A 288,358-nucleotide genomic window follows, 5' to 3' on the forward strand; every position below is an offset into this window, starting at 1 on the left:
TCAGGCTGGTTATAGTCAGACTATCACATTCAACCTAATGGAGTTATAGGCCTACTCAGGCTGGTTATAGTCAGACTATCACATTCAACCTAATGGAGTTACAGGCCTACTCAGGCTGGTTATAGTCAGACTATCACATTCAACCTAATGGAGTTATAGGCCTACTCAGGCTGGTTATAGACAGACTATCACATTCAACCTAATGGAGTTATAGGTCTACTCAGGCTGGTTATAGACAGACTATCACATTCAACCTAATGGAGTTATAGGCCTACTCAGGCTGGTTATAGTCTATCACATTCAACCTAATGGAGTTATAGGCCTACTCAGGCTGGTTATAGTCAGACTATCACATTCAACCTAATGGAGTTATAGGCCTACTCAGGCTGGTTATAGACAGACTATCACATTCAACCTAATGGAGTTACAAGACTACTCAGGCTGGTTATAGACAGACTATCACATTCAACCTAATGGAGTTATAGGCCTACTCAGGCTGGTTATAGTCAGACTATCACATTCAACCTAATGGAGTTACAGGCCTACTCAGGCTGGTTATAGACAGACTATCACATTCAACCTAATGGAGTTACAGGCCTACTCAGGCTGGTTATAGACAGACTATCACATTCAACCTAATGGAGTTATAGGCCTACTCAGGCTGGTTATAGTCCATCACATTCAAGCTATACTGTAGCCCATATAGCCCATCGATCCTATTTAAAAAGGACCTTCAGATAGAAACAGCTCATTTGGTTCCATTTCAACATATTATTAGTGAAACCAAAGTGCTGTAACATATATAAATTAAATCAAATTGGTGAGTACACACACTAAAAAAATGTCAATGTTCAAATCAAAAGGCTATTGCCTGTTGGGTGCATCGCAAATTCAGAAACGCGAGACAGCAACATAATAAACTAAAGCACTGATCATTGGGAACGAGATCGGAATGATTGCTAAGGCTTGATCCGTAAATTAAATCATTAAATAGGTAGCCTACAAAACTAAAACAATCCATATGTTAAAATCAAAAGGCCAGAGTCAACACGACATTAATAATGCAGCACTTTCCTGAATCCCAGGTGCTGACACATTCATAAATCAAAATATGGTTTAGTATTTCGTTTAAAAGCTCAGACGAACGCCAGGAGAACGACAAACACTTTTCAATGAGAAAACAGAAATCAACATTGCGTAAAAAAAAAAAAAAATCTGTTTTCAAACACGTAGTCTCCCATGCAATACTCATGATAGTGTTAATACCAGCTGAGAAGCTTCACTATTCGGAATCTTCACAATTAAGTCGCCTCATTTTGTTGTTTGACTACTTGCAGAGAACTAAGGCTTATCACTCGTGGCCCACCTCTTCCAATGCATTGTGGAAAAGTGTGTATTTTAATTATACTAGACGAAGGGGTGGCAGGGTAGCCTAGTGGCTAGAGTGTTGGACTAGTAACCGTAAGGTTGCAAGTTCAAATCACCAAGCTGACAAGGTGCAAATCTGTTGTTCTGCCCCTTAACTGACTTGCCTAGTTAAATAAAGGTAAAAGAAAAAAGGGCTGAGATGAGTACAACATCCTGGTATTTAAACCACTCTCAATTTGAGAAAATGCACATACTATAAAACATATTTTTGCATACTGAGAATGCGTCATGCGCGCGATTGCGCTGTTTCCCGCTATTTATTGATTTTGGCAGCACATCTCCATACCTAATTGAACAGCTGTTGTCAAAGCTGAAATGAGTGTGACATCCGGGCATTTAAAGTATACTCGATTTCCCAAACTTTGCATGCCATTTAACTATATATTTTTTGCATACTCAGAAGACCTACTCTTTAGGACGCAATATGGGCATTCAGAAAGGACCAGAATTCAGTGATTAGCCAACATTTTACTACTTTGTCTCCATCAATACACACTCAAACAAGATACTATATCCACCCATCGCCTCATGTCAATAGATCATGCATACTAACCTTCACACACGATGCCCACTCCCAACAGACAACAGTCAATCACCTATACCGTCCCCGCCTTACTCATTTTTACATTTTCAATTGAACCTTTATTTAACTAGGCAAGTCTGTTAAGAACAAATGTACAATGACAGCCTACCAAAAGGCAAAAGACCCCTGTTGGGATGAGAGGGAAGAGAGACACCACAACATTACATAAAGAGAGACCTAAGACAACAACATAGCATGGCAGGAACACATGAAAACACAGCATGGTAGCAACACAACATGACAACATGGTAGAAACACAACATGGCAGCAGCCCAACATGGTAGCAGCACAAAACATGGTACAAACACTATTGGGCACCGGCAACAGCACAAAGGGCAAGAAGGTAGAGACAACAATACATCACGCAAAGCAGCTACATCTGTCAGTAAGAGTGTCCATAATACCTCTGCTTTCTCCAATGTATACTTCAAGCCATGCATGAACAATCAACTAAGTCTCCATAATACAGAGAAAACTACAGCAGAAGTTGTAGCCTACTTGTAAACACATCAACTATGACAACAAAACAATGACCATGCATATGCCTAGCTCCAGTATATTTATTTGCTCCTCATGGAGTCATGGAAAGATTGGGTAGATTTTAGATGGTGACATACACTAGTTCCTGGTGCTGAGCTTGATGTTGAAGGGATCAGACTCTAAATAGAACACATAGTCAGTATCCGACTCTAAATAGAACACATAGTCAGTATCAGACTCTAAATAGAACACATAGTCAGTATCAGACTCTAAATAGAACACATAGTCAGTATCAGACTCTAAATAGAACACATAGTCAGTATCCGACTCTAAATAGAACACATAGTCAGTATCAGACTCTAAATAGAACACATAGTCAGTATCAGACTCTAAATAGAACACATAGTCAGTATCAGACTCTAAATAGAACACATAGTCAGTATCAGACTCTAAATAGAACACATAGTCAGTATCAGACTCTAAATAGAACACATAGTCAGTATCAGACTCTAAATAGAACACATAGTCAGTATCAGACTCTAAATAGAACACAGTCAGTATCAGACTCTAAATAGAACACATAGTCAGTATCAGACTAAATAGAACACATAGTCAGTATCAGACTAAATAGAACACATAGTCAGTATCAGACTCTAAATAGAACACATAGTCAGTATCAGACTCTAAATAGAACACATAGTCAGTATCAGACTCTAAATAGAACACATAGTCAGTATCAGACTCTAAATAGAACACATAGTCAGTATCAGACTAAATAAAACACATAGTCAGTATCAGACTCTAAATAGAACACATAGTCAGTATCAGACTAAATAGAACACATAGTCAATATCAGACTCTAAATAGAACACATAGTCAGTATATCTAAATAGAACACATAGTCAATAAATAAATAGAACACATAGTCAGTATCAGACTAAATAGAACACATAGTCAATATCAGACTCTAAATAGAACACATAGTCAGTATCAGACTAAATAGAACACATAGTCAATATCAGACTCTAAATAGAACACATAGTCAGTATCAGACTAAATAGAACACATAGTCAATATCAGACTCTAAATAGAACACAGTCAGTATCAGACTCTAAATAGAACACATAGTCAATATCAGACTCTAAATAAAACACATAGTCAGTATCAGACTAAATAGAACACATAGTCCGTATCAGACTAAATAGAACACACAGTCAGTATCAGACTCTAAATAGAACACATAGTCAGTATATCAGAACACATACAGTATCAGACTAAATAGAACACATCAGACTCTAAATCAGTCAGTATCAGACTCTAAATAGAACACACAGTCAGTATCAGACTCTAAATAGAACACATAGTCAGTATCAGACTCTAAATAGAACACAGAGTCAGTATCAGACTAAATAGAACACATAGTCAGTATCAGACTCTAAATAGAACACATAGTCAGTATCAGACTCTAAATAGAACACATAGTCAGTATCAGACTCTAAATAGAACACAGTCAGTATCAGACTCTAAATAGAACACATAGTCAGTATCAGACTCTAAATAGAACACACAGTCAGTATCAGACTAAATAGAACACATAGTCAGTATCAGACTCTAAATAGAACACAGTCAGTATCAGACTCTAAGTAGAACACATAGTCAGTATCAGACTCTAAATAGAACACATAGTCAGTATCAGACTCTAAATAGAACACAGTCAGTATCAGACTCTAAATAGAACACATAGTCAGTATCAGACTCTAAATAGAACACACAGTCAGTATCAGACTAAATAGAACACATAGTCAGTATCAGACTCTAAATAGAACACAGTCAGTATCAGACTCTAAGTAGAACACATAGTCAGTATCAGACTCTAAATAGAACACATAGTCAGTATCAGACTCTAAATAGAACACAGTCAGTATCAGACTCTAAATAGAACACAGTCAGTATCAGACTCTAAGTAGAACACATAGTCAGTATCAGACTCTAAATAGAACACATAGTCAGTATCAGACTCTAAATAGAACACACAGTCAGTATCAGACTAAATAGAACACAGTCAGTATCAGACTCTAAGTAGAACACACAGTCAGTATCAGACTCTAAATAGAACACAGAGTCAGTATCAGACTAAATAGAACACATGGTCTCTGCGTTAGATAGTTAGCTAGCTTGGGGTTAACTAACGTAACCTAACGAAGCAAAGGTTATCTTGCAAATTTCCAAATCACATCGCCAGATTATCTTTGGAATGTCTAGCCAGTGTATTATTAAAGGTAGCTAGTTATATTTAGGTGTAGATAAACAAATGTAGTTAGCTAGCTATCTCTTTGAAGCACAAGGAAAAATTGATGGAATAGCATCACTTTTCAACGTTCGATGACCTGGCAACCCCATCAGTTGAGACTTCAAGTCTGTTTCAAAATCCTCCGGCTGAATGTGCTGGCTACAAGCACAGACATTTTGATATTTCTCCATCAACTGGATCCACCTACACCAGGGCGGTACTACGTCCTGAAATTGCTATGAATTCTGGATATTTGGCTTACGACCAGCAAATGTAGATGGCCCGTTTCTTCCCGAGAGATGCCGAAACTCTCGTATTTGTGTGTAGTGGATTTTTTTTTACATTTGTCTGACACATATGATATGTTAATAACATATTAATGGGCATATACAATAAAATAGAGCCGTGGTGAAATTTCCCTCTAAGTTGACAGGTAAACAGGTGTGGTCACATGAGTATTGTAGTACTGCAGTCAGTTGAATGATTGATAACAACTTCATTAACCATTATGGAACTACTGATGAACCTCTTGAAACTCCCCATCCCGGATCCGGGATCGTGACTAAAGCCTCAGGCTCATTAGCATAACGCAACGTTAACGATTTCTGAAAATCGCAAATAAAATGAAAATAATGCGCCTACTCTCAAGCTTAGCCTTTTCTTAACAACATTGACATCTCAGATTTTCAAAATATGCTTTTGAACCATAGCAATTCACTAATTTGTGTAAGAGTATGCTAAGCTAGCTTAGCATTTTGAGTAGCATTTAGCACGCAACATTTTCACAAAAACCAGATAACCAAATAAATAAAATAATTTACCTTTGAAGAGCTTCGGATGTTTTCAATGAGGAGACTCTCAGTTACATAGCAAATGTGCAGTTTTTCCTGAAAGCGTCTTTGTGTAGGAGAAATCGCTCCGTTTTGTACATCACATTTGGCTACCGAAACGAACCGAAAATTCAGTCACCTACAACGTCAAACTTTTTCCGAATTAACTCCATAATATCGACCGAAACATGGCAAACGTTGTTTGGAATCAATCCTCAAGGTGTTTTTTCACATATCTCTTCATTGATATATCATTCGTGGAAGCCTGCTTTCTTCTCTAAATTCCATGGAAAAATACTTGCAGCTGAGTTTTGCGCACCAATTTCGGCGCAGGACACCGGGCGGACACCTGGTAAATGTGGTCTCTTATGGTCAATTTTCCAATGATATGCCTACAAATACGTCACAATGCTGCAGACACCTTGGGGAAACGACAGAAAGGGCAGGCTCGTTCCTCTCGCATTCACAGCCATATAAGGAGACAATGGAAAACGGAGCCTCAAAAATCCTGCTCATTTCCTGGATGCCGTCTCATCTTGGTTTTGCCTGTAGCTCACGTTCTAGGGCACGCACAGAGAATATCTTTGCAGTTCTGGACACGTCAGAGTGTTTTCTTTCCAAAGCTACCAATTATATGCATAGTCAAGCATCTTTTTGTGACAAAATATTGCGCTTAAAACGGGCACGTCTTTTTATCCAAAAATGATATAGCGCCCCCAGAGTTTGATCACGTTCAGTCAGATGCGTAGTTCATCTGTTTGGCCATTTAGCTGGACAAAAGGCCAGCAGAAACGGCGGCACGGCACTCCAACGATGATGTCAGAAAACAATCACTACTCATTTGGAGATTCAAACACAACGACAACAACATAAACCACAATTGAACAGGATAATGAATATAAAGAGGGCTCTATGGATTCTTGTTGAATTACTTCAGTGATGCTGAGTCTTTCTGGATTGTTGCTGTCTCAGATAAATGGAGAGCACAATACACCAGTAGGCAGGAACTTCAGAGACTCATCTTAATGAAAATCTCCACGCAGACATCAACATGATGTTATATTTAGGCCTCATTGAAATGCTCCCTTCAGGGGAAGGCAACTGTGCAGCATCAACTCTAATGTGTTACCTCAGTTGAGCATTTTTATCATAGGCCTACCCACACACGTTGTTCGAGGGAGACTTTGGGATTTTGGCAATGAGGCCCTATGTCTACTTCCCCAGAGTCAGATGAAATTGGGGATACCATTTTTATGTCTCTGCGTGCAGTTTGAAGGAAGTTGCTAACAAGCTCTAGAGCAATCGCTAACTTGCATTCGCGCAATGACTGGAAGTCTATGGGTATTTGCTAGCATGCTAAAAATGTAATCTCAAACGAGCCACACAAAAGCACAAACTGGAATATGAAAATATAAAATAATTAATAATATCTATCAATAACCTACTAAATATTATCATAATCATCATCAAGAACAACAATACCCCCCCCACCCCCCTTGAAATAGCCGGACATTTTTCTTAAGTATCTATAGGCCAGGGTCTCCCAAACTCTGTCCTGGGGCCCGCCCTGGGTGCATGTTTTGGTTTTTGCCCTAACACTACACAAGTATGTGGACACACCTTCAAATGAGTGAATTCTGCTATTACAGCCACACCCATTGCTGGCAGGTGTATAAAATCGAGCACACAGCCGTGCAATCTCCATAGACAAACATTGGAAATAGAATTGCCTTACTAAAGAGCTCAGTGACTTTCAATGTGGCACTGTCATAGGATGTCACCTTTCCAACAAGTCAGTTTGTTTCAGCATGACAATGCCCCGTGCACAAAGGTCCATACAGAAATTGTTCGAGATCGGTGTGGAAGAACTTAACTGGCCTGCACAGAGCCCTGTCCTCAACCCCATCTAACACCTTTGTGATAAATTGGAACGCCAACTGCGAGCCAGGCCTAATCACCCAACATCAGTGCCCGACCTCACGAATGCTCTTGTGGCTGAATGGAAGCAAGTCCCTGCAGCAATGTTCCAACATCTAGTGGAAAGCCTTCCCAAAAGAGTGGAGACTGTTAATAGCAGCAAAGGGGGGACCAACTCCATATTAATGCCCATGTTTTTGGAATGAGATTTTCGACAAGCAGGTGTCCACATACTTTTGGTCATGTAGTGTTTATGGCATTGCTACATGAGAAAGGCAGTGCTTGTTGTTCTGTGTATGGAGACATTCAGGCTTACTTGGAGCATATCAATATCCTTTCCAATGCGGATACATTTTATGTAGACACTGCTACCATACAAGTCTCTCCAACTGCTGTCAATCAAGAGAGCTGTCAAGGAAAGCACCACGTGACCTGAGAGGTCTTCGGATGTTAAATTGCAGCACTGTCGCTATATGCAATTGCGTTATTCCTTCTCCAATAGAATGAATGGGACTCTAAATAGTAACCAATCAGAAGAGAGCTCCTGTGGCATATAAAACCTTGCAAAGCGGCTTAGTTCTGGACACCAGTATAAGCGTTGGTGTGATCGTTCCTTGTCGAAAGGGATTTTGTGTCTTTCCCAAAGAAAAACGTCCTAAGGTAGGATAGATATTTTTGTTGATGTGTAGAAATACAGCTATGTATAAGAATGTCATATGTGTGCCGTTGTTATAGCGCGTCGAATGTGCTTTGTATTTAATACATGTATTTAAATATGATGACAAAGGCAAAAAGAGAATAATTTTGTTTGAACAAAGACTTGGATATTGTAGACAACATATCAGTAAAGCGCGTTCACCCTTGACATTTGGAGACGTCAGTGATTTGGTTTCGCATGAATACAAAAAAAATGTAAATATATTTTTATCGAACTGTAAAATTATATCCTGGATAAAATTGCCTCAGTCTTGTATACAAGGGTTGTATTTTCCGTTTGCGGTAGCAGTTTAAGTCGACAACGAACGACCTTGCAGCATCTTCTATCTGCAAGGTCTTATTATCTGGTGCTGCGCATTACGCATTCGGTCGATGGCTTCCATCCAAGGTCCACTGTAACCTACATATTTGGATTAAAACATGGTTGACTGCATGCATTTTAATCCATCCATTATATTTATTGTAGATTTGACATTCTAGGGAAATGAACAGTTGCTAGATCTGGGCACGGAGGGTAGTTTGCCTGGATACCATCTCGGATGATGAGGAAAGGGGATGCAAGTGGTTGGCTTTTTTTGTTACTTCTTTGCACCGAGTGTTTTACGAGTGCATCAATCCGTCAGTGTTGAGGAAGCTACTTTGAAAATATAGTTTACCAAACGACCAATTACGTCACACTGGAAGAAGTTACGCTACACTAAACCCACTGGACATCTCTTCCACATTAGTTCAACCCAATTGAATTGAAATGAAGTGGAACGTCTATTCAAGCAGTGGAAAGCTACCCTTAATAAAAAAGTTTAACTAAAGTTACTTTAAAAAAAAGTAATACATTTAAATCTGAAGTGTCAGACTACAATTTGCAAGAAAAGTTCACATTCTGTTAATAGAATGTGCATTTTAGCCTGATAAGAAATGCTTGCTTCACCCATTTAGTTTCCCAGGAAGAGTTTGTAGTTCCAGTAGTTAACGAAACCAGTACATGTAAAAAAGAGAACTACTGAAAACACTACCAAGATTTTAATTTAGTTCAACTACCACCAAGCTACTGCAAAATGTCAAATTACTAGCTGAACTAAAATTCATGCAGTATAAAGTCTTCAACGTTTTTACTAAAGGTAATTGCGCTGCAATTACCTGGTTGCCTAAACTCAGTCCACCTAATTTCAGTTTGACAAAACAAGCAATCATTGCACCTATCAAAACCGCTGTGAAATATATTTTCATTAAACCTTTTTGAAGCTGGTTTACAAAGGTTTCATTTTTGCATATTTTATTAAGAACGGGAAGCCTATAAATAGCGCACGTAGGTCAGACCTACGGTTTAGACGAGCGTTCAACGAGAAAAGCAAGTCTCTATCTCGGGTCGCCCAAAAAGTTCTATATTGCAGCGTTAAACTAAGTGATTTCATTGTCCGGGTAGGCTATTTCGTCCACTGACATTACATTGTTCATCCTTGCTCACAGGTGAAAAATCATGCCTTTCGGTAACACCCACAACAAGCTGAAGATGAACTACTCCGCGGAGCAGGAGTACCCCGACCTGAGCCAGCATAACAACCACATGGCCAAGGTGCTCACTCCAGAGATGTACGCCAACTTGCGGGACAAAGAAACTCCAAGTGGATTTACAGTGGATGATGTCATTCAAACTGGGGTTGATAACCCAGGTAAATAACAGTTTTTTTATCGACTTTTGTCTCAAGACGTCTGTCGTGCAGTTTCGATGTGAAGTGCAGTAGAAAATGGGAGGGCGGTATTTATAGCCCGCCCACTCATCCACCCTTGGATGCTGCAATGTCAATCATGTACCTTATGCAAAACCTCTGCTGTTGAAAAGGTGATTTTGTTGCCAAAGGCATGGTCTGTGGCCACTAATGCAATGGCCCGTAAAAGGAAAGCGTAATTATTTTGCCCTGTCTAGTAGTAGCAGTTGAAACAATAAAGCGTTTTTCCTGTCCCTGTTTTGGTAAACTTAAAAAAAAATTGTTTTTAAACACGTCTTGAAGCTTTACAGTACGTGTTTACATAAAACAAGCTTATATTTATGTTTCTGATTGGGTAAGATGGTTGAACTAAGCTCATGAGGAATTAAGTTACTTTCAATAATGAAAGTTACAGAAAATGGCTGCACCACTGCAGATTGCCTTTCTAATTTCCTAATGGAAGTATACCTGCATTAGGCCTATTTTATTTTAACAATTTATTACAGCAGCTTCACCAACAACCTTCGCTGAGCAAGGTCAAAGCCATTAGTCTACATCAAACCATTGCTGAGCAAGTGACCTTACAGACATGGTTGAGCCCTTGTCTTTTATTCCCCTCGATTCCAAGGTTGTAGAGTCATGTCTCTTTAAACCCTGAATTATCATGTAGTCCAGGGACCAATTACATTCAGCCGCAGGCTGATCATATTTTGAGACTGGACGGGGGGGGGGCTTGAAAATAACTAATTAGTACACTGCCAATTAACTGCAAGAAGCCCAAAATGGATAGTATTTAGACAAACATCATTTCAAACCTTGATTATATTGGGATATGTCTTTTATGTGGGATAACTTCAACAGTTTTCCTGGTAACACTTTATATTAAGTTTCCCTAAGCCATTTACAGTTGAAAGTTTCTGCATTTTATAAACTATTTTAATTAAACTAGCTGTTTTGTCAGCATGCTAAGCTAGCTGCTGCTAAAGCTGCTGCTAAATTGAATTCGATGAAAAATGAGACCCCTAGTGTTGAGTTGCTTTCGGAGGTTTAGCATTAGCTAGACTAGCATGCTGATGAAAAAGGTAGTTAATTAAAATAGTGTTTTTATAAATTGCTTATTGACAACTTGGTGGGCCAAGAACCCTACGTAGGCCTTATATTTGATACACTGGATGCTGTACAAGGGGATAAGAGCGTAACTAAGCATTAAACAGCTGAAGATGAGTACCGTTATGCAACCTTATTGGTCTTCATAAATGAATTATGAATATCAGCACTGTGTAGTAATGCCCATTGGCTTCACTGTAGATTGCTATTCTAACAGGAGGGTGGCGACAGTTATTTTGGAACTAAGAACTGTGACTGCAAGCACAACTGACCATTTTATATAAACGCTGTCAAAACCAATGCAACTGCATTTTCGTCAGTGAAATCGTCACTTGGGGTTGATGTGACTCTTTGCATTGTCATTTTGTGTCCGAAGGCCCAGTTTCACCCTTTTCTTCCCCCCCTCCCTATTCTATTTCAGGCCACCCCTTCATCATGACAGTGGGCTGTGTGGCCGGAGACGAGGAGACGTACGAGGTGTTCAAGGAGCTGCTGGACCCCGTCATCGAAGATCGCCACGGTGGATACAAGCCCTCAGATAAACACAAGACCGACCTGAACCCAGACAACCTTGTGGTAAGAATACACATTCACACCACGCCGAATCATCACACACTCTCACGGTGAATCCCAAAACACCCCTTACCAACTTCCTTGGAGGGCCCTCTGTCATGTGTTGCAGACTAAACTCAGAGGGTGACTTCCAGAGTGGCGAGGGGATCAATAAACCCATTAACTTCGGGTCACGTGACTTGAATGATGCAATTCACGTTCCACTCTTCAATAGTAAACGTGCCTGAAATTCAAATGTACAAATCCCTCCTGTCATTTTTACAATGTATAAACAAACCTCAGGAACAGTTAAATATTTAATTTGGGAATTCTTTCATCTGTTACAAACTCCAAACATATTGCAACTGTCGGGGTAGCACTTCGCTCTGCAGCCTTGCTGGCTCAGTCGCTTGGCTCAGTCGGTGGTTATCTGACGGTCTAATTAGCCCCTACACCATTGATCATTTTCCCTCCCTCAGCTTTTGGCAGAGGCACATGTGAATGTGCAACTGGAGAGCTGAGGGGAAGGGGGTGAGTTTGGATTCAACCTTCGCCTCAGTCTCCACACTTGCACAACTTGACTCACCACGTAGGCCCCTACAAACTCCAAGGGAAGGCCTCTGTGTCCATGTCAGACTGTAGTCAGCACTATTCAGGAAACCAAGATGAAATCCATATTGGTCAAACTGTCCATGACCCACTATTTTCAAAACACCCTGTACCCCAATCCTGGTTTATACAGTCAATATCAAATGTATACCTGTTAGCTTTCATGCTAATGCGGCTCTTGCCATTGTTTTGTTAGGGTGGGGATGACCTGGACCCCAACTACGTCCTGAGCTCTAGAGTGAGAACTGGTAGGAGCGTTCGTGGCTTCTGCCTCCCCCCACACTGCAGCCGTGGGGAGCGACGCGCCATTGAGAACATGGCCATCGAAAGTACGTAACCGAGCCCCTCTCCTCCAATTCCTTGAGTCACGCTGCAGGACCTTGTTTGTGTGCCACAGCTGCCCCCTGGCAGCACCAAGTGGAACTCCAGTTTAATCCTCCTATTGAAATTCTACCACTTTAACTGGCTTGCTGCTGACTGGCATTGGTTGAGATTTATTATTCTGTGTTTTATATCATGGAATCATTGACAAATGTGCACAAATGACTGCTTGATTTGTCTAATTCTTACAAATTTGCAGTTTGCTTTAGTTGGTGACAAGGAAGCCTACATGAGAAGTAGTCAAAGTAGTTTTACTGATATTAGCATGTTTTTTTCAGGTCTAGCATCACTGGATGGGGACCTCAATGGCCAGTATTACGCCCTGAAGAACATGACAGACGACGAGCAGCAACAGCTGATCGATGACCACTTCCTGTTCGACAAACCTGTTTCCCCCTGCTGCTGGCTTCCGGGATGGGCCGAGACTGGCCCGATGGCAGGGGCATCTGGTGTGTGCCCCCCCCCCCTGCTCCAGCCCTAGAGTTTTCTCCATGCAGTTTTCTAGTTTACCTCCTGTCTAAAATGGCTTCCTTTCTCTCATGGTGGTAGATAAAATGGAGGGTAGTTAGCTGACCGCTTCAATGGTGTTGTCACAGTAGGCTCCATTTTGGAACATTTCAATCCACATTCCATACTCAAAAGACTGAGGAATTTTCCCAAATGGTGATACAAAGTTTGTTCTCTGTGGTGAATTAAAGGAAGCTCGGGTGTAAAGTTTCCCCGAGGTACAGATCTATGATCAGCTCCACTCCTCCATCCTAACCTTAACCAGTAGTGGGGAAAAAAAAATATTTATACCCACGATCAGTGTCTATGTACAACTTCACCCTACACCAGTGTACCAACTGGAGGGAGCCTTCAGTGAGAATTAACCTGATCGTAATGGTTAACGGTCTCTCCTTCCAACTGACGGTGAACCAATGTTTTTTTTGACAGGCACAACGATGGCAAGACCTTCCTGGTGTGGGTGAACGAGGAAGACCATCTACGGGTCATCTCTATGCAGAAGGGCGGCAACATGAAGGAGGTGTTCCACCGTTTCTGCACAGGCCTCACAAAGGTGTGTGACGTGCAACTCAAGGATGTCAAAGACACACAATTATATAACATTGAACGACACCTAACATTCAAAGAAATGTTTATAGCACACCACCGTTTTGGGGTTCATTCCATTTAGGAGTCTACTTAAAATGTAGTGCAAAATTTAACTGTCCCAAAAAGGATGTAACTTAAAAAAAAAATCTAACTAGAAAGTCCCCTACACTGCAGTTGCTTTCTCAACACAATGGTGCCACATAAGTCAGTCTTCGCCCTGACCCCTACAGATCGAGAGCCTGTTCAAGGACAAGGGTCATGAGTTCATGTGGAACGAGCACCTGGGTTACGTGCTCACCTGTCCCTCCAACCTGGGCACAGGGCTGCGCGCCGGCGTGCACGTCAAGCTGCCCAGCGTCAGCAAGCACGAGAAGTTTGGTGAGATCCTCAAGAGGTTGAGGCTGCAGAAGCGTGGCACAGGTACGTACATATAACCCCCCCCTCAACTCGTTTAGGGACTGTAAAGGGGGGGGGGAATGCTGTCTCGCAGTTATTTACTTTAAGTGAGCGTCCAGTGTATCCCGGAGTATTGTCTAGTCTGACTACGCTCCTGGGGAGCTACGTTCCAGCCCTAGTTGTGTTTCGGCTAAGTAGCTGCTCCTCATGCCCTACAACCTGCATGCCCAGTGGTTCTCCAGGACCAGGTTTGGCCTGGCACTTCGTCTTATCCATCATTGTCTTTGGTACTGAACGTGTACATTTCGGTTCTTCCTCCTCAGGCGGCGTGGACACTGCAGCAGTAGGTGGCGTCTTCGACATCTCCAACGCCGATCGTCTGGGCTTCTCTGAGGTGGAGCTGGTGCAGATGGTTGTCGACGGCGTCAAGACCCTCGTCGAGATGGAGAAGCGTCTAGAGGGCGGCCAGTCCTTCGACGACCTGATGCCCGACCAGAAGTGAACGTGTTCACTCTAGAACCTTATGACCTCTTCTCTTATCTCTCCCTCTCACCAATATCTCCCCCTTGTCTCAAAAAACAATAATCTTAACTACATCAAGGAAATACACTCCGCCCAATGCGTTTAGTGGCACTAAAAAGTTAGACGAGTCTTCCATCTGTGTGATGAAGGATTTTGTATCTCAAATGCTGTCTTGTTGCAAAATATTGGATGGATCTTAACTTGAAATAAAATTATCTTTGCCCCATGGAATGTGCTTGTTGGGTGTTATGTTTTTTGAGCAAGAGACTTGTTTGGAGGCTCACATCACAAAATATTTTCAAATGCGCTCAGCTTGATTGAGCTTGCCTTTCTCCATTGACCAATAGAGTAGTCAAACTGTAAATCCTACCCATATGGCATCCAGGCAGGCTCTCGCAAACGCTTGAACCCAGGTCTTGATTCAATAGACTTATGCAGTACAGCACAATGGTATGACTCTTTGTACAGTATTCCTTTTCTCATTCCTAAACACGGCAATGATTGCTAAATTTGAATATACCAATTGCTTCTTGACCAGCATTTACTAATTCCTCATGAGTGTAATTCAACTGTCATACCCCATCAGAACCCCAAATATATAAAACTGTCTAGCCTCAACAGTTACACAATTTAGATATCATGAATGGTCAGTCCTTCAGCCCCATCCGTTAGCTTTTCAAAAAGCGGTAGTGTCACTGCTTGGTTTGAACTGACGCTTGTTACTTAAGCTCGTTATTAGTCCCGGACGCCAGCACTCTTGTGCTCAAGATTTCACTGGTATCCATTGATTAGATGCACATGAACCTCATGGTCTGTACACTGCCAGTGTAATTTCCTCAAATTTGTCCTCAGACGAGTTCAAAGATCTTGGCTTTTGTAGTCTATACATTGCTTCACACAAATGAATTGCCTTTGGACAGTCTGGACCACTAAGCCTAGATCAGGATCCCAAGGGGTGCACATTTGGTTTTTGCCCTAGAACTACTCAGCTGTGTAGTTTTAGGGGGGGAAAAAGGAACGTTTGGCCGAGATTGAATCAGATCAAATATTAACCAGTGATAGAGGACACCCATATAGCTGTTTTGGCAGTGTCGAAGGTATAACCTTGCTGCTGTCAAATTGATGAGCAGCTGCTCATTGCTCATCAGGAAGCCACACCTGTCTCACATTCCAGTTTTCAAACTTGTAAACAAGGCTGCATGGGATTTCTCAGTGCAGCCAATGGCAATATCCACTTCAGGTATAATGCCAGGAGCAACTTGTGGATTTGACAGCTCAGCTTTGCAGATGTGATTGAATAGAGCGCCAGCTCTTCAGGTCCAGTTGGAGACCCCTGTCATACAGTGACATCTAGTGGTCCCATTCTGATATTTTGCCCAATTAGTGGGAAAAAAAGTTGTTTCCATGTCCCCTTTTATAGTTCAATACTTTTTTCTGTGGCGGCAGGTAGCCGAGTGGTTAGTGTAACCGGTAGGTTGCTGGATCGAATCCCTGAGGAGAAGTCAACACTACCTTCCCACTCAGACCGCTAGCTGTAGCCAAAGAATTAAGACACCGGTTCATTAACATAACAGGTAGGCGTGGTAGTGTGAGCACATTTCACTCAACGATAGAAGGAACCCTTATATTTTACCTTTAACGAGGAAAGTCAGTTAAGAACAAATTCTTATTACAATGACAGCCTACCGGGGAACAGGGTGTTAACTGCCTTGTTCAGGGGCAGAACGACAGATTTTTATCTTGTCAGCTCGGGGATTCGATCCAGCAACCTTTCGGTTACTGGCCCACCACTCGGCTACCTGCCGCCACAGAAAAAAGTAATTAACTATAAAAGGGGACATGGACACACTTCACTAGAGCCATGCTAGAACACGGACAACTATGCTTTTTCCCCACTAATTGGGCAAAATATCAGAATGAGGCTTCCTGTGTAAACACTGTCAGAGACCTATCATCAGTCAGACAGGGCCAGAGACCTACCATACAGAGTTTTGCCCTTGAATACTGATCTAAATAAATAAAAGAGTCACACATACTGAACAAAACATATGGTCCCATGTTTAATGAGATGAAATAACAGATGCACGAAATTTTCCATACGCACAAAAAAGATTATTTCAATCAAATGTTGTGCACAAATGTGTTTACATCCCAGATAGTGAGCATTTCCCCTTTGCCAAGATAATCGATCTACCTGACAGATGTGGCATATCAAGAAGCCGATTTAACAGCATGATCATTACACAGGTTCACCTTGTGCTGGGGACAAAAATGTCACGTTAAAATGTGCAGTTGTCACACAACACAATGCCACAGATGTTTCAAGTTTTGAGGAAGTGTGTAATTGGCATGCTGACTGCAGGAATGTCCACCAGAGCTGTTGCCAGATAATTCAATGTTAGTTTCTCTACCATATGCCACCTCCACGGTCGTTTAGAGAATTTGGCAGTGTGAATCACGTGTAACCATTCCAGCCCAAGACCTCCACATCTGGCTTCTTCACCTGCGAGATCATCTGAGACCAGCCACCCGGACAACTGAGGAGTATTTCTGTCTGTCTGTAATAAAGCCCTTTTGTGGGGAAAAACTCATTCTGATTGGCTGGGCCTGGCTCCCCAGTGGGTTGGCCTATGCCCTCCCAGGACCACCCAGGGCTGCGTACCTGCCCAGTCATGTGAAATCCATAGATTAGGTTCTAAGGAATGTATTTCAATTTACTGATTTCCTTACATGAACTGTAACTCAGTAAAATCGTTTAAATTGTTAGATATTGCGTTTATATATTTTTGTGCAGTATAGATCTACAGTACAGTAGATTTGAGACATGATTATCCAGATCACTGAAAGCTGAGAGCAGTAGGCATTATATTTCGAGTCCCATGTAGCTTTAATGCCTTTTCCGTGTCAGTGATGTCTAGTGAGTAACAACGAAGGTACTTTCTGCAATAGAGACAAATATGGATATACTGTATATATAAAAAGGTTTGTTTTATTGTCATAACATCTATTTTGCAAGAGAGAATACTTCAGACGGTTATATTTAGAAAGTGACTTGTAGAGTCAACATGCATTCACGTTAGGTTTCCCACGCGGGAATAGAATCCACAACAGTTGAAGTTGAAAATAAACTCAGGCAGACAGAGGCTGGTCATTTTTTAAGGTGTTTTAATGGAGACACTGGTTAACCTTACCCAGGGACGAATGAGTTAACGTTAATTCCACAGCTCCCGTCTCATAACACAACAGAAAAGGGGAAGTATATCATTGTACAGCTGTTGCCAAACTGAGGTACATTATTTACATTCCAGAAAAAAAAATCTAATAGTGCCAATGTTTATATGAGGATGGGAGTGAATACTGGAGGCCTGAAAACAGCCATGGTTGAACTTTGAACTTTTGTGTTCCAGGAATGGCCGACTGCATCTGACTCAGCCCGTGGGCCCGGGTGGGCGGGACCAGATAGCGGGGGGCATTTCAGTAACATCTGAGAAGAGAACCGTAAAAAAAAAAAAAAAAAAAAAAACCATCAAAGGAAAAAACACTAAATATTCATATACGCCAGGAAGGAAAATCTTCCCTATTTCTGTGAATACTTTTTTTTTGTAGCAAATGAATCAAAGTCCCATGATACTTGGCAACATTCCCCTGTTTTGAAGCAGGGGTCTGCCAAAGTGCGTTGTCACGGCACCGGCCTCCTCCAGCCCCTGCTCTCTGGGGTGGGTGACCCCATACAGCAGGGGCTTGACCAGCTGAGTCCATACATTGCATTTATACTGTAACCACACAGATTAACACTGATGATCAACGGCTTCAAATCATAGAATGGAAGTCTGTGTGTATGTGTAGAGGTTGGTTAAGTAAATGGGAGAGAGCGCAATTGACTGTCAAAATCTCTTTGACAGTGCTAACAATAATACAGTCACTTGTTGTGCAATTAGCTAGGCTATCCAACCAGTCATATTTGGCAGCCCTATTAGCAAGCCTAACTATTCCAACCAGTCATATCTGGCAGCCATATTAGCAAGGCTATCCAACCAGTCATATCTGGCAGCCATATTCTCCTTGCAAGAGGAATTCTGGGTACTCGTAACAGCGGGAGGGGGTCAGTTGTGTTCCTCCTCCACTTCTCTCCCTCCCTTGTATGAGTTTAAACTCCCATTTGAGAGGTATTTTCCAGAGCCACAAAGGAGACAATGCAATAGTGCATTCATCAATAAAACAAGACCCAAAGAACATGTCAATGTCAGACCAACGTTCCCGACAGCTCAAGACCACCTGTTACATCATCATCAATAATAATAATAATAATAATAATAATAATAAGGATAATGCTCCAAAGACACAGGAAATTATTGCCTAAAGCTATACATCGTTTTCAATACATACTTTGTAAGTGTCTCGGAGGAAATCCGTAGATCTGCTACTTAAGTTTTTTTATTTTTTTATAACGACTGTACAGCTCGTTCAGATTCGACTTGACTCAAGTCCATTTCAAAATGCTTTCTTTCCCCACGTTACGTTGCTTTAGTCAATTTTGAACCGCAATATTTTACCTGCGTGGTAAATACTCCCCCCCCCCCCCATATCCCTAGGAGGACCTACAATTTGAGTTCGTTGGCAATTTTGGACGCTATGTTCTTGAAGGCGATGGACGTGCCCGAGATCCGCTTGAAGCGCACACCGTTGAGCGAGAGGCGCGGCAGCTTGCACACCTCCATCTCCCACTGGACCAGGCTCTCGGCGTGGCCGTCTCCGTGCACGCACAGCAGCAGGAAACGCTCGCGCTGCTCGTAGTCGCAGTTGTTGGCGTCCAGCACCTTGCGGATCTCGCGCATCATGTCGTGGGGCTCCATGGACGACGTGGTCTTCATGCTCCAGGTGAAGCGGAGGGAGCGCGGCTTGGTGTCCTTGGGGTGTTGGCCGTGAGGGGGCTGAGGATGCTGCTGGAGCTGCTGCTGGTCCTCCTTCTGATCACCTGACATGTTGCGACTGCCAGTGGGAAGAGGAGAGAAGGGGAGAGGAGGGGATAGAGAGGAGGTGAGCACAGAGGACAGGGGAAAGAGGAGAGTTAGTTAGAGATGTGGTAATGGGAGATGGAGGGTGAGTGGGGGATGGAGGGTGAGTGTGGGTGGGGGATGGAGGGTGAGTGTGTGTACTGGGTCACCCTGTTCAGACATGTCTACCTGTGAAGATCTTACATGGTACAACATCAGAGTCACAACACAAGGAGTCAGTGCTGGCAGATTCTCAAGTCATTTTAACATCATTCATGCATTTACACCCCACCTCCATGCGGGGGCGCTCTTTTGTTCTTTCAACAGGCAGTCATGCAGCAAACACACAAAACAATGCAATTTCACATTACATCTAGCGACACAGGCACAAAATAATGCAGACTTCAGTTCTGCATGCAGGCAAGGCAGACGATATTTACATTCTCAACTACTCAAAACAATTACAACACATGGTAAAGAGCATTATATTCAACCAGAACAGTTCTAAATGGACAAGGTAATGCCATGGACTAAAATTCTAATCTGTTGCCATTACCGCGAGTTTCATCACATGTCACGTGTCAGCGAGAAAAAAAGTGAGTGAAAAATGTAGGGAGAGTCAGAGTTGTCCTCTGCTGGACTCCTATCCACACTGCAGGTGAGAAAGTCTACTTTGAGTAATAAAGGTCCTATGGAAGCCTGTATGACAGTATGTCTACACAGATAAAACAGTGTACACCTTCAGCACCATGTGTAGCTGAAGAGATAAGAGTAATCTATCTGATCCAGATAGGCCTCAAATCCATAGGCTCGCCTGGAATGGAGACCCAGCGTGTCTAAGCAGAGGGCTGGGTTGACTGTACAGCTAAATAAAGATTAAATAAAAATATTTAATAAAAAATACATGGAGTTGTGGGTGAGATGGAAGTAAACACAGAGGACTTTAGGCATCTCATCTCACCTTGAGCTCTCCAACCTCCCGTTTCTCTCAAACTCTGCCGGGCCTCTTGGATATGGGGGGGGAGGGGCATGATAGAACAGATAGAAAGAGAGAAGGGAAAGGAAATCAGATCTTACATTCCAGTTAAAAAGGGAGCGGATCAAAAGTGCTGATACAGCAGGTGGGGGAAAAGGGAGCGGATAAAAAGTGCTGATACAGCAGGTGGGGAAAAAAGGGAGCGGATCAAAAATGCTGATACAGCAGGTGGGGGAAAAAGGGAGCGGATCAAAAGTGCTGATACAGCAGGTGGGGAAAAAAGGGAGCGGATCAAAAGTGCTGATACAGCAGGTGGGGGAAAAGGGAGCGGATCAAAAGTGCTGATACAGCAGGTGGGGGAAAAAGGGAGCGGATCAAAAGTGCTGATACAGCAGGTGGGGGAAAAAGGGAGCGGATCAAAAGTGCTGATACAGCAGGTGGGGGAAAAAGGGAGCGGATCAAAAGTGCTGATACAGCAGGTGGGGGAAAAAGGGAGCGGATCAAAAGTGCTGATACAGCAGGTGGGGGAAAAAGGGAGCGGATCAAAAGTGCTGACACAGCAGGTGGGGGAAAAAGGGAGCGGATTAAAAGTGCTGATACAGCAGGTGGGGGAAAAAGGGAGAGGATCAAAAGTGCTGATACAGCAGGTGGGGGAAAAAGGGAGCGGATCAAAAGTGCTGATACAGCAGGTGGGGAAAAAAGCTTTTTAATTTGAGATATTAAGAAAGGAGAGCAATAGAGATGAAAACAGACCGGAAAATATTCTATCTACACCAGGACCATTTCTATTGACAGGAAGGCAGTGTTAACCTCTATCTACACCAGGACCATTCCTAATGGCAGGTCTGGTAGCTGGACATGTCACACCACCAGTAGAACTATAAGATTAACAGCAGAGAAGTTCTGTAAGGTGTAATGAAACGAAAGCACCCCGTCAGATGCTGTGGGTCAGTGTTGAACTTCCTGTTGGCATTCAGCTCTATTACCATGTATATTCTCGGTCCATTTACAGAGGATTTTGATCGAGCCGTGCAGGCAGCAATGTGTGTATTCAGATGAAAAGATGCAAGACACATTAAAGATACATAGATATGACTTTAAGGAATATTCACACAATCACACAATTCACACAAAAGTGCAGATCGACGTAGACCCACACACACACACACACACACCAAACCCTCTCACACAGACAGACACACACACACACACACACACACTCGTACACAGAACAGAACAAGCACATCTAAGAAGATTCAGTTGGAGGCATGCAGACGGGAGTGCTGGGCCTAGTTGGCTGTGTGAGAAAAGACAAGGAGAAAGAGAGAGAGAGGAGGGTTTGTTTGATGCTTAAACAGAAGGAGCCCTATCTCTGTGTAAAGATGATGTCACGCTGCTTGCTTAGTGAGTACCACTTCCTCACGATTTGGCCCAACAGCGCGAACTCGTGACCTCTGCCTTGCTAGCACATGTGACCACTCTCCTGAATAGTCTTAACAGTCGGTGCCATGTGAAAAGCTAGCTATTTGCTCAGGTAAGTGGGTACATTTCAGGCTGAGGAGTACATTTCACACATCCCACATGTGCTCCCATATGGAGACCTGGTGGAGTCCCCCTGAAGAGAGGCAGGACACTAGACCTGGTGGAGTCCCCCTGAAGAGAGGCAGGACACTAGACCTGGTGGAGTCCCCCTGAAGAGAGGCAGGACACTAGACCTGGTGGAGTCCCCCTGAAGAGAGGCAGGACACTAGACCTGGTGGAGGCCCCCTGAAGAGAGGCAGGACACTAGACCTGGTGGAGTCCCCCTGAAGAGAGGCAGGACACTAGACCTGGTGGAGTCCCCCTGAAGAGAGGCAGGACACTAGACCTGGTGGAGTCCCCCTGAAGAGAGGCAGGACACTAGACCTGATGGAGTCCCCCTGAAGAGAGGCAGGACACTAGACCTGGTGGAGTCCCCCTGAAGAGAGGCAGGACACTAGACCTGGTGGAGTCCCCCTGAAGAGAGGCAGGACACTAGACCTGGTGGAGGCCCCCTGAAGAGAGGTAGGACACTAGACCTGGTGGAGGCCCCCTGAAGAGAGGCAGGACACTAGACCTGATGGAGTCCCCCTGAAGAGAGGCAGGACACTAGAAATGGTTGTTAATAGAGCTAGACTGCAGTGAACTGCAGAGCATCAAAAGGCCCTTTGGAACTGATTCTAAGAGTTACTACTCTGTGTGTCTGTCTGGAACTGGCTATTTCCCTATAGCCCAGTATATCAGCATCTGTCCGTTCCATCTGTATGTGATTTAGTATAATATAAGAGTAAGTGGACAAAAGCAAAGCAAGTCACACATTCTATCATCTACCAGTTCTAGTATAGGGGCTGGGCTATCATCTACCAGTTCTAGGATAGGGGCTGGGCTATCATTTACCAGTTCTAGAATAGGGCCTGGGCTACCATTTACCAGTTCTAGGATAGGGGCTGGGCTATCATCTACCAGTTCTAGGATAGGGGCTGGGCTATCATTTACCAGTTCTAGGATTGGGGCTGGGCTATCATATACCAGTTCTAGGATTGGATCATCTACCAGTTCTAGGATTGGCGCTGGGCTATCATCTACCAGTTCTAGGATTGGATCATGTACCATTTCTAGGATTGGATCATCTACCAGTTCTAGGATTGGGGCTGGGCTATCATCTACCAGTTCTAGGATTGGATCATCTACCAGTTCTAGGATTGGATCATCTACCAGTTCTAGGATTGGATCATCTACCAGTTGTAGGATTGGGGCTGGGCTATCATATACCAGTTCTAGGATTGGATCATCTACCAGTTCTAGGATTGGATCATCTACCAGTTCTAGGATAGGGGCTGGGCTATCATCTACCAGTTCTAGGATTGGATCATCTACCAGTTCTAGGATTGGGGCTGGGCTATCATCTACCAGTTCTCGGATTGGATCATCTACCAGTTCTAGGATTGGGGCTGGGCTATCATCTACCAGTTCTAGGATTGGATCATCTACCAGTTCTAGGATTGGATCATCTACCAGTTCTAGGATTGGATCATCTACCAGTTCTAGGATTGGATCATCTACCAGTTCTAGGATTGGATCATCTACCAGTTATAGGATTGGGACTGGGCTATCATATACCAGTTCTAGGATTGGATCATCTACCAGTTCTAGGATTGGGGCTGGGCTATCATCTACCAGTTCTAGGATTGGGTCATCTACCAGTTCTAGGATTGGGGCTGGGCTATCATCTACCAGTTCTAGGATTGGATCATCTACCAGTTCTAGGATTGGGGCTGGGCTATCATCTACCAGTTCTAGGATTGGATCATCTACCAGTTCTAGGATTGGGGCTGGGCTATCATCTACCAGTTCTAGGATTGGGGCTGGGCTATCATTTACCAGTTCTAGGATTGGGGCTGGGCTATCATATACCAGTTCTAGGATTGGATCATCTACCAGTTCTAGGATTGGGGCTGGGCTATCATCTACCAGTTCTAGGATTGGATCATCTACCAGTTCTAGGATTGGCGCTGGGCTATCATCTACCAGTTCTAGGATTGGATCATGTACCATTTCTAGGATTGGATCATCTACCTGTTCTAGGATTGGGGCTGGGCTATCATCTACCAGTTCTAGGATTGGATCATCTACCAGTTCTAGGATTGGATCATCTACCAGTTATAGGATTGGGGCTGGGCTATCATATACCAGTTCTAGGATTGGATCATCTACCAGTTCTAGGATTGGATCATCTACCAGTTCTAGGATAGGGGCTGGGCTATCATCTACCAGTTCTAGGATTGGATCATCTACCAGTTCTAGTATTGGGGCTGGGCTATCATCTACCAGTTCTCGGATTGGATCATCTACCAGTTCTAGGATTGGGGCTGGGCTATCATCTACCAGTTCTAGGATTGGATCATCTACCAGTTCTAGGATTGGATCATCTACCAGTTCTAGGATTGGATCATCTACCAGTTCTAGGATTGGATCATCTACCAGTTCTAGGATTGGATCATCTACCAGTTCTAGGATTGGATCATCTACCAGTTCTAGGATTGGATCATCTACCAGTTATAGGATTGGGACTGGGCTATCATATACCAGTTCTAGGATTGGATCATCTACCAGTTCTAGAATTGGGGCTGGGCTATCATCTACCAGTTCTAGGATTGGATCATCTACCAGTTCTAGGATTGGGGCTGGGCTATCATCTACCAGTTCTAGGATTGGATCATCTACCAGTTCTATGATTGGGGCTGGGCTATCATCTACCAGTTCTAGGATTGGATCATCTACCAGTTCTAGGATTGGGGCTGGGCTATCATCTACCAGTTCTAGGATTGGGGCTGGGCTATCATCTACCAGTTCTAGGATTTGATCATCTACCAGTTCTAGGATAGGGTCTGGGCTATCATCTACCAGTTCTAGGATTGGGGCTGGGCTTTAATCTACCAGTTCTAGGATGGGATCATCTACCAGTTCCAGGATTGGGGCTGGGCTATCATCTACCAGTTCTAGGATTGGATCATCTACCAGTTCTAGGATTGGGGCTGGGCTATCATCTACCAGTTCTAGGATGGGATCATCCACCAGTTCTAGGATAGGGTCTGGGCTATCATCTACCAGTTCTAGGATTGGGGCTGGGCTATAATCTACCAGTTCTAGGATGGGGTCATCTACCAGTTCTAGGATAGGGGCTGGGCTATCATCTACCAGATCTAGGATAGGGGCTGGGCTATCATCTACCAATTCTAGGATTGGGGTTGGGCTATCATCTACCAGTTCTAGGATAGGGGCTGGGCTATCATCTACCAGTTCTAGGATAGGGGCTGGGCTATCATCTACCAGTTCTAGGATAGGGGCTGGACTATCATCTACCAGTTCTAGGATAGGGGCTGGACTATCATCTACCAGTTCTAGGATAGGGGCTGGGCTATCATCTACCAGTTCTAGGATAGGGGCTGGGCTATCATCTACCAGTTCTAGGATAGGGGCTGGGCTATCATCTACCAGTTCTATTTGCGCCCCTACTGGATGGTAATTAAAAGTGTAATGGCTGTGCTCAATGCAATGGCACTTATAAATGTAGATCCTTCAAACACCCACAAACAGGGAAATCGATTCCAATAAAAGGTGTTATTACGTGCTCCACTAAGGCAGTTATTTATCTTATAACTTGTCCTTGTGGTAAAGTTATAGGATAGGGTCTGGGCTATCATCTACCTGTTCTAGTATAGGGGCTGGGCTATCATCTACCAGTTCTAGGATAGGGGCTGGGCTATCATCTACCTGTTCTAGGATAGGGGCTGGGCTATCATCTACCTGTTCTAGGATAGGGGCTGGGCTATCATCTACCAGTTCCAGGATTGGGTCTGGGCTATCATCTACCAGTTCTAGGATAGGGGCTGGACTATCATCTACCAGTTCTAGGATAGGGGCTGGGTTATCATCTACCAGTTCTAGGATTGGGCTATCATCTACCAGTTCTAGGATAGGGGATGGACTATCATCTACCAGTTCTAGGATAGGGACTGGGCTATCATCTACCAGTTCTAAGACAGGGACTGGGCTATCATCTACCAGTTCTAGGATAGGGGCTGGGCTATCATCTACCAGTTCTCGGATAGGGACTGGGCTATCATCTACCAGTTCTAAGATAGGGACTGGGCTATCATCTACCAGTTCTAGGATAGGGGCTGGGCTATCATCTACCAGTTCTAGGATAGGGGCTGGGCTATCATCTACCAGTTCTAGGATAGGGGCTGGGCTATCATCTACCAGTTCTAGGATTGGGACTGGGCTATGATAGGGTCTGGGCTATCATCTACCAGTTCTAGGATAGGGTCTGGGCTATCATCTACCAGTTCTAGGATGGGGACTGGGCTAGGATAGGGGCTGGGTTATCATCTACCAGTTCTAGGATAGGGACTGGGCTAGGATAGGGTCTGGGCTATCATCTACCAGTTCTAAGATGGGGACTGGGCTAGGATAGGGGCTGGGCTATCATCTACCAGTTCTAGGATAGGGACTGGGCTAGGATAGGGGCTGGGCTATCATCGAGCAAGTCAAGGAGAAATTGAGGGACAAGTTGCTTAGCCAGGTGTATAAGGGCAAATCAAGGAAAAATTGATGGACAAGTTCCATAGCTTGGAAAGCTTTCAGGGACACCAATGCGTGAAGAGAGACGATGGGGAGGAATTCTCTACAGTTTTGGGGATTTGGTACCTGAACTTCGTCCTGCAACGAAACACCTCTCAATCATCATCTCGAACGGCAGCCACATTTAGAGCCCAGTAGGGTACCCTAAATTACACAACCAAGAAGTTTGTTACCTTGTCCAAGAAGATAAATGAAGAGCTTTCTGAAATATAAAATACAGTGGGTCCCTTGCGTCCGAGATGAAAGGTAAAAAAAAGTACAGACGAGCTCATAAAATGCTTCTACTAAAGAATGTTGTTTTCAGTAGGATTACAAATGACAAAATATATTTTTTTTGGGGGGGGTAAAAATGTATTTCCATAGGTCTTAGAACTGACCCCATAGAGTACCCCTAAATTAATTGATTCATAAAGTGTGGAAACATCTTCATAAAAATAATAAAAGTCACCAAAAGTGAGGGTTCTGCCTGAACACCATCATGCTCGCTACTGCCAAATTAAAAAATGGCTACCACAAACTTTTTACCAACTTGTATGCATTTGATGTACAGTCATGAAGGCATTGTATGGTACAGTAGTTGTGCAGACATATGCACATGTAAAAACCAACACAAGACCTTAAACAATAAATAAACATTTGTCAAGTATTACCATTAGTGATTGTGCACAGACCAGCTCAGTAGAGAGCCATGCATGGGTGATTAGTAGCGTCTGTAGGCTGGTTAAACTCAAAGACCGATAAGAAAACATAAAAGGTCTTAGACATGCTCAATTGTACTGTGATTAGGGCTCATGGAGCCAAGAGGTCAGTCAGTTTCAGGCATTTTAATAAAGCTCTTTGTCCACACAGGGTTAAAAAGTCCACACAGTTTACCAATTAGTTAAGTGTTTCTGATTAATTGCACACCAAGCCAATTGGTGGGGTCATCCTACCTTTTGGTAAACCTGAATGACTTGTTTCTATAAAAAAAAAATAAAGAAGAAAGAAATGTACCAAGTCAAAAGTTGTACTAAAAATTCTTTATATTTTTAAAGAATCAAATTAGAAAATCGTTTGACATTTCCATTTTTTGGGGGGCAGCATAATAAAGATCAGTAGCTGAGACATCTTGTCTGAGCTTGGCTGCTAGCATCTGTTACTGGCAGATTGCAGACAGCTTGGATAATGGGTAATAGCAGCTTCCCTAGAATAGTATTATTATAGAGCTAAGGTGTTCAAATCTGGTCCAAGAAAAACCTGAACCCCATCTACGGAAAGGATAAAGTGTGAGAAAAAAACAACATTCAATGAATGCATTAAAGAATACTTAAATGTTAAATTACTTTTCAGATTAAACTTGAGGGTCTTTATTAGTCTAATGAATAAAAAGCCCCAAAAAGTAATGAAGTCATTTTGCATATGACAGAGCGTTGAGACATAATCCAAATATAATTCTGGCTAAAATATAGAACAACCTGGAGCTAATATTGATTCTGAGATAGAAGATTATTCTTACCGAGGAGGGGGGTGAAAATGTATAAACAAATGTGCAGGACTTCAAAGAGAAGTGAGAGATATCAAACATTGTAGACCGTCATTGTAAATAAGAATTTGTTCTTAACTGACTTGCCCAGTTAAATAAAGGTAAAAAAAAAAAAAATGATGACATAAATGCTTAAAAATTCACAAAAAAATGACATCAGCTGATGAAGATTATCTCATAGAACAAAACACATAATATCTCCTAAGCCTGTGTTTACCACAAACCAAATGTTGTGTATCCCAAAAAACGTCAAAAAAGCCTTTGACGAACGAACCATGGCAGAGTTAACACCATTACTATGGCTCCATGGCAGAGTTAACACCATTACTATGGCTCCATGGCAGAGTTAACACCATTACTACGGCTCCGTGGCAGAGTTAACACCATTACTATGGCTCCATGGCAGAGTTAACACCATTACTATGGCTCCATGGCAGCGTTAACACCATTACTATGGCTCCTTATTAAAGAATGACGAGTGAAATAGGGTATGGATAAATTCATATTATACAGGCTAGTGAAGAAACCAAAAAGTACAGATCTCAAACCCCAGTGCTGAAAACTGCATACCATGGTTTATTCCGATTGTTTCGGGGATACCGTGTGTGGCTTTGGCTTACCTGCGCGTGAGTTTGGAGGTGAGCTTGGTGAAGAGGTTGGTGGTGCCTCGGCTGCGGGACTGCGAGAGGGGCGTGGCGTCATGCGACAGCGTGGGTGAGGCCGGCGGGCCGTTGTAGGTGGCCGTGCGACGCTCCCGCAGCTGGCCGCCGTGGAAGGTGCTGCGGCTGGCTGTGCCGCGGGGGAAACGCAGCCTGTCGGGGGGCGTGGCGCCGCTGCTGATGCTGTGGGTGGAGGAGCCACCAGGGTTCCGCTGGCCAGACGTCGTCGACGTGCTGGGGAGGAAACATGGGTGGAGGAAAGGGAAATTAAGAGTCAAGGCCACATATTTTAGCTTGGGTCACGGCCTGTTTTCTTCGCAAGCCAAAGAGTTGGCTAAAGCAGACAAGGTTCCAGGTTATTCACATTCAAAAGAGGGGACACCATCACCCTGTTCTGTGAACAAGTACCGATACTACCTGAAACAATACCATTTCACATCTCTTACCTGAAAGAGCAGCAGATGTCAAGTCGGATGGTTTTGGTTAGCTACGACTTTATCAACCACATCATGATGAAACACATGTTTTTATTGTTTAGTTGACTAAAGAGTTAAAGGGAACCTAAACAGAGTTTTAGGACATTAGGGCCAATTACCTTAATGCAGCTACTGATCTTTGCTCCATTAGGGATTTTGTTTGTCAGGTAAGATTTGGCTAGCACTACTTTGGAGCAAAGACACTGGGGTAAGTTAGTGGGAAGAGAGAGGACACAATCCTTCTCTGTGTTAAGACAGAAACCTTTACCAGAGGTAACAGCCATTGGTGGAGATGCTTTGGGGGTGGAGCTAACGGAATGAGAAGAGGGCGGATACACGGGATGAGTGTTGGGGAGGGAAATATTCAGATTGGTCAGAGGGCACTAGAGAGAAAAAGTGGGGACATAGAGGGGGATGGAAAACCGAGGTTAGAGAGACGAGCAGACAGACATAACGTGGCCCCTGGGAAGAGGAGGACCCCTGGTTGAACCCCTGGGAGGCAGGGTGGGAAGCCTCTTACTTAGGCCTGAAGAAGTCGCCATCGGTAGGCGGCAGCGTTTGGCGGCAGGTGTGGCCTGAAGCCGACAGGGACGCGGCCTTCTGGTGGCGCAGGCGGACCGAGGCTGAGGAGACGGTGAGGGCCTTGGCGTAGGCAGAGGGGCTAGTGGCACAGGCCGCCGACATTTCACTCATGCTGCCCCCCGGAGGACAGGAGGTAAAGTGCGGCGAAAAAGGCCACAGGGCCAGAGCAAAACAAGTGGGTTTTAATAAAGCATTGAGGGCATAAAAAGAGTCAAACTTCATAAGATAAAAAAAGAGGACAGAAGAGGAAGCAATTCTTTCTGTCCAGGCTCCCTTGAATGAATGTACTGTAGCATAGATAGTTAGACAAGCAGAAGTTGAAGGGAGCCTTCTTGACAGTGGTGACTGTCTCTGTATTGGGTTGCACTGGTTGGTCAAAGGGTGTGGACTGCATATGAGTGTCTATCAACCTGCTGTGTCCCTCCCTCAGTCCTCGATACATATCAGTTTTATTTATAATTGAGGGGAATTGGATCAGTGTATCGCAATGTTACATTGCACTAATTTCCTGTGTGAATGTCGTGAATGAATCATTCAAAAAGTAATCTTGGTGACAAATCTGAGCACTCAAATTGAATTGCCATGGTAACACAAGACACCTTGTAAAACAAAATGAGCGCTTCTTAGTGTACAAGTGTAACTACCTCCCTGTTCAACTACATTTTCTTATGTTTGGTGCCTAATGAACGTCTCCGACAGAGAGAGATCAAAGGCTTTGACTGCTGCAGACCGACCGAGGTCAAAGAACGTTTTAAACCCTCTTTTAAAAACCATCAAAGTGAACACTGTCACATTCACCTATAATATCAGTTGAACAGTAACACAACTATGAGAATCTCAGTTGAACAGCAGGGACATTGTGTATAAATTCAAACACATACTGAACACCAACCTTCCAAGCACTTTTCATCCTCAAGATTCTCTTGGCATAGTCTATTTTAATCTCAACAAATTTCTCAGATTTGTTTGTCAGAACACTTCAACAAGTAACCCGCCCTCTACTCTCCGTTCTATTGGCAAACGTGCAATCACTGGAGAGTAAACTGGACAAGCTTCATTTGAGATTATCCTATCAACGTGATCTGAAGAACTGTAATATCCTATTTTTCTCAGAGTCTCGGCTGAACAAGGACATGGATAATATACATCCAGCTGTTTTCTTTAATACATCAGCAGGACAGAACGGCAACGTCGGGCAAACTCAGAGTGGGAAGTGGTGTATGTCTCTTTGTTAATAACAGCTGATGCGCCATACCTCATAATAAACTGGAGACCATACTACACTGAACTAAAATATAAACGCAACATGTAAAGTCTTGTTTCCATGTTTCATGAGCTGAAATAAAATATCTCCAAAATGTTCCATATACAGAAAAAGCTTATTTCTCTCAAAAAGTTTGTTTACATCCCTGTTAGTATTTCTCCTTTGTCATGATAATCCATCCAGTTGACAGGTGTGGCATATCAATAAGCTGATTAAACAGCATGATGATCATTACACAGCTGCACCTTGTGCTGGTAACAAAAGGCCCCTAAAATGTTCAGTTTTGTCACACAACACCCCAGTTTTGATGGAGCGTGCAATTGGCATTCTGAGTGCAGGAATATACACCAGAGCTGTTGCCAGATATTGAATGTTAATTTCTCTACCGTAAGCCGCATCCAACATCATTTTCAGTATGTCCAATCAGCCTCCCAACCACAGACCATGTGTATGGCGTTGTATGGGCGAGCGGTTCGCTGATGTCAACGTTGTGAACAGAGCGCCCCATGGTGGCGGTGGGGTTATGGTATGGGCAGGCATAAGCTAGGGACAACAAACACAAATGCATTTTATTGATGGTAATTTCAATGCTCAGAGATACCGTGACTAGATCCTAAGGCCCATTGTTGTGCCATTCATCCGCCTCCATCATCTCATGTTTCAGCATGATAATGCACGGCCGGGCCCCATGTTGCAAGGATCAGTACACAATTCCTGGAAGCTGAAATCCCAGTTCTTCAATGGCCTGCATATTCACCAGACATGTCACCCATTGAGCACGTTTGGGATGCTCAGGATCGACGTGTACGACAGCGAGTTCCAATTCTCGCCAATATCCAGCAACTTTGCACAGCCATTGAAGCGGAGTGGGACAACATTTCACAGCCCACAATCAACAGCCTGATCAACTATATGCAAAAGAGATGTGTCGCGCTGCATGAGGCGGTCACCAGATACTGACTGGTTTCTGATCCAAGCCCCTATCTTTTTTTTAAAGGTATCTGTAATCAACAGATGCATATCTGTATTCTCAGCAATGTGAAATCCATAGATTAGGGCCCAATGAATTTAATTCAATTGACTGATTTCCTGACATGAACTGTAACTCTGTAAATTGTTGCGTTCCAACTTTTTGTTCAAAATATTTACAAAACAGAGTTTTCATCTATATTTTTTGTAGCTGTCTACTTACCACCACAAACAAATGCTGGCACTAAGACCGCAATCAACGCGCTTTATAGGGCCATAAGCAAACAAGAAAATGCTCACCCAGTGGTGGAGCTGCTAGTGGCCAGTGATTTTAATGCAGGAAACGTAAATTTGTTTTCACTAATCTCAACCAGTATGTCACCTGTGCATCTAGAGGCGGGAAAAAACCTCTAGATCACCTTTACTCTACACACAAAGACACATACAAAGCTCTCTCTCGCCCTCCATTTGTAAAATCTGACCATAACTCTACCCTCCTGATTCCTGTCTATAAGCAAAAACTCAAACAGGAAGTACCAGTGAGGCACTCAATACAGATGTGGTCCGATGAAGCGGATGCTAAGCTACAGGACTGTTTCGCGAGCACAGAATGGAATATGTTTCAGGATTCATCCGATAACATTGAGGAGTTTACCACATCAGATACCGGCTTCATTAATAAGTGCATCGACAACGACGACACCCCCACAGTGACCGTACGTACATATCCCAACCAAAAGCCATGGATTACAGGCAACATCCACACTGAGCTAAAGGCTAGAGCTGCCACTTTCAAGGAGCGTCACACTAATCCGGACGCTTATAAGAAATAAAACATGGAAAGCGTCAATACAGGACTAAGGTCGAATCCTACTACATCTGCTCTGACACTCGTCGGATGTGGCAGGGCTTGAAAACTATCACGGATTACAAAGGAAACCTAGCCACAAGCTTGCCAGTGACGCGAGCTTACCAGACGAGCTAAATGCCCGCTTCGAGGCTAGCAACACTGAACCATGCTTGAGCGCACCAGCTTTTCTGGACAACTGTGTGATCAAGCTCTCCATAGCCGGTGTGAGTAAGACCTTTAAACAGCTTAACATTCACAAGGCTGCAGGGCCAGGCGGATTACCAGGATGCGTACTCAGCTGATATGCGTCTTCACTGCCATTTTTAACCTCGTTCTGACCCTGTAATACCTACATGTTTCAAGCAGACCACCAAGCTCAGCGTGCAACAATATAGTGCCCTCCAAGCTCATCACTAAACTGACCCTGGGACTGAACACCTCCCTCTGCTGGATCCTGGACATTCTGACAGACCGCCCCCAGCTGGTGAGGGTAGGCAACAACGCATCCACCATGCTGACCCTCAACACGGGGGCCCCTCAAGGGTGCGTGCTTAGTCCCCTCCTGTATTCCATGTTCACCCACAACTACGTAGCCAAGCACGACTCCAACACCGTCATTAAGTTTGCAGATGACACAACGGTGCTAGACCTGATCACTGACGACGACGCTACAGCCAAAAGGGAGGAGGTCAGAGACCTGGCAGTATAGTACCAGGACAACAACCTCTCCCTCAATGTCAGCATGACAAGCAAGCTAATTATGGACTACAGGAAACTGGGGGGCGCCGCATTCACATTAACGGGGCTGTAGTGGAATGGGTCGAGAGCTTCAAGTTCCTCAGTGTCCACATCACTAAAAATTGATTCCAGAACGGTCAGACTGTTCTCTCTGCTACTGCAAGGCAAGCGGTACAGGAGCGCCAACTCTGGGACCAAAAGGCTCCTGAACAGCTTCTACCCCCAAGCCATAAGACTGCTGAACAGCTTCTACCCCCAAGCCATAAGACTGCTGAACCGCTTCTACCCCCAAGCCATAAGACTGCTGAACAGTTAATCAAATGGCCACGCTATTTGTGCTAACTCTCTTGCACCGGCTCTATGCACACTCACCCACACACTCACACATACTACACTGACACTGCAACACACACGCACTACATACTATATGCTCACACACATGCATATTGACGCCACACACACACACTTTAACACTCTTCAACATACCCTGCTGCTACTCTGTTTATTATCTACCCTGATTACCTAGTCACTTTTACCCCTGCCTACATGTACATATTACCTCAACTACCTCAGCTGACTTGTACCCCTGCACATTGACTCGGTACCAGTACCCCTTGTATTTAGCCTCGTTATTGTTATTGTATTGGGTTAGTATTTCCTTTAAAATGTTTCTGCTAATTTGTTTTACTTTTTAACTCTGCATTGTTGGGAACGGGCTCGTAAGCATTTCACAGTCAAGTCTACACTTGTGTTCGGCGCATGTGATAAATACCATTTCATTAATTAATTTTATCTCTTGTATTTTTGAACAACACAGAGTGCCGTTCACATGTGCTTTTTATTTATTTATCTGACACAACTACTCTGTTCCAATTATGATAGAGTCCTTTCAAATAGGCCAATGACTAAAGGTAAATATACAGTGTAATTTCTATTGAGCTGGACATTAATAGGCCCCAATATAGCATCTCTGTGATTCTAAACCAATGTTTTTTTTTTACCATGGCTATTTCACAGAGAAAACACTGTGTGTATAATGATGATGATGATGAAGAACGGGGCCTTCCTTTAGTAAAACAACAACCTTAACTAGAACATCATCTTCAAGACCTGAATCTTGTACAGTGTGGTCAGGGTGGTGTATGTAGCTGCTGCAGGCTAGGAGGGACAACGGGACAGACAAAGCCTCACCTGTTTTCTTTTCCGTTCTGGATGACAGAGTGGCGGTCCGAGGCGTTCCTCTCGCTACACACATACGTGTTCCTCCTTCTCATGCCCCCTGATGTGGAGTTAGTCTGGAGGGAGAGAGAGAGAGAGAGAGAGAGTGTGATGAAAGGAGGGAGAGAGTGAAAGAGAGAGGGTGATGAAAGGAGGGAGAGGGGGTGGTGAAAGGAGGGAGAGAGGTGAAAGAGAGAGAGTGATGAACGGAGGGAGAGGGTGATGAAAGGAGGGAGAGAGTGAAAGAGAGAGAGGGTGATGAAAGGAGGGAGAGAGTGAAAGAGAGAGTGTGATGAAAGGAGGGAGAGAGTGAAAGAGAGAGGGTGATGAAATAAGGGAGAGGGAAAGAGAGAGGGTGATGAAAGAGAGAGAGGGAAAGAGAGAGGGTGATGAAAAGGAGGGAGGAAAAGAGAGAGGGTGATGAAAGAAGGGAGAGGGAAAGAGAGAGGGTGATGAAAGGAGGGAGAGGGAAAGAGAGAGGGTGATGAAAGAAGGGAGAGGGAAAGAGAGAGGGTGATGAAAGGAGGGAGAGGGAAAGAGAGAGGGTGATGAAAGAAGGGAGAGGGAAAGAGAGAGGGTGATGAAAGGAGGGAGAGGGAAAGAAAGGAGGGTGATGAAAGAGGGAGAGGGTGATGAAAGGAGGGTGGTGAAAAGAGAGAGGGTGATGAAAGGAGGGAGAGGGAAAGAGAGAGGGTGATGAAAGAAGGGAGAGGGTGATGAAAGGAGGGTGATGAAAGGAGGGTGATGAAAGGAGGGTGATGAAAGAGAGAGAGGAATTCATAACTGCAACCGTATTGCTGTTTCTTTTTTCTTTTTTTGAACACAAGCTTGTTGTCACCGTTGTGCTTTGGCGTGTCAACAGTTTCTTCAATTTAATTGCGAGAGAGAGAGAGGGTGAGGACGGAAGGTGAGAAGTATAGTGACAGACAGAGACAGAAAGAAAAATCAATAAATAAACCAAAGAAAGAAAGGACAAGAGAAGATACTGCCCTAAACACTATGTTTCTTGTGAGGCCCAGTACAAATGCTGTAAACACTATGTTTCTTGTGAGGCCCAGTACAAATGCTGTAAACACTATGTTTCTTGTGAGGCCCAGTACAAATGCTGTAAACACTATGTTTCTTGTGAGGCCCAGTACAAATGCTGTAAACACTATGTTTCTTGTGAGGCCCAGTACAAATGCTGTAAACACTATCTCGACCCCTCTTTGACATTGATCATCAAGCCCAAAAAAGCTACCCTGTGAGTGAGTGTGTGGCCAAATATCCATACTTATATTTAAAACAGTATGCTGATTGAGTATGCGAAATGATTGTATTTGAAAATATTGTATTCTTTAAATGCCAGGATGTCATACTCATTTAGCTTTTCATCTAGTAGAATTCACTGCACACCATCGACAAAGAGAAGGGTATTTTCAGACCTACGTGTGTTTGACAACAGCTGAAGAATCAGCTGATAATTAAATGCCAACAAATGGCGGGTAGGAACGCAATTGCGCATTAGATGACGTATTCTCAGTGTGGGTGAGCCTATTATGTGGATATTTGTTGCTTACTGCATACATTTGTACTAAACAGTACGTTCTATACAATACAGTATTAAGACCCACATTTTGTTACGTTACAGCCTTATTCAAAAATTTACTAAATTGTTTTTTTCCCCTCATCAATCTACACACTATACCCCATAATGACATCCCAATACCCCATAATGACGAAGCAAACACAGATTTTTATACATTTTAGCAAATTTTATATACATTTAAAAAAAAAACTGAAATATCACATTTGCGTAAGTATTCAGACCCTTTACTCAGTACTTTGTTGAAGCAACTTTGGCAGCGATTACAACCTCGAGTCTTGGGTGTGACGCTACAAGCTTGGCACACCTGTATTTGGGGAGTTTCTCCCATTCTTCTCTGCAGATCCTCTCAAGCTCTGTCAGCTTGGATGGGGAGCGTTGCTGCACAGCTATTTTCAGGTCTTTCCAGACATGTTCGATTGGGTTCAAGTCCGGGGTCTGGCTGGGCCAAAAAGGCTAGGCTGTATGCTTAGGGTCGTGGTGCTGTTGGAAGGTGAACCTTCGCCCAGTCTGAGGTCCTGAGGGCTCTGGAGCAGGTTTTCATCAAGGAACTCTCTGTACTTTGCTCCATTCATCTTTCCCTCGACCCTGACTAGTCTCCCAGTCCCTGCCGCTGAAAAACATCCCCACAGCATGATGCTGCCACCACCATGCTTTACCGTAGGGATGGTGCCAGGTTTCCTCCAGAAAGTGACGCTTGGCATTGAGGCCAAAGAGTTAAATCTTGGTTTAATCAGACCAGAGCATCTTGTTTCTCATGGTCAGAGTCCTTTAGGTGTCTTTTGGCAAACTCCAAGCGGGCTTGCGGGTCATGTGCCTTTTACTAAGGAGTGGCTTCCACCTGGCCACTTTACCATAAAGGACTGATTAGTGGAATGCTGCAGTTCCTCAGGGGCACTCTAGAGCTCTGTCAGAGTGACCATCGTGTTCTTGGTTGTCTCCCTGACCAAGGCCCTTCTCCCCCGATTGCTCAGTTTGGCCGGGTGGTTCCAAACTTCTTCCATTTTAGAATTATGGAGGCCACTGTGTTCTTGGGGACCTTTAATGCTGCAGACATTTTTTGGTACCCTTCCCCAGATCTGTGCCTCGACACAATCCTGTCTCTGAGCTCTACGGACAATTTCCTCAACCTCATGGGTTGATTATTGCTCTGACATGCGCTGTCAGCTCAATTGAATTTGAGCTCAATTTCGAGTCTCATAGCAAAGGGTCTGAATACTTATGTAAATAAGGTATTTCTGTTTGTTTTTTTTGTTTTTTAAATAAATTTGCTTTGTCATTATAGGGTATTGTATGTAGATTGCATATTTTTTATATTTATTTAATCCAATAAGGCTGTAACTTAGCAAAATGTGGAAAAAGTCAAGGGGTCTGAATACTTTCCGAAGGCACTGTATGTAGTAAGATTAGTACACAGTGTATAGTTTTAGTAAGTAGAAGACAGATTTTAGACACAGACATTGACATCAAGCCCAAAAACCCTGTGAGTGACTCAGTGACTGAGTGTGTGTGTGTGTGTGTGTGTGTGTGTGTGTGTGTGTGTGTGTGTGTGTGTGTGTGTGTGTGTGTGTGTGTGTGTGTGTGTGTGTGTGTGTGTGTGTGTGTGTGTGTGTGTGTGTGTGTTTGGTGTGCGGGTGCGTGTGTATACATATTCTGTGTACTCTCGGTGTACTCACGCTGGGTGTGGTGGAGCCCTTCTTGCGGTCGGGGATGTCGGCCTTGTTAGGGTTGTTGGCGTTACCCAATAGGGGACTGGCAGGGGCACCGCTGCCACCACGCCCGCCTGGTGAAACAGACTTCCGTGGCTGGGCACCCCCGTCCTCTTTGTGGTCGCCGTTGTCATCCGAGCTGGTCTGGCTCCTCTTGGGGTAGCCCACCGAGGGAATGGATGGACCGGCTGGAGGGAGGGAGGGAGACACATGGATGAGTGTGGAGTTACAATGAGAACTGTGGTGCATTGGATGTTCACATCGCCCTTCCTATAACACTTATCCCCCTTTTCCTCCTTCATGACCCCCTTACTCCTCCTCCCCCTCCTCTCAATGCCTCCCCTCCACCTTCTCCTCTCAATGCCTTCCCTCCACATTCTCCTCTCAATGCCTTCCCTCCTCCTTCTCCTCTCAATGCCTTCCCTCCTCCTTCTCCTCTCAATGTCCCCCCTTCTCCTTCTCCTCTCAATGCCTTCCCTCCTCCTTCTCCTCTCAATGTCCCCCCTCCTCCTTCTCCTCTCAATGTCCCCCTCCTCCTTCTCCTCTCAATGCCTTCCCTCCTCCTTCTCCTCTCAATGCCCCCCCTTCTCCTTCTCCTCTCAATGTCTCCCCTCCTCCTTCTCCTCTCAATGTCCCCCCTTCTCATTCTACTCTCAATGTCCCCCTCCTCCTTCTCCTCTCAATGTCCCCCCTTCTCCTCTCAATGTCCCCCTCCTCCTTCTCCTCTCAATGCCTTCCCTCCTCCTTCTCCTCTCAATGTCCCCCCTTCTCCTTCTCCTCTCAATGTCTCCCCTCCTCCTTCTCCTCTCAATGTCCCCCCTTCTCCTTCTACTCTCAATGTCCCCCCTCCTCCTCCTCCTCTCAATGTCCACCCTCCTCCTTCTCCTCTCAATGCCTTCCCTCCTCCTTCTCCTCTCAATGTCCCCCTCCTCCTCCTCCTCTCAATGTCTCCCCTCCTCCTTCTCCTCTCAATGTCCCCCTTCTCCTTCTACTCTCAATGTCCCCCCTCCTACTTCTCCTCTCAATGTCCCCCCTTCTCCTTCTACTCTCAATGTCTCCCCTCCTCCTCCTCCTCTCAATGTCCCCCCTTCTCCTTCTCCTCTCAATGTCCCCCCTTCTCCTTCTACTCTCAATGTCCCCCCTTCTCCTTCTCCGCTCAATGCCTCCCCTCCACCTTCTCCTCTCAATGCCTTCCCTCCACCTTCTCCTCTCAATGCCTTCCCTCCTCCTTCTCCTCTCAATGCCTTCCCTCCTCCTTCTCCTCTCAATGTCCCCCTTCTCCTTCTCCTCTCAATGTCTCCCCTCCTCCTTCTCCTCTCAATGTCCCCCCTTCTCCTTCTACTCTCAATGTCTCCCCTCCTCCTCCTCCTCTCAATGTCCCCCCTCCTCCTTCTCCTCTCAATGTCCCCCCTCCTCCTTCTCCTCTCAATGCCTTCCCTCCCCCTTTCTCCTCCTTCATGTCCCCCCCCTCCTTCTCCTCTCTCCCCCTTCCTCTCAATGCCTCCTTCCTCCAATGTCTCCCCCTTCTCTACTCTCAATGTCTCCCCTCCTCCTTCTCCTCTCAATGTCCCCCCTTCTCCTTCTACTCTCAATGTCTCCCCTCCTCCTTCTACTCTCAATGTCCCCCCTTCTCCTTCTACTCTCAATGTCTCCCCTCCTCTCCTTCTCAACTCTCAATGTCCCCCCTCCTCCTTCTCCTCTCAATGTCTCCTCCCTCCTCTCTCAATGTCTCCTTCTCCTCTCAATGTCCCCCCTTCTCCTTCTACTCTCAATGTCTTCCCCTCCTCCTTCTCTTCTCTCAATGTCCCCCCTTCTCCTTCTACTCTCAATGTCTCTCCTTCCCTCCTCCTCCTCTCAATGTCCCCCTCCTCCTCTCTCAATGTCCCCCTCCTCCTTCTCCTCTCAATGTCCCCCCTTCTCCTTCTACTCTCAATGTCCCCCTTCTCCTTCTCCTCTCAATGTCCCCCTCCTCCTTCTCCTCTCAATGTCCCCCCTTCTCCTTCTACTCTCAATGTCCCCCCTCCTCCTTCTCCTCTCAATGTCCCCCTCTCAATGTCCTTCCTCCTCTCAATGTCCCCCTCCTCCTTCTCCTCTCAATGTCCCCCCCCTTCTCCTTCTACTCTCAATGTCCCCCTCCTCCTTCTCCTTCAATGTCCCCCCTTCTCCTTCTACTCTCAATGTCCCCCCTTCTCCCTTCTACTCTCAATGTCTCCCCTTCTCCTTCTACTCTCAATGTCTCCCCTTCTCCTTCTACTCTCAATGTCTCCCCTTCTCCTTCTCCTCTCAGTGCCTCCCCTCCTCCTTCTCCTTTGTGTCCTCCCCCTCCCCTGCATCTCCCCTCCTTCATCCTGTCTCTCCTACATCCCCCCTTCTTCCCTATCCTTCCTGCTCCATCTCCTCCCACCCTCTCTCACCCTGGTCGCTGTAGCGTCTCTGTTTCTGGGTGCCGGAGATGGACCGCTGGGCCTTGAGGTGGGCAGGAGACTGGCCGTTGTTGTTGTGCTCGCTGGCAGGCCGCGCCTTGGCCAGAGACAGATTACTGCTAGAACTGGAATCACTGACCTCCAACTAGGAAAGAGGGGAAGAGAAGAAAAGCTTACACTTAAATCACACTGCAGATTAAAATTAGTTCTACTGTATTTTATGCGCAGACCTGTGCCATTTTGTGACAAGTCACTCAGTGTGTGTTTCTCAATATGCATACAACTTCATTCTCCGAGGACGTTCTTGTGTGGAAGAGAGTGTGGAGAATGCATAAGAATGTACATATGAGAAGCAAGCTACTTTTACATGTACAAAACGACCTAAAACTAATGTTGTAATGCAATGTAGATAGGCCAATGGTAAGCTACGAATTCTTTATGGCTAGCTAGCTAGCTACCAATTCTTTGTCAGTAAGCCTGCGCTCTACGCACATTACAGTGGGTATTATAGGCAGGTAGATATGCTAAATTAACATAGTATGTATTTATTACTATATCAAGATAAAATATTCTAGTCAGGCAACATATGAGATGTGAATGGGCAACAGTTCACTCCGAAGTCAGAGTTTATTTTCTCTTGCTTCAGCTCAAAAACCGTTGGCTATTGTTTAAGAGATTTTTCATCATGTTTTACATGGTTGTGTCATATTACATCAACAATCCTGGGAATTTAGTTGAAGCTTGCATCGATGCATCCTTCGAAATGTGTACAGAGTACGTGTTCCATACTCTGATCATTGTGTGCTCCAGTTTGCGCGCTCAAAATGCGGTAGAGTGCATATTGAGAAACGCACATGTTGTGTTGGATGGATTTTTTTTTTTTAAATGCACTACATTTTTCTTGAATCTTCAACATAGTAATGCTACCAAAAATAATTTACAGAAACTAGTTACAAATGGAGTCATCCATGATTCACCAAATTATATTTTAAGCATGTTTTATTTTCAGTCTCCATCTCCACTGAATGAGGTAAGGATTTCTTTCCTAATAATAATGTAAAATTAACAAATGTACTGAAAGACCTGTGTGAAGGTCAACTTACAGAGGAGGAACTTCTTGAGGCAATTAAATCCTTTTAGTGTTTAAAAACACCCTGCTTGATGATATACCAGTAGAGGTAGGTCAGTATATCTGACCTTTTGTACTCAAAGATCCATTATTTGTACTCAAAGATCCATTTTTAGCATGTTTTAACTACTCTTATACAAATTCTAGACTTTCAGGTACTCAAGAGGGTCTGATTTCATTTACTGCTGAAACAGGACCCAGGTGGTAAGTATAATTTTATTTTACCTTTATTTAACTAGGCAAGTCAGTTAAGAACAAATTATTATTTTCAATGACGGCCTAGGAACAGTGGGTTAACTGCCTGTTCAGGGGCAGAACGACAGATTTGTACCTTGTCAGCTCGGGGGTTTGAACTTGCAACCTTCCGGTTACTAGTCCAACTCTCTAACCACTAGGCTGCCACCCCAATAATGATCCAGTCCATTTAAAAAACTTGTGAAATGTGTAAGAGGCCTCCAGACAATCCTGGTGAAATGCATAGCACATAGAATAAAAAGGTTTTACCAGATATTGTTCATCCTGATCAGACAGATTTTTTACATGGACAATATATTTGAGATAATATGTGACAATGAAACATAGAAGATACCTGGCCTGGTCTTCATAGCAGATTTTGAAAAGGCGTTTGATAAAGTACGACTAGAATTTATACATAAATGCCTGGTCTACTTTAATTTTGGTGAATCTCTTATACAATGGGTTAAAGTTATGTACAGCAACCCCAGGTGTAAAATAGTAAATAATGGTTACTACTCAAAGTATTGAACTGTTAAGAGGAGAAAAACAAGGATGTCCGTTGTCTCCTTACAAATAGCAGTGTTTGGCGATTTGGAAAGCAATAGTCAATCAATCTATAATATAATAATACTCGTAGGAAAGATTTTCATCTTTAGCTCACAATCTGTGGATAATATACGATTAGAAAGGTTCAAAATGTATGTAAAACATCACAACACAATTAAAAAATATACTGCACATGGAAACCAAACGAGGGTGGACTATGGTGATAGGTGGGATGGGCTGAGGGGCAGGATTAAAGAGCTGAGGTCTATGGTGATAGGTGGGATGGGCTGAGGGTGGTTGAGGGGTGGGATTAAAGAGCTGAGGTCTATGGTGATAGGTGGGATGGGCTGAGGGTGGTTGAGGGGTGGGATTAAAGAGCTGAGGTCTATGGTGATAGGTGGGATGGGCTGAGGGTGATTGAGGGGTGGGATTAAAGAGCTGAGGTCTATGGTGATAGGTGGGATGGGCTGAGGGTGGTTGAGGGGTGGGATTAAGAGCTCATGTTCAGTAATGTATTATTGTTATGTGATGTAAAGTGTGATATGTAAAATGTATGTATATCTAGAAAAAAAGCTGTAAAAACAGATAAATATATTTGTGTCCTCAGAAGAGGATGGGTTAATATATATATATATATTTATTTTAATATAATTTAAAAAAGTAGATCTTAAAAGAAAGAGAGACATTTTGAAAGCGCAAAAAAGTGAGGCCATCACCCAAACAGACAATCACTTCAGGTACAGTATGTTTGCATTTGATTGCACTTGTGCACTTGCAAAAATGTCAGACAGAAACCAAGACCAAGAACTAATACATGCTAGAGCCAGCACTTTCGGACATGGCCAGGTCTCCCCTTACCTCTGTGGACTTCCTTCCCAGTAGCAGGTAGGTGGCGGTGATCTCATCGTACTTCATCCTGGTTAGAGACTCAGTCACCTCCTCCCGAGTGTAGCCCATCCCCACCATGATGTCTGCAGGAGAACAGGAGCGGGATAGGACAGCTGTTAGCATTAGACACCCAATAGGCTGCAGCCTGGGGTTGTCTAGCGGTTAGGGATGCTGCCTTCAAATCCAGCCCATACCCTTTTGACACAAACCCTCTTTCAACTTTCCTGTCTCTCCCTTGTGGTTTCTAACCAATCATAAAAAGCGCCATTGGCTGAGACTGTGTGAACATATATCCCCATTTCCTATTTGGAACCAAAATACTAGGCCGCGAGGGCAATGTGTTTGAATTTAATTCAATGAACTTTATTAATCCCACAAGGGGAAATTGGATGTACAGCAACAACATACTGCATACATCAGAGAGAGAGAGAGAGAGAGAGAGAGAGCGAGAGACAGAGAGAGAGACAGAGAGAGAGCACTGATGGCTGGTGAAACAACAACTCATTCTCTCTATCATTCTCTCTATCATCAGTGCTGAGTGAGGGCATGGTAGGAGCAGATCAATGCTGGCATCAACAGACAGAGGGCATGGTAGGAGCAGATCAATGCTGGCATCAACATGTATGGGGTGAGGGAGAGCGGGGTGCGAGTGGAAAGAACAAGGCGTGCCAGACTGTATCGACTCCCGGATCTGTGTATGTGTGTGTGTGTGTGCATGCACACATACATTTTAATGACTGTGTGTTACAGAGTGTGGTTGTGTTAATGCGTGGTCAAGTGTGCTTTTTAATGACTGTGTGCATGTCTGAGTGGAGTGCTAGGCCGTGGGTGTCTGAAAACAATCCAGCTCTGCCACGCTCACGTTGGGCACAGCATGCCAGGCTAGCCCGCAACATAGGCAGGCTCCCCCTAATACATGTGCCAACCTATCTACTCCCTCCTGCAACCAACCAACAAATAAGAGTTCCTAGCAGCTGATACAGCTGATACAGTTCGTCATTTGATAGTTACGCATTGAGACTACTACCTATAGAACCACATCAGTTCTAAGTGACGTAAATATTCATTTACAAGCACTTCGCTACACTCGCAATAACATCCTCTACCTATGTGTATATGTGACCAATAACATCCTCTAACTATGTGTATATATGTGACCAATAACATCCTCTACCTATGTGTATATGTGACCAATAACATTCTCTAACTATGTGTATATATGTGACCAATAACATCTTCTAACTATGTGTATATGTGACCAATAACATCTTCTAACTATGTGTATATGTGACCAATAACATCCTCTAACTATGTGTATATGTGACCAATAACATTCTCTAACTATGTGTATATATGTGACCAATAACATTCTCTAACTATGTGTATATGTGACCAATAACATTCTTTAACTATGTGTATATGTGACCAATAACATTCTCTAACTATGTCTAACAGTTTCCGGTTCCGGGTTGGAGCGAGCGGTCGCATCTACACTTCGGTCCGCAGGTAGTATAACTTTTCATTACATTTTCATTACATTTCATTATAGAACAACGGTTTGATTTGTCTAATCTTAGCAATTTCTTCTTAGCTAGCTACATAGCCGTCTTTGTATCAAAGATAATTGCGTAATTATCGTATTTCGTCGTCCTAACGTAGTCTACACTGCTATCTGCCCAGCAGCTAGCTAACGTCTACTAGCACTGTAGAAACTATTACACTCAACTGAACGACTTGATTAGTGTAGTGTTAGCTAGCTACATAGCTGTCTTTGCTGTCTTCGTATCCAAGATAATTGTGTAGTTTAGAGTGTGTAGACTTAGAGTGATTATCTTAATTTACCGAGGTTAGCTAGCCAGCTATTTGTCGTCCTTAACGTAGGAGATACTGCTAGCTAGCTAGCCAACAGCTAGCTAACGTCTACTGAATAGAACTTCAACAACCCGGTCAACATTCCGCTTCGCTCCACAGGTAGTATCACATTTTCATTTCACTTCATTACAGTACAACGGTTTGATTTGTTTGATCGTAGCTAGCTAGCTACATAGCCGTCTTTGTATCTAAGACAATTGTGTAGTCTAGAGCGATTTTCTAGGTTAGCTAGCCAGCTATTGTCGTTCTTTTAACGTAACGTAATCAACACTGCTTGCTAGCCAGCTAGCCCCCGAATAGCAGCACTGTAGAAACTATTACACTCGACGGAACGACTTGATTAGTGTAGTGTCAACAACGCAGCCACTGCCAGCTAGCCTACTCCAGCAGTACTGTATCATTTCAATCATTTTAGTCAATAAGATTCTTGCTACGTAAGTTTAACTTTCTGAACATTCGAGACGTGTAGTCCACTTGTCATTCCAATCTCCTTTGCATTAGCGTTGCCTCTTCTGTAGCCTGTCAACTATGTGTCTATCTATCCCTGTTCTCTCCTCTCTGCACAGACCATACAAACGCTCCACACCGCATGGCCGCGGCCACCCTAATCTGGTGGTCCCAGCGCGCACGACCCACGTGGAGTTCCAGGTCTCCGGTAGCCTCTGGAACTGCCGATCTGCGGCCAACAAGGCAGACTTCATCTCAGCCTATGCCTCCCTCCAGTCCCTCGACTTCTTGGCACTGACGGAAACATGGATCACCACAGATAACACTGCTACTCCTACTGCTCTCTCTTCGTCCGCCCACGTGTTCTCGCACACCCCGAGAGCTTCTGGTCAGCGGGGTGGTGGCACCGGGATCCTCATCTCTCCCAAGTGGTCATTCTCTCTTTCTCCCCTTACCCATCTGTCTATCGCCTCCTTTGAATTCCATGCTGTCACAGTTACCAGCCCTTTCAAGCTTAACATCCTTATCATTTATCGCCCTCCAGGTTCCTCGGAGAGTTCATCAATGAGCTTGATGCCTTGATAAGCTCCTTTCCTGAGGACGGCTCACCTCTCACAGTCCTGGGCGACTTTAACCTCCCCCACGTCTACCTTTGACTCATTCCTCTCTGCCTCCTTCTTTCCACTCCTCTCCTCTTTTGACCTCACCCTCTCACCTTCCCCCCTACTCACAAGGCAGGCAATACGCCGACCTCATCTTTACTAGATGCTGTTCTTCCACTAACCTCATTGCAACTCCCCTCCAAGTCTCCGACCACTACCTTGTATCCTTTTCCCTCTCGCTCTCATCCAACACTTCCCACACTGCCCCTACTCGGATGGTATCGCGCCGTCCCAACCTTCGCTCTCTCTCCCCGCTACTCTCTCCTCTTCCATCCTATCATCTCTTCCCTCTGCTCATACCTTCTCCAACCTATCTCCTGATTCTGCCTCCTCAACCCTCCTCTCTTCCCTTTCTGCATCCTTTGACTCTCTATGTCCCCTATCCTCCAGGCCGGCTCGGTCCTCCCCTCCCGCTCCGTGGCTCGACGACTCATTGCGAGCTCACAGAACAGTGCTAAGGGCAGCCGAGCGGAAATGGAGGAAAACTCGCCTCCCTGCGGACCTGGCATCCTTTCACTCCCTCCTCTCTACATTTTCCTCCTCTGTCTCTGCTGCTAAAGCCACTTTCTACCACTCTAAATTCCAAGCATCTGCCTCTAACCCTAGGAAGCTCTTTGCCACCTTCTCCTCCCTCCTGAATCCTCCTCCCCCTCCCCCCTCCTCCCTCTCTGCAGATGACTTCGTCAACCATTTTGAAAAGAAGGTCGACGACATCCGAACCTCGTTTGCTAAGTCAAACGACACCGCTGGTTCTGCTCACACTGCCCTACCCTGTGCTCTGACCTCTTTCTCCCTCTCTCTCCAGATGAAATCTCGCTTCTTGTGACGGCCGGCCGCCCAACAACCTGCCCGCTTGACCCTATCCCCTCCTCTCTTCTCCAGACCATTTCCGGAGACCTTCTCCCTTACCTCACCTCGCTCATCAACTCATCCCTGACCGCTGGCTACGTCCCTTCCGTCTTCAAGAGAGCGAGAGTTGCACCCCTTCTGAAAAAACCTACACTCGATCCCTCCGATGTCAACAACTACAGACCAGTATCCCTTCTTTCTTTTCTCTCCAAAACTCTTGAACGTGCCGTCCTTGGCCAGCTCTCCCGCTATCTCTCTCAGAATGACCTTCTTGATCCAAATCAGTCAGGTTTCAAGACTAGTCATTCAACTGAGACTGCTCTTCTCTGTATCACGGAGGCGCTCCGCACTGCTAAAGCTAACTCTCTCCTCTGCTCTCATCCTTCTAGACCTATCGGCTGCCTTCGATACTGTGAACCATCAGATCCTCCTCTCCACCCTCTCCGAGTTGGGCATCTCCGGCGCGGCCCACGCTTGGATTGCGTCCTACCTGACAGGTCGCTCCTACCAGGTGGCGTGGCGAGAAACTGTCTCCTCGCCACGCGCTCTCACCACTGGGGTCCCCCAGGGCTCTGTTCTAGGCCCTCTCCTATTCTCGCTATACACCAAGTCACTTGGCTCTGTCATAACCTCACATGGTCTCTCCTATCATTGCTATGCAGACGACACACAATTAATCTTCTCCTTTCCCCCTTCTGATGTCGCATCTCTGCATGTCTGGCAGACATATCAGTGTGGATGACGGATCACCACCTCAAGCTGAACCTCGACAAGACGGAGCTGCTCCTCCTCCCGGGGAAGGACTGCCCGTTCCATGATCTCGCCATCACGGTTGACAACTCCATTGTGTCCTCCTCCCAGAGCGCTAAGAACATTGGCGTGATCCTGGACAACACCCTGTCGTTCTCAACTAACATCAAGGCGGTGGCCCGTTCCTGTAGGTTCATGCTCTACAACATCCGCAGAGTACGACCCTGCCTCACACAGGAAGCGGCACAGGTCCTAATCCAGGCACTTGTCATCTCCCGTCTGGATTACTGCAACTCGCTGTTGGCTGGGCTCCCTGCCTGTGCCATTAAACCCCTACAGCTCATCCAGAACGCCGCAGCCCGTCTGGTGTTCAACCTTCCCAAGTTCTCTCACGTCACCCCGCTCCTCCGCTCTCTCCACTGGCTTCCAGTTGAAGCTCGCATCCGCTACAAGACCATGGTGCTTGCCTACGGAGCTGTGAGGGGAACGGCACCCCAGTACCTCCAGGCTCTGATCAGGCCCTACACCCAAACAAGGGCACTGCGTTCATCCACCTCTGGCCTGCTCGCCTCCCTACCACTGAGGAAGTACAGTTCCCGCTCAGCCCAGTCAAAACTGTTCGCTGCTCTGGCCCCCCAATGGTGGAACAAACTCCCTCACGACGCCAGGACAGCGGAGTCAATCACCACCTTCCGGAGACACCTGAAACCCCACCTCTTCAAGGAATACCTAGGATAGGATAAAGTAATCCTTCTCACCCCCCCCCCCTTTAATGATTTAGATGCACTATTGTAAAGTGGCTGTTCCACTGGATGTCAGAAGGTGAATTCACCAATTTGTAAGTCGCTCTGGATAAGAGCGTCTGCTAAATGACTTAAATGTAAATGTAAATGTGACCAATAACATTCTCTAACTATGTGTATATGTGACCAATAACATCCTCTAACTATGTGTATATGTGACCAATAACATTTGATTTGATTCATGTACCTACAGGGGTCAAAGTGTAACTAGATAGTCTTATTCCATCTAGTATGTCTCAGTTCTGATTTTCTGTTTTTTATTATTATTATTATTATTATTTCAGCATTAACCAACCTTCCTCCTAAAGAGCTAGCGGACGTGCAGGCTTTTGCTCCAGCCCACCTTTAACACACCGCATTCTACTAATCAGCGTCTCCTCAGGACCTTGATTAGTAGAATAATTTTGTGTTAGAGCAGGGCTGGGACAAAAGCCTGTATACTCAGCAACTTTCCACGAGGAGGCTGCCCATTCCTGGTTTTAATAAAGTCATGATCTATATTCATAAGTATGGGTACACATGTAAAGATGGTCCCTGATTCGCTCCCTAACCCTTCCTGTTGATGTTTGCAAACCTATAAGGTGGAAGCTCCACTACCACACTGTTTATTTACACCTATCCAAGGGAGAGAAATGGGAGTGGCTGGTACACAGAGGAGTGCTCGAGTCAGTGTACCTATTCTCTTCTGGTCCGTGATGTCCGTTTCTGGTTCCACGAAGGGCTTCATCTCATCCTCCTCACACCCGGCGTTTATCCACCGGTCCTTCATGATTTGCTAGGAGGGAGAAGGACAAACACACGTTATAATTTCCACTCTACAGGTCCAATTTGATAACAGGGATACAAAAAAATGACACATTAACCTCTTGTCCCTGTGCCTATGAACTTAGATCTGTATAGGATTAATGGATTGGATAGGAACCATATAAGCAATATGTCAATGTAGGCTATATACTTATATAATATTATATGTCAATGTAGGCTATATACTTATATAATATTATATGTCAATGTAGGCTATATACTTATATAATATTATATGTCAATCTCGGCTATACAGTATTAAGACCCCTTGACTTTTTCCACATTTTGTTACGTTAATGGATTAAATCTTTTTTTGCTCATCAATCCCACACACAATACCCCATAATGACGAAACAAAAACAGGTCTTTAGAACATTTTTCAAATGTATTAAAAATAAAAAATAAACTGAAATCTCACATTTACATCAGTATTCAGACACTTTACTCAGGACTTTGTTGAAGCACCTTTAGCAGCGATTACAGCCTTGAGTCTTCTTGGGTATGACGCTACAAGCTTGGCACATCTGTATTCGGGGAGATTCTCCCAATCCTCTCTGCAGTTCCTCTCCAGCACTGTCAGGTTGGATGGGGAGCATCGCTGCACAGCTATTTTCAGGTCTCTCCAGAGATCTTTGATCGGGTTCAAGTCCGGGCTCTGGCTAGGCCACTCAAGGACATTCAGAGACTTGTCCCAAAGCCATTCATTGTCTTGGCTGTGTGCGTAGGGTATTTGGCCCATTGGAAGGTAAACCTTCGCCCCAGTCTGAAGTCCTGAGCACTGTGGAGCAGGTTTTCATCAAGGATCTCTCTGTACTTTGCTCCGTCCATCTTTCCCTTACTAGTCTCCCAGTCCCTGCCAATGAAAAAGATCCCCCACAGCATGATGCTGCCACCACCATGCTTCACCATAGGGATGGTGCCAGGTTTCCTCCAGACGTGACGCTTGGCATTCAGGTCAAAGAGCTCAATCTTGGTTTCATCAGAGCAAAGAATCTTTTGATGCCTTTCTGCAAACTCCAAGCTGGAAGTCATGTGCCTTTTACTGAGGAGTGGCTTCCGTCAGGCCACTCGTCAGGCCACTCTACCATAAAAGCTGATTGGTGGAGTGCTGCAGATATGGTTGTTCTTCTTAAAGGTTCTCCCATCACCACAGAGGAACTCTGGAGCTCTGTCAGAGTGACCATCGGGTTACCTCTCTGACCAAGGCCCTTCTCCCCTGATTGCTCAGTTTGGCCGGGCAGCCAGCACTAGGAAGAGTCTTGGTGGTTCCAAACTTCTTCCATTTAAGAATGATGGAGGCCACTGTGTTCTTGGGGACCTTCAATGCTGCAGACATTTTTTGGTACCCTTGCCAAGATCTGTGCACAATCCTGTCTCTGAGCTCTACGGACAATTCCTTCGACCTCATGGCTTGGTTTATCTTCTCTGACATGCACTGTCAACTGTGGGACCTTATATAGACACGTGTGTGCCAAATGTTGTGTTGTGTTTCCAAATCATGTCCAATCAATTGAATTTACCACAGGTGGACTCCAATTAAATTGTAGAAACATCTCAAGGATGATCAATGGAAACAGGATGCAACTGAACTCAATTTCGAGTCTCATATCAAAGAGTCTGAATACCTATGTAAATAACTTCAGCTTTTATTTTTTCTAAAAACCTCTTTTCGCTTTGTCATTATGGGGTATAGTGTGTAGATTGATCAGGGAAAAAATCTAGTAACAAAATGTGAGGGATCTGAATACTTTCCGAATGCACTGTAAGTCGACTGACTTGAAATGGCATTGAGCCCAAACCTGGACTGATAAGTGGAGGGCACGAGGTGGTTGGATAAGTGGAGGGCACGAGGTGGTTGGATAAGTGGAGGGCACGAGGTGGTTGGATAAGTGGAGGGCACGAGGTGGTTGGATAAGTGGAGGGTACGAGGTGGTTGGATAAGTGGAGGGTACGAGGTGGTTGGATAAGTGGAGGGCACGAGGTGGTTGGATAAGTGGAGGGCACGAGGTGGTTGGATAAGTGGAGGGTACGAGGTGGTTGGATAAGTGGAGGGTACGAGGTGGTTGGATAAGTGGAGGGTACGAGGTGGTTGGATAAGTGGAGGGCACGAGGTGGTTGGATAAGTGGAGGGCACGAGGTGGTTGGATAAGTGGAGGGCACAAGGTGGTTGGATAAGTGGAGGGTACGAGGTGGTTGGATAAGTGGAGGGCACGAGGTGGTTGGATAAGTGGAGGGCACGAGGTGGTTGGATAAGTGGAGGGCACGAGGTGGTTGGATAAGTGGAGGGCACGAGGTGGTTGGATAAGTGGAGGGTACGAAGTGGTTGCATAAGTGGAGGGTACGAGGTGGTTGGATAAGTGGAGGGTACGAGGTGGTTGGATAAGTGGAGGGTACGAGGTGGTTGGATAAGTGGAGGGTACGAGGTGGTTGCATAAGTGGAGGGTACGAGGTGGTTGGATAAGTGGAGGGTACGTGGTGGTTGGATAAGTGGAGGGTACGAGGTGGTTGGATAAGTGGAGGGTACGAGTGTAGTATAAGTGTAGGAGTATAAGGGTATAAGTGTAGGAGCATGTGTGTTTGTGTTCCCATGATGTTTAGCCACTGTCGCCCTTGGTATCCAAACACCTTGCCAGTTGGGTGAAGTGCTTAGGGGAGAAAGATACACACTGGCTTTAGCTGTGCTTAGCCGTGGTGTTTCTCATTAGTCTTTGTGTATCACAGATACTAGAAAAGAAAAAGGGCGCCATTTGGGACACAAACACTTCTTTTTCTCTCTGTTCTGGGTGATGTGGTACAAAACTGACTAGTCACTGATCTCCCTCCATGTGAGCAAGACAAAGGAGCTGATCGTGGACTACAGGAAACTGAGGGCAGAGCACGCCCCCATCCGCAGGGCTGTAGTGGAGTGGGTCGAGAGCTTCAAGTTCCTCGGTGACCACATCACTAAGGAATTAACATGGTCTACACACACACACCAAAACAGATGTAAAGAAGGCACGACTACGTCTCTTCTCCCTCAGGAGGCTGAAAAGATTTGGCATGGGGCCTCAGATCCTCAAAACGTTCTACAGCTGCACCATCGAGAGCATCTTGACTGGCTGCATCACAGCCTGGCAACTGCTCGGCATCCGACCGCAAGGCGCTACAGAGGACAGTGTGTACGGCCTTCCAGGACCTCTATACCAGGCGGTGTCAGAGGAAGGCCCTAAAAATGGTCAAAGACTCCAGCCACTCAAGTCATAGACTATTCTCTCTGCTACAGCACAGCAAGCAGTAACGATGGAACCAACAGGAACCTGAACAGCTTCTACCAAGCCATAAGACTGCTAAATAGTTAGTTAAATAGTTAATCAAATAGCTACGCAGACTATCTGCATTGACCCCTTTTTGCACTAATTCTTTTAACTCATCACATACAGTACGCTGCTGCTACTGTTTATTATCTATCCTGTTGCCTAGTAACTTTGTCCATACATATCTACCTCAATCACCTCGCACCCCTGCACAGTGACTCGGTTTCTGGTACCCCGTGTATATAGACAAGTTATCGTTATTCATTGTGTATGTATTCCTCTGCATTGTTGAGAAGGGCCCGTCAGTAAGCATTTCACTGTTAGTCTACACTTGTTGTTTACCAAGCATGTGACAAATATAATGTGATTTGATTAGATCAATGTACACAAAAGCACACACAAACAATGCTGTGTGTTTCTGCATATGTGCCTGTGTGTGTATGTACCTGTGTGTGTGTGTGTGTGTGTGTGTGTTGTGTGTGTGTGTGTGTGTGTGTGTGTGTGTGTGTGTGTGTGTGTGTGTGTGTGTGCGTGCGTGGGGTTCTGTGTGTATGTACCTGTGTGTGTGTTGGGGGGGGGTTCTGTGTGTATGTGCCTGTGTGTGTATGTGCCTGTGTGTGTGTGTGTGTGTGTGGGGGGGGGGGTTCTGTGTGTATGTGTCTGTGTGTGTTTGTGGGGGGGGGGTTCTGTGTGTATGTGCCTTTGTGTGTGTGTGTGTGTGGGGGGGGGGTTCTGTGTGTATGTGCGTGTGTGTGTGTATGTGTGCGTGCGAATAACTGCATGTGCATCTAGCAGAGGGAAATTGTGTGTGCGCGCACGCATTAGTGTGTGCATGTTTGCATGCGTGTGTGTGACCACATTCAGGTGCGGTTTTCAAACCCTGCATGCCATGCATCTCCACACAGGTAGAATCCAGGCAGGAGTGACGTAAAGCAGGAAGGAGTCTGTGTGAGAGGGGTGGGCATAAAGCAGGAAGGAGTCTGTGTGAGAGGGGTGGGCATAAAGCAGGAAGGAGTCTGTGTGAGAGGGGTGGACATAAAGCAGGAAGGAGTCTGTGTGAGAGGGGTGGGCATAAAGCAGGAAGGAGTCTGTGTGAGAGGGGTGGACATAAAGCAGGAAGGAGTCTGTGTGAGAGGGGTGGACGTAAAGGAGGAAGGAGTCTGTGAGAGGGGTGGACGTACAGGAGGAAGGAGTCTGTGTGAGAGGGGTGGACGTACAGGAGGAAGGAGTCTGTGTGAGAGGGGTGGACGTAAAGGAGGAAGGAGTCTGTGTGAGAGAGGGGTGGATGTACAGGAGGAAGGAGTCTGTGTGAGAGGGGTGGGCGTAAAGGAGGAAGGAGTCTGTGTGAGAGGGGTGGTCATAAAGCAGGAAGGAGTCTGTGTGAGAGGGGTGGGCATAAAGCAGGAAGGAGTCTGTGTGAGAGGGGGTGGACATAAAGCAGGAAGGAGTCTGTGTGAGAGGGTGGGCATAAAGCAGGAAGGAGTCTGTGTGAGAGGGGTGGGCATAAAGCAGGAAGGAGTCTGTGTGAGAGGGGTGGACATAAAGCAGGAAGGAGTCTGTGTGAGAGGGGTGGGCATAAAGCAGGAAGGAGTCTGTGTGAGAGGGGTGGGCATAAAGCAGGAAGGAGTCTGTGTGAGAGGGGTGGACATAAAGCAGGAAGGAGTCTGTGTGAGAGGGGTGGGCGTAAAGGAGGAAGGAGTCTGTGTGAGAGGGGTGGGCATAAAGCAGGAAGGAGTCTGTGTGAGAGGGGTGGACGTAAAGGAGGAAGGAGTCTGTGTGAGAGGGGTGGACATAAAGGAGGAAGGAGTCTGTGAGAGGGGTGGACGTACATGGATGATTTAGATGCACTATTGTAAAGTGGCTGTTCCACTGGATGTCAGAAGGTGAATTCACCAATTTGTAAGTCGCTCTGGATAAGAGCGTCTGCTAAATGACTTAAATGTAAATGTAAATGTACAGGAGGAAGGAGTCTGTGTGAGAGGGGTGGACGTACAGGAGGAAGGAGTCTGTGTGAGAGGGGTGGACGTACAGGAGGAAGGAGTCTGTGAGAGGGGTGGACGTACAGGAGGAAGGAGTCTGTGTGAGAGGGGTGGGCGTAAAGGAGGAAGGAGTCTGTGTGAGAGGGGTGGATGTACAGGAGGAAGGAGTCTGTGTGAGAGGGGTGGATGTACAGGAGGAAGGAGTCTGTGTGAGAGGGGTGGGCGTAAAGGAGGAAGGAGTCTGTGTGAGAGGGGTGGGCGTACAGGAGGAAGGAGTCTGTGTGAGAGGGGTGGACGTAAAGGAGGAAGGAGTCTGTGTGAGAGGGGTGGACATAAAGGAGGAAGGAGTCTGTGTGAGAGGGGTGGACGTAAAGGAGGAAGGAGTCTGTGTGAGAGGGGTGGACGTACAGGAGGAAGGAGTCTGTGAGAGGGGTGGACGTACAGGAGGAAGGAGTCTGTGTGAGAGGGGTGGACGTAAAGGAGGAAGGAGTCTGTGTGAGAGGGGTGGACGCACAGGAGGAAGGAGTCTGTGTGAGAGGGGTGGACGTACAGGAGGAAGGAGTCTGTGAGAGGGGTGGACGTACAGGAGGAAGGAGTCTGTGTGAGAGGGGTGGGCGTAAAGGAGGAAGGAGTCTGTGTGAGAGGGGTGGACGTACAGGAGGAAGGAGTCTGTGAGAGGGGTGGACGTACAGGAGGAAGGAGTCTGTGTGAGAGGGGTGGACGTAAAGGAGGAAGGAGTCTGTGTGAGAGGGGTGGACGTACAGGAGGAAGGAGTCTGTGTGAGAGGGGTGGACGTAAAAGGAAGGAGTCTGTGTGAGAGGGGTGGACATAAAGCAGGAAGGAGTCTGTGTGAAAGGGGTGGGCGTAAAGGAGGAAGGAGTCTGTGTGAGAGGGGTGGGCGTAAAGGAGGAAGGAGTCTGTGTTGGGCGTACAGGAGGAAGGAGTCTGTGTGAGAGGGGTGGACGTACAGGAGGAAGGAGTCTGTGTGAGAGGGGTGGACATAAAGCAGGAAGGAGTCTGTGTGAGGGGTGGACGTACAGGAGGAAGGAGTCTGTGTGAGAGGGGTGGGCGTAAAGGAGGAAGGAGTCTGTGTGAGAGGGGTGGACGTACAGGAGGAAGGAGTCTGTGTGAGAGGGGTGGACAGCGAGTAGTAAAAAATAAAAAGTAGTAAGCGTAAGACATATTTACATTTTGGCCTTCCTCCCTCACCTCAAGTGTACCGCGCTTGGCTGGGTTGAGCACCAGGAAGCGCTTGAGGAGGTTTTCACAGTCGGTGGACATGTAGAAAGGGATACGGTATTTACCCCTTAAAACACGCTCTCTCAGCTCCTATAGGGGGAGACAGAGAGGAGAGGTTAAAGGTCGGGTCAGTTTGTGGACATGCAAAAGGGGATAAGGTATCCCCCCAATTAATCAGCTTCCCCAAAACGCACTCACACGCCCTCAGATGCAGGAAATAGTGTGCAATGAGGTATTGAATGTGTCACTGTCGGTCACCTTGATTACTACAATTTGTCTCTCTTGACCTGTGTGCACCTACGTTGTTTCATCCATAGGCTGTTGTAGCAACCTCATGATGGGTACAGAGAACATTAGAGTATCATGTAGTAAACTGAACCTGCTGAAGTTACATTGAACTGGGTTAATGGAATATGAATTACAGTCATCCAACATCCCAGGGATCATCAACTAAGATTCAGCAGCGGGACAATTTTCTTGAGCGGGTGGTTGGGGAGCCGGAACATCATTACAAATCATTTGTCGACTGCAAATTGACCGCAAGGAGCCCAAACAGATATCATGTTTGACTAAAACATAACCGTTCCAAACCGTGCTTATATTTCTATACAATCACGCGTCTCTCTATCATGGTTGGGAACACATTTCTTAAATTAAAATCACTTGGAGCTGATTTTCTGGTGTTTTTACAGTCATGTCCAACAACGCAGCAAGTTGGGAGCCCTGCAATATACAGTTGGGGAGCCCTGCAATATACAGTTGGGGAGCCCTGCAATATACAGTTGGGGAGCCCTGCAATATACAGTTGGGGAGCCCTGCAATATACAGTAGGGGAGCCCTGCAATATACAGTTGGGGAGCCCTGCAATATGCAATATACAGTAGGGGAGCCCTGCAATATACAGTAGGGGAGCCCTGCAATATACAGTAGGGGAGCCCTGCAATATACAGTTGGGGAGTATACAGTAGGGGAGCCCTGCAATATACAGTTGGGGAGCCCAGTTGGGGAGCTCTGCAATATACAGTTGGGGAGCCCTGCAATATACAGTAGGGGAGACCTGCAATATACAGTAGGGGAGCCCTGCAATATACAGTTGGGGAGCTCTGCAATATACAGTTGGGGAGCCCTGCAATATACAGTTGGGGAGCCCTGCAATATACAGTTGGGGAGCCCTGCAATATACAGTTGGGGAGCCCTGCAATATACAGTTGGGGAGCCCTGCAATATACAGTTGGGGAGCCCTGCAATATACAGTTGGGGAGCCCTGCAATATACTGCAACAGAAGTAAAGGAAATGGACAAACTGACAGCATTCAATCAAAATGTGGCATTTAACCCCATAAGGCCAAGCTCATAAAAACATGTGTCCTCCCTAATCTTGAATGGTACAAACCGCCACTGACAAAGACAGACCCTGCTTCCCAATTCTCTACCTTTCTCCCAAAGTGTGCAATCATGTCCTCTTCCCCATGCAGTAAGCATGCCCTCTTCCCCATGCAGTAAGCATGCCCTCATGTCCTCTTCCCCATCCTTCCCCATGCAGTAAGCATGTCCTCTTCCCCATGCAGTAAGCATGTCCTCTTCCCCATGCAGTAAGCATGTCCTCTTCCCCATGCAGTAAGCATGCCCTCTTCCCCATGCAGTAAGCATGTCCTCTTCCCCATGCAGTAAGCATGCCCTCTTCCCCATGCAGTAAGCATGCCATGTCCTCTTCCCCATGCAGTAAGCATGTCCTCTTCCCCATGCAGTAAGCATGCCCTCTTCCCCTCATGCCCTCCTCTTCCCCATGCAGTAGCATGCATGTCCTCTTCCCCATGCAGTATGCCCTCTTCCCCAGCATGCCCTCTTCCCCATGCAGTAAGCATGTCCTCTTCCCCATGCAGTAATCATGTCCTCTTCCCCATGCAGTAATCATGCCCTCTTCCCCATGCAGTAAGCATGTCCTCTTCCTCATGCAGTAAGCATGCCCTCATCCCCATGCAGTAAGCATGGTAAGCAGCAGCTAGATGGAGTTAGCCCCATTCTTACAACACTGCTTTCCTTTTAAAGCAATTGCACATTTATGACAGAAGGGTAGAAAGAATTGGGACATAGAGTGGAGGTCAGGGTTAAAAGTTAATACACTCACACATATACACACACACACCTTGAGGTTCTGACCGTCGAAGGGCAGCGACCCTGACACCAGCGTGTACAGGATGACCCCCAGGCTCCAGACGTCCACCTCAGGCCCGTCGTACTTCTTCCCCTGGAACAGCTCTGGGGCGGCGTAGGGAGGAGAGCCGCAGAACGTGTCCAGCTTACTTCCCATGACAAACTCATTACTGAAGCCAAAGTCGGCAATCTTGATGTTCATGTCGGCGTCCAGGAGTAAGTTCTCAGCCTGGTTGGGGGGGGGTGGGGGGGTGAGTAGGGGTGGAAGTGGGTGTGTTTGTGTGTGGAATGTATTCAGTGACGTGAAACATTGTTGTCCTTTTCAAATTACAGAACGGCGATGTAGATGGCTGGATGTTACACTGGAACTAGTGAACTATAAGTGGGGTGTGTGTGGGGACGTCATTCATTGTGACACACGATGTACTATGTATGAGATTGCTAATGGAGAAGTAAACATTGAACATTTACACCGGCAGTAACGTTGTCAGACTCCCTTATTAAATAACTTTACAGTCTTGAACACTGCAGATAGAACTAGAATGAATAGAGCTATCAGGGGAAAGAGAGAGATATGAAGAGAGGAGAGAGATGGGGAAGAGCGGAGGAAGACAAAGAAGCGAATGAGGTGCAGAGGATGAGAATGAGAGCAAGATGCCAACTCCGTGCCCCACACGTAGCATCAGACATCTTTCTTTCTTCCTTCCTATTTCCATCACTCTCTCCATCTCCCTGTTTCTCTATCCATATCTTTCTGTTCCTCCCTCCCACTTTCTCCCCTTCTCTCTTTCTCTATTACTCACCCTCTCTCTCTCTTGTGCATAATGTAGGATGTCTCATGGTGGAAACAGAGCATGTAATGCCCTGTAGACTACTACACTGTGTCACAAAGCACACATCTCTGGGGGACGGTAACACAACATCCCATGAGACCCCTGCTAGAGGAGCAGGAGGTGATTATGAACAGTGTTCCTCCCAGGGCTGTGGAAGAGAGTGCGTGTGTGTGTCATGGTACGTGTGTGTGTGCCAGGGTGCGTGTGCAGGTGTAGGATCTTAATTTGATCACCCTGTTGCAGGACAACTTTCCTGCCTGCAATGCAGGAAATGTAAAACTTGCAATGTATTTGACACTGGAACCGCTGGGCAGGTCCCCTCCTCATTCTGACTGAAAAAATAATCATCTACTTAAAAAAAATATATATATATATATTAGCCAAATACATTTAAACTTAGTTTATCACAATTCCTGACATTTAAGCCTAGTAAAAGTTAGGATCACCACTTTATTTTAAGAATGTGAAATTTCAGAATAATAGTAGAGAGAATGATTTATTTTAGCTTCTAATTTCTTTCATCACATTCCCAGTGGGTCAGAAGTTTACATTCACTCAATTAGTATTTAGTAGCATTGCCTTTAAATTGTTTAACTTGGGTCAAATGTTTCGGGTAGACTTCCACAAGCTTCCCACAATAAGTTGCGTGAATTTTGGCCAATTCCTCCTGACAGAGCTGGTGTAACTGAGTCAGGTTTGTAGGCCTCCTTGCTCGCACACGCTTCTTCAGTTCTGCCCACAAATGTTCTATAGGATTGAGGTCAGGGCTTTGTGATGGCCACTCCAATACCTTCACTTTGTTGTCTTTAAGCCATTTTTTCACAACTTTGGAAGTATGCTTGGGGTTACTGTTCATTTGGAAGACACATTTGCGACCAAGCTTTAACTTCCTGACTCATGATACCATCTATTTTGTGAAGTGCACCAGTCCCTCCTGCAGCAAAGCACCCCCACAACATGATGCTGCCACCCCCGTGCTTCACGGTTGGGATGATATTCTTCGGCTTGCAAGCCTCCCCCCTTTTCCTCCAAACATAACGATGGTCATTATGGCCAAACAGTTCTATTTTTGTTTCATCAGACCAGAGGACATTTCTCCAGAAAGTACGATCTATGTCCACATGTGCTGTTGCAAACCGTAGTCTGTCTTTTTTATGGCGGTTTTGGAGCAGTGGCTTCTTCCTTGCTCAGCGGCCTTTCAGGTTATGTCGATATAGGACTCGTTTTACTGTGGATATAGATACTTTTGTACCCGTTTCCTCCAGCATCTTCACAAGGTCCTTCGCTGTTGTTCTGGGATTGATTTGCACTTTTCGCAACAAAGTACATTCATCTCTAGGAGACAGACCGCATCTCCTTCCTGAGCGGTATGATGGTTGCGAGGTCCCATGGTGTTTATACTTGCGGACTATTGTTTGTACAGATGAACGTGGTACCTTCAGGAGTTTGGAAATTGCTCCCAAGGATGAATCAGATTTGTGGAGGTCTACAATTCATTTATTTTGATTTTCCCATGATGTCAAGCAAAGAAGCATTGAGATTGAAGGTAGGCCTTGAAATACATTCACCGGTACACCTTCAATTGACTCAAATTATGTCAATTAGCCTATCAGAAGCTTCTAAAGCCATGACATCATTTTCGGGACTTTTCCAAGCTGTATAAAGGCACAGTCAACTTAGTGTATGTAAACTGCAGACCCACTGGAATTGTGAAACAGTGAATTATAAGTGAAATAATCTGTCTGTAAACAATTGTTGGAGAAATGACTTGTGTCATGCACAAAGTAGATGTCCTAACCGACTTGTCAAAACTATAGTTTGTTAACAGGACGTGTGGAGTGGTGGAAAAACGAGTTTTATTGACTCCAACCGAAGTGGGTGTAAACTTCCGACTACAAACAACTTCTGTTTACAATGACGAAATAAAACAGTCAGCCAGACGCACAATCAGTCAGTCAGTCAGTCAGACGCACAGTCAGTCAGTCAGTCAGTCAGTCAGTCAATCAGTCAGTCAGCCAGTCACGTCAGTCAGTCAGCCAGAGTCAGTCAGTCAGTCAGTCAGTTTGTCAGCCAGACGCACAGTCACAGTCAGTTTGTCAGTCAGTCAGTAGTCAGCCAGTCAGTCAGTTTGTCAGCCACAGTCAGTCAGTCAGTTTGTCAGTTTGTCAGCCAGTCGCACTGTCAGTCAGTCAGTCAGTCAGTCAGCCAGACGCACAGTCAGTCAGTCAGTCAGTCAGTCAGCCAGACGCACAGTCAGTCAGTCAGCCAGACGCACAGTCAGCAGTCAGTCAGTCAGCCAGACGCACAGTCAGTCAGTCAGTCAGTCAGCCAGACGCTCAGTCAGTCAGCCAGTCAGTCAGCCAGACGCTCAGTCAGTCAGTCAGCCAGACGCACAGTCAAGTCAGCCAGACGCACAGTCAGTCAGCCAGCCAGACGCACAGTCAGTCAGCCAGACGCACAGTCAGTCAGCCAGACGCACAGTCAGTCAGCCAAACGCACAGTCAGTCAGTCAGCCAGACGCACAGTCAGTCAGTCAGCCAAACGCACAGTCAGTCAGTCAGCCAAACGCACAGTCAGTCAGTCAGCCAAACGCACAGTCAGTCAGCCAAACGCAGTCAGTCAGCCAAACGCACAGTCAGTCAGCCAAACGCACAGTCAGTCAGCCAAACGCACAGTCAGTCAGCCAGACGCACAGTCAGTCAGCCAGACGCACAGGCCTCCCGAGTGGTGCAGTGGTCTAAGGCACAGTGCTAGCTGTGCCACTAGAGATCCTGGTTCGAATCCAGGCTCTGTCGCAGCAGGTCGCGACCAGGAGACCCATGGGGCGGCGCACAATTGGCCCAGCGTCGTCAGGTTTAGGGGAGGGTTTGACCGGCAGGGATGTCCTTGTCCCATCGCACTCTAGCAACTCCTGTGGCGGGCCGGGCGCATGCACGCTGACATGGTCGCCAGGTGTACGGTGTTTCCTCCGACACATTAGTGTGACTGGCTTCTGGGTTAAGTGGGCATTGTGTCAAGAGGCAGTGCGGCTTGGTTGGGTCGTGTTTCGGAGGACGCACGGCTCTAGACCTTCGCCTCTCCTGAAGTCCGTACAGGAGTTGCAGCGATGAGACAAGACTAACTACCAATTGGATACCAGGAAATTGGGGAGAAAAAGTTGCACGGTCAGCCAGACACACGGTCAATTGATGAAAACATCAGTAGACTAAACATAAATAGTGAAAGTCAGCACAAAAGCAATAATGCATTAATAATGAATATTAAATGCCGATATGACAGCATTCAAAGATAATAAATGGACTGTCAGCTCGTGCTTACATGGTGTGCATCTTAACACAGTGGCATCAGTTGGAGCATGTCCATGTCACATAAACAATGAAAGCTGGTGAGAGCGTTGCTCATGTTGTTTTCTGTTTGAGATGTGGGGCCTGCTGTCTCAGTGATGACATTTTGTGCTGATAATCGGTGTAGCATTGTTCACAAGCGTGTTTTCCCCAAATGTTGTCGTCCCTACCTGCTCAGTGCACACCGGTTCTGGCTTTTTAGGTGTAGATTCAGGTTCAGGTTGAGAGCTCGGAATCAGAAGACGAATAAACATGATCCATTTCTTCCTCCGCAATCTGAGTGGTTTTCATTCAGATCTTGTCGCAGCGCTAACGCAGAATGTGCATCCCGTTCGTCTGGGTTTTAATACCATTGTACATGACGTACGCTCTCACTGTGTTCTCCAAGTAGGCCAAAGTAGACTGATAAGACTGCTTGGATTCGGTGGACTGATATAGGGTACTTACCATTTGGAGATTACAAAAGATCCATGATCCCTTTTCTCCCCCAATATACTTTATGCATTTATTTAATCTATTGTTGTATCTGTGAAATTAGTTTCAGTTACAGTTTAGGTTCAGTTTTGAGGTAGTTTCGGGGTGATTCTAAACACACTTATAAACTTATAAAGGGCATGTAATTTCTCCCCTGGAAAGCCTTTTTTTTTAAAGACACACCCTGCTAAAACTCGCTATGACACCAGGTCTGTATGTTATATTATGATTGTAACAACAACAACAACAACAGTGTGTTAAACAGACTTATTTAGGAAAAGTCTGGAGTGAGAGAGGGGCATGACGTTCAAAATGTAATTAATGAGCCGTCCAAATGACGACTGATTTAGTGGTTCTAGTGTGAAGAAGTCTTCTGAAGTTTGTCATTTCTTGATTTTCCCTTCAGAAAATGTTATCAGTCCTTACAAAACATGTCTATTAATTATAATCCACATAATAACTCAAATTTCCTGTTGCTGCTGGATCAGTGTCCTGCTGTAGCAAACTGGCTCAAATTAAGATCCTACATCTGTGTGTGTGTGTGTGTGTGTGTGTGTGTGTGTGTGTGTGTGTGTGTGTGTGTGTGTGTGTGTGTGTGTGTGTGTGTGTGTGTGTGTGTGTGTGTGTGTGATAAAGCCTTCATTACCTTCAGGTCTCTGTGTACGATGTGTTTCTGATGGCAGTACTGTACAGCTGACACAATCTGGAAAGGAATGGACCAAAACCATACAATTACAAGTTAGAACATATTATTAGACAGTTGTACGATGACGTTTTAGAAGGTCTTCTTCAAGGGACAACGAGACACGGCAGTCCTTGACATCTCAGAGTTTGACACATGGCAGAGGAGCTTGGGGTTCAGAAAGTCTCTGTGTGTGTGTGTGTCTGTGTGTGTGTGTGTGTGTGTGTGTGTGCGCGTGTGTGTCGGCAATTAACAACATCCAACCGCAGCACCTACACCTCTCAGAACTCCATTGATTGGACAACAGGGACGTGCTTGGGGCTAGAACAGTGTGTGTGTGTGTGTGTGTGCGTGCCAGATCTGGTGGAGTTCCCATCTAGGTAAGCAGGGACTGATAGGAACATAATTAGCTATTCACTGATTACAGTCAATAACATACATTGATTGTTATTTTTGTAGTTATAAAGTAGCCATCTACTGGGGTAATATATTTCTGCAGTCTCCTAATGGGGCAATACATTTCTGCAGTCTCCTAATGGGGTAGTACATTTCTGCAGTCTCCTAATGGGGTAGTACATTTTGCAGTCTCCTAATGGGGTAATATATTTCTGCAGTCTCCTAATGGGGTAATACCTTTCTGCAGTCTCCTAATGGGGTAGTACATTCTTGCAGTCTCCTAATGGGGTAGTACATTCTTGCAGTCTCCTAATGGGGTAGTACATTCTTGCAGTCTCCTAATGGGGTAATACATTTCTGCAGTCTCCTAATGGGGTAGTACATTTCTGCAGTCATTTTTGCCTCGTTCTCAATTAATAACAGGCCTACTGGTCAGTGTGAAGTTATAACCTCCCCTTTCCTTTTGCAAATATCCTCTATCAAGTATCATAGTTAGTTGGAAACACTGACCAATGAGCTCTACGTTTGACAGTGTTATTGTAGAGCTCATTGGTCAGTGTTTCCAACTAACACTGTCAAACTTAGAGCTCATTGGTCAGTGTTTCCGTTTGACAGTGTTAGTTGGAAACACTGACCAATGAGCTCTACGTTTGACAGTGTTAGTTGGAAACACTGACCAATGAGCTCTACGTTTGCTGCCTTCTCTGTTGCTGATAATGCAGCTCTCGTCCACTGGCAGAACTTATGTAGGCTATATAGGTCTTAGGGTAGTGTAGGCCAAGCGAATTGGTTGTTCCTTGCAGGGCTCAGTCCTGCCAAGTCGGCTGGCTTGAAAGTCTGTGTGTGTGTGTGTGTGTGTGTGTATGTGTCTGTGACACCCAGCCAGGGTGTCTTTGAACATGGTGTGTCTTAGTGCGTGTGTAGGGCTGAATCCAGTCCACTAATGGTAGAACCAGGATGGTCATACTTGTATTTAATATTCATGAGCTTTTCATGCATTATATCAAATCAAATTATAAATATTATGTACTCTGGTACCTGTCTAAATTTAGCCCTGGCCTCCTTCTCCTTCATCCTCCCATGTGCTACGAGGTAGTCAAAGACCTCCCCTGGAAGGAGAAAGGGGGAAGGGGGGCGAGAGGGAGGAGAGATAGAGGTGGGTAGGGAGAGAGAGAGAGAGAGAGAGAGAGAGAGAGAGATAAAGGGGGAGAGAAAAAGAGAGAGAGATAAAGGGGGAGAGAAAAGAGAGAGACCTCCAGAGATAAAGGGGGAGAGAAAAAGAGAGAGACTGAGAGATAAAGGGGGAGACATAAAAGACATAGAGAGAGAGAGATAAAGGGGGAGAGAAAAAGAGAGAGAAACCGAGAGAGCGAGGGGGGGGAGAGAGAGGGAGAAAGAGAGAAAAAGGGGGGGATGGAGAGGGACAGAGAGAAAGAGGGAGGAGAGAGGCATAGAGAGTTTAAGTTAAACTTTGACTGAATGGAGACACGCCACAACTTTCTCTCAGTCCTCCAACTTAAATGTGAAGTCATATGTCTGAAAGCATAAATTGCTAGTTAGACAGCCTCATTTGTCCAAGGTAAGGCAATATTATGCCTTATTATACAGTACTATATAAATAGCAGGAGGCAGACCAAACCTCCTCCTGGAGAGCTACTGGTTATGCTGTCTTTTTCTCCAGCCCTGACCTCTGATTCTACCAAACAGGCCTGAAGCAGGTGCGTTAGCACAGGATAGCACCTTGTAGCTCTTCAAGAGGAGGGTGGTATACTATAATGGTAGAACCAGGATGGTCATACTTGTATTTAATATTCATGAGCTTTTTCATGCATTATGCTCAAATCAAATTATAAATATTATAGTGTACTCTGTACTACACTATTTACCATACCTCATATTACTAAGTAACTTACCTCCACTGACATTTCACTAAGTAACTTACCTCCACTGACATATCACTAAGTAACTTACCTCCACTGACATATCACTAAGTAACTTACCTCCACTGTAATATTACTTATTAACTTACCTCCACTGTAATATTACTTATTAACTTACCCCCACTGACATATCACTAAGTAACTTACCTCCACTGACATATCACTAAGTAACTTACCTCCACTGTAATATTACAAGTAACTTACCTCCACTGTAATATCCACTAATATTACTAATTAACTTACCTCCACTGTAATATTACTAAGTAACTTACCTCCACTGTAATATTACTAAGTAACTTACCTCCACTGACATATCACTAAGTAACTTACCTCCACTGACATATCACTAAGTAACTTACCTCCACTGACATATCACTAAGTAACTTACCTCCATACATATCACTAAGTAACTTACCTCCACTGAATATCACTAAGTAACTTACCTCCACTGTAATATTACTAAGTAACTTACCTCCACTGACATATCACTAAGTAACTTACCTCCACTGTAATATCACTAAGTAACTTACCTCCACTGACATATCACCTCCACTGACATAACTTACCTGACATATCACTAAGTAATATCCACTAATATAACTTACCTCCACTGACATATCACTAAGTAACTTACCTCCACTGACATATCACTAAGTAACTTACCTCCACTGACATATCACTAAGTAACTGACATATCACTAAGTACTTACTCTCCACTGTAATATTACTCCATTAACTTACCTCCACTGACATATCACTAATAATTCCACTGACATATTAACTTACCTCCACTGACATATCACTAAGTAACTTACCTCCACTGTACATATCACTAATTAACTTACCTCCACTGTAATATTACTAAGTAACTTACCTCCACTGACATATCACTAAGTAACTTACCTCCACTGACATATCACTAAGTAACTTACCTCCACTGACATATCACTAAGTAACTTACCTCCACTGACATATCACTAAGTAACTTACCTCCACTGTAATATCACTAAGTAACTTACCTCCACTGACATATCACTAAGTAACTTACCTCCACTGACATATCACTAAGTAACTTACCTCCACTGACATATCACTAAGTAACTTACCTCCACTGACATATCACTAAGTAACTTACCTCCACTGACATATCACTAAGTAACTTACCTCCACTGACACTGACATATTACTAAGTAACTCCACTGACATATACTAAGTAACTTAAGTAACTTACCTCCACTGACATATCACTAAGTAACTTACCTCCACTGTACCTCCATATCACTAAGTAACTTACCTCCACTGACATATCACTAAGTAACTGACATATCACTAAGTCCACCTCCACTGACATATCACTAAGTAACTTACCTCCACTGACATATCACTAAGTAACTTACCTCCACTGACATATCACTAATATCTGACAGTAACTTACCTCCACTGACATATTACTAAGTAACTTACCTCCACTGACATATCACTAAGTAACTTATCACCTCCACTGACATATCACTAAGTAACTTACCTCCACTGACATATCACTAAGTAACTTACCTCCACTACATATCACTAAGTAACTTACCTCCACTGACATATCACTAAGTAACTTACCTCCACTGACATATCACTAAGTAACTTACCTCCACTGACATCCACTAAGTAATATCCACTGACATAGTAACTTACCTCCACTGACATATCACTAAGTAACTTGACACTCCACTGACATATCACTAAGTAACTTACCTCCACTGACATATCACTAAGTAACTTACCTCCACTCCACCTCCACTGACATATCACTGACACTGACATATCACTCACTAAGTAACTTACCTCCACTGTAATATCACCAAGTAACTTACCTCCACTGTAATATTACTAAGTAACTTACCTCCACTGACATATCACTAAGTAACTTACCTCCACTGACATATCACTAAGTAACTTACCTCCACTGACATATCACTAAGTAACTTACCTCCACTGACATATCACTAAGTGACTTACCTCCACTGACATATCACTAAGTAACTTACCTCCACTGACATATCACTAAGTAACTTACCTCCACTGTAATATCACCAAGTAACTTACCTCCACTGTAATATTACTAAGTAACTTACCTCCACTGACATATCACTAAGTAACTTACCTCCACTGACATATCACTAAGTAACTTACCTCCACTGACATATTACTAAGTAACTACCTCCACTGACATATCACTAAGTAACTGTAATTACCTCCACTAATATTACTAAGTAACTTACCTCCACTGACATATCACTAAGTAACTTACCTCCACTGACATATCACTAAGTAACTTACCTCCACTGACATATCACTAAGTAACTTACCTCCACTGACATATCACTAAGTAACTTACCTCCACTGTAATATCACTAAGTAACTTACCTCCACTGTAATATCACCCACTGTAATATTACTAAGTAACTTACCTCCACTGTAACTTACCTCCACTGGCATATCACTAAGTAACTTACCTCCACTGTAATATCACTAAGTAACTTACCTCCACTGACATATCACTAAGTAACTTAACTCCACTGTAATATTACTAAGTAACTTACCTCCACTGTAATATCACTAAGTAACTTACCTCCACTGACATATTACTAAGTAACTTACCTCCACTGACATATCACTAAGTAACTTACCTCCACTGGCATATTACTAAGTAACTTACCTCCACTGTAATATTACTAAGTAACTTTTGTCCATAACATATTACTAAGTAACTTACCTCCACTGGCATATTCCATCACCAGGTAGAGAGTCTTCTCAGTCTCTATCACCTCAAACAGTTTCACTGTGGAAGGAAGGAGAAAGAGAGAGAGGGAGAGAGGGAGAGAGAGAAAGAGTAAGAGAGAGTTATTTAACTTTTGTTCATTATCTATTTCACTTGCTTGGCAATGTAAATATACAGTATGTTTTCCATGCCAATGAATTAAATTGATATTAGCCAGGTTGCCTCAGGACAGTATAGGGGCAGTAGTGCTGGCAGACAGGCTTGAGGGCCAGAGACAGACAGACAGACAGACAGACAGACAGACAGACAGACAGACAGGCCTGAGGGCCAGAGACAGACAGACAGACAGACAGACAGGCCTGAAGGCCAGAGACAGACAGACAGGCCTGAGGGCCAGAGACAGGACAGACAGACAGGCCTGAGGGCCAGAGACAGACAGACAGACAGGCCTGAGGGCCAGAGACAGACAGACAGGCCTGAGGGCCAGAGACAGACAGACAGACAGACAGACAGACAGGCCTGAAGGCCAGAGACAGACAGACAGGCCTGAAGGCCAGAGACAGACAGACAGACAGACAGGCCTGAGGGCCAGAGACAGACAGGCCTGAGTGCCAGAGACAGACAGACAGAGACAGTCTACCATAGCAGCTCACTGCAACTCTGCTGCTGCAGCCTCGAGCCCACAATCACCACCTGAGCAGTTAACTCAGCTTGTGTGTATGCGTGTGTGTGTGTATGCGTGTGTGTGTATGCGTGTGTGTATATGCGTGTGTGTGTGTATATGCGTGTGTGTGTGTGTGTATGCGTGTGTGTGTGCATGCGTGTGTGTGTGTGCATGCATGTGTGACTAGACACAAAGCACTAGGCTGAAGGAATGTAACTGTGAAATCAAAGCCTACAGTTAGGTGGAAAAGCCCCGTAATAGCAGGCTAAAGCTCGCTCTCTGAATCCCTGTCTGTTTCACTGTCTGTCTGTGGGAGTGTTCCAGAACACACTCATTTTGCAGGATAAGGATATAGCTGCCAGACTCTACTGATATTGGGTACCTGAGACAAAAAACTTCTGCGGACATTGTTAAGATCTGCACAGAATTTATGTGCAGTGTCTGTTAACACTCATTCCGACTCTTTCATAACTGATCAATAAGCCCTTGATTGGGCAAAACAGGAGTGTTAGAGCTGGAACAAAAAACAACAACACTGCACTCCTTGAGTTTCCACACCAAGAAGAGAAACCTTGCTATATTACACGATTGAAAATTCAATTTGGCCTGAAATTTACCTTGCTACTCTTCGCAAATTTTGGCATCATCTGAACGTTGTTTGCATCTGCCTGCTTAAAATGTTGCTTTGGGCTACTTTGCATCTCACCGAAGAAATTGTCTAGGGGAGAAACGCTGCAGATTTTCCAAACATATGTTGTAGGGCCCTATAAAATCCGTATTTCGAAGAACGCGGACAAAATCAAGGAAACCAAACATTAAAACAGAACTCAACAATATTCAAAAATGTATCCAAATTTGTAGGAAATGAACTAAATCATTGAACTTAGTAGAAAATGCATTAATTTGCCCGAGTAAGACATGAACAGGAAGTGAGACATGAACAGGAAGTGAGACATGAACAGGAAGTGAGACATGAACACATCAGTGATTTGTATTTTTATGCAACAGCACAGGAATTCCCCATGTCTGTATTTTGTGTAGCCGTTAACGATGATGCTAACGATAACCTGTTTTTTTCTAAATACCGCAATTAAAATGTTAACTTCAAAGTATCCTGACAGAATGATTTCATCATTATTTGAATCAATCCAGAGGCCATTTGTTTTGCAAACTCCGCCTTAACCAAACAACGGTCTCTTCCTGTGAGCACTTGCATTAAAACGGTAACTGCACCCAAAAATTGAATTTTCTTACATTTTCCCAGACCTCAAAAATGTCTCCTGATGTGGTTTAAACATTGTTGTGGACTTAAAACTTCCAATTTTGTTGTTTTGTTCCCCCCCATTTTTTAAAAATGTGATTTTGAGAGGGAAAACCTGAAACGTTGAACAACAAAATGGAGGAAAAAATGGAATCAGGCAAACAAAATAAAACAGATTTTAGAGGTTTCATGTTGGTGCAGCCACATGCTGTTCTGAAATGAGACCACAGTCTCGGTCTCTCTCCCCCTTCTTCAGTCTGACTCCCTCTATTCCCTCGCTCTTTCCCTGTCGGTATCATTTAGTCTTGTATCTCTCCCTCCATCTTGCTCTCTCCTTCAGTCGGTCTCTATCAGTCTCTCTCTTCATCACCCTCCCTATCTCCCCCCTTCTGCACTGACCTACCTGGGTTTTGGGAGCGAGGGAGTGAGAAAGTGGGTCAGCAGAAGAGTGGAAGTTGAGCGTGAGAAGCACCAAAAAAAAAGGAAAACATTCTCTTCCCCCAGGCCTAACCAGACGATCGCCAACCATGTCCTGTAAAATTCAGACCACCCAAAAGCTACACTTCGGAATTAAGGAAGCCAAACAGCAGTACAAAGTCAGGCTGGAGCAACAGTTCTCCAGCAACGACTGCTGCTGCCTGCTCGACTGCTCATCTGAAATTACTAAAAACAAATTAGGAACTACAAAACAAAAGCTCCCCCGATGTCAGACGACCCCCTCACTGCTGAATAAAGTAAACCAGTTTTACTGCAGCTTTGACTCACAAACGTCCGTCCATCACCAGGACAACACCCCTCCCTTCCTCTCTAGGCACCTCTATCCATCTGCCATCCCAGGAAGCCCCCACCCCTGGTCATCACAGAGCAGGAGGTCAACAGACTCTTTAGGAAACAGAACACCAGGAAGGCTGCTGCCTCGGACAAGGTCTCTCCAGCCACACTTAAGCACTGTGCTGACCAACTCTCTCATGTTTCCATGAACATATTCAACCAATCACTAGAGCAATGCACTGTTCAAATCAAATCAAATTGTATTGTCACATGCGGACAAATTTCCCCGACAGTGAAATGCTTACTAAATTTGCAGTATTAAGAAACGGTTCCTGCCTGTTTAAAATCCTCCATTATGGTTCTAGTCCCGAAAAAAGGTGTCCTGCTTGAACGACTACCTCAACCCACTGCAGTTCGCCTACAGAGTTGACGCGGTCAACTTGGTCCTACACTGCATCCTCAAACACCTTGATAATCCAACTAATGTGTAACGATATTATTCTTCACGTCTGTGCGCATGTGTGTACCATTTTAAGTCCTTAGTGACGTGGACACAGAGGAAATATAAGCTCGAGACCGACTGCACTGCAGCCCCATCGATGTGGATGGTAGCGTGTTTGTCACCCGTTTCTTGTAGTCCAAGATCAGCTCCTTGGTCTTGCTGACGTTGAGGGAGAGGTTGTTGTTCCGGCACCACACTGCAAGGTCACTGACCTCCTCCCAGTAGGCTGTCTCCTCGATGCCGGTGATCAGGCCTATCACCGTTGTGTCGTCAGCAAACTTGACGATGGTGTTGGAGTAATGCGTGACCATGCAGTCATGGGTGAACAGGAAGTACAGGAGGGGAATAAGCACATATCCCTGTCGGGCCCCCATGTTGTGGGTGGGTATGGCAGAGGTGATGTCGCCTACCCTCACCACCTGGGGTAGGCCCGTCAGGAAGTCCATCACACAGTTGCAGAGGGAGGTGTTCAGTCCCAGGGTGCTAAGTTTGGTGACGAGATTGGAGGGGATAATGGTGTTCAACGCTGAGCTGTAGTCAACGAACAGCATTCTCGCATCGGTATTGCTCTTATCAAGGTGGGTAAGGGCCACATGAAGTGCAATTGAGATTGCGTCGTCTATGGATCTATTGGGGCGGTATGCAAATTGGTGTGGGTCTAGAGTTTCTGGGATAATGGAGTTAATGTGTGCCATAACCAGCCTCTCAAAGGACTTTATAATTACAGAAATAAGTGCTACAGGGCGGTAGTCATTGTGGCCTGAAGCCTTGAGAACAGGAATGATGGTGGTCATCTAAAAACAGGGGGATTACAGACCGGGACAAGGAGAGGTTGAAAATGACAGTCGGGCCCCGCGGTCTTGCGGGTGTTGACCTGATTAAAGACCTTACGTCGGCCTCAGAGAGCGAGATCACCCAGACTGTCCTCACACCCAGGAATTCACACCCGACCGTCACTCCCATTCGATGTTGTTATTGTCAAAGCTTGCATAAACGTTTGTCTGGTAGAGAGGCATCATTGGGCAGATCACTGGGTCTTCCTTTGTAATCTGTAATGAACTGTTGCCCCTTCTACATGCGGTGTGCATCTGAGGCTGTGTAATATGATTCCACCTTATTCCTATTATTGTCCTTTTGCTAGTTTCTTGACTCTGCAGGTTCGTAAAAGGACTTCTTGTATTTGTTCCTGTCCTTAGCCGTAGCCTCAGGGCTGTCTGCGATTGCCTTGTGAGAGGTAGTCCTGTCCTTAGCCGTAGCCTTAGGGCTGTCTGCGATCGCCTCGTGAGAGGTAGTCCTGTCCTTAGCCGTAGCCTCAGGGTTGTCTGCGATAGCCTCGTGAGAGGTAGTCCTGTCCTTAGCCGTAGCCTCAGGGCTGTCTGCGATAGCCTCGTGAGAGGTAGTCCTGTCCTGAGATAGGGCCTCGCCCGTGAGAGGTAGTCCTGTCCTGAGCCGTAGCCTCAGGGTTGTCTACGATAGCCTCGCGAGAGGAAGTCCTGTCCTTCAGTTTAGCGCCAACCTCTTTTTGATTTGGGAAGCTTTTCGACTCACGCATACACGGTCGCCAGTTGTTTCCTCTGACACGTTGGTGCGAACGGGTTAAGCGAGCAGTGTGTCACGACCCTGCGGCTTGGCAGCGTCGTGTTTCGTGGGGAAGCATGGCTCTCGACCTTCGCCTCTCCCGAGTCCGTACGGGAGATGGGACAAGACTAACTACCAATGGGATATCACAAAATTGGAGAAAAAAATTGGGTAAAAAGTCATTTTAAAAATAAAAGTGAAATAAAAAATGATAGCGGATGCATTGTGATATTCAAGTAAAAACGCCATCTTTTGTCGAGTGGTGACATTCTCATTCCCAACTTTCCCAACTCATTCCCAACTTTTCATGGGTAGGAATTCCCCCCTTATTGTCCCAGTCTGTTCTCATTCTCTCGCTTCCTCTCTCTTACACTCACACACACTCCCTCTCACAGACACACACACTCCCTCTCACAGACACACACACTCCCTCTCACAGACACACACACACACAGTGTGTCTGTGGTGTGCGTTGTGGTGTCTGTGCGTGCATTGTGGTGTGTGTTGTGGTGGTGGGGCACATGAGAGGGGGAACAGAGGGGACCTGCTAGATGATCGCCAGGGCTTAATGACACACACACACACACACAAAGAGTGACACAAACAGCCTTTTGTACCCCCAGGAAGAAGGTCGCTGTGTGTGTGTGTGTGTGTGTGTGTGTGTGTGTGTGTGTGTGTGTGTGTGTGTGTGTGTGTGTGTGTGTGTGTGTGTGTGTGTGTGTGTGTGTGTGTGTGTGAGTGAGAGAGGAAATGGGAACACTGGATAAAGGGGGATTTCCGACCCAGGGATTAGAATAAAGTTGGGGGATGGGGGTGTCACCACTCAGAAGAGGAATTCCCAAACATGGGACAAGGGAGAAGGGGAAGAGAACTTAGGAAAGGATGGCAGCTGCCATTTCTACTGGTAATGAGTCCATTCATTCAAGAGATGAAAGAAATTCCTAATTGAAAGTGAAGGTACCATTTACACTTTGTTAAAATATGCTAGGAAAGTGTAAAACTGGAGATGTAAACAATCTGGAAGCACCTTGTGAAAATTGGGAGGCATGAAACCGTCATATGTTCATGTACTGTATGTTGTTTTTCATATCTGCACTCCTGCCTAAATAATTGCCCATTGACCTTATGGGATACATTAAAAAATTAAAAATAAACATTTTGAGAGAGTAAGTTTAAAATGTTAATTGTTTTGCTCTATAGTAAACTAAGTTGTTGGTTAGTTAGCTACAGTTATTTACATTTCATTAAGTTAGTTTGCCAGCTAGCTAGTAAAACTAAGTTAGCTTGCAGGGCTAGCTAGCTAGAGTTATTTGCCTGTATTCACATAGTTTGAGTTATTCACATTTAAGTAATTAAATTACCAAGCAAATATAAATGTGAATAACTAACTTGTAGTTAGTCCTACAAGCTAACTAAGTGCAAATTAATAGCTAGAGTAACTCAACTAAGTTAGCTAGCTAGAGTTATTCACATTTATATTCACTTGCTAAGCTAGTTAGCTAAAGTTATTCACATTTATATTCACTTGCTAAGCTCGTTAGCTAAAGTTATTCACATTTATATTCACTTGCTAAGCTCGTTAGCTAAAGTTATTCACATTTATATTCACTTGCTAAGCTCGTTAGCTAAAGTTATTCACATTTATATTCATTTGCTAAGCTAGTTAGCTAAAGTTATTCACATTTAAGTAAGCTTCCTAATATGCTTGGATGGTATCCAGATTGTCAATCCTTCATTCTGACCTTGCCAAACCGGGATATTCAGTAATACCGGCATTAAAACACACAGGGCGCTCTTCAAATTCCACTGATAGCATTGCTAACCTTCGGGTTACATAGTAAAAAGTACAGGTAGAAAATTCACATAGAGAATTCAAACTAAATGCTAACGAGCACATTTAACATTTTATACAGACTCCGACCTAAACTATACTTGTAACTAAAAAACGCTACTCACAGTTTGCTGCACGCACAAAACAAATATTAAACACCAAGGGTCTTGATCCAGGAGCGAATTTTCTGCTGTTTTGAAACGAATGTTTGATTTTGGATGAAGCTAACAACTTAGCTGACTACCTACTAAATCAGCACATTTCAGACAGTTAACTTAATAGTTGTTATAAGATATCTAGCTGGCAAACATTTAGTTGTGAATTCCATACTGTAACTAGACCACTATCCTGTGGTTTTTCCAAATATATATACTGTATTCAGCCCAAGCCTACTTGCTAAGCTAATAAGATAGATTTACTCACATTTATGTAAAGTTAGGAAGCTACTGCTCCTTAGGCTGCAGTTGATAGCTAACTTGCATAATGTTGTTCATGCTTCAAAAAGTTATTGTACAAGCACTGTGGCATAACTGTCGTGAGAGAAAAGCTGTGCTCCTCTCGAAAGTTAAACAATAGATGGGACTCGTCTACCTTCATCTAAATGTGTCTGGAGTAAATGCAGGCAGTCGTAGCCAGCCATGTATTAGGCTATTTATTAGACTATTGTTGTTCATTATTGAATAGGACTAAGTAAGTAAATCATGTGCATTTTCATCTACCAGGGTCATTAAACAATGTGTGTGAATGAGTGAAGGAACATAATGACGCACTCTGAGATGAGCTCTGAGAGACAGCTCAGTAAATGAAGGAACATAACGATGAGCTCTGAGAGATAGCTGAGGAAATGAAGGAACATAACGATGAGCTCTGAGAGATAGCTCAGTAAATGAAGGAACATAACGATGAGCTCTGAGAGACAGCTCAGTAAATGAAGGAACATAACAATGAGCTCTGAGAGATAGCTGAGGAAATGAAGGAACATAACGATGAGCTCTGAGAGATAGCTCAGTAAATGAAGGAACATAACGATGAGCTCTGAGAGATAGCTGAGGAAATGAAGGAACATAACGATGAGCTCTGAGAGATTCAGTAAATGAAGGAACATAACGATGAGCTCTGAGAGACAGCTCAGTAAATGAAGGAACATAACGATGAGCTCTGAGAGATAGCTGAGGAAATGAAGGAACATAACGATGAGCTCTGAGAGATAGCTCAGTAAATGAAGGAACATAACGATGAGCTCTGAGAGACTGCTCAGTAAATGAAGGAACATAACGATGAGCTCTGAGAGATAGCTCAGTCAATGAAGGAACATAACAATGAGCTCTGAGAGATAGCTCAGTAAATGAAGGAACATAAATGAGCTCTGAGAGATAGCTCAGTAAATGAAGGAACATGCGATGAGCTCTGAGAGATATCTCAGTAATGAAGAGGAACATAATGTTCTGAGAGATAACTCAGTAATGAAGGAACATTAGCTCTGAGAGATACGCAGTATGAAGGAACATAGCTATGAGCTCTTGACAGCTTAATGAAGGAACATAACGATGAGCTCTGAGAGATAGCTGAGGAAATGAAGGAACATAACGATGAGCTCTGAGAGATAGCTCAGTAAATGAAGGAACATAACGATGAGCTCTGAGAGATAGCTGAGGAAATGAAGGAACATAACGATGAGCTCTGAGAGATAGCTCAGTAAATGAAGGAACATAACGATGAGCTCTGAGAGACAGCTCAGTAAATGAAGGAACATAACGATGAGCTCAGAGATAGCTGAGGAAATGAAGGAACATAACGATGAGCTCTGAGAGATAGCTCAGTAAATGAAGGAACATAACGATGAGCTCTGAGAGACTGCTCAGTAAATGAAGGAACATAACGATGAGCTCTGAGAGATAGCTCAGTCAATGAAGGAACATAACAATGAGCTCTGAGAGATAGCTCAGTAAATGAAGGAACATAACGATGAGCTCTGAGAGATAGCTCAGTAAATGAAGGAACATAACGATGAGCTCTGAGAGATATCTCAGTAATGAAGAGGAACATAACGATGCGTTCTGAGAGATAACTCAGTAATGAAGGAACATAACGATGAGCTCTGAGAGATAGCGCAGTAATGAAGGAACATAGCTATGAGCTCTGAGTGACAGCTCAGTAATGAAGGAACATAACGATGAGCTCTGAGAGATAGCTCAGTAATGAAGGAACATAACGATGTGTTGAGTGACAGCTCAGTAATGAAGGAACACAACGATGCGTTCTGAGAGATAGCTCAGTAATGAAGGAACATAACGATGCGTTCTGAGATTAGCTCTGAGTGACAGCTCAGTAATGAAGGAACATAATGATGAGCTCTGAGATGAGCTCTGAGTGACAGCTCAGTAATGAAGGAACATAATGATGAGCTCTGAGTGACAGCTCAGTAATGAAGGAACATAATGATAATGAGTGACAGCTCAGTAATGAACATAATGATGAGCTCTGAGTGACAGCTCAGTAATGAAGGAACATAATGATAAGCTCTGAGTGACAGCTCAGTAATGAAGGAACATAATGATAAGCTCTGAGTGGCAGCTCAGTAATGAAGGAACATAATGATGAGCTCTGAGTGACAGCTCAGTAATGAAGGAACATAATGATAAGCTCTGAGTGACAGCTCAGTAATGTGCACTTGAGGTAAAGGCTTCACCTGCATTTAAAGCACACTTCTGGGTTTTCCAATCGCGAGTAAATCCGATTACGAGTATGAATTATGATAAAACGGAAACAATTACGAATATGAGTATGAAGACATTGGCACAACCCTAGTTCTGTACTCCCGAAGTTGACTGTTTTTGTGCTCGCCAGTTAGCTAGCAGTTCTCAACTGATCGCAGCCAATGGCTAGCAGTTTTTTACTGGCGATAAAAAACGGATGATTGCCATAGATTTTATCTGAGTCATTACTGAATTATTTAATGTAACAAATCAGACATTAAACCTTGTAAACAATTAATAGTAAATCATGGTAACCTCGTAAATAATTCAAATATTGAAACAGGTGTTTATGTGCTGACAGGTATGTATGTCAGATCAAATTGTATTTGTCACATGCGCCGAATACGACAGGTGTAGACCTTACAGTGAAATGCTTACTTACAAGCCCTCAGTCAGCATTTCACTGTAAGGTCTACCTGTTGTATTCGGCGCATGTGACAAATAAAATGTTATTTTATTTGATTGTGTGTCGTTACCCGGCTATTAAAAAGGGACAGGCGGCTATTCGAGACTCAGGAAATAATTTAAGTTTTACGGAAGTTGGTCTTAGCAAGGTGCTAATGTGCCAAAATGTTTTGTTTTGACCCCTAATGCTAATCGCTACTTAGCTAACTGGCTAGCGAAATCCACTGAGATAGGCAAAATGTTGCTAGCAAACCTTTTTCTCTGATACAGACTTGTATCCAGTGGTAGATTATAATCAGCATTGTTTGTGCAACAGCTTGTTCGTAAATCAAGAGATGAAATGGCAAAAAAATATTCTAAAATCTTTGTCTGAATGTACAGCCAGAACAGCTTGAATGCACCTTGGCATAGATTCTTACAAGTGTTTGGCACTAAACTGAAAGTATGCAACACCATTCTTCCATGAGAAATGGCACAATCTGGTGTTTTACTGACGCTGGAAACCGCCGACTCAGGCATCGCTCCAGAATCTCCCATAAGAGTTCAATTGGGTTGAGCTCTAGTGACAGACAGCCATGACATATGGTTTATATCGTTTCCATGCTCACCAAACAGTTTCAGTTACCGGAAATTACATTTTTGTCCCCCCCCCCCCCCCCAGTTTTATCATTGGAATGTGATACAAAACGAGGCAACGGTGTGCTTTAGGACCATGTGGACGCCTCAGAGATGTCAGACAGGCTGTTTGGAGTTTTAATCCCACATGATAAAAAATAACAATACATTTTTTTTTATTATGTCCCCCCCACTTCTAAAACCAAAGTTGCACCCCTGCCAGTACCCATCCATTTAAAGCCAATTGGGGTCCCAAGGGAAACACTGACCAACACTTTGGTTCTTACTCTGTCACAACAATCTCTTTCTTTACTTTTTCATTCGTTGTCATGCCAAACAAAACTGCATTCCAAGTGCCCACTGTATTCCAACCATAAAATTCCAACAGTTTACCCAACTGTTTTGATCTATAAATCTCAAGTAAAAATCGCAATATATGGTACAAAAATCATATTGTGCAGCCCTAACTTTTCCCCAACAAGATGTAAGTCAGTATGTCAGTGACTCACTTACCAATGTTTGGATGGTTTAGAATCTTCATTATTCGGACTTCCCTGAAGAGCTGAAGACAGACAGAGAAAAGAAAGGACGTTTAGAAGAAGTCAATCATTCTCTCTCATCCAGACATTTTGATTTTTGTATTGTTATTATTATTTTTTATTGACCTTCATTTAAGTCAGTTAAGAACAAATTCTTATTTACAATGAAGGCCTACCAAAAGGCCTCCTGCGGGGACGGGGGCTGGGATTAAAAATAAAACTAAATAAAAATATAGGACAACACATCACGACAAGAGAGACACCACAACACTACATAAAGAGAGACTTAAGACAACAACATAGCATGGCAGCAACAACACAAGAAAATACAGCATGGTAGCAACACAACATGGCAGCAGTACAACATGGTAGCAGCACAGAACATGGTACAAACATTGTTTGGCACAGACAGCACAAAGGACAAGAAGGTAGAGACAATAATACATCACGCGAAGCAGCTACAACTGTCAGTTGAAGAACAGATACAAAGCTGGTTACATTCTGTGGTTGAGAGAGGGGCCGTATACAGGCCAATACTGGACAGTAAAACTAAAGTACGTACTTTAAAACAGGTTTCCACACATAGTCTCACAACACAAACACATATTACTTTTCCTATTGTTACTTCAAGTCTCTCTAAGCCTTTATACCGCCGCGAAAACAAATCACACACACAAGTTACTTCGACATGAACGAGAGAGAGCCTCCCAACTCTCCCAGACTATGACTTTCTGGGATGTTTGCTAAACACTTCCTCTGCATTTCTTTCCCTCTCCCTATTTTCATTTCCTCCCTCCCACTTTCCCTCCTTCATGAAGGAGCAGGACAGTCGCTCACTCCTGTCTCTGGCCACTTTTATGTGATTGGCCCATGGGGGGTGCCCTGGGTAGTCCTTCCCTGTTCCTTCCTCCCTCCATCCATCCATCTACAGGGCCTTCAGAGAGTATTTACACTCCTTGACGTTTTCCAAATGTTGTGTTACAACCTGAACTTAAAATGTATTAAATTGAGATTTTGCGTGTCACTGACCTACACACAATACCTCATAATGACATCACAATACCCCATAATGACATCACAATACCCCATAATGTCAAAGTGGAGAAAAGTTTTCGATTTTTTTGTACAAATTAATAAAACACTGAAAAGCTGAAATGTCTTGAGTGAATTAGTAGTCAACCATTTTGTTATGGCAAGCCTAAATAAATTCAGGAGTAGTATATTTGCTTAACAAGTCACATAAGTTGCAAGGACTCACTCTTTGTGCAATAATAGTGTTTAACATAATTTTTAATGACTACCTCATCTCAGGTCCCTCAGTTGAGCAGTGAACTTCAAACACAGATTCAACCACAAAGACCAGGGAGGTTTTCCAATGCCTCACAGAGAAAGGCAGCTATTGATAAATACACCATGCAATCAATACACCCAGACACTACAAAGATACGGCGTCCTTCTTAACACTAACACAGCCTGGCCTTTCAGCCTATAAGTGCCCGCTAGAAAACGTTGCCGGGAATCCCCTTCAGCAGATGCATCAGATACATATCAACCCACAAGGTGTACAAACATAAGCACCAACTCTTGATAAATAGTGCAGAAACTATTATAAAGGATAAATTGCATGAATAAATATTTGTGGAAATATATCAATTGTTTAGATAGAGTCAAGGATATGTTTTGTATAATTCTACAAATTCATAGAATAAACATAGGCCTATAGCGTATTTTAGTTTCCGTTACAATAAAAACATCAGCATACTGTATTTGAGTTATATTAATGAATAAAGTCCAGTTACAGCTTCTTCTGACAAAGTAGAAAGGAAAAACATAATAATAATATTAATAATATAAGCAACAAGGTCACAGGTGAAATGTGTCATATTCCTAAACAAAAGTACCAGTGCATGAACAATTGTAAAGGATTAAACAAATAAATGTTTGTGGAAAAATGTTAATGACAAGATAAAACCAACAAATGACTGTTTTTATATCAGACACTGTATTGTGCCCTTGTACCTGTGTCTTTACGCATGAATCAATCTCAGCTGCGGGGCTTTGTGTGAGCAAGCCCCAAAAACAAGGATCTGTTGTACTGCACAGTTTTCATGGGCTTTGTTTTGTGTGAACCTGACACAGGTGTGGCATGGTCTCTCAGCAGCCGTTGCGTGGCATGGTCTCTCAGCAGCCGTTGCGTGGCATGGTCTCTCAGCAGTCTCTCCGTTGCGTGGCATGGTCTCTCAGCAGCCGTTGCGTGGCATGGTCTCTCAGCAGCCGTTTGGCATGGTCTCTCAGCAGCCGTTGCGTGGCATGGTCTCTCAGCAGCCGTTGCGTGGCATGGTCTCTCAGAAGCCGTTGGCATGGTCTCTCAGCAGCCGTTGCATGGTGGCATGGTCTCTCAGCAGCCGTTGCGTGGCATGGTCTCTCAGCAGCCGTTGCGTGGCATGGTCTCTCAGCAGCCGTTGCGTGGCATGGTCTCTCAGCAGCCGTTGCGTGGCATGGTCTCTCAGCAGCCGTTGCGTGGCATGGTCTCTCAGCAGCCAGCCGTTGCGTGGCATGGTCTCTCGTGGCATGGTCTCTCAGCAGCCGTTGCGTGGCATGGTCTCTCAGCAGCCGTTGCGTGGCATGGTCTCTCAGCAGCCGTTGCGTGGCATGGTCTCTCAGCAGCCGTTGCTTGGCATGGTCTCTTAGCAGCTGATTACTTAAAAATCAAACAATGTGATATTCTGGATTTTTGTTTTAGATTCCGTCTTTCACGGTTGAAGTGTACCTATGATAAAAAATACAGACCTCTACATGCTTTATAAGTAGGAAAACCTGCAAAATCAGCAGTCGATCATATATTTGTTCTCCCCATCAAATATTTGTTCTCCCCACTGTACAAGAGTGCAATAAATGCTTTGAGTTCATCCATAGACATGTCTCAAGTACTGTTGCCTTTTCTGTGCGCATGAGCAACAGTACAATCTCTGATGTGCTGCAACTTCTGCATGTCACAAACTCATCACTCTTTTCTACCCAAACCGTGCCATCCCTCCCAGACTCGTCTCACCGTGGCAGTTGGGATCACTGTCTCAATTGGCTCGGTTCTGGTTTTTCTGCGGTGAGGCTCGGGCATTGGAGGCAGAGGCTCGAAGTCAACATCAAAATCCAATTAAGACTCTTCATCAGCAACGTCGATTTCAAGCTCAATATACGATCCTCCATCATCTAAATTCTGCAGCATTTGCAATGCTGTCAGTGCATCCATTAGTTTGGTTGGGCTTGACATTGTGAACTACACATGTATGTTGTACTCGGTCTGATTTGATTCTCCCGGGGGAAATTATATACCATTTCTAGCCTTTCATAATAAAAGTCGACCGCCACAAATCATCATTACGGGCGGCAGGGTAGCCTAGTGGTTAGAGAATTGGACTAGTAACCGAAAGGTTGCAAGTTCAAATCCCCGAGCTGACAAGGTACAAAATCTGTTGTTCTGCCCCTGAACAGGCAGTTAACCCACTGTTCCTAGGCCGTCATTGAAAATAAGAATTTGTTCTTAACAGACTTGCCTAGTAAAATTAAGGTAAAATTACACTATTGTTCTAAATTCAATCATCCTCTTAACCTTTCTCATTATCCTCATCATTCAGTTCATTGAAGTCACAAGCACCATTATCCGTTTCTATCTGATTTATATCATTCATCCATTCATCCATTGACAACAGAATAGCATATTTTAATTTAAATTGTATTATGTTAGTAGTTTTTGCCTAGTAACCAGATCAATGCTGCCACGCGACTGGTCATGTGCTGAATGCAGCGACCGCATTGATATTCTAGGAAAAAAAGTGACATTTGGAAATAGAGCTGCACCTATTGAATTTATTTGGCAAAGGTAAATGTCATAGAAACTGATACTTTCTGATACTATATAGAAATAAAAATGGTTTACCTGCATGTGACTCTGAAGGAGGATTTGACAGGGATGCGCCTTTCCCTGCATGTCAATGACAACATGCGCCCACCTCTTCATGTACAATGTGACAACTGATTGGTCTAATAGTCACTCATCAGATTATTGTCAATATAATATTGTCTATAGGCTAACTCTTATGTGTGAAATTAGTTTGGGTATAGTTTAGGTGTAGTTTTGATGGGCTGGCTGTGCAGGCTGACTGGCATTGTTTGTTTCCCGCTCATCAACTTGGAGTCAAGGATATCTTTCACATTGTTCTAAAGGCCTACTGCAACATGTAGCATGTTTGGGTTTCCTTTACAATAAATGTAATTACTAATAGAGTTAAAGCAAATAAAACAGTCCAGCTTATTTTTACAAAGTAAAACATAAAGAGAATAGTATCAACCCACAAGTCATACGGTAAAATTATTTACTGCTGATAAATAGGCATAATGCAAACTCATCAGTACAGGGAAGGAGGGGAAGGAGCAGAACACAGCTTATTTTTGGCAGATTATTTTAATTGACTAAATCAAATGTCAATGGCCATTGGCCTATGGGGGTTCTAGTGTTTACTCAGTTGCCGGAGAGGAAGGAAACCACTCAGGGATTTCACCATGAGGCCAATGGTGACTTTAAAACAAGAGTTTAATGGCTGTGATAGGAGAAAAAACATGGATGGATCAACAACATTATAGTTACTCCACAATAGAAGGATGCCTGTACAGAATAAAAATATTCCAAAACATGCATCATGTTTACAACAAGGCACTTCAGTAATACTGCAAGAAATATGGCAAAGAAATGAACTTCATGTTCTGATAACAAAGCCTCATGTTTGGGGACAAATCCAACAACACATCACTGAGTCCCACTCTTCATATTTTCAAGCATGGTGGTGGCTGCCTCATGTTATGGGTATGCTTGTCTTCGGCAAGGACTAGGGAGTATATGATAAAACGTAAATTGAATAGAGCCAAGCACAGGCAAAATCCTAGAGGAAGACTTAGGTTCAGTCTGCGTTCCAATAGACACTGGGAGACAAATTCACCTTTCAGCAGGCCAAATATACACTGCAGTTGCTTACCAAGACGACATTGAATGTTCCTGAGTGGCCTAGTTACAATATTGAAATCTACTTGAAAATCTAAGGCAAGAATTGAAAATGGCTGTCAAGTATTGATTAACAACCAACTTGGCCGACCTTGAAGAATTAAAACAATTATAAATGTGAAAATATTGTACAGTCCAGGTGTGCAAAGCTCTTAGAGCTAACATGTATTGACTCAGGGGTTGAATATTTATCTAATCAAGACAGTGTTTTATTTTTCATTAAAACATTTTTTTTTACAGATGTTAAAATGTTTCTTCCACTTTGAAATCCATTTTAAATCCCACAATTGTAACACAACAAAATGTGAAAAAGAAAAGTGGTCTGAAGGCCCTGTATCTGCCTCTCTCCCTCGCCCTCTCCTTCAGTCTGTCCATTTCTACGTCAGTAGACACCAGCTTTAAACGATCCATTAGCCTAATGAACCTGGGAAAGGACTGAAGAACAAGTACAGAGAGAAACCACTCAGTCTATTTGTGCATTTCACATGGGAGTACATTCCATGTTATTTGAACTCAATTGAATTCTAAACTTAAAATTGCTTTACTGTACATTACCTTGTAAGGCCTAACATGACTTGAGAGGACCCACAGTAAGTATGGGCTTTGAACACAGTCAACACACAACCCTGGTGTTGTTAGCTGCTTACAAAATGCACAAACTGACTCACCTGATCAATGACTGCTTCCTCTTCCACCCTCAGTTTCTCTGATCTCTGCAGTCTTTGTCTACCTCTACATGTGACACTCTCTCTATATCCAACCACCTCTCTCTAAATCTAACCACCTCTCTCTAAATCCAATCACCTCTCTCTAAATCCAACCACCTCTCTCTAAATCCAACCACCTCTCTCTAAATCCAACCACCTCTCTCTAAATCCAACCACCTCTCTCTAAATCCAACCACCTCTCTCTAAATCCAACCACCTCTCTCTAAATCCAACCACCTCTCTCTAAACTCAGAAAAAAAAGTTTTCAGCAAACTGTGTAAATATTTGTATGAACATAAGATTCAACAACTGAGACATTAACTGAACAAGTTCCACAGACATGTGACTAACAGAAATGGAATAATGTCCCTGAACAAAGGGGGGGGGGTCAAAAGCAAAAGTCAGTATCTGGTGTGGCCACCAGCTGCATTATGTACTGCAGTGCATCTCCTCCTCATGGACTGCACCAGATTTGCCAGTTCTTGCTGTGAGATGTTACCTCCCTCTTCCACCAAGGCACCTGCAACATCCCGGACACTTCTGGGGGGGAAATGGCCCTAGCCCTCACCCTCACCCCAACAGGTCCCAGACGTGCTCAATGGGATTGAGATTTGGGCTCTTTGCTGGCCATGGCAGAACATTGACATTCCTGTATGGCTGGTGGCATTGTCATGCTGGAGGGTCATGTCAGGATGAGCCTGCAGGAAGGGTACCACATGAGGGAGGAGGATATCTTCTCTGTAACGCACAGCGTTGAGATTGCCTGCAATGACAACAAGCTCAGTCCGATGATGCTGTCACACACCGCTCCAGACCATGACGGACCCTCCACCTCCAAATCGATCCTGCTCCAGAATACAGGCCTCGGTGTAATGCTCATTCCTTCAACAATAAATGCGAATCTGACCATCACCCCTGGTGAGACAAAATCACGTCTCGTCAGTGAAGAGCACTTCTTGCCAGTCCTGTCTGGTCCAGCAACGGTGGGTTTGTGCCCATAGGCGACGTTGTTGCAGGTGATGTCTGGTGAGGACCTGCCATACAACAGGCCTACAAGCCTTCAGTCCAGACTCTCTCAGCCTATTGCGGACAATCTGAGCACTGATGGAGGGATAATGCGTTCCTGGTGTAACTCTGGAAGTTGTTACCATCCTGTACCTGTCCCACAGGTGTGATGTTCCAATGTACCGATCCAGTGCAGGTGTTGTTACACATGGTCTGCCACTGCGGGGACGATCAGCTGTCCATCATGTCTCCCTGTAACGCTGTCTTAGGCGTTTCACAGTACGAACATTGCGCCCCTTTCATGGTGCCCATTGTCTTTTATAGCTTCGATTTACCAGTGATCATTATTATTCCATACGGCCACATCTAAGGTGAAAATATATGCACGTGGCCCTGGAGCATTGAAACACACCTTAGTGAGTAAGAGATGGTGGTGTATAAGAACTGTATTCCACCAGAACGTACTTCCTGGTACAGTAGGAACTCAGAACTTCAGCAACATGTGATAAAGACATGGTTTTAAAACACAAATGAGAATACATTTGTCCCTGGGAGGGTCATTCTAAACATAGAGTACTGTACACTGTGCTCAGACCAGGTACAGTAGTCCAGGGAATGATGGGGCGTAAAAGGTTTAATTTAGCTGCCAGCTCCCCCGGCCAAAGGCTTTGAACATGAAGAGGTAACATGTACAGTGCCTTGCGAAAGTATTCGGCCCCCTTGAACTTTGCGACCTTTTGCCACATTTCAGGCTTCAAACAAAGATATAAAACTGTATTTTTTTGTGAAGAATCAACAACAAGTGGGACACAATCATGAAGTGGAACAACATTTATTGGATATTTCAAACTTTTTTAACAAATCAAAAACTGAAAAATTGGGCGTGCAAAATTATTCAGCCCCTTTACTTTCAGTGCAGCAAACTCTCTCCAGAAGTTCAGTGAGGATCTCTGAATGATCCAATGTTGACCTAAATGACTAATGATGATAAATACAATCCACCTGTGTGTAATCAAGTCTCCGTATAAATGCACCTGCACTGTGATAGTCTCAGAGGTCCGTTAAAAGCGCAGAGAGCATCATGAAGAACAAGGAACACACCAGGCAGGTCCGAGATACTGTTGTGAAGAAGTTTAAAGCCGGATTTGGATACAAAAAGATTTCCCAAGCTTTAAACATCCCAAGGAGCACTGTGCAAGCGATAATATTGAAATGGAAGGAGTATCAGACCACTGCAAATCTACCAAGACCTGGCCGTCCCTCTAAACTTTCAGCTCATACAAGGAGAAGACTGATCAGAGATGCAGCCAAGAGGCCCATGATCACTCTGGATGAACTGCAGAGATCTACAGCTGTGGTGGGAGACTCTGTCCATAGGACAACAATCAGTCGTATATTGCACAAATCTGGCCTTTATGGAAGTGTGGCAAGAAGAAAGCCATTTCTTAAAGATATCCATAAAAGTGTCGTTTACAGTTTGCCACAAGCCACCTGGGAGACACACCAAACATGTGGAAGAAGGTGCTCTGGTCAGATGAAACCAAAATTGAACTTTTTGGCAACAATGCAAAACGTTATGTTTGGCGTAAAAGCAACACAGCTCATCACCATGAACACACCATACCCACTGTCAAACATGGTGGTGGCAGCATCATGGTTTGGGCCTGCTTTTCTTCAGCAGGGACAGGGAAGATGGTTAAGATTGATGGGAAGATGGATGGAGCCAAATACAAGACCATTCTGGAATGTGCAAAACTGATAGAGACATACCCCAAGCGACTTACAGCTGTAATCGCAGCAAAAGGTGGCACTACAAAGTATTAACTTAAGGGGGCTGAATAATTTCACGCCCAATTTTTCAGTTTTTGATTTGTTAAAAAAGTTTGAAATATCCAATAAATGTCGTTCCACTTCATGATTGTGTCCCACTTGTTGTTGATTCTTCACAAAAAAATACAGTTTTATATCTTTATGTTTGAAGCCTGAAATGTGGCAAAAGGTCGCAAAGTTCAAGGGGGCCGAATACTTTCGCAAGGCACTGTATCTCCTTATCAACGGTGTCTTATCCAACCCCCCTCAAAGGCTTGAGGGACACTGGGCTCTAAATCGGTTGGTGTTAGTGAGAGAGAGGTAAAGAAAGGGAGAGAGAGAGAGAAAGGGAGAGGAGAGAGAGCGAGAGAGCGAGAGAAAGGGAGAAAAAAGGGGAGAGGAGGGAGAGATGGTAAGAGAGAAAGAAAGAATAAAAGAGGCAGAGAAAGAGGGGGGAAAAGGGAGAGAGAAAGAGGGAAAAAGAGAGAAGAAAACAACCTGTCTATAGAGTGCGACAAGTGTAGAGACTGTTGTGGAGATGCTCTGAAGACCTACTGGACTGAAAGAAGAACTGACTGACTGAATGAGTCACAGCCTTTTTTGACAACTATATATCTTGTTTTGGATAAGATGGTTGATCACCTACCTATAAGACTGTGGGATAGTGCACGATGCTGGCAGACTGACTGCCTGACAGTGTGACAGACTGACTGTGTCACTGACTGACTGCCTGACAGTGTGACAGACTGACTGTGTCACTGATTGACTGACTGACAGTGTGACAGACTGACTGTGTCACTGATTGACTGACTGGGTGACAGACTGTACCTGCCACATATACAGGAGAGGGATCTCAAAAGCAGTGGCTCCCTCTCTATTGCATGTCCTTTATCTTAAAGAAACAAAGAGTAAGCTAGCTCTAGTAGTTGCTAGGCATCAACCATATTGCTTTCACTCATCGTGTCAAGGGCAGTGGCGGCAATTGAATAACCATGTAACTGAAGGTATTAGATGAAGGCCGCCATTGAAAATAAAATAACTCAAAACCATTTAAAAAAGGCCTACATTCAAATGTTGTATATACAGTGGGGAGAACAAGTATTTGATACACTGCTGATTTTGCAGGTTTTCCCTACTTACAAAGCATGTAGAGGTCTGTAATTTTTATCATAGGTTCACTTCAATTGTGAGATACAGAATCTAAAACAAAAATCCAGAAAATCACATTGTTTGATTTTTAAGTAATTAATTAGCATTTTATTGCATGACATAAGTATTTGATACATCAGAAAAGCGTAACTTAATATATGGTACAGAAACCTTTGTTTGCAATTACAGAGATCAGGTTTCGGGGCTGTCCCGGGCAATACAGACTTTCAGCTCCCTCCAAAGATTTTCTATTGGGTTCAGGTCTGGAGACTGGCTAGGCCACTCCAGGACGTTGTGAAAAGTCAAAAGTTTGTCAGCTTCATTAAATAATACCTGCAAAACACCAGGCTCAACGTCAACAGTGAAGAGGCAACTCCGGAATGCTCTTGGAGTTCTGTGTTCTTTTGCCCATCTTAATCTTTTCTTTTTATTGGCCAGTCTGAGATATTGCTTTTTCTTTGCAACTCTGCCTAGAAGACCAGCATCCCGGATTCGCCTCTTCACTGTAGACGTTGAGACTGGTGTTTTTCAGGTACTATTTAATGAAGCTGCCAGTTAAGGACGTGAGGCATCTTTCTCAAACTAGACACTAATGTACTTGTCCTTTTGCTCAGTTGTGCACTGGGGCCTAACACTCGTTCTATTCTGGTTAGGGCCAGTTTGCGCTGTTCTGTGGAGGGAGAAGTACACAGCGTTGTACGAGATCTTCAGTTTCTTGGAAATTCCTCACATGGAATATCCTTCATTTCTCAGAACAAGAATAGACTGACGAGTTTCAGGAGACAGTCCTTTGTTTCTAGCCATTTTGAGCCTGTAATCGAACCCACAAATGCTGATGCTCCAGATACTCAACTTGTCTAAAGAATGCCAGCTTTATTGTTTCTTTAATCAGCACAATAGTTTTCAGCTGTGCAAAATAATTGCAAACAGGTTTTATAATGATCAATTAGCCTTTTAAAATGATAAATTTGGATTAGCTAACACAACGTGCCATTGGAACACAGGAGTGATGGTTGCTGATAATGGTCGGTCCTCTGTCTGCCGATGTAGATATTAAATTTTTTTAAATCTGCCGTTTTCAACTACAATAGTCATTTACAACATTAACAATGTCTACACTGTATTTCTGATCAATATGATGTTATTTTTTTAAATGGACATAAAAGTTGCTTTTCTTTCAAAAACAAGGACATTTCTAAGTGACCACAAACTTTTGAAGTGTAGTGTGTGTGAATGATATATACAGTGCCTTGCGAAAGTATTCGACCCCTTGAACTTTGCGACCTTTTGCCACATTTCAGGCTTCAAACAAAGATATAAAACTGTATTTTTTTTGTGAAGAATCAACAACAAGTGGGACACAATCATGAAGTGGAACAACATTTATTGGATATTTCAAACTTTTTTAACAAATCAAAAACTGAAAAATTGGGCGTGCAAAATTATTCAGCCCCCTTAAGTTAATACTTTGTAGCGCCACCTTTTGCTGCGATTACAGCTGTAAGTCGCTTGGGGTATGTATCTATCAGTTTTGCACATCGAGAGACAAATTTTTTCCCATTCCTCCTTGCAAAACAGCTCGAGCTCAGTGAGGTTGGATGGAGAGCATTTGTGAACAGCAGTTTTCAGTTCTTTCACAGATTCTCGATTGGATTCAGGTCTGGACTTTGACTTGGCCATTCTAACACCTGGATATGTTAATTTTGGAACCATTCCATTATAGATTTTGCTTTATGTTTTGGATCATTGTCTTGTTGGAAGACAAATTTCCGTCCCAGTCTCAGGTCTTTTGCAGACTCCATCAGGTTCTCTTCCAGAATGGTCCTGTATTTGGCTCCATCAATTTTAACCATCTTCCCTGTCCCTGCTGAAGAAAAGCAGGCCCAAACCATGACGCTGCCACCACCATGTTTGACAGTGGGGATGGTGTGGTCAGGCTGATGAGCTGTGTTGCTTTTACGTCAAACATAACGTTTTGCATTGTTGCCAAAAAGTTCAATTTTGGTTTCATCTGACCAGAGCACCTTCTTCCATATGTTTGGTGTCTCCCAGGTGGCTTGTGGCAAACTTTAAACGACACTTTATGGATATCTTTAAGAAATGGCTTTCTTCTTGCCACTCTTCCATAAAGGCCAGATTTGTGCAATATACAACTGATTGTTGTCCTATGGAAAGAGTCTCCCACCTCAGCTTTAGATATCTGCAGTTTATCCAGAGTGATCATGTGCCTCTTGGCTGCATCTCTGATCAGTCTTCTCCTTGTATGAGCTGAAAGTTTAGAGGGAGGGCCAGGTCTTGGTAGATTTGCAGTGGTCTGATACTCCTTCCATTTCAATATTATCGCTTGCACAGTGCTCCTTGGGATGCTTAAAGCTTGGGAAATCTTTTTGTATCCAAATCCGGCTTTAAACTTCTTCACAACAGTATCTCGGACCTGCCTGGTGTGTTTCTTGTTCTTCATGATGCTCTCTGCGCTTTTAACGGACCTCTGAGACTATCACAGTGCAGGTGCATTTATACGGAGACTTGATTACACACAGGTGGATTGTATTTATCATCATTAGTCATTTAGGGCAACATTGCATCATTCAGAGATCCTCACTGAACTTCTGGAGAGAGTTTGCTGCACTGAAAGTAAAGGGGCTGAATAATTTTGCACGCCCAATTTTTCCGTTTTTGATTTGTTAAAAAAGTTTGAAATATCCAATAAATGTCGTTCCACTTCATGATTGTGTCCCACTTGTTGTTGATTCTTCACAAAAAAATACAGTTTTATATCTTTATGTTTGAAGCCTGAAATGTGGCAAAAGGTCGCAAATTTCAAGGGGGCCGAATACTTTCGCAAGGCACTGTATATATATAAACACTGCTAAAAAAAATAAAGGGAACACTTAAACAACACAATGTAACTCCAAGTCAATCACACTTCTGTGAAATCAAACTGTCCACTTAGGAAGCAACACTGATTGACAATACATTTCACATGCTGTTGTGCAAATGGAATAGACAACAGGTGGAAATTATAGGCAATTAGCAAGACACCCCCAATAAAGGAGTGGTTCTGCAGGTAGTGACCACAGACCACTTCTCAATTCCTATGCTTCCTGGCTGATGTTTTGGTCACTTTTGAATGCTGGCGGTGCTTTCACTCTAGTGGTAGCATGAGACAGAGTCTACAACCCACACAAGTGGCTCAGGTAGTGCAGCTCATCCAGGATGGCACATCAATGCGAGCTGTGGCAAGAAGGTTTGCTGTGTCTGTCAGCATAGTGTCCAGAGCATGGAGGCGCTACCAGGAGACAGGCCAGTACATCAAGAGACCTGGAGGAGGCCGTAGGAGGGCAACAACCCAGCAGCAGGACCATTGCCTCCGCATTTGTGCAAGGAGGAGCAGGAGGAGCACTGCCAGAGCCCTGCAAAATGACCTCCAGCAGGCCACAAATGTGCATGTGTCTGCTCAAATGGTCAGAAACAGACTCCATGAGGGTGGTATGAGGGCCCGACTTCCACAGGTGGGGGTTGGGCTTACAGCCCAACACCGTGCAGGACGTTTGGCATTTGCCAGAGAACACCAAGATTGGCAAATTCGCCACTGGCGCCCTGTGCTCTTCACAGATGAAAGCAGGTTCACACTGAGCACATGTGACAGACGTGACAGAGTCTGGAGACGTCGTGGAGAACGTTCTGTTGCCTGCAACATCCTCCAGCATGACCGGTTTGGCGGTGGATCAGTCATGGTGTGGGGTGGCATTTCTTCGGGAGGCGCACAGCCCTCCATGTGCTCGCCAGAGGTAGCCTGACTGCCATTAGGTACCGAGATGAGATCCTCAGACCCCTTGTGAGACCATATGCTTGTGCGTTTGGCCCTGGGTTCCTCCTAATGCAAGACAACGCTAGACCTTGTGTGGCTGGAGTGTGTCAGCAGTTCCTGTAAGAGGAAGGCATTGATGCTATGGACTGACACGCCCGTTCCCCAGACCTGAATCCAATTGAGCACATCTGGGACATCATGTCTCACTCCATCCACCAACGCCACACCACAGACTGTCCAGGAGTTGGCGGATGCTTTAGTCCAGGTCTGGGAGGAGATCCCTCAGGAGACCATCCGCCACCTCATCAGGAACATTCCCAGGCGTTGTAGGGAGGTCATACAGGCACGTGGAGACCACACACACTACTGAGCCTCATTTTGACTTGTTTTAAGGACATTACATCAAAGTTGGATCAGCCTATAGTGTGGTTGTCCACTTTAATTTTGAGTGTGACTCCAAATCAAGACCTCCATGGGTTGATAAATTTGATTTCCATTGATAATTTGTGATTTTGTTGTCAGCACATTCAACTATGTAAAGAAAAAAGTATTTAACAAGAATATTTCATTCATTCAGATCTAGGATGTGTTATTTTAGTATTCCCTTTATTTTTTTGAGCAGTGTATATATACACATACACAAAGTACCAGTCAGAAGTTTGGACACACCTACTCATTCAAGGGTGTTTATTTTTTTGTACGATTTCCTACATTAAAGAAAGTGTTAAACAATTCAAAATATATTTGAGATTTGAGATTTTTCAAAGTAGCCAGCTTTGCACATTCTTGGCTTTCTATCAACCAGCTTCATGAGGTAGTCACCTGGAATGAATTTCAATTAACAGGTGTGCCTTGTTAAAAGTTAATTTGTGGAATTTCTTTCCTTCTTAATGCTTTTCAGCAAATCAGTTGTGTTGTGACAAGGTAGGGGTGGTATACAGAAGACAACCCTATTTGGTAACAGACCAAGTCCATATTATGGCAAGAACAGCTCAAATAAGAGAAATGACAGTCCATAATTTCTTTAAGACTTGAAGGTCAGTCAATCCAGAACATTTCAATTACTTTGAAAGTTTCTTTAAGTGCAGTCGTAAAAACGATCATGATCTATGATAAATCTGTCTCTCACGAGGACCACAACAGGACAGGAAGACCCACAGTTACCTCTGATGCAGAGGATAAGTTCATTCCACTTTAACAGCCTTCACAGACTTCATCAACTTTTCAAAGGAGACTCCGCTAGATGTGCGGGGTTTAGAAGCGCTAGCCTATAGGCTATCCGCTAGATGTGCGGGGTTTAGAAGCACTAGCCTATAGGCTATCCGCTAGATGTGCGGGGTTTAGAAGCACTAGCCTATAGGCTATCCGCTAGATGTGCGGGGTTTAGAAGCACTAGCCTATAGGCTATCCGCTAGATGTGCGGGGTTTAGAAGCACTAGCCTATAGGCTATCCGCTAGATGTGCGGGGTTTAGAAGCGCTAGCCTATAGGCTATCCGCTAGATGTGCGGGGTTTAGAAGCGCTAGCCTATAGGCTATCCGCTAGATGTGCGGGGTTTAGAAGCACTAGCCTATAGGCTATCCGCTAGATGTGCGGGGTTTAGAAGCGCTAGCCTATAGGCTATGGCACTTCAGTAAAAAAAAATATTTGATGTGTGAACTTTCTTTTAGCACATTTTTATTTCTTGCTAGTAAATAAATACATTAAAATAGGTATTTTAAAAACGGGTTGGATGTGTGACTATTCATTCATTATTCAACAGCCGTCGACAAGGTTGTTCTGACTGAGGCATATAATGCACTAATGTGTCAAATGGACAACGCACCAATCCTATCCAACATGGCATGGTATATTTGATATGGAATATTTTCTTAATTTATTGAGTAATGAACGCTGATAAATAGGGAACGGACATGTTGTGTGCATTTGTTTCCATTTTAATGATTGCCAATTTCATACTATCGCATAGCTGTCCTCTTCATACTTTCCTTGCCAATTCCTTATCCTATAGCCTACTTTCAGAAAGCCTAAGGTAGGCCTAGGTTTTTTTATACGTTTTAAGGAAAGGAGAAATATTTGCTTGTGTCTGACATTGCCTGGTGGATTTGATTGACAGGTCCTTCTACAGGGGTGTGCGTGTGTGAGTTTGCGGATTCTTTCTGTAGGCCTACATACATTTAGAAAGTTTCCTCAAGTTATCTGTCGGAGCTCTCTCTTTAACAAGAATCAAACTCTTTAATGTCGTGAAACACCTTTCTCACAAAGTCCGTAATTTATCTGAAAAATTTGAAGAAAAAGAAAATGCATACAAGCACGTCTTGTTTATACCGCCGTTCACACCGTCCATCGCCATAATCTGACAATTATTTATTCGGAACAGGTTTCATTTTAGCGTCTATTAGTATGCGAAAATAAGCTCCATTCAAACTTCCTCGCCAGTTCATTGCCAACGTTGTAGCCTATTTTTTAGCCATTCAGCAAGCAAGAGGATCGATCGAAGCTTCTCTCCTCCAATAGGCCAAGGCCTAATAGTTTTAAAAATAGCTCGAAATAAGTTTCACACTATACTGCAGCTCATTGGATATATATATAGGCTACTTGTTCCAGAGCTAGAGAGAGGGGGAAGAGATAGGCAAGTGGAGTTGCCAGCGGAGAATGAATTGAGCAAGACGGGAACAGTGAAGACAGAGATGTGTGTTAGAGGGAACAGTGAAGAAGACAGATGTTTTAGAAGTTAATTAATATATTAACGCATTGTATAGCCTATATTAAGCCTGGCAGATCACTTGTACTGTATGCAACGGGAAGAGACAGAGTAAATATATCTCTTATCAATAAGTGGTTGCACAGACTTTGATGCTGCCTGGGGCAGCAGGTAGCCTCGTGGTTAGCGCGTTGGGCCAGTAACCGAAAGGTTGCTGGATCGAATCCCTGAGCTGACAAGGTAAAACAAATCTGTGGTTCTGCCTGTGAACAAGGCAGTTAATCCACTGTTCCTTGGTAGGCCGTCATTGGAAATAAGAATTTGTTCTTAACTGACTTGCCTATTTAACCTCACTAGGGTAGGGGGCAGCATTCTGAATTTTGGATGAAAAGCATGCCCAAATTAAACTGTCTGCTACTCAGTCCCAGAATATAGGATATGCATATAATTAGTAGATTTGGATAGAAAACTCTAAAGTTTCCAAAACTGTTAAAATAATGTCTGGGAGTATAACAGAACTGTTATGGCAGGTGAAAATCTGAGGAAAATTCAACCAGGAAGTAGTATTATTTTGAAAGGCTGTTTTTCCATTGAAAGCCTATCCACTATACAAAGACTTAGGACCCAGTTCTGTGCCTTCATCTACATGTGACCAGTCTTTAGGCATTGTTTCAGGCTTTTACTCTGAAAAATGAGGGAGATACAGCACTTTCAATCAGTGGCCAGTGGAAATTCCCATTCATCAGCCATGTGCCCTGATCGTGAGCGCGCCTTTCTTGTTTCTCCTTTCCTATTGATGAAGCTTTTGTCCGGTTGAAATATTATTGATTATTTATGACAAAAACAACCGGAGGATTGATTTTAAACATCGTTTGGCATGTTTCTACTAACTCTTATTGTACTTATAAAAGACTTTGTCATGGAATTAGTGCACGCGCCATCTGCATTTGGATTACTGTACAAAATGCGCAAACAAAAAGGAGATTTTTGCTCATAAAGAGGGACATTATCAAACAAAACAAACATTTAATTGTCTAACATGGAGACCTGGGAGTGCCACCAGATGAAGATCATCAAAGGTATGTCATTAATTTTAATGCTATTTCTGACTTTTGTGACACTCCTTGGCTGGAAAATGGCTGTATGCGTTTCTGTGGCTAGCTAACATAATCGCAAAGTGTGCTTTCGCCGTAAAGCATTTTTAAAATCTGACACAGCGTTTGCATTAAGGAGAAGTTCATCTATATTTCCATGAAAACACTTGTATAGTTTATCAATGTTTATGATGAGTATTTCTGTCATTTTATGTGGCTCTCTGCACTTTTACCGGATGTTTGTTTGAGACAATGCATTTCTGACCACAACGCGCCAATGTAAACTCATTTTTGGATATAAATATGAACTTTACCCAACTAAACATAAATGTATTATGTAACATGAAGTCCGAAGAGTGTCATCTGATGAAGATCATCAAAGGTTAGTGATTAATTTTATCTATATTTCTGCTTTTTGTGAATCCTCTCTTTGGCTGGAAAAATGGCTGTGTTATTCTGTGAATAGGCACTCACCTAACATAATCGTTTGGTTTGCTTTCGTTGTAAAGCTTTTTTGAAAATCGGACACTGTGGCTGGATTTCCAACAAGTGTTTATTTAAAATGGTGTAAAACACATGTATGTTTGAGGAATTGTAATTATGGGATTTCTGTTGTTTTGAATTTGGCGCCCTGCAGTTTCACTGGCTGTTGACGAGGTGGGACGCTACCGTCTCACCTACCCTATAGAGGTTCAATTAAGGTTCAAAAAAATGTTTTTAATTGACAGGTTGTTCCTATTTTCTAATGGTTGTCAAATTCATCTTCAAGCCTATCACAGCTGTCTCTATATATGCCCCTTAAAACTTTCCTCATCAATTTATACGATAAGCTAACATTATCCTATAGTATTATCGTATAATGTAGCAATTTGATACACCAGAAGTACATTTATTTCCAATGGAACCCTGTGTTTTCCTTGCAGCATTGCATTATTGAGGCAGTTGCAGTGTATTCGGTGTGGTGCATACGTTGGATTTATAGAAGGTATGCGTCAAACTGTAAGCGCAGACGGCCTGACGGAAACGGTAGCAGAAGGTGAATGTTGAACATTTGTTGCACACATATCCAGATGATGATGCGTACTATTTGCGCAATGACGCTGTCTGTGTCATTGAGGCGTTAGGCAAGGTTTTTAATGTTTTTGCGAAAGGACAAATGTGATTTACTTACGCGTCTGAGTGAGGCAGAATATCCGCTCTTATTAAATGAATGAAACGTAGCCAAGCTCCTTTCATGGTTTATCCAATAGGATGCTTAGCCTAAAGTATACTGTAGCCTAATACTTTCAGTAGAGTATTCATTTTTTCAGAAGTATATGATTTTTTTCCCTCATTACTGCATTCTCTCTAGCCACTTTGAACATATTGCCACAGAGAATGACCGCAGCAGCGTTGGTGACGTTATGCGAATTGTTCAGGAAAGGGGAAAAGAAAAAAAAACATCGGACTTGAATGGATTAGGGAGTCAAAATCAAAGTCTGTATTTTTTCATAATTATTTCTTAAATGTTGTATACTTGACTAATATTTCCAAAGGTAATGACTTGAATAATAATGAAATGCTACTGACAATAAAGAAGCGTAAAGGTAATAGTAAAGTTGCAGAGAAAAGCCACTTGTTTCTTTTGAGGCGGATATGCACCAAAAGACTGTACATTGACCTGGTCAATTACTGTAACCTCACATTCCAAGACCGTCACAGCTCTAATCATGTCATTTCAGACCAATGCAGATGTAGGAGAGGACACAAGGACAGGAAGCCAGTTTAGACTGTTGGGATGAGGGAGAGGAGACGAGGAGAGGGCCGCTCAGGGCAGCCTTCCCACAGTCAGCAGTAATCATTAAGTTTTAATCACTCTCACACACACAAAAGCAGCCAGACGTGAACGCACACACACACACACACACACACACTTTTGGGTTCCAGACGAAGACATACACCCTTTGGGTTCCAGACGAAGACATACACCCTTTGGGTTCCAGACGAAGACATACACCCTTTGGGTTCCAGACGAAGACATACACCCTTTGGGTTCCAGACGACAGTGTGTGCACGGGGAATGTTTCCCTGCCAAGTGTTTTAACTGGTCTCCTTTGGATGTTGAGGGGAATTTCAGTTAGTCATGCAAACATTTTTGAGAAAAGCGACACACAAATAACACCCACACACGGTCTTAGAATTCCGATTGGGAGTAGGGACTAAGGTCTGAAGTTCGAATGGGAGTAGGGACTAAGGTCTGAAGTTCGAATGGGAGTAGGGACTAAGGTCTGAAGTTCGAATGGGAGTAGGGACTAAGGTCTGAAGTCTGTGGGAGTAGGGACTAAGGTCTGAAGTTCGAATGGGAGTAGGGACTAAGGTCTGAAGTTCGAATGGGAGTAGGGACTAAGGTCTGAAGTTCGATGGGATGGGAGTTCGAATGGGAGTAGGGACTAAGGTCTGAAGTTCGAATGGGAGTAGGGACTAAGGTCTGAAGTTCGAATGGGAGTAGGGACTAAGGTCTGAAGTTCGAATGGGAGTAGGGACTAAGGTCTGAAGTTCGAATGGGAGTAGGGACTAAGGTCTGAAGTTCTGAAATGGGAGTAGGGACTAAGGTCTGAAGTTCGATTGGGAGTAGGGACTAAGGTCTGAAGTTCGATTAGGAGTAGGGACTAAGGTCTGAAGTTCGAATGGGAGTAGGGACTAAGGTCTGAAGTTCGAATGGGAGTAGGGACTAAAATCTTGTGAGTAAAGAGTGTAAGCCCTGTGTTCACTGTTCCCTACCTGCCTGTGAGTCCAGTCGTGAAGTGCACACACCATCATCATTTTTTTACAACACACAGACACAACCCCCCCCACCACAAACACACCCCCACACAAGCATAAACACGCACTGCTCCGAGGCTGTACTTTTCAGTGTATTAACCAGCGGCTTATCTGTGTGAGCGAGGTTAGATGATTCGTGGCAGCTCTCTTTTCCTGGAAAAGAGAGGAGGATGACGATTCCTGGGAAAGAGGGAGTGAAAAGGAGGGATGGAGTCAGGGAGGGATGGGGCGAGTATGTTCCTCTCTCAAACTCCCACACTGAGTCTTTATTGTCACACACGGACTGACACAGACGAGGAACGCTCTCCATTTCCCTGAAACACACCTACATACATATATTGTCCCCGTCCATACAGCCCGCTGGGTTCTCAGTTCATTGCACAGAATAAAGCGGAATAAAGAACTCTCCAAGAAGACGAAAGGCTGTGGTGTATGTTTCATGATTAACTACTCATGGTTTGATTGTGATAACATATAGAAACTCAAGTCCTTTTGTTCACCCAAAGTAGAATATCTCAATCAAATGCCGACAGTATTACCTCCCAAGAGAATTCTCTTCAGTTATAGTCACAGCCGTGTATATTCCCCCTCAAGCAGATACCACAACAGCCCTCAAGGAACTACACTGGACTTTATGCAAACTGAAAACCACATATCCTGAGGCCGCATTTATTATAGCTGGGGATTTTAACAAAGCAGATTTGAGGAAAACGCTACAGAAGTTCTACCAACACATTGACTGTAGTACTCGCTCTAGGAAACCACTCGATGACTGCTATTCTCTCTTCCGGGATGCCTACAAGGCCCTACCTCACCCTCCCTTCGGCAAATCAGATCACAAATCCATTTTGCTCCTCCCTTCCAATAGACAGAACCCGTGCTAAGGTCTATTCAACGCTAGTCTGACCAATCAGAATCCATGCTTGAAGATTGTTTTGATCACGTGGACTGGGATATGTTCCAGGTAGCCTCAGATAATAACATTGACGTATACACGGACAAAGTGACAGAGTTCATCAGGAATTGTATGGAGGACGTTGTTCCCACTGTGACTATTAAAACCTACCCAAACCAAAAACTGTGGATAGATGGCAGCATTCACGCTAAACTGAAAGAGCAAGTCACTGCATTTAACCATTAGTTATACCGGAGCTGTAGCTGTACCATAGTTGTAGATGTACTGTACCTGTACTGTACCTGTATCTGTACCTGTAACATAGCTGTACCTGTAATGTAGCTGTACTGTTAATGTAGCTGTACTGTAACGTAGCTGTACTGTAACTAACGTAGCTGCACTGTAACTAACGTAGCTGTACTGTAACTGAACTGTAACGTTAACATAGCTGACCTGTAACGTAGCTGTACTGTAACTGAACTGTAACGTTAACGTAAAGTAGCTGTTCTGTAATGTAGCTGTACTATAACGTAGCTGTACTGTAATTTTACTGTATCTGTACAGTAGCGGAGAGCCGGGGGAAAACAGGAAGACTACTGTAATAAACATTTTATAGAGCATCTGAACATTCCGCCCACACAGGTCTTTCTTGCATGGAGAGGTATCCATCCCTCTCTACGTCTGTGTGTGTCTGTGTGTGTGGTGCCTGCGAGGCTGTGGCAGCAGCAGTCTGTTTCACCATGACTAAACACAGAGCTGTGCAGTGCGAGAGGGAGAGAGATGTGAGTAGTGAATAATTCACTAGTCCTGTGGAATAATTCACTCTCGTCCTGTGGACACAAACCCATATGGCAGGCCGTGGAGTCACACACGGTCAGTGTCATTATATGTTTTATATTGTGTCCTCATACAAAAGACCATTTATGGTGCCAGCTAACAGTTGATAAATGAGGCCCACTGTTGCAACTCTGCGTGGGTACGTCTCTCGCTCCCTCCCCCGTTCATCTCTCTCTCCCTCCCTCCCTCTCTATCTCCCTCCCAAGTGACACTCACTCTCTCTCCCTGGAGAAGACATGATAAGGGGCTATCAGCCTGCAGGTAACAGGGAGCTGTGCTGAGCAGACAAGCATCTCTGTCCCTGGATAGGACACATTCGGCAAGAAATTCCTTCATATCACCCAGCCACCCACTCCCCACACACACACAGCAGAAGAAGTTAATTAACAGTTGAGGTTAAATAGACGTGTCTGAAGTGTGTCTACTCTACTAAGAAGCATGTTCATCCTGGGAGAGAACAATTACGTGCAACGGCTGAGAAGAATCTCAAACATAAAATGTATTTAGATTTGTTTTACACTTTTTTGGTTACTACATGATTCCATATAATGTTATTTCATAGTTTTGATGATGTCTTCACTATTATTCTACAATGTGGAAAACAGTAAAAATAAAGAAAAACTCTTGAATGAGTAGGTGTCCAAACTTTTGACTGGCACTATAATAAGTATTCAGACCCTTTACTCAGTACTTTGTTGAGGAACATTTGGCAGCGATTACAGCCTCGAGTCTTCTTCGGTATGACGCTACAAGCTTGGCACATCTGTATTTGGGGCAATGCACAGCTATTTTCAGGTCTCTCCAGAGCTGTTCGATCGGGTTCAAGTCCGGGCTCTGGCTGGGCCACTCAAGGACATTCAGAGACTTGTCCCAAAGGCCATTCATGTGTTGTCTTGGCTGTGTGCTTAGGGTCTTTGTCCTGTTGGAAGGTGAACCTTCACCCCAGTCTGAGGTTGTGAGCACTCTGGAGAAGGTTTTCATCAAGGATTTCTCTGTACTTTGCCCCATCCATCTTTCCCTCAAGCTTGACTAGCCTCACAGTCCTTGCTGCTGAAAAACATCACCACAGCATGCTGCCACCACCACCATGCTTCACCATAAAGATAGTGCCAGGTTTCCTCCAGACTGATTCTTGGTCACCTCCCTGACCAAGGCCCTTCTCTTCTCCCCCGATTGCTCAGTTTGGCCAGGCGGCAAGCTCTAGGAAGAGTCTTGGTGGTTCCAAACTTCTTCCATTTAAGAATGATGTTCTTGGGGACCTTCAATGCTGCAGACATTTTTTTGGTACCCTTCCCCAGATCTGTGCCTTGACACAATCCGGTCTTGGAATTCTACGGAAAATTCCTTTGACCTTGTGGCTTGGATTTTGTTCTGACATGCACTGTCAACTGTGGGACCTTACATAGACAGGTGTGTGCCTTTCCAAATCACGTCCAATCAATAGAATTGACCAAAGGTGGACTCCAATGTAGAAACATCTCCAGAATGATCAATGGAAACAGGATACACCTGTTCTCAATTTCAAGTCTCATAGCAAAGGGTCTGAATACTCATGTAAATAAGGTATTTCTATTAAAACATTTTAATACATTTGCAAACATTTCTAAAAACCTGTTTTCGCTTTGTCATTATAGGGAATTGTGTGTAGATTGAAGAGGGACATTTTTTTTAGTATCCATTTTAGAATAAGGCTTTAAAAAACGTAACATGTGGAAAAAGGGAAGGAGTCTGAATACTTTACGTTCAAAATTTTAGGGTCACTTAGAATTTTCCTTGCTTTTTAAAGGAAAGCACATTTTATGGCCATTAAAATAACATCAAATTGATCAGAAATACAGTGTAGACATTGTTAATGTTGTAAATGACTATTGTAGCTGGAAACGTCTCATTATCAGCAACCATCACTCCTGTGTTCCAATGGCACGTTGTGTTGGCTAATCCAAGTTTATAATTTAAAAAAAGGCTAATTGATCATTAGAAAACCCTTTTGCAATTCTGTTAGCACAGCTGAAAACTGTTGTACTAATTAAAGAAGCAATAAAACTGCCCTTCTTTAGACAAGTTGAGTATCTGGAGCATCAGCATTTGTGGGCGGCAGGTAGCCTAGTGGTTAGAACGTTGGGCCAATAACTGGAAGGTTGCTAGACCGAATCCCCGAGCTGCTAAGGTAAAAATCTGTCGTTCTGCCCCTGAACAAGGCAGTTCTTAACTGACTTGCCTAGTTACATAACTACAATTTTTTAAATTTATAAACAGCATTTGTGGGTTCAATTACAGGCTGAAAATGCCCCGAAACAAAGAATTTTATTCTGAATCTTGTCAATCTTGTTCTGAGAAATTAAGTCTATCCCATGTGAGAAATAGCCAAGAAACTGAAGATCTCGTACAATGCTGTGTAATACTCCCTTCACAGAACAGCGCAAACTGGCTCTAACCAGAATAGAAAGGGGAGTGGGAGGCCCCGATGCACAACTGAGCAAGAGGACAGGTACATTAGAGTGTCTAGTTTGAGAAACAGACGCCTCACAAGTCCTCAACTGGCAACTTAATTAAATAGTACCTGCAAAACATCTGTCTCAACGTCAACAATGAAGAGGCGACTCCGGGATGCTGGCCTTCTCAGACTGGCCAATAAAATTAAAAAAGCCATATCTCAGACTGGCCAATAAAAATAAAATATGAAGACAGGCAAAAGAACACAGCCACTGGATTGAGGAACTCTGCCTAGAAGGCCAGCATCCCAGAGTCGCCTCTTCACTGTTGACGTGATGAACACGATGCATGTCTTGGAATATTTTTATTCTGTACAGAGTTCCTTTTTTCACTCTGTCATTTAGGTTAGTATTGTGGAGTAACTACAATGTTGTTGATCCATCCTCAGTTGTTTTCTCGTATCACAGCCATTTAAATCTAACTGGTTTAAAATCACCACTGGCCTCGTGGTGAAATTCAGAGCAGTTTCCTTCCTCTCCATCAACTGAGTTAGGAAGGAGGCCTGTGTCTTTGTAGTGACTGGGGTGTATTGATAAACCATCCAAAGTGTAATTAATCACTTCACCATGCTCAAAGAAAAATTCAATGTCTACCAACAGGTGCCCTTCATTACGAGGCAATAGAAAACCTCCCTGGTCTATGTCATTGAATCTGTTCTTGAAATTCACAGCTCGGCTCAGGGACCTTACAGATAACTGCATGTGTGGGTTACAGAGAGGAGGTAGTCATTCAAACACCATTATTGTACACAGTTAGTCCATGGAATTTATCTGACTTAAGGACATTTTTACTCCTGAACTTAATTATGCTTGCCATAACAAAAGGGGTTGAATACTTTTTGACTGAAGACATTTCAGCTTTACATGTTTTATATAAAATTCGTTCAAAAAAAAAAAAAAATAATCTAAAAACATAATTCCAGTTTGACATTATGGGCTATTGGGTGTAATTCAGGCAGTAACAATAAAATGTGAAGAAAAAAAAAGTAACTGGGGGTGTGAATACTTTCTGAAGACACTGTGTTCCAGAGACAGTGGCTAAGACCGCTGGAACAACCCATGCCACATTCTGGTGCTATTCTTATCAGTTGGTGTGGTGTTGTGTTAGGCAGGCAGGTTGTTTGTGCACAGTTGCTAGGCCTTAATTTCACTCCTAGCTCCAGATTAACACTTCCTCCCCCGGCCCTGGAGCAATAATGCCTTCGGTCACCACCTGCGGACTGACCTCGCGGACTGACCTCACCCACTCCCACACACGTACACACACTTGCAGACACAGTTGTCAGATCTTACTTTGACCACTTTTGTCGCAGGAGGAAAATAATCCTGCAGGATGAGGATCTGAATTCATATTTAGAATCGCCACCAGGGTGCAGCTGGAAGCAGTGTTCGTAGGCTATATTAGACTGCAGGATTCACTGGGCATCAGTTCAAGTAGCCTATGTAGCGCATCTTGTGTGAATTCTTATGTGGATTATAATAAATTGACAGGGGTAGATCAATTGTTTTACTACATGTTCAAAGCAAGCAATTGCCAGAATAAATGCATGGCTACCTCAGTGCATGTGTGGTCCAATGGATACAGCCGCTGATCCCGGCACACGCATCCCTAAATCGTCATTGGTTGGAATCCGGCCCACTACCGCCTTTTGAATTTTTAGGAGGAACTAGTACTTTTCTAGTTCCTCTGTTGGTAATTTCTGAAGGAATTAAATTAAGTTTTACTCTGTTACATTTTACTAAATCACTTCAGTTACATTATATTATTATTGTTTTCACTGTTGGATAAATAGCGCGTAACTTCAAATTGTGATTTGAAATTATTATAAAAAATTTTTTTTACATGAATCAATACTATTGGTTCCCTTTAAATGCCTGTATGAACGTTTCACAACACCTTGCCAAATTAAACATATTCAAAATAGCTTGGCATCAACATTTAAAGTTCATTGGCTCTCCACCACAGCTCATGAACTGAAGAGCATTTCTTCACTCCTGAGGATATTTTTGTTTGTGGGTTCTTAGCTCGATACAAGAGGTAAGAAGCACCAATTACCTTCTGCCTTTGTACTACTATATATTTCTAGAGTCAGAAAATGTATTTTGAGGGCGAATGCAAAGCAAATGGCTAGGTAGCTAATTAGATGGATATTTAGCCAGCTTTGGTAAACCCAGAATCAGACAAAGTTTAATCTCCAGTTTTTAGCTCCCAATATGATTTCTGCTGGTTTGTCCCATAGAGTTGGCCCAGTGTCGTCTGGGTTAAGGGAGGGTCTGGCCAGGGTAGGTCATCAATGTAAATAATAATTTGTTCTTAACTGCCTAGTTAAATAAAATAATATGAAAAAAAACCTATTCGGTATCCACTAGATAAGCTGGCTAAGCTAGCTAGCTAGTGTCAACCATGTGTGTGTGTGTGTGTGTGTGTTCAGAAGAGGAAGGTAAATCCGGTTGTCTAGAAGGGATACAGCTTTTGTCAAAAATGTACTTTTCATAGCAGGCTATGAGAACTTAAGCAGCAGGGTTAGGGGGGGAATGGCTCATGGTTAGGAAAATGGTTAGCTAAAATACCCCCAAAAATATACTTTAAAAAAAGCTGCATCCCATCTAGACATGACTGGTAAATCCTACTTTAGCAGGAAAAGGATGATTGAGTTGACTATGGCAATTGATATCTGCACTGTTTGAATATGTATTACTTATACGATTCTTAACTGAAAATCTACCTTGATGTTTAATTCCATACTGAAATGTATCTGATTTGCATAATAGTAACATTGATAGTGAAATTTCGATATTGATTGTTGTTTGACTGTTGTAACACTTACAGTGGCTTGCGAAAGTATTCACCCCCCTTGGCATTTTTACTATTCTGTTGCCTTACAACCTGGAATTCAAATAGATTATAGATAAAAAATTATTATTGTGAAACAAACAAGAAATAAGACAAAAAAACATTACTTGAGAATGCATAAGTATTCACTCCCCCCCCCCCCCCAAAGTCAATACCTTGTAGAGCCACCTTTTACAGCAATTACAGCTGCAGTCTCTTGGGGTCTGCTAAATGACTTAAATGTAAATGTGTCTCTGTAAGCTTGGCATATCTAGCCACTGGGATTTTTGCCCATTCAAGGCAAAACTGCTCCAGCTCCTTCAAGTGACATGGGCTCTGCTGATGTTCAGCAATCTTTAAGTCATACCACAGATACTCAATTGGATTGAGGTCTGGACTTTGACTAGGCCATTCCAAGACATTTAAATGTTTCCCCTTAAAGCACTCCAGTGTTGCTTTAGCAGTATGCTCAGTATGCTCATTGTCCTGCTGGAAGGTGAACCTCTGTCCCAGTCTCAAATCTCTGGAAGACAAACAGGTTTCCCTCAAGAATTTCTGTATTTAGCACCATCCATCATTCCTTCAATTCTGACCAGTTTCCCAGTCCCTGCCGATGAAAAACATCCCCACAGCATGATGGTGCCACCAACATGCTTCACTGTGGGGTTGGTGTTCTCCGGATGATGAGAGGTGGTGGGTTTGTGCCAGACATAGGGTTTTCCTTGATGGCCAAAAAGCTCAATTTTAGTCTCACCTGACCAGAGTATCTTCTTCCATATGTTAGGGGAGTCTCCCACATGCCTTTTGGCGAACACCAAACATGCCTTTTTCTGGCCACTCTTCCGTAAAGCCCAACTCTGTGGAGTGTACGGCTTAAAGTGGTCTTATGGACAGATACTCCAATCTCCGCTGTGGAGCTTTGCAGCTCCTTCAGGGTTATCTTTGGTCTCTTTGTTGCCTCTCTAACTAATGCCCTCCTTGCCTGGTCTGTGAGTTTTGGTGGGCAGCCCTCTCTTGGCAGGTTTGTTGTGGTGCCATATTCTTTCAATCAAACCAATTATGTAACTTCTGAAGGCAATTGGTTGCCCCAGATCTTATTTAGAGGCTTCATAGCAAAGGGGGTGAATACATATGCAGACACCAATTTTCTGAAACAAGTTATTTTTTTCACTTCACTAATTTTGACTATTTTGTGTATGTCCATTACATGAAATCCAAATAAAAATCCATTTACAGGTTGTAATGCAACAAAATAGGAAAAATGCCAAGGGGGTGAATACTTTTGTAAGGCACTGTACCTGATCCTCCTTGATATTTCCTTCTGAGTAAAAAAAATGAAACATCACACTTGGTGTAAATCGTTTTAGTACACATTCCCAATCACATGTACTTGAAATTAAAATGTTCTTTAATGATATTGAAATATTATTCCAATGTCTCGATTAACATTTTTTTTTTTACATCTACATGACATTGCAAAAATTAGAAACTTTGTCCAAAAAATAATGCAAAAAAATTAATCCATGCTTTTGATCACTTCTAGGTTAGATTACGGCAATGCTCTACTTTCCGGCTACCTGAATAAAGCACTACATAAACTTCAGTTAGTGCTAAACATGGCTGCTAGAATCTTGACTAGAACCAACCGATTTGATCATATTACTCCATTGCTAGCCTCTCTACACTGGCTTCTGGTAAGGCAAGGGCAGATTTCAAGGGTTTACTGCTAACCTACAAATCGTTACATGGGCTTGTTCCTACCCATCTTTTCGATTTGGTCCTGCCATACATACCTACACATAAGCTATGGTCACAAGACGCAGGCCTCCTAATTGTCCCTAGAATTTCTAAGCAAACAGCTGGAGGCAGGGCTTTCTCCTACAGAGCTCCATTTTTATGGAACGGTCTGACTACCCATGTGAGAGGCGCAGACTCGGTCTCAACCTTTAAGTCTTTACTGAAGACTCATCTCTTCAGTGGGTCATATGATTGTGTGTAGTCGAGCCCAGTACTGTGAAGGTGAATGGAAAGGCACTGGAGCAACAATACGCCCTTGCTGTCTCTGCCTGGCCGGTTTCCCTTTCCACTGGGATTCTCTGCCTCTAACCCTATTACAGGGGCTAAGTCACTCTTATTGGTGCTCTTCCATGCCATCCCGTGGAGGGGTGCGTCACTTGAGTGGGTTGAGTCACTGATGTGATCTTCCTGTCCGGGTTGGCGCCCACCCTTTGGTTGTGCCGTGGCAGAGATCTTTGTGGGCTATACTCGGTCTTGTCTCAGGATGGTAAGTTTAAGATATCCTCTAGTGGTTTGGGGGCTGTGCTTTGGCAAAGTGGGTGGGGTTATATCCTGCCTGTTTGGCCTTGTCCGGGTGTATCGTCGGACGGGGCCACAGTGTCTCCCGACCCCTCCCGTCTCAGCCTCCAGTATTTATGCTGCAGTAGTTTGTGACAGGGGGCTAGGGTCAGTCTGTTATATCTGGAGTATTTCCCCTGTCTTATCCAGTGTCCTGTGTGAATTTAAATATGCGCTCTCTAATACTCCCTCTCTCAGGACCTGAGCCCTAGGACCATGAAACAAGATTACCTGGCCTGATGACTCCTTGCTGTCCCCAGACCACCTGGCCATGCTGCTGTTCTGCCTGTGGCTATGGAACCCTGAACTGTTCACCGGACGTGCTACCTGTCCCAGACCTGCTGTTTTCAACTCTCTAGAGACAGCAGGAGCGGTAGAGATACTCTGAATGATCGGCTATGAAAATCCAACTGACATTTACTCCTGAGGTGCTGACCTGTTGCACCCTCGACAACCACTGTGATTATTATTATTTGACCCTGCTGGTCATCTATGGAATTTGAACATCTTGGCCATGTTCTGTTATAATCTCCACCCAGCACAGCTAAAAGAGGGCTGGCCACCCCTCATAGCCTGGTTCCTCTCTAGGTTTCTTCCTATGTTCTGGCCTTTCTAGGGAGTTTTTCCTAGCCACCGTGCTTCTACACCTGCATTTGCTTGCTGTTTGGGGTTTTTAGGCTGGGTTTCTATACAGCACTTTGACATCAGCTGATGTAAGAAGGGCTTTATAAATCCATTTGATTGATAGATATTAAGTCGACTTTGACTAACGGGGATGCGACCGTCCAAGCTCTGCAGAATTTGCTGCGAAGAGAGAGAATTTGTTTTGGTCCTGTCCATTTGTAGCTTGTTTTTGGTCACAGGTCCAGGAATGGCTGAAGAATTGCAACATTTACCTGGAGCTAACCCTGCAGATAGCACTACTAGGTCATCTGAAAAGGCATAGTCAAATCAATCAATAATCTAATAATACTTTTAGCGAAAATGTTTATTTTCAATTTACAATCTGTAGAAACAATATTAGAATAGAAAGTTTCAGAACTTTTGTAAAACATCACAGCACAGTTGAAAAATAGAAATCCAATACGGATGGTGTTAAGAGATATATGAGAAGGGATGATTGGAGCTGAATGTTGGGACTAATAAAAAGATAACTCATGTAAACTCATTAAAGTGGAAAACCACACTACAGGCTGACCCAACTTTGATGTAATGTCCTTAAAAAAAGTCCAAATGAGGCTCAGTAGTGTGTGTGGCCTCCACATGCCTGTATGACCTCCCTACAACGCCTGGGCATGCTCCTGATGAGGTGGCGGATGGTCTCCTGAGGGATCTCCTCACAGACCTGGACTAAAGCATCCGCCAACTCCTGGACAGTCTGTGGTGCAATGTGGCGTTGGTGGATGGAGCGAGACATGATGTCCCAGATGTGCTCAATTGGATTCAGGTCTGGGGAACGGGCGAGCCAGTCCATAGCATCAATGCCTTCCTCTTGCAGGAACTGCTGACACACTCCAGCCACATGAGGTCTAGCATTGTCTTGCATTAGGAGGAACCCAGGGCCAACCGTACCAGCATATGGTCTCATAGGGGGTCTGAGGATCTCATCTCGGTACCTAATGGCAGTCAGGCTACCTCTGGCAAGCACATGGAGGGCTGTGCGGCCCCCCAAAGAAATGCCACCCCACACCATGACTGACCCACCGCCAAACCGGTCATGCTGGAGGATGTTGCAGGCAGCAGAACGTTCTCCACGGCATCTCCAGACTGTCACATGTGCTCAGTGTGAACCTGCTTTCATCTGTGAAGAGCACAGGGCGCCAGTGGCGAATTTGCCAATCTTGGTGTTCTCTGGCAAATGCCAAACGTCCTGGGCTGTAAGCACAACCCCCACCTGTGGAAGTCGGGCCCTCATACCACCCTCATGGAGTCTTTTTCTGACCATTTGAGCAGACACATGCACATTTGTGGACTGCTGGAGGTCATTTTGCAGGGCTCTGGCAGTGCTCCTCCGGCTCCTCCTTGCACAAATGCGGAGGCAGCGGTCCTGCTGCTGGGTTGTTGCCCTCCTACGGCCTCCTCCAGGTCTCCTGATGTACTGGCCTGTCTCCTGGTAGCGCCTCCATGCTCTGGACACTACGCTGACAGACACAGCAAACCTTCTTGCCACAGCTCGCATTGATGTGCCATCCTGGATGAGCTGCACTACCTGAGCCACTTGTGTGGGTTGTAGACTCCGTCTCATGCTACCACTAGAGTGAAAGCACCGCCAGCTTTCAAAAGTGACCAAAACATCAGCCAGGAAGCATAGGAATTGAGAAGTGGTCTGTGGTCACTACCTGCAGAACCACTCCTGTATTGGGCGTGTCTTGCTAATTGCCTATAATTTCCACCTGTTATCTATTCCATTTGCACAACAGCATGTGAAATGTATTGTCAATCAGTGTTGCTTCCTAAGTGGACAGTTTGATTTCACAGAAGTGTGATTGACTTGGAGTTACATTGTGTTGTTTAAGTGTTCCCTTTATTTTTTTGAGCAGTGTATATACACACAGTAACAGTCAAAAGTTTGGACACACCTACTCATTCAAGGGTTTTTCTTTATTTTTACTATTTTCTACATTGTAGAATAATAGTGAAGACATCAACACTATGAAATAACACATGGAATCATGTAGTAACCACAAAAGTGTTAAACAAATCAAAATATATTTTATATTTGAGATTCTTCAAAATAGCACCCTTTGCCTTGATGAAAGAGAACTGCTCATTTTGAATTTCCTGATCCAGCAGGAAAATTCGACGACAAATGAGTGATCAAGTTAAGATCCGACATCTGTATACTCAGAAATGTGTAGAAACATTCAGACCTGTACATATGCACGCATACACTCACAGGTACACACACACGTCTCTGGCCATCATAACAAGTAGCATGACACCTGATCTAGCTGTACTCAAGTCATGTTAACTACCCTGTCAGTAGTCAACCTGACTTGTCCCGTATGGGTTAAGATGTCCAAAGACAACTGCTGTGATTGGATCGGCGGCTGTGCTGTCCAATGCAATGACCGGTCCCAAATTGAAAATGGGTTTGGTCCCAGGTTGTCTTTTTTGCAGTCAAGCTTTGCATCTCTAAAAAGATAACTAGATCATATTTATGGGCTTGCTGAGACATAATAACCAGTGCAGCAAGACTGCGAAGACGACAACCTGGAACAGGAGAGAAGTTGAAAACTGCCCCTTCTAATGGACTAATATGGTGACTGTGTCACAAACCATAAAGGTGGGCAAGATGTCGCCACAGCGGTTTGGCCTTGCACTTTCACTGCTAACCGTCTTGAGGGTTTGGCTTGAAACAAACCGGACAGTTCAATTTGACTTTCTCTTATTGGATTGACACTGGCAATAGCTGGCTGGGGTTTCAGTTGTTGACAGTAGTGCTGCACCAATATGACATTTTTTGGCCAATGCCGATATTCAATATTTTCCTTGCCAAAAAAAACTAAAGTCACCCTTCCGGTTTGAAGTGGCCTTCAGGGGGAAATAACAAGATCCTAGGGAAATATGACTACAGTCGAGCACATCACAAATATCTCCACGTGCCAGGGAGGTGGCCCTAAGGACAATGTAATAGAAGGAAAAAGAAAAACATTTGGGTATTGTTTTAGTCAGATTGCTCATATGAACCCAAGCAGATAATTAATTTCAGTGAGGCAGGTATCGTCCCACAAACCCCCCCCTGAAATTAGCTTGTTCAAGGCAATCCTCGGTTATGGATGATAAACGCCCTTAGTGCCGGGTGGTGACTCATCGCTTCACAAACAGGGCCCGGGAGGAAGGAAGCAGGCTGGCTCGGTGGTGTGGGTGTGGGAGCAAGGATTGCCTGCGCCTGCCTGGGGTCATGAAGGGACAGGTTGCTGGAGAGATTTAACGTATCCACAGCCACCCCCTGCCCCCCCCCAGCCTCTAACCGTTGCCTGGCCCCTCAAATACGACCTAGACATGAGCACCTCTGAGGTCAAATGTCTGACAGAGAATTATGAGGAAAGAAAATACGTGCAGTGCAACAGCCACTCTGACGTACCAACCAAAATTTAAAACAAAAGGACTCCCATTACAGTACGGAGTATTGCCTGGAAAGCTGCAGTGATGACGGGGCGGCACGTCCAGTATTTCGGGATTGCGTAAACAGTGCAAAAGGTTCCGCGAGGTGGTTTGAGAGGAAGGCCCAGGGTTCGAGAGGAAGGCCCAGGGTTCGTATTCTAACGCTGCACTATGGAGTGGAAATGGGGAGATTTTTTATATTTTTTAAAATAATATAGCACAGGGAAAACAAATATCACTGTCCTGGAGAAAGAAAAGCAGAAATAAAATGTTCCAGAAACATTTGATGGCAGTGTGCCTCTAGAGTACCAGAGAGAGGAGAGTCCAGGCCAAGAGAAATCCCTTACGGAGCCTGTGTTTCCTCCATGGAGGGCGTGTCCGCCTGTACCCTCCACAGCAACGACGACGACGTCTGGGGGAGGAGACATCAGCTGCGGCAGACTAATGCCCTGCAGCGACGTTTACATCCAGAGGGGTTGAGGGTCTCAGTGTCTCATGACTCGAACCAGGACTGAAGTCCACAACAGCCGACACATTTAGGCCTGGTCATTTCCTTTCACCGTCATTCAAAGCTATTAAAACAGAATTGGTGAATTTTGTGGCTGGGGATTATTTTTTTATATATGTCTTTTTTGTTGTTGTTGAGTGCCCCAAAATCAGTTCTCTCTCCACCTCGAATCCTCTAGCACGTGCCCTCCCGATAGAAGAACACATAACGCCTGGTGACTCGGTCTGCAGGAGACATTGGCAAGGAGCACAAAAGAAAATGTACTCATGGTAGGGATACAAAGAGTCAGACAATCCATCTTCCCAGAGCCCTTGAATGACGGGCGTCTGTGATCTCTTAAAGATAAAGGGTGTGAGGGAAGTCATACGACACATCACTGTAGACTCTTGTTTCTTTATAAAACGGTAGCTCAGGTGTATAGTTAATTTGGTTGGCACCTCATCCTAACATCCTATGAAAGCATTCCTTATTTTGAAGCTGAATGATTCCCCCCCCCCCCAACCCACAAAATAGAGTGTGCTATACAAAAGCCAGACAGCCCCCTCAGACGTTACGAAAAATCAGGTCAAGCCCAGACACAACAGCTAAACAAATGGAGCCCACAGACATAACAGCAACAGTCCCTTTCTGCTACTGATGTCGACGCCAATGAATGAGGTCACTGCTTTGCCAGAAGCAAAAAAAAAAAAAAAAAAAGAGAGACTGGCCAACATAGCTAAGGGCCACCAGACAACCCTGATTGCTCCGGCGCACGCATTCCTGAGGCATCGCTAACTGTAGTCCCAGTCCCGGGTCCCAAAACTGAGTTACACCTACAAAAACACAGAGTACCTGCTCACCCTTCTGCTTCCACAAATAAATTACAATATGTGGAGGAGTTGGAAACGCGATGTTGTTATTCAATCAAAAGCGGTAACTGGAAGTTACCCGAGTCGGATCAAAAAATCCTTCTTCCCGTACTGTGAGAAAGATGAATGAACACCATAATTGGGTATCTTTTTTCCCCCTCACACATGAATCATTCTCTTCCTGATTATATTCATCCAAACATGCAGCACAGTACAGGCAGACCATTGTTTTGTCTTTCCCCAGAAATTCACTGTGGCCAGCTTGGATTGAATATGGCCTCATACTAGTGGAATAATAGAGATTGTGTAGACACTCATTTTAAACCACAAACACAAAAGTGTGAATTTTTTTTTTTGAATGTGAACCCGCTATTTTGATACAGAGCCGACAAGATACAACGAAAGCCATCAGAATACAAATGTATGGCACTAACATTTAGAGGTAAAAATCAACTGATGTCATCTACCAAAGCTGAAAACTATTCTCCTGCTCAACATCTCACCTCCTCCTCCCAACCCCACACATCCTACGGCTGACTACCATGGCTCACGACGCCCAGGTAAGGGTGACGTCGCCTCGAGCAGAGCCAATGATGCGTTTGAAGGGTTTTAATAGTATACTTCAAGCTCATCCTCCGCTACTTGTATTCACATCCCGGTGCCCTGACCTCGGGTCTTCATAAAACCACATCGCTTCTAAAAACAGGAAGATTGACTGAGTCGACAGTGGGGCTCTCCTCCCACTCCCACCAATTACATAAGAGGTCCCACGTCACACCACAGCAAATAAAAATAGCTGCAGCGAACGAGTCTGTGAAAACAAACCGATGAGCGCAAGAGGGGATGTAAAGAAGGCTGGCGGGATGAAAAAATATTTTAGCTGTAAAAAAAGGTGCCCATTGTCAGAATGAGATCCTGAGATGTGTTGGTGAGCCAGTGTATTAGCCAGTGTATTAGCCAGTGTATTTTAATCTAGGATGCCCCGATGGACTGTAAAAAAAAAAAAGAGAAAAAAAAGAATAGAAATAGAATATAAAATGTCAAATTAAAATCAGTCCAGTGGTCATACTCTTCAACTGTGATGTTCTCAGACATCATGTGTTGTTTTGCTCACCACTTCCGAGTATAATCCATCTTCAATCCATACCATCATTGGGTGGCTTTTTATTTTATTTTTTAAATATCCACACATCCAATGTAAAAAAACTGTCCACCTAAATCAGGTCACGTTTAAAGATGACATGAGAGTGAATGACAGATGCATTTAACAGCAGGGAAGATAGACCGCTTTAATATAGTTCCCATTAGGGTTATTCAGATGACTTTAACATTCAAAACGATTTACCACTACAGCATTTCCTGTCTGTGTTACCATTCATATCCTTCAAGTCAACATCAACTAACTTCGTCCCAAAGTTGCCATAGTAATCCAGTTGAACAGACTGAGCAGAACTTTCAACATGGACCCAGAGGTCTTACAGATAAAACTTCCTCAGTGACCAGTAATGAGTCGAAGGGTCAGACCATAGAGACGATGACTTATCAAACAATAAAGCGCTTTGTGGACAATAAAGTGCTGTGTGGAGGTAAAACGCTGTAAGGACACGTCAAGCTTGTAAAAGCTATCCGGCTCTGTTGGACGCCCACTGGAGGCTCAGTTACGCAGAATGGCGCAGAACCAGGAATTGTTTTAGACCACTTCATCAAGCAGATGCCTGTTGGCTTCGCCTGCCGACCCAGAAAGCAGTGGGCTCCTGGTGAAAAGCTAAGCACCCGGGTGGAGAGTGAGAAGCTAGAGAGAGAGCGCAGCATGACGCTCGCCCGCTCTCCTCTCCTTCATCGTCCTTATGTTCATCCTCTCCTCTCTCTCTCCCGACCACCAACCATCCTGTTTACCCACAGTTCAAGCCACGGGCTGTCAATTGGCCAGCGAATGGAAAGCAAACCGAATCGATGGCCTGGAAAAACAAGTGCTGGCTAATTATAGGAGTTGGTGGGGTGGAGGGGGGGGGGTGAACGTCATCAGTCTCCACGACCCCAATGTGACAGTCTGATCTATATAGCTGAAGGAAGGGGGGCAGACACGACAGGGTGGGGGGTGGGGGGGTAGGTGAAATATAAATATGACATTACTAGTTGGCACGTGTCCTAATTTTGGGTTAGGGTTACTCTGCCACAAACATTATTGGTGGACAAGGTTACGGCACTCAAAATGGTTTTTCGAATAAAAAGTCCAGAAAGACATCACCTCATTTGTTATCTTTAACTATATTTGGGCCAGCTGGCATGTTTAAGCGTCGGATCATTTCAGCTTTCATCAGAGCATAATAATAAACAGCCCATGAAGAAGACAGTTTGGGTCCTGTGTGCTCCAGATCCTCTGTACTTCAACGGGTCAACAGCCCGTTCTTTTCCCCACTACAGCCCAGACCCCAGTTGCTGCATCTCTTTCCTTGTTGGCAGGGCCAGCGCTGTTCTTTCACCAGCCTCCCATTCTGAGATCTCCTCCGAGGGTATTATTAGCAGCCTCTGAAATCCAAGTCTGCTGAGGTTTCCTCTACCAGCCACCACTTTACCTCCTGCCTCCCACCATGCAGTGCAGTACAACCACTTAGACCTTTAGGGGGGTCTGGACTCTGCGCCTCTACTCAAACTAATGCTGAGTCTGCTGTGAAGTTTGTGAGTTACACACACTGAAATTAAGCTAGTTGTGCTTCCAAGACACGTAGTGAAGCACCCAGAATCACAATATGTCAAAATCCCATGGGGGAATTGTATTAGTAAGCTATAATTGTGCATTTCGGTACAAAACTAGTTTCAAGGGCTACTTGATGAAGGGAAGTCCCATACACTCACAGGCCACCTCCATCAAAATAAAAGACAGACTGATTTTATAATATATCATGGAAATAGTACATTAATAACACTTCATGCCCTAACACTTTTCACCGCATACAGCTTTCAAAGTAGGAATATTATATACAGTTGGATTCGGACGTTTACATACACTTAGGTTGGAGTCGTTAAAACTTGTTTTTAAACCACTCCACAAATTTCTTGTTAACAAACTATAGTTTTGGCAAGTCGGTCAGGACATCTACTTTGTGCATGACACAAGTAATTTTTCCAACAATTGTTTACAGAAAGATTATTTCACTTATGATTCACTGTATCACAATTCCAGTGGGTCAGAAGTTTATACATACACCAAGTTGACTGTGCCTTTAAACAGCTTGGAAAATTACAGAAAATTATGTCATAGCCTATCAGAAGCTTCTAAAGCTAATTGACATCATTTGAGTCAATTGGAGGTGTGCCTGTGGATGTATTTCAAGGCCTACCTTCAAACTCAGTGCCTCTTTGCTTGACATCATGGGAAAATCAAAAGAAATCAGCCAAGACCTCGGAAAATAAATGGTACACCTCCACAGGTCTAGTTCATCCTTGGGAGCAATTATCAAACTCCTGAAGGTAGCACGTTCAACTGTACAAACGATAGTACGCAAGTATAAACACCATGGGACCATGCAGCTGTCATACAGCTCAGGAAGGAGACACGTTCTGTCTCCTAGACATGAACGTACTTTGTTGAGAAAAGTGCAAATCAATCCCAGAAGAGCAAAGGACCTTGTGAAGATGCTGGAGGAAACAGGTACAAAAGTATCTATATCCACAGTAAAACAAGTCCTATATCAACATAACCTGAAAGGCTGCTCAGCAAGGAAGAAGCCACTGCTCCAAAACCACCATAAAAAAGCCAGACTGCGGTTTGCAACTGCACATGGGGACAAAGATCGTACATTTTGGTCTGATGAAACAAAAATAGAACTGTTTGGCCATAATGACCATCGTTATGTTTGGAGGAAAAAGGGGGAGGCTTGCAAGCCGAAGAACACCATCCCAACGGTGAAGCACGGGGGTGGCAGCATCATGTTGTGGGGGTGCTTTGCTGCAGGAGGGACTGGTGCACTTCACAAAATATATGGCATCATGAAGAAGTAAAATTATGTGGATATATTGAAGCAACATCTCAAGACATCAGTCAGGAAGTAAAAGCTTGGTCGCAAATGGGTCTTCCAAATGGACAACGACCCCAAGCATACTTCCAAAGTTGGGGCAAAATGTTTTAAGGACAACAAAGTCAAGGTATTGGAATGGCCATCACAAAGCCCGGACCTCAAAACTATAGACAATTTGTGGGCAGAACTGAAAAAGCGTGAGCAAGCAAGGAGGCCTACAAAGCCGACTCAGTTACACCAGCTCTGTCAGGAGGAATGGGCTATAATTCACGCAACTTATTGTGGGAAGTTTGTGGAAGGCTACCTGAAACCTTTGACTGAAGTTAAACAATTTAAAGGCAATGCTACTAAATACTAATTGAGTGTATGTAAACTTCTGACCCACTGGGAATGTGATGAAAAAATAAAAGCTGAAATAAATAATTCTCTCTACTATTACTCTGACATTTCACATTCTTAAAATAAAGTGGTGATCCTAACTGACCTAAGAGAGGGAATTTTAATAGGATTAAATGTCAGGAACTGTGAAAAACTGAGTTTAAATGTTTTTTGGCTAAGGTGTATGTAAACTTCTGACTTCAACTGTACACTGCAGTGCAGGCCTAATGATATCCCAGTCCTCTACAACCAGAGAATGCACATGGAAAAGGATGTGCAGTATCCAATAGGGAGACAAGACAGGTTTTTCTTTTACCTTTTGAAGGCTGGTAGGATTCAGCTGTGTCTTGTCGATGATTTTGATGGCAACCTGTCAAGAGAGAGTAAATATTTTTTTTTTTTTTTAAATCACTTCCTGTTGAAACCACTTCTAACAACTCAACATAGGAATTGGCATGCCTATCGGCTGGCCACTCAATAATAACAAACTTGTTTCATTGCCAAGGTGCCATTTTAGAGTGTGTAAAGCACTGCCACCTTTAGGAGAACTGAGGGCTGGAGGGGGTCTCAATACAATTTTGCCTCTAGCTTGTTGCTTCAGTAAGTTTAGTACATTTAATACAATTTCCCCAACTTGCATTTTATTTGTTTCGCCAACAAACAAAATGCAATTACAGTGACTACTGTTACGATTGGTGCAGTGTTGCCCCTTGACTTGTCAAGTACAGCAAGGGTGAGGTGGCTGGTATCAGCTAAATCTACTAACCAACATCGTACTCAAAAAAAAAATATATATATATATTTTTTTAAGCAAACAATTATTGTAATCTATTGTACTTTAGTGTATTCTACCCTAGCCAAACAAATGAGAAAATGTTCCTGCTGCTGTCTCACCTCTCGGCCCGTGAGGATGTGACGCGCCAGCTTGACCTTGGCAAAGTTGCCCTTTCCGATGGTTTTGAGCAGCCGGTAGTTGCCGATGTGCGGCTGCTCGTCGGCGCACGAGGCAATGGAGTTCCGGCAGCGGGCGCCTGAGCGGACGGGCCGCGTGGTGACCTCGTTGCGCGCATCGGTGTGCGAGGTGTGCTGTGGGGAGGAGATTAGAAGAAGGTCAAAAGTCATTTGAAGTTGCATGTCAGAGAATATCGACTAAACAGGACATTGATCTTGTGTCGACACGCAGCAGCATGGCACCTAAGAGCTTGACAATCAAAAGCCAAAGCTAGAAAAGGTAAATTTCCTGAAGAATAATTGTGAGCTTGTTTCAGCAGTCTAAAAGTATATTTAATGGTAGTGGAAGAAGCACACTAGCACAATAACTCGATTCTTGGGACATATAAAATTTGTCTCACAACACGTGAAAAGCAAAGACGAGACAAATAATGAGGTCATCATTGATTTGAGTTTAATCCTGATTAAATGGAATCGGTTGAAACAAATTACAAGTTTATAAAATGTTCATGGAGCTATGGCCTTTCCTAAACTCTTTCCAAGAAAGAAGGAACAAGACTCTCTACTACTGGGATAACCAATGTTCCTGGCCTGGAGGGCATTGATCAGAGCTCAACTTGTCAATAGACATTAAAACAATCACCGGGGACTGGGGTTCAATCCCCATGAGCAACCTTGCCAATTTCTCCCCCCACTTGCCTATCTTGCCATCTCATTTCCTAACTGTTTGAATAAAGTGTTCATCGAGCTGATGTTTTGGGGAGAAAAAAATTCCTGGTGGCATTATATCACCATTGGTAAAGATGGGAAAGGATACAAACGATTGGTGAATGTTTGACAAATGTTGTATAGCCATTAGCATGAGTTGCAGTTCTGAAGGGAATAAAGTCCTGGTCGTAAATAATGATATCAGCACTGCCTGGTAATAAGAGGGTATAGTAGAGATTGCTGAATGTTTGAGCAACGCTGTAACGTCATTAGCATTAGGTGAAAAGATTGAGCAGAGCACTTGAGTGAGCGTACGGCTCCACTCACAGAGAAACCTTCCAACGGTGTCATAACTCAACTGGAACAGACACTTATTTTACAATGCAGACCTTGAACACACTCAAAATAGCTTAAGAGCCAATGTCTTTAAAAATGGGACATTTTGGTTGTTAAAATTGACTGTATACATATATTTCAGTAAAACATACAGTTGAAGTCGGAAGCTTACATACACTTAGGTTGGAGTCATTAAAACTCGTTTTTCAACCGTTCCAAAAATTTCTTGTTAACAAACTATAGTTTTGGCAAGTCGGTTAGGACACCTACTTTGTTCATGACAAGTAATTTTTCCAACAATTGTTTACAGAGAGATTATTTTACTGTATCACAGTTCCAGTGGGTCAGAGGTTTACATACACTAAGTTGACTGTGCCTTTAAACAGCCTGGAAAATTCCAGAAAATTATGTCATGGCTTTAGAAGCGTCTGATAGGCTAATTGACATCATTTGAGTCAATTGGAGGTGTATCTGTGGATGTATTTCAAGGCCTACCTTCAAACTCAGTGCCTCTTTGCTTGACATCATGGGAAAATCAAAAGAAATCAGCCAAAACCTCTAGGAAAAAAAAAATCGTACACCTCCACAAGTCTGGTTCATCCTTGGGAGCAATTTCCAAATGCCTGAAGGTACCACGTTCATCTGTACAAACAATATTACGCAAGTATAAACACCATGGGACCACGCAGCAATCATTAATATCAGGAAGGACACACGTTCTGTCTCTTAGAGATGAACGTACTTTGTTGCGAAAAGTGCAAATCAATCCCAGAACAACAGCAAAGGATCTTGTGAAGATGCTGGAGGAAACAGGTACAAAAGTATCTATATCCACAGTAAAACAAGTCCTACATCAACATAACCTGAAAGGCCGCTCTGCAAGGAAGAAGCCACTACTCCAAAACCGCCATAAAAAAGCCAGACTACGGTTTGCAACTTCACATGGGGCGGTAGGGTAGACTAGTGGTTAGAGCGTTGGACTAGTAACCTGAAGGTTGCAATTTCAAATCCCCGAGCTGACAAGGTACAAATCTGTTGTTCTGCCCCTGAACAGGCAGTTAACCCACTGTTCCTAGGCCGTCATTGAAAATAAGAATTTGTTCCTAACTGACTTGCCTAGTTAAATAAAGGTCAAATAAAAAATAAATAAAAAAACTGGGGACAAAGATCATACTTTTTGGAGAAATGTCCTCTGGTCTGATGAAACAAAAATAGGACTGTTTGGCCATAATGACCATCGTTATGTTTGGAGGAAAAAGGGGGAGGCTTGCAAGCCGAAGAACACCATCCCAACCGTGAAGCACGGGGGTGGCAGCATCATGTTGTGGGGGTGCTTTGCTGCAGGAGGGACTGGTGCACTTAACAAAATAGATGGCATCATGAAGAAGTAAAATTATGTGGATATATTGAAGCAACATCTCAAGACATCAGTCAGGAAGTTAAAGCTTGGTCACAAATGGGTCTTCCAAATGGACAACGACCCCAAGCATACTTCCAAAGTTGTTGCAAAATGGCTTAACTACTACAAAGTCAAGGTATTGGAGTGGCCATCACAAAGCCCTGACCTCAATCCTATTGAGAATTTGTGGGCAGAACTGAAAAAGCATGAGCAAGCATGGAGGCCTACAAACCTGACTCAGTTACACCAGCTCTGTCAGGAGGAATGGGCCAAAATTCACCCAACTTATTGTGGGAAGCTTGTGGAAGGCTACTGAAACAATTGACCCAAGTTAAACAATTCAAAGGCAATGCTACCAAATATTAATTGAGTGTATGTAAACTTCTTTCCCACTGGGAATGTGATGAAAGAAATTAAAGCTGAAATAAAATCATTCTCTCTACTATTATTCTGACATTTCACATTCTTAAAATCAAGTGGTGATCCTAACTGATCTAAGACAGGGAATTGTTACTAGGATTAAACGTCAGGAATTGTGAAAAACTGAGTTTAAAATGTATTTGGCTAAGGTGTTTGTAAACTTCCGACTTCAACTGTGATATATATAAGACCAGGTTAAAATACTGTATCTTGAAGTAAGGAATGTATAGATGTGGATACCCATACCATCACCCAACAACAGTCTCAGAATCAATTCCATTTTCACAGCAATCAATCCAGGTATACATTGCCTTTCAAATGAGTTCTATCTTCACATACGCTCAATATCAATTCATTTATAGACTGACTGACTAACTACTGTGCGGTTTTGCACTGCTATCAACTGATAAGGTCCGGATACAAAGATAAGCTTCAAACACAATGAATGTAAGATTGAGCCTCACTGTGAGGTTTAATTTTTCTCAGAAAGCCCTACTCAGTTGAATCAACTAGTGCACTCTGAATAACTTCGGAATGGCTTAGTGTAAAAATATGTTTAATAAAATAAAAATAACACTTAAGTAAAAGTAATGAGATTTGCCAAAAAAAAAGGGTTACTACGTTCTATGGAAAACCACACGTTGTATTAATGACAAGCAATTAGGGCTGTCCCAACAAACAAACAAATCCTGGTCGATCGAGAGTTCTGTTCTTTAAACTAAATTGATTGGTAGAAATGTTTAAATGTGTATTTTTCCATATATAGACATATCCTATGTATTTGAATCAAATCAGCTATATGCAATATACTTGTCTGATGTGTTAAGCGCTCTGTTTGATGAAGTAGTTAATACACACAAATGATTAGAGGGAGTCTAACCGCAATTGATTTGACTGTGACGGCCAGGACTTAAAACTTGCTGCGATTTGTAATAAAGAAATGTAATAAATTACAGCGAGTGACTGTGTGACTAGCACACACCGTCTCTCTCTTCTTCCTGCTGCAGCAACCACCACAAAACATCAGTGTTTATTGCGCTGTCCATGTTGCTGAAGCTGCAACATAATTACAGCCATTTCTGACTGAAAAGTTGTTACAGAAATCCCTCACTTGTTTCGGAAAAATATTCCCTATTCCCTCAACCCTTGCTCTATTTACATGACATGTATCCATCGCATGCACGTGACCAATAGGGCCTGACCTATAGCATATGATAATCACATCAATAAATTGAACATATTCCAAATGCCTTAACACGTGACAGCAAATTGGATGCAGAGGATGTGACAAATTAACTTGAAACGGGGGAATGTTTTCTGGTTGCTCAGGAGGTAAAGGGAAGTCAGATGTGTGTAATACATTTCACTAATTGTGGAAAATACTGGGAGATCAAGAAGAAAAAAAAACAGTAAGTCGCAAGCCCTGCGTGGATATTGTGTTTGTCAAACAGGTGCTGTTAAATTACAATATTATTTCTGACCGTTTGGAACAATGTAAACAACACTAAATAAATGAAAAGCGTACCAGAGAGTCAATTTAAAAACAAAAGTTTTACATTTTTGTAAAGCCTTTATCACAGCAAAGACTAAAAACATTTATTTGTTAATGCAATTGCCGAAATGGAAAGATTTATTTATTGTTTACGCTAATTATTTACGCCTTGCTGTGTAATTTTAAAACTAAAATGCTTGATTGCATTTCAAATGATGAATGACTCGTATGCTGTGTGATGACATGAACGATACAGTAGCCTATATAAATAAATAGGCCAAAGTAAGTTACGGTATTATGACTAAACAGCATACGCTCTTAGGCCTACAGCTCGATGGTAGTTACACAAGGCTGCTAAGTTAACTAATGCTAATGACATTACTTATTAGAATGATGATAGCAATAATAACAATAAGAAGGAGATCAAGAATAAGGAGGGTTATTTGGAACAGCATAAATAACATATAACACTAAATAAATACTAATGAAAAATTAGTAAAGTGTAAAGCTTGTATTACAGCATAGCAAAGATTAAAAACATGTTTATCCGGCATGAGTTGCGTGAAGCGTGCTGCTCACAGTATCAGTAGGCTATTAAACAAACACTCAAGCAGCAGAAGCAGGATCTGTCTTATGTAGATATACAGTGCATTCGGAAAGTGTTCAAACCCCTTGACTTAACCACAATGTTTTATGTTATAGCCTTATTCTAAAATTGATTTAAAAAAAAAATCTTCCCCTCATCAATCTACACACAATGACAAAGGAAAAACAGGTTTTTAGAATTTTTTGCAAATGTTAAACATAATGATATCACATTTACGTAAGTATTCAGACACTTCACTCAGTACTTTGTTGAAGCACCTTTGGCAGCGATTACAGACTCGAGTCTTCTTGGGTATGATGCTAAAAGCTTGGCACACCTGTATTTGGGGGGGTTTTTCTGATTCTTCTCTGCAGATCCTCACTGCACAGCTATTTTCAGCTCTCGCCAGAGATGTTCGATCTGGTTCAAGTCCGGGCTCTGGCTGGGCCACTCAAGGACATTCAGAGACTTGGCCGTGTGTTTAGGCTCGTTGTCCTGTTGGAAGGTAAACCTTTGCGCCAGTCTGAGGTCCTGAGCACTCTGGAGCAGGTTATCATCAAGGATCTATCTTTCCCTCGATCTTGACTAGTCTCCCAGTCCCTGCCACAGAAAAACAACCCCACAGCATGATGCTGCCACCACCATTCTTCACCGTGGGGATGGTGCCAGGTTTCCTCCAGAAAGTGACGCTTGGCATTCAGGCTAAAGAGTTCAATCTTGGTTTCATCAGACCAGAGAATCTTGTTTCTCATGGTCTGAGAATCTTTAGGTGCCTTTTGACAAACTCATAGTGGCTACCGTCTAGCCACTCTACCATAAAGGCCTGATTGGTGGAGTTTTGCAGAGATGGTTGTCCTTCTGGAAGGTTCTCCCATCTTCACAGAGGAACTGTAGAGCTCTGTTCACTTCCCTGACCAAGGCCCTTCTCCCACGATTGTCTTGTTGGTACCAAACCTTCTATTTAAGAATGATGGAGGCTACTGTGTTCTTGAGGACCTTGAATGCTGCAGACATTTTTTGGTACCATTCCCCAGATCTGTGCCTCGACACCATTCTGTCTGAGCTCTACGGAAAATTCCTTCGACCTCATGGCTTGGTTTTTTCTCTGACATGCACTGTCAACTGTCAGACCATATTTTGACAGGTGTGTGCCTTTCCAAATCATGCCATTCAATTGAATTTACCACAGGTGGACTCCAAGTTGTAGAAACATGATCAATGGATGATCAATGGAAACAGGATGCACCTGAGCTCAATTGGTGTCTCACAGCAAAGTGTCTGAATAATTATTTAAATAAGTTATTTCTGTTTTTTTATACATTTGCAAAATTTTCTAAAACTCTGTTTTTGCTTCATTTTTATAGGGTATGGTGTGTAGATATTTTTTTAACTATTTTTAGATTTTTATTCATTTTAGAATGAGGCTGTAACGAAACAAAATGTATAAAAAAAGTGAAGGGGTCTGAATACTTTCTGAAGGCACTGTAGATGGATGATTTATAAAGACAGGCACATTTAACAGTTATAGACATAATTAAGTTTGGGTTTCCTCACTTTTCTTAGACAATTAAGGCAAGGCCTGTTTTCTCTTAACTCCGATGCTGCCTCCGCCACATTGTCCTCAACACCAATATGCTGGTTAACCTGGCTATTATGCACATAGCAACATGGTCAAGGAAAAGTCACCAATTCAACAGAGAACGGATGTGTCAGAACCGTGACCACTATCAAATGCGAGAGAAAGAGCATTTTGATATCAAATATTTTTATTAGTGTTGCACCATTGTCCTTAACCTTATACAATTTCAGCAGTGCCTTAAGAGTGATGGACTGTGCCATCCCCACAGCTTTCATAATGGATTAGTCCACTCAGACAGGCGCGAATCAGACATGTGTCTTGTACACCATGAATAACATTACATTTTTTTGCTACTGCTCAACTAAAGAAATCTCAGTCGACCAACAGCCTACCGACCAAACAATCGACCATTTTCCTAAATGAGGTCAGCCCTACAAAACAATAAAAGGGAAGAGGTTAATGACCTTAATAGCAATAGTGGGTGTATGGTGAGAGGAGGGTTGGTAGTGGAGTGGTATCTATCCAACATCGATGTCCTAGCCCGGTAAAGTATCCATCAGCCCGAAGGGCTGTGACGCAGGTCCAGTTAGCCAAATGGGGCACAGCTGTACTATCCTGACAAGCACTTGAGATGGGTCAACCAAAACCAAGCACCTTTCTCAACCTCCGTCAACAGTTAATGGAGGGTGACTCTATATACGCATGTACCTAAACACGTAACTTTAGTAACAACATTGACATTCCCCGTGTAACCACATGTTAATACAATCTGTTTAGTTTGGAGATTACGACCTACAATTGGTTTCCAAGTTGTCGTTGGTTTCAGTGAGTGAGATTAGCACGATCATTGGAACAAAATAAGATATTGCAACAACAACAAAACTTCACTTCAGTCTCGGCCTACATTTAAGGAAACACGTCGAGAAACCATCACAATTGTCTAAAGGGCCTTTACAGTAACATCGTGCCAACATTTTAGACACATTGCTGGGATGTTACCACAACGCTGTGAAAACACCACCTTAGTTTGTGGTGTCTTCGTTACAGTGAGCACTTTCTATTTGTCTATACCCAAGAGTTTCATAAGACACAGTGACTATTCAAAAAAAAAATAGAACACTGTTCATGGAGGAGCATTTTTTGCTACTGGAGTGCACAGCAAATTCTGTTTCTACAAATACCGTGTTGAACTATTTGCTTGTTTTTACCCCTCCCCCCCTTCACAGATTAGCTTAAATGCAAATGACACCAACAAACTGGTCTACCTTTTATAGACGCTAGTTCCAAAAGCCCTGAAGCTCAAACTGACAGAAAACTTGATTATTCTAACCTTTCAAAAGATCATCCAAAAGGCAACTATGAAATCTAATCCTACAATGTGCAGTACAATGAGACCATAACAATAGAGCTCTATGGAATACGGACCTAAGAATCAAAGCGTCCTAATTTCTAGGACCATTACGGCGATGTAAACCCAGTATAGAGATGGATACAGTAGCAAACTTGAAAAATATGCTGATCCTCCTTGATAGCGTCAGAAGGCACATCTGTGGGTTTATCATCCTGCCAAACCATCTCACAGTTCCAAGTCTAACAGTAAAGCACAGACAATGACACTTACTGTATTTCATCAGCGTGCTGCCTACTACCGTTACTGTATTTCATCAGCGTGCTGCCTACTACCGTTACTGTATTTCATCAGCGTGCAGCCTACAGCTGTTACTGCATTTATCAGCGTGCTGCCTACTACCGTTACTGTATTTCATCAACGTGCTGCCTACAGCTATTACTACCGTTGCATTTCATCAGCGTGCAGCCTAGAGCTGTTACTGCATTTATCAGCGTGCTGCCTACAGCTGTTACTGCATTTATCAGCGTGCTGCCTACAGCTGTTACTGTATTTCATCAGCGTGCAGCCTAGAGCTGTTACTGCATTTATCAGCTGTTACTGTATTTCATCAGCGTGCTGCCTACAGCTGTTACTGTATTTCATCAGCGTGCTGCCTACAGCTGTTACTGTATTTCATCAGCGTGCTGCCTACAGCTGTTACTGTATTTCATCAGTGTGCCGTCTAGCGCTGAATCAACAAGGTGTCCCAAAATAACAGACCAAGGTTGCAATCGTAGAGTGTCAAAGACTTGGTCAGGGATGGAATTGGATTGTGTCAAGTAATGGCTCCATTGTGAAAGGTTCTTCAATTCATGTCGTCATGAGTCAGCCTAATTATGTGCCGTGTGATCAAGGCGACTATTTTAAAATCACCACAGGGCCAGTTTATCAACCCAGACTTGAAAGTGACAAGTCTGAGTAGCAAAATACAGGTTTTTTAAAATCGTCTGTCTCTGTTGGTTGCTTACTCTCTAAAAGTGAGAGAGTAGGACCATTTACCATAAACGTGTCATCAAGGTCAGCATACAGTGGCCACTACGGGAAAAACATTCCTGAGCCTTGTGACCTCTCGACAAATTACTGATAAGGCACAATGGAGGTCTTTATAAATAGGACGCACACAAATTCACAAAAAAAAAGCCCATTTGCACACATAATTCGTATGTCTCCAAACACCAAAACCTTACGGCAAAACTAGTACGAACTCTGAGACACTTAAAATAGCCCTATTGATACTTTTGTAATCGAGTTCAACTGAATAACTACGTTATCTTCGCCTAGACTAGAAAAAGTCTCTCTCGCCGTACTGTGGCGCATATTGAAAACTTCAAAATACACAACAACTGAAAAAATGGGTCACTTCAAGAAGAAAACGAATACTTACTATGGTGACGCGGTGCCTTTTTACAGAGTGTGAGCCCTTCATCCTAGCATTGGCGATCCGAATGGCATCGGAGCAGGCTGCCTGTCCGGTTTTGTGCTGGTGACAGTTCATTGATCCAAATTGCGCTCACTGATGCTCAGAGGCGTGTGAACACATTTTGGGCACCTGTCGCTCAACTCCAAGGGGGTGGGCGCACAGAGCTTGTCCTAATTATAGTGTGTGCTGGTTGACCTATATACCCCAGAATGCCATGCCAACCAGTAACAAAGCAGGCATCTTTGTAATGTAAGATTACACCTTGCGCCAGCAGGTAAACTCACCTGTAGTTTCCCATGCTTAAAAGTTATAAATGATGTGATGAGTATAAATGATGACAGGTGAGTGTCTTTCCAAATTATGTCCAATCAATTGAATTTACCACAATTGAAATTACTCCCATCAAGTTGTAGAAACACCTGAAGGATAATCAATGCAAACAGGATGCACCTGAGCTCAATTTCGAGCCTCATAGCAAAGGGTTTGAATACTTATGTAAATATGGTATGTTTGTTTTTTATGAATTTGCTCAAATTTATAAAAACCTGGTTTTGCTATGTCAATCGGGGGTATTGTGATGCCATTATTGGGTATTGTGAGTAGATTGCTGCTGATTTTTTTTTTTATTTAATCAATTTTAGAATAAGGCTGTAATGTAAAAACATTTGGAAAAGTTCAAGGGGTCTGAATACTTTCCGAGCACACTGTATATTAGAGCTTTCTGGCCTGACTGGTGTCGCGTTCAAAAACAAACGGGGAACTTAATCTCGGGACTTCCGAGGGTTCAAAACAACTGGGAACTCAGAGCTCGGAAATCTGACTTCAGAGTGTTCAAGACACCTGGAAACTTTAGAGAGAAAAGCTTCTACTGGGAAAAATCTTTTTTTTACAGTCAACCAACCTGGAATTCCAAGATGGAAACAGGCATCTTCCTAGAGCTCCAACGATGAGACAGTCTACACGGGGATGCGGTCAGAGACCTGGCAGTGTGGTGCTAGGACAGCAACCTCTCCCTCAATGTCAGCAAGACAAGGAGCTGATCATGGACTACAGGTAAACAGAGGGCAGAGCTGTTGTGGAGCAGGTCGAGAGCTTCAAGTTCCTCGGTGTCCACATTACTAAGGAACTATCATGGTCCACAACACACCAACACAGTCGTAAAGAGGGCACGAAAATGCCTCTTCCTCCTCAGGAGGCTGGAAAGATTTGGCATGGGCCCTCAGATCTTCAAAACGTTCTACAGCTGCACCATTGAGAGAATCTTGACTGGCTGCATCATCTTGGTATAGCAACTGCTTGGCATCCGACCACAAGGCACTGCAGAGGGTACTGCGTATGGCCCAGTACATCACTGGGGCCGAGCTCCCTGCCTTCCAAGACCTCTACATCAGGAGATGTAAGAGAAAGGTTCTAAATATTTTTTGAAAGACTCCAAACTCCCAAGTCATTGACTGTTCTCTCTGCTATCACTCGGCAAGCAATTCCGATGCACCAAGTCAGGAACCAACAGGACCTTAAACAGCTTCTACCCCCAAGCTATATGACTGCTAAATAGTGAAATAAATAGTTAACTAATAGCTACCCAGAATATCTGCATGACCCTTTTTGCACGACCTCTTGACTCATCACATACATACACTGCTGTTACTATTTATTATCTATCCTGTTGCATTTTATTCCTACCTATATGTATATACTCGATCTACCTCAATCACCTCGTACCCCTGCACATCGACTCGGTACTGGTACCCCGTGTATATATATCATTAATTCATTGTGTTATTATTTTTATTATTTCTGGTGTTATTATTTTTCTACCATTTCACTTTTTTCCCCTTTCTGCATTGTTTGGGTGGGCCGGTAAGCAAGCATTTCGCTGTTGTTTACGAAGCATATGACAAATAATAATTGATTTGACTTTCCGACCTGAAGTTCATTGACGTCATGTTTTGACCTCTTTTTTTTCTCAATTCCCAGTTGTCTTGAAAGTACCATAACATGTAGACTATGACACCTAAATTGGCACAAACATAATTCTTACAAAGTTGGTCAATGACAACTTTAGAGCTGAAAGGTGTAACGTTAAAGCCTAACTTACTTGAACAAATACTTACATTTTCAGTATCACGCTCATTGACAGTAGGTAGTGGCGTTCTGGTTGACATGTTAATGTCTTGTTCCACGAAGTGGTTCGGCGTTCTGGGTCTCCTTTTTTATTTTGTTGCACCTTAGCCCAACAGGAGGAAAGCAGGTCTACAAATGCTATTGAAGAACATGGATTTAACGCAACGCCGAAATTCCAGCAAACACACGCTGGAAGATGTCTAGACCACAGATTAATTAGGTAAATTGTCGAACCGCATTACTGTACAGAGGTGGGACAGATTGCGAAAAACACAACAACCCACAAAAGGTTGTCCAACAACAAACCATAACCCCGAGTTCCAAAATGTTCCAATTCGTTTTTAGGGAACTAAAACTGAATAAACTGTATTCCAATAGTTCACGGGCTCTCTACAAATGCACAGAATGTCTAGTCAAGGAAAAAGGGGAGGGGAAGGGGTGTTAACGTAAAACCGGTCTCGGAATTTGCAGTCAGTTTTGGCGGCTTGGGTTACTATTGATTTTCAGCTTCCGAAGCGCGCTTCCCCGTTTTCCGACGGTGCTGGTACCCCGAAAGACCCAAGTTCGGTTAAAGTCCTCCCCATCCCAAAAGTAAGGGTAGTTTGCTTGATTGCTATATCCAAGATGGCCGCCTGCTAACTGGAGAGTGCCAAACCAAACCCAATGCGTTGAGAGGAAGTGAGGAAAGACATGGCTTTAAAGCTTATTGGAGCTTCGGTTGGGGCAGAGCTGTTTGTTGTTGCTAGGGTGATTACTGGAGAGAAAAATCTACCTGCTGCACAATACATTAAATAACCCTGCCTACCGTGCCTAGAGGCATTTAGGTTGCCCCTACTGACCCGTGCATGTGAAACAACTGAAAGCACAGATTGATTTGACTCTTTTTAGTTTTAGTGCCACTCCATCTCTATGATTCTGAGCTCCCAAATCTATTCTCCTAAAATAAAAACTTTTTTTTTTAAACAACTAAAAAACACTTTCAGTTAATTGCTTGCAGGATGAAGATTGGGGGTCTAATCTGAGACAAGTTCCATCTATATTGTAACAACAGTCATTCGGTCTCACATGCTTACACACACACTGCATCCTGTCTTGTGTTTCTCACATGAGCCGCACCTCTAGCAGTGCACTTCCTGTGTGGCCAGCACACACCATCAAAGGGTCTATTCACAGAGAGACACAGAGAAAATTAAGAAACACAGAGAGAGAGAAAACAGTCTGCGTAACAAAGTGGTGGAGGCGGAGCAAACAAGAAAGACAGGAAAAGATATAGGAAAAAAACAATTCTAAAGGAAGACTGATTTATTTCTAAAACACGGATGGATATTGGCTTGAAATCCAAGTCTCTCTTTCTCTCTTCTCACCCTCTCTCTCTCACGTGAGAAAAAAAATTGTCTTCTTCTCTCACCATGAGATGGTCTCCAGGGCAACAACGTGCAGTCTCGCCCTGGCTGTCACAGGGAGGGTACGCGACCAGCAGAGAGGAGCCTGGGAGTTCACTCACATGTCACACTGACCCTACCTCATTAGCACAAAGGTATCTTTGTACATTCCCAGGGTGATCACACAGACACTTGCACACACAATATTATATTGTCTCTCTGTCTCACACACACACACACACAAAAGGCCTATCGAAAGGTTTAAGGAACATTTGACAGCAAAACACATTTATCACTCACCATGTTGCGTCATTGTGAATCAATCAATCACACTGACTCTGGTCCTGCATCTCATGTGAGTAGATTATAACATTCAAGGCCCTGTCTACCTGAACATAATTTTTTTTAAAGCCTAAGATTAGTATGATCCAAGTTACATTTAATTCAAGTTAGATTTCTATTAATCTACAAGTGTAAAGTGGTGTTTATCCACCAGTGTTGAAGGATTCCAACCTACTGTATAGTACAACAATTTCTGTTGACAAAGTGTATTCTAGACAATGAAAAGCATTGCTTTTGGTAAGTATGTATTGTTGATGTCCACAATCTCTGTACATTGCATGGGTAAGACATATCTACCAATACTGGTACTAAATACATATCTACTGATTTGAAGTATGCAAAACCTCTTATATATGTCGATGGCATAACCTTTAGGTGTTTAACAACTTCTTTAATATCAAATGACAGCTAAAGTATTATTATTATACATTTTTTATTTAACATTTATTTAACGAGGCAAGCCAATTAAGAACAAATTCTTATTTACAAAGACGGCCTACACCGGCCAAACCCGGACGATGCTGGGCCAATTGTGCGCCGCACTATGGGACTCCCAATCACGTCCGGTTGTGATACAGCCTGAATTATTCCATTTAGTCTGACGGTAATGTTGCCATACCTCCAAAATTACGTCATTGTGCCTGGTTCGCGGCGAGGCAGGTCTGGCGGTAACATCAGTTTTGACATTCAGTTCTCTATTTGCACTCAGGCATTGATTAATAAATTATTTTGAGCTGTCATTCTTATTGTCATAGGATAGTTGTTGAGTATAATGACTTACTTGAGTCAAGTACTGACCTACTACTGACCTTTATTTACATCTGTGCTTGATAAAAATCTGTAAATGTCTAATTTGTAGTCTTTTTGTTGTTGTTGCTGGATTAAAGTTGAAATTGTAGGTAATATCTCCCTCTGGTGGTTTACGTGGGAACATGACAACTGGTATGCACTTTTTAGCCGTGTACGAACCATCCTGTTTCGCTACAGGGATAGAAAATACTTTTTCAATAACTACAAACAAGGGGGTGGGCAGAGCCACGAGCTAGTAAGAGCCCATTGGCGCATTCTAGCATGCCTACTCTGAGGTTCGCGTGTGCAATAACTCAATTGCACTACACATTTTAATCACTATGCACTAAACATTTTTTTCTACAAAACTTTGTCCAGTCTGTTTGTAACAGATTCTAGTTTTGTAAACAGAAAACTGTATTAAGATAAAATGTTTAATCGATGAGAAACTTAGCAGAATGTCGCCCAAAATCGATCTCCCTCCATCTTCTCCCACTCCCATACTTGGGAGTGAATGGAAACGCCGACCGGATGCTTCACATTTTTACATCCGGTGAAATATTTATACATCTGGTGAGATCAATATTTATAGATCATGGTTCGAAGGCTGTGCACTTTTAGTACAGCTCGAACAACGAGACGGATATTTCCCCGGATAAATGTCATGCATTCGGTTGGAGTTGCCACTCAATACCAAATATGGCGATGAGAGGAAGCTCAGTGGCCGGCAGTGGGAGAAATTGGAGCGAGATGGATTTTGGCAGACATTCTGTAAATTTTCTCATCGATGAAACATTTGATATCCATGCAGTTTTCGATTTCCAAAGCTATAATCTGTAACAAACAGAGTGGACTGCGTTTTTGTAGACTTTACCCTTTGCCATAGTTTCTTTAAAAAAAAAAGGTGTCATGGAGTGCAAGGGCGAATTGAGTTAATGCACAAGCGCACTTCACAGAGTAGGCGTCCCCTAAGTGAAATATGCAAATTATTGCCCACTATGATTAATTTTCTCCCAATGGAAACGACAGGCTCTGGTCTATCTTGGTTAGTTATACAAATCTTTGCTTTTAGCAGGTCATGAAATCTTCCTTTCAATAGCAGTCAATGGCTCCTTCTTGTGGATATAGTTGGAACCTGTTTATTCCATAGTCCATGGCATCAAACCTTGTCCTAAAATTGCAATTCTCAGCCTGCTGAATTAGCGTGGTCATTTACTCATAATCCCCTTGTTCCTCATAAACCAAAACACATACTCAAACCCACATGATGTAGGAACCAAGTCCTGTACCAAAAGCTAAACATGTTTTTGATCTGATAAAAGCATGAGAAAATGCTTTGATTTTATCTTCAGGAAATATCATCAAAACTTCCTGATGGAATCATGTGATCACAGATGAGCAGTTCTGTGACATCACTGCTGTTTTGTAGATTTAAGGGCAGTTTCCCAGAGATATTTTAATTTAAATCAGGACTAGGTTAATTATACTTAAATTAATCCAGATCTAAAACATTTATTTCTGAGACGTTGCTTAACTTCAGATTAATTCGTTCTAGATTAGGGAGTTCCATGCTAAAGTAACTAAGGACTAACCAGTTAATCTTTGTGTAGCCTAATTAGATTAATGGTGTGCACTTGGTGCTGACCTGAGGATGCTTCAAAAACCAGGGATGGGACACCAATACATAAGCAGTGTGTGGAATTGGAGCAATTACTGAAACCAAACAATGTAAACATTTTCTAGAGGCAGATTATCACCATAGCTTGGAGGGGATAAAACAGAATGAAGGCTAGCCCACTAGATCTGCAGCAGCCAGGAGCGAAGACTGTGTCACTAACCCGGCCTGGAGGACAAAGACAAAGTATTTTCCCATCCTGGAGTCAGAGATCATTTTGGAGATCTCTGAGACCTTATAGGAGGTCTCTTACTCCAGGGTGGGAAAATTCTTAACAAGAAAGCAACAGATGAAGACACCGAAGGAGACCATGAGTCCCTATGTTGTATTTTAAGTAGTTAAACTGTTGTCAATTTCTATTCTGACTTGTAATGTTAAAAAGGGGAGAAAAATACCCCCCCCCCCCTGAATAAACTAGCCTACCCACTATACCAATGATAGGCTACAGATTTCAGTCACTGCAATTAAAATTACTTCACCAATGTATATTTCTATTAAATTGCATGTCCCTTACTATGTATTGCATATTTGAGGAGATTATATGCTTTTATAAATGTTTGCATCTCATTAATAAATGGCAAGAAGTTTTCCACTTTCTTTTAAAGTACAGTATATTTTGATAAGTTATAATGGTAGTCCTAACTCATTAGTAAATGGTCAGTAGGTTTCCACTTTCTTGAAAGGTATCTTTTCAGCAGTTATAAATGTTGGTAACTCATTTGTTAACCCATTTAATCCTGAATTTTTCCCAGACGTGAAAATATCCAAATCAAGTGTCATTAGTAACCCTTTGAAGTAATCCATCATTATATTTTGAAATTTTAATGGAAAGGTAGGTGAAAAAGTGTGTTTTATGGTCAGTCACAATTGTGACCGGTGGGATAATGTTACGTATACTGATTTAACATATTTCTCCTGTGCAGTTATCAAAGTTCTTATATATCCCAACCAAGTTATTAACACATTTAAAACTCTGTCACTAGCAGTCCCCAGCCCAGTTATTAACACATTTAAAACTCTGTCACTAGCAGTCCCCAGCCCAGTTATTAACACATTTAAAACTCTGTCACTAGCAGTCCCCAGCCCAGTTATTAACACATTTAAAACTCTGTCACTAGCAGTCCCCAGCCCAGTTATTAACACATTTAAAACTCTGTCACTAGCAGTCCCCAGCATTGCCACTAGAATGCCCCGTCACACATTCTAGTGTGACTATTTTACACATCAAAAACCCTTATACAACACGATATGAATACCGAGAGCAAAGACAAAAAGACAACAGCCATCAATGTATTTCAACAGTGTTACTTTAGTGCAACATGTACTGAAACATTAATATTGTAACTTTATTGTAACATTTGAACTTGTACTTTAGTGCAATATTCATTGTAACATTGTCATTGTGACATTTTAGTGCAACATTCACTAACAACTGTAAAGCAGTCGTGTGAGTCATTCCCACTGAACATAAAGGTAACATTTAGGTTAGAGGTAACCTATAGAATATGCATTCAAGTAGAGGCCTACACTGAACAAAATACAATTTTATATATATAATATATATATATCTTATAGAGTTAGGCTTCAGAACCAAGTGCAAGATTAGTTTGTGCATCACTGTTTTTAACTACGATCAGTCAGACCTACTGTCATGCAGGATGTCTTGAATCAAATGACCTTCTTTTCCAAAAACATTTCAGTCATTTTGATTGTCTTTTTCGTCTACTTTTCTTTTCTTCCTAGAGTCCGTTGTACTGCTTCTCCTCACCCTTTGACTTGTCTTTTCTTGCTAGAGTCTGTTGTTCTGCTTCTCCTCACCCCTTAGTGACTTGTCTTTTCTTCCTCGAGTCCGTTGTACTGCTTCTCCTCACCCTTTGACTTGTCTTTCCTTGCTAGAGTCTGTTGTTCTGCTTCTCCTCACCCCTTAGTGACTTGTCTTTTCTTCCTCGAGTCCGTTGTACTGCTTCTCCTCACCCTTTGACTTTTATTTTCTTCCTAGAGTCCGTTGTACTGCTTCTCCTCACCCTTTGACTTGTTTTTTCTTCCTCGAGTCCGTTGTACTGCTTCTCCTCACCCTTTGACTTTTATTTTCTTCCTAGAGTCCGTTGTACTGCTTCTCCTCACCCTTTGACTTGTTTTTTCTTCCTAGAGTCCGTTGTACTGCTTCTCCTCACCGTTTGACTTTTCTTTTCTTCCTAGAGTCTGTTGTACTGCTTCTCCTCAACCTTTGACTTGTCTTTTCTTGCTAGTCTGTTGTTCTGCTTCTCCTCACTCCTTAGTGACTTGTCTTTTCTTCCTAGAGTCCGTTGTACTGCTTCTCCTCACCGTTTGACTTTTCTTCCTAGAGTCCGTTGTTCTGCTTCTCCTCACCCTTTGACTTGTCTTTTCTTGCTAGAGTCTGTTGTTCTGCTTCTCCTCACCCCTTAGTGACTTGTCTTTTCTTCCTAGAGTCCGTTGTTCTGCTTCTCCTCACCCTTTGACTTTTCTATTTTTCTTTTATTGTCTTTTTCAGCCCTTTTTCATTCGCTCTTATCTCCTTTTCTACTGTCCGTGGTATATCTTGAAGCACTCAATAAAGCAGTGGCGCTTTGCATTTCTCACATGCATAGGTAGTACGTTTGTCACAATGACGACTTCTCTGGAACCGGTGCATCGTGTTGATTGGCCAGTGAGAAGCTTTGTCATATCTTGCCTGATCTTCAACAGTAGCAACCAGTAAAGACCTCCTTCCAAGGCTCAGTGGTTTCGTGCTAAACTTTTGCATATTTGGGCTGTATACTATGTGTTTTGGAATCACATCAGTGGCAGGCCTCTTGGACCGTTTGAACGCTCAATCTTTATTTTTGACCACCTGCAGCTTTTCCCTTGGCCCTTCTGGCTGAACCCTATGGCTTGTAGAGGCCCTTGGCTCTTCTGACTGGACCCTCTGGCGGGTAGAGGCCCTTGGCTCTTCATTATCAACAATGGAGGGGAGTGGGGGAGGTTGTGGATGGGGGGGGGGGTGGTGAGGGGTAGGTCATCATCACTGATAACATTGTTCCTGTCATGATCTGTTTGCATAGGTTCAGCATATACATTCAACAGCCTGGCTGGCACATGGCCAGTTCATAGTCCATATCTGACCCATCGCTATCACAATCACTCAGGACAGCATCTTTCTCCTTTTGAGGGATAACTGCAATGTTGCATGCCTTGTCTGGGCAGTCACCTAGATCCAACATATCCAGAACTTGACTCAAAGTGAAACTAAAAGAAAGAACAGAGTAGAAGGTTAGGTAAAACAAGAACTATGTATGTGTTTAACTATGTGTATACCTAGATGCACTGTGTTATCCCACCAGTCACTATTGTTGCCGTCAACATGTTTACACATTCTATGACCACACTGAACAAAGTTGAGTAATTGCAAATGCATATATCAAAACTAGACACCTTAAAGATGATGTGTACCAAACATCTTTGTCCTAACTTTATATTAACATACTTTACTAACCATTTGTTTGGTAGCTTTGATGCAGCCATCCTCTTCTCATGGTGCAACCAGGAAGTAAACAGCTCTGGTCATGTGACAATCTACACTAAACATGTGACACTGCACATCATTCATTGAGAACCTTTATTATTTAGATATTTGCTGGAAATACATTGATAGATCATTCAGTAACATTTTTAGAGCCTTATAACTGAAAACGTTTTTACGGTCCCTATTGGGACCGATGGGATTAAATAGGTTAATGGTTAGTGGATTGCCACTTTAAAATAACATATAATTTTAGCAGTTCTAAATGTGGGTAAATAATTTTATAGATGATTTGGGAGTTCACTCAAAGCTTAGACATACTTATAGGCAGTGGTGGAAAAAGTACCCAATTGTCATACTTGAGTAAAAGTAAAGAATTCTACCTGAATAGAAATTGGCTTAAGTAAAAGTGAAAGTAATGCAGTAAAACCCTACTTGAGTAAAAGTCTAAAAGTATTTGGTTTTAAATATACTTAAGTATCAAAGTAAATGTAATTGCTCAAATATATTTAAGTATCAAAAGTATACATAATATCAAATTCCTTATATTAAGCAAAACAGAGCCACCATTTTCTTGTTTTTTAATTTACTGATAGCAAGGGCACGCTCCAACACTCGGTCATCATTTACAAGCAAAGCAATTGTTTAGTGAGTCCATTAGATCAGAGGAAGTAGAGATGACCAGGGATGTTCTCTTGAAAAGTGTGTGAACTTGACCATTTTTCTGTCATGCATTCAAAATGTAATGAGTATTTTTTGGGTGTCAAGGAAAATGTATGGAGTAAAAAAGTACATCATTGTCTTTAGGAATGTAGTGAAGTAAAAGTAGTCAAAAATAATTAACAGTAAAGTACAGATACCCCAAAAAACGACTTTAGTACTTTCAAGTATTTTGACTTAATTACTTTACACCCCTGCCTATAGGCAGTACTAGGTACTCATCACTACATACATGAGAGAAGATTCAACACTGTTAAACATGTTCAGTCAATGAATGGTGTGTATGAAGACCTAAACATTCAACATTGTGAGAGGATACCTCCTCCACTGCTTCAACAACCAAAGACTTTACAGTTACCATTTCACACCAGAGCATTTTACCATACTTGGACTATCACAGAGAAGTGGTAAATGTGTTGATATAATCTGGATCTGGTAAGGGGTAAAATGTTAGGAATGATGATTGAATAATGTCCTGCATGGAAATTTGGCCAGGGGCATCAGGGTTAGTAAAGGTGGGTTAAGACACATCATGGAAACCAACCTCTACTGTTCCTGCGACAGGGCACCAACGCATCACACCCAAAAGTGAGAAAATAACTATTGCTCAACTGTGCAACTATTGAAAATAAGGTTGCATGATTTTCCATAAAGGTTAATATTATAAGCATTTGTAAGTGCATTTATAAATGGTTAATAACTGGAGGTAAATATTGGCTGACTATTTGGCAAACACTGGCAAGTTATTGCACTATTTTGACCAATGCGATATAACCATTTATAAATGGTTTACAATGCATTTACAAATGATTAAATAATCATTAGTAATGTAATTATAACCCCTTTATAAACACTTTACAAAAGTAACCTGATTGCAATGTGTTACTCTTTTTGTTATCAATCCATGACCATTGTTCGCTTCAATCACTTGAGCTGCACTATCTTTGTAAGAAGTGTTGCATAGCAAAATAATCTCTTCAGGCAAATCCATTTCTGTCATTGTCTGCCTCAACCATGGGAACATCTGGGTACTCATCTTCAAATCTTCAATGTGAGGATCTGGGCAGCCAGGCTGTTTGAGGTCATTGATCTGGGCAGCCATGCTGTTTGAGGTCATTCATCTGGGCAGCCATGCCGTTTGAGGTCATCGATCTGGGCAGCCATGCCGTTTGAGGTCATTGATCTGGGCAGCCATGCTGTTTGTGGTCATTGATCTGGGCAGCCATGCTGTTTGTGGTCATTGATCTGGGCAACCATGCTGTTTGAGGTCATCAATCTGGGCAGCCATGCCGTTTGAGGTCATTGATCTGGGCAGCCAGGCTGTTTGAGGTCATTGATCTGGGCAGCAATGCTGTTTGTGGTCATTGATCTGGGCAGCCATGCCGTTTGAGGTCATTGATCTGGGCAGCCATGCTGTTTGTGGTCATTGATCTGGGCAGCCATGCTGTTTGTGGTCATTGATCTGGGCAGCCATGCTGTTTGAGGTCATTGATCTGGGCAGCCATGCTGTTTGAGGTCATTGTGAAGCACTACTGTTACAATTTTTGCAATGCAGCATCTTCTTGGTTGAAAGCGCAATGTGTTTCTGAGACACTGGAAACGACACTTCCATAAACCAAACATGCACTCCACTACACCTCTAGTGCGGATATGAGCTTGGTTGTACCATTGTTGCGCACGTCCTATTGCATGAAGATGGGGGGGGACGGGACAAGAAGTTGGTCTGTGCATACCCATGGCCACTTCTTCTATGTTGTCCTCCTTGAAGCTGAGCAGGCAAAGAGGAGTTTTGGAAAAAAATCCTGGAGTCTTGAGATGCATCTTTCCAACCTGCAACAATGTAAGAGTCTTGGAGAACTGAAAATTGGGAGTGCACTCACTTTGTACGTTTATTGAAAGCCCTTTTTTAGGATTCCTCTACTCCTTAGCATCTGCTGTACAGGGAGACTCAATGGGAATATGACAGCCATCTATACAGCCAATGACTGCAGGGAAGCTCCCATATTTATAGAACTCGACCTTGTAGTTGGCCTGGGCAGCAGCATCAAGGAACTTGATGGACACTGAACACAAACATAAAACGCAACGCAATTTAAAGCGTTAAAAGATCCCTAAAATATTCCTTATGTACAAAAAGCTTATTTCTCTCGATTTTTTTTGGCACAAATTTGTTTAAATACCTGTAAGTGGGAATTTCTCCTTTGCCAAGATAATCCACCCACAGGTGTGGAATATTAAGAAGCGAATTAAACAGCATGATCATTATACAGGTCCAACTGGTGCTGCGGACAATAAAAGGCCACTAAAATGTGCAGATTTATCACACAACACAATGCCGCAGATGTCTCAAGTTGAGGGAGCGTACATTCCTGCCGACTGCAGGAATGTCCACCAGAGCTGTTGCCAGGGAATGTTTTAGAGAATTTGGCCGTACTTTCAACTGGCCTCACAACAGCAGACCAGGTACAGTGCAGTTGGAAAGTATTCAAACCCCTTACATTACAGACATATTCTAAAATTAAATAATTTTCCCCCTCATCAATCTACACACAATACTCCATAATAACAAAGCAAAAACAGGTTTTTATACATTTAAAAATATATACTAAACAAAAACTGAAATAATATATTTACATAACTATTCGAACCCTTTACTCAGTACTTTGTTGAAGCAACTTTGGCAGCGAATACAGCCTCAAGTCTTCTTGGGTATGACGCTACAAGCTTGGCACACCTGTATTTGGGGAGTTTCTCCCCTTCTTCTCTGCAGATCCTCTCAAGTTCTGTCAGGTTGGATGTGGAGCGTTGCTGCACAGCTATTTTCAGGTCTCGCCAGAGATGTTCGAACGGGTTCAAGTCCGTGCTCTGGCAGGGCCACTAAAGGACATTCAGAGACCTGTCCCGAAGCCACTCCTGCATCGTCTTGGCTGTGTGCTTATGCTTTGATCACACCGACAGCGTCATTGCGCAAAAAAATACGCAGCATCACCTGGATGTGTGTGCAACAAAAGTTCATTGTTCACCTTCTGCTCCCATTTCTGTCAAGTCGTCTACTCATACAGTTTGATGTATAGGTTCTATAAATCCAACGTTCTATAAATCCAACGTTCTATAAATTCAACGTCCTATAAATCCAACGTTCTATAAATCCAACGTATGCACCACACCGAACGCACTGCAACTGCCTCAGCAACGCAATGCTGCAAGTAAAACACAAGGTTCCATTGGAAATGAATGTAATTCTGGTGTTTCAAAATGCAATGACGCTGTCAGTGTGATAGAACGTCAGGGTTGTTGTCCTGTTGGAAGGTGAAACTTCTCCCCAGTCTGAGGTCCAGAGCACTCTGGATCTCGCTGTACTCTGCTCCGTACATCTTTGCCTCGATCCAGACGGGTCTCAAAGTCCCTGCCACTAAAAAAACATGCCCACAGCATGATGCTGCCACCATGCTTCAACGTAGGGATGGTGCCAGGTTTCCTCCAGACGTGACGCTTTGCATTCAGTCCAAAGAGTTCAACCTTGATTTCATTAGACCATGGTCTTGTTTCTCATGGTCTGAGAGTCTTTAGGTGCCTTTTGGCAAACTCATAGTGGCTACCATCTGGCCACTCTACCATACAGGCCTGATTGGTGGAGTTCTGCAGAGATGGTTGTCCTTCTGGAAGGTTCTCCCATCTCCACAGAGGAACTGTAGAGCTCTGTCAGAGTGACCATGGGGTTCTTGGTCACCGCCCTGACCAAGGCCCTTCTCCCCCGATTGCTCAGTTTTGCCTGGGCGCCCAGCTCTACAGTCGTGGCCAAAAGTTTTGAGAATGACACAAATATTAATTTTCACAAAGTCTGCTGCCTCAGTTTGTATGATGGCAATTTGCATTTTTCCAGAATGTTACGAAGAGTGATCAGATGAATTGCAATTAATTGCAAAGTCCCTCTTTGCCATGCAAATTAACTGAATCCCCCCAAAAATTCCACTGCATTTCAGCCCTGCCACAAAAGGACCAGCTGACATCATGTCAGCCATTCTGATTAACACAGGTGCGAGTGTTGACGAGGACAAGGCTGGAGATCACTCTGTCATGCTGATTGAGTTCGAATAACAGACTGGAAGCTTCAAAAGGAGGGTGGTTCTTGAGGGTGGTTCTGGAATCATTGTTCTTCCTCTGTCAACCTTTGTTACCTGCAAGGAAACACATGCCGTCATCATTGCTTTGCACAAAAAGGGCTTCACAGGCAAGGATGTTGCTTCCAGTAAGATTGTACCTAAATCAACCATTTATCGGATCATCAAGAACTTCAAGGAGAGCAGTTCAATTGTTGTGAAGGCGGCTTGGGGTAAAGTCCTTTTCTCTGATGAATCCCCTTTCCGATTGTTTGGGGCATCCGGAAAAAAGTTTTTCCGGAGAAGACAAGGTGAGCGCTACCATCAGTCCTGTGTCATGCCAACAGTGAAGCATCCTGAGACCATTCATGTGTGGGGTTGCTTCTCAGCCAAGGGAGTCGGCTCACTCACAATTTTTCCTAAGAAAACAGCCATGAATAAAGAATGGTACCAACACATTCTCCGAGAGCAACTTCTCCCAACCATCCAAGAACAGTTTGGTGATGAACAATTCATTTTCCAGCATGATGGAGCACCTTGCCATAAGGCAAACGAGATAACTCAGTGGCTCATGGAACAAAACATCAATATTTTGGGTCCATGGCCAGGAAACTCCCCAGACCTTAATCCCATTGAGAACTTGTGGTCAATCCTCAAGAGGCGGGTGGCAAACAAAACCCCACAAATTCTGACAAACTCCAAGCATTGATTATGCTAGAAAGGGCTGCCATCAGTCAGGATGTGGCCCAGAAGATAATTGACAGCATGCCAGGGCAGCTTGCAGAGGTCTTGAAAAAGAAGGGTCAACACTGCAATACGACACCATGTTCCAGTTCCTGCCAATAACCAGCAACCTCGGCGTGTGGGACAACATTACAGAGCCTGATCTACTCTATAGATCAGAAAACACCCCTACCTTAAGGTATCTGTGACCAACAGACCCAGATCTGTATTACCAGTCAATTGACTGATGTCCTTATATGGACTGTAACTCAGTAAAATTCTTGAAATTGTTGCACTTTTTTTGTTCAGTATAACTCAGTCTGCAATGCGGTGTGTACTATCATGCAGTCGGCTCACAAACACAAATGTCCTGTTTCACTAAGTTTCCAGATGCCAAAAACCTCAAGGTGATCAATACATGTAGGGAAGGGCCATCCGCTAAGAGTCAGATGAAAGCCTTGGCTTGAGAAAAACAATTGTCAGCTCCATTTTCTTTGTAGTCACAGAAATTGATTTAATAAAAATAAAATCTGTGGGTTGCTCCTCTCTGGTCTTGGTGGTTCTTTGGTCGTCATTGAAATAGTCCAGGTTATCAATTTGTCCATTGTCAAGGTCAACATCCATTAATCTTGTTAAACCCTGTCTTTGGCCAGGTTTGATTTAAAACGTCACTTCTGGATTATCATCCTCCTGGAAAATCACTTTACATCTAGACTAGGGAAAATCCAAGAACATTTTAAACCATGTCTGAGAAATTCCATTTCAGTAAAAAAATTAAAGTGCAATTTAGTCTAGGATTAATCTGTGTCCATGGAGCCTAGTGCCAAATGGACGCCAAGTATTTTCACAGGTAGTTAACAGGACATTTTACAACTTTATTTGGTCATTTATGTTCCATTTTCATTCTCACATTGCCTAAGAATATCCAAGATGGGTTAAGGACTTCACAGCTCAAGATCATAACCTGAACTGAAAACTACAGTAGCAGCCATTTTATGCCACTATGCCCATACTCATATTGGTGTGATAACTACACGCTTTGAAGAGGAAATGGCACCAGTCAAATTCATGGTCAGCTTTGGTCCTAAATTCAGTACGCCAATACCAGATCTCCCCATTGAACCATGGGGGGGGGAACCTGAAACTGTTTAACTTCAGAAACGACAATCTATATGCAGCAAAGATTCTTTAATTGATTGGAGGCAAAATACACAGAAAACAAATGCAGTGCATTTAGTGCTGTAGTATAAACCACAAAATACTCTCCACCCATATAGAAACATCACTCCATCTAGCGATCTTGATAAAACAGGTGCAAAGTAAATAGATTCATCTGGTAAAGCTGGAAGGTAGTGGGGGGGGGGGCATGCAAAATTGATGTTCCAAAACTGGTCGGTCGAGTCTCGTTTTGTTTCTAGATGGCGTCGATGTCAAGGTCGTCCTCTTCGTCAGCGGGCTTCTCTGGTGTCACAGTCTCCACTTTCAGCTCGCGGGCAGAGGACGAGAATAGACCACCTGGGAAAGCGAAGTGGGGGGGGTTGAGGGAAATGTTAATTGGCTGAAATCAAGCCCCCCCCCCGGCACCACTAATTTCTCACGAGGATGCACAATAAACAGAACGGTTAGATAGAAATGTATTGAGTAGAAAAGACAAGCGCTCTGCCATGCAGAGTTGGGCATCATGTCAGCTCGACGCCCACCTGAATAGATCCATGGACATTAATTTGTGACGGGGGTCATTTGCATTTCAATGCCGTAACATCAAACCTACGTCTTTGTGTATGACGGGAACGACCGTCTTCAGGTAAATCAGCTGTAGCAATAAGTCATTACCTCCACGTTATCATCTTCCTCCTCATCTGCACCGCTGCCCTCGCTCTCCTCTTCCGCCTCCTTAAGCCACTTGACGAAGGGCGCAGCCTTGGCGTGGATCTCTTTGGCCAGCTCTTTGGACACATACTTCTTGGACACCTGAGACACACAGGGTTATGATGTGTTAGAGGTAGCATGTGAGATGACTTGTAAGTCTCAGGTTCTAGTGTAGATTACCGGCTTTAAAAATATTGGTTTAATATGTAAAATATCTTGGATGAGGCATGTCTAACAAAATACATTCTCTCAAATGACACCGACCTAGATGAATAACAAGATGTTCCATTCTATTATCTCAGTTAACCCTGATGGTCATCCTAGTTACCTTCTCAGCCCAGGCCAGGATGACATCCTCCTCAAGCAGGTCGGCGTCGTACAGGTCTTTGAGGACGATGGGCACGCGGGGCAGAAGCTGGGCCTGGTGCAGTTTCACCAGACACTCAAAGCCCCCCAGGAGGTACTTCTGGGCCTTCTTGTTGTTGTGGGTAAACTGGACACCAGAGAGGAGATTGAGCAAAAATCTATTGCCACAATAATTTTTGTTGAGGTTATGCCAAACAATTAGTGTGACAGAACTGACCAGTTTGAGTTACGGCACAGAGCTAAGAGACGAAGGAGCCAGAACGGACACAGTAAAGTGAAGTGGGACTCACTCTGAGGAAGTGTCGTTTGTACTTCTTGATCTGGTCCCGGATGTTCTCGTCCATCAGCAGCTCTGTCAGGATCAGCGGGGCCGTGTCCTTCACGTCCAGACGCTCCGCCTCCGCCAGGATCTCTTTATCCGAGGAGTCGACTGCACCGTCCTCCTTCTTTTGCTGTGGAGGGAGTGACAAGAGGTGAGAGCCACCCGGAGACGTCTCACACAAACAGTTACAAGGACCTCTTCATTTCTTATACAACTGATAAGAGTCAAATTTATTTTTAAATCAACAGAGACCTGTCCAAAGGCGGTAACTATGGTGCATTTGGACTCTGCTTAGTGCATGTTTATTTCACAGACAAAACAGCCATAATACCTGGATGTAGCAAACAGTCTTTGGGATGAGAATAGTCTCGAGTTTATAGGCGGAACACAAGACTTGGATGAGCGAGGCACCTCCATAACACTCCTAAGGTCACTACTGTGACCGCAGTAAATAGAACTGGTACGACACGAGCAGAGGCAAATCTGAACTACAGCAGTGGGGGGGTTGTTTTCATCGCAAGGCCCGGGATCTTCAAATATGCAAGCGAGCAATAAGCAAGGCAGAGCGTGTTGAGTTGACATAGCCCAGGTGAAATGGGGTCGTTTCTGGGCAGGGTCCTCCTGAGTCTGACCTTGACAAAGTTGTAGAAGAGGTTGACCCTCTCCTCCAGGGGTTTCTCCAGGTCCTCGCTGAGGGTCAGGTTCTTAGCATGCGCGCTGATCTCCTCCATCCGGCGCTGCTGGGCCTCCTCTGTCGTCTCTTCCCCCCAGTCCTGGTCATCATCGTCACCGTCCTACAGCAAATCCATCACATTTAATTTATACAGTGCTTTTGAAAATAAGACGGTCAGCGCTACACAGTGGAAACGGTTCCCATGAGGCTGTACGCTACAGAGAAACAAGAACAAGGAGACGGGTTGCATTTAATTCCAGAAAGCTGTCCATTCAATACCCTTCATGGATCGAAGACAACCAGATAAGAAATAAAAAGCTCTACCTAGACCCTAGAAAACGGCTCTACCTAGATTCTGCTTTCACCTATACAGTTCTATCAGAAGTGTGAAGGATGATACTGAAACTTCTCCAGGTAGATCAAGCACCCCTCAGGTTTCTGCCGATGCTTGAGGTCTGGCTGGCCACTGAGGCAATGGAGTGCTGGTACCCACCACAGCATCAGGGGCGTCTATGTCGTTGTGGTTGGAGGCTTCATCACTGGAGCCGTTCTCCTTGTCCTTCTTCTTGCTCTTCTTCTCCTTCTTCTTGACAGACCCAGTGTCCTCTATTTGCAGAGAGAGAGAGAGAACAGTGGTAAGTCAGGACAGACAACTTATAGTTTCTCGATGCCTTGTGTTTCTGACATTTACCCGACTGGAGAATGTTTGTTGAATTTATTACACTAAAGAACCATACAGCCTTGGATGACTTGAGACAGTGCCAAGAAGTGCTGTGAGAACAGGTGCCACAGCAGACACTGCCCTCTGAGGATACTGCAATGCTCACTGCTGCTCATCTTTGACTCATGTTTAAAAAAATAAAAATAGGTGCATTGCGTAAGATTTCAGTAGCAAAATACCACCCAACATGACTCATCTAGTGCCTTAAGTTTCTTGTGACCCATCAGACAAACTAATCCTGTGCCTAGTAGCAAAACAATAACTGTGGTTTAAAAATGAAGGACATAGCATGTCTGGCATTGTATTTTAAACCAAGCCCACATTGAACAAGCCTCAGCCTGAACAACCCTGTACAGTAAATTCTGACATTTCCAGATTGTCAAAGAGCAAATTAAACAAATGGAATTTCCATAATGGCAACGCTGGGAAAAGTATGCATGTCTGACAAAGCAGTGATCCTGAAAGCGCTAAATAAGAATGAATATTTCCCCAAAGAGTTCCGTCAGAAAGCATTGGAACACGTCTGGCTCACCTGGTGGGTTCCTGAGGATGAACGTGCAGAGCTTGTGTCGCGTGTCCAGCATGCCCCTGTAGCCGCAGGCCTTGCAGGAGTTCCCAATGGTTTGTTTCTTGGCATTGATGTGCTGAAGGACAGAGAAAGAATTCAATCTTCAGTATGGTCTTATTAGTACTCAAGTCTCATATCCTGAGAGGTAGCCAAAGCAACAATTCGCTACGAAAAAAAAAAAAAAAAAAAGCCAATCTTGTTAAGTTGGGTAGCAAAAAAATATGCAGATGTGTGCATAACATACGCAGGATGGCCAGTTTGAGAAGCTAATTGTGTTCTTGCTGTTAACACCTTTATGACCAAATATTCTGTTTAATATCATCCCTGAAAAAGAATGGTGCTCAAGTACCATTGCTCTATGGGCCAGCTGCACAGACCTAGATCAAGCATGGCCTGGGACAAAAACAGGTCTATGCAACCACCCCAAAATATGCCAAGATTTTTTGGGGGACTTGATAATTGAGCAGACAGCTAACATTGTTCTAGACAGTGTAATACAGTATGATGTCTCAGTCGGCAAACACTGTCCTCTACTATAGTGCTTGAGGGCAAGGCCTACTGTAGAAAACCAATGAATAATGCAAGAGGTTCGTTCCTGTTCTTAGAATAGACTGCATTCACTCCATTCCAAAGGGACGTGAACCAGTCTGTGACAGGCGTATGAATAAGCCCAGTGTGGCCAGGAAAGATGTGCACAGATCCTGTGTCAGTTCATGATTGGTTTAGGGGGATTGAGACTTCGCTAGTCACTGTTATTCTCAACATCTGAACCTAATCGAGCATCTGATGCAAGATTTTAGTTCTCGGTTTTCGAGATGAATAAAAGTTCATCTGACCTACTCTATACGTTGCTATTGGGAATGTTTCAGGCCCTGATGAACAAGCACCTTGCCGCCTCCACAGATACTTAAGGTGTCTGCAGGCCCCAGACTGACTGCAGCATCCTGAGCCCCACGGAGAGATCATGTGACACCTCCAGGAAGTGCCTGGATCGCTGCAGTGCAGGGGATGGAAAAACACAATGCCACTTTGGGGAAAACACTGATTTTCTATCAAATTAGGGTCATCCATTAACCAGTATAGCTTGTCTATCTAATTCTGTGCTAATCCTCTATGAGGACAACTTAAAACATATTATAGGAGATATGCATCTATCAAAACAGCAATACCCCTCATGCAAGGTTTAGAACCTGATAATTCGGTATCAATACATTGGATTTCTAGTCAGCTCTGACATAAGAACCCCTGCTAACTAAACAGTGTCAGCCAGCCACAGTTAACCGCTGAAAGCTGTGGAATGAGTCACTGTGCACATTCCTTCCGGTCATCTGTAACAGCACTGGAGTTCTCTCGGAAAAGCATCCGCGCATTGACTCGTGATGCAGGCCCTGCCTAGACATGCCCCGCTGCAGAACAGATCCCCCATGGCTGCGCAGACCGGTGACAGTGCTGACCTAATTACAATAGAAGAAACCTGTCCGGTCAGCAAAAACACAACACAGAGGGGTGTGGTGGGACCATCGAGTCCCCCCCCTCCCTGTTGGGACAAGACAACACAGAGGGGTGTGGTGGGACCATCGAGTTCCCCCTCCCTCCCTGTTGGGACAAGACAACACAGAGGGGTGTGGTGGGACCATCGAGTTCCCCCCCTCCCTCCCTGTTGGGACAAGACAACACAGAGGGGTGTGGTGGGACCATCGAGTTCCCCCCTCCCTCCCTGTTGGGACAAGACAACACAGAGGGGTGTGGTGGGACCATCGAGTTCCCCCCTCCCTCCCTGTTGGGACAACACAACACAGAGGGGTGTGGTGGGACCATCGAGTTCCCCCTCCCTCCCTGTTGGGACAAGACAACACAGAGGGGTGTGGTGGGACCATCGAGTCCCCCCCCCCTCCCTCCCTGTTGGGACAAGACAACACAGAGGGGTGTGGTGGGACCATCGAGTTCCCCCTCCCTCCCTGTTGGGACAAGACAACACAGAGGGGTGTGGTGGGACCATCGAGTTCCCCCTCCCTCCCTGTTGGGACAAGACAACACAGAGGGGTGTGGTGGGACCATCGAGTTCCCCCTCCCTCCCTGTTGGGACAACACAGAGGGGTGTGGTGGGACCATCGAGTTCCCCCCTCCCTCCCTGTTGGGACAACACAGAGGGGTGTGGTGGGACCATCGAGTTCCCCCCTCCCTCCCTGTTGGGACAAGACAACACAGAGGGGTGTGGTGGGACCATCGAGTTCCCCCCTCCCTCCCTGTTGGGACAACACAGAGGGGTGTGGTGGGACCATCGAGTTCCCCCTCCCTCCCTGTTGGGACAACACAGAGGGGTGTGGTGGGACCATCGAGTTCCCCCTCCCTCCCTGTTGGGACAACACAACACAGAGGGGTGTGGTGGGACCATCGAGTTCCCCCTCCCTCCCTGTTGGGACAACACAGAGGGGTGTGGTGGGGCCATCGAGTTCCCCCTCCCTCCCTGTTGGGACAAGACAACACAGAGGGGTGTGGTGGGACCATCGAGTTCCCCCTCCCTCCCTGTTGGGACAACACAGAGGGGTGTGGTGGGACCATCGAGTTCCCCCTCCCTCCCTGTTGGGACAAGACAACACAGAGGGGTGTGGTGGGACCATCGAGTTCCCCCTCCCTCCCTGTTGGGACAACACAGAGGGGTGTGGTGGGACCATCGAGTTCCCCCTCCCTCCCTGTTGGGACAAGACAACACAGAGGGGTGTGGTGGGACCATCGAGTTCCCCCTCCCTCCCTGTTGGGACAACACAGAGGGGTGTGGTGGGACCATCGAGTCCCCCCCCCTCCCTGTTGGGACAAGACAACACAGAGGGGTGTGGTGGGACCATCGAGTTCCCCCCTCCCTCCCTGTTGGGACAAGACAACACAGAGGGGTGTGGTGGGACCATCGAGTTCCCCCCTCCCTCCCTGTTGGGACAACACAGAGGGGTGTGGTGGGACCATCGAGTCCCCCCCCCCTCCCTGTTGGGACAAGACAACACAGAGGGGTGTGGTGGGACCATCGAGTTCCCCCCTCCCTCCCTGTTGGGACAACACAGAGGATACCAAGTCCAGCACAAAGGGCTGTTTGGATGAAGAAAAAAGCAAATACCAAAAAGGAAGCTCCAGCATGTCACACTGCACCTGCAAAACAGTGGATTTGGTATCTAAAAGAAAGGGAGCCCGGTCAGTCCTGGTTGGATCTAGGAAAAGAGTACAGCCAAAAGCTAAAATGGAGTGATAGTGAAGTCAATTGCATGCCGCCCCCCTTCCTTCCTTCATTCGATAGCAGAGGGCGGGTCAGTTTCAATGAGGTCTTTTCCAGGATCTGACAAATGCAAGGAAAAGTTTTCTGGACTATTTACCAGGTCAGTTTCGGGATTGTCACATTCGGGACACAGCACAAACTTGCGGATGAATCCGTCCAGCATGTCCTGCAGCTTGTTCGCTTCGTGCGACCCATTGACGATGAAGCGGTCGTTCTTGGCGTCAAACTGGGTCTGGGCACCCAACTCACAACCAAAGAACTTGGTGGGATCTGGATAAGGAGAACAAGAAATAAAATGTCAGTTTACTTTGTCCAAATATGATCAGATTACAGCTTTACCTTCCTCATAGGTTGGAGAGCTTGCCTTATTGTATTTTGTGCTGACGTTCATAGCCTCACTCTTTCCTACAGATGAAACGGGTTCCAACATATTGCCAAGTCAAAATGAGTCCACATCCCACAATCCAAAATGAATGGAAAAGATAAACAGCATTTAACTTCCAGATTTGCTGTGCTCATCTTTTGCATTCATTTTGTGTTGCTGCATAGGCCTATAGCCCAATCTACCACACACCATATTGTGGGACCTGGACTCATCTTGATGTCAAGACTATATCCAAAAGACATCCAATAAACTTTAAATGTGGAGTGCGATGTCCCCTTTTAACCTATCGTTAGATGACTGGGCACAACGTAGGGAACAGAGAGAGGCATTTACAAGAACTAAAAACTATTCCAAACAATTCACAACCTTGTGAAATAGATGTCAATCTAGTCGGTCAGACCATTGCCCAAAAGGCTGGGGTGTGTTCAGCAGGACAACGTTGTGGAACATTCAGATAGAAAATGGCCTGTTATAAATAAACATGGCAGTTCTACCTGCAAAGTTGGACAACATTTGGTTACTGAAGGTGTCCCTTGGAACGGAGGTGGTGGGGGGGTATACTTACAGGTGGGAGGCCTATTCAGAGACTTGGCAACGTCAGTCATGTTGACTATAACAGTCTTTATACCATTCCCCTTGCCTTCCACCTGGAGGATGAGATATGAGAAACAACATTTGTTGAAGACATTTTTTAAATTTACCTTTATTTAACTAGGCAAGTCAGTTAAGGACAAATTCTTATTTTCAATGATGGCCTAGGAACAGTGGATTAACTGCCTTGTTCAGGGGCAGAACGACAGATTTTTACTTTACCAGCTCAGGGATTTGATTGCAACTTTTCGGGTATTAGATCAACACTCTAACCACTAGGCTACCTGCTGCCCCTTCCAACTGGATCACATTCTGACAGAGTAAAATACCTTTGAACGTGCACCACCAATCAAGATGCTCCTCACGCGTGAGGGGACATTTAAGTTACATTTTGTAAATGTAACCTGTTTAGTTAACTAAGCAAGTCAGTTAAGAACAAATTCTTATTAACAATGACGGCCTACACTGGCCAAACCCAGACGACGCTGGGCCAATTAAGCGTCGCCTTATGGGACTCCCAATCATGTTTGAATGTGATGCAACCTGGAATGCTGTCTTTCAGAGGAAATCTCCTTCTGTGTCTTCTGAACAAATTAACCTGCAGTTAAGCTATGTGTGGCCTTATTCTCTTGCCTCGAGCACTGAAATGGATTGGTTAGGTTTCTATCATATTGATTTCCTTCATTGCGGGAAACATGGAATGAAGCTTTGACTATTGGGACATCCCTAGGTCACTGGACTAGATGTGCTCTGGTCACTGACCAAACCCTCATGGGAACAACTAAACTGTTCAAGGTAGACATTTCCCCTAACCACAGGTCTAGAATCAGATCCTGACCTCCAAACCATTAGGAATGACAGTGACTCCAGTCAACTATGACTCCGTACTCACCTTGGCGATTATACGGGGCATCTTGTATCGGTAGAACTGGTCCAACACGCTGCGGTTGACGTTGACGGACATGATGGCTGGCCGCAGGCTTTATCAGTATGATAGAAAGATCTTGGACTGCAAATTTTTGGTATCCTCTGTCTGGCGAAGATGGGATGACATAAACGACTGGAAGAGGGTTCGGGCTCGGACATGAAAAAGGTCTTGCCAATGAGGCTGCAAGCTCCGCGCTTGTAGGTTAAGTTCACCCCACACAGGTTCCAACAGCTGCGCAACAGCTCTGAGAAGAGAGGGGGGGGGGGAGAGACTGTTGATCGATGGAAGACATCTCAGCAAAGAATGAATGTTAGTATAAAGTATGAATGTACCCTGCTATCTTGTGAGACCGGTACAAGACATGATTCTCTATTGGCGTCCCACCCTTGCCCCAAGGTCACTTATCTGTGGCGAACACCTGCCAAAAGGCGTACCCTCAACTGTATGTTTTTGCGCGATATTCCAAATTACTATTGCAAGAATAATTTCTATATATGAGCGCTTAGGTCCGCTTGTTTCCATGTCTTTTGTCTAGTCTCCTTTGCGCCTTCCCATTTACACCAGAGATCTGTATATAATGACGAGATGCTCATGTCTCCGCCCTAACAATTGGAGTTATTGTCCCAAAGACAAGCGACAATAGAAACACATAGGGGATTATTTAGGACAAACTTCAGTGAGTGAAACCTCTTGCGTCTCATCTTCTTCCACACACAAACTCACAATAAAAAGATATCACTTCCACCTCACTATTTGCATGAGATTTGGTCCAACAGAAAAAAATATAAAGATTTGTCAAAATGGACACATTTTACTGTAAAAGAGAAGTTAAATTGTTAGAAGGAAGGTTCTCTTATTGTGTCTCAACTCTTCAATTAGCACACAGAGCAGACACTACAAAAATGACAATTGATTCTGGAAAATGCTCAGTTTGTCACACCTGGCATTGCGGTACAACATACTACTAGCAGCATTTTAACCCAAGACCATTATGCTAGCTGTCTAGTCAGTGATTTATAAAAGATGTCCAATACGCATTAAAAAAATAGGAACTGGCGGCACCTTATTCGGAGAAAGGTAGGCCACTTGATTTCAACATCTGACCAAAGTGAAGAGGCTGTTCAAACAGTTGGAGACAGAAGGGTGCGTTTACAACAATTCCACAGTTCTTCCTTGTTAGCTAACAAATATATTTCAAGTTTAACCAAGTTGGATCTAAAAGATTAGCTGGCTACTCTCTAGCATGTAGGCTTGTGCTGAGAGTGTTTTGAGACCTGTGCTCATTTTATATAAAATGCACAATACAAGAAGTTATTCATTAGTTCTGGTTAAATTAACAAAATAGGCATTTTAATAGACAGACTTGAATGCCAGATCTGTTTTTTAGCCATCAGTTTACACTTTGGATAAAATTATTAAATTAATAAGTCCTGTGGAAGGCTTATTTATCCTTGGTATAATTTCACAAGCCCTGAATTCATTAGATTATTGCTGACTGTTTGTAATGAAGTTTAATAGTACAACGCTTATTTAGAGAAATAAATACATTGTGAATCGCCCTGAAGAGTGATTTATGTTTTTAAATAGTAGATCTTTAGGCCCGCCGTAGGTTATATCCCATCATTAAGTAGCCATTACTTCTTTCTTTTTTTTAAACGTGAAAAGTACGAATATAGCTTATTTTTCGAATTTTCTTCAAAAAAAACCCCACAATGTACAAATTAATTTGGAAAGGAATAACTGGCCTACAAACAGTAGTATCATATGGTTAGCTATGCCATTGTAGCTTGCCAACACTAACCATAGGAAACTGCACACAATCTATTACTCAAACATATGGCATATGAATCATATAACGTACGTGCACTACAGTGGGTTTCAATATAAACCTAACACGTCAATTCCACTATTGGTACGAAAAGATAAAATTGCCAATATAGCTAACATTATCACTATTAAAATCATGGCACATGTAATAGGCAATAATGGGGTTTGAGAAGCAAACCAGGCCTCGGTTGAGCAATGTGCTGCAGAGTGCGTCATTCAGAGGAACAGTACGCGAGGGGAGGAAGACGCCATCTTGGTCCACCTAGGAGGCGCATTCACCGTAAGAACATGCTGTAAATAAATGCAGCACGAAATGCCACACAGTAATTAAAGTATAATTGAGTTTAAAATACCTTTCCCATCCGTCGCTCCTGTCGTCCGGGTACTCACCGTTTTCGCAAAACAAAGACATAAACACACCGCTGGTCGCCCAGAGACGCAATAAAGTGTTGTGTGGATGAGCAGTAACGTTAGGGTTGTGGAGACCAAGCGGCACTGCAACAGTGCCGAAAGAGCAGTCCGACCTTACGGTGGAGGGTACTAGAGCCCGCAGAGAAAACTCGAGACGCCCAAAAATGGGGTATCTGGAATAAACCAAAAAGGGACAGTCAAATCAGTACAAAATGACAGGTGTCAGCTTATAGTAATAACTAGTTAACATTAGCCAATGACTATAACATATGGAAGCCATAGAAACATTAACTAACCTAGTTATAGTTGGCAATTTTTTTTTTTTTTTTATACAAGTTGATCTGCTCTGTTACCCTTGAATATTTGCTGAATAATTAACATAATATATATATTTTATATATTTTTTTAACGGTCATCTAGCTTAGTCACCATTGCTCTTCAAACTTGCTTCGACTCACCTCCAGAACGTTCTCAGTCGGTTCTTGCAACGCCACTGTAATGTAGCTGTCAACGTCGCTGTCAATCTACACCAGCTCCGTCACTACTTACGCCCATTTTGTACGACGTCACTTAAAATGGCAACTTCTTACTCGTTTATTTTGGTGTCAATCATTGTTGGCTGAGACGCAAACTCACGAGCTCGCGACAGTAAAATTGATGGGGGCAAAAAATATGAATGAAAAATGAGGACACTTGTTCAATTGGATGAGATCCCTACATTTTGAGGACAGGTTCATTTATATTATGCGGTGGCTTTTCTGTCTCCAGGAAATATCAGTTCTTATTAAGTGTAAAATGTGGATTCCAACAGGCTTTACATATAATGTCAGGAGTCCTTTACCTTAAAAACATCAAAATATGCACACTGAAAATGATTTTTTTTACATTTTAAACACTTTGTCACTGGATGTAGGCGTTTTTGCCATGTCCCCAGGTGTTATCAACTTCCACAAGAAATATACAATCAAATAATGAACATTTAAAAAATATTTCTTAATTGTTTTTAGTCCTATTTAAAGTATCTTTCATAAATAACGTTTTTTTCCCTCATCATTATTGTGTTTATTATTTTTATTTAAGATTTTCTGTGTGTCCCTGATATCCCTTACCACCCTGTTAGCTTGTTGTAATCCTCCATTTAAGAAAACAACCCCTTGTGGCAATGACAGCACATTCAGGAAGTGTCATAATGTCTTTGGTGGGAAAGCTATGGTGCAAAGCTAAATAAAAAATTAACTTTCAGTTGTATCCATTTGTCATGTTGTTAGTCTGTATGTCCCACTCATAAATGTCCATTCTGTTAGGCTAAAAAAAATAAAAAAATCTAGATGTTAAAATATGTTTGATAGAGAAGTTAAAATCCTGTTCAAGTGTTCACTGTTTTACTAGGTCAGTCTTGCTCACTCATAGAGCTATGGCTAATTTATGCTCAAAATGTCCACCCTGTTAGGTGCATAACCCTAACAGGGTGGAACCTAACAAATTGGAAAATGCACCAAAAATGTGTTCATAGTGCCTGAGCCTGACCAATTATGTTTTTCTGAAAATCAAGCATGTCATTTTTCTGATAGAATACAACAAAAAAGACAGTACCATTCATTCCAACAGAAATACTTTGGTATCAAACTTGCTTCGATGCACCTAAGAGTTTTTACACTGTTTTTACATTGTGCTGGACTCTGTAAAAAAAAAAAAAAAACACTGTAAAAACTCTCTTGGTTGCTTTGAAGCTAGGAGAGAGCATGCACATGTTAAAGTATAACATATGAGAGAGTGCTTACGCGGTGGCTCAGTTACTTCTTTTAAACTGTATGTAAACTGCAATACATCTCTTTGTGGTGGCACGTATAATGGTCAGTCGGCCTGGGCAGAGAGGGCTGCATACAGGCCGAAGTCTCTGGACGTGTTTTCAGCCACTGTAGTAAAAAACAAATACAGCTCCAGCAGTGTGTGAGGCCAGGGGGCAGATTGCTAAAGCATGTGGAATGCTGGTCTGAATAGAGTGGGCCACTGGCAACCTTTCTGGATTACCTGTGGAATTATTGTTGGGGGTGGAGAGTGGAGGCTGAGTTGTTGTTGACCACTGAAATCTGGGGCAACCTAGTTCAACAGTGAGCGAAGCATTTAACCCTTACTGACCACCAAAATTAAGATTATAGCCTCCCTCATGTGTAGTGTATATAAGAATAATATGCTATGCTTCATAGTTACAATTCGTCTTACTTCCTTTTCAGGTTACAGTATACCCACAGGCACAGTCCACACCACAGCTTTTTTGACAGGACCTGGTTCACTTTGAAAATATTAATTTACTGTGTGTGGTGCTGAGTTATGCCATTGTGCACTTTAACAAAAAAATATTGCATGTTCAACAACATGTTGGCGGAATCGTCTGGCGAACACTCCACCAAGTCAAGCATTCACACCGTGCCATCATGTGAGCTTAATTGAAATTTCAAACTGTTCCACAATCCACAGTGGTTGGGTTCAGCAACTTCACTAAAAAGCAAACTGGGGTCATTCATTTGATTGCATGCTGCTGCTGGCTCTATAGAAAAAAAGCTGACTTGACTACTTTTAAAACCTGCCAGACGTACGGTTCATCTACTCTATGCCAATCAGATCCTCCCTTCAGGGTTGGAATTGGTGTGACCTCAGTTTAACCTTTCACCTCACCTCATGTCATAAATAGACTTGCAACCCAAAATGGAAACTCAAGAGTGTGAAGGCAAAGCCACACTCAAAAGATGAACAGATAGGACAATCAAATGAGATTTCAATTTAACTTGACAAAATCACACTGTGAATAGTAATAAACACGTTTTATTTGGCTAATGGATTGAAAACACTGAAGAAAGTTTTTCCAACTGATAGCTATATAGGTACATGTCAAATCTGTCTGATTGACAAGAATACACCTGTCAGGCCACACCCCTATGCACATTAATTGGTTCGTAATGACCACATTCGAGCTAAAAATCGTATCACATTTATCTACTCCTTGGACTATAGATGCTGTATGCTATTGTCTACCATCTACAACAACAACAACATCTATCACTAAAATGAAAAATACTTTTACTAACATAGACTATATAAGTAAAATCTATGTAAGCTATCTACTAAAGAAAATCAGACCTATCCATACTAGGCTATTATTAAACTGCTTCAGTTTCTGTTCATCTTAAATTCTACATCTAACACACTTCCATAACAAATATTTGTAGACAGCTGAAGCAAGCACACACATTTTCTTTAGGACATTTAACCTTTCTAGTTGTAAAGTATATATTTTTTCAGATCATTACATATGTAGGATCTTAATTTGATCCCTCTGTTGCAGGATAACTTTCCTGCAATGGAGGGAATTTAACTTGCGGTTTAAAAAGGCTTCTGAAGTTTGAATTTTCCACTTTGAAATTTCACTTGATTTTCCCTTACAAAAAATTGATCAACCCGAACAAAAATCTCCATTATTTAATCCACATAAAAATTATAATTTCCTGTTGCTGGAGTTTTTTTTCTTCCTGATGTAGCAAACTGGGCTCAAATTAAGATCCTACATCTGTATGCAATTACTGTAATCATGTCTTCATATAGTCATATCAAAGTTCCTTTCTGTGTCAATGAAAGTATCTTAACAGATGGTCCGAAACCAAAATGGATCCCATGCTGAAATCCAAGCCCAGGATAGAGGGGCTGAGTGAATTTGGTCTGGACTCTGTGGAGGAGGATCATTGTATCAGAGACGTTGTAAAAGGACAGAGTCCCTGCCTTGTGGTCCAGGTACACTCCTACTCTGGAGGAGTAGGGGACACGTATGGCAGTCTTTTTATCATTGTGGTAGAAAGAACAGCCCGAGTGAGAGCAGATTAAACACCAGGATTGATCATTCTGTCCAAACAAACACTCCTCTCTGCATTTCCTGCTGATGCCTTTATATGAGACAGCTATATAAACCCCAAACCCTCTCCACTCAACCTCCCAGTAGCAGGCTCCAGACAGACCCTTGCTACATAGGACCTGTGGGTGTGAGGTAAATCTGTCTGGATGGTCAGGATAGGACTGGAACCTAGAACTCCATGTCACCTTTCTATTCCCCTCAGATAGACACATACGGTTATGTACTGTGTTGGGATCCAATGTAAGCTGATCCAGTCCAGGTACCTTGGTCATTTCCTTCTTAAATACATCTTCTAGTTGCTTTTTCAGCCCAGAGAGTAATGTCTTTACACCCTCAAAGGAGATGCGTTGGTTGACGGTGATGATGATCTCAGATCCAGGAGGGTCAGAGAGAGACTGGAAACTCTGGAGGAAATGGATATGATCCTCTGTGTTTGAGAGCTGCTCCAACTCAGCGTCGCTCCTCCTCAACTCAGCGACCTCCTGCTTCAATTGCTCCAGGAGTTCTTCAGCCAGAATCACTTCAATCTTCTCCTGGGCTCTGATCAACTTCTTCACCTCAGAGCAACTTCGTTCAATGGAGCGCATCAGCTCAGTAAAGATCCTCTCAGTGTCCTCTATCGCTGCCTGAACAGAGAACTTCAGTGACTTCATAGACTGTCTCACCTCCTGCATCTCCTTCTCTCTCTTCTGGATTCTCTGCTGGGATTTCTGCCTTTTGTTCTCCAACTGCCTTTGTTTCTCAGTCCTTTCTGCTGCAACTGAGACTGTATCATGGCCTTTATGTTCATCTAATAAACACTGATAACAGATAAACTGCTGATCGGTGCGGCAGTAAACCTCTAACAGTTTGTCATGACGAGAGCAGATCTTCTCTCGTAGTTGTGTGGAGGCTTTGATCAGCTTGTGCTTCTTGAAAGCAGGAGATTCATGGTGAGGCTGGAGGTGAGTCTCACAGTAAGAGGCCAGACACCCCAGACAGGACATGACGGCTTTGAGTTTTCTCCCAGTGCAGACGTCACACTCCACATCTCCAGATCCAGCATAATAGTGAACTGGTGAAGCAACTTCAAGTCTTTCCTTCAGTTTTTCCACTAATTCAGCCAGCAGAGTGTTTTTCCTCAGAACTGGTTGAGGAAAAAAGCTTTCCTTGCACAGTGGGCAGCTGTAGACACCCTTCTGATTATCCTGATCCCAGTAACCCTTCATACAGCCCATGCAGTAGCTGTGCCCACAGGGAATAGTCACTGGATCCTTCTGTGTATCCAGACAAATCGAACAACTGATCGAGTCCATAGCTTCTGCCATTTTGCCGCACTCACTTCCTGGTTCTGTGTGTGAGCATGTGCACTCTGAACCTCTAGATGGTGTGGTGTTGGATAGAGGCCAAGAAGAGATTATCTCTGATTGGAGAGACAAAATTCCATACCCCTTATAATACATTCAAAATGGCTTCTTCTCATCTCTGGTAACAGAATAAATGTTTTATTATTTTAAGCAAATACGGTACATCTTAGTTAGGGTGCTGAGTCAAGGCCTCAGACCTAAGTCAACTAATGTCCCAGGTATGTAAGCTACTTTTGTAAGGGATCTCGTCCTCCTCTTCTGAGGAGGAGAAGCGAGAAGGATCGGAGGACCAAAACGCAGCGTGGTAAGTGTCCATAATGTTTATTTTAAAACATAAACTGAACACTACGAAATACAAAAACAATAAACCTGAAATGAACGAAACAGTCCCGTGTGGCGACAAACACTGACACGGAAGACAAACACCCACAACTCAAAAGTGAAACCCAGGCTACCTAAGTATGATTCTCAATCAGGGACAACAATTGACAGCTGCCTCTGATTGAGAACCATACTAGGCCGAACTCAAAAAACAACAGAGAAAACAGACTGCCCACCCCAACTCATACTAAAACAAAGACAAAAACAAAGGAACAAGGTCAGAACGTGACAACTTTTCAGCTGACTTGGGGATTCAGCTGAGGTCTAGAACTTAGGGAATGATTTGTACTAAATACAATGCTCTTAGTTTTAGAGATGTTTAGGACCAGTTTATTACTGGCCACCCATTCCAAAACAGACAGCAATTCTTAAGGGTTTCAGCGACTTCATTAGCTGTGGTTGCTGACACATACAGGGTTGAATCATCAGCATACATGGACACACAGGCTTTGTTTAATGCCAGTGGCAGGTCATGGGTAAAAATAGAAAAGTGTATGTATTTGTATACATAAAAGCCCCGAAAACAATTTGATGACATTCGGATGTTATAACATTATAATCGATAGACATTTTATCATAGTTTCAATAAATTACTAAAGAACAACTAAAAAAATACCGTACTATAACAGACCAAATAACATTATGCAAATGGGTTTAGTCATTGGTCAACATGGCATGTTCACAATAGAATTGAAGGCTATTTGTTGAATAATTTTACAAGAAATCAAAATGATTACACTCAAAATATAAGCCTACTCCTTTTCAAATTATAACCACTAGAGGGGAGCAGAGTTTAAAATATGAAATTTATGAATGTGTCTCGGAATGATCTGTTCACTGAGAACCTTTAAACAAAGCATTGTAAATGAAATTATAATTTGACATTTCTTTTTCATATAGTCATGTTTTATACATATCTGTCACAATCCATCATCTGCTGTTGCTCAATCCATCTATCAAGAGAAAGCCTTTAATGAACATTTAGAGAAATACTAATTTGACATGTTATTCATTAGGGTTAGTCTGGGAATGCTTGAGCTGAGGTAATGGAAATGTCAGCATTGCTGTACAAAATCACATAAATAATTCTGCCAGTCCTTTCTCCTCTATAAGCAATCCTCACAGTCATAAGGACGCATTTCCCTCAACATCAACTACAAGAACACATTTCCTTTTTCACAATATGTTAATTTCCCCCCTCAGAGTCTCATCTGGGAAACCATTCTGTTGAGTGAGTTCTCTTTATAGGGCTATTGTCATTTCGATGCCCTAGTTTTGATTAAATCAAATAAATATTACTAGATGCGAGTTGCAGGAGAATATTTTGAAGTTGAGGTTTATGAAAAATATTAAAAATAACGCGAAGAAAAAGATATATACACATGGGACGAGACAAGACAAAGACGTCTGACTGCTACGCCATCTTGGAATGTATACTGTGTAGCACAGCAGCATATAATAGATTTTATCTCCAATTTCCCCACAATAAGTGACATATCATGATACATAGCTAAAGTATATGTGCTTTACACGTTATTGTTTGGGGGGCAGTAATGTGGAACATGGCCTTTAAACTGCGCCTTTGCATTGATCAACCAATGGTGTGTTAGATACCACCCACATACGTTTGTTTGACACCCCCCCCCCCCATTATCATATTGGTGGAAGAAATACATAAAAATAAATGAAGAAAATGAAATGGTAGGATTAATTATTTATCTATTAATGTGTGCAATCATTCATCCATTTATGTTTGCATTTATTTACATGTGCATTTATCTATTTATGTGTGCAATTGTTGATTCATTTAATTCTAATTTCAGTAGCTTTGGTACCCTATGCTAGTCTACCGGTTTGCTGAAATGGGTGCATGTAACGGTATTCATCTTCTGAAGAAAAGGAATCATCGGACCAAAGCGCAACGTGATAATTGTTCATGCTTGTTTTATTAAAACTGAACACTATAACAAGAGAATAACCGAAACAGTCTTGTGTGGTGAAAACACTAAACAGAAATTAACTACCCACAAAAACCATGTGGGGAAAAGCTCCCTAAGTATGGTTCCAAATTAGAGACAACGATAGACAGCTGTCCCTGATTGAGAACCATACCCGGCCAAAAACAAAGAAATACAAAATATAGAAAAAGGTACATAGAATGCCCACCCAAATCACACCCTGACCAAACCAAAATAGAGACAAAAAAAAGCTCTAAGCTTTTTTTTAAAGCACTGCGTGACAGTGCAAGAGGGAAGTGTGGGTGGATATTTGCAGCAAAAAAAAAAAGACTGCCAAAAAATAAACAAAATAGCCTACCTATCACTCTTGTAATTGCTTTGGCCCGGTCAGAATCAGTTGCCAAGGACTGCTTGAATGCAGAGGGGAGATGATGTTGTGTTTCTTTGTGTTTCCTTTTTCTAGTATATTGGGGTGATGTCGGCATGAATGTCTCCACATAACTTAAGAGTTGGAAGCTGCATAGCCTATTCCGTTGAGCGTGGCGCCATATAAAACTGTTAACGTTTTATACACAATTCTGTCCATCGCTGTTGTAATCTACTGGCAAGCCAAAATGTTCCCAACCTGGAGATTTAAACGATGGAGAATCCTCCTGTGATACCCTGGTTGGGTCGGGAGCTGGAGAGTACGGTTTGGTCTGACATGCTGACCACACCTCTCCCGTCGTGGGTATGAGAAGAAATGTACACATACATGTTCTTCAATCATTGTACCCACACTGATCGCGCGCGTCAACGACTGTCTGCGTAGCCAGGTGCTAAAATAGAACTTGGTTGTATTTGTGATACTTGACACGCTGCAAGTCCTGCCTCTCGCATCTCCTCATTGGTTTTAAGGAGCATATACCCACGTGCGTGATTGAAAGATGAACTGAGGTCCACACTCCAGTCCAGTTGGTTGTGGTAATGCACCTTATAGTTGGTTGCCAACTGTCAAATAAAAGTCCAAAGAAGAAGAAGAAGCCTGAAGGAGGAGAGATTACTAGAAACAAACTTGGTTTACCGTTTTATCTGTGGATTAATTGTCGGGTTAGAGGACCTTGTGCATTTCCGGTAAAATAACGACCCAATTTTTATATCCCAGGACAAATTAACAAATACCAGCAAGCTAGCTAGCTAAATTTCCATAAATATTTAATGATTTTCAATCTGTCCCCAAATGAATATAATTAGTTCAGAGTTTGCTTTGATATTTCAACCTGCGTGTTCTGATTGCAGTCTGGTGTGGGGGGACAAAATCAACATGCACGCAATGGTGCAAGTGGTGCGGTCTGGTCAACATGTGAGTCAGTAAGCTGGACAATAGAACTAGTCAAAATTCACGGAAGGCTGAATAACAGCCATAGAATGTTGGTTGAGCTGGAACACTAGCGCGGGGCCATAGAAAATGACTTGAAACAAACCTTTGCTGAGCTTCTTCTGACTGGAATTATCCTTAGAATTCAATTTTCCCTAAATGGCACCATAAATTTATACTTTTTTTATTGTACCAATACAATCTGTTCTTAGGACGAAACTGAAAAATAACTTATGTAGAAAGTAAACATTTGCACTTCGATGGTGCCAAGTGTGGTTATGTCTGCATAATGAGGAAGTAAGAAGAAAATGACTATTTCTGGTCTAGCGATCGATGACAGCAGGGTACACTGTCCAACCGTATGTCATTGGAAAGTGGAGATTATCCTGATTAAAATGGTGTCTGACATGAAAAAAATCCAAATATACACATTGAGAGATCTTTTGTGTAATAAACAGGCATACCTATATTTCCCTTGTAGGAAACAATGGGACGAACTCAGAGTTCCATGACTATTATTATAATGTTTTTACATTTTAACTACCACCAATTGGTAACAGTGCCCAAATTTACATCATTGGAAATAATAGGTTATCCTGATTAAAATGGTGTAGAACTTCAAACCATTAAAATACATACATTTTGAGATATTTGTTGAAGTAGACAGACATTTCCCCAAAACAATGGCAGTCTGAACGTTCTAACATCAGTCTTTTATTTAACCAGTTTACCATTTATAAACTACCAGTTGCTTTTTTGTGTTTAACTTTTTTGTGGTTTGTAATCTAGCGGTTAAGAGCGTTGGGCAATAACTGAAAGGTGGCTGGTTCGAATCCCCGAACCGACTAGGTGAAAAATCTGATGTGCCCTTGAGCAAGGCATTTACTCTAGTCGATCTGGATAAGAGTGTCTGCTAAATTACTAAAATGTAAACGAGGCCTCTTTGTGAAAGCGTGTTAATGTTTCATTATTCAAATATCTACCTCTACCTCTGATGACATGGCAAGCAGACAGACTCCTCTGATGACATGACATGGCAAGCAGACAGACTCCTCTGATGACATGGCAAGCAGACAGACTCCTCTGATGACATGGCAAGCAGACAGACTCCTCTGATGACATGGCAAGCAGACAGACTCCTCTGATGACATGGCAAGCAGACAGACTCCTCTGATGACATGGCAAGCAGACAGACTCCTCTGATGACATGGCAAGCAGACAGACTCCTCTGATGACATGGCAAGCAGACAGACTCCTCTGATGACATGGCAAGCAGACAGACTCCTCTGATGACATGGCAAGCAGACAGACTCCTCTGATGACATGGCAAGCAGACAGACTCCTCTGATGACATGGCAAGCAGACAGACTCCTCTGATGACATGGCAAGCAGACAGACTCCTCTGATGACATGGCAAGCAGACAGACTCCTCTGATGACATGGCAAGCAGACAGACTCCTCTGATGACATGGCAAGCAGACAGACTCCTCTGATGACATGGCAAGCAGACAGACTCCTCTGATGACCAGGCAGGCAGACAGACTCCTCTGATGACAGGCAGGCAGACAGACTCCTGAAAACGAACTGCTCAGCAAAGTAAAGGCTTTTGAGAGCTACCAGATTTATTTATATTTTTTAAAAGCTACTTTTCAGTGTCCATGTTATTATGTTAAGGGGGTGTTACTTTGGCAGATAATATCACCCATCTAAATAAATATAAAGTTATGCTATAAATTGTTATTTTATTGTTGTAAGTGATAAAATGAACTAGACAATTTTAAAAATTGTGCAATTCTGAGTAATTACTACTTTAGTAAGGATATACACTTTATTCAGTACTACTGCAGTTGTTAAACAATTCCAATGACCACGAATGGCATTTCAGAAGATTATTCTCCCTGGATACACCACTCCCCCTCAAAGGAAAACTCCTGCGTGAGATTTCTGTCCTTTTCCACACTGCTAATGCAAGAGGAAGGACTGAAAAGGCATTTAACATATTACTGTGAAGTAATATAATGAGGATTCGTGTTTATTACCTGTTTTTAAGCTCATGTTTTGAAATTATACTTCATTACTATAACGATTATCAATAAGTCTGAATATTAATTCAGTCACCTCTGGTCGACAAAAACATAATTTCCTAGTACATTCATTGTCAAATTCATCAACCAGCATCAATACTCTCTGCCTTCTAGCAAAAGTAGCCAACTCAACAAGTCTGCCAAAAGCTTGTGTAGTCAGCAGCAGCGAGCAGTCTGCCTTCAAGCGGTAAATTTGATAACCTCGACGAAGGTTGCATGATGTAATTTATTGGCGGGCTGGAAGATGTGCTCTTTTTTCTATTCCGAGGCTGTTTACTCCCAATTTGATATTTTGAGTTAAAAAATAATAATGCATGTCTACTAGGGTTGAGGTTCAGTGCATCTGATTAGTGATGCTTTTGCCGGGGTTCAATACCTACTCACTATTTTTTTTGCTCTCCCAAAAGCAACACAGGCCTAAAAAGAGAACTGTAAAGTAATGAGTGACCATTTTAGAAAATCGTGGCACATAAAATAGCATGCAACCAAAGAGTATATGTCAATCATATTGCTGCTATAGCCTATAACTGATACTTCATGGTCTTATGTTGCCGTCTATTGGAAATATTAATTCATTAATTCACATTAAAACATTGGTGAGGCAGCTGAGAAAAAGTGTATTTTTCTTACTAATTCTTGATCAGTCTCAATCACACCTATCGCAGCCAATTGCTGGACTTTCACAGAGGTTATTAGGGATGTGTTTGTAAATTCCCTCTGGCTATCTACTCCGATTTCAGAGCACTCTAGTCTGAGTGTGCCAGAGCGCAGAATAACGCAATCATGTTTTACTCTCAACACCCGTTGAATATGGCCGGTGTCAGCAAACGTCAGCAAAAAAAGTGTAATTAAATTGTTGCCAGCAGCACAGTTTGTCACCAATGCTCTGGATAATATACAAACAGGCTAACCAGCTCTGCTAGGGTGAGTAAAATGGTCAGAGTGAGGTGTTCTCTCATTTGTGTCTGAAAGTAGTGTAAGGGATGTCGTCTGAGAGAGAGAGGAGGACCAAGGTGCAGCGTGGTAAGTGTTCATGATGTAATATTTAATGAAACAAACTGAACACTGAAATACTAAACAATAAAGTGAACGAACGAAAACCGAAATAGTACCGTGTGGCCCAAACACTCACACGGCAACAAACTCACAAACCAAAAGTGAAACCCAGGCTACCCAAGTATGATTCTCAATCAGGGACAACAATTGACAGCTGCCTCTGATTGAGAACCATACTAGACCGAACTCAAAAACCAACATGGAAAAACAAAGACTGCCCACCCCAACTCACACCCTGACCATACTAAAACAAAGACAAAAACAAAGGAACTTAAGGTCAGAACATGACAAGTAGCTAGCAAACTAGCCAATGTTAGCCAGTTAGCTTGGGTGCTTGACTGCCGTTGTGAGGGCAGAACGCTCTGGTCAACCCTACTCATCTGCCAGAGAATCCAGTGTGTGCTCTGAACCTGACTTGTTCACCCGATGTGCTACCTGTCCCAAACGTGCTGTTTTCAACTCTCTAGAGACAGCAGAAGAGGCTATAAAAAGCCAACTGACATTTACTCCTGAAGTGCTGACCTGTTGCACCCTCTAGACTGAGCTAGAGTAACTGAGCTAAACGACTACCGCTCCGTAGCACTCACTTCCGTCATCATGAAGTGCTTTGAGAGACTAGTCAAGGACCATATCACCTCCACCCTACCTGACACCCTAGACCCACTCCAATTTGCTTACCGCTCAAATAGGTCCACAGACGATGCAATCTCAACCACACTGCACACTGCCCTAACCCATCTGGACAAGAGGAATACCTATGTGAGAATGCTGTTCATCGACTACAGCTCGGCATTCAACACCATAGTACCCTCCAAGCTTGTCATCAAGCTCGAGAACCTGGGTCTCGACCCCGCCCTGTGCAACTGGGTACTGGACTTCCTAACGGGCCGCGCCCAGGTGGTGAGGGTAGGTAACAACATCTCCTCCCCGCTGATCCTCAACACTGGGGCCCCACAAGGGTGCGTTCTGAGCCCTCTCCTGTACTCCCTGTTCACCCACGACTGCGTGGCCACGCACGCCTCCAACTCAATCATCAAGTTTGCGGACGACACAACAGTGGTAGGCTTGATTACCAACAACGACGAGACGGCCTACAGGGAGGAGGTGAGGGCCCTCGGAGTGTGGTGTCAGGAAAATAACCTCACACTCAACGTCAACAAAACTAAGGAGATGATTGTGGACTTCAGGAAACAGCAGAGGGAACACCCCTATCCACATCGATGGAACAGTAGTGGAGAGAGTAGCAAGTTTTAAGTTCCTCGGCATACACATCACAGACAAACTGAATTGGTCCACTCACACAGACAGCATCGTGAAGAAGGCGCAGCAGCGCCTCTTCAACCTCAGGAGGCTGAAGAAATTCGGCTTGTCACCAAAAGCACTCACAAACTTCTACAGATGCACAATCGAGAGCATCCTGGCGGGCTGTATCACCGCCTGGTACGGCAACTGCTCCGCCCTCAACCGTAAGGCTCTCCAGAGGGTAGTGAGGTCTGCAGAACGCATCACCGGGGGCAAACTACCTGCCCTCCAGGACACCTACACCACCCGATGTTACAGGAAGGCCATAAAGATCATCAAGGACACCAACCACCCGAGCCACTGCCTGTTCACCCCGCTATCATCCAGAAGGCGAGGTCAGTACAGGTGCATCAAAGCTGGGACCGAGAGACTGAAAAACAGCTTCTATCTCAAGGCCATCAGACTGTTAAACAGCCACCACTAACATTGAGTGGCTGCTGCCAACACACTGACACTGACTCAACTCCAGCCACTTTAATAATGGGAATTGATGGGAAATTATGTAAATATATCACTAGCCACTTTAAACAATGCTACCTTATATAATGTTACTTACCCTACATTATTCATCTCATATGCATACGTATATACTGTACTCTATATCATCGACTGCATCCTTATGTAATACATGTATCACTAGCCACTTTAACTATGCCACTTTGTTTACATGCTCATCTCATATGTATATACTGTACTCGATACCATCTACTGTATCTTGCCTATGCAACATCTGCTAACCATGTGTATGTGACAAATAAAATTTGATTTGATTTGAACCACTGTGATTATTATTATTTGACCCTGCTGGTCATCTATGAACATTTGAACATTTTGGCCATGCTCTGTTATAATCTCCACCCGGCACAGCCAGAAGAGGACTGGCCACCCCTCCCTCATAGCCTGGTTCCTCTCTAGGTTTCTTCCTAGGTTCTGGCCTTTCTAGGGAGTTTTTCCTTGCCACCGTGCTTCTACACCTGCATTGCTTGCTGCTTGGGGTTTTTGGCTGGGTTTCTGTACAGAAACCTGGTGCCATCAGCTGATGTAAGAAGGGCTTTATAAATACATTTGATTGATTGAACACTCCAAGAGCAAAACGCTCTGAATTTAAGAATTGACAATCTGACAAAGCTCTGAGTTTACGAACGCCCAGAGCAAACTCTGAGCGCTCTCTGGCACTCCAGAGTGAATTTACAAACGCACCCTAGGTCACACCCAATTCAAACCACATGTGGCTTGTTTAGCAAGTGTTCTGCCTTGCAATAATAAATATGATAAAATAATAACAAAACCCAGCAAAATGCTTACATAGCTTTTGATTTTTTTCTTCTCTAAATGCTATTTAGTACTATAATGGTATTTACTAACATAATATTATTACTAAAATAGTTTCTAAAAGTCTTCTAGGCTACCCTACCCAAGAATTAGGGTTAAGGCAAAAATAGGTTATACCTATTGTTAGGGCTAAAATAGGTTATATATCGGTTTAGGGTTTAAGGCAAAAAAAAACAGAATGGGTTTATAGCTCTCTTGCGCCATCCTGTGGTCATATGTGGGTATGACATAACTCATTCGTGACACTATAGGCCTTCCTAGTGTTTAAATATATTTTTTAAAATATATATTTTTTAATCTATTCATTCGTTCACAGTGCGGACCAAACCGAGGTCTCTGGACCGTTCTGTACGAATATGTGTACCGTTACACCCCTACACAGTACAGTATGGCACAGTAAAGTAAAATACAGTGCATTCAGGACAGCAGAGTTTTATTCAGTAGAATACAGTAGACTACAGTATGGCATGCTACAGTATAGTATAATACAGTAGAGTACAGAACAGTCAAGTTTAATTCAGCAGCGTAGAGTACAGTTTAATTAATCTGAACACTGACATTGAGTCACCAACCACTCCTGGACATGATTCCAAAACCAAGCCACTGAAGGAGAGCACCAAAGGAGATGATCTATTGATTCTGTTTCTTTGTTGCAGTCTGCACATGCAGGGCTGACTGTTCAACACCCCATATATTTAGGATTCTTTTTTATTGGCAAGAATTTTATATAATAGTTCAAACTGAAAATAACAGAATGATGTGTCTTGTTGATTTGCATATCAGTTCATAATCCCGATGCCATGATATTGGGACATCAAATCTGTTGAAATTATCTTGAATTTTATGCGGTATAGTTCTCAAAGCTCTCAACCTTTTATACAAGTTATTTTAAGCTATGCATGGTTTTGGATTGGCTGCAGACAAACTAATTAATTCCTTTCTCTTTTGAGTAATTGCCTCTTCCATTTGTGGCAGAGTTGTGATTGAGTTGGTTATATTTTTGTATTGAGCATACATCTCCATACACCTTTCTTAATTGCTTGGGTGACAACATTTTAGTGTCCTTGTTTACAATGTCATTCATAAACATGATACCGTCCTTATATACTTTATTTTATTAATTTTCATTGAACCTTTAACTAGAAAAGTCCGTTAAGAACAGGTTCTTGTTTACAATGAGGGCCTAGATGCGCCACATCGATTCATCATCAAGTAGTATATTCAAGGCAATCCAGCTTCCTTGAGGATCTATTTTAACAGATTGCACCTAAATATCTAGATTGTTTTTCAGTAGGATCATAAGTCAGTTAGGACATCTACTTTAAAAACGACACTAGTCATTTTTCCAACAATTGCTTACAGAGATTATTTCAGTATCACAATCCCAGTGAGTCAGAAGTTTACATACACTAAGTTGACTGTGCCTTTAACCTGTTACATCTATGGGGGCACTATTTCATTATTGGATAAAAAAAACGTGCCCGTTTTAATATTTTGTCACAAAATTGACAGCTTTGGAAAGACGACACTGACGTTTCCAAAACTGCAAAGATATTGTCTGTGAGTGCCCCAGAACTGATGCTACAGGCGAAACCAAGATGAAACTTCAACCAGGAAATGAGCAGGATTTTCTCCTTATATGGCTGTGAATGCGCAAGGAATGCGCAAGGAATGCCCGATCTATCGTTTCCCCAAGGTGTCTGCAGCATTGTGACATATTTGTAGGCATATCACTGGAAGATTGACCATAAGAGACTACATTTGCCAGGTGTCCGCACGGTGTCCTCCCTCGAAATTGGTGTCCGCACGGTGTCCTCCCTTCAACTGCATGCCTTTTTCCAAGTGATTCACCGGAGAAAGTAGACTACCATGAACGATATCAATGAAGAGATATGTGAAAAACACATTGAGGATTGATTCTAAACAGCGTTTGCCGTGTTTCAGTCGATATTATGGAGTTAATTTGGAAAACAGTTCGCCGTTTTGATGACTGAATTTTCGTTTTTTTTTGGTACCCAAACGTGATGTACAAAATGGAGTGATTTCTCCTACACAAAGAATCTTTCAGGAAAAACTGAACATTTGCTATGGAACTGAGAGTCTCCTCATTGAAAACATCCAAAGTTCTTCAAAGGTAAATGATTTTATTTGAATCCTTTTCTGGTTTTTGTGCAAATGTTGCCCGCTAAATGCTATGCTAAATGGTACGCTAGCTATCAATACTCTTACACAAATGCTTGTTTTGCTATGGTTCAAAAGCATATTTTGAAAATCTGAGATGACAGTGTTGTTAAGAAAAGGCTAAGCTTGAGAGCTAGCACATTCATTTCATTTCATTTGCGATTTTCATAAATAGTTAACGTTACGTTATGCTAATGAGCTTGAGGCTATAACTGGATACAGGTTTTTTTTCATAGCCAAACGTGAACAAAACGGAGCGATTTGTCCTACACAAATAATATATATTTTTTAAACTGAACATTTCCTCTGTAACCGAGTCTCATTGAAAACATCTGAAGTTCTTCAAAGGTAAATTATTTTATTTGAATGATTTTCTTGTTTTTGTGAAAATGTTGCTGGCTGAATTCTAGGCTTATAGCTATGCTAGCTATCAATACTCTTACACAAATGCTTGTTTAGCTATGGTTGAAAAGCATATTTTGAAAATCTGAGATGACAGTGTTGTTAACAAAAGTCTAAGCTTGAGAGCAAATATATTTATTTCATTTCATTTGCAATTTTCATGAATAGTTAACGTTGCATTATGCTAATGAGCTTGAGGCTATAAATAGGATCCCGGATCCGGGATTGCTCGACGCAAGAAGAAAATTCCAGAAAAATATGTAATGGCTTTAGGCTAATTGACATCATTTGAGGTGTACCTGTGGATGTATTTCAAGGCCTACCTTCAAACTCAGTGCCTCTTTGCCTGACATCATGGGAAAATTGAAAGAAATCCACAAAGACCTCAGAAAAAGAATTGTAGACCTCCACATGTCTGGTTCATCCTTGGGAGCAATTTCCAAACGCCTGAAGATTCCACGTTCGTATGTAGAAACAATGGTACTCAAGTATAAACACCATGGGACCACGCAGCCATCATACCACTCAGGAAGGAGACGCTCATGAAGGAGTTGCGTTGTCTCCTAGAGGTTAATGTACTTTGGTGCAAAACGTGCAAATCAATCCCAGAACAACAGCAAAGGACCTTGTGAAGATGCTGGAGGAAACAGGTACAAAAGTATCTATATCCACAGTAAAACGAGTCCTATATCGACATAACCTGAAAGGCCGCTGAGCATTGAAAAAGCCACTGCTCCAAAACCGCCATAAAAAAGCCAGACTACGGTTTGCAACTGCACATGGGGACAAAGATCGTACTTTTTGGAGAAATGTCCTCTGGGCTGATGAAACAAAAATAGAACTGTTTGGCCATAATGACCATCGTTATGTTTGGAGGAAAAAGGGGGAGGCTTGCAAGCCGTAGAACACCATCCCAACCGTGAAGCATGGGGGTGGCAGCATCATGTTGTGGCGGTGCTTTGCTGTAGGAGGGACTGGTGCACTTCACAAAATAGATGGCATCATGAGGGATGAAAATTATGTAGATATATTGAAGCAACATCAAGACATCAGTCAGGAAGTTAAAGCTTGGTCGCAAATGGGTCTTCCAAATGGACAATGACCCCAAGCATACTTCCAAAGTTGTGGCAAAATGGCTTAAGGACAACAAAGTATTGGAGTGGCCATCAGAAAGCCCTGACCTCAATCCTATAGAAAATATGTGGGAAGAACTGAAAAAGTGTGTGCAAGCAAGGAGGCCTACAAACCTGACAGTTACACCAGCTCTGTCAGGAGGAATGGGCCAAAATTCACCCAACTTATTGTGGGAAGCTTGTGGAAGGCTACCCAAAACGTTTGACCCAAGTTAAACAATTTAAAGGCAATGCTACCAAATACTAATTCAGTGTATGTAAACTTCTGATGCACTGGGAATGTGATGAAAGAAATAGAAGCTGAAATAAATCATCCTCTCTACTATTATTCTGACATTTCACATTCTGAAAATAAAGTGGTGATTACTATCAGACCTAAGACAGGGATTTTTTTTTACTAGGATTAAATGTCAGGAATTGTGAAAAACGGAGTTTAAAATGTATTTGGCTAAGGTGTACATAAACTTCAACTGTAGGTTATATTTTGAGATACCACAGTCCTTACCACCATTTTGAGATACCACAGTCCTTACCACCATTTTGAGATACCACTGTCCTTACCACCATTTTGAGATACCACTGTCCTTACCACCATTTTGAGATACTTATCCATACTTACCAGTACCACCATAATCAATGCCTGTCCATTATCCACATAGATGTACCATGATAGATACCCTGCTACACATACTGCTCCATCTATGTTGTCTTCCATTTTCCCTCCCGGAAAAAAACGTCCCCATCCCAGGTAGGGAAATTTTCCCTGTCACGAGAAGACCACCCCCGTACACATGGATCCTAGGGCCCATACGAAGTTGGGACCTGTCCCTTGAAGAGCATAAAGTGTCACTTGCAGCAGAACGCAGTTCTAACCCTTTCACCAACAGTTGTACTACATTCGTAAAATCCTTCCACATGTTGTTACCTTCCAGCCAATTTCTAAAATGGATTCAATTGTTTTTTTTCCCCTCTCAATCAATCTACACACAATACCACATAATGACAAAGGAAAAACAGGTTTTAATACATTTTAGCAAATGTATAAAAAAACTAAACGGAAATATCACATTTACATAAGTACTTTTTTGAAGCACCTTTGGCAGTGATTACAGCCTCAGGTCCTTTTTTGGTTCTTCAGTTCAATCTTGTTTCTCATGGTCTGAGAGTCTTTAGGTGCCTTTTGACAAACTCCAAGCGGGCTGTCATGTGTCTTTTACTGAGGATTGAATTCTGTCTGGAAGGTTCTCCCATCACCACAGAGGAACTCTAGAGCTCTGACAGAGTGACCATCGGGTTCTTGGTCACCTCCCAGACCAAGGCCCTTCTCCCCTGATTGCCTAGTTTGGCGGGGGGCAGCTCTAGGAAAAGTCTTGGTGGTTCCAAACTTCTTCCATTTAAGAATCATGGCCACTGTGTTGTTGGGGACCCTCAATGCTGCAGAATGTTTTTGGTACCCTTCCCCAGATCTGTGCCTCGACACAATCCTGTCTCGGATCTCTACCAACAATTGCTTGGACCTCATGGCTTGGGTTTTGCTCTGACATGCACTGTCAACTGTGGCAACTTTATATAGACAAGTGTGTGCCTTTCCAAATCATGTCCAATCAATTGGATTTACCACAGGAGGACTCCAATCAAGTTGTAGAAACATCTCAAGGATGATCAATGGAAACAGGATGCACCTGAGCTCAATTTTGAGTCTCATAGCAAAGGGTCTGAAAACTTACGTAAATAAGCTGTTTTTTATTTTTAATACATTTGCAAAAATGTCTGAACCTGTTTTCGTTTTATTATAGGGTTATAGTTGTCATTATAGGGTTATAGTTGTCATTATAGGGTATTGTGTGTGATGAGGAAAAAATGTAATGTAACTTAACAAAATGTAGAAAAAGTCAAGGGCTCTGAATACTTTCCGAAAGCACTGTATATATATTTTATATCTAATGCCTTAATTCCTTTCACATTAGATTGATAGAACTTCCTCCAAAAAGATAGCGACCTTTGACAAAGGAACCGCTAATAGAGAATCAACATTTAGGCAGGCAGATATTATTTAATCACAATTGTGGGATGCACATGTCCCCACCCACACATAGACATCTATCCCCTTCCACTTGTACACTCACCTACACAAGAGTAGACTTGCTAAGTGAATGTGCATACAGTACCGTTGTAGCCATTCGAGAGGAGCGACAAAATGGGTGGATTGCCCAATGTCTAATCCTGGCTTGAATACCCCCTTCCCCCATAACAGATGCACGCCGGTCTGCACATGGTCCAAGTTTTGCCCGCTGGGACCTTGGAGAAGAATGGTGGGATGGTATTGCAGGTGGTGACCGTGGGCCGGTTCTCTACCAGGCTCTCTTTGATGCCGTGGACATCAGCAGTGGATAGGTTGGCTTTGAGGGAAAGCAGAGCCGAAATATGTCTCCAACTGAGAAAGGTGGAAGAGCAACAAAAAAAGTCATCAACAAAGTTCAAAACACTCAATTGTAGTCCATTGTAGTTCATCAACATGCAGCCATGTGAAAAAGCAAGCACAACCCCTGAAGAGTGGTATTTTTTTTGTAAATATTTGGACAGATCGATATGTAATCTTCACTTCAACACTGTTGACAGATGAAGGTAACCTAATTTAACAAATTAAACTTTAAGATTATACTTTGTAATAATTTATTGATCAAAAAGTGCAATTCCATAGTGCACCCCAAGCTTCAATAGCTGGAATGGCTGAAATAACTTAATGCAGGCTGTTTCTTGTAACTGTCTATCAGTCTCTTATACTGACTGGGGGGAATTTTTCCCCACTCTTCTTTACAGTACTGCTTCAACTGTGTCATGTTCAAGGGATTTCTTGCATGCACGGCCCGCTTCAAGTCCCCCAACAGCATTTCGACAGCATTGAGATCTTGGCTTTGACTCGGCCATTCCATAACTCTCCATGTTACGGTTTTCTAGGTGTGAAGGAGAGTCGGACCAAAATGCGGCGTGTAGATTGCGATCCATGTTTAATGAAATGAAGAAATACGAATCAAAATACAAACACTACAAAAAAACAATGAACGTAACGAAAACAGCCTAATACTGGTGCAAACTACTACACGATAGACAAAAGGACATAAGGATAATCACCCATGAAACACTCAAAGAATATGACTGCCTAAATATGGTTCCCAATCAGAGACAACGATAAACACCTGCCTCTGATTGAGAACCACTTCAGACAGCCATAGACTTATCTAGAACACCCCACTAAGCTACAATCCCAATACAAAACACACCACATACAAAAACCTATGCCACACCCTGGCCTGACCAAATAAATGAAGAAAAACACAAAATACTTAGACCAGGGCGTGACAGAACCCTCTTCCTTGCGTCCTTAGATGGTCCACCCTCGCCGCCGACCGTGGCCTAGTAGTCCTCACCTAGGACCCCACTGGACTGAGGGGCAGCTCGGGACTGAGGGGCAGCTCGGGACTGAGAGGAAGCTCAGGCAGGTAGTTGGATCTGGCAGATCCTGGCTGGCTGGCGGATCTGGCAGATCCTGGCTGGCTGGCGGTTCTGGCAGATCCTGGCTGGCTGGCGGTTCTGGCAGATCCTGGCTGGCTGGCGGTTCTGGCAGATCCTGGCTGGCTGGCGGTTCTGGCAGATCCTGGCTGGCTGGCGGTTCTGGCAGATCCTGGATGGCTGGCGGTTCTGGCAGATCCTGGCTGGCTGGCGGTTCTGGCAGATCCTGGCTGGCTGGCGGTTCTGGCAGATCCTGGCTGGCTGGCGGTTCTGGCAGATCCTGGCTGGCTGGCGGATCTGGAAGAGTCTGGCGGATCTGGAAGAGTCTGGCGGATCTGGCGGATCTGGAAGAGTCTGGCTGACTGGCGGATCCTGGCAGACTGGCGGCTCTGGCGGCTCCTGGCAGACTGGCGGCTCCTTGCAGACTGGCGGCTCCTTGCAGACTGGCGGCTCTGGCGGCTCCTTGCAGACTGGCGGCTCCATGCAGACTGGCGGCTCCATGCAGACTGGCGGCTCTGGGCAGCTCCATGCAGACTGGCAGCTCTGGCTGCTCCATGCAGACTGGCAGCTCTGGCTGCTCCATGCAGACTGGCAGCTCTGGCTGCGCTGAACAGGCAGGATACTCCAGCAGCGCTGAGAGGAGGAAGGCTCTGGCAGCACTAAACAGGCGGAAGACTCCGGCAGCGCAGGAGAGGAGGAAGGGGACCACTGTAGGGAGCACTGTAGGCCTGATGCGTGGTGCTGGCACTGGTGGTACTCGGCCGAGGACACGCACAGGAAGCCTGGTGCGGGGAGCTGCCACCGGAGGGCTGGTGCGTGAAGGTGGTACAGGGTAGACCGGACCGTGCAGGCGCACTGGAGCTCTTGAGCACCGAGCCTGCCCAACCTTATCTGGTTGAATATTCCCGGTCGCTCTGCCAGTGCGGCGAGGTGGAATAGCCCGCACTGGGCTATGCAGGCGAACCGGGGACACCGTGCGCAAGGCTGGTGCCATGTAAGCCGGCCCAAGGAGACGCACTGGGACCAGATGCGTAGGACCGGCCTCATGGCATTTGGCTCGACGCTCACTCTAGCCGATACGCGGAGCTGGAACGTACCGCACCGGGCTATGCACCCGCACCGGGCTATGCACCCGCACTGGGGACACCGTGCGCACCTTAGCATAACACGGTGCCTGCCCGGTCTCTCTAGCCCCCTGGTAAGCACAGGAAGTTGGCGTAGGTCTCCTACCTAGCGTCGCCATACTCCCTGTGAGCGCCCCCCAAGAAATTTGGGGGGCTGACTCTCAGGCTTCCATCCGCGTCGCCGTGCTGCCTCCTCATACCCACGCCTCTCCGCTTTCTCCGCCTCCAGTTCTTCCTTGGGGCGGCTATATTCTCCAGGCTGTTCCCAGGGTCCTTCTCCGTCAAGGATCTCCTCCCAAGTCCATTTATCCAAATAATGCATCCTCTCCCACTGCTGCTGCTGCTGCTGCTCCTGCCTGTTGACACGCCGCTTGGTCCTGTTGTGGTGGGTGATTCTGTTACGGTTTTCTAGGTGTGAAGGAGAGTCGGACCAAAATGCGGCGTGTAGATTGCGATCCATGTTTAATGAAATGAAGAAACACGAATCAAAATACAAACACTACAAAAAAACAATGAACGTAACGAAAACAGCCTAATACTGGTGCAAACTACTACACGACAGACAAAAGGACATAAGGATAATCACCCATGAAACACTCAAAGAATATGACTGCCTAAATATGGTTCCCAATCAGAGACAACGATAAACACCTGCCTCTGATTGAGAACCACTTCAGACAGCCATAGACTTATCTAGAACACCCCACTAAGCTACAATCCCAATACAAAACACACCACATACAAAAACCCATGCCACACCCTGGCCTGACCAAATAAATGAAGAAAAACACAAAATACTTAGACCGGGGCGTGACACTCCACTTCTTCTTTTTGAGCCATTCTGTTATAGCATTGCTTGTGTGTTTTAGATCATTGTCCTGTTGCAAGATCCATGTTCGGCCTAAATTCCATTGCTCTCAGGAAACCGGGCCCTGGTCAATCTGATAGGAGACAATTTAGTCTAGAGACCTTTCATTCTGACTTGCCTAGTTAAATAAAAGGTTAAATCACCTGAAAACAACATGATTTGACATAACTATTGGAACATTATATAAAAAATAAAATGTGTGTGAGCATGTGTATGAATTACCTTGTTTCATACGCTACTGTATATTGCAAGCAATTATGACCATTGGGCAACTGGAGGAAAATCTTCGCGTTACTTCAATGCTCACATGAAAATCTTTCTGCGAATCTGCCACTAGTTGTAGCTGGGCAGATTTAAATCTACCATATCCCAAGCCAAATCAATAGTGGCGCGAATCTAGCAATAGACAAGTACAGAGCCAGCAAGCCAGCAGTACGAGCAAGCAAAATACTTCAGTAACCAAAATACCAAATATGTCTAAACAAACCCTGAATCATTTGTTTTGCTTTCAAACATTTATTTCAGCAGATGGTGCAAAGTGCATAGTGCAATGTCAAATATGTATCAGAAATATAGAGGAGACCAGAACCATGTCAAATATGCATCAGAAATATAGAGGAGACCAGAACCATGTCAAATATGTATCAGAAAAATAGAGGAGACCAGAACCATGTCAAATATGTATCAGACATATAGAGAAGGAGACCAGAACCATGTCAAATATGTATCAGACATATAGAGGAGGACACCAGAACCATGTCGAACTTCAAAACTCCGACCCAGTGACTCAGACACGAGCACTGGGAGTCGGATTTCAGCCATAGACCATTGGTGACTCGGACTTGGACTCGACTCGGATTTAGCCATAGGTACTCGAGCACACGGGACTTGGGACTTGACCTTGAGATTTAGTGACTCGACTACAACACTGGTACCAGGTCATGCGATTGTGGTTCTGTGATTATGTGAATGTAAACTCTCCATCTATGTCTTCAGCCTGTGGAGGGGCTGTCTGTATGTCTGTCTCACCTAAGGTCTGGGAAGTCCCTAGCCAGGGTGACGATCTCCAGCTGGATGCTTCCTGGGTCCTGCAGTCTGACCACCTCCGCCATTTTAGGGAGGACCTCACTCAGCCAGCATATTTTGGACCCCTGTGGACAGTGGATAGGTAAGATTATGCATACTTTCATATTTAAGGTCTTTCATTTACTGTATTATGGCATTAAAATGTCTAATTTACTGCATTGAGATGTTTACATTCACTTTAAATAAAGTTGCAGTTGATTTGATACTACACTGAACAAAAATATTTACATGTTGCGTTAAGTGTTGGTCCCATGTTTCATGAGCTGAAATTCAGATCCCTGAAATGTTCCAAACATACAATAAAAGCATATTTCTCTGAAATGTTGACAGACCTCTCCCCATCTTTACAACCATTGAATCTATATGTTTTGACCATGACAGTTTACAATCTAAGGTAACGACAAGTAAATTAGTATCCTCAACTTGTTCAACAGCCACATCATTCATTACCAGATTCAGCGGAGGTCTATAGGGAATGATTTGTACCAAATACAACGCTCTTAGTTGTGGAGACGTTCAGGACCAGTTTATTACTGACCACCTATTTCCAAAAACGACTGCAACTCTTTGCTAAGGGTTTCAGTGACTTCATTAGCTGTGGTTGCTGATATGCATTTAAGGTTGAATCATCGGCATTAAAATAATTACAGTTGCAACGTCGAATGGTTTTGTGATGAATAAGCCATCTGATTCAATGAAAGATGGAGTTGAATGTATCTTTCTGCCCATCATTTCATTTAAAGTACTCAAGTTTTTCTGAAAGAAATTGAATACATTTATCATCTTGTGTTAGAAATACATAGGCTTGCTAACACTCATATTCTTTATTTTAGCCTATATCTTACAGAACATTCATTATGGAGGGATGGAGTGACGAGGTTGGCCTGCTATAGAGCAGCGAGAGAGAAAGCTTGAGGAAGGTGCTGACAGACAGGTGATGAGGGAAGTGTAGGTCAAGATCAAGCTCCTCGTGAAAGGCATGAAGAGGGAAGGAGAGAAAGGTTGAGAAAAGGGGAATGAGAGACTGGGAAAGAAAGAACACAGAAACATGAGATGGAGACTGAATGAGAGGAGAAAGAGAAGGCTGGAGGACATAGTGGAAAAAAAGAGATGGAATGAAAAAGAACAAGGTTTGGAGGCTGAGAAAAATATTGGAGGGCGAGAGAGCAAGTGCATATTTCCGGAGGAGAGAAAAAGAGAAATGGAAAGACATGAGAAGAGCAATAGAAACAGGCAGAGGACATGCAAATTAGAAAGGAGGAGAAGAAATAGAGCAGACACACTGCAGAGCAAGAGGATGACCTAGAAAGGAATGCAGAATGGCCAGAGACTAAAGAAAGTGAAAGTGATGATGAAGAACAATACAGTACATAGAAAGTCAAAGCTTTGAAGTGTTTGAGTAGTTTGTGGGTCTGAGCAAGAACAATGCTATTACTTTCATGTGTTTGTGTACACAAACGCTCAAGCTCTATTAACTGCAATATGAGTGTGTGTGTGTGTGCGCGTCTTCGGTGCTTCAGGAAACAGCAGAGGGAACACCCCCCATCCACATCGATGGAACAGTAGTGGAGAGGGTAGCAAGTTTTAAGTTCCTCGGCATACACATCACAGACAAACTAAATTGGTCCACTCACACAGACAGCATCGTGAAGAAGGCGCAGCAGCGCCTCTTCAACCTCAGGAGGCTGAAGAAATTTGGCTTGTCACCAAAAGCACTCACAAACTTCTACAGATGCACAATCGAGAGCATCCTGGCGGGCTGTATCACCGCCTGGTACGGCAACTGCTCCGCCCACAACCGTAAGGCTCTCCAGAGGGTAGTGAGGTCTGCACAACGTATCACCGGGGGCAAACTACCTGCCCTCCAGGACACCTACACCACCCGATGTTACAGGAAGGCCATAAAGATCATTAAGGACAACACCCACCCGAGCCACTGCCTGTTCACCCTGCTATCATCCAGAAGGCGAGGTCAGTACAGGTGCATCAAAGCTGGGACCGAGAGACTGAAAAACAGCTTCTATCTCAAGGCCATCAGACTGTTAAACAGCAACCACTAACATTGAGTGGCTGCTGCCAACACACTGACTCAACTCCAGCCACATCAATAATGGGAATTGATGGGAAATGATGTAAATATATCACTAGCCACTTTAAACAATGCTACCTTATATAATGTTACTTACCCTACATTATTCATCTCATATGTATACGTATATACTGTACTCTATCATCTACTGCATCCTTATGTAATACATGTATCACTAGCCACTTTAACTATGCCACTTTGTTTACATACTCATCTCATATGTATATACTGTACTCGATACCATCTACTGTATCTTGCCTATGCTGCTCTGCACCATCACTCATTCATATCTTTATGTACATATTCTTTATCCCCTTACACTGTGTATAAGATATTAGTTTTGGAATTGTCAGTTAGATTACTTGTTGGTTATTACTGCATTGTCATAACTGGAAGCACAAGCATTTCACTACACTCGCATTAACATCTGCTAACCATGTGTATGTGACAAATAAAATTTGATTTGATTTGATTTTACCGCCTCAGTAAAGTAGGTGCTCAGTTTGCTGCTGTCTTCAGCCAGTAATTTGGCTGCTGCCTCCTGCTGCTCCTTGTCCTTCAGTCTCATCTTCCTCTTCATCATCCTCTTCACATACTCCACCATCATTTCCATGTGCAGCCGGCCCAGCAGCTCCTACACACACACAAATGTCCATGTGTGTAATGTTACTATGTGTGTAAGGTCAATGTGTGTGTGAGTGTAAACGTACCTCCATACAAATGGGTTTGAGGTCTGTGAATTGCTGCATGTGTCTGTCCAGTGTTCCCAGAACTTCATCCAGTACCATATGACCCCCAGTAAACCAGGCCTGTGTCCACAGCCTATGGTACTGCACCTGAGGAGACAGGAAGTCATGGAGAGGTCAATATCTGACCTTGAAGCAGTTGATACCAGTGGTCAGAAAATGCTGCAGAGCCACAGACTCATTTGCATTTTTTTCCCTTTCTGTTATTTCATAAAATCGTAGAAATGAGCACCACTTGGTTTCTGCCTGGAAATGACCCAGAGGATCTTTGACCCAGTTTGATAGAAATTTAGGCGAGTCCATTGACAGGATATTGGACCGGTTTGAATGGCGATGTCCACTGCTCTCAGGGAGTGACTCGACACAGGGCAAGACCACCACCCAGCTGCCCGTTCCGAGGTCTCCACCCTTAACACCGGGGCAGAGTCGACACCCCTCTGCTGTTACACGGGGCCTCGATGAAAGCACCACCAGACTTGTTTCGGGTGCAGAGAAGAATCTGCCCTCACTGAATCTCCTGTGTGCCTACTGTAGACATCCTGACATCTCAGCCACTGTGGCAGAAAAGCGCAGACCAGCTACGAGCCGTCTGCTGATAGTACTTTTTTTATTCCACATGTAGTTAGTGAAGTTAGCTAGCATCAACTATCTAGCTTCTTAGTACCTGATTAACTAGCCATTTTTTAAATACTATAGCTGTCATTGTTACTGTAGCCTGTACATCTTGCCTTTTTTCACAGCCTTCACAAATCCTGTTGTTCCCCAGCAGTGTTGATTTTGTTGTCAAATTCTATTTGCTTCCATTTCGTTTCAATGTTGTTGTTTTTTTGGACAAGTTGTTGGTATTATAACTGGGTCCTTTTTAAAATAAATTTTAAAAACTACATCTGTGCTCCCATTTGACCATGTTTCTTGGAGATCCTTTTGAATGGTAAAGTTTTGTGATACTCTCAACTCATCCTGTGGTATCCTATAAGCACATTCATAACTGTCTAGTAACACTCTATAGGGGCTGTTACGTTCTCGGAGAATTAGAACCTAACTCTACGGACACTCTATAGGGGCTGTTACGTTCTCGGAGAATTAGAACCTAACTCTACGGACACTCTATAGGGGCTGTTACGTTCTCGGAGAATTAGAACCTAACTCTACGGACACTCTATAGGGGCTGTTACGTTCTCGGAGAATTAGAACCTAACTCTACGGACACTCTATAGGGGCTGTTACGTTCTAATTCTCAGAGAATATAACTCTACGGACACTATGAAAAGCTTAACCAAGACTCTATGAAAAGCTTAACCAAGACACTATGAAAAGCTTAACCAAGACACTATGAAAAGCTTAACCAAGTTAAATTTCTCCCAGAGGATCAATACAGCTGCATTCGGACAAAACATGGTTTCCACCACCACTAGTATATATACTCCAATTTAGGCACAACTCCTTCTCTCCAATCCTTACATCTTTTATGGTTCGACAGGAAGACGAAGTGATTGGGTAATAAACCATTGTTTCTCCCTTAAGGGGATCTGACCTCAACCCCCTTGATGCCTAATCCAAAGACCGCCACCTGTATCCCCTATAGCAATCCGGTGACTTCCTCCCGTCCACCCAACACATTCCAAAGCCATCTGGCTCCTACAGATAACCATTAACTTCTGATGTAAAAAAACAGTCTCTGTCACTCCTCAGATACTATACTTCTGAGTATTACAATGGTCCAAGTTTAACCCGGAATCTAACAGGACATATGACATTCTATATACACAGACAGTGGTAAATTACACAACATCCTGTTATTACATCTGGTATGTAGAATCTAATGTAGCATGCAATAACATATGACATAAGTTGTCAAGAAGACTGTATAATAGTAGTTATTAACAGTTGACAGAGCGTGACAACAGGATGAACAGTCATTTATAAACACCCATTATAATCCGTTTCATATCATCTCATGCCGTGACTCATAAGTCTTGAACATTACTTTCCACAGCTTATGACAAATGTTATGTGTTATATAGCTGTTATAATGGCATATGAATGCATGCGTGAGGACAGTAAACTGTTTTAAGATTTGTTTCGATTTTAACTATGGTGCTATCCAGAGGCCGTTTATCTCGTTGGTATGGCAACATCATCTAATTTGAGAAAGGCTGTCTGGGATTTTGAACTAGATGCCAAAAGTCAACCAAATTAACGGAGCAAACGGAGCATTGTACATTGGAGTATTGCTAGACTATTATGCTTGGTGTCCCTGCTGTCACATGTAGCCTACCCTGAGCTCCTCATGTATGGGGCTGGTGAAGTATCCATAGCCACAGTCTCTCAGGTCTGCCAATGTGGACATACAGCTTGTCCTGATCTCTTCTGGGATGGACTCCTCTCTTCCCACTATGAAGTCTCTGTAAAGGAGGAACCAATGTCATTACATCAATGTTGGATTTATGAAGTCAAATAAGAGGTTGGGAGGATTGGAGGGATAGAATGACAATGGATAGTTCAAAAGGTACTTTCAATCATCGAGCCGACAAGGTCAAAATCTGTCGTTCTGCCGCTGAGCAAGGCAGTTAACCCACTGTTCCCCTGAGCAAGGCAGTTAACCCACTGTTCCCCTGAGCAAGGCAGTTAACCCACTGTTCCCCTGAGCAAGGCAGTTAACCCACTGTTCCCCTGAGCAAGGCAGTTAACCCACTGTTCCGCTGAGCAAGGCAGTTAACCCACTGTTCCCCTGAGCAAGGCAGTTAACCCACTGTTCCGCTGAGCAAGGCAGTTAACCCACTGTTCCCCTGAGCAAGGCAGTTAACCCACTGTTCCCCTGAGCAAGGCAGTTAACCCACTGTTCCCCTGAGCAAGGCAGTTAACCCACTGTTCCCCTGAGCAAGGCAGTTAACCCACTGTTCCGCTGAGCAAGGCAGTTAACCCACTGTTCCCCTGAGCAAGGCAGTTAACCCACTGTTCCCCTGAGCAAGGCAGTTAACCCACTGTTCCCCTGAGCAAGGCAGTTAACCCACTGTTCCCCTGAGCAAGGCAGTTAACCCACTGTTCCCCTGAGCAAGGCAGTTAACCCACTGTTCCCCCGGGCGCTGATGACGTGGATGACGATTAAGGCAGCCCCCCACAGGGGTTGGGTTAAATGCAGTGATGTACTTAAGTAAAAATACTTTAAAGTACTACTTAAGTAGTTTTTTGGGGATATCTGTACCCAAAAGGAGCACCAGGGGACAAGCTGGCCCCACGGATAGTAGCCCAGCCCAGCATGTGAGTAAAGGTGATCAGAGGCAGTTAAGCACAGCTGACAGTACTAATCATCTATTTTCTTCCACCTACAAGAACCGGCAGTGGGGGAGACTGGAGGAAAAACAGGGTGGTTGATTCTCCAAAGGGAAGGATTTACCTGATGAAAAGGGAGAGGAAGAGGACAAACTACCTCTTGGGAATGGCAACCAGGGATGTGCAACACCAACCGAAAGGAGCTCTCCACGAACGGATAGTTAAGGCAGAGACACACCCGTGATTTATGTTAGAGTTACTCACCTTGTGTTCGTTATTCATGTAAAGAAGAAGATTTGTGATATCCTTGTGAGATCATCCTTGATTGTGTGGGAGTGTTTGAGAAGAGAAAATACCTCAATAGAGAACTTTGTTCAACGTGAGAATGTTCAATGTAAGAAAACCTGCTCCCGACTCATTTATTCCACCTTTCCGCTTTAGAGCAACCTAAGTCCGCTCACAGTACTTTACTATATATATTTTTTAACAACTTTTACTTCACTACATTCCCAAAGAGTGTTGGAATGTGTCACTGGCTATCTTTAAAAAAAGAATATATATATATATATATATATATATATATATATATATGAAAATTGTGACGTCTGGTTTGCTTAATATAAGGAATTTGAAATTATTTATACTTTTCCTTTTTATACTTAAGTATATTTTAGCAATTAAATGTACTGTTGGTACTTAAGTATATTTAAAACCAAATACTTCTAAACTTTTACTAAAGTAATATTTTACTGGGTTACTTTGAGTCATTTTATATTACGGTATCTTTACTTTTACTCAAGTATGACAATTGGGTACTTTTCCCACCACTGGTTAAATGAGGAAGACACATTTTCAGTTGAATGCGTTCAGTTACAACGGACCTTTCCCTTTCCTAGAGTGTCTAAAAGTAGCTAGATAAGTAGAACAAATGATACAACTTCAGATTGTGAGGCTGCATGCATATAGATCAATACTGTTATGAGATTGGGGATTTGTAGAAACAAAAAGCATCCATGAAATTCTTACTTAGTGCTTATGAATACTTTATGTAAGGGTTAGACATGTGTCATGAAGCTCGTGTGTAGCGAGCTACCCTTCAAATACCAAGCAAATTCATGAAACAAATGACTTGGCGAAATGGACAACGGTCGTTAGCCTACCTGAATTGTTCGATGCTAACCAGGTTAGCTTTCACGACTGTCTGAGTGTTCTCCCCTGTTCTCTTCACAAATTCTTCAAGAGAGCCCTTATAGCTGCAAATATACATTGTACAAAATGTCAACAGGCATCTCCAGGTTCTTCTTTATCATGTCAGTAAAATGTTGAATAGTAACAATGCAGTGCATATTACTCATTTGTAGCATACATATCCATTATAAACTAAACCAGGTCAAAGACAGTCTGCAACAAGACAGTGTAGATAGAACACCAAGGTTGACTTACCAACTTTTCCCAGGAAAAAGGCCATGTAGAATTACGCAATTTGTCTGTGTGGCTTTGAAACCAGAACACAGTAAGCTAACTGAATGACTTTGAGCATGATGCTGGATATCAACGTGCATGTTCATCAGTAAAATATTATTTCTCTCAGTGTGGACAGGCCTAAGCCAAACCATTCAAATTTCATGCAAAAAGGAATTTGGTTTTCAATAGAAACTTGGTGAATAAGTTAAGATGAACAATGGAAAAGCAAACGTTCAACTACGACAGGATGTGTTCATTAAGGCACACAACCAAAATGTTTTGCAATGGAAAAGGAAAATCAGTGTTACTTATTGGACAAGTCCAGATAGTCTCTCTCTGTTGCAGTCTGTTTGGTGCCTAAGGAGCACGACCCAGTGGCCTGGGCTGTAAGGAATGGGTACACTACCTTATCAAGAAGCTGTCCAGCTGATGCAGGATTCTCTGGGCTTTAGCCTTACTGCCCAGAATAGTCCTGGCCTCTCTCATGGCCCCATCAACAGCCTAGTAAACAGAACAACATACAGTATATTAGCACATAAAACCCTGTACAGTCAAAATAGCTTAGAGCAGGGATGGGATTAATTCCATGAAAACTCAATTCAGTGTAGTGTTAGGTTCTAATTCTCAGAGTAAAAAAACTCTACGGACACTATGAAAAGCTTAACCACATTTATTCTGCCCAGAGGATCAATACAGCTGCATTAGACAAAACATGTTTCCACCAAATCTTTATTTTATCTCTCTGTTATTTTACCAGGTAAATTGACCGAGAACACATTCTCATTTACAGCAACCGTGATGGTTTGAGGGCCAGATTGGGAATTTAGCCAGGACACCGTGGTTAACACCACTACTCTTACAATAAGTGCCATGGGATATTTTATGACCTCAGAGAATCAGGACACCTGTTTAAAATCCATACGAAAGACAGCACCCTACACAGGGCCCCCAATCCCCAATCACTGTCCCGGGGAATTGGGATATTTTTTAGACCAGAGGAAAGAGTGCGTCCTACTGGCCCTTCAACACCACTTCCAGCAGCATCTGGTCTCCCATCCAGGGACTGCCCAGGACCAACCCTGCTTAGCTTCAGAAGCAAGCCAGCAGTGGTATGCAGGGTGGTATGCTGCTGGTAAGCTGCTGGCACCACAAGTATATATACTCCAATTTAGGCACAACTCCTTCTCTCCAATCCTTACATCTATTATGGTTTGACAGGAAGACAAAGTAATAGGGTAATAAACCAACATTTCTTCCTTAAGGGCATCTGACCTGACCTCAACCTCTCATTTGCCTAATCCACAGATGTCCACCAGTCTCCCCTATAACAATCCTGTGACATCCTCCCATCCAACCAGCACATTCCAAAGCCATCTGGCTCCTACAGATAACCATTAACTTCTGATGTAAAACCCCTCTGAACCTCAGCACTCCATCAGTGACATGAATAAGTATATTTTCATATTCTCAGAACCCAACAGTAGAAATGTATGAAATTCAGTGCATTTATTAAATATTTCTGATTTATGGTGCTCATTGTTTTGAGGTCTGAAAATATCAGACAAACTTTGGTTTTGGAGGGTAATGTCAGTTTAAATAGAATTATGTCAAGGTTGACATGTCAATATGAAGCTTATATAAAACCATGCAGGAGAAAAAGCTACTTCATATCTGTAGTATGAAAACAAAGAAGAACATGTTCAGGTCAAAGAAAGAGTAGGGCTGAACACAGAAAAGCACTAGAAGAAGTAGCAGTAATCCAATAGGTTTCAACCTGTATGATGTCAATGGCCAGAGGACAGAAGCAGTATCCGTCAATGAGTTCTGGACTCTTTCCACTGAGCCAACCCTCCTCCTCCTTACTGAGAGCATTGGAGAACCAGGTCCTGACTCTACTCTGAAATCGACATAGCACAGGTCATCACAAGTCTGTAAGTTTGACACTATAGTTCTGAAAGACATTGTATACAACATTATAAAATAATACATTTTCAATTCTAAAGCACTCTGAAAGTAGCCTGGTCCCAGATATGTTTGTACTATCTTGCCAAGCCCTATGGTCATTAACACACCATAGCAGTTGGTAAGACAGCACAAACAGAGCTGGGACAAGGCTACTCTGAAAGTAAACTGGTCCCAGATCTTGTTTTGCTATCTTGCCAAACCCTACACTCTTAGAAAAAGGGGTTCTGAAAGGGTTCTTCCGCTGTTCCCATAGGAGAACCCTTTTTGGTTCCAGGTAGAACTCTTTTGAGTTCCATGTAGAACCCTCTGTGGAAAGGGTTCTACCTGGAGCCATTGTCACGTTCTGACCTTTATTTCCTTTGTTTTGTCTTTATTTAGTATGGTCAGGGAGTGAAGTCTATGTTTTGTGTTTCTATGTTTTTCTATTTCTGTGTTTGGCCTGATATGGTTCTCAATCAGAAGCAGCTGTTTATCATTGTCCCTGATTGAGAACCATATTTAGGTCGCCTGGTTTTCACTGTTGTATTGTGGGTGTTGGTTTCCTGTGTCAGTGTTTGTGCCACACGGGACTGTTTAGTTTAATTTCACTTTGTTATTTTGTATTCTGTCATGTTCAGTTTTTCTATTAAAAACATGGACACCAACCACGCTGTGTTTTGGTCCGATCCTTGCTACACCTCTTCAGATGAAGAAGAGGAAATCTGTTGTTACAGCCATAAAGGTTTATTCAAGGTTATTGACCGGTAGCTGAAAAACCCCTTCGGAACCCTTTTTTTCCTGAGTGTAGGGATTGGAAAGATAGCGCAAACATCTTGGACCAGGCTACTTTCGGAGTGCTTTAGAATTAGAAATAAATGTTGTTGTTTTTTTTCTAAGAGTGTATGGTCGTTAACACACCATAGCAGTTGGCAAGACAGCACAAACAGATCTGGGACCAGGCTACTTTCGGAGTGCTTTAGAATTAGAAATAATGTTGTTGTTTTTTTTCTAAGAGTGTATGGTCGTTAACACACCATAGCAGTTGGCAAGACAGCACAAACAGATCTGGGACCAGGCTACTCTGAAAGGATGGTCTAGACGTATACACATGGATTTAGCCTGTTCATTAGATTTAGCCGTTTCCGGCATCCTGTTTACCTCTTTTTGTAGTAGATACTGCTCCTCCAATGTTGTGAGATCCTTCTCAGATAAAAGAGTTCCCAAAGACTCCATGTTGATGTGCCCCTCAAGGTCTTTGTGTTTTAAGATGTCACTGAAACAGATATAAACATGTTGTAAATGACATCATGTCATTGATAGAAACCATACGAGACATCTCAGAAACACTCAGACTATACAAGGCAGGAGGATAATGTGGAAAAACTTCAGCTATCAGCTACGCAAAATATGCAGCATTTATGTTAGCAGACTTTCTAAAAAGGGGAACTAGCCTTTTTTAAAAGGGGAAGGTCAGGATTTTACAACTTCGTTAAATGATTCATCATAATGTAAATAGTCTATGGGTCTGGAGAGACTATAATCCATGGTTCAGTTCTTTAAACAGCCACTACAAACGTCAGCTAACTTTAGCCACTGCTAGCTAAAAATCAATGGCAGTGATAGGGGAAATTGTGCAATTTTCTAAATGTAATGGCCCAATCAACTCAAATCAACTACATATGCGGTTTGACATCACTTAAATGTGATTTGGACATTTTAAAAAGAAAATTGCCCCTATCACTTCCACTGATTGTTAACAAGCCCTTCAAGAATCCAGGACAACTGCCCTCCCATTTCCCACTTACTTTGGATAGTAATTGTTCACCCAGCAGAGGAGGTAGTTACAGTCATCCACATCGAGCCCAGAGCGGGCCAGTTCTGTTAACCTTGCTGAGAACTTCTGATGGTAAAGTCTCACATACAAGTTGCACACGTCAAAGTCTGGGGGGTAGCAGTCCCTTATGTCCCTGGCCACCCTGAGAACGTCCTCCTTCAGACGCTTGCCCATCCTACATACCTCCCTTTTCATGGACGTTGACAGGTTGTCCACACTGCTAACACTAATATTGTCCTCCTCCACGGCCACATTCCTCATTTGAGTATCCACAATTTTTTCAAGCAGGTTGTCGTGGGTGTGCCGGCACTGGTGTGGCCGCCACACGGGGGCCTCGCTGCTGCCCTCGGGCCGCCCTTCCCATTGCTGGTCCTTCTCTTCCAGCAGCGTTATGGTTTCCACCGCACTCCGAAGTATCTCTAGGTGTTCTCCTGAGGGTCTGGGACTAAAGGTGGTGTGAACTGCCATCCATAAGTGGAGCAGCAGGGTTTCATAGTCTTTTTGGAGCGTGTCTTCATCGTCCTCGTTGCAAACCTGAACCAACCCCTCTATCATCACGGTTTCTTGGCCAAAGAGCTTGTCCTCTCGCAAGAGCAACTGCTGGCAAGCCTCCACCAAGCGATTTTCCTTCAGGTTCTCCATAAAGTCCAAAACCACATCTGAAAAAAAACACGTTTTTTTTCACAGACCACCAAGTACAATGATTGAATAGTCATTTTAGTGCAGTCTGTACGTGACAATGAACGGTGACACACATATACATTATATATATATATATATACACACACACTGCTCAAAAAAATAAAGGGAACACTTAAACAAAACAATGTAACTCCAAGTCAATCACACTTCTGTGAAATCAAACTGTCCACTTAGGAAGCAACACTGATTGACAATAAATTTCACATGCTGTTGTGCAAATGGTATAGACAACAGGTGGAAATTATAGGCAATTAGCAAGACACCCCCAATAAAGGAGTGGTTCTGCAGGTGGGGACCACAGACCACTTCTCAGTTCCTATGCTTTCTGGCTGATGTTTTGGTCACTTTTGAATGCTGGCGGTGCTTTCACTCTAGTGGTAGCATGAGACGGAGTCTACAACCCACACAAGTGGCTCAGGTAGTGCAGCTCATCCTGGATGGCACATCAATGCGAGCTGTGGCAAGAAGGTTTGCTGTGTCTGTCAGCGTAGTGTCCAGAGCATGGAGGCACTACCAGGAGACGTGGAAGAGGCCGTAAGAGGGCAACAACCCAGCAGCAGGACCGCTACCTCCGCCTTTGTGCAAGGAGGAGCAGGAGGAGCACTGCCAGAGCCCTGTAAAATTACCTCCAGCAGGCCACTAATGTGCATGTGTCTGCTCAAACGGTCAGAAACAGACTCCATGAGGGTGGTATGAGGGCCCGACGTCCACAGGTGAGGGTTGTGCTTACAGCCCAACACCGTGCAGGACGTTTTTTATTTGCCAGAGAACACCAAGATTGGAAAATTCGCCACTGGCGCCCTGTGCTCTTCACAGATGAATGCAGGTTCACACTGAGCAAATGTGACAGACGTGACAGTCCGGAGACGCCGTGGAGAACGTTCTGCTGCCTGCAACATCCTCCAGCATGACCGGTTTGGCGGTGGGTCAGTCATGGTGTGGAGTGGCATTTCTTTGAGGGGCCGCACAGCCCTCCATGTGCTCGCCAGAGGTAGCCTGACTGCAATTAGGTACCGAGATGAGATCCTCAGACCCCTTGTGAGACCATATACTGGTGCAGTTGGCCCTGGGTTCCTCCTAATGCAAGACAATGCTAGACCTCATGTGGCTGGAGTGTGTCAGCAGTTCCTGCAAGAGGAAGGCATTGATGCTATGGACTGGCCCGCCCGTTCCCCAGACCTGAATCCAATTGAGCACATCTGGGACATCATGTCTTACTCCATCCACCAATGCCACGTTGCACCACAGACTGTCCAAGAGTTGGTGGATGCTTTAGTCCAGGGAGGAGATCCCTCAGGAGACCATCCACCACCTCATCAGGGGCATGCCCAGGTGTTGTAGGGAGGACATACAGGCACGTGGAGACCACACACACTACTGAGCCTCATTTTTACTTTTTTTAAGGACATTACATCAAAGTTGGATCAGCCTGTAGTGTGGTTTTCCACTTTAATTTTCAGTGTGACTCCAAATCCAGACCTCCATGGGTTGATAAATTTGATTTCCATTGAAAATGTGTGTGATTTTGTTGTCAGCACATTCAACTATGTAAAGAAAAAAGTATTTAATAGGAATATTTCATTCATTCAGATCTAGCATGTGTTATTTTAGTGTTCCCTTTATTTTTTTGAGCAGTGTATATATAGCGCAAATAATTTCTCATGGTGAACGAAAATATAATATGACACTTAATTTTTTCATTTAGAGTTCCTCTTCAAGGATGATAAATATGACAAATCAATATACTGAGCTAGTAGGCTAGTACTTCATACAGACTACTTCATAGTATAGTACATTGGAGTTAACCTTAAAGTAGGCAGCTTAGTCTATATACTTCACACCCTTGTCTTTTCCACATTGTGTTGTGCCTGAATTTTAAATGGATTAAATAGAGATGGTAGTCACTGGCCTACACACAATACCGCATAATGTCAAAGTGGAATTATGTTTTCAGACATTAACTATTTATGTTATGGGTATGCTTGTAATTGTTAAGGACTGGGGAGATTTTCAGTATAAAAAAAAACTAACAGAATGGAACTAAGCACAGGCAAAATCCTAGAGGAAAACCTGGTTGTCTGCTTTCCACCATGAATTCCATCAGGACAATAACCTAAAACACAAGGCCAAATCTACATTGGAGTTGCTTCCCAAGTAGACAGCGAATGTTCCTGAGTGGCCGAGTTACAGTTTTGACTTAAATCTACTTGAAAATCTATGGCAAGACCTGAAAATGGTTGTCTAGTAATGATCAACAACCAATTTGACAGAGCTTGAAGAATTTTGGGGAAATGTTGACCAGTCCAGGAGTGGAACGCGCTTAGAGATTTACCCAGAAAGACTCAAAGACTGAATTGCTGCCAATGTGTCAAGACTTCTGCCGAAGTCGGTCCCTCTCCTTGTTCGGGTGGCATTCGGTGGTCGACGTCACCAGCTTTCTAGTCACCACCGATCCATGTTTCATTTTCCATTTGTTTTGTCTTAATTATACACACCTGGTTTCCATTCCATAATCAATGTTCCTTATTTAACCCTCTGGCTTCCCTTTCTGGTTTGTGAGTGATTGTCATTGTCATGTGGGTTCGTTCTTTGTGCTCTGGATATTTGTATTTTTCCTTGTTAGAACATTACTTACATTTAGAGTAAATTGAGATGATTACTCATACCTGTGTCCTGCGCCTGACTCCGCTTCTCCATTCACCTAATCGCTGACACAATGGCGCTTCTACAAACTATTGACTCAGGGGTATGAATACTTATGTAAATTAGATATTTCTGTATTTCGTTTTCAATAAATGTGATTTTTTTTTTCAAAAAACAAGATTCCATTTTGTAATTATGGGGTAATGTGTGAGAAATAAATACATATTTAGGCAATTTTGAATTCATGCAGTAACACAACAAAATGTGTAATAAGTCAAGGAGTATGAATAGTTTCTGAAACGCTGTAAATTATACACACATCAGATAGAATGCTGAAGACAAATTCTGACCAATTAATACTGTAGTTAAATGTACCTGTTTGAGGAGGATTGCTCTCCTCTATGGGATTGGGGCTCCGTTGACGTCGCACAAAGCCTGGTATTTTTGGTATTTTCAGTTTATGCCTAAACTTCCCCTGTACTGTTTTGGGACTGCCCTGCATTGCAGGCGATAGATTAACCATTGCTGCCACCAGGTTGGGTCCAAGCACACCCACTTCCTCTGTAAAAAAAAAAATCATATTTTGTACAGTCGTCAATATTCTATCTTTATAAAAACCTATCATGGCATTGCACAATTTATTTCTATCACCTATTATCATTCCGCAACCTCTTACCATTACCATACCATCTTACCATTCATTGTTGCACGGGTAAAGGTCGATATACAAACTGGATATGAAGTTATAGGCTACAATAGTGGGTTAAACATAATAACAAAAGGCAACACTATTAACACACAGCTGTGGGAATGATATGACCGCAGGTGCGCATGTTGCGCAAGAGAGCCAGTGTTATGTCATAAGGCATAAGGCTGATATCTGAGTGGGAGTGACTAACAAAATCAATGGGGGCCCCTTGGAGGTCAGGGTCCCTGGGAACCTACCCTGTGTGCCTGATCGCTATTCAGCCATGATTACTACAAGTTTAGATTGCTGGCTAGATTCATTTACCAATTAAAAAAAATGTTAGGCGACATGTTAATCAAATAAAATATAGTATTTGTCACATGCTCCGAATACAACAGGTGTAAACCTTACCGTGAAATGCTGACTTACAAGCCCTTAACCAACAATACAGTTCAAGAAAGTGAACAAAATATGTACTAAATAAACTAAAGTACAAATAGTCAAATAAAAATAACAATAATGGGGCTATATACAGGGGGTACCGGTTCCTAAGCCAATCCTGGCTTAGGAAGACCACCAAAAATTCTGAAATTTTAATCCCAAACTACAACATTTTCAGACAAGATAGAACTGCCAAAGGGGGCGGTGTAGCAATCTACTGCAAAGATAGCCTGCAGAGTTCTGTCCTACTATCCAGGTCTGTACCCAAACAATTTGCACTTCTACTTTTAAAAATCCACCTCTCACCGTTGCCGCCTGCTATAGACCACCCTCTGCCCCCAGCTGTGCTCTGGACACCATATGTGAACTGATTGCCCCCCATCCATCTTCAGAGCTCGTGCTGCTAGGCGACCTAAACTGGAACATGCTTAACACCCCAGCCATCCTACAATCTAAACTTGATGCCCTCAATCTCATACAAATTATCAATGAACCTACCAGGTACCTCCCCAAAGCCTTGAACACGGGCACCCTCATAGATATCATCCTAACCAACTTGCCCTCTAAATACACCTCTGCTGTCTTCAACCAAGATCTCAGCGATCACCGCCTCAATGCCTGCATCCGTAATGGGTCAGCGGTCAAACGACCTCCACTCATCACTGTCAAACGCTCCCTGAAACACTTCAGCGAGCAGGCCTTTCTAATTGACCTTGCTGGGGGATCCTGGAAGGATATTGATCTCATCCCGTCAGTAGAGGATGCCTGGATATTTTTTTTAAATGCCTTCCTAACCATCTTAAATATACATGCCCCATTCAAGAAATTTAGAACCAGGAACAGATATAGCCCTTGGTTCTCCCCAGACCTGACTGCCCTTAACCAGCACAAAAACATCCTATGGCGTTCTGCATTAGCATCGAACAGCCCCCGTGATATGCAGCTGTTCAGGGAAGCTAGAAACCATGATACACAAGCAGTTAGAAAAGTTAAGGCTAGCTTTTTCAAGCAGAAATTTGCTTCCTGCAACACTAACTCAAAAAAGTTCTGGGACACTGTAAGGTCCATGGAGAATAAGAACACCTCCTCCCAGCTGCCCACTGCACTGAAGATAGGAAACACTGTCACCACTGATAAATCCAACATAATTGAGAATTTCAATAAGCATTTTTCTACGGCTGGCCATGCTTTCCACCTGGCTACTCCAACCCCGGTCAACAGCACTGCACCCCCCACAGCAACTCGCCCAAGCCTTCCCCATTTCTCCTTCTCCCAAATCTGTTCAGCTGATGTTCTGAAAGAGCTGCAAAATCTGGACCCCTATAAATCAGCCGGGCTAGACAATCTGGACCCTTTCTTTCTAAAATGATCTAAAATTGTTGCCACCCCTATTACTAGCCTGTTCTCTTTCGTGTCGTCTGACATTCCCAAAGATTGGAAAGCAGCTGCGGTCATCCCCCTCTTCAAAGGGGGGGACACTCTTGACCCAAACTGCTACAGACCTATATCTATCCTACCATGCCTTTTTAAGGTCTTCGAAAGCCAAGTCAACAAACAGATTACCGACCATTTCGAATCTCACCATACCTTCTCTGCTATGCAATCTGGTTTCAGAGCTGGTCATGGGTGCACCTCAGCCACGCTCAAGGTCCTAAACGATATCTTAACCGCCATCGATAAGAAACATTACTGTGCAGCCGTATTCATTGATCTGGCCAAGGCTTTCGACTCTGTCAATCACCACATCCTCATCGGCAGACTCGACAGCCTTGGTTTCTCTAATGATTGCCTCGCCTGGTTCACCAACTACTTCTCTGATAGAGTTCAGTGTGTCAAATCGGAGGGTCTGCTGTCCGGACCTCTGGCAGTCTCTATGGGGGTGCCACAGGGTTAAATTCTTGGACCGACTCTCTTCTCTGTATACATCAATGAGGTCGCTCTTGCTGCTGGTGAGTCTCTGATTCACCTCTACGCAGACGACACCATTCTGTATACTTCTGGCCCTTCTTTGGACACTGTGTTAACAACCCTCCAGGCAAGCTTCAATGCCATACAACTCTCCTTCTGTGGCCTCAAATTGCTCTTAAAAACAAATAAAACTAAATGCATGCTCTTCAACCGATCGCTACCTGCACCTGCCCGCCTGTCCAACATCACTACTCTGGACGGCTCTGACTTAGAATGCGTGGACAACTACAAATACCTAGGTGTCTGGTTAGACTGTAAACTCTCCTTCCAGACCCATATCAAACATCTCCAATTCAAAGTTAAATCTAGAATTGGCTTCCTATTTTCGCAACAAAGCATCCTTCACTCATGCTGTCAAACATACCCTTGTAAAACTGACCATCCTACCAATCCTCGACTTTGGCGATGTCATTTACAAAATAGCCTCCAATACCCTACTCAACAAATTGGATGCAGTCTATCACAGTGCAATCCGTTTTGTCACCAAAGCCCCATACACTACCCACCATTGCGACCTGTACGCTCTCGTTGGCTGGTCCTCGCTTCATACTCGTCGCCAAACCCACTGGCTCCATGTCATCTACAAGACCCTGCTAGGTAAAGTCCCCCACTTATGTCAGCTCACTGGTCACCATAGCATCTCCCACCTGTAGCACACACTCCAGCAGGTATATCTCTCTAGTCACCACCAAAACCAATTATTTATTTGGCCACCTCTCCTTCCAGTTCTCTGCTGCCAATGACTGGAACGAACTACAAAAATCTCTGAAACTGGAAACACTTATCTCCCTCACTAGCTTTAAGCACCAACTGTCAGAGCAGCTCACAGATTACTGCACCTGTACATAGCCCACCAATAATTTAGCCCAAACAACTACCTCTTTCCCTACTGTATTTAATTTAATTCCCTACTGTATTTATTTTGCTCCTTTGCACCCCCTTATCTCACCTCATTTGCTCACATCGTATATAAACTTGTTGATACTGTATTATTGACTGTATGTTTGTTTTACTCCATGTGTAACTGTGTTGTTGTATGTGTCGAACTGCTTTGCTTTATCTTGGCCAGGTCGCAATTGTAAATGAGAACTTGTTCTCAACTTGCCTACCTGGTTAAATAAAGGTGAAATAAAAATAAATAAATAAATGTGGAGACTATACACAGGGGGCACCGGTACCGAGTCAATGTGGAGGCTATATACAGGAGGTACCGGTACCGAGTCAATGTGCGGGGATACAGTTTAATCTAGTTATTTTGTACAGACTATGTGCATAGATAATAAACAGTGAGTAGCAGCAGTGTAAAAACAAAGGGAGGGGAGGCGTGTCAACATAAATAGTCCAGGTGGTCATTTAATTAATTGTTCAGTAGTCTTATGGCTTGGGGGTAGAATCTGATAAGGAACCTTTTGGTCCAAGATTTGGCACTCCGGTACCGCTTGCCGTGCGATAGCAGAGAGAACAGTCTATGACTTGGGTGACTGGAGTCTTTGACATTTTTTGGGGCCTTGCTCTGACACCGCCTAGTATATACAGATGAAGTTAGAAGTTTACATACATCTTAGCCAAATACATTTAAACTTAGTTTTTCACAATTCCTGACATTTAATCCTAGTAAAAATTCACTGTCTTAGGTCAGTTAGGATCACCACTTTATTTTAAGAATATGAAATGTCAGAATAATAGTAGAGAGGATGATTTATTTCAGCTTCTATTTCTTTCATCACATTCCCAGTGCATCAGAAGTTTACATACACTCAATTAGTATTTGGTAGCATTGCCTTTAAATTGTTTAACTTGGGTCAAACATTTCAGGTAGCCTTCCACAAGCTTCCCATAATAAGTTGGGGGAATTTTGGCCAATTCCTCCTGACAGAGCTGGTGTAACTGAGTGTAACTGAGTCAGGCCTCCTTGCTCGTACACGCTTTTCAGTTCTGCCCACAAATTGTCTATGGGATTGAGGTCAGGGCTTTGTGATGGCCACTCCAATACCTTGACTTTTTTGTCTCTTAAGCAATTTTGCCATACCTTTGGAAGTATGCTTGGGGTCATTGTCCATTTGGAAGATCCATTTTCAACCAAGCTTTAAATTCCTGACTGATGTCTTGAGATGTTGCTTCAATATATACACAAAATTTTCCTCCCTCAAGGTGCCATCTATTTTGTGAAGTGCACCAGTCCCTCCTGTAGCAAAGCAACCCCACAACATGATGCTGCTACCCCCGTGCTTCACGGTTGAGATGGTGTCCTTCGGCTTGCAAGCCTCCCCTTTATCCTCCAAACATAACGATGGTCATTATGGCCAAACAGTTCTATTTTTGTTTCATCAGACCAGAGGACATTTCTTCAAAAAGTACGATCTTTGTCTCCATGTGCAGTTGCAAACCGTAGTTTGGCTTTATGTCGGTTTTGGAGCAGTGGCTTCTTCCTTGCTGAGCATCCTTTCAGGTTATGTCGATATAGGACTTGTTTTACTGTGGATATAGATACTTTTGTACCTGTTTCCCCCACCATCTTCACAAGATCCTTTGCTGTTGTTCTGGGATTGATTTGCACTTTTCGCACGAAAGTACGTTCATCTCTAGGAGACAGAACACGTCTCCTTCCTGAGTGATATGACGGCTGCATGGTCCCATGGTGTTTATACTTGCATACTTGTGGAGGTCTACATTTTTTTCGGAGGTCTTGGCTGATTTCTTTTGATTTTCCCATGATGTCATGCAAAGAGGCACTGAGTTTGAAGGTAGGCCTTGAAATACAAACACAGGTACACCTCCAATTAACTCAAATGATGTCAATTACCCTATCAGAAGCTTCTAAAGCCAAGACATCATTTTCTGACATTTTAAAGGCACAGTCAACTTAGTGTATGTAAACTTCTGACCCACTGGAATTGTGATACAGTGAATTATAAGGGAAATAATCTGTTTGTAAACAATTTTTGGAAAAATTACTTGTGTCATGTATAATTTGTTAACAAGAAATGTGTGGAGTGGTTTAAAAATTAGTTTTAATGACTCCAACCTAAGTGTATATAAACCTCCGACTTCAACTGTAGGTCCTGGATGTCAGGAAGCTTGGCCCCAATGATGTACTGGGCCATACGCACCACCCTCTGTAGCACCTTATGATTAGATGCCGAGCAGTTGCCATACCAGGCATTGATGCAACCGGTCAGGATGCTCTTGATGGTGCAGCTGCAGAACTTTGAGGATCAGGGGACCCATGCCAAGTCTCCAGAGGGGGAAAAGGTGTTGTCGTGCCCTCTTTGCGACTGTCTTGGTGATGTGTACACCAAGGAACTTTAAAAACTTTTTACCCGCTCCACTACAGCCCTGTCGATGTGAATGGGACTTCTTCAGGATCGGTGTCCCATCTGTGGGATGGTTGAGCTAATGTAGGCTAATGTGATTCGACTGAGGTTGTAAGAAACAAAAGAAAATCCCAGAACATAGACATGTCTGACCTGGGCAAATATCTTAAATTCTTGTCATCTAACTGCACTGTCCAATTTACAGTAGCTATTACAGTGAAAGGATAACATGCTATTGTTTGAGGAGAGTGCACAATTATGAACCTGAAATGTATGAATAAACCAATTAGGCACATTTGGGCAGTCTTGATACAACATTTTGAATAGATATGCAATGGTTCATTGGATCACCAAAACTTTGCACATACAGTGCTGCCATCTAGTGGCCAAAATCTCAATTGCGCATGAGCGAGAATAAATCATTTTGGCCTTTGTCTTGCATTTCTAAGATAAAAAAATGTGAACAATTCTTTGTATTATCTTTTTTCAGATCTATTGTGTTATATTCTCCTACATTCCATTCACATTTCCACAAACTTCAAAAGTGTTTCCTTTCAAATGGTGTTAAGAATATGCAAATCCTTGCTTCAGGTCCTGAGCTACAGGCAGTTAAATTTGGGTATGTCATTTTCCTGTAGTCCACGATCAGCTCCTTTGTCTTGCTCACATTGAGGCAGAGGTTGTTGTCCTGGCACCACACTGCCAGGTCATTGAGTGACTGTCAGTAACTGACATAACAGGAGAGAAACTGTTGATGCACAACCAAATTTTGAAATTGCACCTTGTGTATTCTACTATTCTAATGCCCCGTACATACACATCGTGATGTATTTTGGGAGATAAAAAAAAAAAACTTCCATTCAATATAGGAGAAACATTTTGTTCAGGTTACAATAAAACATGATTTGTTTAGTAACTTTTTCCTCAACATGTTTCTCTAAATTTCTAGCAAGTCAAACTAGCTAGAAATCACAATAAACTAAAATGGGAGGCAACATTCATATAATTGGCTTAAATCACCCATGCAGTCTATTTAATTTAATCTTTAAATCATCACTGTGTCTAATATATCACTGTGTGTGTATATTTCATGAATATACACTACCGTTCAAAAGTTTAGGGTCACTTAGAAATGTCCTTGTTTTTTAAAGAAAAGCACATTTTTTGTCCATTAAAATAACATCAAGTTGATCAGAAATACAGTGTAGACATCGTTAATGTTGTAAATGACTATTGTAGCTGGAAACGGCTGATTACTTATGGAATATCTACATAGGAGTACAGAGGTCCAATATCAGCAACCATCACTCCTGTGTTCCAATTGCACGTTGAGTTAGTTAATCCAAGTTTATAATTTTAAAAGGCTAATTGATCATTAGAAAACCCTTTTGCAATTATGTTAGCACAGCTGAAAACTGTTGCTCTGATTAAAGAAGCAATAAAACTGAGAATCTGGAGCATCAGCAAGGGTGGGTTCGATTACAGGCTCAAAATGGCCGGAAACAAATAACTTTCTTCTGAAACTCGTTAGTCTGGTCTTGTTCTGAGAAATGAAGGCTATTCGATTAGAGAAATTGCCAAGAAACTGAAGATCTCGTAAAATCCTGTGTACTACTCCCTTCACAGAACAGCGCAAACTGGCTCTAACCAGAATAGAAAGCCTTCAATCGCAAGGAGAGCTGCGATACCACTCCGTTGAAATGAATAACATCCGGTGAAACATAACAGACTGCTCAGATGTCATGTGAATAAGGCGTAATGTGAATGAAGTATAAGGCTATTTACCTGGATTATCCACCCCAGTTTGAATGACATCATCCACTGTAAATCCAGTTGGAGTTTCCTTGTCCCGCAAGTTGGCGTACATCTCTGGAGTGAGCACCTTGGCCATGTGGTTGTTATGCTGGCTCAGGTCGGGGTACTCCTGCTCCGCGGAGTAGTTCATCTTCAGCTTGTTGAGGGTGTTACCGAAAGGCATGATTTTTCACCTGTGAGCAAGGATGAACAATGTAATGTCAGTGGACGAAATACAGCAAATCAAATACCTTACACAGTTTAATAGGAAAAGGTTGAAATACTTTTTTATACTGCATGAAATGTGACACAGTGGTAGGCTATTTAGGTGTCACAGTATTGCTTCCGCCACTCACCTCGCCCCTACCTGGGCTCGAACCAGGGACTCTCTGCACACATCAACAACAGCCACCCATGAAGCATTGTTACCCATCACTCCACAAAAGCCACGACCCTTGCAGATTAAGGGGGAACAACTACTTCAAGGTCTCAGAGCGGGTGATATACCCGATTAAAACGCTATTAGCGCGCACCACCGCTAACTAGCTAGCCATTTCACATCGGTTACATAGGCACCCCCAGTTTAAAGAAATTGTAAACATTTCAGCATTTGCATCCCCATTCCTCAAGCCCCATGTCCACCAGATGCATCAAACTCAGTCATTCATTGTCATTGGAGCAGTCTGCAATGGTACGTTGGGGATGCTGCGTTCTGTGTACCGCACATTCTCAACTTGTGCGTTGCTTTACCTTGTGGTGATACAAGGACTAGGACTTGGAAATATGGAAGTATAGATAAGCCAAATTGTTTTCCCTAGTATGACCCCACTTATTAGCTAGCCCTACTATGTTGTTTATGATTTTGTTGTCATATAGAGGACTGATTGGGCTCATTGATTAGATTTAAAAAATAAATGCTGTGCTCATGGAATGGCATGCTTTGAGCACTACTGAAAAGTACTATTTACATGTGAAAAATAAATGCCACATGCTGCATTTTCTATAGGCCTATTGTCACGTGTGCACCCTCTCCAGCCTCTAGGTCACCAGGCTGCTCGTTATGGCGCACACCGGTCACCTTCGTTACGCGCACCATCAGACTCATTTGGATTCCAGCACCTCCCTTATGTCATTCCCTTTGGTTCCTTATTCAGACCGTATTGCTTGCCTGTGTGCTGTTAGTGTTTCTTGCTTTGTATTATGTTCCGCTTATTTTATTAAAACACTCACTCCCTGAACTTGCTGACCGACTCTCAGCTCACTCGTTACAGAATAACGCCTCACCTAGGAGAAGCATCAGGGAGTGTTTATTTTTTCGGTTGGGAATGAGGTCCGGTCCGGGAGCCGCTACAGGCTCTCATGCCTTCACCGGATCGCCAGGCTCCCGTGCCTCAATCGGTCTGTCAGGTTCCTGCGCATCAGCAGGAGTGTCCGCTCCAGGTCTCCGGGATCCTCCTTTTGGTTGGTGTCCTGCGGCTGGAGCCGAACGTGCCGGGTAGGCGGTACCATTATGTATGCTCTCTCTGCGGCGCTCTAGGTCGCCATGTTCCTGCGTCTCAGCCGGCTTGACAGGTTTTCTGCGTCTCAGCAGAGGTGACCGGTCCGCTCCTGATCTCCGGGATTGTCATTTTGGTCGGCGTCCTGCGGTTGAAGCCGTGTGTCGGGGAGGGGAGACTGTCACGTGTGCTCCCTCACTGGCCTCAAGGTCACCAGGCTGCTCGTTATGGCGCACCCCTGTCACCATAATTGCACACAACTGCGGTCATCAGACTCACCTGGACTACATCAACTCCCTGATTACCTTCCTTATATATGTCCCTCCATTTGGTTCCTTCCCCAGGCGTTATTGTTTGTTTCATGTCTGTGTGCTATTAGTGGTTTTTGTTTTGTATTCTGTTCCGTTTTATCTTATTAAAACACTCACTCCCTGAACTTGCTTCCTGATTCTCCGTGCACTCGTTAAACCTATTGTTTACCTTTTTGTTGATGACACTTTATTATCTTGATAATATGCAGCTGTTTAAAGGGCAAATCCACAGACGAAACCATAACAAAACGACGCCCCGCCTCTGTTTTGGTAAAAAGCTGAGGGATGGGAATGGAGAAATGTAAACACTATCAGATTATTAGATAAAGCTATGGATGCAAGTGTAGCGTGGTTCATTCTGCGTTGTGTACTGTTAATTAGGACGCTGCCACAACTGAAGGTCTGCTAGTTGAATTATTTCTATTTACCCTGCACACACATTATTTTAACCCTTGGCGCAGTCCTAGCTCTCAGGCACCTTGCTAGCCGAAGGTCAGGCAAAACGAGAACAATAAGGGGGTATGGAAATACAGATAACCCGCGATGGGCCAAACCAAAATATACAAAACTTTTACAATCACATGTATGTACAATGTTGATATGAAAAAGTGTTTGTACACCAAAGAAGAACATTAGCTATGCAGCTGTAATTAAAAAAATACACTGAATTATTATTAAATCATTAACATCCCCTCTTGACCTGGTCTATTTGAATTGGTCCTTGTTTGCAATTTGGTGCATACTCTAGGGGAACAACATCACACTGGTACACAAGGACTGACCATCCATGATATCAACATTTTTGTTTTAACCATGTTATGACGCTATACAGCGTTTGTTTACATTTACAAAATGTACAAACATTTGACAAAAACAAGGTTATATTTTGGGTTCTCATTGAGTGTGACAGTTGAAGTATGCTCATCAGGCATTTCTAAGTTATTTTCAATGGATATATATATATATATATATATATATAGTTTTTGCGATTGCACTTGAAGAAACTTTCAAAGTTCTTGAAAATTTCGCATTGACTGACCTTCATGTCTTAAAGTAATGGACTGTCATTTCTCTTTGCTTATTTAACCTGTTCTTGCTATAACATGGATTTAGCCCTATTTGGCAAAAGACCATCTTCGTATACCACCCCTGGCTTGTCACAACACAACTGATTGGCTCAAACACATGAAGGAGGAAATAAATTCCACAAATTGACGTTTAACAAGGCGCACTGTTTAATTGAAATGCTTTCCAGGTGACTACCTCATGAATGCTGGTTGAGAGAATGCCAAGAGTGTGCAAAGCTGTCTTCAAGGCAAAGGGTGGCTACTTTGAAGAATCTAAAATATATTTTGATTTCTTTAACACTTTCTGGTTACTACATGATTCCATATGTGTTATTTCATAGTTTTGATGGCTTCACTATTATTCTACAATGTAGAAAATAGTAAAAATAAGAAAAAAACTGGAATGAGTAGGTGTGTCCAAACTTTTGACTTGTACTGTATATATATAATTTATACGTCCTAAAATGGAAGCAGCAACTACAGGTTGCCCCTTTTAAGTCTATCAAAAGTGTGTGAGTTTGAGCATGTGTCCATTAGGCCTATGGATTTATATATATTTTTAAGCATATATTAGATTGAGCAATAAAAGCCCCACTTTTATTCCTTAGGCTGGGATCTGCACTTTGCAGCTATTGCTAGAGCCCATTTTTCAATTGCTGTCCATTGGTTAAAAAAACAAACAATGATTGACATGCAGCTTACACTTCTTGAATTCAACCATTATTGGGTTCAAATACACATTGATTTGTGAACAGCCATCCACAACCACAAACAGTAAGGCACAAGTAGCTAAATGAGAGAGTAGCATTGTTTCACACGAATGCGCTATGTAGATATCAATAATAAGTGATATCCGTATCACCGTAGACGACACCACTGCTGTCATCCTGACCTCCAAGCGTTAATTAAAGTTGGATCATCTTTGGAAGATGACAGTAGTCGCACCATTGGAAGACATGGCTTGGACTTTAGTCTACAAAAGCCTATACCTGCTCTTTTCCCACGATCCATCAAACACATTTGGTGTGTCATCATAGTGGTCTCTGACATCGTAGTGGTCTCTGACATCGTAGTGGTCTCTGACTTGTGGTCAGACTCCCTCAGGTGGAACAAATTTAAATGTGCACATTTTTTCCATGCTGATTTGAATGTCATTGCGAAAACAGAGAAGTGTCAAAGATTTTCTTTCGCAAACATCGTTTCTGAATTGAAAAGTAATACTCGAAGTAATCATCTAGTTTTCAAAAGTATATGTATTCTGGTAACGTAACGGATTACAATTTACACATTTTTGTTGTTGTAACGGATTACATGTAATCCGAACCCTGTCCACCAGTTCATCCAACAGTATTTAATAGAAACAGCACCATTTTCTTTGTGAAGAACCATTGCAATCAACGATAGTGGATTATATATGACTAATATATAGATTACAATATATAGACTAAATAACATCGATATAATAATGAGAGTAATAAGCATCATCATAACTATCAAGTTCAGCCTAATATTAACTTTAATTTAGAATTAAAAGTGTAGGCCTTGTAGTAGACAGATGAAAAAGCCATACATTGGTAGAAAACATTGAACAATATGACTTTTCAAATATTACTTTAAATGTATGTATTGGCTAGTCAAAAAGGTATATTGTAGCCATCCCATGAACATATGTCGAAAGCTACACATATTCATCTTCTTTGATGGTTCATCAACTTCCATTTCTGTGACTGCACAGAAAACTAGCTTACGAGTTGGATTCGTTCAACGCATGCAACGCAAACCAGCCTGGACCCAGCATCTTGTTGCAACTGCGCTTAGCGTCACATTTAAATTAATGCACTTCCGCCGGATCGCAAACAATAGGTGGGAGTCTGTATGTACGAGGCTTCATCAGCGAGATAGGACACACCCAACCTACCCTCGGTGTCCACACGCATCCGAAATAGGATACAACCAACCTACCCTCGGTGTCCAAATCTAGCAACTGTTATTTTCTCTTGAATGTCAAAAACCTACAACATGAATTCGTTCAACGCATGCAACGCAAACCATCCTGGTCCCAGCAACTTGTTGCAACTGCGCCACATTGTAATTAACGGACTTCCGCGGTATCGCAAACAATTGGTGGGAGTCTGTCTGTACGAGGCTTCATCACCGAGACAGGATACACCCAACCTACCCTCGGTGTCCAAATCTAGCAACTGTCATTTTCTCTTGAATGTCAAAAATCTACAACATATAAATGGAATGCTTTATTTAAATAGCATGCATTCAAATGTAGGCTAAAGTGCGAGTATATACTGTGCACCTTTGGTTGCAACCCTCGACTGCGTAGTACTCACCTCCATACAATACCTTGCAAATTGGACAGACTGCATGGTCATTGTCGATGTAAACTGCTATGGCAAACGTTAAATACAACCATTGTTCACACTAGATTGAGTCAGTTTTAACCAGGATAAAATATGACATGTCAGTTCGATTTAATCATCCAGCATTTTGAAACCAAATCACTGACATCTACAAATCTAGATGCGCTTTCCCGAGATAGTCTAAAATATTTATTTCAACCTAAATTCCAAATGTTTAAGCCAATGTCATCATATATGTGCTAAACAAAAAGCACATTCGAGGCATTAAAACAATGGCACAAATTATGCATTTACCTATTTCTACAAGTAAAAAAATATATATATCCTACCTATGACGTTTTTCTTTGGGAAAAACACAAACCATTTATTTCGACCAGGAACGAACACACCGAAGCTAATTCTGGTGTTCAGAATTAAGCGGTTTAGCTACTTTTTTCTATTAATTCTATCGGAGAGGGAATATGCAATTCCATATAGCGACAGCGCAATTTAACAGCCGAGACCTCTGATCACGCACTGCTCTTGACAGTGCGTGATGGTCTTTCCCGAGTCCGTACGAGAGTTGTAGCGATGGGTCAAGACTAACTACCAATTGGATACCACGAAATTGGAGAGAAACAGAGGAACAAAAAAATAAAACATGGTGCTCTTCTTGAACGCTCTCATGATTGAGAGAATTGTATGGTATCAGTGACGACAGTACATTTATCAGCCCTGGAATGGATAGTGATATGCTCCTAGTAAGCCTGAATGTCTCCACACACATAACAACAAAAACCGTGGTAAAGACAGATTCAGGTTGGATATTCGCCTGTCGTTTTCCTTACGACCATCAACACAGTGACAAATCACAGTTCATTTTTTTCAAATTTCAGCTCTTTAACCATTACTCCTAAAACGTTCAAAACTGTCGATTATCATCTCAATTTAAATTATTTATTGACATTTTTGAAATTCAATAGCACCTTGGTCATATGACCCAAACACCTAAAACATGGTTCAGAACGTACACTCAGTGGCCTACACATTAGACACTCTTTAGTTTGACCATTTGCATCGCATGAGATTTTACATGAATTTTTTTTCACATTTCAAAAGCTCCTTAGTCTTATGACCTACAACCCTCAACCTACTTTCAGAATATCCACTGAGTAGCCTTATATTAAACACAACCTTTAGTTTGTCCATTTTCATCTCACACGATTTTACATAAATTATCTATGTTTTTCAATGTTTCTAATTTCAATAGCTTCTTGGTCATGTGTCCTACAACCCTCAAACTACTTACAGAAAATCAACTCACTAGCAATATATATTGCACAACCTTTAGTTAGTCCATTTTCATCTCAGGTGATTTTACATACATTTTTCTGTTTTTCATTGTTTCGATTTTCCAGAGCTCTCTGTTAATGCGACCTAAAACACTTAAACTGCTGTCAGAATATCCACTGACAAGTCTTATATATTGCACACCCTGTGGTTTGTCAATTTTCATCTCACACGATTTTATATACGTTTTGTCAACTTTATAATTTCAATAGCTCCCTCGAACAAGGTTCAGAATGTACACTGACTACGCTTCTATATTGCCAACACCTAGCCCCCTATAGTGCCCCTACCTATCCAGAGCCCAATGTCTTATGCCTTCCTGCCTGCCTGGGCTCTCTCACACTCTGTGTCTGGCCTCTGGCCCCTTCTGCGTGCACCTGGTAACCCGTAAGTAAAGAAGGAGGATGGTGGTGGAAGATGCCTTCCGTCCCCGACAAAAGCTTGGATCGAGGGCTGACTTTCAATAGATTGCAGCGAATGAGCTGCTCTGCTACGTACGAAACCTTGACTCAGAATCAGGTCGTCTATGAGTGATTTAGCACCAGGTTCCCCACAAACATGCGGTGCGCATTAGGAGAGGGGCGGCAACTCATCTGGTCGCACCCAACCCCGTTACGAACGGCTCTACTCACCTGCCAAAAGAGCCAGGCTATCCCGGGCCAACCGGATTCTGGGGGATTCTGATTTAGAGTCGTTGAGTCACAATCCCACAGAAGGTAGCTTCGCACCATTGGCTCCTCAACCAAGCACATACACCAAATGTCTGAACCTGCGGTTCCTCTCGTACTGAGCAGGATTACGAAAGCTGGGTACGCTCCTTAGAATTTCATCAAGTTGACATTCAGTGATCCGTGCCCAGTGGGAACCTAGTCTTCTTCCATCCATTTTATGGGTCCGCAGCAAATCAATGGGCGTGAATGGTACTACAGGTCTCCCTCCCCAGACAAGCTGGTGATACCTCTCCCACTTCGTAGGGCATGATCCAGATCCAAGCAATGCCCTATCACTGCAGGGCCAATGGGTTTAGTCTCCGCCTCGAGTCTAGTGAGCGTGGAGGATTCCATCAACACCTGCAATGTGTGGTGTCCCACTCAGGCAAGCCTGAGGCCTGGTAGTGTCAGCTAATGGTAAGGCACATGCCATCTCCACTACATGCTCCAAGGAGCGTGGAGGAGAGCTCCCACATAGAATGTGTAGAGTCCCACACACAGGCAGACCTGAGACCAGGCAGTGTCCATAACCACCAACTACATTCCATCTCCATTTAGAGGTCCACTGTTAGCGGGTCCAGCCAAAGCCAGCGTTCGATTCAAACCTTTTCGGTTTAGAGTTAGCTAAGTGTACGGGCGACGCGTGTTTGTACGTTTCACCACAGCCGCTCTGTGATCAGACTGATCAAATCAAATCAAATTTATTTATATAGCCCTTCGTACATCAGCTGATATCTCAAAGTGCTGTACAGAAACCCAGCCTAAAACCCCAAACAGCAAGCAATGCAGGTGTAGAAGCACGGTGGCTAGGAAAAACTCCCTCGAAAGGCCAAAACCTAGGAAGAAACCTAGAGAGGAAACAGGCTATGTGGGGTGGCCAGTCATCTTCTGGCTGTGCCGGGTGGAGATTATAACACAACATGGCCAAGATGTTCAAATGTTCATAAATGACCAGCATGGTCGAATAATAATAAGGCAGAACAGTTGAAACTGGAGCAGCAGCACGGCCAGGTGGACTGGGGACAGCAAAGAGTCATCATGTCAGGTAGTCCTGGGGCATGGTCTTAGGGCTCAGGTCCTTCGAGAGAGAGAAAGAAAGAGAATTAGAGAGAGCATATGTGGGGTGGCCAGTCCTCTTCTGGCTGTGCCGGGTGGAGATTATAACAGAACATGGCCAAGATGTTCAAATGTTCATAAATGACCAGCATGGTCGAATAATAATAAGACAGAACAGTTGAAACTAGAGCAGCAGCATGGCCAGGTGGACTGGGGACAGCAAGGAGTCATCATGTCAGGTAGTCCTGGGGCATGGTCCTGGAAAGAGAGAGAGAAGGAGAGAATTAGAGAACGCACACTTAGATTCACACAGGACACCGAATTGGACAGGAGAAGTACTCCAGATATAACAAACTGACCCTAGCCCCCCGACACATAAACTACTGCAGCATAAATACTGGAGGTTGAGACAGGAGGGGTCAGGAGACACTGTGGCCCCATCCGAGGACACCCCCGGACAGGGCCAAACAGGAAGGATATAACCCCACCCACTTTGCCAAAGCACAGCCCCCACACCACTAGAGGGATATCTTCAACCACCAACTTACCATCCTGAGACAAAGCTGAGTATAGCCCACAAAGATCTCCGCCATGGCACAACCCAACGGGGTGCCAACCCAGACAGGATGACCACATCAGTGAATCAACCCACTCAGGTGACGCACCCCTTCCAGGGACGGCATGAGAGAGCCCCAGTAAGCCAGTGACTCAGCCCCTGTAATAGGGTTAGAGGCAGAGAATCCCAGTGGAAAGAGGGGAACCAGCCAGGCAGAGACAGCAAGGGCGGTTCGTTGCTCCAGAGCCTTTCCGTTCACCTTCCCACTCCTGGGCCAGACTACACTCAATCATATGACCCACTGAAGAGATGAGTCTTCAGTAAAGACTTAAAGGTTGAGACCGAGTTTGCGTTTCTGACATGGGTAGGCAGACCGTTCCATAAAAATGGAGCTCTATAGGAGAAAGCCCTGCCTCCAGCTGTTTGCTTAGAAATTCTAGGGACAATTAGGAGGCCTGCGTCTTGTGACCGTAGCGTACGTGTAGGTATGTACGGCAGGACCAAATCAGAGAGATAGGTAGGAGCAAGCCCATGTAATGCTTTGTAGGTTAGCAGTAAAACCTTGAAATCAGCCCTTGCTTTGACAGGAAGCCCGTGTAGGGAGGCTAGCACTGGAGTAATATGATCAAATTTTTGGGTTCTAGTCAGGATTCTAGCATCCGTATTTAGCACTAACTGAAGTTTATTTAGTGCTTTATCCGGGTAGCCGGAAAGTAAAGCATTGCAGTAGTCTAACCTAGAAGTGACAAAAGCATGGATTAATTTTTCTGCATCATTTTTGGACAGAAAGTTTCTGATTTTTGCAATGTTACGTAGATGGAAAAAAGCTGTCCTTGAAATGGTCTTGATATGTTCTTCAAAAGAGAGATCAGGGTCCAGAGTAACGCCGAGGTCCTTCACAGTTTTATTTGAGATGACTGTACAACCATTAAGATTAATTGTCAGATTCAACAGAAGATCTCTTTGTTTCTTGGGACCTAGAACAAGCATCTCTGTTTTGTCCGAGTTTAAAAGTAGAAAGTTGGCAGCCATCCACTTCCTTATGTCTGAAACACATGCTTCTAGCAAGGGCAATTTTGGGGCTTCACCATGTTTCATTGAAATGTACAGCTGTGTGTCATCCGCATAGCAGTGAAAGTTAACATTATGTTTTCGACTGATGCCAGTAGTACCCTTTCATCAGCCATCTCCCAGGACTTTGAGCCATCATTCTCAGATTGGCTTCCTGTTAAACCCACTGACTCAATGTCATCTACATGACCCTGCTAGGTAAAGTTCCCCCTTATCTCAGCTCGCTGGTCACCATAGCATCTCCCACCTGTAGCACACGCTATATATATCTCTAGTCACCCCCAAAACCAATTCTTTCTTTGGCCGCCTCTCCTTCCAGTTCTCTGCTGCCAATGACTGGAACGAACTACAAAAATCTCTGAAACTGGAAACTCTTATCTCCCTCACTAGCTTTAAGCACCAACTGTCAGAGCAGCTCACAGATTACTGCACCTGTACATGGCCCACCTATATTTTAGCCCAAACAACTACCTCTTTCCCTACTGTATTTAATTTATTTATTTATTTTGCTCCTTTGCACCCCATTATTTTTATTTCTACTTTGCACATTCTTCCATTGCAAATCTACCATTCCAGTGTTTTACTTGCTATATTGTATTTACTTTGCCACCATGGCCTTTTTTGCCTTTACCTCCCTTATCTCACCTCCTTTGCTCACATCGTATACAGACTTGTTTATACTGTATTATTGACTGTATGTTTGTTTTACTCCATGTGTTAGTCTGTGTTGTTGTATGTGTCGAACTGCTTTGCTTTATCCTGGCCAGGTCGCAATTGTAAATGAGAACTTGTTCTCAACTTGCCTACCTGGTTAAATAAAGGTGAAATAAAATAAAATAAATAAATAAAATGTCAGGTTTACAAGAGACCGCAACAAATCATTGAGTCTGGTGGAACCGGCCTCACATTTTCATGCTTGACTGAAAGCTCCATATTTCAGAACCGACTGCCATCTTCCGTAAACGATCAACAGCCATCACCATCTGCAGGTATCTCCCGTTTGGTTTGTACCATTAGCAACACCCGGAAACAGGTGACATACAGGGAGGGATTGGAAGAGCCCTGCTAGAGGGCTACCTCGTTGTCTCCCTTACCCCCCCTGTACTAACATGCTAGAGACAGTTTGTCTCCTAGCCATTGGAGAGCCTCCCACAAACAGGTGACACACAGAATAAGGGTTGGATGAGCCCTCCAAGGGCAATGGTACTATTTATCCGGAAGTTATGGATCTGACTTTGCCATCTTCCCATACCTCCCCTGTCTTAATCTATCTGAGGTAGTCACTCTCAGCCAGACCAGGGTTTCGACGAGATGTACATGGACAAACTAGAGGGTATGCAATGTGTAGGCCCACTGATTGTACATTCTGAACCCTGTTTGAGGTCAGTATGACATGACCAAGGAGCTATTGAAATGATCAAGTTTACAAAATGTGTGTAAAATCATGTGAGATGAAAAGGGAGACACTAAAGGCTGAGAGGAAAATGAACAAACTGAAGGGTGTGCAATATAGAAGGGTAGTCAGTGGACATTCTGAACCTTGTTTGAGTCCAGTAGGTCACATTTCTTTTCACATTTATTTAACCAGGTAGGCTAGTTGAGAACAAGTTCTCATTTACAACGGGCAATGAGGCAGTGATCGCTGAGATCCTGTTTGAAAACAGAGGAGGTGCATTTGGAGGGCAAGTTGGTCAGGATAATGTCTATGAGGGTGCCCATGTTAACGGATTTAGGGTTTACCTGGTGGGTTCCTTGATGATTTGTGTGAGATTGAGGGCATCTAGCTTAGATTGTAGGACTGCCGGGGTGTTAAGCATATCCCAGTTTAGGTCACCTAACAGAACGAACTCTGAAGCTAGATGGGGGGCGATCAATTCACAAATGGTGTCCAGGGCACAGCTGGGAGCGCAGGGGGTTCGATAGCAGGCGGCAACAGTGAGAGACTTATTTTTGGAGAGGTTCATTTTTAAAATTAGAAGTTCAAACTGTTTGGGTATAGACCTGGAAAGTATGACAGACCTTTGCAGGCTATCGCTGCAGTAGATTGCAACTCCTCCCCCTTTGGCAGTTCTATCTTGATGGAAAATGTTGTAGTTGGGTATGGAAATCTCAGAATTGTTGTTGGCCTTCCTAAGCCAGGATTCAGACACGGCAAGGACATCAGGGTTGGCGGAGTGTGCTAAAGCAGTGAGAAAAACAAACTTAGGGAGGAGGCTTCTGATGTTGACATGCATGAAACCAAGGCTTTTTCAATCACAGAAGTCAACAAATGAGGCTGCCTGGGGACACGCAGGGCCTGTGTTTACCTCCACATCACCCGAGGAACAGGGGAGGAGTAGGATGATGGTACGGCTAAAGGCTATCAAACTGGTCTCCTAGAGCATTGTGGACAAAGAATAAAAGGAACAGATTTTTGGGCGTGGTAGAATAGATTCAGGGAATAATGTGCAGACAGGGGTATGGTGGGGTGCGGGTACAGCGGCGGTAAGCTCAGGCATTGAGTGATGATAAGAGTGGTTGTGTCTCTGGATAAGTTGGTTATAATGGGTGCGGTCACCGCATGTGTGGGAGGTGGGACAAAGGAGGTATCAGAGGTATAATGAGTGGAACTAGGGGCTCCGCAGTAAACTAAAAACAATGATAACTAACCTAAACAACAGTATACAAGGCATATTGACATATGAGAGAGACATACAGCGAAGCATACAGTAATCACAGGTGTTGATTTGGAGAGCTAACTACGACAACAACAGGTGTGACAACAACTAATCAGCTAAAACAACAACAGGTAAAATGGCGATGACTGGGCAGAGAGGGTCGGTTAACTAGACGCAGAGCCTGAGTTTGCGGCTGGGGCCGACAGATAAAAATAAATAAGTAAATAAAATATTTAATTAATTAATGAATAAATAAATAAACAGAATGGAGTATCGTGATTAATGGACAGACCAGCAGGCATCAGCTATGTAGCCAAGTGATCATAGGGTCCAGGGGGCAGCAATAGAAGGAACAGGGGAGCCGCGGAGTAGTCGCTACCACGTTATCACGCGGGTTAGGCAGCGTTTAAAGTTAGTAGCCCGATGCTAGTAGAAGCATCTGCTCCGACGTCCGACGGAGGCCGGTTGAAGGCACAGCGGATGGAAGACCTGTCGCGGTCTAGCGGCGGGGCGCCGTGTCGACTAAGGATCCAAGTCAGATGGCGAAAGAGGCATTGTAGTTGTAGTAATTTAGTTTTCTATCCGGGAGATGCGCCTGGCTCACGGCTAACTGGTGCTAGCTTCGGGGCAGGGGCGTTGGCCACTATAGCCACTCGGTAGCAGCTGTGATCCGGTACCAAGATTCAGAGCTTACGGCAAGGATCCGGAGGAGTAGTTTGTTCTAGCCGTGTTTGGGTGGAGTCCGGGTGAACAACTGAGTAGGCTGGGAGGTGGGCCTCAGGGATAGCTTCGGTACTGAGTAACTCTGTGGGTGCTAGCTAGCTGTGAAGATCAGGAGATTGGTCCAGGGATTATGGCAGGAATCCGGCATTGTAGTGGAGAAACAGTCCGTTACTGGTAGGCTGGCGAGTATTATCCAAGCTAAAGAAGGGCTGGTACCTGTGCAGAAGGTAAGGCCGCTAGCAGTGGCTAAATAGCTTGTAGCTGGTTAGCTTCTGAACGCTAGGAGGTTCTTGCTATAAGGCTTAAAATGAAAAATAATAGTGGTTCTGTATCACATTGGGTGAGGCAGGTTACCGGAAGCTATAATTGAACTATAATGGAGAAGAAATTGAAAATAAAATTGAAATATACATAAAAAATAAGAAAAAATACAAAAGTAGGATGAGAGGACGAAATGACCAAGGAGCTATTGAAATTTGAATGTAAAAAAAGTTGGTACTTTGTTTACACTCCCTAACTAATTCAACTTGGAATACAAAATGCTGCTCACATTTCCACGTGTTTATTAGCTTTAGAAAGCAAATTAATGTCCAAATCGTGTAAATAAGACCTGTGCAATGTTGTGTGCAATTTTTCCAACATCATAACACTTATTTGGAGTCTGTGGCTCAAGAGGTTTGAAAGCTATTGAGGTTTGAAAGCGTGAAAATCCTTTGAATATCCAACCTGAAACTTTCTTTACCTTAGTGAACAACCAACTCAGCGTTGCTCAGGTAGCAATGTCAAACGTGTTCATAATGGTCAAATCTGCTTCAGGTAGCCTATACGTACCTAGGCTAAAATGTCAGGTTATTTCAGGGAAGATGTTGTTCTTGATGATGACATTAAGTATCTTATTGATTTCATATTCCAGTTAGTGATTTTGTGTGGCTCGTTTGAGATTACATTTTAAAGGGGCAGTGAAGTCAAAAACGTGATTTCCCTATGTTTTATATATATCCACATGGTTGGAATAATACTGTGAAATTATGATAATGCACTTTTGGTTTAAAAGAGCTGTTTTAAAAGGCCGCCTGACATTTCAGCTTGTTTGGCTGGGTGGGGTTTTTGTAAAAAGTGAATAAGCCAATAACAAAGACAGTTTGTCCCCCACTCTGCCCATAACAGATAGTTTTCAGGTTACACATCCCTTCCATAGATAACCACAGAATCATAGTATCAGTATGAGAGTCATAATACCCGTAACACCTAGCAGTCAAACAAGGAAATGGTTCCAATCGTTTTTCCAAAGGGGATTTTAGAAACACTTAAAACAAGGACTGTATTTTGTGTAGGCTTGATAACTGTGTGAATCACTCAAGGACAGGGTGACTTTTATCAATATATTTGCCGATATTTACAGGCAAAAAAAATGAAATGCTAATTAGCTGCTAACTACAAATACCATGGTGATCTGGACGAGACTTGAGGCAAAGGTAAGAATCTCTGGAATAACTATCTAATGTTAGCTAAATGTAGTAATGAATGAATTGGAAACATTTCTTTAAATTGGCAATTCTGTGAACTGTCTTGTGCAAGTTTTAAATTGGCGAATTGAATAAATTATTGCAAGAGAAATTGCATTTAGCTAAGAAGCTATTGACAACAATCAAAGTAAGGTACTTAATTGTCAGCCAGAAATAATTAGACATTGAGATAAAAATGTTTGCATTTGACCTAAAAAGTAATCATTACGCCTAATTCTATGTAATAAAATAATAATAGCATTCTCAGAATGTTCAGAGAATGTTAAGAAACAACGTTCTTCTGTGGAAATTTCAGTACATCAACATGACGTTTTCTGCAGGTTTCCTCATGGTTTTATTTAAAGTTATGTTCTCAGAACATTAAGAAAACTTTACATAAAAACCAGAAGAAAACATAAGTTACTTTCTAAGAATATTATTTAAAAACATATACATTCCGTTCTCAGCATAAACAAAACACTATATCCTCTTTCTTGTTAAGTGGTCAGGTTGTGTTGGCCACGCCCACTAATTGGCCGCACTTCATCTTAATGAGTGCTTGTTTCCTTTGAAATAGGGTCTGTTTGAATAGACTAAAACGAACAGTTTTATGAGTTTAAAAAAAAAGTGGCATTGTAACGCCATCCTGGTGGCCCATTGGACTAATTCCAAGGATCAGATGATCATAAGTTTGAATCTCATTGACACCATGCCGCAATTAAAAATAAATGTCTTTGCATATGAATGTACATGTCATCCCAATTGTGATATTTTTTTTACTAATTGATCTTTTGACCAAACAAATCAGCTCTGAGCCCCTGAACAGGCAGTTCAACCCACCATCATTGAAAATAAGAATTTGTTCTTAACTGACTTGCCTGGCTAAAAAAAGGTAAAATAATAAAAAATCACAACAATACACACACATTTAAAGGAACGGAATTAAAAAATATTTAAATGTTAGGACAAGCAATGTAGGAGTGATATTGACTGAAATACAGTAGAATACATTGTATACACATCAGTAGTTCCGTAATGGTTGATGTTGTTTTGCATCATTCAACTGATTGCAATACTATAATGCTGACGTGAGCACATCTGTGTTTACCTGTCAGCTTAAACAAAGCTAACGGAACGGAGGATGCCCTATTGATATATAATGGACAACAATATAACCGCAGCATGTAAAGTGTTGGTCCCAGGTTTTACGAGGTGAAATAAAAGATCCTATATGCAGAGAAAGCTTATTTCTCTAAAATGTTGTGCACACATTTGTTTACATCCCTGTCAGTGAGCATTTCTCCTTTGCCAAGATAATCCACCCACCTGACAGAAGCTGATAAAACACCATGATCATTACACAGGTGCACCTTGTGCTGGGGAGAATAAAAAGCCACTCTAAAATGTGCAGTTTTGTCACACAACACAATGCCACAGGTGTCTGAAGTTTTGAGGGAGCGTGCATTTGGCATGCTGACTGCAGGAATATCCACCAGAGCTGTTGCCAGAGAATTGATGTTGATTTCTCTACCATAAACTGCCTCCAATGCCATTTTAGAGAATTTGGCATTCACAACCACAGGCCACGAGTAACCATGACAACCACGCAGTCCCAGGACCACTTCACCTGCAGATGAAACTGAGGAGTATTTCTGTCTGTAATAAAGCCCTTTTGTGAGGAAAAACTCATTCTGATTGGTGGGGCCTGGCTCCCCAGTGGGTGGACCTTGCTCCCAGCTGGGTGGGCCTATGCCCCTCCCAGGCCCACCCATGGCTACGCCACTTCCCAGTCATGTGAAATCCATAGATTAGGGCCTAATGAATTTATTTCAATTGACAGATTTCCTTATATGAATTCTAACTCAGTAAAATCGTTGAAATTGTTGCATGTTTGCGTTTATTTTGGATGGTGTCTACCATGGTTTACTCCCCCGAACAGTGTGAGATCTTTTAATGGTCTACAATAACCATTTATGTATATTACTGGTGCTTTTGATGCAATACTCAGTATAATTAGAAAAGGCCTTATTTGATCTCTGAGATCTTACCATATATCAGCTACCCAGTATTCTTGTTTGTATGTCTTTGCTTGTGTTTCTGTATTTAAGTGTGTGTGACTGTATATGTGTATTTCTGGGTGACTGTATATGATTGTTTGTATGTTTCTCAATTCAGATTAGATGTGTGTTTTCTCAGTAGAGATTAAGTGCTGGGTTATTATGGGGGCGGTGGGGGAGGGGTTGTGTGAGGTGTGTGGCCCCCATCGGTGACTGTGCACTTTTCGCTGCAGGCCTCTGAATTATTAATTGGAGGTGGAAGCGAGTATGTGTGTGTGAAGGGGGGTGGTACATACACACACCCTCCTTCCTATTCCTGTGTCCTTGACAATACACACTCTATTCCCAAATTCTACAGGCTACTATAGTATTGTCTGCTAATCTGTGATGTGTTCACCTCCCAAGCCTAACTGTCCCAAGCAGCACACAGGCCTCCTCTATTCAGTCCCTGTTACCACAGTCCTGTTTTACACACCGCAGGCAGTGTAATGTGCTGCCTGTTTCCGCTCTAACGGGCCACGTCTAGGCTTGACAGTTCATGCAGCTTTAGGATTCTGATCATGGTATTCCCGAACGCATCATGCATCTACACCGACATTTAGATGCGTCTACCAGGTCCACAGTGTGTCTGAATTCTCTTTCCCAGTGCTATATTCAAATGTCAGTATGCATTCTACAAATGGTGGAATAGGCTAAATATGATAGTAACACAACAACTGATGCCAGTAGCCAACTAGCCAGCTAACCTCTGTAACTAGCCAGCAAGCTAGCAAGCAATGCTAAAGGAATTGCAAATGGATTAGCATAACTAGCCAAACCAAAAAATAGTTTTTCTAAATATTAGCTAGCTTGCTAGCATTTATGAAGCCAGCAAACACGTTTATCACATGCTAGGAACATATTTCCTTCAACATTATAATGAAAATGTGCCTCCAGGTCTCAAAACACAGGTTTTCTGGAGACGTGGGATTAGTGCTGATGACGTCGCCCACTGTATGCATTTTCGGTAGCCTGATTGCGTCCAGACTGAGGAGAAATGCACACACAATGCATCCCTTCTGAGGTGCTCAGGCATCTCCTGTCTTTTCCATCTTCGTAGGCTGATAGCAGAAGTCGCATGTCACATATTCAGAATTTCCTCAAAACTGGACAAAATAAACATTCGGAAAATGCTATTTTAGCCAATACAAGGAATATTCTGGAAACCTAGGCTTGGTTATAGCTGGAGCCTTTCATAGTACTACCCTGTCACAGCAGATAAATCATTGCCATTTCCTGGTCCAGCTTTCTATTCAGACTCGAGAAGAAGGAATCCAGCTAGCACATAATGTTCTGAGAACCATGGGTCATGTCTGAATACCCATACTAGCGTACTACAACTGCATACTATATACTCATCGTCACATACTATTAAGCACGTAACGTTTAGTCAAAAGTATGTAGTATGCCACGACAACAAAACAGTAGCAGCTTCAGTCAGGCTGAGTAGGTGGGGCGGGGCTGAGCGTGGGTGGATTTTCCCAAATTCAGCATCACAAATGCACATTAACCAGCCTAATAACAGCTAATTTCCAATTAGATCAGTTTCTCTACACTCTGAATAGAATAGGAATGGAGTGATAGGCCTACTCAGGCTGGTTATAGTCAGACTATCACATTCAACCTAACGGAGTTACAGGCCTACTCAGGCTGGTTATATGCAGACTATCACATTCAACCCATATAGGCCATCTATCCTATTTAAAATGTAATGACGACAGGCCTCCCAGGTGGCGCAGTGGTCTAGGGCACTGCATCGCATGGCTAGCTGTGCCACCAGAGACCCTGGGTTCGCGCCCAGGCTCTGTTCCAGCCAGCCGCGACTGGGAGGTCTGTGGGGCTAGGCCAACTAGCGTCGTCTGGGTTAGGGAGTGTTTGGCCAGGCACAGTGTCTCATCACGCACCAGCGACTCCTGTGGTGGGCCGGGCACAGTGCAGGCTAACCAAGGTAGCCAGGTGCACTGTGTTTTCTTTGACACATTGGTGCAGCTGTTTGGATGCACGCTGTGTTAAGAAGAAGTGTGTGGTGTCAAGAAGGGCAGCAAAGTAGCCACTTCTCTCCAGGAAAAACCTCAGGGACAGACTGATATTCTGCAGAAGGATGGACTGCTGAGGACTGGGGTAAAGTCATCTTCTCTGATGAATCCCCTTTCTGACTGTTTGGGGAATCTGGAAAAAAGCTTGTCCTGAGAAGACAAGGTGGACCATCAGTCCTGTGTCATGCCAACAGTAAAACATCCTGAGACCATTCATGTGTGGGGTTGCTTCTCAGCCAAATTCTGACAAACTCCAAGCATTGATTATGTAAGAATGGGCTACCATCAGTCAGGATGTGGCCCAGAAGCTAATTGACAGCATGCCAGGGCGGATTGCCGAGGTCTTGAAAAAGAAGGGTCAACAATACAGCTGCATTCGGACAAAACATGTTTCCACCACCACTAGTATATATACTCCAATTTAGGCACAACTCCTTGGTTCGACAGGAAGACGAAGTGATTGGGTAATAAACCATTGTTTCTCCCTTAAGGGGATCTGACCTCAACCCCCTTGATGCCGAATCCAAAGACCGCCACCTGTATCCCCTATAGCAATCCTGTGACTTCCTCCCGTCCAACCAGCACATTCCAAAGTCATCTGGCTCCTACAGATAACCATTAACTTCTGACGTAAAAACACTCTTTAGGGCCTCCCGGGTGGTGCAGTGGTTCAGGGCGCTGTACTGCAGCGCCAGCTGTGCCATCAGAGACTCTGGGTTCATGCCCAGGCTCTGTCGTAACCGGCCGCGACCGGGAGGTCAGTGGAGCGACGCACAATTGGCCTAGCGTCGTCCAGGTTAGTGATGGCTTGGCCGGTAGGGATGTCCTTGTCTCATCGCGCACCAGCGACTCCTGTGGCTAACCAAGGTTGCCAGGTGCACAGTGTTTCCTCCAACACATTGGTGTGGCTGGCTTCCGGGTTGGATAAGCGCTGTGTTAAGAAGCAGTGCGGCTTGGTTGGGTTGTGTATCGGAGGACGCATGACTCTCGACCTTCGTCTCTCCCGAGCCCATACGGGAGTTGTAGCGATGAGACAAGATAGTAGCTACTAAAACAATTGGATACCACGAAATTGTGGAGAAAAAACGGGTAAAAAAATAAAAAAATAAAAAAATCTTTATCACTCCTCAGATACTATACTTCTGAGTGTAACAATGTTCCAATTTTAACCCAGAATCTAACAACAGGCACGACATTACCTCTTCCCCCTCAGTAGGCTGAAAAGATTTGGCATGGGCCCTCAGATCCTCACAACGTTCTATAGCTGCATCATTGAGAACATCTTGACTGGCTGCATTACTGCTTGGTATAGCAACTGCTTGGCATCCGACCTCAAGGCCCATATAGAGGGTACTGCCGACGTCCCAGTGCATCACTGGGGCCGTGCTCCCTGCCATCCAGGACCTCTATACCAGGCGGTGTCAGAGGAATAAATTGTCTAAAGTCACCTAAATCATAGATTGTTCTCTCTGCTACCGCACGGCAAGCGGTACCATTGCACTTTTTTTAACTCATCACAAATGCTGTTGCAACTGTTTATTATCTATCCTGTTGCCAAGTCACTTTATTTCTAGTTATTTGTACATTCCTACAGCAATCACCTCGTATCCTGCATATCGACTTGGTACTGATACCCTGTCTATGTAGCCAAGTTATGTATCACTTTTATTATTCTGTGTTTTTATTCTTCTATTATTTCTCTATTATCTTTGTCTCTGCATTGTGATACCCAAAACAATGTTGAAAATCCAGTTTGATTTAGTCAGTGTAAGTATCTGTGTTATATTGGGGTTTTCAAGGGAGAGAATTATTCTTTTGGCAACTTATTCCATTGGGCTACAATAGCATTTGCAATACGCTGGATCTTCAAGTCTTCAAGGACACCCCAAACCCTGGTCCTCTGAAGGAGACAGACCCTATACACAATGAAGCTGTGGTAGTAGAATACAGAGAGGGGACGTAATCAAAGGAAGTGTGCTGTTCCAATCCGTGTTAAGTTCTGGGTGTGAAAGCAGAGCCGTCACTGTGGTGAGCCACAGAGGACTGTATACAGTCCAGCTCAATGACACCAGGAGTGTGAGCGTTTATTTTTAGCTATTTCGTACTGTAGGTCTGAACAAAAATGTATTGAACTTCACACATTTGCTGATAACTACTTTATTGAGGCAAAATGCACTTGATATGTGGTTGTCTCACCCAGCTATCTTAAGATGAATGCACTGTGAGACACTATGGATAAGACTGTCTGCTAAAATGACTGAAATCTAAACAACATGGTGACAACATACAGTGGCTTAGCTGCAGAGTGGAACACAAAGACCGATGACAGTACAACACTGTCTATATCGATTCATAAAAGCCCCTCAAAACAATTTGATGACATTCAGATGTAAATCATTACAATAGATAGACATTTTATCATAGTTCCAATAAATGCCAAAAGAACCAAAAAAAATACATGACATGTTCACAATAGAATTGAAGGCTATTTGTAGTATAATTCTACAAGAAATGTAAAATGATTACATTGAATATATATAATCTTACTCCTTTTCAAGTAATATCCACTAGGGGTCAGCATAGTTTCAAATATTACATTTATGAACGTGTCTAGGAATGGTCTGCTCACCAAGGACAAACTGGAACCAGGCAATGTAAATGAAACTCATAATTTGACATTTATTTTTCATGTAGTCATTTTTTACACATTTGTGTTTATAAGTGTCACAATCCATTGTCTGCTGTTGCTAAATCCATCTATCAAGAGAAAGCCTTTAATGAACATTTAGAGAAATACTAACTTGACATGTTATTGTCACGACTTCTGCCGAAGTCGTTGCCTCTCCTTGTTCGGGCGGTGCTCGGCGTTCGACGTCACCGGTTTTCTAGCCATCATTGATCCATTTCTCATTTTCCATTGGTTTTGTCTTGTCTTCCCACACACCTGTTTTCAATCCCATTCATTACCTGTTGTGTATTTAACCCTCTGTTCCCCCTCATGTCTTTGTCAGAGATTGTTTTATTGTCAGTGTAGTTTTATGTTGTATAGGTGCGCGTCGGGTCCTCGTACCCATGTTTGTTTATGTATGTACCTTTTAGTGTTATGGAGCATGTTACGTGGACTTTATTAAAAGACTCCATTTTACACTCCGTTTGACTCTCCTGCACCTGACTTCCCTGCCACCTATACACATATGCCTGAGAGTTATTCATTAGGGTTAGTTTGGAAATGCTTGAGCTGAGGTAATGGAAATGTCAGCATTGTTCTACAAAATCAGGAAAGTAATTCTGCCAGTCCTTTCTCCTCTATAAGCAATCCTCACAGTCATAAGAATGCATTTCCCTCAACATCATCAACTACAAGAACACATTTCCTTTTTCATAAAATATGTTCATTTCCCCCCCCAGAGTCTCATTTGAGAAATCATTCTGTTGAGTGAGTTCTCTTTATAGGGCTATTGTCATTTCTATTTCCCAGTTTTGATTAAATCAAATAAGTAGACATACTTTTTATTCCCAGAATTTACCAACAACTTCACAGAGGAAGGAGATTTATTCTATTGGTCTGTACTGTGTTTCCCATTATTCTAATGGTATGTATTGTATTGAAATATTGTAATACAAAGTCACTATGGCATCTTGACTTGACCACAAAACACCACCACCCTCTTCCTGAGGTGTGGCACAGTGAGAACAGATCATTGGCACCTATGTTTAGAGACCTATGGTCTCAATATAATGTTAGTGTCACACCCTGATCAGTTTCCCCTGCCCTTGTTATTGTCTCCCCCCAAGTGTCACTTGTTATCCCTGGTGTATATATCCCTGTGTTTCATGTCTCTCTGTGCCAGTTCGTCTTGTACATTCCAAGTCGACCAGCTGGGTTTTCCCATGCGCCTGCGTTTTCGATGATCTTTTACTAGTCCTCCCGGTTTGGACCCTTGCCTGTTTTCTGGACTCTGTACCTGCCTGCCTGCCTGACCATTCTGCCTGCCCTGACCTCGACCCTGCCTGACCAGTCTGCCTGCCCTGACCTTGACCCTGCCTGACCAGTCTGCCTGCCCTGACCTTGACCCTGCCTGACCATTCTGCCTGCCCTGACCTTGACCCTGCCTGACCATTCTGCCTGCCCTGACCTTGACCCTGCCTGACCACTCTGCCTGCCCTGACCTTGACCCTGCCTGACCACTCTGCCTGACCTGACCTTGACCCTGTCTGACCATTCTGCCTGCCCTGACCTCGAGCCTGCCTGACCAGTCTGCCTGCCCTGACCTTGACCCTGCCTGACCATTCTGCCTGCCCTGACCTTGACCCTGCCTGACCAGTCTGCCTGCCCTGACCTTGACCCTGCCTGATCATTCTGCCTGCCCTGACCTTGACCCTGCCTGATCATTCTGCCTGCCCTGACCTCGAGCCTGCCTGACCAGTCTGCCTGACCTGACCTTGACCCTGCCTGACCATTCTGCCTGCACTGACCTCGAGCCTGCCTGCCACTCGAGCCTTCCTGTCCACAACCATTCTCTTGCCTAACCCTTTTTGGATGTATTAAATATCAAAGACTCAAACCACCTGCCTCCCGTGTCTGCATCTGGGTCTCGCCTTGTGCCGTCATAGTTAGATTATTATATAATGGTAATCACTCACGCTGGAGGGAGAGTATGAGAAGTGCGAAAGGTTTATGGAATGTACTTTCAACACACTTTTTTCAATTTCATCACACCTTAGTCTGCTTGAAAACCTCTTTTGGCCATTTCTGGAACACTCATGACATGTTATGACATTGGCTCCATAACCATGGAGCTTTTTGATAGGTTTCATCATTCTACAGTAGATGACCCCCCCCCCCCCCCCCATGTTTTTTAGTGCACAACTACATTGCCCTCCAACTAATATTCACACCTTTGGTAAATACGAGCAAATCGGGCTGTGAATTGTTTTATTTGCTGTTTATCCTCTTGGTCCTTCATTAAAAAATATTCACATAAATCGGGCCTTTTAATAAAAAAATGTATTAAATATTTTTCTCCGAAACATGTGTGCCACAATTATTGGCACCCCTAGAAATTCTTACGAGTAAAATCTAGCTGAAGTATATTCCCATTCATATTTAATGTTTTAAGTTCACCCAAGTGATTATCAACACTTAATTAAGTGGTAAGCCATGACTTCCTGTTTCACTAGGGTATAAATATGAGGAGACACACAGGCCAAGTTTCCTTAGTCATCCATCACTATGGGAAAGACCCGAGAATACAGTAATGATGTACAACAGAAGTTGAGCTTCACAAATCAAGTGATGGCTACAAGAAAATATCTCAATGGTTGAAAACTCCCATTTCCACGATCAGGGCAATAATTAAGAAGTTTAAAGCAACTGGAGATGTTAACAATCGGCTTGGAAGAGGACGCGTGTCCCCCCCCCACACACAGTGAGGAGGATTGTGGTCAAAAAATCTCCAAGGATCACAGTTGGAGCATTGCAGATGTTAGTTGTGTTTTGGTGTCAAAAAGTATCCAGCACTATCAGATTGCCTTTGTCTGATACTACAGGCTAGTTACTACAGGCTAGTTACTACTGATACTACAGGCTAGTTACTACAGGCTAGTTACTACTGATACTACAGGCTAGTTACTACAGGCTAGTTAATACTGATACTACAGGCTAGTTACTACAGGCTAGTTACTACTGATACTACAGGCTAGTTACTACAGGCTAGTTACTACTGATACTACAGGCTAGTTACTACTGATACTACAGGCTAGTTACTACAGGCTAGTTAATACTGATACTACAGGCTAGTTACTACAGGCTAGTTACTACTGATACCACAGGCTAGTTACTACACGCTAGTTACTACTGATACTACAGGCTAGTTACTACAGGCTAGTTACTACTGATACTACAGGCTAGTTTTCTCAAAGCAACATTTGTCTCAGCACTCCTGTACCATAGAACACTACTGTCATCGTATTTCCTGTGATACAAAATATCCCAGGAGACAGTAGTGGCTGTTACCCCTTACACCAGCATGGTTGGGTTGTTTGTGGCAGGTAGGACTGATGCTCCCATAGTCACTGGAATATCAAAACTGTTGTTGTGAGAACACGTGCTTCTCTTGTTCTTTGGGTCCAGACAGGGACAGGGTTCAAATCCACAGCTTAGCAGTTAAAGCCTGTACAATGGAATGTGGGTGATGACACATTTTCCACTCCGCACAATGGCTAGTAGTGACAATAAGGTGCATTTTCACTGAATTTGCACATAAACCAATACATCAAATAGGCGTGAGTTTAGAAGGCAGACATGACCAGGCTCAAAACCAAATGACACAGTAATTTATGCGAAACAAAATTGCCTCGTTGGATTTGCAACATTAAAATGTGACTCAGAGAGACCAGCTGCTATTGCTCATGACAGATTAAATTCATATGAAACTATTTTAGTCAGAGACAACATTCAGGAGAATAGACAACAATTCTACGATAGAAACTAGAATAAAAATGTTGCGGGATGAATCTGTTAATCAATTTTATGAATTCCAGTGGAAACATTTTTCCTGTGGCTCAATTGGTAGAGCATGGCGTTTGTGGGGTTATGGGTTTGATTCCCACTGGGGACGAGTATGAAAATGTATGCCCCTGATCTGGATAAGAGTGTTGAATACATGGCGTAAACATACATTTTCTCACTTCAGTTTGATGTAAATCAGTTTCATGCTTCTCTGAATTTTCTCGTTTCAACAAAATGTTTATCTGGATCTCAATGTTTTCAGGGGCAACGGGTGTAGTTTTGTTGACAATCTTCTTCAGCAACATAATAGCTCACTTGTACAATATACCCCCCCACACACACACACGCACGCACGCACGCACACACACGCACACACACGCACACACACACACACACACACACACACACACACACACACACACACACACACACACACACACACACACACACACACACACACACACACACACACACACACACACACTTCAGATATCTGCAAGATGCCAGTCCAGGAATCCACTCATTTGTGTAGCAGAACATTCCAAGCAACCTACTCGGATACCTTTGCTACTCTTCCAGATTGAGTAACTTGTCAAAATCTATCATATCATTGGTATGTGGATGACACCCAACCATTCGCTGTTGGCTGGACTCCCCACTTCTGCCATCAAACCACTGCATCGTATCCAGAACACCGCAGCCTGCTTTGCGTTCAACCTTCCAAAGTTCTCCCATGTCACCCCTCTCCTCCGCACACTCCACTGGCTTCCAGTCGACGCTCGTATCCACTACAAGACCATGGTACTTGCCTACAGGGCAGCAACAGGAACAGTCCCTCCCAATCTTCAGGCTATGGTCAAACCCTACACACACAAGTACTCTGTTCTGTCACCTCAGGTCTCTTGGCTCTCCCACCCCTATGGGAGGACAGTTCCTCTCAGCCCAGTCAAAACTCCTCTCTGTCCTGGCACCCCAATGGAGGAACCAGCTTCCCCCTGAAGCTAGGACAGTAGAGTCCCCGTCCATCTTCTGAAAACATCTGAAACCCCCTAACCTCCTCAAAATCCCACAGCCACCACCCCCTCTCCTTGTACCCCCTCCCCCACCCAACATGTGTTTTGCTCTTTCATAAATTCACACTTGAGGGACATTCACCACGTCACTTACAGAACTGAGGGGAGGACAGAGAGCGGTTGTGTAACATGGGAGTCCATTATTAACAAAGTGCCTTTTGTAAGGGAGTATGGGAGGAAATCATATGGGTTGCATCTCAAATGGCCCACTATTATCTATTTAGTGCGCTACATTTGACCAGGGCTCAAAGGGTCACAAATAGTGCACTATGTAGGGAATAGGGTGCCATTTTGGAATGCAGATTTAGAGTAATAAAGAAGCATGGGGGAGTAGCTATTGTCAGTGCCCTGGTGACATATTCGCTGTCGATTGGCTGAGGCATCGATTAATGTGAGGGTTGTGTGAGGAGTTACTTGTTGCTTCTGACATTTTGAGAAAGTGTCGTGGACAGGGTGCAACGCATTCACACATACGTACTCTGACAATGGACCCTCTCATTTTACATGTTCAGGGGCTGACACTCTAAATTAAGATGATGTCATCAGGGTTTTTGTTGTTTTGTTTTACTAGAAAATGATGAGTCAAACTGAGTCAAACAGACTGAGTCATCCATTGAAACAATTGAATTTATTCCACATTTGATATACAGTATCAGATTGTATTGTCAGATTTTCATTTGGATTGAGGTCTGGGCTTTGACTAAGCCATTCCAAGACATTTAAATGTTTCCCCTTAAACCACTCGAGTGTTGCTTTAGCAGTATGCTTAGGGTCATTGTCCTGCTGTTAGGTGAACCTCTGTACCAGTCTAAAATCTATGGAAGACTGAAACAGCTTTCCCTCAAGAATTTCCTCACATTTAGAGCCATCCTGTCACGCCTTGGTCTTAGTATATTGTGTTTTAGTTTATTAGTTAGTCAGACCAGGGTGTGACATGGGGTTATTATGTATTGTAGTTTCATATTGGGGTTTGTAGTAGTTGGGATTGTAGCTGATTAGGGATGTGTGTGTTTAATAGGTTTGGCTGCCTGAGGCGGTTCTCAATCAGAGTCAGGTGATTCTCGTTGTCTCTGATTGGGAACCGTATTTAGGTAGCCTGGGTTTCGCTTTACATTTCGTGGGTGATTGTTCCTGTCTCTGTGTAGTGTGCACCAGTTAGGCTGTATTAGGTATCACGTTCTGTTTGTTGTTTTTGTATTTATTAGTTATTCGTGTATAGTTAGTTCGTTTGTCTTCCTAATAAACATGAGTAACTTACACGCTGCATTTCGGTCCGACTTTCTTTCAACAAAAGAAGAACGCCGTTACAGAATCACCTATCACACTCGGACCGAGCAGCGTGTCAACAGGCAGGTGCAGCCCGAAGTGGAGCCGCGTATTAAGGATTTCTGGACATGGGAGGAAATCCTTGACGGAAGAGGACCCTGGGCTAAACCAGAGGAGTGTAGCCGCCCAAAAGTGCAGCAGGCGAAGAGGAAACAGGAGCTACACGAAAGGCAACAGAAGCAGCTTCAGTGGGAGAGGCTACACCATTTGGAGAATTGGACAAGGGAGGAGGAACTGGACGGAAAAGGACCCTGGGCTCAGCCTGGTGAATATCGCTGCCCCAAGGAGGAATTAGAAGCGGCTAAAGCGGAGAGGCGCAAGTATGAGGAGGCAGCACGGCGACGTGGATGGAAACAGGAGCAGCCCACAATGGAATACAGTATGGATATAACGACGTGGGAAGAAATAGACAGGTGGGCGGCCGACCCAGAGAGAGTGCCCGCCTGGGATTCGCTGGAGCAGTGCGAAGAGGGCTATAGAAGAATGGAGTCGAAAAGAAAGTCACGGCGGCGCAGAGCGAAACCCGAAAAGCAGCCCCAAAAATTTCTTGGGGGGGGGCTATCAGGGGGAGTGGCTGAGTCAGGAGAGAGACCTGAGTCAACTCTCCCTGTTTATTGTGAAGAGCCAAGGAGGAGGTCAGAACCAGTGTTGGAGGTGAGCGAAGCAGAGACTGTGAAGGAGTTAATGGGGAAATTGGAGGAGAGTTTAATGAGGGAGTTGCTAGTTTGGTGCTTTAGGTATAATATTCGTCCGACGGAGCGTGTCGGGGATTTAATGGCACCTGGGTCAGCACTCCATACTAGTCCTGAGGTGCGTGTTAGTCGGCTGGTGGAAAGTGTGCCAGCCTCACGCACTAAGCCTCCTGTGTACCTACCTAGCCTTGCACGTCCTGTGCCAGTCCTGCATTCAGGCTCTCCAGTACACCTTCACGGTCCAGTCCATCCTGTGCCACCTTCACACACCAGTCCTCCGGTAGTAGCTTCCCGCACCAAGTTTCCTGTGCCTGTCCTTTATCCAGTACCACCTCCACACCCCAGCCCTCCAGTAGCAGCTCCCCGCACTAGGCTTCCTGTGCGTGTCCTCGGCCAAATACCACCAGTGCCAGCACCACGCATCAGGCCTTCAGTGCGCCTCGCCTGTTCAGCGCAGCCAGCGCTTTCTCCCTCTCCTGCGCTGTCGGAGTCTCCCGCCTGTTCAGCGGTTCTAGAGCCTTCCTCCTCTACAGTGCTGTCGGAGCCTCCTGCCTGTATAGAGCAGCCTGATCTGCCAGTCTACATGGAGCAGCCAGAGCTGTCAGTCTGCATAGAGCAGTCAGAGCTGCCAGTCTGCATGGAGCAGCCAGAGCTGCCAGTCTGCATGAAGCAGCCAGAGCTGCCAGTCTGCAAGGAGCTGCCAGTCTGCATGAAGCAGCCTGAGCTGCCAGTCTGCAAGGAGTTGCCAGTCTGCATGGAGTTGTCAGTCTGCAAGGAGTTGCCAGTCTGCATGGAGTTGCCAGTCTGCATGGAGTTGTCAGTCTGCAAGGAGTTGCCAGTCTGCAAGGAGCTGCCAGTCTGCAAGGAGCTGCCAGTCTGCAAGGAGCTGCCAGTCTGCAAGGAGCCGCCAGAGCTGTCAATCTGCATAGAGCAGCCAGAGCCGCCAGTCAGCATGGAGCAGCCAGAGCCGCCAGTGAGTATGGAGCAGCCAGAGCCGCCAGTCAGCATGGAGCAGCCAGAGCCGCCAGTCAGTATGCAGCAGCCAGAGCCGCCAGTCAGCCAGACTCTTCCAGATCTGCCAGTCAGCCAGACTCTTCCAGATCTGCCAGTCAACCAGACTCTTCCAGATCTGCCAGTCAGCCAGACTCTTCCAGATCCGCCAGACAGCCAGACTCTTTCAGATCTGCCAGTCAACCAGACTCTTCCAGATCTGCCAGTCAACCAGACTCTTCCAGATCTGCCAGTCAACCAGACTCTTCCAGATCTGCCAGACTCTTCCAGATCTGCCAGTCAACCAGACTCTTCCAGATCCGCCAGTCAGCCAGGATCTGCCAGATCTGCTAGTCAGCCAGGATCCGCCAGTCGGCCAGGATCTGCCAGTCAGCCAGGATCCGCCAGTCGGCCAGGATCTGCCAGTCAGCCAAGATCTGCCAGTCAGCCAGAATCTGCCAGATCTGCTAGTCAGCCAGGATCTGCCGGATTCAACTGCTTGGCTGGGCTTCATCTCTGTACTGGGCTTTTTCTCAGTGCTGGGCTTTTTCTCAGTACTGGGCTTCTTCTCAGTCCCGAGCTGCCCCTCAGTCCCGAGCTGCCTCAGTCCCGAGCTGCCCCTCAGTCACGAGCTGCTCCTCTGTTATGTAGGGTTCTGGGTGAGGACTATTCGGCCATGGTCGGCGGTTAGGGTGGATTATCCATGGACGCGAAGGGGAGGAACAATGACATTTATGAAGTGGGGTCCACGTCCGGAGCCGGAACCGCCACCATGGACAGACGCCCACCCGGACCCTCCCTATGGTTTTGAGGTGCGTTCGGGAGTCCGCACCGGGGGGGGGTTCTGTCACGCCTTGGTCTTAGTATTTTGTGTTTTAGTTTATTAGTTAGTCAGACCAGGGTGTGACATGGGGTTATTATGTATTGTAGTTTCATATTGGGGTTTGTAGTAGTTGGGATTGTAGCTGATTAGGGGTGTGTGTGTTTAATAGGTTTGGCTGCCTGAGGCGGATCTCAATCAGAGTCAGGTGATTCTCGTTGTCTCTGATTGGGAACCGTATTTAGGTAGCCTGGGTTTCGCTTTACATTTCGTGGGTGATTGTTCCTGTCTCTGTGTAGTGTGCACCAGTCAGGCTGTAATAGGTTTCACGTTCTGTTTGTTGTTTTTGTATTTATTAGTTATTCGTGTATAGTTCGTTCGTTTGTCTTCCTAATAAACATGAGTAACTTACACGCTGCATTTCGGTCCGACTTTCTTTCAACAAAAGAAGAACGCCGTTACACATCCATCATTTTTTCCATTCTGACCAGTTTCCCAGTCCCTGCTGATGAAAAACATCCCCACAGCATGATGCTGCCACCACCATGCATCACTATGGGGATGGTGTTCACGGGGTGATGAGAGGTGGTGGATTCGTGCCAGACATAGGGTTTTCCTTGATGCCCAAAAATATAAATTTTAGTCTCATCTGACCAGAGTGTCTTCTTCCATGTTTGGGGAGTCTCCCAGCTGCCTTTCGGTGAACACCAAACGTGTTTGCTATTTTTTACATTAAGAAATGGCTTTTTTCTGGCCACTCTTCCATAAAGCCCAGCTCTGTGGAATGTTCGGCTTTAAGTGGTCCTATGGACAGATACTCCAATCTCCGCTGTGGAGCTTTGCAGCTCCTTCAGGGTTATCTTTGGTCTCTTTGTTGCCTCTCTGATTAATGCCCTCCTTGCCTGGTCTGCGAGTTTTAGATGGCAGCCCTCTCTTGGCAGGTTTGTTGTGGTGCCATATTCTTTCAATTATTTTATGATGGATTCAATGGTGCCCCGTGGGATGTTCAAAGTTTCTGATATTTTTTTATAACCCAACCCTGATCTGTACTTCTCTGACCGGTTTGGAGAGCTCCTTGGTCTTCACGGTGCCGCTTGCTTGGTGGTGCCCCTTGCTTAGTGGTGTTGCAGACTCTGGGGCCTTTCAGAACAGGTGAAAATATACTGAGAACATGTGACAGTTCATGTGACACTTAGATTGCACACAGGTGGACTTTATTTAACTAATTATGTGACTTCTGAAGGTAATTGGTTGCACCAGGTCTTATTTAGGGGCTTCATACCAAAGGGGGTCAATACACGCACCACTTTTCTGTTTTTTTTATTTTTAAATTTTGTTGTTGTTGAAACAAGTAATATTTCATTCCACTTCACCAATTTGGACTATTTTGTGTATGTCCATTACATGAAATCCAAATAAAAATCAATTTAAATTAAAGGTTGGAATGCAACAAAATATCAAGGGGGTGAATAATTTTACAAGGCACGGTATTTGTACCATTTTCTACATTATCGAATAATAGTGAAGACATCAAAACTATGAAATAACACATATGGAATCATGTAGTAACCAAAAATATGTTAAACTAATCAACATATTTTACATTTTAAATTCTTCAAAGTAGCCCTCTGTTGCCTTGATGACAGCTTTGCACACTCTTGGCATTCCATCAACCAGATTCATGAGGAATGCTTTTCTAACAGTCTTGAAGGAGTTCCCACATTTGCTGAGCACATAAATTTATGAAGCATTGGAAAGCAGCATAATCACAAATAAAAAAAGTATTGGACCAATGCATTGCAAATCAAACGTTATTTGTCACATGCTTTATAAATGTCATGACCCATTCCCTTTAAGGTGAATCACCATTTTCTTAAACCATTTTAAACATTACATATTTTATGAAAAGCAAATGACATCTTTATAATCTGGTTAGATGATAAGATAACAACCAACATAACCAAAAAAAAGGACATCAGACTGTTAAATAGCCATCACTAGCCAGCTACCATCTGGCTACTTAACCATGGACCTAAGAGGCGACTTACTGCCCTACAGACTGCGAGTCAATAGTCATTTTAATAATGTTTACATGCTTTACTCATCTCATATATATATATATATATACTGTATGCTATTCTACTGTATTTTAGTCTTCGCTACACCTGCAATAACATCTGCTAAATATGTGTGTGACCGATACATTTGATTTGATAACAGAGACCAGTTAGTTGTAATCTGGATATATGACGTCTTCTCAACCAGAAAAACAGTTTACAACAAGAAAATAACACAATTAAGATGGCATGTGCCAAAATTTGCCTGCTGGAACCTTGGAAAAGAATGGTGGGTTGGATTTGGAGGAGCTGACTGAAGGACGGTTCACTTCCAGGCTCTCTTTGATGCCGCGGACATCAGCAGTGGATAGGTTGGCTTTGAGGGAAAGTAGAGCGGAAATATGTCTCCAACTGAGAAAGGCGGAAGAGCAAAAAACAAAAGTTCATCAACAAAGTTCAAAACTGTCATTTTCTGTCCATTATATTAATCAACTGGGCTCCGAAGTGGCGCAGCAGTCTAAGGCACTGGATCTCAGTGCTAGAGATGTCACTACAGACCCTGGTTTGTTCCCAGGCTGTATCATGACCGGCCGTGATTGGGAGTCCCATAGGGCGGTGCTGACACACCCTGACCATAGTTTGCTTTGTATATTTCTATGTTTTGTTTGGTCAGGGTGTGATCTGAGTGGGCATTCTATGTTGTGTGTCTAGTTTGTCTGTTTCTGTGTTTGGCCTGATATGGTTCTCAATCAGAGGCAGGTGTTAGTCATTGTCTCTGATTGGGAACCATATTTAGGTAGCCTGTTTGGTGTTGGGGTTTGTGGGTGATTGTTCCTGTCTTTGTTTTTTTTTGTGTATATTGTTCTATTTGTTAAATAAAGGTTAAATATAATTTTAAAAAATGTATTATGTTGCATCAACATGTTTTGACCATGCCAGTTTTACAATCCAAATAAAAATAAACAGTTCCAAATATCTACATTAAGTCATGCTAACCTTGAGAGATAAGCCAGTATACACAAAATGTGCCAAATTTACAGTATAAACAGAAGAACATTTTCGTTAAAAAAAAGGAGCAGAATAGTGGTAGAAAAAGTAGCAAGACTAGCCCACTAGCAGAGGTAATATTACTGTTGGCTGTTGGTAGGACAGTACTACAGCAGTAGTAGTAACGGTAGCAATAGTAACGGGACCATCAGTGGCAGTAGTTGTGTTAGTTCAGTAATAGTGATAGAGGAAGTAGTAATACAAATAGTAAAGCTCTATAGCAGCTGTTGTAGCAACATTTAGTAACAGTACTGCTTGGGTGTGTCTGGCATCTCTGCCTCTATACACTATTAGAAAAGAAGGTGCTATCTAGAGCCTAAAAGGGTTCTTCAGCTGTCCCCATAGGATAACCCTTTTTGGTTCCATGTAGAAACATTTTGGTTCCATGTGGAACCATTTTTGTTCTACCTGGAACCAAAAAGGGGTAGAATAGTCTCAAAGGGCACCCTATTCTCTGCATCGCGCACAAATGTTGCACTATAATGGGAATAGGGTGCCATTTGGGATGCTCTAGCCCTGGCCTGTTGGGGATAGCAGGGATCGCTGGCCGGTTCTAGACATCAGACAGGAGTCATATTACACCCCTTCTCTGTGTATCTCCCTCCTCCCCACCCTCCCTCCATCTCTGTACTAGTACATGACATAAGAGATGCCTCATATTGTGTAGCCAGAGACCTGAGATCTGCAGTGGAGGCCCTTGTTACCTAGGTTACCGCCCGGTGATAGCTGACTTGCCAGAGTTGCCTCACTGCAACAACAACCCCCCTCCCCCCATAGGGTTTCATTTTAAGATATTGTGAGATAATTAGAGGGAAGATAAGGAGATAATTGGATTCAAGGGACTCAAAATAAGGATCAGCTATTGCTTGTATTTATAAATCAGCAAGGCATTCATTGTCAAACAGAAATCAAAAAGCCTTTGTTTCAATTTGGCTTATATTCACAAATATAAAGGTGTGGCCTCAGCTACCAGGGAGTCATTATCTGCGTTCTATTTCCATTCTCTGTGTTCTATTTCCCTTCTCTGTCTTCTATTTCCCTTCTCTGTCTTCTATTTCCCCTCTCTGTCTTCTATTTCCCTTCTCTGTCTTCTATTTCCCTTCTCTGTCTTCTATTTCCCTTCTCTGTCTTCTATTTCCCTTCTCTGTCTTCTATTTCCATTCTCTGTGTTCTATTTCCATTCTCTGTCTTCTATTTCCATTCTCTGTCTTCTATTTCCATTCTCTGTCTTCTATTTCCATTCTCTGTCTTCTATTTCCATTATCTGTCTTCTATTTCCATTCTCTGTCTTCTATTTCCATTCTCTGTCTTCTATTTCCATTCTCTGTCTTCTACTTTTATTCTCTGTCTTCTACTTTTATTCTCTGTCTTCTACTTTTATTCTCTGTTTTCTACTTTTATTCTCCGTGTTCTTATTTCATTCTGTGTTCTACTTTCATTCTCTGTGTTCTAGTTTCATTCTATGTGTTCTATGTTCATTCTCTGTGTTCTATTTAAATCCTATGTGTTCTTTTGACTGTGAACAACATCATGCAAGGACAAGTTTAGACAAAGAAAGTGCAAGCAGAGATGTTGAGATCAAATTTGGCCCAAACAGCTGTTCAGCAGGATTAAGGCCAAGTTGATCTTTGACCGCACAACTTTTATAATGGCGTTGCTGCTTATGTGAAATATGAAAGATATACAGGCAGACATGCCTTTTACACTTGGCCATCCCCACATTTAATCTGAGGGACCCATTTTATGTTACTCCTGCATCATGTGACTGAGGTACTGTGAAAGTAGTACCAGGTTATGTGACTGAGGTACTGTAAATGTAGTACCAGGTTATGTGATTATGTGAATGTACTGTAGGCAAACTCTCCATCTATGTCTTTAGCCTTGTGTGGAGGATCTGTCTGTATGTCTCACCTAAGGTCTGGGAAGTCCCTAGCCAGGGTGACGATCTCCAGCTGGATGCTTCCTGGGTCCTGCAGTCTGACCACCTCCGCCATTTTAGGGAGGACCTCACTCAGCCAGCATATTTTGGACCCCTGTGGACAGTGGATAGGTCAAATCATTCATACTTTCATGTACAGTATTTAATGTCTTCCATTTACTGTGTTATGGCTACTTTACTCTATTGAGATGTTTACATTCACTTTAAATAAAGTTGGATTTGATTTGATACTAATATCTATTGAGTGTCTAAATAAATAGAAGTTTAGTGGAATCAGACCACAGCTGCAGTTTATGATACATGGGTGATTTTATTTAGAGACTCGGCCTGGAGTCTGCCAAGTCATAACATGACCCAGGTGGTGGTGGTTTTGAACATCTTTCCATGATTGGCTACAGAAAAGGCTCTCATGCATTCCAGTGGGCTTAGTCAAACTTGGGAGAAAAGAACGCTATGTATAAAGTATCAGTCAAAGTTTTGGACACACCTACACATTCAAATGTTGACAAACCCTGGAATGAGTAGGTGTGTCCAAACTCTTGACTGGTATTGTACATCTCTAGCTTAAATGGACATTTTGATGGGGATTTGTTTTATTATGTTACTCTAGGGGGTTAATTTGTTGTTTAAGTTCTTTATTTCTTTGTTATTCTTTATGCGTCGTAAACATTTGAAATAAAAAAATTCTTAGGATAAATGTTTTGAAGTGTGTGTTTGAGTTGGTTTTGTGTGTATAATGCTATTACTTTCATGTGTTTGTGTACACACACGCTCAAGCTCTATTAACTGCAATATGAGGTGTGTGTGTGCGTCTTCAGTGCTTACCGCTTCAGTAAAGTAGGTGCTCAGTTTGCTGCTGTCTTCAGCCAGTAATTTGGCTGCTGCCTCCTGCTGCTCCTTGTCCTTCAGCCTCATCTTCCTCTTCATCATCCTCTTCACATACTCCACCATCATCTCCATGTGCAGCCGGCCCAGCAGCTCCTACACACACACAGACACACAAATATCACTGTGTGTTTGTGTGTACACGTGTCTTTGTTTTCACACATCTGTTGGCGTGTGTGTGAGTGTAAACGTACCTCCACACAGATGGGTTTGAGGTCTGTGAATTGCTGCATGTGTCTGTCCAGTGTTCCCAGAACTTCATCCAGTACCATATGACCCCCAGTAAACCAGGCCTGCGTCCACAGCCTATGGTACTGCACCTGAGGAGACAGGAAGTCATGTAGAGGTCAATATCTGACCTTGAAGCAGTGGACACCAGTGGGTCAGAACATGATCGGTGACCCGGATGCGAAAACGTTGCAGTTGTACTGCCATAACAGCTTCATAGTTCAAGTTCAAATCAATTCCCTCTCTTTCGGCTTGTCACCAAAAGCACTCACAAACTTCTACAGATGCACAATCGAGAGCATCCTGGCGGGCTGTATCACCGCCTGGTACGGCAACTGCTCCGCCCACAACCGTAAGGCTCTCCAGAGGGTAGTGAGGTCTGCACAACGCATCACCGGGGGCAAACTACCTGCCCTCCAGGACACCTACACCACCCGATGTTACAGGAAGGCCATAAAGATCATCAAGGACAACAACCACCCGAGCCACTGCCTGTTCACCCCGCTATCATCCAGAAGGCGAGGTCAGTACAGGTGCATCAAAGCTGGGACCGAGAGACTGAAAAACAGCTTCTATCTCAAGGCCATCAGACTGTTAAACAGCAACCACTAACATTGAGTGGCTGCTGCCAACACACTGACTCAACTCCAGCCACTTTAATAATGGAAATTGATGGGAAATTATGTAAAATATATCACTAGCCACTTTAAACAATGCTATCCAATATATTGTTTACATACCCTACATTATTCATCTCATATGTATACGTATATACTGTACTCTATATCATCTACTGCATCCTGATGTAATAAATGTATCACTAGCCACTTTAACTATGCCACTTTGTTTACATACTCATCTCATATGTATATACTGTACTCGATACCATCGACTGTATCTTGCCTATGCTGCTCTGCACCATCACTCATTCATATCTTTATGTACATATTCTTTATCCCCTTACACTGTATATAAGAAATTAGTTTTGGAATTGTTAGTTAGATTACTTGTTGGTTATTATTGCATTGTCGGAACTAGAGGCACAAGCATTTCGCTACACTCGCATTAACATCTGCTAACCATGTGTATGTGACAAATAAAATTTGATTTGATTTGATTTGATGTCTATTCCACTAATTTGTAAATAATTATAATAAAACAAATGTGTTTTATTCATAATATGCATCAACTGTTTCATCACAGCTGAAGTGCAAAGTAAAAACATTATGGAGAATAACATGGACAATCTGTAACCCACAAAGATGGTCCAGGCCATGTGATTTGAGTGGTCACTTGGATGACCACATTGTACCATTGTAACCTACAGTCACACTTTGCAATTCAAACATTGTGGCCTTGATAATGTTGGTCGGAAACCATTTAAGAGGGAATTCTCCTGAAGGCTTGTATTTATTCTACTTCCTTCCTACCATTAGATTAGATAAAAAGAACAAAGGTTCACAGAAAAAAAACCAAATAAACCACCTAAGAGGGAATTCTCCTGAAGGCTTATATCCTGAAGGCTCAATGTACTTTGCACCATTAATCTTTCCCTCGATTCTGACCAGTCTCCCAGTCCTTGCCACTGGAAAAACATCCCCACAACATGTTGCTGCCGCCACCATGCTTCAGCGTTAGGGATGGTGCCAGGTTTCCTCCAGACGTGACGCTTGACATTCAGGCCAAAGAGCTCAATCTTGGTTTCATCAGACCAGATAATCTTGTTTAGTCTTTAGGTGAGAATCTTGAGTCTTTAGGTGCCTTTTGGCAACTCCAAGAGGGCTGTCATATGCCTTTTACTGAGGAGTGGCTACCGTCTGGCCATTACCATAAAGGCCTGATTGGTGGAGTGCTGCAGAGATGGTTGTCCTTCTGGAAGATTCTCCCATATCCACAGAGGAACTCTGGAGCTCTGTCAGAGTGACCATTCTGACTTTGATCATCTCCCTGACCAAGGCCCTTCTCCCCCGATTGCTCAGTTTGGCCGGGCGGCCAGCTCTAGGAAGATTCTTTGTGGTTCTAAACTTCTTCCATTTTAGAATTATGGAGGCCAATGTGTTCTTGGGGACCTTCAATGCTGCAGAAATGTATTGGTACCCTTCCCCAGATCTGTGCCTTGACACAATCCTGTCTCGGAGCTCTACAGATAATTCCTTTGACCTCGTGGCCTGGTTTTTGGATTGTCAACTCTGGGACCTCATGTAGACATTTGTGTGCCTTTCCAAATCATGTCCAATCAATTTAATTTACCACAGGTGGACTCCAATCAAGTTGTAGAAACATCTCAAGGATGATCAATGAAAACAGGATGCACCTGAGCTCAATTTCGAGTCTCATAGCAAAGGTTCTGAAACGAGGTATTAAGGTATTTCTGTTTTTATAAGTTTGCACACATTTCTAAAAACCTCTTTTCTCTTTTTCACAAAGGGGAATTGTGTGTAGATTGATGAGGGAAAAATGTAATTGAATCAATTTTAGAATAAGTCTGTAACGTAACAATGTAGAAATGTAGAAAATGACTAGAGCTCTGAATACTTTCACATTTCACTGTACATGTAACTGATAGATACATTTAAAAACATGAACATGTAGTGTGTGTATGTCAATTGTAAAGTATTTTGTCTACAATGTATTTTTCATTATATGTTGGACCCCAGTAAGACTAGCTGTCGCCGTTGGCGTCGGCTAATAGGGACCCTAATGGGTCAAAATCAAACCAATCAAAGGAAGTGGAAACATTCCAGTGATCAGGCTCGAAATACCTGTTTAGTTGTTTTCCTCTTCTTAAACAGATAACTAGCTGTTATAAAGGCAAATTCTATTTTCTTCCATTTTGTTTCAATGTTCTTGTATTTTTGGCAAGCTGTTGGTATTATAATATGTCCTTATAAAATATATATATATAAAGTAAATAAAGTAAATCTGTGCTATAATTCTGCACATTCAATAACACCTCATTTAAACACACCTTTATGTTAAGGGCACATGACATACTTCTTATTCTAAAATAAATTCATAAAGAAAAATCCTAATTAATCGACACACAATACCCCACAATGACAAAATGAATATAGGTTTTAAACATTTTTGCAAATGTATTAAAAATTAAAAACTGAAACACCTTATGTACATAAGTATTGAGACCTTTTGCTAGGAGATTCGAAATTGAGCTCAGGTGCATCTTGTTCCCATTGATCATCCTTGAGATGTATCTAAAATTTGATTGGATGGCGCCGACAAATATGGCAGCTCTGCTTCTAGCTCCTAAGCAACTTTGCAGTATTTCATTTTTTGTGTGATATTTATTACATTATTAGCCCTGAATTGTTTTTGTGTTGCAGCCGTACCCTCCAGGGCAATTTAACTTATTCCAGAGGCAGCTCCGAAACACCACCGGCAGAGAAAAGGTAGTCAGTCAGACTCGGGAAGTGTGCACACCATCCACCGCTTCCGAGTATATTACTCGCTAATGTTCAGTTTCTGGCTAATAAAGTAGCTGAGCTCAGGGCGAGGATCTCCTTCCAGAGAGACATCAGGGATTGTAACATACTCTGTTTCACAGAGACATGGCTTTCTCACGGTATTCTATCCCCATCCATACAGCCAGCTGGGTTCTCAGTACATTGTCCAGACAGGAATAAAGAACTCTCAGGGAAGAAGATGTATGTTTCATGATTAACTACTCATGGTGTAAATGTGATAAAATACAGAAAATCAAGTCCTTTTCTTCACCTGACCTAGAATACCTCACAATCAAATGCCAACCGTATCAACTCCCAAGAGAATTCTCTTTGGTTAAAGACACAGCCATGTATACTCCCCCCTCAAGGCCCTCAAAGAACAACACTGGACTTTATGCAAACTGGAAACCACACCCTGAGGCCACATTTATTGTCGCAGGGAATGATAACAAAGCAAATTTGAGGAAAACGCTACTGAAGTGCTACCAACACATTGACTGTAGTACTCGCTCTGGAAAAACATTGGACCACTGTTATTCAACTTTTTGAAATGCCTACAAATCTGATCACGACTCTATTTGGCTCCTCCCGTCCTATAAGCAGAAACTCAAACAGGAAGTACCCGTGCTAAGGTCAATTCAACGCTGGTCTGACCAATTGAAATCCATGCTTCAAAATTGTTTTGATCACACGGACTGGGATATGTTCCGGGTAGCCTCTGAGAATATCATTGATGAATACACGTATACGGTGAGTGACTTCATCAGGAAGTGTATAGGAGCTGATGTACCCACAGTGACTATTAAAATTTGCTCAAACCAGAAACCGTGGATAGATAGCAGCCTTCGTGCAAAACTGAAAGCGCAAACCACCGCATTTAACCATGGCAGGGTGACTGGGAATATGGCCGAAAACAAACAGTGTAGTTATTCCCTCCGTCGGGCAAACAAACAGGCAAAACGCCAGAACAGAGACAAAGTGCAGTCGCAATTCAACGGCTCAGACTACTGACAATCATGGACTACAAAGGGAAAACCAATCACATCGCGGACACTGATGTCCTGCTTCTGGACAAGCAAAACACCTTCCTCGCCTGCTTTGGGGACAACACAGTGCCACCGACACGACCCGCTACCAAGGACTGTGGGCTCTTCTTCTCCGTGGCCGACGTGAATAAGACATTTAAGCATGTTAACCCCCACTAGGCTGCCAGCCCAGACGGCATCCCAAGCCGCATCCTCAGAGCATGCGCAGACCACCTGGCTGGAGTGTTTACAGTGTTTATTCAATCTCTTCCTATCCCAGTCTGCTGTCCCCACTTGTACCCAAGAAAGTCAAGGTAACTGAACTAAATGACTGTTGCCCTGTAGCACTCACTTCTGTCATCATGAAGTGCTTTGAGAGGCTAGTCTCTGGGATAGGTGGGACGCAATCGTCCCACCTGGCCAATAGCCAGGGAAAATGCAGAGCGCCAAATTCAAATAAAATACTATAAAAATCAATCTTTCATTAAATCACACATGTAAGAGACCAGATTAAAGCTACACTCATTGTGAATCCAGGCAACATGTCAGATTTCAAAAAGGTCTTTCGGCGAAAGCATAAGATGCTATTATCTGATGATAGCACAACGGTAAACAAAAAGAGTAGCATATTTCAACCCTGCAGGCACGACACAAAACGCAGAACTAAAAATATAATTCATGCCTTACCTTTGACAAACTTCTTTTGTTGGCACTCCAATATGTCCCATAACATCACAAATGGTCCTTTGTTCGATTCATTCCGTCGATATATATCCAAAATGTCCATTTATTTGGTGCGTTTGATCCAGAAAAACACAGCTTCCAACTTGCGCAACGTCACTACAAAATATCTCAAAAATTACCTGGAAACTTTGCCAAAACATTTCAAACTATTTTTGTAATACAACTTTAGGATTTTTTTACGTCAATAATCGATCAAATTGAAGACGCGATGATCTGTGTTCAATACAAAAAGAAAACAAACTGACACAACTTTTCTGGTTATGTGCCTCTCTCAAACAGTCCACATGAAGGGACTCTCATTCAAGATGGCTGTACTTCTTCATTGCACAAAGGAAAAACCTCAACCCATTTCTAAAGACTGGTGACATCCAGTGGAAGCGGTAGGAACTGCAAACAAGTCCCTTAGAAATCTAGTTTCCCAATGAAACTCATTGAATAGACAGTGACCTCAAAAAAAAGAATCATCTGAATGGTTTGTCCTCAGGGTTTAGCCTGCTACATAAGTTCTGTTATACTCAGACATGATTCAAACAGTTTTAGAAACTTCAGAGTGTTTTCTACCCAAATTTAATAATATGCATATCTTATATTCTGCAGATGAGTAGCAGGCAGTTGAATATGGGCACGCTATTTATCAAGAAGTGAAAATGCTGCCCCCTATCCCGAAGAAGTTTTAAGGATCATATCACCTCTACCTTACCTGACACCCTAGACCCACTTCCAGTTGCTTATTGCCCCAATAGATCCACAGACAACGCAATCGCCATCGCACTGCACACTGCTCTATCCCATCTGGACAATAGGAATGCCTATGTAAGAATGATGTTTTTTGACTATAGCTCAGTATTCAACACCATTGTACCCTTCAAGCTCATCATTAAGCTCGGGGCCCTGGCTTTGAACCCAACCCTTTGCAACTGGATCCTGACGGGCAACCCCAAGCTGGTGAAGGTAGGAAACAACATCTCTCCTTCGCTGATCCTCAACACAGTGCGTGATCAGCCCCCTCTTGTACTTCCTGTTCACGCATGACTGCATGGCCACGCGCGCCTCCAACTCAATCATCAAGTTTGCAGACGACAGAACAGTAGTAGGCATGATTATCAACAATGATGAGACAGCCTACAGAGAGGAGGTAAGCGCCCTGGGAGAGTGGTGCCAGGAAAATAACCTCTCACTCAACAAAGCAAAGGAGCTGATCATGGACTTCAGGAAACAGCAGAGTTTGGGTTTTGGGGGTTTTATGCAAAGGTCAAAAGGAGCGCAGTTCAACGAACCACCTCTGCAACACACACACACACACACTCTCTTATTGATTGTAGGATATGCTATCAGTTTTCCCACAGTGGAATCGGCCTTGATGTCAAAACAGAGTTTGTTTCCGGTCAAAAGAGGATAGCAGATAAAATAACCTGGCTTGATTGACGAGTCCAAAACCAAAAGGAAACTACATTGGAACTATTACACGTGCGGAAATAAGTCAGTGGAGCTTGGAGACAGAATTGTGTCGAGGCACAGATCTGGGGAAGGGTACCAAAACATTTCTGCAGCATTGAAGGCACCCAGGAAAACACAATGACCTCCTGCATCTTAAATGGAGCAAGTTTGGAACCTCCAAGAATCTTCCTAGAGCTGGCCGCCCGGCCAAACTGAGCAATCGGGGGAGAAGGGCCATGGTCAGGGAGCTGACCAGAACACGATAGTTACTCTGACAGAGCGCCAGAGTTGCTATGTGGAGTTTGGAGAATCTTCCAGAAGGATAACCATCTCTGCAACACTCCCAGCGATCAGGCCTTCATGGTAGAGTGACCAGACGGAAGACAATTCTCAGTTAAAGGCACATGGCAGCCCTCTTGGAGTTTGCCAAGTCTCTCAAGTAACTCCTGGGTAAGGAAAAATCATCTAATTTGAGAAAGGTCTGGGATTTTGAACTAGATGCCAAAAGTCAACCAAATTAATGGAGCAAACGGAGCATTGTACATTGGAGTATTGCTAGACTATTATGCTTGGTGTCCCTGCTGTCACATGTAGCCTACCCTGAGCTCCTCATGTATGGGGCTGGTGAAGTATCCGTAGCCACAGTCTCTCAGGTCTGCCAATGTGGACATACAGCTTGTCCTGATCTCTTCTGGGATTGACTCCTCTCTTCCCACTATGAAGTCTCTGTAAAGGAGGAACCAATGTCATTACATCAATGTTGGATTTATGAAGTCAAATAAGAGGTTGGGAGGATTGGAGGGATAGAATGACAATGGACAGTTCAAAGGTACTTTCAATCATCGAGCCGACAATGTCAAAATCTATCGTTCTGCCCCTGAGCAAGGCAGAACTGTTCCCCGGGTGCCAATGACGTGGATTTTGATTAAGGTAGCCCTCGCAGCTCTCTGATTCAGAGGGGTTGGGTTAAATGAGGAAGACACATTTTCAGTTGAATGCATTTAGTTACAATGGACATTTCCCTTTCCTAGAGTGTCTAAAAGTAGCTAGATAAGTAGAACAAATGATACAACTTCAGATTGTGAGACTGCATGCATATAGATCAATACTGTTTCATGAGATTGGGGATTAGTAGAAACAAACATTTATAAAATGCTTATTTAGTGCTTATGAATGCTTTATGTAAGGATTTTACATGTGTGATGAAACTCGTGTGTAGCTAGCTACCCTTCAAATACCAAGCAAATGAACACAGAAAATGTGATTTTTATGAAATAAATGACTTGGTGAAATGAACAACAATTTTTGGCCTACCTGAATTGTTCAATGTTAACCAAGTTAGCTTTCACGACTGCCTGAGTGTTCTCCCGTCTTGCCTTCACAAATTCTTCAAGAGATCTCTTATAGCTGCAAATATACATTGTACAAAATGTCATCATGTTTCTCCAGGTTCTTTTTCATTATGTCAGTAAAATGTTGAATAGTAACACTGCAGTTCAAATTCCTCATTCATGCAACGGGTGGGTCTAATCCTGAATGCTGATTGATTAAAATTGCATTCAAGCCGGTGTCTATTCCACAAGTTACCATCCGCGAAATCTATGATGTTAAAATGCCTATTTACTCTGTTCCATCTGACTGCGCAATCCACTGTCTCATCAGCCCAGCCAAGCAACTATAAAAAGCAAACATTATGTCACATTTCTTTTAGACTAGCATTTAGTTTTCAACAGCAGAGATTTGTATAAACCTTGCTGTCTGTCTCGCCGACATTTGCAATATTGTTTCAATATTCAAATTCGATCTTCAGCTGTCTCATAGTAATGAACGTGTCAGAACGAGACAGACAGGCAGGCAACGTTTCTTAGCCAGTCGAAAATCATGTCAATTGAAAAAAAGGTAAAACGAAACGAAGTGCAGCCAGTTTGCTGTCTTTCCAGCTTCAGTTTGAAGTGATTGTGTTACTGTAGCTGTGTTGTTGGCTAGCTCCTCTGAACAGTGTCCTGACGAGAGAACACATTTTCTATGCCAGCCGAAATCGCGCCTCATTAGCTCATTGTTATGGATGTATCCAAATAAATGTCACTAGAAAACAGCTTAAACAAATGCAAATATAGATACTTTGCTGTTATTCTGGCTTTTTGATGTGCCTGTTAGTTAGCCGTAGTTGACTAGCTAGCAAGCAAGGGATAAGAACGTTGCCAGCAAGTATGGCAGTGGAACATTTAGAATGAGCAACTGGGTCGCGTCCATAGATACAGAACAAAAAGACTGAACAACTGGGTCGCGTCCATAGATACAGAACAAAAAGACTGAACAACTGGGTCGCGTCCATAGATACAGAACAAAAAGACTGAACAACTGGGTCTCTGGCAACCAAACCGATAGAATGAACAACCGGCCGGCTTGGGAAGCAACCCTAGATTTGTTTTGGGACTATATCTTGTGGAAGGATGAAATAGTATGAATAAATTAATAAAAATAAAGTTATTTTAATATGTTGGTAACCCGTTGTATAAAAGTGATAATGCCTTCGAAGCCGACATCTCAGGCCTAACAACACCCTTGTCAATATACCCTCCAAACACTGGCTTCTCATATGGAACGCCGTTTGGGTCTTTGCCTGTCAAAAACAATACATGTCAAATAACACAATTCTATTATAGAACGTTGTGTGTGCTGAACTTTCATGTGCAAGCCAAGCTCCACCACTACGATCAGTAGCACTGTCAAAGCTGTACAAAAAATGAGTCTGCAAACAAGCACACAGGGTGATGCCAAGAACGATGAGTTTACAATACCGTGTTGATAATAAGACATTCTTTTTTCAACCGAATGGGGAAAACGTCTGTGTGAGCATTTGAAATATGATCAGGATCAAACTGATTTTGCTAATATCTTTGATACAGATGTTATTAGCAACTTCTGTGGTAGCTAGCTTGACTGGTACAATGAATGTGGCTCAATTCAGTGGTTTCAGAGTCCCGCAATAAGAGCTACGATGCTAATGCTCTCTGGGTATCACTGAGTAGTCTGATACCCCACGTCATTGATCCACAATGCACCGGTAAGGCTGTACAGTGAAATAAGTATGCCCCCAATGCAATTCTAAAGTATAATACATCCAGTGTGATTTCAACAGATTTGTCAAATTAACAAATTATTGTATTTTTTAAAATTCATATAACATTAAAACCTTGTTTAGCATGGTTTATTCAATTATGGAATAATTCTACTATCTGCATTCATTTGCATCACTGTCAATGACAGACTAGCGAACTGCTAATTCCACTATTGTGGCTAATCCTTATTGTGGCTAGCTTCATATAGGTGGGTCCGACCACCATTGATCAAATAAGACCTATATTTTGCAACAGCTAATGGGGATCCTAATAAAATACCAAAATGATAAATTAGGGGTATTTTAGATGATGAAACCTAGCTAGACAGTTAGTCGGCTAACTATAGCTACTGAAACAGATTATGTAGTTTTGCTATGTTTTTGGGGAAGAACTTTGTTGGCATCCATCAGCTAGCTAGCTCTTTTTATGACCAGCACTGTCCAGAGTTTGGGGAAGTGTGTCTGCGCTCGTGCAGCAGTGGCGGGTGTGCGCGACAAAAATATACCAGCATCATAGCATACGTGTCGGTGAATCGTTATGACATATGAAATACGAGTGATAGTGTAATCAATGTGTAATAACTACGTAAAAAATGTATGAACATGTTCAATTATTATGTGATGTGCAGTTCAGGTCCTGATTGGTCAACAAACTTATTTGACACGTCAAATACTGTTATTAGACGTATATCTTTTTTGACATGCAAAGACCCAAAATGGCGTTCTATATACTCTGACATTATCACTTAATTATAGCATACTAAACAAGGTCAAAGACAGTCTGCAACAAGACAGTGTAGATAGAACACCAAGGTTGAATTACCAACTTTTCCCAGGAAAAAGGCCATGTAGAATTACGCAATTTGTCTGTGTGGCTTTGAAACCAGAACATAGTAAGCTAATTGAATGGATTTGAGCATGATGCTGGATATCAACGTGCATGTTCATCAGTAAAATATTAGATTGGACAGCCCTAAGCCAAAGCATTCAAACTTAATGGAAAAAGTTTTGTTTTTCAAAAGAAACTTGTGATTAAGTTCAGATGAGCAATGGAAAAGTAAATGTTCAACTACGACAGGATGTGTTCATTAAGGCACACAACCAAAATGTTTTGCAATGGAAAAGGAAAATCAGTGTTACTTATTGGACAAGTCCAGAGAGTCTCTCTCTGTTTCAGTCTGTTTTATTGTATTTGGTGTGTAAGGAACACAACCCAGTGGCCAGAGCAATAAGAAATGGGTACACTACCTTATCAAGAAGCTGTCCAGCTGACAAAGGATTCTTTGGGCTTTAGCCTCACTGCCCAGAATAGTCCTGGCCTCTCTCATGGCCCCATCAACAGCCTAGTAAACAGAACAACATACAGTATTAGCACTTAAAACCTGACCCTGTACAGTCAAAATAGCTTAGAGCAGGGATGGGATTAATTCCATGTCAACTCAATTCAGTGTAGAAATGTATGAAATTCAGTGCATTTATTAAATATTTCTGATTTATGGTGCTCATTGTTTTTCAGGTCTGAAAATATCAGACAAACTTTGGTTTTGGAGGGTAATGTCAGTTTAAATAGAATTATGTCAAGGTTGACATGTCAATATGAAGCTTATATAAAACCATGCAGGAGAAAAAGCTACTTCATATCTGTAGTATGAAAACAAAGAAGAACATGTTCAGGTCAAAGAAAGAGTAGGGTTGAACACAGAAAAGCACTAGAAGAAGTAGTAGTAATCCAATAGGTTTCAACCTGTATGATGTCAATGGCCAGAGGACAGAAGCAGTATCCGTCAATGAGTTCTGGACTCTTTCCACTGAGCCAACCCTCCTCCTCCTTACTGAGAGCATTGGAGAACCAGGTCCTGACTCTACTCTGAAATCGACATAGCACAGGTCATCACAATTCTGTAAGCTTGACACTATGGCTCTGAAATACATTCCATGCAACATTATAAAATAATACATTATTTCCAATTCTAAAGCACTCTGAAAGTAGCCTGGTCCCAGATATGTTTGTACTATCTTGCCAAGCCCTATGGTCATTAACACACCATAGCAGTTGGCAAGACAGCACAAACAGATCTGGGACCAGGCTACTCTGAAAGGATGGTCTAGACGTATACACATGGATTTAGCCTGTTCATTAGATTTAGCCGTTTCCGGCATCCTGTTTACCTCTTTTTGTAGTAGATACTGCTCCTCCAATGTTGTGAGATCCTTCTCAGATAAAAGAGTTCCCAAAGACTCCATGTTGATGTGCCCCTCAAGGTCTTTGTGTTTTAAGATGTCACTGAAACAGATATAAACATGTTGTAAATGACATCATGTCATTGATAGAAACCATACAAGACATCTCAGAAACACTCAGACTATACAAGGCAGGAGGATAATGTGGAAAAACTTCAGCTATCAGCTACGCAAAATATGCAGCATTTATGTTAGCAGACTTTCTAAAAAGGGGAACTAGCCGTTAAATGATTTTTAAAAGGGGAAGGTCAGGATTTTACAACTTCGTTAAATGATTCATCATAATGTAAATAGTCTATGGGTCTGGAGAGACTATAATCCATGGTTCAGTTCTTTAAACAGCCACTACAAACGTCAGCTAACTTTAGCCACTGCTAGCTAAAAATCAATGGCAGTGATAGGGGAAATTGTGCAATTTTCTAAATGTAATGGCCCAATCAACTCAAATCAACTACATATGTGGTTTGACATCACTTAAATGTGATTTGGACATTTTAAAAAGAAAATTGCCCCTATCACTTCCACTGATTGTTAACAAGCCCATTTCCCACTTACTTTGGATAGTAATTGTTCACCCAGCAGAGGAGGTAGTTACAGTCATCCACATCGAGCCCAGAGCGGGCCAGTTCTGTTAACCTTGCTGAGAACTTCTGATGGTAAAGTCTCACATACAAGTTGCACACGTCAAAGTCTGGGGGGTAGCAGTCCCTTATGTCCCTGGCCACCCTGAGAACGTCCTCCTTCAGACGCTTGCCCATCCTACATACCTCCCTTTTCATGGACGTTGACAGATTGTCCACACTGCTAACGCTAATATTGTCCTCCTCCACGGCCACATTCCTCATTTGAGAATCCACAATTTTTTCAAGCAGGTTGTCGTGGGTGTGCCGGCACTGGTGTGGCCGCCACACGGGGGCCTCGCTGCTGCCCTCGGGCCGCCCTTCCCATTGCTGGTCCTTCTCTTCCAGCAGCGTTATGGTTTCCACCGCACTCCGAAGTATCTCTAGGTGTTCTCTTGAGGGTGTGGACCTAAAGGTGGTGTGAACTGCCATCCATAAGTGGAGCAGCAGGGTTTCATAGTCTTTTTGGAGCGTGTCTTTATCGTCCTCATTGCAAACCTGAACCAACCCCTCTATCTTCATGGTTTCTTGGCCAAAGAGCTGATCCTCTCGCAAAAGCAACTGCTGGCAAGCCTCCACCAAGCGATTTTCCTTCAGGTTCTCCATAAAGTCCAAAACCACCTCTGAAAAGAAACAAATAGAATTCAGGTGAATGGTTACTACAAATCACAGACCATGAAGTACAGTAATTGAATAGTTATTTTAGTGCAGTCTGTACGTGACAATGAACAGTGACATAAATATATTGTGGCAATCATTTCTCATGGTGAAGGAAAATATAATATGACTGATTTCTTTCATTTAGAGTTCCTCTTTAAGGATGATAAATCTGACAAATCAATATATTGAGCTAGTAGGCTAGTACTTCATACAGGCTACATCATAGCGCATGTATCGTATCCGGCTAAAGTTTGAACACACCTACTCATTCAAGAGTTTTTCTTTATTTGTACTATTTTCAACATTGTAGAATAGTGAAGACATCAAAACTATGAAATAACACATATGTAATCATGTAGTTACCAAAAATGTTACAATTGTTCAACAAATCAAAATATATTTTAGATTTTAGATTTTTCAAAGTAGCCACCCTTTGCCTTGATGACAGCTTTGCACACTCTTGGCATTCTCTCAACCAGCTTTATAAGGAATGCTTTTCCAACAGTCTTGAAGGAGTTCTCACATATGCTGAGCACGTGTTGACTGCCTTTCCTTCACTCTGCGTTCCAACTCATCCCAAACCATCTCAGTTGGGTTGAGGTCCGGTGATTGTGTAGGCCAGGTCATCTGATGCAGCACTCCATCACGCTCCTTCTTGGTCAAATAGCCCTTACACAGCCTGAAGGTGTGTTAGGTCATTATCCTGTTGAAAAAGAAATGATAGTCCCACTAAGCGCAAACCAGATGAGATGGCGTATCGCTGCAGAATGCTTTTGTAGTGTGCCTTGAATTCTAAATAAATCACTGACAGCAAAGCACCCCCACACATCACACTTCCTCCTCCCTGCTTCACGGTGGGAACCACACATACAGAGGTCATCTGTTCACCTACACTGCGTCTCACAAAGACGTGCTGGTTGGAACCAGAAATCTAAAATTTGGACTCATCAGACCAAAGGAAACATTTCCACCAGTCTAATGTCCATTGCTCTTGTTTCTCGTCTTATTATTGATGTCCTTTAGTAGTGGTTTCTTTGCAGTAATTTGACCATGAAAGCTTGATTCACGCAGTCTCCTCAGAACAGATGATGTTGAGATGTGTCTGTTACTTGAATTCTGTGAAGCATTTATTTGGGCTGCAATTTCTGAGGCTGGTAACTCTAATGAACTTATCCTCTGCAGGAGAGTAACTTTGGGTCTTCCATTCCTGTGGAGGTCCTCATGAGAGCCAGTTTCATCATAGCGCTTGATGGTTTTTGTGACTGCATTTGAAGAATCTTTCAAAGTTCTTGACATTTTCCGGATTGACTGACCTTCATGTCTTAAAGTAATGACTGTTGTTTCTCTTTGCTTATTTAAGCTGTTCTTGGCATAATATAGACTTGGTCTTCTACCAAATAGGGCTATCTTCTGTATACCACCCATATCTTGTCACAACACAACTGTCTACTACCAAATAGGGCTATCTTCTGTATACCACCCATATCTTGTCACAACACAACTGATTGTCTCAAACGCATTAAGATGATTGTGGACTTCAGGAAACAGCAGAGGGAGCACCCCCTATCCACATCAACATCGACGGGACAGTAGTGGAGAGGGTAGTAAGTTTTAAGTTCCTCGGCGTACACATCACGGACAAACTGAATTGGTCCACCCACACAGGAGGCTGAAGAAATTCAGGAGGCTGAAGAAATTTGGCTTGTCACCAAACGCACTCACAAACTTCTACAGATGCACAATCGAGAGCATCCTGTCGGGCTGTATTACCGCCTGGTACGGCAACTGCTCCACCCACAACCGTAAGGCTCTCCAGAGGGTAGTGAGGTGGCAAACTACCTGCCCTCCAGGACACCTACACCACCCGATGTCACAGGAAGGCCATAAAGATCATCAAGGACAACAACCACCCGAGCCACTGCCTGTTCACCCCGCTATCATCCAGAAGGCGAGGTCAGTACAGGTGCATCAAAGCAGGGACCGAGAGACTGAAAAACAGCTTCTATCTCAAGGTCATCAGACTGTTAAACAGCCACCACTAACATTGAGTGGCTGATGCCAACATACTGACTCAACTCCAGCCACTTTAATAATGGAAATTGATGTAAAAAATGTATCACTAGCCACTTTAAACTATGTCGCTTAATATAATGTTTACATACCCTACATTACCCATCTCATATGTATATGTATATACTGTACTCTTATCATCTACTGCATCTTTATGTAATACATGTATCACTAGCCACTTTAAACTATGCCACTTTGTTTACATAACATACATTACTCATCTCATATGTATATACTGTACTCGATACCATCTACTGCATCTTGCCTATGCCGTTCTGTACCATCACTCATTCATATATATTTATGTACATATTCTTTATCCCTTTACACTTGTGTGTATACGGTAGTAGTTGTGGAATTGTTAGGTTAGATTACTTGTTGGTTATTACCGCATTGTTGGAACTAGAAGCACAAGCATTTCGCTACACTCACATTAACATCTGCTAACCATGTGTATGTGACAAATACATTTAGATTTTATTTATATTTTGATTTGTTTAACACTTTTTTAGTTAATACATGATTCCATATGTGTTATTTCATAGTGTTGATGTCTTCACTATTATTCCACAATGTAGAAAATAATAAAAATGAAGAAAACCCTTGAATAAGTAGGTGTCCAAAACATCCAAAACATTGATTAACCTTAAAGTAGGATATAGCCTATATAAATTATGCACACATTCTAACACCAGAGAGAACGCCGAATACAACTTCTGACCACTTAATACTGTAGCTAAATATACCTGTTTGAGGTGGATTGCTCTCCACTATGGGTTTGGGGCCCCGTGGACTTGGCACAAAGCCTAGTATTTGGGGCATCTTCAGTTTATGCCTAAACCTCCCATGTACTGTTTTGGCACTGTCCTCCATTACAGGTGATAGAACAGTCGCTGCCACCGGGGCGTGTCCGACCGCACCCATTTCCTCTGTGGAAAAAAATGTGACGTTATACAGTCGTTAATATTTTCTCTTCATAAAACCTATCATGTCATTGCACAAATGTTTTATAGCACTTATTATCAAACCACAGCTTACTTTTCATTGTGGCACGTGTAAAAAGCAGACAAACAAACTGGATACGATGTTATAGGCTACAATAGTGGGTTCGCGTTATAACATAGGCATAACTGAACACACGGTTTCTATTAAAACTATTTCACCGCAGGCGCATTTTGCGCAAAATATCTTTGCCGTTCTCTATCTTATAGCGGAAGTTGAGTGAAGCTTGCTTAGTCAAAACAAAACCACACAGGCAGACACATATTTTTTTGTTATTTAATATTTAATAACGTGCCCAAAAAGGTGCACAAAGACCAATAAAAATGTCCCTACCTTTCATGCTCTCAGAACCTTCGGTACCTACTCGTAACCTAATAGTGACAGATAGACCTGTAGACTAGGCTTTGGTATAAACAATTGCTGGCCAGAGGGCGGAGACATTGGCGTGGATAGCCTACATTTGACAGACGACTGCTATTCATCATGAATACTTTACAAAACTTAATGTATCATTAGGAAAATATACATTTGAATGTCATTCTTATGTTGACACTTGCAGATAAAATGTAAATTATTATTAAAACTAACAACATTGTTATTATTGCTCGGACTGTCCCTCCCACATAAATTGCATCAAATATTGAAAAGACCACGTTAAATATTCCCCTCATCATTTCCCACTCCACTCTTCAATCTCATCTTCCAATGTGATGAAAGTTAACCTCTTACAAAATCACTGAACAAATGTAAAATGATCACATGCTTGTATATTGCAACCACTAAAAATGAAATCCTATTATTTAGAATGTGCTGTATATCATAGTAGTAGTGGGCATCAACAAAAGGCTATTCATATCAATTAATACATTACAACCTTTGTATATTGTAGGTTATTTATATGTGTTATGCTATTTATCTTACCTTTAGTCTTCCTCGGTCTTCTGGGCAGTACGTGGAGAACAGAAAACTTCATTGTGAATAGCCGAATGAACAATGCTTGGAGCAGCTCTTCAATATCACACTCTACTCAAGACTGAAAAACTCCACTGTGTCTGCTGTTTATATTGATTGCCCACAGATCTGAGCGTTTCTTGTGCGCATGGTAGGGGGATACCATGGGTCTTTCTGGAGGAAGTAATTTCCCCCTTCAGTTTCTACTTATCTTAAATTTGCTTCCCTGCTTTCCACTCACTGCAATTGCCTCACCTTTTGCCAAAAGGAAAATAATGTATACCTTAAAGAGGCAATCTGGGATTCAAACAACCAGAAAGCCATCACCCTGCCACTTTTTGGTAAACAGTTGGTGCTGGAGAAACGTTACCATTCTCAGATTCATTGACATAGCTCAACATAAGATCAAAATGATAGTTTGAACCTTGTTTTAAAGATACACAATGTTTGTTTACAGTTTACAAACATTGGAGTAAAAAACAAGCTTATATTTTGGAACTCCAAGCACAGATAGGACAAACAGAAGCACTCATGTGCAGAGGGTCCCTGGTTCGAGGAGAGGAGAGGAGAGGAGAGGGACGGAAGCTATACTGTTACACTGCCACCGGGTCATGTCCAACCGCACCCACTTCCTCTGTGAATTTGTATTTTATTTTGTACATTTTTACATCAATATTTTACACATATGATGATGTTCATATGATACCCTAGTGACTCAACAAAATCAATGGGGGCCCACTGGGGGTCGAGGCCCCTGGGCACGCAATATAGCCATTATAACTACAAGATGTAGACAGCTGACTTGCCTAACTTATCTAACTAACATGGGCTAGTAGTAGATCAACTGGACATTTCTGACAGTTTATAAAGAGGAAAATTGCCCATGCACTCCCAGCTTAAAAAAACTGCACCTTGTGCATTCTACTATCACAAATGTCAACAGCAGTAAGTACGAGGTTCATATTGACTCTGTTCTCGGTCTGGATCCAGACCGTGGTCCACATATTGACTATGGCTGCTCTCGGGACAGTGACACTATTATACAGTGACCTTTTGAAAATCTGCACACACCTTGCACAGTATTCACATTTTGCTGCCTTAAAGTGACGCTCCGGAACTTTTGTATAATTTCAGCCAGTAGTTTTGAAAACGGTGCACACAAACCAAAACAGGTCCCGGTTTTTAGTGTACTACTACTGTATGTCATTCAGTTCTGTACTACAAAATTCCTTTCGTATTATGATGTTACTTCCTCACCCTAAAATGTATGGGAGAGCAATTTGTATGATGCAGTATGTTACGAATCCAATTCGTACAATAAGTTACGAATGTGTTGTGCTTAAAATCCCTGACTGCATTTTTAAAGTTGAATAAAAAAATGGATTCAAGTAGATCTACAGAACCTACTCATTTTCAAAGAGAAAGAAAATTATAGAAAATGTTTCAAAATATAATTATTTTCAAGTATTGTGGTTGCAGCATCATGTTATGGGTATGCTTGTCATCGGCAGGGACTGAAGAGTTTGTCAGGATCAAAATAAATATGGAAGGAGCAAAGCCCAGCTAAAACGTTAGAGGAAAACTCTCCTTAGTCTTCTGAAAACCTAACCCTAGAATAGAATTTATTTTTCAGCGGGACAATTGCACAAATTTTTATGACAAAGACACATCAGAATGTCTATCAAAGAGGCGTTGGCTGTTCCTGAATGGTCTAGTCTCAGTCCTGACTTAAATCTGCTTTAAAATCAAAGACAAGGTTTGAATATTGCTGTCCATCAATGATACCCAACCAAATTTACTGAGCTTGAGCAATTCATTTTGGATATATTGTATGTTTCCCTAAGAGCTGTGCAAGTTTGGAAGAATCGTATTCAACATTTTTCACATCAGTAATAGCTGCCAAAGGCACTTAAACCAAGTATTAAATATGGGGTGTGAAGATATACACAATCAATACATCTTCAATGTAATCTCTTGTTAGATTTAATTTCAAGACAGAAGAATGTGAACACTGTTCCAGCCTTATGTAGATGTTCCACTAGGCACTGTATGTGGGACAGTCAAAATGTTACCCACATCACAAGGTCAGTTTTTGTTCATCCCTCTTTGTATAGAGAAGAGTAGAGTGGGTGTCAAGAATCCATGACTCACTCGACTAAGGCTTCCAGTGTCATCACAGCCTCACTCAACAGTTTATCATCACACTCAGTGCTATATAATTACTTTCCCTAAAGAGAATGATACATGGCGAGCTGTAAACCAAGGACCCTAGTTGAGTGGACACTTCCGGACAGTATTCAGCAGTATGGATATGAGAGAGTGTGAACAACTGGTGACTGCATGTCCTAATGCTGCGTTTCGCAAAGGTTGGGTTTTCCCAATGGTAGGTTGGGAGTCACTGATAACCTTTGGGTCCTACTGTAGTTCGCGATTTGTTTTTGCTTATTTTACTTTCAGTTTCGTACACAAGCTTTAAACAGCTTAAACAACAATAATTTTGGTTATTGAAAATATATTTCACTGCAGCTAAGGTGGTTAAATGATTTTCTACACTATACTAGCTAATTTTGTCACAAACTGAAATTCAGCTAACTATTAGAATTTTAGCAACAAGGAAATGCCAGAGCGATGTGTGTACTATAGTGCAACTTTAAAAATGTTGAAAGACTTTTAATAACACTGTTAGCTTGGATGAACTGTTTGGAACTGTTTGGAACTCCAAGCACATATAGGACAAACAGAAGCACCCATTGAGATCAGGTTGGCCAATTAGACAGGGGGGCGCAGCTAACACACCTGAACACACTTAACAAGATAGGATGGAGATGGTTTTGTTGTCACTGAGAACAGAATGTATATCTTTTTCAATAACATTCTTAGAATGGTCTTTGAACATTCTTAGAATGGTCTTTGAACATTCTTAGAATGGTCTTTGAACATTCATGTTTTCTTGTGGTTTTTATGAAACTTTTCTTAATGTTCTGAGAACAGAACTTTCAATGGATCAAGGAGGAAACCTGAAGAAAACGTTATTCTGAAGTATTGAAATTCTCTCAGAAGAACGTTGTTTCTTAACATTTACTGAATGTTCAGAAAACATTACTTTAAATAGGAAACAGTTAGGAAACGTTATGTTGAAGCATTTAGATTATCACAGAAGAACATTGTTTCTTAACACTTTCTGAACTATTTGAGAACATTCCTAATGTCAAACGAGTTGGAGATCTTTACTTGAACATTACCAAAAATGTAATTAAATGTAACCATATTTGAACTTTTGTGAAAGTAATGAAATACCAAGAAAATAACATTATTTTGTCAAGTTCCTTAAATGTGCTGAGAAAGTTCCCAAGCCAAGCAACTATCCTGCACCATTCCCAGAACGTTGTGGGAAGGTTGTATGCAAAATAACCATAGGACAACCACACTCTCACCATTCTCTAAGAAACATATGATTCTCAGAACGTTATGTGCTCGCTGGGTGACTACGCGGATCCTCATTTCTTGAGAACATCTTCTATTGGATCACCACCCCTGAGGCTGTAAAGCTATGTGTACACATTGTGGTGACAACCCATTACTCAAGATCCTGATAAGCTGAAGGGCTCGGCTAGAACAAGAACCTGCACACCCCGTAGCTCTCTAGAACCTCTGTTGTAGATGCATGAAACATGCATGAGAGCATCAGCTGGTCCAGATGACTGTGATCACGCTCTCCGCAGCCTATGTGAGTAAGACCTTTAAAACAGGTCAACATTCACAAGGCCGCTGGGCCAGATGGATTACCAGGACGTGTACTCAGAGTATGCACTGACCAACTGGCAAGTGTTTTCACTGAAATGTTCAACATCCAAAACCTAGGAAGAAACCGAGAAAGGAACTAGGCTATGAGGGGTGACCAGTCCTCTTCTGGCTGTGCCGGGTGGAGATTATAACAGAACATGGCCAAAATGTTCAAATGTTCATAAATTACCAGCATGGTCAAATAATAGTAATCACAGTGAACAGGTCAGGGTTCCATAGCCGCAGGCAGAACAGTTGAAACTGGAGCAGCACCATGACCAGGTGGACTGGGGACAACAAGGAGTCATCATGTTTGACTTCTCTTTTCTCTTTGCGTCACACTGCCAAATGAAAGTAAATTATTTTTTAGATGTTCATGCATTCAATTGGGTGAGTCATTGCAGAACATTTGGAGGCCCTTTGGTTTTCCTTGAAATAAGCCACATTTCAAAACATGTGAAGGCACCAAGCTCCTAGAATTGCACAATATAAATGCTAACAGATTTACCGTTTATGCATTTCACAATTTCTCCTTTCTTGCTCGAATTGCATGCGAGAGTAAATGCTGTTAAATTAATGAGCAGGACACTATGAATAAATGTCATAGAATATAGCCAGCTTTAGTAAGAATACGAAGATAAATAACAATAAAGAAATGCTGTATGCACATCAATACAAAAGTATTCATTCACAATTCAAAATAATAAATGGCCTATTTGTTTCAATATAGAAATACCTTTAGCAAAATTCAATATTTGACCCAGGTCAATTAATAACCTACTAATTATAAACAAGTACCATAACATATGTATATTAGAGCATCTTCCCACAAACTCAATATGACTAGTGAATGAATATAATTACATTAAGAAAACAAATTAGGCACATTTGGGCAGTCTTAAGACAATATTTTGAACAGAAATGCAATGGTGCATTGGATCAGACTAAAACTTTGCACATACACTGCTGCCATCTAGTGGCCAATATCTAGATTGCACCTAGGCTGGAATAATACATGATTAAAATACTTATTTTTCACCATAATTTGCAAATAAATTCATAAAAAATCCTATAATGTGATTTTTTTGGATTTTTTTTCTTCTCATTTTGTCTGTCATAGTTGAAGTGTACCTATGATGGAAATTACAGGCCTCTCTCATCTTTTTAAGTGGGAGAACTTGCACAATTGGTGGCTGACTAAATACTTTTTTGCCCCACTGTATATATCCAAATGTGCAAATTGTCCAAACAGATCCCCAAGGTAGATGGATTATTTTAAATATGTTTTTGGACAATAAACATATATGTCTTATTAACCTATATGGTCTGAATAATGATGATCCAAGCTTCTTTGAAAAAATATATGAGAATGTATCAACTCTACAAGCAACACTAGACTCTATTATTATGGTGGGAGATTTTACTACGGTTTTAAATACCTCTATGGACCGTAAAGGAAATCACACTACAAACTATCACCCTCAGGCACTTAAGGAAATCATGAATGTCATGGATATATTGAGGTTAGTGGATATATGGAGGCTTAAATACCCTGACCTAGTGAGATATACATGGCGGAAGCTTAATCAAGCTAGTCGTCTTGATTACTTTCTTATGTCATCCTCTCTGGCACCAAAAGTTTTAAAAGTGTTGATAGGGGACAGAATGTGGTCGGATCATCACATAATTGGCATATATTAAGCTTACAGAATTTCCACGTGGGCGAGGATATTGGACATTTAATCAAAGCCTACTGAATGATAACTTGTTTATAACTAGGACAGAATCATTTTTAACCTACTTTTTCTGACATAACATAGGAACAGCAGATCCCCTTATTCTATGGGACACTTTAAAATGTGCCATTAGAGGCCATGCAACTCAGTACTCATCTATAAAACAAAAGGACTTTAGATCAAAAGAGTCCATATTAATAAAGGAAATTGAAGGACTAACAGTACAGTTAGATAGCAATAAAAACTGTACCATAGAGGCACAGAATAAGTTAGAGGAAAAACAAAATGGAATGGAGGAACTTCTTCAAGAAAGATCCAGTGTAATATATTTTAAAAATAAAGCGAACTGGATGGAATATGGATGGAATATGGGCGAAAATGCCGAAAAATATTTTTCGATCTTCAACATAGAAATGCTACCAAAAAAAATGTATTGAAACTTGTTACAAAAGATGGAGTCAAGCATGATTCACCAAATTATATTTTGAAAGAGGAAGTAAAGTACTTTAAGATTATGTTTTCATATCATTTTCTTCCCTCTCCACTAATCAAAGCTAATTATATGGATTGTTTTCCTATTAATAATGTAAAATTAACATGTGTACAGAAAGACTCATGTGAAGGCCAAATTACAGAGGAAGAACTGCTTGATGCATTTAAAGCCTTTAAGGATGGGAAAACGCCAAGGCTGGATGTCAAACCAGTTGAAGTATACAAAACATTTTTTATATACTCAGAGGACCATTATTAGCATGTTTTAACCACTCCTATATAGAAACTAAATTACCGGACATGCAACAAGAAGGTCACTCCTTCATTATTACTGAAACAGGATCCAAGTGGTATATATAAAGATGCAGCCCATATAAAGATGCAGCCCGTCTCGTACACTTCAGTGTTGTGATGCAAAAATTCTAGAAAAATGCTTGGCGCATAGAATTAAAAAGGTATTGTCAGATATTATTCATCCTAATCAGACAGTTTTTTTTTACATGGACGATACATTGGAGACAAGTACTGGAAACAATACAATACTATGAAATATCGGGGAAACCAGGCCTGGTGTTCACAGCTGATTTTGAATAAGGCTTTTGATAAAGTACGACTGGAGTTTATATATAAATGCCTAGAATATTTCAATTTTGGAGAATCTCTTATAAAATGGGTTAAAGTCATGTATAGTAACCCTAGCTGTAAAATAGTAAATAATGGCTACATCTCAGAAAGTTTTAAACTGTCAAGAGGAGTAAAACAAGGTTGTCCACTATCGGCATATCCAGTTATTATTGCCATCGAAATGTTAGCTGTTAAAATCAGATCCAACAATAATACTAATGGATTCAAAATCCGTGACTTAAAAACAAAAGGTGGCATTCTACGCTGGTGATTCATGTTTTCTTTTAAAATCACAATTAGAATCCCTCCACAGCCTCATAGAGGATCTAGATACTTTTGCTATCCTCTCTGGATTAAAACCAAATTATGATAAGTGTCCAATAAGTGTCCAATAGTACGTATTGGATCACTAAAAAATGAAACTTTTACATTCCCGTGTAATTTACCAATAAAATGGTCTGACAGGGATGTGGACATACTCGGTGTACAAATCCCAAAAGAAAGAAATTCTCACTCCAATACATTTTCATAGAAAGTTAGCAAAAATAGATAAGATCTTGCTACCATGGAAAGAAAAATACCTGTCTATTTGTGGAAAAATCACCATGATTATGACTGATGCCTTTAGTGAGAGGTCTAATGCTTTAACATATAATATTCATATTGGTTAAATAAATAGGCCCTTTTAATTTTCTCTGGCTTGCCATTGCAAATAAAATCTAATATTTTTATATAAAATTTAAAAAGCAGGTCACTCGGTGTCACTAAGCAAATAGGTAAACTGTGATATGACTAAATAGTTAATCATGGTGATTTGTCCACAAATGGTAGCAAGATCTTTTCTATTTTTGCTAACTTTCTAAATTATACTTAAATCCAAAATGGTTCGTTAGTAAATTAGTAAGAATGTCTCACCCCATGTTCAAGAATGGCCTTTTTCCCTTTATTCAGATTACAACTGCTCACTTTCAGTTATTTGAAAACAAAATTGTCTCCAAATATAGTTATTTTTTAAACAAGCCTTAGAAAGTTGGTTGCAATTTCAGTTTAATCCACTTGAAAAGACAGAACAAATAATAAAACCAATATTATGGTTCAACTCAAATATACTATTTGATAAAAACCTTATTTTTCCAATATTTTTGTAAATTATATCATAAATAGGACCGGCGGAGTTATGTCCCACATGCAGCTAACACAGACACATGGAAATGCCTACACTTATGGAGTCATTAAAACTAGTTTTTCAACCACTCCACAAATTTCTTGTTAACAAACTATAGTTTTGGCAAGTCGGTTAGGACATCTACTTTGCTCATGACACAAGTTATTTTTCCAACGATTGTTTACAGACAGATTATTTCACTCATAATTCACTGTATCGCAATTCCAGTGGGTCAGAAGTTTACGACACTAAGTTGACTGCGCCTTTAAACAGCTTGGGAAATTCCAGAAAATGATGTCATGGCTTTAGAAGCTTCTGAAAGGCAAATTGACATCATTTGAGTCAATTGGAGGTGTACCTGTGGATGTATTTCATTGCCTACCTTCAAACTCAGTGCCTCTTTCCTTGACATCATGAGAAAATCAAAAGAAATCAGCCAAGACCTCATAAAAAGAATTGTAGACCTCCACAAGTCTGATTTATCCTTGGTTGCAATTTCCAAATGCCTGAAGGTACCACATTCATCTGTACAAACAATAGTACGCAAGTATAAACACCATGGGACCACGCAGCCGTCATACCGCTCAGGAAGGAGACGTGTTTTGTCACCTAGAGATTAACTTACTTTGGTGCGAAAAGTGCAAATCAATCCCAGAACAACAGAAAATGACCGTGTGAAGATGCTGGAGGAAACAGGTACAAAAGTATGTATTTTCACAGTAAAACAAGTCCTATATCGATATAACCTGAAAGACCGCTCAGCAAGGAAGAAGCCACTGCTCCAAAACTGCCATAAAAAAGCCAGACTACGGTTTACAACTGAACATGGGAACAAAGATCATACTTTCTGGAGAAATGACCTCTGGTCTGATGAAACATAATTAGAACTGTTTGGCCATAATGACCATCGTCATGTTTGGAGGAAAAAGGGGGATTCTTGAAAGCCGAAGAACACCATCCCAACCGTGAAGCACGGGGATGGCAGCATCATGTTGTGGGGGTGCTTTCCTGCAGGGGTGACTGGTGCACTTCACAAAATAGATGGCATTCATGAGGAGGAAAATTATGTGGATATATTGAAGAAACATCTCCAAACATCAGTCAGGAAGTTAAAGCTTGGTCGCAAATGGGTCTTCCAAATGGCCAATGACCCCAAGCATACTTCCAAAGTTGTGGCAAAATGGCTCAAGGACAACAAAGTCAAGGTATTGGAGTTTCCATCACAAAGCCCTGACCTCAATCATATAGAAAAGTTGTGGGCAGAACTGAAAATGCTTGCGCAAGCAAGGAGGCAGACAAACCTGACTCAGTTACACCAGCTCTGTCAGGAGGAATGGGCCAACATTCACCTAACTTATTGTGGGAAGCTTGTGTAAGGCTACCCGAAACGTTTGCCCCAAATTAAACAATTTAAAGGCAATGCTACCAAATACTAATTGAATGTATGTAAACTTCTGACCCACTGGGAATGTGATTAAAGAAATGAAAGCTGAAATAAATAATTCTCTCTACTATTATTCTGACATTTCACATTCTTAAAATGAAGTAGTGATCCTAACTGACCTAAGACAGGGGATTTTTACTACGATTAAATGTAAGGAATTGTGAAAAACTGAGTTTAATGTATTTGGCTAAAGTGTATGTAAACTTCCAACTTCAACTGTAAGTACCTTGGTACATACGGCCTAGTCAGATGGTAAAGTACCTTGTTACATAAGGCCCAGTCAGATGGTAAAGTACCTTGGTACATAAGGCCCAGTCAGATGGTAAAGTACCTTGGTACATACGGCCCAGTCAGATGGTAAAGTACCTTGTTACATAAGGCCCAGTCAGATGGTAAAGTATATTGGTACATAAGGCCCAGTCAGATGGTAAAGTATATTGGTACATAAGGTCCAGTCAGATGGTAAAGTACCTTGTTACATAAGGCCCAGTCAGATGGTAAAGTATATTGGTACATAAGGCCCAGTCAGATGGTAAAGTACCTTGGTACATAAGGCCCAGTCAGATGGTAAAGTATATTGGTACATAAGGCCCAGTCAGATGGTAAAGTACCTTGGTACATAAGGCCCAGTCAGATGGTAAAGTACCTTGGTACATAAGGCCCAGTCAGATGGTAAAGTACCGTGGTACATACGGCCAAGTCAGATGGTAAAGTACCTTGGTGCATAAGACCCAGTCAGATGGTAAAGTACCGTGGTGCATACTGCCCAGTCAGATGGTAAGTACCGTGGTGCATACTGCCCAGTCAGATGGTAAAGTACCGTGGTGCATACGGCCCAGTCAGATGGTAAAGTACCGTGGTGCATAAGGCCCAGTCAGATGGTAAAGTACCGTGGTGCATACGGCCCAGTCAGATGGTAAAGCCCAGTCAGATGGTGCATAAGGCCCAGTCAGATGGTAAAGTACCGTGGTGCATAAGGCCCAGTCAGATGGTAAAGTACCGTGGTGCATACGGCCCAGTCAGATGGCATACCGGCCCAGTCAGATGGTAAAGTACCGTGGTACATACTGCCCAGTCAGATGGTAAGTACCGTGGTGCATACGGCCCAGTCAGATGGTAAAGTACCGTGGTGCATAAGGCCCAGTCAGATGGTAAAGTACCGTGGTGCATACGGCCCAGTCAGATGGTAAAGTACCGTGGTGCATACGGCCCAGTCAGATGGTAAAGTACCGTGGTGCATAAGACCCAGTCAGATGGTAAAGTACCGTGGTGCATAAGACCCAGTCAGATGGTAAAGTACCGTGGTGCATAAGGCCCAGTCAGATGGTAAAGATGGTGCATACGGCCCAGTCAGATGGTAAAGTACCGTGCATACGGCCCATCAGATGGTAAAGTACCGTGGTGCATACTGCCCAGTCAGATGGTAAAGTACCGTGGTGCATACTGCCCAGTCAGATGGTAAAGTACCGTGGTGCATACTGCCCAGTCAAGTGGTAAGAATGGAGTTTTGTTTTGTTTCTTTCATTTCCTCTTTTGACTAAAAGTGTCCTTCTGCCTTTTGCGGCAGGGTTTCAGCTCTCAATGCCATGTAGTACTTTAGGCACGTTGACGGATGTTTTTTAGTTAGTCTTTTTTGCAATTCATTGTTATTTATGTAATACTATGCAACTTTTGAATTGTTATTCAGATATGCAAAGAGAGTTGAAAAAACATCAGAGAAAATTTGTAAATGTGAAGTAGTGTACTTTGTCCACTAGTTAAATGTGAATGTGAAGTAGTGTATTTTGTCCACTAGTTAAATGTGAATGTGAAGTAGTGTACTTTGTCCACTAGTTAAATGTGAATGTGAAGTAGTGTACTTTGTCCACTAGTTAAATGTGAATGTGAAGTAGTGTACTTTGTCCACTCTAGTTAGCGGATTCGTTGTATTCAATTTGTCTTTGTCTGTTTTTGTCTCGACTGAAAGAATATGTTTTTCTGATTCAGGGGCCCCATTGTAAAGTATGAAAACAATGTTCATTGTGCAACGTTCCCATTAGCCACAATGTACTCCAATGGGAAACACTATTTTCACGCATGTGACGGAAAGCAACACTCATGAGGAAGTGTGGTGCGGTTAAGATTAATAATGTTTCCCCAGTTTGTAGTGAGAAAATACATTTTGACGTTATTCCCCTTCTTCTTACCCCTTGGAGGGTAAAAAGGCAGAAACACTTGAACTAATGTGTTTATTTCAACTCGTCAGTCTACGTCACGGATGGCCTACTACAGCAGACGAGAAGCGGCTCCAAGGGGCACCAAATCACCAACCCCTGACAATTGAGGAGTGGTAAACACCACCTAGTCCGATGAATCCCGTTTTCTGTTGTGTCTTGCTGATGACAGAGTCAGGATTTGGTGGCAACAGCATGAGTCCATGGCCCCATCCTGCCTTGTGTTAAAGGTACAGGCTGGTGGAGGTCGTGTAATGTTGTGGGGAAGGTTTTCCTGGTTAGGTCCTTTGATACCAATAGAGCAATGTTTGAACATCACACCTTGTAGAATCTATGCCCCAAATAATTCAGGCTGTTCTGGAGGCAAAGGGGAGCTAGATGGGTGTACCCTGTTCTGGAGGCAAAGGGGTACTAGATGGGTGTACCCTACAAACTGGCGACTGAGGGTATATATATTTAGTGTACAAAACATTAGGAACACATGCTCATTCCATGACATAGACCGACCAAGTGAATCCAGGTCAAATCTATGATGACTTGTTGCTGTCATCTATTAAATCCACTTCAATCAGTGTCAATGAAAGGATGGAGACAGGTAAAACATTATCTTTAAGCCTTGAGACAATTGAGACATGGATTGTGTATGTGTGCCATTCAAAGGGTGAATGGGCAAGACAAATGATTTAAGTGGGGTATGGTAATAGGTGCCAGGCTCACCGGTTTGAGTGTGTCAAGAACTGCACCGCTGCTGAGTTTTTCATTCTCCTGGTGTATCAAGAATGGTCGACCGCCCACAGGACATCCAGCCAACATGACACAACGATGGGAAGCATTGGAGTCAACAAGGGCCAGCATTCCTTTTGGAAAACTGTTGTGGAAATTCATCACCAGGGACACCTGAAGTCAATCTTAAAATGAATCACTCTTTCTTATCAGCAAGCTGGAGAGGTTACAACAGACTCTACACACCGTATAAGTCAGAAGCTCCCTTCGGGCGGTCCCAGCAGTTGTCTTATATACGGGTGTATGCAGATGAGTTATATTTGCATGATGTAGCGTAATTAATTCATCACTACTGGTGGCTCACACATGTGACTGACTAATACCTCACGAGGCTTTCTCTAAGTTGAGACCTTTAAACTGAGATACCGTGGTTGTTCCCATAGCAATATTCTGGACGGTGACAGTGAGGATTCCTCCATACACAATCAGTCAGTCACCTGCATGAACCTTCCCAATCAGTTATTAGAAAGTAGCATTGATTCGAAACTTCGTAGCATTGATTTGATACATAAAACATAACTTTTCCCTCACAATGCTTTCGACATATATACATATACATATAAGAAACATATACAGTATATATACAGTATATATATATGTATTTATTTTCCAGTCTCTGACATTGCTTGTTCTGGGATTTCTTAATTAATCTTTTTTTTCTTTCTTCTGTGTTATGTGTGTATTGTTTTGTTGTTATAATGCTAGGTATTACTGCACTGTTGGAGCTAGAAACACAAGCATTTCGCTGCACCTGCAATAACATCTTCAAATCGGTGTACGTGACCAATACATTTTTATTTGAAGAATAAGTACACAGTTATGAGACACAATATGGCAACTACCAAGATAAGCATTTATCGCCCTCCAAAAATCAAATAAAAAACTGTAGTGGATTCCTTGCCATTGATGTCATGTTTTTCATATGTGTGTATTGAAGCATGACTGAAGCCGAACGACAAGTAACTAGGATGGTTTTTTTTTGTCAACACCCTCCATTCATGTTATGCATTGCATATCTTCTACAGGAACCAAACAGTGGCACTGGGTGTCAGTAGTCCCCCCCCCAAAAAAAATGGTCAGATGTTTTAGATCTTTCAACGTCCCAGGACATCTGTTTAAGGAGTCAGCTCTTTGCCACAATCCAAATTGAATGGAAAAGTTCATCGCTATGTAATTTGTAGTGCTTGTCTTTTCCAATCACTTATGGTTGAGACTTGTAAGTACCTTTACAACCAATTGTGTTAGATGTGGACTTATCTTTACATCAGACTGAAACCATACTAGTGAGCATCTACTAAATGTTAAATGTATTACCTGTCAGGTATTTTAATTGTATGTAATGTCTACTTGTTAAAAGTTTCTTATGTCTTAACGTAAATTGTAATTGTTTGTAATGTATTTTTAGTTCTGTGTCATGGCGTCAACAAATGGGGATCCTAATAAAAAATATACAAAAATCGGCCAAACATTGATATTGAAGTGTAATGTACCTTTAATTGAATTTCCAATACAACAATTGAAATTAGCTCTATATTTTCAATTAGTTGATTTTCTTCTTTCATTTCTTTTGTTCACTTCCTGAATTGAAATGCAATTGACCCCTATCTTGTGAAGAAAAGCTGTGTCTGCCTTCTTTAAACACTAGATGGCGACTGAAGCACAGTTACAGTGAGCTGCTTACAAGAGAACATAGTTCCCAAAATGTCAATGATCCCTTTGCGTTTATATATATGCATTATGCTAATACAAAGGAATGTTTATTATTCAGAAATGTTCAAATGATTTCCAAGGAAATACGGATAATCAGGAAAAGAAAAGTATTATTCAGAATGCTGTATTTATAGTATTCGCTAGGGAAAGCGTTCACAAGCATTTTGTGATAGCAAATTCATCAGGGACCCACCTCGAGTGAGATAAAAGATAGCATACAAGGAGTTTTACTATGACCTCTGCAGTGCATGAGCCAAGTATCGGGCCCTGGGAAGGAACATTTAAAAGTTCCACATCTTTGCATTGAAGAGAACATTTTGCAAGTTCATTTCCTGCAATTCTACACATTTTGCCACGAGGCAGAAAGAAAAATGTGCAGTTTTAAAGCCAAAAGCTAGAGTCCTTAATTGAAACAATAACAAAGCGTGAACTGTTTTGGTAAAAAGCTGAGGGATGGGCCTGGTGAAATGTAACCACTCTCAAAATCATAGACAGAGCTATGGATACAGGTACTGACCAGCCATGATATCAAAATGACTGTTTTACCAATGTTTTGAAGCTATACGGTGTTTGTTTACATATATATTCATTACAAACATTGGAGTAAACAAGTTATTTTGGGGCACGACAGTTGAACTAAGCTCATGAGGCATTTAGAAGTTATATTTTTCATGAATCAATAGGTATATCATGAAATTCCATACCAAAAATGGATGTAGCAACTAAGGGTTTTTACTTTAAATTACAGTGCGTTTTGCACAATACAAGAACACTATAGAAGAAGTAGGCTTACTCAGCTGAAAAATGTATAAATGGTGGAACACTGTGGATACCAATATCACTGTGAGTGTCCCAGGCCCATGTTGCCCAGAACATAAACTGTAGATTAATATTATTACATTGTATTGTATTGCACCCTCTAAACTTATTCCACGGATCCCTTGGCCAAAAGTAATTTAATTTGTATGAAATATTCATTCAAATGTACAATTAGGAAGAAAAAAATAAATGATATTTTGAGATCTCACCATGGACCACCATTGTGCTAACACTAGAGCATTGGCCTGTTAACTAACCATCCTCCGCTACCAACAGACTCCGGAGGATAAAAAAATAATACAAAATTGTGGGATAGTGAGACCCCACGATTTTCAGGGAGAACCCCTGCTCTATCTGACTTCCCCTCAGAACGTAAAAAAGGACCTGTGGAGACTTCCATTGGCTTGCCATTCATGTTGTGCTTGTTTTGTGCTAACACTAGTTAGCATTGGCCTGTTAACTAACCATCTTGGTCTCTGGCTACCAACATTCTCAACTCCGGAGGATAAAAAAATAATACAAAATTGTGGGATAGTGACTAGACATCCCCGATTTTCAGGGACAGTCCACGATTTTGGTGGCCTGTCCCCAGCTTGATCTATCGCCGGAAATGTCCCTGACTTCCCCTCAGAACGTAAAAAAGGACTGTGGCTTGAGTGGATCGTTTTGAGCTGTGAGAGAGCCAAAAGGGAATTGAGAAGAAGCAATCCACCATATAAATTCAAGACCTGATGCCCTCTCAAATCAAATCAAATTGTATTTGTCACATACACATGGTTAGCAGATGTTAATGCGAAGAAGTGACCTATGCAAAATGATTGTGCTTCTAGTTCCGACACTGCATTAATATCTAACAATAATATCTAAGAGCAATATCTAAGCAATCTAACAGTTCCCCAATGTACCTAATACACACAAGTCTAAAGGGGTGAAGGAGAATATGTACATGTAAGTATATGGATGAGCGATGGCGAAGGTGCAATAGATGATATAAAATACAGTATATACATGTGATATGAGTAATGAAAGATATGTAAACATTATTAAAGTGGCATTATTTAGAGTGCATTGTATAAAGTGCCCAGTGATTGGATCTCAATGTAGGTAACAGCCTGTGATATCACTGTGATAAAGGGGTTTTACGTGTCTATTGCATGAATTGGTTTTTCCTCAAAATGCTTTCATGCAATAGAAACATAAAACCCTTTTAGCAATGGACTGTAATGTAGCCAGAGAAAGTCATTAATCCACTTCGCAGGGAAAGATTCCACTTTGTTTGACAGCACTTGGGTATCTATAAACCTGGTGTGTGGCTGATAAGGCTCTGTGACTTCTGTCTTCTGTCAAATCCTTCGCTGTGAAAGCAGACTATGCATTTATCAGTACTGGCTTCAGAAATTGGAGTCATACCCACTGCCACTCAGTCACTGTGAGTGTGCATGAATGTAACCCTGTGGAGGCACAGTTATGAAGTGCTAGGGCAAGACAACTGGAGGAGAATAGCCACTGTCTAGGAAAAATAGTCAGTTCAGTTAAGTATTTAGCAATATGGGCAAGCCCTGAGATCTCATGAGGAAGAACATTTTTACTTTTATCAGAATTTAAAAGACAAAAACAGAAGATGTCTTTGAAAAAGCCCCGCAAATATTACTTGAGCCCTCAAATACAACTGACTCATACTGATGTCGTGTCTTAGGCTATGCCGAATTAAGTGATATGACATGCTATTCTATAAAATAATTTCTCCGTAATTAATATATCATATCATAACCGCCATCGATAAAAGACAGTACTGTGCAGCCATCTTCATCGACCTTGCCAAGGCTTTCGACTCTGTCAATCACCATATTCTTATCGGCAGACTCAGTAGCCTCGGTTTTTCGGATGACTGCCTTGCCTGGTTCACCAATTACTTTGCAGACAGAGTTCAGTGTGTCAAATCGGAGGGCATGCTGTCCGGTCCTCTGGCAGTCTCTATGGGGGTGCCACAGGGTTCAATTCTCGGGCCGACTCTTTTCTCTGTATATATCAATGATGTTGCTCTTGCTGCGGGCGATTCCCTGATCCACCTCTATGCAGACGACACCATTCTATATACTTCCGGCCCATCCTTGGACACTGTGCTATCTAACCTCCAATTGAGCTTCAATGCCATACAACAATCCTTCCGTGGCCTCCAACTGCTCTTAAATGCTAGTAAAACCAAATGCATGCTTTTCAACCGATCGCTGCCTGCACCCGCATGCCCGACTAGCATCACCACCCTGGATGGTTCCGACCTTGAATATGTGGACATCTATAAGTACCTAGGTGTCTGGCTAGACTGTAAACTCTCCTTCCAGACTCATATCAAACATCTCCAATCGAAAATCAAATCAAGAGTCGGCTTTCTATTCCGCAACAAAGCCTCCTTCACTCACGCCGCCAAACTTACCCTAGAAAAAACTGACTATCCTACCGATCCTCGACTTCGGCGATGTCATCTACAAAATTGCTTCCAACACTCTACTCAGCAAATTGGATGCAATTTATCACAGTGCCATCCGTTTTGTCACTAAAGCACCTTATACCACCCACCACTGCGACTTGTATGCTAATGTCGGCTGGCCCTCGCTACATATTCGCCGCCAGACCCACTGGCTCCAGGTCATCTACAAGTCCATGCTAGGTAAAGCTCCGCCTTATCTCAGTTCACTGGTCACGATGGCAACACCCATCCGTAGCATGCGCTCCAGCAGGTGTATCTCACTGATCATCCCTAAAGCCAACTCTTCATTTGGCCGCCTTTCGTTCCAGTACTCTGCTGCCTGTGACTGGAACGAATTGCAAAAATCCCTGAAGTTGGAGACTTTTATCTCCCTCACCAACTTCAAACATCTGCTATCTGAGCAGCTAACCGATCGCTGCAGCTGTACATAATCTATTGGTAAATAGCCCACCCATTTTCACCTACCTCATCCCCATACTGTTTTTATTTATTTACTTTTCTGCTCTTTTGCACACCAATATCTCTACCTGTACATGACCATCTGATCATTTATCACCCCAGTGTTAATCTGTAAAATTGTAATTATTCGCCTACCTCCTCATGCCTTTTGCACACAATGTATATAGACTCCCCTTTTTTTCTACTGTGTTATTGACTTGTTAATTGTTTACTCCATGTGTAACTCTGTGTTGTCTGTTCACACTGCTATGCTTTATCTTGGCCAGGTCGCAGTTGCAAATGAGAACTTGTTCTCAACTAGCCTACCTGGTTAAATGGTTAAAAAATAAACCTGATTGAGCTAAATAAAAATTTTCGGGAAAAAATAAAAAATATCACCTGATTGAGCTAATCATGTAAATGTAATTAACAAACACTGCGGGAGTTTATATAGTGTCAAAGGACAAGGTGTCTGTAATCACAGGAGTGGCTTAATATCATTGGTTAATAATCAAATATTAAAATTGATGAACTTGAGTGAAGACCCAAAAGCGGTTTTATCTTTAATGAAAATACAGGAATGGCATAAATCCTCTTCCAACGTAATAGCCCACCCATTTAAGAACAAAAAGAACGTTAGTATAATGCTAATCAATAGACGACAGCTTCTGGCATCAAAAAACACAAACAAGAATCAGACACAGCAGGAACAGAGAGAAATAGAGACCTAATCAGAGGGGAAGAGAGAACAGGTTATCTTCAGCTGAGGAATGAAACTCTAAAAAGACCAGCAGAGAGAGAGAATAAAGACCTAGACATGACAAAAATATTTTACATCAATAATTTGCAGTCAACATTAAGTCACAATTCAAGAATCTTACTTCAAAGTCTCGTTGAGACCATAGGCGCAAAGTTGTCTTTCTAAAGATCCAGGCAGCCTCTCATTTTAACAATAAATTATCAAGGTTATCTGCAAGAACCCTGGCTAACAATTTGGATCAGCAATACAAAATTGGGTTTAATTATTTATTTACTAAATACCTAACTAATCACACAGAATTCACATACACACAATTAATCATAACTTTATTACAAATTACGTCATGAAGGAAAACGTCCCTAGCGGGCAGAACAGATATGACAGCTTGTTACATAAAAGAAACGGGTCTGGGTTTGAGTGAAAGAGCCGGAAGACTGAGGAACAAAGGGAAGAAGCTGGGCTATTGTAAATACAGTATCTTATGCATTCTAAATTACCGCCCATTTGGAAAAGGAAAATGCAATAAATATTTACTCTGAGCTGCGCTTCAGTAGGTTGGTGGTAGATGGAAGACCGTGTTGCCAAACCAAGTCCTCTGTCCTTTGAAGAATGTCTCTGGTGGTCACTTGGATAAGTTGTAGTAACGTTGTTGTGTGGTAGATGGGATACTCTGTCTGTTCCTTCCTAACCTGCGTTTGCAGCTGTGGTCGCTAACTCAACGGCTAGGAGGTACATGTATCACTTCTGTCGTGAATAAGAGTTCAAAGTTCATACCATTCGCAACAAAAGCTCATGCTGATGTTGGCTTAGGTCTGTAGTTATTATCTGAACCATTCTGACATAGGACCGTCATCCTCCCTCATCGGAACAGGAAGTTATGTTGTCGTCAAACCTTTATATAGGAAGGGAGAAAAGGGGTGTGTTTCATAGTTTACAACCTCTGTCTCTTCATGTGGGCGGGCCACTGAGTAAGCAGCAATATCTTATGAAAACCCACATCTCACATTTTAGAAGCTAAAATCACATTTCATCCCATCACAAATAATTTCATATTCAAACATTTAAATTGAGCAACAATTCTATGTGAATCCGATAACTCTAATGTGTAGACTTTCCACTGTAGAGTTTATGTCATCTTATCATTGATGAGAATGTCTCAGATGACAACCGAACTGACATCATATTCATTAAGTACCACCGCATATGTTCAATTGTTCGGATTACCAGAATATAGTTAATTTCCCCCCACAGTCTGACATTCCCAGAATCTCTATGTTAACCAAGGGTTTTGTAACTATAACCTCAGTAGGGTAGAGAGAGAGAGGAAAAAGGGGGGAAGAGGTATTTATGACTGTCATAAACCTAACCCCCGGGCCAACGTCATGACACTGATTTAGAATGGTTGTGATGGCTTTGTTGTGTACCGTATACCTGGTTGGACAGTGGTTTTATAGTGGTGTAAGGCATGTAAGCCATTATCATCTTGGCTGCTGTAGATAATGGCTGCTCTATTAGCTGTACAATTAGCCGCTACACAGTAACTCAGCATCGGGATTAAAAACTATAATTAAATACATTCTGAGGGATCTGATAGCAGAATAAGTATTTTATTAACATATGGTAAACAGATTTGTTATTTTTTTCTTTAGTTTTACCACAGATTTCCTGCAATTCTACACATTTTTCCATGACTTATGCCATGTTAATATGATTTCTGAGTGAGTGACTAACAAAATCAATTGGGGCCCCCTGGAGGACAGAGCCCCTGGAGGTCAGAGCCCTGTGTGCCCGGTCGGTAATTCGGCCATGATTACTACAAGTTTAGATAGCTGGCTAGATTAACAAGACTAATTAACCAATCTACTTTTTTTCATCTGACATGGGCTAATTGAGTGACTGTCAGTGAGTGACAAATAACAAGAGGAAAACTGCTGCAATCAAGTTTAGAAATTGGACCTTGTGTATTCTATTATTCTAACAGTATGTAAAAGTTATTTTTTATTCCCCCCAAAATGACTGTCCTCATATGTAGCTACGGTCCTGAGTTGAACAGTTTCTCTCAGTACAGCTTCTTATGTTTTTAATTAACTACTCATTTGGTAATAGTTTAAGAGGCAGCAGAGATCATTAAGGTTTGTCTGTAAAGGTTTTTTTTGGTCAAGTGGAAACCCTGGTACGGTTGATTATGATAGCCCCGTTTCCTCCTCTGAGGCAGAGAGAAGCTTTATAGCGCCCTCCGCAGGTTCAAGACATGGCTCTGATCCACAATGAAGCAGAACAGACTAAACCATTATCGTTGTCTGTCTGCCACATCCACCAGAATAAACAGACAGGAAAAGTAGGTGCACTGACTTTATGATCCTGCAGGTGGCAGTAGTAAGTCATGTTTCAGTACCAGTAGGGGGTTAGTGATGTTACGGCAGTTCAAGTACGGCTCCAAGCGAGGAGGCCACGCTCCCATGCATAATGGACTAAACAACCACAACGGATAATCTGGGTCTGTCTACTTGGTTATACAGTGCCTTCAGAACGTGTTTGCACCCCTTCACTTGGACTAGTAACCGAAAGGTTGCAAGATCGAATCCCCGAGTTGACAAGGTAAAAATCTGTCATTCTGCCCCTGAACAAGGCAGTTAATTCACTGTTCCTAGGCCGTCATTGAAAATAAGAATTTGTTCTTTAACTGACTTGCCTAGTTAAATAAAGGTAAAAAATAAATAAAAAAATAATCCACATTTTGTTGTGTTATAGACTGAAATTAAGATAAAAGTGAGATTTTTTTTGCAACTGTCCTACACACAATACCCCATAATGTCAAAGTGGAATGATGTTTTTCTAAATGTTTGAATATTAATTAAAAATGAAAAGCTGAAATGTCTTGAGTCAATAAGTATTCAAACCCTTTGTTATGGCAACCCTAAATCATTTCAGGTGTAAAAATGTACTTAAAACTTTATATGGCTGCAGGGGCAGTATTGAGTAGCTTGGATGAAAAGGTGCTCAGAGTAAACTGCCTGCGTCTCAGTTCCAGTTGCTAATATATTAATATATTATTAGTAGTATTGGATAGAAAACACTCTGAAGTTTCTAAAACTGTTTGAATGATGTCTGTGAGTATAACAGAACTCATATGGCAGGCAAAAACCTGAGAAAAAATCCGAACAGGAAGTGGGAAATCTGAGGTTGGTCGATTTTCAACCCAGCCCTTATTGAATACACAGTGGGATATTGGTTATGTTGCACTTCCTAAGGCTTCCACTAGATGTCAATCGTCTTTAGAAACTTGTTTGAGGATTCTACTATGAAGTGGGACTGATTGAGAGAGGAATGAGTCAAAGGTCTGCCAGCAGTCACCAGCTGGTCACACACATTTCACATGAGAGGTATCTCCCGTTCCTTTGCTTTTCTGAAGACATACTAAAGATTGATTCCATACATCATTTGACATGTTTCTACGGACAGTAATGGAACTTTTTGACATTTCGTCTGCAACTAGGGACCGCGCTTCATGACTTTGTATCTGTTAACCACACGTGCTAACAAAAGTAGCTCTTTGGACATAAATGATGGACATTATCAAACAAATCAAAAATTTAATGTGGAACTGGAATTCCTGGGAGTGCATTCTGATGAAGATCATCAAAGGTAAGTGATTAATTTATAATGTTATTTCTGATTTCTGTTGACTCCAACATGGCGGATATCTCTTTGTTCTCTGAGCGCAGTACTCAGATTATTGTATGGTTTGCTTTTTTGGTAAAGCTTTTTTGAAATCTGACACAGCGGTTGCATTAAGGAGAAGTGTATCTATATTTCCATGTCTAACAATTGTATTTTCATCGACATTTATAATGAGTATTTGTCACGCCTTGGTCTTAGTATTTTCTTAGTATCTCTTTCGACAAACGAAGAACGCCGTAACAGTATTTCTGTAAAATGATGAGGCTCTCTGCAATATCACCAGATGTTTTTGGGAACTAGTGAACTTAACGCGCCAATGTATACTGAGATTTTTTTTTATATAAATATGCACTTTATCGAACAAAACATACATGTTTGATGAATCTGATGAAGATCATCAAAGGTTAGTGCTACATTTTATTTCTATTTGTGCTTTTTGTGACTCCTCTCTGTCTGGAAAAATAGCTGAATTTTTGCGTGACTTGGCGGTGACCTAACATAATCGTTTGTGGTGTTTTTGCTGTAAAGCCTATTTGAAATCGGACACTTTAGTGGGAATAATAACAATATTACCTTTAAAATTGTATAAGATACATGTATCTTTGGGGAATTTTAATTATGAGATTTCTGTTGTTTGAATTTAGCGCTCTGCACTTTCACTGGCTGTTGTCATATCAATCCCGTTAATTGGATTGCAGCACTAAGAAGTTTTAACGAGTCACATAATAAATTGCATGGACTTTTTTCAAGGTTAAGAAATGTTCCAATATCTACTAATTACAGGTCCAAATCACCACTTTGTTCGAAGTCAATTTAGGCCCAAAGCTTTGACCGACACTCTTCTCCTTTGCAGTGTATTAACACTCTATGCAGTACAGGGTGCAAAAGTATTTAGCTGTGGATTAATGTACCCCAGAAATACAGTCCTTTAAAGTGTTCCATTTCCTGCAATAAATACTCTTGACTGCACGAAGCAGACAAGGCCGCAAAAAAAAGTTTGCTTACTTACTTATTGTGTTCTTCGTATTTCTTGTTGTTTCTTGTGTTTTTCCTAGTATTACATTGTTATAGATTTTTGCATTGTGGGGTTTTGAGTTTGCAAGAAAGGCATTTCACTTTACTTTTGTATGTGACTTTGAAACTTGAAACTATACTGTAAGGGCATCAGCCATAATTTCATTGCGGAAAATGTAAGGTTATTGATATGGCAAATGGCTCTTCAAAATGTCCCATTCATCTGTATGGAATGAGCAACTACCCTCTGACAGTTTTCATTCGTGTCACGCCCTGACCATAGAGAGCCATTTTATTTCTCTATTTGGTTAGGTCAGGGTGTGATTTGGGGTGGGCATTCTATGTTGTCTATTTTTTTGTTTTGGCCGAGTATGGTTCCCAATCAGAGGCAGCTGTCTATCGTTGTCTCTGATTGGGGATCATATTTATGCAGCCCTTTTTCCCACTTTCTGTTATGGGATCTTGTCTTTTTGTGTTGCATGTGTTTGCACTACTATCTTTACGTTCGTTGAGTTGTTTATTGTTTTTTTGGTGGAACATTTATTATTAAAGGACAATGTACGCCTATAACACTGCACCTTGGTTTCATTCCGACGACAAACGTAACAATTAGATTGTTGTTGCTGTCATTTCAAATCAGTTTTCAAATCAGTTAATAACTTTTCAATGTTTATCCACCTGAGAATTTCAATTTAATTTGTAAAATAAATTATAAATAAATCATATCAGGTGATATGGTCCTTGACTAGTCTCTCAAAGCACTTCATGATGATTGAGTGCTACGGGGCGGTAGTCGTTTAGCTCAGTTACCTTAGCTTTCTTAGGAACAGGAACAATGGTGGCCCTCTTGAAGCATGTGGGAACAGCAGACTGGTATAGGGATTGATTGAATATGTCCGTAAACACACCAGCCAGCTGGTCTGCGCATGCTCTGAGGGCGCGGCTGGGGATGCCGTCTGGGCCTGCAGCCTTGCGAGGGTTAACACGTTTAAATGTTTTACTCACCTCGGCTGCAGTGAAGGAGAGTCCGCATGTTTTTGTTGCAGGCCGTGTCAGTGGCACTGTATTGTCCTCAAAGCGGGCAAAAAAGTTATTTTGTCTGCCTTGGAGCAAGACATCCTTGTCCGTGACTGGGCTGGTTTCCTTTTTGGAGTCCGTGATTGACTGTAGACCCTGCCACATACCTCTTGTGTCTGAGCCGTTGAATTGAGATTCTACTTTGTCTCTATACTGACGCTTAGCTTGTTTGATAGCCTTGAGGAGGGAATAGCTGCACTGTTTGTATTCGGTCATGGTACCAGTCACCTTGCCCTGATTAAAAGCAGTGGTTTGCGCTTTCAGTTTCACGTGAATGCTGCCATCAATCCACGGTTTCTGGTTTGGGAATGTTTTAATCATTGCTATGGGAACGACATCTTCAACGCACGTTCTCATGAACTCGCACACCGAATCAGCGTATTCGTCAAAGTTGTTGTCTGACGCTCTACAAAACATATCCCAGTCCACGTGATGGAAGCAGTCTTGGAGTGTGAAATCAGCTTGGTCGGACCAGCTTTAGACAGACCTCAGCGTGGGAGCTTCTTGTTTTAGTTTCTGTCTGTAGGCAGGGATCAGCAAAATGGAGTCGTGGTCAGCTTTTCCGAAAAGTACTTTCTACCCTACTGTCACCCTTCCTTCTACCCTACTGTAACCCTTCCTTCATACCCTACTGTAACCCTTCCTTCTACCCTACTGTAACCCTTCCTTCTACCCTACTGTCACCCTTCCTTCTACCCTACTGTCACCCTTCCTTCATACCCTACTGTCACCCTACCTTCTACCCTACTGTCACCCTACCTTCATACCCTACTGTCACACTACCTTCTACCCTACCTTCATACCCTACTGGCACCCTACATTCTACCTGAATGTCACACTACCTTCTACCCTACCTTTATACCCTACTGTCACCCTACATTCTACCCTACTGGCACCCTACATTCTACCCCACTGTCACCCTTCATTCTGCCCTACTGTCACCCTTCCTTCTACCCTACTGTCACCCTTCTTTCTACCCTACTGTCACCCTTCCTTCATACCCAACTGTCACCCTACCTTCTACCCTACTGTCACCCTACCTTCTACCCTACTGTCACCCTACATTCTACCCTACTATCACCCTTCCTTCTACCCTACTGTCACTCTACCTTCATACCCAACTGTCACCCTACCTTCTACCCTACCTTCGTACCCTACTTTCACCCTACATTCTACCCAAATGTCACACTACCTTCTACTCTACCTTCATACCCAACTGTCACCCTACATTCTACCCTACCTTCATACCCTACTTTCACCCTACCTTCATACCCTACTGTTATCCTACCGTCATGGGCTGTCTGTCAGGGTGCATCTTCAAGCAGCAGATGTCAAATCAAATCAATCAAATTATTTGAAAATATACACATGGTTAACAGATGTTAATCCGAGTTTAGCGAAATGCTTGTGCTTCTATTTCCGACCGTGCAGTAATATCTAACAAGTAATCTAACAATTTCACAACAACTACTACTTTACACACAAGTGTAAAGGAATGGATTAGAATATGTACATATAAATATATGGATGAGCAATGGCCATGCGGCATAGGCAAAGTGCAGTAGATGGTATAGAATACAGTATAGAGTATGTTGCCCTGCTGCGCCGAGCGAAGAGGGAGCAGTCCCTTTATACTAGACAGGTGCATCGAACACCTGTTGAAGGAGGTGATGTTGGAGAAAGACTTTCTCGCTGATCCCCTGCTGGAGAGGGTTCGGCTGGAGAACATCTGTCCAGAGGCGGCATGTGAAGTGCATCCAGTAGGCTTGGGCTGTATACTGTATACCGGGGTATTTGGAAATAGCCACGGGATGGTTTTTCAACCGTCAATACTTTGTAATAATTTGTAGCTATTCTTTTAAGTAAATATCAGCAGTAACTTGTGAAATAGGTTAGGAGATAAAGCAGATCGCGCTCTTAATTTCACTGGTCACATTATTTGACATTATAAAGCTCACCGTAGTTCCCCAGAACAGTTGAGTAAGTCACGTGTCTGTTTGTAAACATCACAGCAGGAGAAAAGCCTGTTTGTAAACATCACAACAGGAGAAAGCCTGTTTGTAAACATCACAACAGGAGAAAAGCCTGTTTGTAAACATCACAACAGGAGAAAGCCTGTTTGTAAACATCACGACAGGAGAAAAGCCTGTTTGTAAACATCACAACAGGAGAAACGCCTGTTTGTAAACATCACAACAGGAGAAAAGCCTGTTTGTAAACATCACAACAGGAGAAAAGCCTGTTTGTAAACATCACAACAGGAGAAAGCCTGTTTGTAAACATCACAGGAGAAAACAGTTTGAGAAAAGCCTGTTTGTAAACATCACAACAGGAGAAAACATAAACACAACAGGAGAAAAGCCTGTTTGTAAACATCACAACAGGAGAAAGCCTGTTTGTAAACATCACAACAGGAGAAAAGCCTGTTTGTAAACATCACAACAGGAGAAAAGCCTGTTTGTAAACATCACAACAGGAGAAAAGCCTGTTTGTAAACATCACAACAGGAGAAAAGCCTGTTTGTAAACATCACAACAGGAGAAAAGCCTGTTTGTAAACATCACAACAGGAGAAAACATCACAAAATGCCTGTTTGTAAACATCACAACAGGAGAAAAGCCTGTTTGTAAACATCACAACATCACAACAGGAGAAAAGCCTGTTTGTAAACATCACAACAGGAGAAAAGCCTGTTTGTAAACATCACAACAGGAGAAAAGCCTGTTTGTAAACATCACAACAGGAGAAAAGCCTGTTTGTAAACATCACAACAGGAGAAAAGCCTGTTTGTAAACATCACAACAGGAGAAAAGCCTGTTTGTAAACATCACAACAGGAGAAAAGCCTGTTTGTAAACATCACAACAGGAGAAAAGCCTGTTTGTAAACATCACAACAGGAGAAAAGCCTGTTTGTAAACATCACAACAGGAGAAAAGCCTGTTTGTAAACATCACAACAGGAGAAAAGCCTGTTTGTAAACATCACAGCTGGAGAAAAGCCTGTTTGTAAACATCACAACAGGAGAAAAGCCTGTTTGTAAACATCACAACAGGAGAAAGCCGGAGCAGGTGATTCCAGCTGTGTATTGACAGAGGTCGTGTTTTATATTGATTATTCTAATGTTTATCATCGTATAAATAACATAGCGAGCTACATTACCTAATAATTATCTTAAAGTTAATCTTGCAATTTACTGGAGAAAAATAGACTGGATACACTGAGGAACGTACCAGAGAAAAGTAGCTACACATCAGTCAAAGTGCTGTCTTCTCATCCAAGTTTACATGTGCAACTGAAGCACAAATTTGCTCTGATCCCAAGCAGAAATGACAACAAGAAGCATTTTAAATCTGCGTTCACAAAACGCAGCAAGATATTTTGTGTGTTTATATTTTTTTCCTGCGTGAAAAACATAGAATTCTGCTTGAACATGACCCCTAAGTTTAACTTGCTATCTAAGTAAGTGGCTGAATTAATAAGGTGATGGGGCATCATATTGTGTAAGCTTTCTGATGTATTTGAGAAGTCAAAGCCCTTTGGATGAGTTATTTGTACATCTGACTATCTTGACTTTTCTCTCGGTTCTCTGCCCGTCTGCTCCATATCCCTGTTCCCCTCTTCTCCGAGCAGAGCAGGCAGGCCCTGCAGCCTAGCGACTCCAAACTCCACACAGACACTGCTTCAGAGCCAGTACTGTCTTCCTTCAGACAAAGAATGAGTCAAAACTTTGTTCATTTGCACGTCTCTCGTTCACATTTGCTTGTAAATGTCCAAAATCACCAAAAATGACATTTGGTAGTTCCTTCCTATATACACTACATGACCAAAAATATGTGAACACCTGCTAGTCGAACATCTCATTCCAAAATTGGCTACTTAATGTAATGCATTAATATGGAGTTGGTCCCCCTATGCTGCTATAACATCCTCCCCTATTCTGGGAAGACTTTCCAGTAGATGTTGGAACATTGCTGCGGGGACTTGCTTCCATTCAGCCACAAGTGCATCAGTGAGGTCAGCACTGATGTTGGGCGATTATGTCTGGCTCACAGTCAGCGTTCCAATTCATCCCACAGGTGTTAGATGAAGTTGAGGTCAGGGCTCTGTTCAGGCCAGTCAAGTTCTTACACAATGATCTCGAAAGCCATTTCTGTATGGACCTTGCTTTGTGCATGGGGCTTTGTCATGCTGAAACAGGAAAGTGCCTTCCCCAAACTGTTGCCACAATGTTGGAAAAACAGAATAATCTAGAGTGTCAGTGTATGCTGGAGCATTAAGATTTCACTTCACTGGAACTAAGGGGCCTAGCCCGAACCATGAAAAACAGCCACCGGCCATTATTCCTCCTCCACCAAACTTTACAGTTTGCACTATGCATTGGGGCAGGCAGCTTTCCTCCTGGCATCCGCTAAACCCAAATTCGTCCGTCGGACTGCCAGATGGCGAAGCGTGATTCATCATTCCAGAGAACGCGTTTTCACTGCTCTCGAGTCCAATGGTGGTGAGCTTTACACCTCTCCAGCCGACGCTTGGCATTGCGCATGGTGATCTTAGGCTTGTGTGCGCCTTCTCGGCCATGGAAACCCATTTCATGGAAACCCATTCCACAAACAGTTATTGTGCTGACGTTGCTTCCTGAGGCAGTATGGAACTCGGTAGTGAGTGTTGCAACGCTTCAGCACTCATGGTCTCGTTCTGTGAGCTTGTGTAACCTACCGCTTCGCGGCTGAGCCGTTGTTGCTCCTAGATGTTTCCACTTTGCAGTAACAGCACTTACAGTTGACTGGGGCAGTAAGGCCATTCTACTGCCAATGTTTGTCTATGGAGATTGCAAGGCTGTTTGCTGGATTTTATACACTTGTCAGCAATCGGTGTGGCTGAAATAGCCGAATTCACTATTTTGAAGGGGTGTCCACAAACTCCATTTCCTAAATACATATATACAAAAATAAGTGTCTGTTTCACCTGGCTTCTGCTTGTCTCTACCCCCTCCAGGTGTCACCCATTTCCCCCCGTTATCCCCTGTGCATTTATACATGTGTTTCTGTTTGTTTGTTGCCAGTTCATCTTGTTAAGCCTACCAGCATTTTTCCCTCTAGTCCCTGTTTTCTAGTTTTGCCGGTTTTGACCATTCTGCCTGCCGTTCTGTACCCTGTAACACTGCCCTGGATTACTGAACTCTGCCTGCCCTGACCCTGACCCTGAGCCTGACCCTGACCCTGAGCCTGACCCTGACCCTGACCCTGACCCTGACCCTGACCCTGAGCCTGACCCTGCCCCTGAGCCTGAGCCTGAGCGTGCCTGCCGTTCTGTACCCTGTGACACTGCCCTGGATTACTGAACTCTGCCTGCCCTGAGCCTGCCTGCCGTTCTGTACCCTGTGACACTGCCCTGGATTACTGACCTCTGCCTGCCCTTGACCTGTCGTTTGCCTGCCCCGTTTTTGTAATACACTTTTGTAACTTCGAACTGATAGTAAGAGAGGAAAATAATAGTTCAGGTGCAAACTGTAGGGAATTGTGGATAATTAACACGGTCTGTTATAGCAATCCACAATCTGAAAATATTAGAGAGA

At 42.9% G+C, this 288,358-nt stretch overlaps 5 protein-coding genes and 1 pseudogene across 18 annotated transcripts; 1 reads left to right on the forward strand and 5 right to left on the reverse strand.

Moving 5' to 3' along the window:
- Window positions 1-8,084: 8,084 nt before the first annotated feature.
- On the forward strand, window positions 8,085-14,844 carry LOC135506207 (creatine kinase B-type-like; annotated as a pseudogene).
- A 2,917-nt stretch (window positions 14,845-17,761) lies between these two features.
- On the reverse strand, window positions 17,762-132,237 carry LOC135506208 (MAP/microtubule affinity-regulating kinase 3-like). 10 transcript variants are annotated; one of them, XM_064925715.1, is made up of 18 exons: window positions 131,560-132,237; window positions 120,059-120,250; window positions 119,481-119,534; window positions 79,731-79,779; window positions 68,829-68,894; window positions 65,160-65,230; window positions 63,690-63,746; window positions 58,385-58,621; window positions 56,209-56,328; window positions 49,599-49,698; window positions 43,511-43,623; window positions 40,732-40,885; window positions 38,285-38,505; window positions 34,997-35,100; window positions 28,888-29,160; window positions 27,678-27,704; window positions 20,569-20,613; window positions 17,762-19,602 (listed from the first exon to the last, which is right to left on the reverse strand). In XM_064925715.1, the coding sequence occupies exons 1-18, from the start codon at window positions 131,608-131,610 to the stop codon at window positions 19,212-19,214; spliced, it is 2,325 nt and encodes a 774-aa protein (XP_064781787.1). In that variant the 5' UTR covers window positions 131,611-132,237; the 3' UTR covers window positions 17,762-19,211. The 10 variants fall into 10 exon arrangements, with proteins under 10 accessions (XP_064781787.1, XP_064781785.1, XP_064781782.1 ...); XM_064925713.1 differs by having other exon boundaries at window positions 56,188-56,328; XM_064925710.1 differs by lacking the exon at window positions 131,560-132,237 and adding an exon at window positions 129,410-129,520 and having other exon boundaries at window positions 56,188-56,328.
- Window positions 132,238-145,991: 13,754 nt separating this feature from the next.
- LOC135506210 (eukaryotic translation initiation factor 5-like) lies at window positions 145,992-157,289 on the reverse strand. 3 transcript variants are annotated; one of them, XM_064925723.1, is made up of 12 exons: window positions 157,205-157,289; window positions 156,689-156,919; window positions 154,473-154,752; window positions 153,555-153,636; window positions 152,702-152,874; window positions 149,304-149,415; window positions 148,544-148,656; window positions 148,010-148,171; window positions 147,346-147,507; window positions 147,018-147,182; window positions 146,650-146,791; window positions 145,992-146,329 (listed from the first exon to the last, which is right to left on the reverse strand). In XM_064925723.1, exons 3-12 carry the CDS (start codon window positions 154,542-154,544, stop codon window positions 146,235-146,237), a joined length of 1,278 nt encoding a protein of 425 aa, XP_064781795.1. In that variant the 5' UTR covers window positions 154,545-154,752; window positions 156,689-156,919; window positions 157,205-157,289; the 3' UTR covers window positions 145,992-146,234. The 3 variants fall into 3 exon arrangements, with proteins under 3 accessions (XP_064781795.1, XP_064781794.1, XP_064781793.1); XM_064925722.1 differs by lacking the exon at window positions 145,992-146,329 and having other exon boundaries at window positions 146,455-146,791; window positions 156,726-156,919; XM_064925721.1 differs by lacking the exon at window positions 145,992-146,329 and having other exon boundaries at window positions 146,455-146,791; window positions 157,176-157,250.
- A 2,268-nt stretch (window positions 157,290-159,557) lies between these two features.
- On the reverse strand, window positions 159,558-161,970 carry LOC135506211 (tripartite motif-containing protein 16-like). Its single transcript, XM_064925724.1, has one exon. It carries the CDS (start codon window positions 161,955-161,957, stop codon window positions 160,347-160,349), a length of 1,611 nt encoding a protein of 536 aa, XP_064781796.1. The 5' UTR covers window positions 161,958-161,970; the 3' UTR covers window positions 159,558-160,346.
- Window positions 161,971-171,882: 9,912 nt separating this feature from the next.
- LOC135506212 (tumor necrosis factor alpha-induced protein 2-like) lies at window positions 171,883-210,420 on the reverse strand. Of its 2 annotated transcripts, none has more exons than XM_064925725.1 (13): window positions 210,246-210,420; window positions 204,662-204,864; window positions 196,841-197,026; window positions 193,092-193,779; window positions 192,445-192,559; window positions 191,117-191,239; window positions 189,749-189,843; window positions 189,039-189,131; window positions 186,884-187,010; window positions 184,570-184,695; window positions 184,338-184,493; window positions 181,714-181,835; window positions 171,883-177,616 (listed from the first exon to the last, which is right to left on the reverse strand). In XM_064925725.1, exons 2-13 carry the CDS (start codon window positions 204,852-204,854, stop codon window positions 177,400-177,402), a joined length of 2,241 nt encoding a protein of 746 aa, XP_064781797.1. In that variant the 5' UTR covers window positions 204,855-204,864; window positions 210,246-210,420; the 3' UTR covers window positions 171,883-177,399. The 2 variants fall into 2 exon arrangements, with proteins under 2 accessions (XP_064781797.1, XP_064781798.1); XM_064925726.1 differs by lacking the exon at window positions 171,883-177,616 and adding an exon at window positions 180,626-180,757.
- A 25,844-nt stretch (window positions 210,421-236,264) lies between these two features.
- On the reverse strand, window positions 236,265-258,653 carry LOC135506213 (tumor necrosis factor alpha-induced protein 2-like). Of its 2 annotated transcripts, none has more exons than XM_064925728.1 (12): window positions 258,526-258,653; window positions 257,349-257,531; window positions 253,808-254,495; window positions 253,181-253,295; window positions 252,756-252,878; window positions 252,260-252,354; window positions 249,205-249,297; window positions 248,490-248,616; window positions 241,190-241,315; window positions 240,936-241,091; window positions 240,083-240,204; window positions 236,265-237,535 (listed from the first exon to the last, which is right to left on the reverse strand). In XM_064925728.1, the coding sequence occupies exons 1-12, from the start codon at window positions 258,575-258,577 to the stop codon at window positions 237,364-237,366; spliced, it is 2,052 nt and encodes a 683-aa protein (XP_064781800.1). In that variant the 5' UTR covers window positions 258,578-258,653; the 3' UTR covers window positions 236,265-237,363. The 2 variants fall into 2 exon arrangements, with proteins under 2 accessions (XP_064781800.1, XP_064781801.1); XM_064925729.1 differs by lacking the exon at window positions 258,526-258,653 and adding an exon at window positions 257,938-258,041.
- Between the last annotated feature and the right edge of the window lie 29,705 nt (window positions 258,654-288,358).

Source organism: Oncorhynchus masou, chromosome 19, assembly GCF_036934945.1.
Source record: "Oncorhynchus masou masou isolate Uvic2021 chromosome 19, UVic_Omas_1.1, whole genome shotgun sequence".
In the NCBI taxonomy this organism is placed as follows: domain Eukaryota; kingdom Metazoa; phylum Chordata; class Actinopteri; order Salmoniformes; family Salmonidae; genus Oncorhynchus; species Oncorhynchus masou.

Excerpts from the sequence above, each read along its gene's own strand:
- LOC135506208 (XM_064925710.1), bottom strand. The coding sequence starts at position 129,520 with ATGAACTGTCACCAGCACAAAACCGGACAGGCAGCCTGCTCCGATGCC. Across the intron at positions 49,699-56,187 it reads TGAGGGAGGAAGGCCAAAAT|CAAATCATGAAGGACCGGTG; the intron begins GTAAATATGTCT and ends TCTCCCTCCTAG. Across the intron at positions 43,624-49,598 it reads CACGGACCAGAAGAGAATAG|ACATCATGGTGGGGATGGGC; the intron begins GTACACTGACTC and ends GTTCTCCTGCAG.
- LOC135506210 (XM_064925723.1), bottom strand. The coding sequence starts at position 154,544 with ATGTCCGTCAACGTCAACCGCAGCGTGTTGGACCAGTTCTACCGATAC. Across the intron at positions 147,508-148,009 it reads TCTTCTACAACTTTGTCAAG|CAAAAGAAGGAGGACGGTGC; the intron begins GTCAGACTCAGG and ends CTCCCTCCACAG. Across the intron at positions 146,330-146,649 it reads AGATGATAACGTGGAGGTAA|TATTCTCGTCCTCTGCCCGC; the intron begins TGACTTATTGCT and ends TCCCAGGTGGTC.
- LOC135506211 (XM_064925724.1), bottom strand. The coding sequence starts at position 161,957 with ATGGCAGAAGCTATGGACTCGATCAGTTGTTCGATTTGTCTGGATACA.
- LOC135506212 (XM_064925725.1), bottom strand. The coding sequence starts at position 204,854 with ATGCCTTTCGGTAACACCCTCAACAAGCTGAAGATGAACTACTCCGCG. Across the intron at positions 192,560-193,091 it reads GTGAACAATTACTATCCAAA|TGACATCTTAAAACACAAAG; the intron begins GTAAGTGGGAAA and ends TATCTGTTTCAG. Across the intron at positions 187,011-189,038 it reads GTTAGCATCGAACAATTCAG|AGACTTCATAGTGGGAAGAG; the intron begins GTAGGCTAACGA and ends CCTCCTTTACAG.
- LOC135506213 (XM_064925728.1), bottom strand. The coding sequence starts at position 258,577 with ATGAAGTTTTCTGTTCTCCACGTACTGCCCAGAAGACCGAGGAAGACT. Across the intron at positions 241,092-241,189 it reads TCAAACCCATCTGTGTGGAG|GAGCTGCTGGGCCGGCTGCA; the intron begins GTACGTTTACAC and ends GTGTGTGTGTAG. Across the intron at positions 237,536-240,082 it reads AGGGACTTCCCAGACCTTAG|TTGGAGACATATTTCCGCTC; the intron begins GTGAGACATACA and ends CGCCTTTCTCAG.